Below are 288,358 nucleotides of genomic sequence, written 5' to 3' on the forward strand. Positions count from 1 at the left end.
CTTTCCAAGGCTCTTGACAGGGAAACATGATTCACAAATACTTCAGTACAAAAGGAAAAGTTTAACATGAGGTTTCATCCTCTTCTGGCTTTTATCATTTCAGAGCCAGCTTTTAAGTTCTTTTTTATTCTTTTTTGGTTTGCTTTTATTTTATTTTCAGTACTTACAGATAGGAAAAAATAACTTGATTAATATTTCCATGCATTCTATTTATTATCTATTTATTATACAAATATATTAATAAATAGAATTTTAAGAAAAGAAATCAATCAAATAAGTAAAAGCTTACTTGACATAAAACAAACACTTAGCAAATATATAGCTTAGGGTCCTGGTTAAATTTCCACTGTCAAAACAAATTATTTATTAATTTCTGTTAACCTGCTTAGTTTTAAAGCCTCATAGTTACGAATGGATGAAATTGCTTTTTATAACTTTCCGTAACAGGAAACTCTAAATTTTATAGTTTTGTATTCCATTGTTGGAATTTAATGTAATTTAAGTGTTAACATAGTTTTTATAAGTAAATGTCTTAAACTATACAATGCAAGTGTTTATCTTATGCATTTGCTAATTTCTTGTTATGTTCAGAGCCCTACATAGTAAGAGTTTTGGTAAGGTATTGACTGACTGAATGAAGAACTAATGCATGAATGACAAAATGAATAAGGAAGACTGGGTTCTTTTGACAAATAGATGTTATGTATTGATGTAGTTATTTAAAGGATGATTAATTGTAGCATATTATGCACTGATTTATAAAATATATTGTGTGTACTTGTTGGGCTTATTTCTAATGGACTCATACTCTGTTTTCATTCTGTGTTACCACACAGATGCTCAACATTTAAAAAACTCTTAACCATTTTACTAGTGAAAACATACTATAATAAAGTTAATTATAAATATATTCCAGGAAGTGCTAACTGTATTTCCTCGATTTAAAGTCACATGTTGGCCATGTTTAATGGGGTGGTAAACTTTTCAATATCCAGCTTCGTGTAGTTCAGGAAATAGAGTAGTTGTAGAACCTGCCTCTAACTTAAACGGTCCTCACAGACTCTTCTCTAGCCACCTCTTTATTCTAGAAACATGAAGATGTAGCCAGAATTACATGAAAACAACATTCACACTCAACATTGAATGATAGTGATGAATGGTCTGCATGGCCAAAAAGCTGTCTCAGCAGTTAAAATATGAAGAGATTTGACAAGTGGCATACAACACTGGAAATTTGGGACCAGAAAGTTTTCTTAAATTCTACACTCTGTATTACTCATATGTACTCAGTAGAAATATGTCATCTCTCACACAATCATTGTTCTTCTCAAGAAAAATAGATGTATTGACCAGAATAATGACTCAAAAGCAAAATATGTGTAGAATAGAAAAACAAGTTTTGTTAATTATATCTTTAAAAATTAGAACATATAGCCCAAATAACCTATTATGTTGAGTATATTTTAATGTGCACTCAGGTTTCATTTTAAATGTTATTATTTACATTGCTAAATTGCTTGGTGAGCTTTTCCAGACTGATAGGTACATTAGGAGCACAATTAAACCAATGCTGTGGAAATTCACCGCCATTAATTTAAGTAAAAGTGTTATCAAAGGTAAAGTTTAAAAGATAATATATCAAGCTACAAATATGTGCTTCAGATGTAATCTAGGATATTTATCATATTAAGATAAACAAAAACATTAATTAATAAACATATATTCACTAAAGGACTGGAGAATCTGTCATTACTTCTCTTGAAAATGGCCTAGAGAAATGTGATTTGATTCAATTATTATTGAGTTAATATATTTGTTATATTATACACAGTCTGCATAGTAAAATCTATAATACATATTAATAAATTCTAACAAAACTACACAGAATATTGCATTATTTTTATTGTTGGAATTTACTCATGACTTTAGTAAAATGCTACTTTATCACAGCTAGAAACCAAAAAGGAAAAAACCTTATATCTCAAAGTTCTCAAGTTCTTTACCACAATTGTTTCATGTGACCACAAAAATATCAGAGCAATCAGAACACAGAAATCATTGCCCAATTAAAAAAGGAATTATATTTAAGAAGATGTTACTTATCAGTTACAAAAGGCAAATGTGTTGAATCATGTAAAGAAAAACGATCAGATTAGGAAATTTGTTATCAAAATCTACCCTTGTGTCCCTAATAATACTGGTGTTGTGAAATGCTCTAAGCAAAAAATGGTCACATAGTCTTATTTGGGGAAAATACCACATTTTCTTTTTGTGTATCTTTTGCTTCTATATATGCTTGCCTACATATGTGTGTTTGTGTGTTCATTTCATATCTGTCTTCCCCATTAGTCTATAAATTTCATGATGATGGTATTCATGCTTATTATATTCAGCCAAACTGATAAATATTCTCTCCTTGCCCAAGTTTAATCAGGCTCCTCTGAACTCTCTTCTCAACTTGGCCCTGACTTTTAGGTCTTCTTGTTTGTCTCTGCATAGTTCAATTTTAGCAAAGATCCTGTTAAGTCAGTTTAACCAGAATATCCCAGTCTTGATATCTAATCACCCACAATATCTGGTATGGTTCCTCATCTTCGTACCATTGCTCAGGTGATGTATGATCACAAATTCAGAAGCCTACTTCTTGGTTAGCCAGAAACCACCTTACCCCTGATGTTTACTCTTAGTAATTTGTCATCTACCAACCCCCCATCCTGCTTCTTCACTATAAAATCCTCCCTTTTCCTTGTTGTATTCAGAGCTGAGTCCAATCTGTCTCTCCTACTACAAAAAGTCCATTGCAGTGGTCCTTATACCTATCATGACAGTGCTGAATAAAGTCTGCTGACTGTCTTTAGCAATGCCGTGAATAATTTTTTCTATAGCATAACAAAGAGTAAGCCCTCAGCAACACCTTCTTCTTAAATTTTAATAGAATTAAAATGTTTTTCAGTTGGAAATCAATGATGTGTGTTAGCATATTAATAGTTCTAACTAGTTCTTCATATAGAAAACTATTTAATTTTTAAATTTTTATATTTTGTAAGTTGTTGACCTCCTTCGAGATTGGTATTAGTGGAATTCATTTTGAAGAATTGAAATGCTAAACTAAATGCAGCTTTCCAACTAATGTAGTCAATATGAAATATAAAGGTAAAAGTAGAAAAAAAGGGCTGTGAGGATAGATATCCAAATCAAATATATTTTTAGGGCAGAACTCATTTTGTAATCTATGTAGGCATTAAGCAAGCTTTGCTGAATATGGTTATAACATTGGAAGATTTAACTTAGTTTTTAGTTATTTGAATCCCATACACGTATTGCTACTTATAAATGAGTGAAGTACTACCTTAGTACTATTCTTTACTTAAGTATTTTTCTCATACATATGTTAACCTAAGGTATATCTAAATTCAACATGAGCCACATTAAGTACTATGCTCTCCTATGATATTAGTAGCATCTATATGATAACTGATAAATAGATATGATAATAGCTTTCTTTTATAAAGTTAATACATCCATATTTTTGAAGAAAGTTACACTTTTCACTTGACAACGTGTTTTTATGTAGGTTCAGTCACAGGCTTAATCTTCTAGACTTTGAGGTAAAGCCATTCCAAATAAATTATATATATATATATATATATATATAATTTAGATATATTATATAATGTATATAATATATATAATATTTTGCCTTCTAATTTTCTATACCTGCATGTGCCTCTTATATATTTTTCTGTTATTGTTATAGCCTAAACTACCAATAGTAATAAAAATATGTATTTGTGCTCCTTAAGGTATAAATTCTAGGAGTAAAATTCTTAGTGATAAAGCAAAATATAATTTCAACATTTCATCAAAATATATTCAGTGGATATGTCAGTCAAATCAGTAAATCTTCCAAAGATGAGTCAATCATTTCCCCCCAAAATCAATATGTGTAAGTTAAGTAAAACTCAGTTTAAAAATATTCTCTTGTAACTTTAAAAAGTTTCCACTTGCATGAAAAGTATTATAGATGCGGAAAATATGTATTTTGCATGTTGATAAGCTACTTATTTATGCATTGTGAAGGCTCTCGTAAGAAATTACATCTTTGATTTTTATCTTTTTGTGTAACTCTAAGAAATTGGAAGTTAATGGACTACTTAAATAGTCCTTGTGCATAGGAATCTCAAGATATGAATTCGTATTTCCCATATTTTATAATTCTAGCACAATAACTCATGTAATACCTATGTGGTCAGGAACAGATCTTTCTGTACACCACTTAAAATTCTATTAGGATGTCCCAGATTGATTTAATCTCTCTTCCTTTATACTTTCATGTATGTCCTTTACTATTCTGCCTTAAAATTACTTATGCTATCTCCCTCATTTGTGTATTTCTGAAAGCAGAGAAATCAATCTCAAAGGCTGTAGTTGCATTGCTAGGTATATGAAATAGGATAGAAATATCTGAATAATGTCCTCAGATCCCTGATATTTTTTACTGGAACTATTCCTTAAACATTGATATATACTGTACAATTTTCAGAAAATATTATATTTGGCTTAAATTTATCTTTTGTGATTATAATGCTTTTGATAGTAGTTAACTTCTTTAATTTAGAATTTAGAGATGTATTTTCTTTTCAGCTTAAACTGGAAATACATGATAGCATTAGCATATGTGACAAAAATTAGTACTCCTTTTACAAACAATTGAAACTATAATCAAATCCTAGCTATTTTAGCTGTTCTTGATTATTACCTATACCATCCATTTGGATTATTCTTGACTATTGCATATATGATTTTAGACTATCAGTAGATGAATAAGATATATATGGTTTAGAGCTGTGCTGTTCAATACAATAGCCACTTAGTCATGTGTGACTATTTAAATTTAACTGAATTATAATTAACTTTAACAAAATTAAAAATTCAGTTCCTCAGGTACACTAGTATATTTCAAGTACTTACTTGGCACATGTGGCTACCATATTGGATAGCACAGATTATTTGGGTTATAATTATCTTTGTCACTATAAAACATTTCATCATCACAAAAGTTCTATTGCTCAATTCTGGACTAGAGAGTTGAGATAAAATCAGGTATAAGAACAAAAAGATATTTTTCCTGAAGTCACAGTGTTGCATATAAATAATTCAAGTTTTTCTTTTCAATCTCCTTGATATTTCAATGACAGAGACAGCCATTAGATAATAAATAATGTTTCCAGCACCCTTTTGACAGATGTGACATGGATGTGATTATCTGTTTCTTTAGGGCACAACATGCTGTGAGTTCACTGTGGGACTATGCCACTAATTCCCATGATTCCATCACTCTTTTAGACACAAACATTTCACTGTAACTGAAAACCTAATTTTTCAACTTGTTTGAATGTGAAGTAATTACATTTCATCATTACTTGCTGCCAAAGAACAAGGAACCTGCATTAGATAAGGCTTACTGATATTGGATGGTTTTATCATGAGAAAAAATATATGTATTTGCATACTCAATGCTCTTTCCCCTATAATTTAATATGAAGTTGTCCTGCCAAGGCCTGAAAAATCCTTCTGGTTTTATGATTTCTCTTTGCAGATGACCCCTCATTATGTTTATTTCATACCTTTTTTCTTCTTAAGGTCCCACTTCTTTCCCACCATCCTCATTTAGAGTGTATGGCTGTGTAAAGTTTACTGGGATCAAAGTCATCTACCTGTGCTTTCACATATAAGTTCTCTAATACCTTTTGCTTCAACACGTTCTTGTCTTCTGTTCTCTCTTCTTGTCTTCTGTCATTCTTGTCTCTGTGCTCTGCCCTCCCTGATGTAGTAATTTTAGATGAAAGAGAGCTTATCTTCTCCAAAATAACTTTTCCATCCACTGCCTTGAATTCTCTCCACTCTTATTCTTTCCCTAACATCTTAAATCTCTAACTCTTTCCTGGTTCCTCTTCATATCAGATAGGATTATATGGTCACAAACAACAGAGATTGTCCCTGGTCAGACTATGAAAAAGAAAACTTATTGGAAGCATATGAATTTCTCACAGACTTACAGAAATAGTTAGAGAAAAACAAGAAAGGGCCAAAAACCAGGGAAGCTCTACGATGAGCTCAAGTCTGCCAGGACACTATGATTAAGGTGAATTGACTCCAGATATTTTTTTCATATTTTGGCCTAGAGGAGAACAGAGTACCTTAACCAGAGCCCCACTGGATTTTGTACAAAGGGTAAGTGTAATTTTCCTAACGCAAAAACAGGGTGCTATTACTGGACGAGATTCTGCATTCTAGAAGGCATAAACTACAAATCTACATTACTCTCCCCATTCAAATATGCACAAAACCATTTTAAATACACACATACACAAATACACATGCTAAAATACTAACGCTTGCCTCCTACAACTTTGGTTCCATGATAATATATATCATTCACTGAGCATTTATCATAAGTAAACACTGTTCTAAATATTTTACATACACTATACTATTTATCCTTACAAGATTCTGTTGGTAGGTACTATTATAATCCTTATTTTTTTCAGATGAAGAAGTCAAGTCTGTTCCAGTAGTGTTCCAATCTGTTCCAATCTGTACCTGCCTGATTCCAAATACTGGGTTCTTAGCAAATAATCTGTAATATTTCTGTTTTTAATAAGTCAGTCAGTGATCTGTGGTCTGTTTCCTACATTTTTGTTTCGTTGACACATTCTCTTTAGTCTTCTAAAAACTGTCTTATGTTCCTCTCAATCCCTGAGAAACTACTGCTTCTCAGTTTATCAAAAACCTTCTTTTAGTCATATCCAAGGCAGTTTCCATTCCTTTCATCCTTCTGTTTCCAGATGACAGCATGGATCATCCTCTTCTTAAAATACTCTTTCCAGTTTTCATGACATCATGCCCTTTTTGTCCTCTCATCTTTCTATACATCAACTCCTAAGATCTTTCTTCTTTCTTTTGTATCATAACTCTTATAGAGTTTCTCAGCATGCAAGATATAAGAGCTGAAGACCAAAAGCCCAAGGCCAAGGACAGAACTTTTATGCCAACTTTCTTAGAGAGTTAATCCAATCTTATACCCATCATTTCTCAGCGCTAATTATGTCAAACGCTATATATCTATTTCTAGCTCTTTAAATTCTAATTTCATATTTTCAGCTGTCTGCAGAATATTAACCTCACAAACTTATAGATAAAATATATCTTAGTTGACTGCCTTTTGGAATATATCTATATTAGTATGATTAGGCCACTAAATCATGTCAACTCTTTAAATTATTTCATGAATTTTACCTAGATCATTGAAATTGCCTTTTAAATAATGGAATGATGATTGTTTAATTAATATTAGTCCTAGATTTTCCCCAGTCACTCTGATCCCCAGGACTGAATATGTCTAAACAGTATACTTGGCTCAGCTTGCTCACCCAGCAAATCCTTACCATTGAGTGGAGCTTAGAAGAGAATTTAACAGTCATAAGACCAGTGTCTGGTATGACGTTTTGAGTCATGAACATCGACCTATATGCCCATAAAAACTCATCATCTTTAATCCCTGGTAAGGAAGGTGGTACCATGCAGCAAGCATAGATGTATAACCTTGACTAAGTTATTTAACCTTCTATTCCTCAGTTTTTTATCCATAAAATGAGGAGGATAATGGTACCTATTTTATGTAGTGCTGTGAAAAAATAAAAAGTGGATAATTAAATAAATAAAAAAGTAATCTCAAATAGTGATAAGTGCTATTTTTTTTAAGATTTTTAGAAATTTCATGTAATGTCTGAAACATTTATATTAACATATTTCCATACAAATAACCCAAAGAAAGTTCAGTATTAGTTGTTTTTCTTGTTTGTTTTTTTATTCTGCAGGTCCTTATTAGTCATCAATTTTATACACATCAGTGTATACATGTCAGTCCCAATCGCCCAATTCAGCACACCACCAACCCTACCCCACCGAAGTTTCCCCGCCTTGGTGTCCATACGTTTGTTCTCTACATCTGTGTCTCAACTTCTACCCTGCAAACCGGTTCATCTGTACCATATTTCTAGGTTCCACATACATGCATTAATATACGATATTTGTTTTTCTCTTTCTGACTTACTTCACTCTGTATGACAGTCTCTAGATCCATCCATGTCTGAACAAATGACTCAGTTTCATTCCTTTTTATGGCTGAGTAATATTCCATTGTATATATGTACCACATCTGCTTTATCCATTCCTCTGTTGATGGACATTTAGGTTGCTTCCATGACCAGGCTATTGTAAATAGTGCTGCAATGAACACTGGGGTGCATGTGTCTTTTTGAATTATGGTTTTCTCTGGGTATATGCCCGGTAATGGGATTGTTGGATCATATGGTAATTCTATTTTTAGTTTTTTAAGGGACCTCCATACTGTTCTACATAGTGGCTGTATCAATTTACATTCCCACCAACAGTGCAAGAGGGTTCCCTTTTCTCCACACCCTCTCCAGCATTTGTTGTTTGTAGATTATCTGTTGATGCCCATTCTAACTGGTGTGAGGTGATACCTCATTGTAGTTTTGATTTGCATTTCTCTAATAATTAGTGATGTTGAGCAGCTTTTCATGTGCTTCTTGGTCATCTGTATGTCTTCTTTAGAGAAATGTCTATTTAGGTCTTCTGCCGATTTTTGGATTGGGTTGTTTGTTTCTTTAATATTGAGCTGCATGATCTGTTTATATATTTTGGAGATTAATCCTTTGTCCATTGATTCGTTTGCAAATATTTTCTCCCATTCTGAGGGTTCTCTGTTCGTCTTGTTTATGGTTTCCTTTGCTGTGCAAAAGCTTTGAAGTTTCACTAGGTCTCATTTGTTTATTTTTGTTTTTATTTCCATTCCTCTAGGAGGTGGATTAAAAAAAGATCTTGCTGTGATTTATGTCAAAGAGTATTCTTCCTAAGTTTTCCTCTAAGAGTTTTATTGTGTCCAGTCTTACATTTAGGTCTCAAATCCATTTTGAGTTTATTTTTGTGTATGGTGTTAGGGAGTGTTCTAATTTCATTTTTCACATGTAGCTGTCCAGTTTTCCCAGCACCACTTATTGAAGAGACTGTCTTTTCTCCATTGTGTATCTTTGCCTCCTTTGTCATAGATTAGTTGACCATAGGTGTGTGGGTTTATCTCTGGGCTTTCTTTCTTGTTCCATTGATCAATGTTTCTGTTTTTGTGCCAGTACCATATTGTCTTGATTACTATAGCTTTGTAGTATAGTCTGAAGTCAGGGAGTCTGATTCCTCCAGCTCTGTTTTTTTTCCCTCAAGACTGCTTTGGCTATTTGGGGTCTTTTGTGTCTCCATACAAATTTTAAGATGATTTGTTCTAGTTCCGTAAAATATGACATTGGTAATTTGAAGGGGTTGCATTGAATCTGTAGATTGCTTTGCATAGTATAGTCATTGTCACAATATTGATTCTTCCAACTCAAGAACATGGTATATCTCTCCATCTGTTGGTATCATCTTTAATTTCTTAAATCAGTATCTTATACTTTTCTGCATACAGGTCTTTTGTCTCCCTAGGTAGGCTTATTCCTAGGTATTTTATTTTTTTGTTGTTGCAATAGTAAATGAGAGTGTTTCCATATTTTCTCTTTCAGATTTTTCATCATTAGTGTATAGGAATGCAAGAGATTTCTGTGCATTCATTTTGTATCCTGCAACTTTTCCAAATTCATTGATTAGCTCTAGTAGTTTTCTGGTGGCATTTCTAGGATTCTCTATGTATAGTATCAAGTCATCAGCAAACAGTGACATGTTTACTTCTTCTTTTCCAATTTGGATTCTTTTTATTATTTTTTCTTCTCTGATTGCCATGGCTAGGACTTCCAAAACTATGTTGAATAACAGTGGTGAGAGTGGACATCCTTGTCTCGTTCCTGATCTTAGAGAAAATGCTTTCATTTTTTCACCATTGAGAATGATGTTTACTGTGGGTTTGTCATATATGGCCTTTATTATGTTGAGATAGTTTCCCTCTATGCCTAGTTTCTGGAGAGTATTTATCATAAATCCTTGTTGAATTTTGTCAAAACTTTTACTGCATCTATTGAGATGATAATATGGTCTTTATTCTTCAATTTGTTAATATGGGGTATCACATTGATTGATTTGCATATATTGAAGAATCCTTGCATCCCTGGGATAAATCCCACTTCATCATGGTGTATGATCCTTTTTTTTTTTTTTTTTTTTTTTTTTTTGGTGTATGATCCTTTTAATGTGTTGTTGGATTCTGTTTCCTAGTATTTTGTTGATCATTTTCGCATCTATATTCATCAATGATATTGGTCTGTAATTTTCATTTTTTGTAGTATCTTTGTCTGGTTTTGGTATCAGGGTGATGGTGGCCTCATAGAATCAGTTTGGGAGTGTTCCTTCCTCTGCAATTTTTTGGTAGAGTTTGAGAAGGATGGGTGTTAGCTCTTCTCTAAATGTTTGATAGAATTCACCTGTGAAGCCATCTGGTCCTGGACTTTTGTTTGTTGGAAGATTTTTAATCATAGTTTCAATTTCATTACTTGTGATTTTTCTGTTCATATTTTCTGTTTCTTCCTGGTTCAGTCTTGGAAGGTTACACCTTTCTAAGAATTTGTCCATTTCTTCCAGGTTTTCCATTTTATTGGCATAGAGTTGCTTGTAGTAGTCTCTTAGGATGCTTTGTATTTCTGCAGTTTCTGTTTTCACTTCTCCTTTTTCATTTCTAATTTTATTGATTTGAATCCTCTCCCTCTTTTTCTTGATGAGACTGGCTAATGGTTTATCAATTTTTTTGTTTGTCTTCACAAAGAACCAGCTTTTTGTTTTATTGATCTTTGCTATTGTTTTCTTTGCTTCTGTTTCATTTATTTCTGCTCTGATCTTTATGATTTCTTTCCTTGTACGAACTTTGGGTTTTGTTTGTTCTTCTTTCTCTAGTTCCTTTAGGTGTAACGTTAGATTGTTTACTTGAGATTTTTCTTTTTTCTTGAGGTAGGCTTGTATAGCTATAAACTTCCCTCTTAGAACTGCTTTTGATGCATCCCATAGGTTTTGGATCGTCGTGTTTTCATTGTCATTTGTCTCGAGGTATTTTTTGATTTCCTGTTTGAGTTCTTCAGTGATCTCTTGGTTACTTAGTAACTTATTGTTTAGCCTCCATGTGTTTGTGTTTTTTATGTGTTTTTCACTGTAATTGATTTCTAATCTTATAGCGTTGTGGTCAGAAAAGATTCTTGATATGATTTCAATTTCCTTAAATTTACTGAGGCTTGATTTGTGACCCAAGATGTGATCTATCCTGGACAATGTTCCGTGCGCACTTGAGAAGAAAATGTAATCTGCTCTTTTTGGATGGAATGTCCTATAAATATCAATTAAATCTCTCTGGTCTATTGTGTCATTTAAAGCTTCTCTTTCCATATTTATTTTCATTTTGGATGATCTGTCCATTGGTGTAAGTGAGGTGTTAAAATCCCCCACTATAATTGTGTTACTGTCGATTTCCTCTTTTATAGCTGTTAGCAGTTGCCTTATGTATTGAGGTGCTCCTATGTTGGGTGCATATATATTTATAATTGTTACATCTTCTTCTTGGATTGATCCCTTGATCATTATGTAGTGTCCTTCCTTGTCTTTTGTAACATTCTTTATTTTAAAGTCTATTTTATCTGATATGCATATTGCTACTCCTGCTTTCTTTTGATTTCCATTTGCATGGAATATCTTTTTCCATCCCCTCACTTTCAGTCTGTATATGTCCCTAGGTCTGAAGTGGATCTGTTGTAGACAGCATATATATGGGTCTAGTGTTTGTATCCATTCAGCAAGCCTGTGTCTTTTGGTTGGAGCATTTAATCCTTTCGTGTTTAAGGTAATTATCAATATGTATGTTCCTATGAACATTTTCTTAATTGTTTTCGGTTTGTTTTTGTAGGTTCTTTTCTTCTCTTGTGTTTTCCACTTAGAGAAGTTCCTTTAGCATATGTTGTAGAGCTGGTTTTGTGGTGCTGAATTCTCTTAGTTTTTGCTTGTCTGTAAAGCTTTTGATTTCTGCATCAAATCTGAATGAGATCCTTGCCAGGTAGAGTGATCTTGGTTGTAGGTTCTTCCCTTTCATCACTTTAAGTATATCATGCCACTCCCTTCTGGATTGTAGAGTTTCTGCTGAGAAACCAGCTGTTAACTTTATGGGAGTCCCCTTGTATATTATTTATTGTTTTTCCCTTGCTGCTTTCAATAATTTTTCTTTGTCTTTAATTTTTGCCAATTTGAATACTATGTGTCTCAGTGTGTTTCTCCTTGGGTTTATCCTGTATGGGACTCTCTGCCCTTCCTGGACTTGGGTGGCTATTTCCTTTCCCATGTGAGGGAAGTTTTTGACTATAATGTCTTCAAATATTTTCTCTGGTGCTTTCTCTCTCTCTTCTCCTTCTGGGACCACTGTAATGCAAATGTTGTTGTGTTTAATGTTGTCCCAGAGGTCTCTTAGGCTGCCTTCATTTCTTTTCATTCTTTTTTCTTTATTCTGTTCCACAGCAGTGACTTCCACCATTCTGTCTTCCAGGTCACTTATCCGTTCTTCTGCCTCAGTCATTCTGCTATTGATTCCTTCTAGTGTAGTTTTCATTTCAATTATTGTATAGTTCATCTCTGTTTGTTTGTTCTGTGATTCTCCTAGGTCTTTGTTAAACATTTCTTGCATCTTCTTGATCTTTGCCTCCATTCTTTTTGCCAGGTCCTGTATCATCTTCACTATCATTATTCTGAATTCTTTTTCTGGAAGGTTGCCTATCTCTACTTCATTTAGTTGTTTTTCTGGGGTTTCATCTCGTTCCTTCATCTGGTACATAGCCCTCTGCCTTTTCATCTTGTCTATCTTTCTGTGAATGTGGTTTTTGTTCCACAGGCTGCAGGGTTGTAATTCTTCTTGCTTCTCCTGTCTGCCCTCTGGTGGATGAGGCTATCTAAGAAGCTTGGTTGGAGGGACTGGTGGTGGGTAGAGCTTGCTCTGGCGGGCTGATAAATGCTATTATTAAAGTAAAACGACATATAGCAGAGTTAATCTAGTGTGCAGAGGGTAGGTCATGGAGGGAGGTCTACTTCATACAATCAGCAGCCCAACCAACAATCATCCAGCTCATATTCCTCCATCTGGCACACAAAAATACTATGAAATATTTTGTCAAGTATCTTGCCCAAATCATAAGTTTTGTCAATGGCATTGCCAAGAATATTAGCCTAGTAAACCTCACATAAATGAGATAATCTTTTTTTCATGACATGTTCTTAGTGAATCTTTGTTGGCTGCCACTGATTACTTTGTCCTTTTGCAAGTGCTCACCAAAGCATCTGTTCAGTGACTGCTTATGAAATTTAAAGTAGATAGCATAATACTTGTTTTCTATATTCTTCTACCTGTGCTCAGATTATATAGAAAACCCTGGAAAGTTACTTCTTTAAGTTTTATCTTGCTGTTATGACTCAAAGAAAAACTTATTCTGATATTTGTTAAAATGGTAAGGAACACTTTATTCAAGGCTATCACAATAGGGATATTGCATTGGGGAGAGAGAGCAGATTCAACTTTGAATACAGCAAAGACAGCTGGGGATTCATAGCCAGTTAGAAGAGTGAGGGGGAAGTGAATGGATAATTACAAAGAGGAGGCATCAAAGACAAGGGGATCTTTGCTAAACTGGCCTTATAAGATTCTTGCTATAGGCAAGCCAAGGACTTAGACATCAAAAGTGGGGGGATGAAGAAATTGATCAGATATCAAGGGTGATCAAATAGCAAGGGTGGGGAGATGACTTAGCAGGATTATTTGCTAAGACAGGGATGAACAGGCCAAAGACAGGACTGGACAGCAGCCAAGATTGAGCATTGGTTGACAAGAGAGTTCAAAGGAACTTAACTAAAGTTTAGTGGAAGGGAGAGTCTTGGTCAACTTGAAGTCACCCATTTTAGCTGTTACTTTCTCTCTGACATGGTATGGGATCAAAATTAAAAACAAGGGAATTCCCAGGTGGTCCAGTTGTTAGGGGGGTATGGGTTTGATCCCTGATCAGGGAACTAAGACCCCAAAAGCCGTGAGGTGAAGCCAAATGAAAAATTAAAAACAAAGAAACCCAAAAAGAATGGTGACTGGCTATGAAGTGCATGAATGGCAGTATTGCCAAAGATTTTTTTTTTTTAATTCTCCCTTAGCAATTTCTGGACTCCGTTAAAGCTTAGCTGTATATCTCCTTTGGAACAGCCTGAAGAAATGGTTATGGGGACAAACACTGAAATAATATCCTATCTTCAAAATGTTATGAGTGACCATTTCTTGAAAGTTATTCTGCAACTGTTACTGTTTAAATTATTCACTATGTGTAATTATATCTCCAAGAAGCTATTGTAAATCAGATATTTTTGTTCACATCAGAGTTTCTGAATATAATATTTAAGTATAACGAACAGATTTCTATGTATTTAATTTAATGCAAAATAGGACATTTCAGTAATTGTTACACTTTTATTTCTTTCTTCTAACCTTAACACTGTGTATTTTTATGTATTTAACCATAATTTGGACACCAGGAAATGTAAAGATTTACTTGATGACTAATAGAAAATGTTAACCAATATGTAATCTTCAAAGACAAGCCAGTAGTCTACAACTTCCAGTTGCAGAAAGGCCACAGTCATTTCTACTTTCTATCAATCTTTCCTGACTCAAAAGAATATTTGAAAGGAACTTGGTTTGGTACTTCCATCTCAAAGTCACAGACAATTCATTTTCAATTATAGATCTAATTATTAAAAAGTATGTCATTCCTTCTAAACTTTAAAAAAGAAAAACAACTTCTAACAAAATAAATAACTAGATGTGTATGCGTGTGTGTGTGTATATATAAGAAAGTTTGGTTGTCAATTATATATAATTGTTAATAACAACATATGTAGATTTTGTTTTTATCATTCATCCAGTTGTCTGGTTTTTTTTTGTTGTTTTTTGGCTTTTCTCATCTTTGTGCCTTCTGCTGTTATAATATATATTAATAGTCAAGGGAGAAAATGTCTCTGATTGCTGTGCAATTGCTCTCAAAGTAGACATAAATCAGTTCCATAGGGTCTACAGATCCACCTTTTAAAGTAATCAAATCAATGCTGATGAGTATAAAAATTAATGTGTCCAGTCACCTTGACAGTGGTTACCAAATCAATTGGATGGTGGCAATATTGACATATCTTTATTTGTTTTATTTTGGGGAGATCCCAAAATAATTTGACAGTCCAAGGACATCAAATATCCTTCTATTAAACCATCCATATCCTCCACATTTATCTTCTCTCTTATTTCATTAATATTTTTATCTCACATCTCAAACATTTCTCTATGTCAGTAAATTAAAATTTTCTTTAGTAGAATTTTATTTTCTTATTAATAGTAATCTACTGTTACTTCTATAGTAGTAGATTTATTTGGCTCACAAATTATTTCTTCAGTTTTGCATCTCTCTTCATTTCCATCTTTTGTCTTTGAGCTCTGTTTTCTTTGAATTCATCAGCTCATTATATTTTTCTGTAGCATGAAGAATCACTGGAAGATTTCCCTTTTTCCTTGAGTTTTCTTCAAGAATAATTCTGCCCTTGTTTATTACATGCCTTTCTCTTTTCCTTCCTTCTTTTTTCCTTCTTTCTTTCTTTCTTCCTTCCTTTCTTTCTCCTCCCTTTCTTTGTTTCTGTCTCTTTTTTTTCTCTTTTCCTTTTGTTGTTGTGTCTTTGTATATTGTCCAAACCACATCTTTTCATCTTATTCCTGCTTAATACAGGCATCTCTGTCTAGACTTTCTGCTTGCATTCATTAATGAGTCTTATTAGAATCCATTAATTAGGAATATATATAAGGAAATATAAATTCAAAGACTCTATAAATGTTCTTCTATGAACTCTGGATAATTGGTCCAAGTGTTGTAAATCAGTGTAGCAGAGAAAAAAACTAAGTTTGGAAAGAATGGAGTTATAATACTCTCTCACTTACTAATTTAATGAACTTAGAAAATTGATTTAACCTACTTGAACTTCCATTTCCTTATTTATAAAATTAACAAATAACAATGTTATTTATTTTGCAGGGTTATGGTGGTGATTAAATAAAATAATGTAAGCAAAAAGCCTAACAAATTATCTGGCAAAGAATAGAAGCTCAGTAAATGTGAATCTCTCTCCCTGAGGGTCCCAGAACTCCCTACTCATTACTAAATGCTTTGTTCATTTAACTAGAAACTGCTATTTCCATAGAAATATTGTCACTCTTTTAAGAAAGAAGTATTTGGTGAATGTATGAGACACAAGAAGTTATGAAGAATGCTGAGTTTTAATCTCAATTCCAAGAATAACTATACTTTCTTTCCCTTCTCTTCCCCTTGCCATCAAAAATAAATCTATATGGGATTTTTTTTGTTCTTAAAAGATACACTCTAAAACCTCTTTATTTATTTATTTTTAACCTAACTCTATCCTACTATGACACTATAATATTTTGATAGCCAATACTCCTTGTGACCTCATTTACATTATCCACCAGTGAGCAAGAAATGCTTGTTTCCTTGGGGAAAGAGAGGATACAACTTTGAACAATGATATCAAGTAGGATCCAAAACATATTTTTCAAAACTATTATTGTGGGTTTTTGTCTGTTTTTGAATTCTGAGAACCTGCATATTAAGAGTGAATGTCTGGAGGACTCAGACCATAGCATTATACAATGAGCTACATAATGAAGGAAGGTTATGGAATGAACGTAGACAAGTCTTTCCATAGAAAAGAGATTAAAATTATTTTCTGGGATAGGCATAGGAATTTGGAGAGGATTTGGAAGACAGAGTAAGGGAATTTAGATGTAAGTGTGGAAGAGTGTGGAAATTTGCTCCCAACTTTACCTCCCCCTTCACACCCACATGCAGTCAAAACAGTAGAAAAATCATGGGAATCTCTCAATAGATTTGGCTAAATAAAAGCTGAAGGAACTTACTTGTGAACTTTTGCAGCACTTTCCATCTTGAACTCTGGAGACAGAGTTGAGACAGTCATGCAGAGTGCACCCATGCGATCATATATGTATGGAAGGTCCCAAAAGAATAAGGACTTCAGGTTGTTCATCTCTCTGCCCCTTGAGTTTTACTTAGCTTCCACAGGACATTGACCAGATGTGAAAATTATTTGCATGCCTGATAATTGAAAGCCTGTACTTAAACCTAATGAGGTGGCAGGTTCATGAGGAACCACTAGTATCAGCTGGGAAATGGAAAGCCCAAACTGCAGTCTGGATGGAAGATATGACTACTTTTCGTGACATTAGTACTGCCAGAGGCAGCTGAGGTGTGGACATAGTCATCAAATAGTGACCGTGAAGTTATCTAACCACTACCCATGTGGAAAGAACAGAAAAGCTATATCAGTAGAGAAGTGCTCACAGGTCAGAAGCTCTTCTCTGAAAGATGCCAGAATGACATAAAAGGCCCTCCTGAGCTGAGATCACCTACAGAATACAGGGACAGAAGGGGGAATATTTATCTAAAGAAGACTGAGATTTAAATCACATGAAATTTTATTATCTTAAACTGGCAAAATCAAAATTTCTGACATCAGCAGAAATTAGGATTTGAAAGCTAAGTTCAATAGGAAACTAAAACTATAATTCTAAATATATTATGGTGTAATGTGAAATTTTAAAGGCTACACTACCAGGGCATTTATTCAAGAAAAAAAAAGCTTCATAATTTCCATAGAAACTCTTATTTCAAAAGTAAGAAAATAATAGTATCCCACCTCAGAGAGTTGTTATGAAGATTGAATGCATTAGTATTTGCAAAAGGAATAATTAAAGAGTATTAGCTATTTTATTATAATTACTGATTATGTCCAGGATTAAGTTGATTTTGACACAGAAATTTGTTTTATACATCCTGGTACTGCCTAGGGCAGCATGAGTTAAAAAGCTTTTGGTATCATTTACCCATCTGAGAATCTGATCATATTCTCCATAAAAGTGAACATGTGGACACCAAATTTGGCATATAACTTCAGGATTTCAAAGATAACTCAGGGCCATTCTTTGAGCCTCTAAAGTTTGGCAGACCCTATGCTGAAAGCCCTTGGTCTTAACCTTTGAAATACTCCTTTCTACTATGGCACTAAATCTTCAAGAAGCTAGGTTTTTCTTCTCATTTTTGATTAAAAAAATAAAATAAAATCATCCCATCAAAAATTTTTCTTGGAGAATGAGAAAAGACAATCAACAGACACTAACACAGAAACGACACAGATGTTGGAATTATCTGACAAGGATTTTAAAGCAACTGTCATATAAATGATTTAACGAGCAATTACACACTTGAAACAAATGAAAAAGAAATGCAAAGTTTCAGTAAAGAAATAAAAGACATAAAGAAAAAAAAGTGAAAATTTTAGAATTGAAAAATATAATAACAGAAATGAAAATTCAGTGGAAAGACACAATAATAGAATGGAGAGGACAGAGGCAAAAATCAATGAACTCAAAGATAGGACAGTAGAAATTACCCAACGTGAACAAAAGAAAATAGACTGGGGAAAAAGTATGACAGAAGCTCAGTGACTTGTTGGACTAAAACAAAATATTTAACATGTCATGGGACTCTAAGAAAGAGAGGAGAAGGAGAGAGGGCTGAAAAATATTCTAAGAAGTAATGGCTGAAAATTCTCCAAATTTGGCTGAAGACATAAGTCTATAGATTCAAGAAGCTGATCAGTTCCCAAGAGGGATAAACCCAAAGAAATCTACACCAAGATACATCATAATTAAACTTCTGGAAACTATAGACAGGGAGAAAAATCTTAAACCAGAAAGAGAGAAATGACATTTTGCCTACAGGGTAAAAAAACATTCAAATGACAGATTTGTCATCATAAACCCTGAATGCCAGAGAGAAATGGCACATTCTCAAATGCAGAAAGAAAAGATATGTCAGCCCAAATTCTATATGTGGCTAAATTATCCTTCAGGAATGAAATCAAGACATTCTCAGATGAAGGAAAATTAGGAGAATGTGACACCAGTAAACCTATTCTAAAAGAATTACTAAAAGTTCTTGAATATTCATGGTCTTAATTGTTTTACTAAAGAAAGATATAGTTATTATTCTCATCAAAATTCTGCAAATAAGAACACGAAAGCTTAGAGCTATGAAAGAATTTATTCAAGGTTGTCCAGAGATAGTGTTGTATTATAAAAATTAATCATAAAACAAAGCCATTTAACAAGGTTTTTTATGTATTTCCCACCTTTGTCTCCTCATTTATACTTTAGTTCCCCCATCATAAAAAAAATCATAGTTTTTTTAACTTCTTTAACTGTTAAATGGAATTATAAACGCCTTTTAATTGTAATATTGTAATAGTAAGTGTAATAGTCCATTCACAGAACTAGACTATAAAATGGGTATAATACCTTTAACAAATTGCAGAAACCATATTCTTCAAATATCCTGCCTTTGCTAACGTCTATAATGACAAACAGTGAAATCATTTTGAATCTACTGGGACCAATTTACTGGTACAGTACACAAGGTCCAGTGCTTCTAGCTATAATTAGAAAATGGCGCCTGCTCTCCATTAGTTTTGGTTACTATAGTAATTCCATATGCCTGCTGACTAGTGAACTAGATCGTGTATCTTCTGTAAATTGCTCTTGTTAGTCACTTGTAATTTATTTTATGTTTCCAACAGCAATTTCAAACCAGCAGTGTCAGGAACACATGTTTTTGCAATTATTGGAAAAACAAACCAGAGAATGTGTACCTCCAACCTCATCCCACTCTTGGCTATTAATGTTTACAGAGACTACTGAATATTTTTGAAGCTCATCAAAGATTGTCAACATGATATTTTTTAAATACAAGGTAAGAAAACATACTCTTTCTGCCAAGAATATTTATTACAGAATTTTGAGGTCTCTTTATCTCTAGAAAAAACTATAATTTATAATCTGCATTTTTTTCCTATCTGCATTTTAGTAGACAATTTATTAGTGATAGATTATTTGAAATCTGATCTTAACATTCATTGTGGATTCAAATTCAGTTAACATTTTTTAAGGTACCTAAAGTGTTTGAGATTAGCAAAAAACATTTATCCATTCTTGTCCATGGTGCTTCTGTATTCAGTGAAAGCTAACAGTATGCTATATTCTTATTCCATTTTGGCACATCGTCAGTGCTCATAGATACATGCATAGCCTCAAGCAGAATATCTTACCAAATAAGTATTGATAATGTGTCAAATGCTTGGTATAATAACGATTATTTCAACAGCTATCCCACAGAGCTTTGAACAATTAAGGAGGATAAAATATCCAATATCGATCTACATATATATCTCTATACCTCACATATTGCTTTCCAGATGTATTTTTTAAGAAATATGAAATTTGGTTCATAACATAAAAATATATACGTTAAATAAATTGGTTTGTATCATTTTAGTGCATTAAATCATAGTCTGACATATTAGTAGCTTACTGAATAAATAAATGAGTAAAATTTTGCAACACAAATATCAAACTGAAAGGATATATATAAAAAGTGAGGAACATTTTTGTAGTGATAAACAAATTTGCCTCTAAAATAAATTTATTTTAAATATTGATGTGTAAAACCCAAATATCAAATATATGCCTGACATTGAGATTATTATAGACTTCATTCAGAATGTGATAATGCTATTTGTATTATATGTATAAATATAAAATATAAACTGATTATTCACATTTTATATCCCTATGCTTATACTTCTGAATTACTGCATCTAAAATGTTCCTAAGATTTAAGTCCTGGTCATTCATGATATAAAAGGATAAAACCACAATAAGACTTTAAAACACTGCAAGCTCTTTCGAACTCAAACCTTTACCCCAATATTAAGAGTAATGAAGCTTCAAGAGACAGTTCTATACACATTAATTATTGTAATTATTCAAGCTACTTTCCCTTAGGGCTACCATATTTCTAAGCCAAAAGTGTATTCTTGGTCCACCATGACAATTAGCATCTGATAAATGATGCTACTGCCACACTTCTAATGTAGAGATTGATCATTTCCAATTAAGTTCTGAGAGAAATCAATGGTTTCTTCCTAGAGCATTTGCATTAACTAATTTATGTTAATATGAATACCTTATATCCACAATTTGCTAGGGAAGATTGGCCATTCTATTTATAAACTGGTTACTACTTTAGAGCTTCAGTATACTATTTCAGAGCTCAAAAAAATGCATAAAAGAGCTATAACTGGGTAACTTAACCACAGCAACTAAATCTTGACCTTGATGAATGTTGATCCAACTCATATGCAGCAAAGAAGTTTTGGAAGATTCTTCCGTTTGATTGATTGTAGTTTGGAAATGTTACCATATATTGGGGAACCCACTCTCATTGTTTGGATTTATATTGTACTTCATGTAGCCACTACTAAATTTATGTATACTTCTTAAAGATATGACCCAAAGGGTGATGCTCTAATCAAATGTTTGCTCCAGTCCTATACATTCATAAATAGGTACCCACTACATAATATATGCCAGTATACTGTGAGGGCCTTGGATGTTCAAGCAAAACAGCTTTGTCCTTACTGAACTTATACTCTAGTAGAAAAGACAGACACACATGAACAACACAACTATATTTAATAGGAAAATGGGTGGTCTGAAGGAAAATAACAGAGTGAAACATATCTAGATAGAGACATTATGGTGAGAGAATGAAATTAAGCTGAGAAATGAAGGACTGGGTGAGAACATTCTTGTCTGAAGGAATAATGTAAGCAAAGTTTCTAAGACAGGAAAAAGATCAGCCTATCTACTCCAAGAACTGAAAGAATTCCTGTACTGCTGGAGTGTATAGAAATTGGCTTAATATAGAAGAGCTTATGACTGAAAACAAACAGAAGGTGAAATATGTGGGTATAGATGCTAGTATAGGTAGATGTGGTAGTAAAAGTCTATGTAAGTTCTCTGCCATTGACTTTAAATTTCTCAGAGAACATGACTGAGAGTTGACTACTTGAGCTGTTAGGTGGAGTATGGATTGTAAGAGGTGCAAAAAAGCAAGCAGAGAAACCAGCTAATGGCAGAGATGTGATAGATGGGTGAATATACGAATTATCAGCCAAACCAGGGCATTTTAGAGAATGAAAAAGGATACTGTACTTGTATTAATTATGCCAGGACAACAGGCATAACCCAAATCTGTCCTGGGAAAACAAGAATCTATGGTCACCCTATCCTATATTAGGGTAATGAGTACAAATTTAGATAAGGGGAAATGTACTGGTAAATTGGATATGAGGGTTAGGAGAGAGAAAGAATTCAAGAATAACTCCCAGGCTTCTGGCTATTTACGGAGAAATATAGGGGGATAAGCAGGCTTTTGGGGGATATGAAGAATTCTGTTTTGCATATATTTTGTTTGAGAGGCTTGTGAAACATTTAAGTGAGGATATTCATCCTGAAGCTCTGATGAGAGCTCTGGGTTGCAGATGTAAATTGGGCGGTTGAAAGCATACAGGTAGTATTTAAAACTGTGGAAAAGGGATGAGATCACCTGGGATGAGAGCACACATGAAAGAGAAGGCAGACTATTAAACTCTGAGAAATCCAAGAAAGATTGATTAGGGGAGGAGGAACCAGAAAATCAGACTGAGAAAAAATAGCTAGAAATGTAAGAGGAAACCAGGATAGAGCAGTGTCACACAAGTTCTGAGAATCGAAGTTCAAGCCTAGTTTCAAAAAGAAGAAAGTGGTCAAAATGTCTAATGTTACTGAGAGGTCAAGTAACTTGAGATCAGAAAGGTGTCCTTCGAATATGGGATCATAGGGATGATTTGTGACCTTGACAAGACTTCTTAAAGGGGAGTATTGAGGGCAAAAGTTAGGTCTGTCTGGGTTAAAGGGAAAATGAGGACTTCCACTTTCGGCAAAGCTGTGACTGTATGTTCAGTAAGACCCAACTGCTATAAACATTTAGATTCTCAATAATATATGCTTCTAATGCTTTGTTGAAATTTTAGGAAATAAAGGAAATTTCCAGGCTATCTTTCACCACCAAACATATATCTCTCCAAAAACAGAGAGGTGTGAGTATTATGCAAATCAGATTTGGAAACTATGCTTTGAGCAAGCCACAATGTAGGGAAATTGAAGCCAAACCTCTTGCATTAAGCCAGGAATCTTGCCAAAGTGGCCTAGGTTACAGGTGTTCACTATTTCTGACAGGAACTATTGAAAATGCCATCATGGGGAAAGAATACCCTATTTAGATATCTAGGTTTCCATAGATTAAATCAAATAAATGGGAACTCACAATATATGTACAGAAGTATGTAAAGAAACAAATCACCATGAGTGAGAATCACAGAAACAGCAAACAGTTTTAAATCCCCAGGGACTTCAGGTTTTGAAGTTATTACTACAGAATATAAAATAACAATGTAAAAAATGGAATCACAAAAAATAAACATATAATATGAGATTATAAAAGATGATCAGGCAGGCTTGAGGGGAACAAAAAACAAATAAAACTTTTAGGAAAAAAATATTGTTGAAATTAAAAACCTAATGGATTGCTTAAACACCAGATAAATAAGAGGGAATTAACAAGAATATACCAATACATTTACTAAGGATATAGGTAAAGTTGATGTGACAACTACAACTCAAAACAGTGATTTGGATAAGAGAGTAGGGTAGAGAGAGAAGTATTTCTATCCCATATAATAAGACAAATGAGGCAAGTGGGCTCTGTTCTGCCACCCTGAACACGTGGCCACATCTTTTTGTCTGCAGCAGTTGTTCCAATCTTTCTCAGCGGTGTGATTCAAGGTAGTCTTCAGCACCACAATGACTTTCCAGCTAATTTCAAGAGACAAATAGAGCATTAAGGGAAAATGATTTCATATGTCAGGAGTGTGAACCCTCAGTTGTGCATATCAATTCCTCTTATTCACAAATGGTCAAAATCTAGTGTTATGGCCACATGTAAATAACTGCAAGAGAGACAGGGAAATTTACTCTCTAGCTGGGTGGCCACTTCTAGCTGAAATTTGGGGCTGAGATATTATTACTAAAATGAAGATAGGGAAATATATCCTAGGAGGTAACAGCAGTTTCCACACCAGCATAGAGTGGTAAGGAGATAAAACCTATGAAAGAGAGGTTGTAGGATATAAGGGTAGTATGAGAGGATCTAATACAGGCCTGATCAGAGTCACAGGAGACATTAGAAAAAGTGGAGGAAAGGAAACATTAGAATAAAACTGGACAGAGAAAAACACAACTGCACAGATAAATGAAATACAACACATAACAAGTAAGAAAAAAAAGAGAAATTCACAATTAGATATGTTATAGTGGCTGCAGATACTGAAGCAAGGACTATCTCAAAAGAAACCAGAAAGAGATCACTTAGAAAAAACCATAAGAAGACTGACAACAGCTTTCTGAATATCAACAATGGAAAACAGAAAAGAGTGAATTACTATCTTTAACATGTTAACCTAGAATCCTGTACACAGCAAAATTATCTTCTAAGAACATTGACAAAATAAAAATATTTTTAGATAAAAACTAAGAGACCATTTAGAGACCTTCTTCAGGGGAACTTCTAAAAAAAAAATAATAAACTGATTCCAGGAGAAATGTCTGAGGAGCAATGGGAAACAAAAATTTTAAACATGTAGGTAAATCAAAACACACTTGTTGGGCTTCCCTGGTGGCGCAGTTGTTGAGAGTCTGCCTGCCGATGCAGGGGACACGGGTTCGTGCCCCAGTCTGGGAAGATCCCACATGCCGCGGAACAGCTGGGCCCGTGAGCCACGGTCGCTGAGCCTGTGCGTCCGGAGCCTGTGCTCCGCAACAGGAGAGACCACAACAGCGAGAGGCCCGCGTACCGAAAACAACAACAACAACAAAAAACACACTTGTCAAAAAAAAACCCCCCAAAACAAAAAAAACACACTTGTCTGTATAAAATATTAATTAAAGTGTTCTAATTTGTTGGAAATTTTCTTGTAAAGAACAAAACTAAAAATGAATAAATTAATAACTTGTGAGTTGGGAGATGAGATCAGGGTTAAAGGTTTCTAAGGCCCACTGTATTGTTAGAAAGGGAAATAAAGATTTCGAACTAATTTTAGACATTTTTAAGTTAAATGTGGTAAAAGTTTCAAGAGGAAAAGCTTAGGTATAGAATATAGCATCTCAATTAGCCGAGGGAGAAATGGAATAGGAAGACAAAAAAAAATTCAGGAAATTAAAAAGAACTGAGAAAGAAAATTAAGCAGAAAAGTCAAGACAAATATCAATAGAAAGCACAAAGTAGGGTAGCAGAAAAAAGTCCAGTCATATTAATAATGATAATAATAATAGAAAAAAGATTTTAAAGCAGAAAATGTCATTACAAAATGAAAAGTTCAATTCATTAAGATGATATAACAATTCTGAATTTGACTGCATATCATGGAATTGCTCAAAATATATAAAACGATAATTGATAAAGTTTCTTGAACCAAGATCATAGTGGGGAATTTTTTTAAATTGAAGTATAGTTGATTCACAATGTATTAGTTTCTGGTGTTCAGCAGTGATTCAGTTATACATACACAAATTCTTTTTCATATTCTTTTTCATATTCTTTTCCATTATGGTTTATTACAGGATATGGAATATAGTTCCCTGTGCTATATGATAGGGGACCTTGTTGTTTATACATTCTAGTCTCAAACATACCAATCCAACCCTCCCCACCCCACAACCACAAGTCTCTTCTCTATGTCTATGAGTCTGCTTCTGTTTCATAGATATGCTCGTGTCGTATTTTAGATTCCACATATAAGTGATATCATGTGGTATTTGTCTTTCTCCTTCTGGCTTACTTCACTTAGTATGATAATCTCTAGGTCCACCCATGTAGTTGCAAATGGCATTATTTCTTTTTTTTATAGCTGAGTAATATTCCATCTCATCTTCTTTATTCATTCATCTGTTGATGAACATTTAGGTTGTTTCCATGTCTTGGCTATTGTAAATAGTGCTGTTATGAACATAGGGGTGCATACATCTTTTCAAATTGTAGTTTTGTCTGGATATATGCCCAGGACTTGGATTGCTGGATCATATGGCAACGCTGTTTTTAGTTTTTTGAGGAACCTCCATAGTGTTATCCACAGTGGCTGCACCAGTTTACATTCCCACCAGCAGTGTAGGAGGGTTCCCTTTTCTCCACACCATCCCCAGCATTTGTTATTTGTAGCCTTTTTAATGTTGGCCATTCTGACCAGTGTGAAGTGGGGCCTCACTGTAGTTTTGATTTGCGTTTCTTTAATAATATCGAGTATCTTTTCATGTACCTATTGGCCATCTGTATGTCTTCTTCGGAGAAATGTCTATTTAGGTCTTCTGCCCACTTTTTTTTTTTTTTTTTTTTTTTTTTTTTTTGCGGTACGCGAGCTTCTCACTGTTGTGGCCTCTCCCGTTGTGGAGTACAGGCTCCGGACACACAGGCTCAGCGGCCATGGTTCACGGGCCTAGCCGCTCCGCGGCATGTGGGATCTTCCCGGACTGGGGCACGAACCCGTGTCCCCTGCATCGGCAGGCAGACTCTCAACCGCTGCACCACCAGGGAAGCCCATTCTGCCCATTTTTTGATTTGGTTTTTTGTTATTGAGTTTTATGAGCTATTTGTATAATTTGGAAATTAAGCCCTTGTCAGTCACATAGTTTGCAAATATTTTCTCCCAGTCCGTAGGTTCTCTTTTCATTTTGTTTATGGTTTCCTTCGATGTGCAAAAGCTTGTAAGTTTGATTAGGTCTCATTTGCTAATTTTTGCTTTTGTTTCTATTGCCTTGGGAGACTGACCTAAGAAAACACTGGTATAATTTATGTCAGAGAATGTCTTGCCTATGTTCTATTCTAGGAGTTTTATGGTGTCATGTCTTATATGTAAGTCTTTAAGCCACTTTGAGTTTATTTTTGTGTATGGTGAGAAGGTGTGTTCTACTTTCATTGATTTACATGCAGCTGTCCAACTTTCCCAACATGGGAATTTCAGCACTGCTCCCTCACTTATTTGATAGGACAAACAGAAAAGGAGTAGTAAATATGCAGAATAATTTTTTTTAAAGTTTACAAAGTTAATTTAAAATATATATGTAGAAATGTGTGTCCCCAAATTAGAGAAAACACATTCTTTTCAAGTACATGCAGCACATTTATAAAAACTGACCACTTATTTGGACAATAAACCAAGTATCAATAAATATCAAAGATTCAGTATCATATAAACTACATTTTCTGACAAAAATAAATTAATTTGGAAAAGAATAACAAAAAGATAATTTTAAGAATATTTATCCATTGAGGAATTTAAAAAACAATTTTAAGTAATCCATAGATTATAGAAGAAATCATTGTGGAAACTAAGCTATAAATACTTAGAACTGAATGATAATGAAAATGTTAAATATCAAAACAAGAGACTTGCAGTGAAAGCAAAATTTAAAGGGCAATTTAAATACTTATATAATAAAAAAAGTTACAAATGAGCTAAATGACTTTGCTTAAGAACTGAGGAAGGAACAGCAGAATAAAAGCAAAGAAGAAAATAGATAAAATAAGAACATAAATTTTTGAAATAGAAAAAGTGATATAATAAACTTAATTCACTGGGAAAAATTATGTAATAGATAACACTTGGGAAGACAAATCAAGAAAAGCTAAGACAAAGAGGAAAAAAGGAATAAAAATGAAACAGGATTGTAGGTGTGTTAGTGATAAAAAGGTAGGAAAACACTAGTGATAAAAAAGGTAAGAAACAACTTTGTTCCAATAGCCATAAAGAAATTGAAATTGTAGTTAAGTCATTCAATTAAAAAAAAATCAGGTTCGGATTGTATTACAGAATAATTCTATAAGACTCCCAAGGAATTGTTCATTCCAATTTTATAAAACTCTCACAGACAATAAGAAAAAGAGTAGTCTCTAATTCATTCTATATGGCCAGTAAAATACTGAATTCAAACAAAAGTATATAAGAATAAAAAATTACAGGTCAATCTCATTCATGAACTCAGAATCAAAAATCTAAATAAAATATAAGCTGAATTGAACAGAATATTAAAAATTTAATACATTTGACTGAGCATCTCTGAAAAGCAACGACAAATTATCATTAGAAAAGTTAACATAATAAAAGAAAAAGAGGGAATTCCCTGGTTGTCCAGTGGTTAGGACTTGGCGCTTTCACTACCACGGGCCTGGATTCTATCCCTGGTCAGGGAACTAAGATCCTGCAAGCCACGTGTGTGGGCAAAAAAAAATAATATAAAAGAAAAAGAAAAGAAAAAAGACTTCAACATTTTTATCTCATTAAACATAGGAAAAAGCATTTAACTAGCATTTATTGAGGACTTACTTTCTAATAAGTACATATTTTCCTTTATTTTTAAAGACTAAACATAAAAATATTTGATAACTTGATAAAATCTAGAGATGTTATATACATTAATTACAGGTATGGAAATAGCAGACACGTGACCAAAAGATGGATAGGAATACACAAAAATGAAAATAGTGCCAATGCGATAGGGTATTCCTTTAATATTGTTACCATATTATTTATCCAATAAAAGTGTATTAAAATATTAAACTCCTCATTTTATTTCAAATTTATTTTAATGGTCAAATCTTAATGATGAGTCTCAGTTCTTATTACACCTTCAGGTATGGTTGCTTTTCATAAATACTAATTCATTGTGTGAATCATATTTTACATTTATTTATATGTTTATCAATTTAAAGAAGAGAAAATAGATGAATCGGCCTGTTTATAATTTCTGACATCATTTTCATATGCATTATCATTTTATCTTTTAATTGTGCTAAGCAGTTCAAAAGGGTGGAATTTTTCTGTTTCATAGATAAATGAACTCTGATTCCTACAGTGAAATAACTAGGTAAAAGTTATAGTAGTAGATAATAACCCAAATTTAAACCATATTTGATAAATATAATTTCTCCCATGTGCCAGTCCCTGTTAGAGTATACATTGATGATACAGACATTTAAAATTTTTTAATACAGTATTGGTTTTCAAATCAGCAATCTACCTCCCTAGAAAAGATTTGTGGAGTGAATGTAAGTTAGAAAAGATCCATATCCTTGGTGACCTTACCACTCAAGAGTCATATAAATACTGGACAAATCACTACCTGTAGTCACAACTCCTTAATAAAACTTGAAGTTCACAGCACATTATCCTGTCTTACAGTTATATTAAGAGGTTCTGCTAAGATGATTTAATTGCAAAACTTTGTATACTGTATGACACCATACAAATGCATAGCCTTATTTATGTACTCAAAGCCAAATCTTACACATTTTCCATTAGAATCAGAACCTTAATAAGCAGCCAGCACATGGACAACGGCATTTAGATTTAAAACATTCTAATATACTCAATAGATATACACTCAGTCCAAGGGAAGTTTTCAGAAAGCATTGAGATATTTGTCCTCAACTAATACTAACAAAAAACAACAGGCACATGCAGTCATTTTATCTGCTGGCTCATAAGAATCTTGAATTTATTTATTCAATTTCCCATTTCTTCCTCTCATTTTTTCTCTCTTCCTATAGATTCAGAGTGATAGTAAGATTTCTATATTCAATAACACCTCTTCAAGTCTTTAACCTTGTTTAAAACAAGATAAAGAATACAGATTAAGAGGAATTCCCTGCTGGTCCAGTAGTTAGGACTCGGGACTTTCACTGCTGGGCCCAGGTTCGATCCCTCCTCTGGGAATTAAGATCCCGCAAGCCACGTGGCATGGTCAAAAAAAAAAAAAATTTTACTGTTGTTAAGAATATAGATTAAGGTTCTAATCCTGGCTTCATTTATTCAAACATTTGGAGTATCTACCACATGGCAGGCACTGTGCTAGGCTCTGGGGGAAAAAAATAACAGATTGGCTTCTGCTCTCATGTTGCTTATTTTCTGTGTGCCCTTGGGCATTGTAGTTAATCTTCTTTAGCTTGTATCTTGATTTATAACAATACAGTCTTGATGTGAAGATTAAATATGGTTATCTATGCAATGAACATAGCATGGAGCCTAAAATAAGATATGGTGAGTATAAAAATAGATTTAAAATTTTTTTTTACTGAAGTCTATAACAATTTTTACCATTTTATCTTGAAAAAGAATGTGCAATGTTGCAGCAGAAATAGGGAAATAAGTTTACAAACTGTCATTCTTTAAAGCTAAAGGTTAGGGTTATGGGACTTAGGTTTATGGGTCAATATTATGACTTGTGTGGGCAGAACTCTTCATTGGGTTATGCTTCCTGAAAAAAGACTTTCAGGTAACTAACAGAAGGAATTGCCTTTCTTCCTGCATTAATGGCAAATTAAATCTAAAAGATGGTCTACATGGATGAGAGCTAGAAAAAGGAATCAAACCACAGGAAATACAAACTTGCTTGTGTTAACCCAGGATCATCTGGAAAAGTGTACTTGCTAGCAGAACAGTAGTTTACTCCAGGTTTCACTATAGAATAAAAAATTCTACAAGATTATACAACTCCTTTTGCTCTAATTCCATTTCTGGAATTAGAAGAATCTTGCAACCAACTAACTTGGTTATGGAAAAAAAAATCTTGATGAACAGAAAGTTATATTCCCCCTAATAAAAATGAATAAATCATTCTTAAGTTTGGTGATTGGTAATCACTCTGCTGGTAGTGGAGCATCTGGGTAAACTCACAAAATTAGGTTCCTACACACACTAAACAAATATTCTAAACTGTCCCCATAGGGCAGCCAACAAGGACAAAGTGGGAGAATTTGACTATTTTAGTCTCAACACTTCATTCAACATGAGGCAACTGTAACACCAAGGTTGTGATTTATTAACCTAGTCAATGGCAGAAGCAGCACTAATTCAGAAGTTTTTCTTTTACCATCAAATGCTAAATTAATATTCCAAAGGCATATATTTGTATTTACCATGCTGTAAAATTTTTTCTTAAGTCAATGCTTTAAATTACTGTATGATCTTTCAATGCACAGAAATGAGAAACAAAATTTCTGAATAACACAATTTTAATACATGTTGACGCTGGTTAATTGGTTAGAACATTAGGTTAACAAGGCCAAAGTCCAGGGTTTAAAGTCCAACTAGGCCAGTTGGCTTTCCAAACCATTTCTGACAGCAAGTGTTGTTGGTTAGAGAAATCACTTCTGGGGATTTAAAAAAAACCCAAGAAAAACCTGCAAAAGTAAGGCATTAATAATATTAGAAAAGGTGTCTTGTTTGTCACTTTAAAGCTGCATTTTCTTTGACAAGCACATATCTTTTCAACGTTATTAGAAATGCGCCTTCTAGAATGCAAACTATTAACTCCATGGCTTTAGGTAGGATATTTCCAATGTTACCTCCTCTAAACAGAAAATCCATGGCACTACAAGCCAGTTACTTACATATCTGTAATTAAGTTACAATTACACCTATTATATATTAGGACCTACAATAATATTTTGGACACATCAAAGTACAGGACATTTGGCGAGAACACTGGGATTTTAATTTTGTAAACCGTATATTCGATTGCTCAGTTACAGAACGTTGCCCATAGAGAACTGGGGCCTAGGCTGAGAACTTGTCTCTGCCCAAATGCAATATCACGCACTACTCCCAAGAGACAGCAACAGGTCTGTCCAGATGCTAAGACCAGGGACTTCGAAATCTCCATCTTGAGCCTTACAGGACTTCAGGGCAGTAAAAACTTCATATTTCAGAGGTGGAGGGGCCTGACAGAGGCTTTGAAACCTGCTCAACAGCTCCTCCCAGGGCACATCCTGGGATTCAGTTCCAATCCAAAGGCCTTTCTGAAGGCTGTAGTGCAGCTGTCGACCCCAGTCTGTTAGCAGGCCCAGATAGACCCGGGAGAGCTCTGGATGGCGCCCCGCCACCAAAGTTAAAAGCCCGGCTGGGAGGCTGCGGCAAAAAGCAACCATGACATCCGATTTCCCCAGAAGCCAGCGAAGCAGCTCTTGACCCTCCTCTCCCGGAGTTTTGGGGCTGCCTAGTTTCAATTCCTCTTCTTGGTGCCGGGGAGACGACGGCGGCAGCAACAGCGCGGCCGCTACCACCTTCAGGAAGTTGTTCTGGGGCGAGCGCTCCCACAGGCTGCTGAGAAGCCTACCAGGGCCCCCTGCATCGGCCTCCCCCACCTCCTGCAGACGCCTCAGCAGCAGCTCCGCCTGGGTCTTCATCAGTGGGTCCTCCTGAAGGGCCGGGTTCTCTCCATAGGCGTTGAAGCGCAGCATGTGAAGAGCGGCCCGGCGGCGGGCGAGGCGGGCCAGGCTGCCTTGGAGAGACTCCTCCTCGGCGTCCGGGATGCCAGGGCCGGGAAAGAGCTGCTGCAGCAGGTAGTGAAAGGAGGCATCCCCGAGGGCCGGGTTCGCCAGCAGTCGCAGGGACAGCAGCTGGTCGCAGAGCCCCAAGGCCTGGAAGTTTGCCAACCCCGGGGCTGGAGCAGGCCCAGAGTCGCCCTGCTGCTTCCACTGGTTTTGCAGTCGCCGCTCCAGCGCCTTGCTAATGCGGGCATGGCGGCCAAAGCGCTTGTGGATGTGGCGCAGGTAGCGAGCCCACTGTAGGGCCCTGCGCACGGTCACGGGGTCCCAGGTGCTGACGTGGGTCGTGCGGGAGACAGCCAGAACCTCGGAGAACCGCTCCAGGTGCTGCAAGAGCGGTTCCATTGAGCGCGCTAGGGCCTTACTTCCGCCTTCACCTTGGAGCCGGCTACTCTCTGCGTGCTTGATTGGCGTGTTGGTGAAACGATACGCCTCTCTGCAACGCTATTGGGTAAAATCCCTGTCAATCTGACAGCGGCTTTAATCCGGGTACCTGCACTCCGAGAAATGTAAGCCCCGGGAAAGTGCTCTTGGTTTTACTTTTGCCGTAGCTATCGAGGAGGCTCATACGGGAGGGAGAATAAAGGGAGGGCTAGGATTAGACAATTCCCGGAGCCACGTGGGAGATGCTGTTAGTTACGGAGGTCTCCGTGCTTCCTTTCGCTTTATAAGCATCTCTAGTAGAAGTTTCCTGAGTTTTGCGTGAGTGAATCTGTGTTAAGGTTTATCGTAATTGGGGAAAGCCAGACACGGGCTGTTGCATATAACAAAATGTAGTTAAATAAAAATTTTGGTTCAATTCAGTTTAGTAGAAAGGTACTGACCTTCAATTAATTAATACCAGACACTATGCTAAAGTCTGGGCCTTGACCTTATCCTTTCATTATTAGAACTTGAATCCTTTAGAACTTGAATCCTGAAACTTAAAGATTAATAGTTTATTAAAATAGTAAAGGAACTTAAATTTTATTTCAAAGTTTCATTATGGTTTTTTGTTTTGTTTTTGTAATTCTCAAGGCAGAATAACTTAATTGACTCTTATTTCACACAAACAACTAATTGAACTAAGTGGCATTTAACTGCATATAACAAAAACAAATGCTTGTCTAAAGATTGTGGGAAGGGGAGGGGGAAGAAGAATCTACTTCTGGAATGTTATCTGGATTATTCACAAATTTATGTGTTCTACAGATGTTTATCTGCCAACCTGTAGGGGTTTTGTTCAGAAACCTACAACAATTTCTAATCTACTGAAGTTGATGACACAATAAGTCATTTGAGCTGAGTTTGTTTCCAGTCTTAAAGACACCAAGCAAAAGTATTCTAATGAGTAGTCGGAACTGGTGTTTTGTTTTGTTTTGCTTTAACAAAAAGGAGAAGAGAAACAAATTTAACAGGAAGAGTCATTTTTCATTTATTAACTTTTAAAAAAAATGAATAAAGCAGTGGTGTTCATGCTGTTAATTCAGTTTTAAGATCTGATATTTATCACTTAGCCTAAACTCTCAGTTGGTCTGTAGCGGTTACTTGATTTTATCTTTGTGTTGGATACTAGAAACTTTGAGCCAAATGTGCAGTCTACTTTTAGCAAATGCACAGGCTTCAACAATTTATTCTTAAATTGAGCACTTATTATGTCACATAGTGTAAGATACTAGGGATTTATTTGTAAATAAATAGATGTTGTCCTTGTCCTGGTGGAGAAGTTCATTTCCTAGCATTTAAGAGCAAAATTAAACAAATAACCTCAAATGTGATAGGAGGCTATAAAGAAGGTGGATCTCCAAGACTTAGGTGATGGGGAAGGCCTCCCGCTGTAAGAAACTGACTTTCTCCTGAAAGCCCAAAGATGAATGTTGAAAAACGTTTTCAAGGTCAAGGGAACAGTTAATTTACAGGTACCTGAGTTGAGAGAGCCCAATCCGTTCAAGGAGGTGAAAAAGTCCAAAAAATCTGCCTTCAGGTCGGGATGGGAGTGAGACCTTATGGCAGGAATTGTGCAGATTAGTTTCAGATCTTTCCACTTTTTAAAAATTTTAGCTAAAAAAAAAAAATTTTAGCTAAAATCCCTGCTTGGGCATTATAATATGTAAATTTATGCATATTTCACATTCGCTTATTTTCATTAAATGAACACAATGTCTGTGAAATTTTCCCCTTTAGAAGAAAGAAAAGCCTAGGGTTTGGAGCTTTTCCTCAATGTTCCATTTAATCAACAAAATAAAATGATCATTTATTAAGCTTCTACTACATGTAAAGTATTAGGGATTGAAAAAATGATTATGACAAGGTCCTTTGCTTCAAGAAACCTACATTCTTGAGGCAGGGGTGGAAGGGGCACAAAAACACTGAACTATAGTGCAATTCAGATTTTATGTGTTTAAAAAATTCTAAGAATGATGCTATGAGAGACCAGATATAAATTGACAGGAGAGTTCAAGGAAGGCTTTACAAAGGACTGATACTTCAGTTAGGCCTTAAACTATCATGAAATACAGGAAAATGCAAGTGAGAAAAATAACATAAGGATGTTAACCTGTATAGCGTGTGCTACAAATACTAGTACGAATCTCCCATATCTTCATTATGATTCCTAAATTTCTGGGATACAGTAAATTAGGACAGAGACTGAAAGGCCAGATTTCGGGAGACCCTCCAACACTAGCAGGTAGGTCTGGTTCTATCTCCTATGGGGTCACTGCTCCTTCCTCTGGGTCCCGATGCGCACACTACTTTGTGTGTGCCCTCCAAGAGTGGAGAGTCTGTTTCCCCCAGTCCTGTCAACGTCCTGTAGTCAAATCCTGCTAGCCTTCAAAGTCTGATTCTCTAGGAATTCCTCCTCCCGTTGGGAAGCCTGACGTGGAGCTCAGAACCAGGTTGGGAAGCCTGACGTGGGGCTCAGAACCTTCACTCCAGTAGGTGGACTTCTGTGGTATAAGTGTTCTCCAGTTTGTGAGTCACCCACCCAATAGTTATGGGATTTGATTTTATTGTGATTGCACCCCTCCTACCATCTCACTGTGGCTTCTCCTTTGTCTTTGGTTGTTGGGTATCTTTTCTGGTGAATTCCAGTGTCTTTCTGTTGATGATTGTTCAGCAGTTAGTTGTGATTCCAGTGCTCTCGCAAGAGGGAGTGAGCGTACATCCTTCTACTCCGCCATCTTGAACCAATCTTCAGCATTTTCTAATGACACATTTGTTCAGAAGTGGCCAGATGAATCAATTCCAATCAGTTAGGCCTAGATGATTACTTTTCTTTTCAGAGTTGGTAGATCATGCACATTCACCAATATGAAGAGATAGTCATATTAGACAATGTAGTTGTATACAAGCTGGGTATCAAGCATGCTTAAGAGATTGTTTCTTCCTCTTGATGTTGTATATTTATATGAGGCCCAAAGCTACCATAGCCCTCTTCTTCCCTGAGCCAATAGAATCTCATAATCACAAGGAATACATTGTATTAAGACAACTCTCAAACTAACCCTGTTTAAGATTATAATCCTATATATTACCAATTTTTTTTCTTGCAAGTTTCATTTTCTATTGCTTTCAACTAAATGCACCCAACTAATACCAGCCCTTTAGAACATTGTGTGGTATGTGGTGCATATAAACACTCAGTAAACATTGGCTATTGTTGTTATATAAGCCTCCGAAGTGTACATCTTCCCATGTCTTCTCCAAATTGTACTCCTCCCTAATATAAAAGAGCAACCACCAACACCCTATGGTCAGAGGTAGAGAAAATTTTAGCAAAGAAACATACAGCTTGATGCTGCAATATTCACTGTTGGTCCTGAGACGTTTTTATTGCAGTCTTTTCCAATGGAGTAGTAAGACTTGAAAAATCGAGTTCATTCCATGCTCTAGTTTAGGTCTAATTTTTTAGTTATTTTAAGATATGCATTAAGTCGGAAATTATAGGACACTATGGAACTGGGAGACCAATGAAAACAAAGTATTCTGATGTCCCTTTATTTTACTTTGAACAATATTATATTCACACACTTATTTCAATACTATATTGACACACTTATTTCAGCCCTCTGCTTGTTGAAATAATATTTTTCTATATGAACAAGCAGACCTGGACTCTACATCTTCAGGCAGGGTGGACCTGAAGGGTTTTTGTCTCATTCCAGAATCTTTTTCATGGAAGGAAAGTGCTTTGACTTTTTTACAATCACTCCGAGGGCAAATACTATGGGCAATGATTACACCTGATCCTAACTCTGTTACTTCATTCAAGACTGGAGTAAGAGTAGGTCTCTCTGTGTTCTTTAGTAGCAACAATAAATAGCAAGCTGGCACAACTTTTTTTTTTTTTTTTAACATCTTTATTGGAGTATAATTGCTTTACAATGGTATGTTAGTTTCAGCTTCACAACAAAATGAATCAGTTATATGTATACATATATTCCCATATCTCTTCCCGCTTGCATCTCCCTCCCTCCCACCCTCCCTATCCCACCCCTCCAGGCGGTCACAAAGCACCGAGCTGATCTCCCTGTGCTATGCGGCTGCTTCCCACTAGCTATCTACCAAAATGTTCATTGCAGCTCTATTTACAATAGCCCAGAGATGGAAACAACCTAAGTGTCCATCATCAGATGAATGGATAAAGAAGATGTGGCACATATATACAATGGAATATTACTCAGCCATAAAAAGAGACGAAATTGAGCTATTTGTAATGAGGTGGATAGACCTAGAGTCTGTCATACAGAGTGAAGTAAGTCAGAAAGAGAGAGACAAATACCGTATGCTAACACATATATATGGCACAACTTTTGAAGAGAGATTTCTTATAGGAACTTTGCAAACATATTTGCCATTTTTTTGTGACAATGCAAACTATATTTCTTAGAGGTGACTATAGATCTTATTGGGTGTTCCTTCTACAAAATCAAAATTTCTTTGTTTTACTTATTTCCCTTACGAAGGGGAGAAATCATCAAATGAATTATAATGGACAGAGGACGTTGGACAGGTATAGGGTAATCTGACAATTAAGTTTCCAGGAACAAATGGCCTTGTCCTGCATCCTATGTTATTATAACTAGTCCCTGATCAGATTGTAGAACCTCATACCAAATCTCAAAAATATTAAATTTGTATACCTGATAAGAAAAAAAAACCCCAACAATGTTGATCTTTTTACCCTTTGGAATTGTTTTCATAAAGGTAACTGACTATAACTACGCAAATGTTTTTTCTGGGTCTTGAGCTTCCCAATCAGTGCAGTAAAGGTTACAATCGTATGTCTGAAATATTAATCTCCTTTGGCCTTGGGGCATATGAATGAAGTCTGGGAGGCTGGAGTCATTACTGACATAATGAGAGATCTGATAACCATTCTTCAGTCCTTCTTTGGACATGCTCTGCCACCTGGGCATCTACTCAGTGTCTAGAGTGAGTGTATAGTGCAGCCCATCAAGAAGTTACTGGAGGAATTCTAGATGTCCACAAGGACAGGGCAAACCCTAGTGAGTTCAGAGGAAGGTGTTGGAGGAAGGGTTAGAGGATGAGATCTCCTTGTGGGCACAGATCTGGATGATGGCTCCAAATCTCTGTTTTCACAAATTTGAGACACTCCTTTCCATTTGCAGTGGATGTGACTTTAAGTGGCCTCAAAGCTAGCAGTAGAAGGACTGCCCTGACATTGCATGTGTACTCTGAAAATTAGAACTTCATTAAAACTTTGGAACAAGTGATTTGAATTGTTTTTTGGACTTGAAATTTATTTTCATCATCATAGTATATGTTTAACATATTGCCTTCATAAGAAAAGAAAAAAGAGCTTTTCTTTAAATATAATCTCATTCCTTATAAATTTTAAAAACCTATAAAAATGGTTTTACCTATTTTATCAACAACATTTCTAGTCAATGGTGACTCAAGATTATGAAGAGAACTTTGTTAAGGTCTTGATCAGGAATTGTGACTGACCATTTCAAGCATAAAAAACAATACTAAAAAAAATTACGAAAGCAAGCTTAATTTTCCAATTTAAAAAATTCAGTTTTAATTGTTGGGAAGTTTCATATAAATTTAATATGTAGAATCATGTCTATTCATAGTACAAAGAGAGTGCAAAAAAATATTTTTGTCACCAAGACTTTTACCTATAGATCTTCCTCAACTTACGATGGAGTTGTCCCATTAAACCCATCATAAGCTAAAAATATCTTAAGTTCATCAAAAATGAATTTAATGCTCCTAACCTGCCAAACATTATGGCTTAGCCTCACCTACCTTAAATGTGCTCAGGCCACTTATATTAGCCAGTTGAGCAAGTCATATAACACAAAGCCTATTTTATAGTAAAGCATTGACTATCTCATGACATTTATTGAACACTGTACTATACTAAAGAAAACCCAGAGTGGTTGTATGGGTACAGAGTGGTTGTCAGTGTATTGGTGGTTGACCCTCATGATTGCATGGCTGACCGGGAGGTGTCACTCACTGCTGCTGCCCAGCATCATAAGAGAGTATCAGACCACATATCTCTAGCCCATGAAAAGATCAAAATTCAGAGTATGAATCTACTGAATGCATATCACTTTTGCACCATTTTAAAGTCAAACAATCATAAGTAGAACCATCGTAAATTCGGAATTGTTTGTATGCATCCCAAATCCTCTGATTGACTGACAAGTGCCATAACGTAAAAAAAAAATTGGAAAGCGCTGCTCTAACATAGGCACTCTAACACAATTAGCTAAAGAAAAATGGCAAAATAGAGGGCACTGCAATTCAAATGAAGCTTGCCTTAAATTTCTACAAATAGGACAGGAAGAAAATTAGTTGGTTAGTTATTCTCCGTTTGTCCTTCCCATGTCACCCCATCCATTTTCTCCTTTCTTTCCCTATTCTGTGCAGAGGACTGGCTTGATCCTTATTGACTCTGTCAGCCTTATTCCCTTGCCCTCTGACTTGCCACTGAATCGACCAATGTGAGGCATTAGCAATCAGAAAGAGGAGAGGGATGTAGGGTTTTCTTCCTCTGCTCCCTGCTAAGGCATCAGGATTCTGGTTCTTTCATTTTAAAATGCCATGAGGCCTCCCTGAACCTCTGATACCACCTATTATTCTCTGCAGCCCTTCCTGCTGTTGCTAATCCCTGGATGCCCTAACATACCTTGTCGATTTCCTTAACCCTGGCCTTGCTTCTGCAAACATCCCTGTTATTTCAGAATCCCTGCTGACTGTGCTGGTTTCCTGCCAAGACCTTAACTGACACAGTCGTCTGAGTTTTCAACCATTCTCATAATTAATATAAGTCTATGAGTCATAATATTATCAATCAGTATGTTTTTAGGGAATGATGACTAGTCTAGTGCAGTGATTCCCAAATACCTGTCATTGCCAGACACTCCTGCCAATCTATGACAAAGTCATCATTATTGCAGTGATATATGAAAAATAAATGACATAACAATGTGAAGCGCTTTCATAAACATAGTTAATTTAAGTGAAGGGAAAAAGTATTTTTTTTTTTTTGTAAAGTAAAGGTGATGTTAAATGTCAATTTTGTGTTTTCTTAATTTGGAAAAATTTTAAAGTTTGCAATTATCTTAGACACCTATTTTAGAAACTATGTGTTTATGGGTACACATATATAGATATATGCATATATCTATAGCTAGATAAAAGATAGATTATAAATCTGTGAGATCTATAATTCTGAAAATCTCCCGTCTCATGTGTGGAAAATGGTAGGAGTGTTTGTAGATAGACCCAGCTTGTGAAGACCTTGGAATACTTTAGTAAGGAATAGGGTCTATGTTCAATTGGCTTTCAGATGCTATTGACAGTTTTGGAGCACAAGAATGACATGATCATATATGTTATAAAGCAATGTGGAGAATTGGTTGTAGCCAGCTGAGACAAATGGCTAGAGATGGAGGTCCCCTAGAGAAATATTGCAATAGTCCAGGTGCACAAAATGAGTTTCACTAAGGAAGTAGCAGAGGAAACACTAAGAAGTGGTGGGGAGTGAGTGGTGCTCAGACTTGAAAATTCCTTCTGAAGAAGAATCATTAGATCTTAATGGAGAAAAGAATCAAAATTACTGTGCATATTCTCATTTAAGTGATTGAGTGCAGTCTCTTTACCTTTGGAATGGAACATGGATTGGTATTGATTTTAGCTAATGCCTGTAATTGGAAGAGGGAAAAAAATCTCAGAGCAAATCACGGCTCAGTGGAAACTCTTATGCATTTGTTTTTTAATCCCAAATTACTGTTTTTCTTCACACTCTTCAGGATCCCCTGGACTAGCAAATTAGGTAATAGAATATTTTATTAGTAATTAGTGAATACTAGTGGTAACTCCAGAAGACATCTTGGTTGCATGAGAATTATTAAAAACATGGATTGAATTATTCAAAGGGAAGAATTTAAACAAGAATTTCTCCTCTTCCTTAAATAATCTCTAATTCAATTCCCAGAATCTTAACATTTAACTTAATACTTCTTGGATTGCTAATATTCAGAAACTACTTAAATACTTGAATTAGTCCCACTGGAAGAAACTCCTCTGACTTGTCGTTTTTATATTTTTTCCACTGCTTGGACACCTATTGAAAAAAAATCTATATATAAGGGACAATGATGAGATTCTTACTGACATAAATTGAATATATAATATATAGTTTTGACATTATATATCAATACACAGATTATACATCCTCCTCTGTGTATATGTGTGTATTTGCATAAAAGTAAATGGGATGAAATTCCTAAGAAGATACTTGAAGTAAATAATTGAACTAAATTTATTTTTAAGATTTCATTTTTCTTTTACAACTGGTAATTTTTTTCTAATGTCTAAAGCAGAAAGAAAAAATATGAATCACAATCTCTCTTTACCTTTGAATTAGAAGTTTGATTTCTTGGAGGAGAACTCTGTAATAATGTCTGGGTGCCTTTATTTTTATCCCACAGTTATCAGTATATTGCTATATAAGCACCTGCCAGGAAGGCCTATTTTTTTCTAGTTCAGTAATTTTTTGAGTCTGTTGTTCCCATTTTCAAGTCTCCAAAACTTTTATGTGAATTCTTTCACCACATTTTTTTCATTATTTCCCAACCTTCTTTTTTTCTAGGTGGCTGAAGTTTCCAGACATATAACCAGAAATGTCCTAAGAGAATTAATATATAAAAAAATAAAGCTAAGGAAATGGAAAGCAAAGAAAAATAGGCATGTGTAATACATGCATATGCACATGTAAACTCATTTTAAACTTTCCTTAAAAAAGTAATAGATGAATTGATTTTCCTAATTAATATTCTCTGAGTAACAAATATAGTGGAAAAATTATCAAGAAACTTTTTTTGTTTTTAATAACTTCCAGACCTAATCTAAGTTCTTAGATTGGGCTAGTCTGTTAATACCATTAATGTCAAGTATTTTCCCCAAAGATTCCTAACATTTCAAAATAAACTGCCTGAAATAAGCCAAATAAGTGATTAAAACAAAATTCATAATATCACAGAACATTTTATGGGTATGCAAAAATTCTTTTGGTAATGTTTTTATCAGTTAGTTACCAAATTTTAAGCATAAAGGAAAGCTTTAAAGGGAATATTCCATCAGGTTTGAGCGAAATACTCCACTTAAGGGTCAAGAGGGGTGTTTAAAGCAAAAGTGCTATAGTTAGTATTTCTTTTCCCTTTTTTCTTTTGAGTGGATTAATGAATGTTGTAATTTTCTAACAGTGTGCATATCTCTACTTAAACAGATCCAGTGGGTAAAAACCCCTATTTCTGGTTATCTTAGAATATGGTGTATCTTCACCTTTCCCCTAGTTGTATAATTTTTGTGTTCATCTGTTTTATTGATGCTGGACATAGAGGAGGGACTGTATACAACCGAGCAACATCTCTGTTATCAGGATATTGGTAGAACCTGGATCCATTTGAAGACATTTCAGTATCCCATGGACAGTTCAGCATGTTAGAAAATGCTAAATGCCAAGAGTTCAGAACAAGATAAAATTACAGAGAGGATTGTAGGGTAGAAAGAGGAAGGTAGCGATAATATTAAAGTCAAGATTAAAAAAAACCCATATATATATATATATATACACACATGTATATATATGTAGCAGATTAAATTTGACTGTGTAATGGGAAGTATTGAGAAAATGTTCAGATATTTTCCTAAATAATGTTATTGAAATATTATAAAGTTAGGGATGGCAATCAACAATATAATTTAAGCAAATCAAGAATGCCAAACTTTATAGTAAAAAATTTTGTTAGTAAAATTATAATTTTTAAAGGGTGACATTCTTAACTTTTTCTAGTTCAAATAAAGTTTTCTGTTCCTAGTGTTTTGGGTTGTTAAAAACAGTATTCATTCTATTGTATTCATTAGTGAGAAAAAGGTTTGGTGTTTTATCCTCTGCCCAACCAGAATATCAGTTAATATCTGCAAATCTGCAAAATGAGAAGTGATTAAAGTGGACACCATGTTCTTCTCTAGCTCTCTGATGTGATAATTTTACTTAGTTTTTTTTACAGATTTTAATTAAAAGGGGGGGAGCTTAATTTAATTTTAACAGGATGACTGAATACCTCTACAGTGTGCTTTAAGATCAATTGACATTTTATTGCCTGTACTAGCAGCCAGATTTCCCCTATTTTTCTCTACTTTTTTATAGCCTAAAGGACACTAAATCTAGCACTCAACTTCTAGTAGTCCAAGTATTTTCAACTTTAAATCTATGTGTTCTTGAATTTTGTAATCTCATTAGGTAGATGGTTGAGGAACATAAAGTATGAACACTAATCAGATACCCAGATGACAGAACATTGGAAAGACTGTCAGCACAGCATTAAAAGACATAGGCAATCGAAACTGCCAAAGGAAAATTCTATTTTGTTAAAGGTGGGGTATTTGGAAACGGGTCATAAGACATTTGACTAACTTTGCTAAATTGTTTTTGTATGGCATCTCTTTTAGACAATAATCCAGAAATCAAAAACCACTTTATGCACTACCCATGGTACGTGGCTTAGTTAAGTAGTATTTGCACACTGCCAAGTTTGCTTTCTAATTCTAAAATTTCCCTTCCCCCCTTCCTCCCTCTCTCCCTCCCCCCTCCCTTCCCCCTCCCTTCGTTCCTTCATTCCCTCCTTCCTTCCTTTTGTCTATCTTCCTTCCTTTTTTCTTTGTTTTTTATTTTTTTCATTTCTGCTCACTCATTTGTTTCTATATATGGCCAGAATAAGACTCACCAGCTTTGCATAATACAAAGCACTCAGTGAAAGGGAGCTAATATTATTTTGTGTAGTATAGGAGCTCAAAAATAGTTACAAATATATGCAGGCTTTATTTTATGATGTTTCCTTTAAAAATGCACCTTACCTCTAATTTTACTGAACTAGTCTTATTTCTAGCCCAGAACGGTCTTGTTCTTTCCTTTCTCAACTGCTGTGCCTAATGTTTCTTGTACCTGGAATCATTGTCTTCCCTTCTACTTCACATGAAACACATCCTTCTATGCTACAAAATGCAAGCCAAATCCTACCTCTTTTATGAGCCTTTCCTGATAATTCCAGCTGAAAGTAATCTGTTTCACTTCTAGATTCTTTTAACACTTGTGGTTGGATTGTTAATTTGTCATTTACTATTTACTGCATTTCAGTAGAAGTTAGGTTCCTTTTATGATGCAAATGTTTAATGACAGGAACCAACTGGATCCATCCCCAAGCTGGGCATATTGCTACCGCAAGGATTGAATTCAGTAGTCTGGGTTCATTGTGCCGGGTCCCTCCTCCACAAAAAGGGCAAGAATACGCAGGCCAATTACATTTCAAGTTGTTTTGTGCATCTTAGCTCCAGCTTAACCATTTTGAATGAGATGACTGTCTCTTTCTTGTTTGTTGGTTTTTTGTTTGTTTGTTTTATTGGGGTATAGTTGCTTTACAATGTTGTATTAGTTTCTGCTGTACAATGAAGGTTCAGCTGTATGTATACATATATCCCCTACCTCTTGGACCTCCCTCCCCCCACATCCCACCCATCTAGGTCACCATAGAGCACCGAACTGAGCTCCCTGCGCTGTACAGCAGGTTCCCACTAGATATCAGTTTTACACATGGTAGTGTATATATGTCAATCCCAATCTCCCAATTCATCCCATCCCCCTTTGCCCCCCCCACCACGTCCACATGTCCCTTCTCTACATCTGCGTCTCTATTCCTGCCCTGCAGATAGGTTCATCTGTACCATTTTTCTAGATTCCACCTATATGTGTTAATATATGATATTTGGTTTTCTCTTTCTGACTTACTTCACTCTTTATGACTGACAACTACCGTATGACCCAACAGTCCCACTACTGGGCATATACCCTGAGAAAACCATAATTCAGAACAATGTTCATTGTAGCACTATTTACAATATCCAAGACATGGAAGCAACCTAAATGTCCATTGACAGATGAATGGGTAAAAAAGATATGGTACATATATACAATGGAATAATACTCAGCCATAAAAAGGAACGAAATTGGGATGACTGCCTCTTAATGGTATTTTTAATGTACACAGTACTTTCTACAGTACCTTACAGGATAGAGGGATGCAAGGTGATGGAGTGGAAAAAATTATGCACTTTCTTTGATGGTGAGACTTCTTTTCATTAGACTCTGAGCTCCTAAAAAGGAGGGGCTAAGTTTTTGTACCTTTGGTTCCTAACATAACCACGAATACATGGTTGGTGTTTAGTAAGTGTTTGTTAAGCTCAGCAAAATTTTGGAATCAAACACACCTGGGCTTAATACTTCTGTTGCTTTTAAGTTCACCTCAGGCAAGTTACTTAAACTTTTGAGTCTATTCCTTCATTCATAAACAGGAGATAATAACATTTGCCATAAAGTTGTTATGAGGACTCAATAAAATCATGTTTGCAAGACACCTAGAACAGCTACTATATACAAGTGATATTAGAGAGTTCTTCTTTCTCATTCAAATATTATATGTATATATATATATATATATATATATATATATACATACATATATATATGAATTCATAGAGGAATGAAAGGGATATTCTACCTATCAGGACTGGCAAGACAAAAAAAAATGAGGCAAGTAAGATGCATTTGGGAAATAGTTTATATTTCCAACTAATACTTTTTGAACCCATACTATGAGCCATATTATGTCCTAGGGATAAAATAATGAATATAATGGAATCTGCATCAGCAAGACCCAGTCTAAGAGAGAAGAAATCTTCAAATAGCCAATAGTCTGAGTTAGGATTAAGATACTAGGTATGGCAGTTTTAAACACGGCCCAGAAATATTTGACAGTCCTCCTATTGAAAGGATGGACTTGTGGCCAATTTGACATGACAGAAGGGATGCGGTGTGAATCCTGAGGCTAGATCCTAAAAGGCCATGCATCTTCCACCTGGTTCTCTTAGACTGCTTGCTCTCAGGATATTGCTCTAACAACACTCCCTTTAGGAATCTGGTCATCATGCTTTGAGAAGGCCAGTTCACAAGGAGAAGTCTTCAGTCATCCAAGCCCAGATATGAGACTGACAAAGCATACAGATTATTCCAGTCCTTAACTGTTTGAGTTTTCCTACCTGAATCCTCAGACATTGTGGGACAGAGATGAGCCATCCCTGCAGTGCTCTGTCTGATATTTTCCATAGAGTTCATTAGCAAAATTACATGGTGGTTATTTTACATCACTAAATCTGGAGTGGTTTGTTACACAGCAGTAGTAACTGGAGCATTAGGTGATACCTGGGTGAAGGTGCTTAATTCAAAACCTGGCCAAATACTATGAGGTCATTATCACTTAATGGTCCAATAATGTTTTAAACCCCTCTAGTTGAATTTATTTAAATAGTTTTCTTTCTAAATAAGTGTAAAATAACCTGTAAGAACTCGTAGGTCCAAGTGATGAGAAATAATTAATAAATAATAGAAAATTTACCTATTTTTTTCTGATAAAGGAGATTCCTTCCTAATGTGAAGTGCATCCCTGAATCTTTATTATGAAACTAAAATATAGACCATAAAGAGTTATGGTTAATGTAGAGCTATATAACTATTTCTGGTGGTTAGAAAATGAAAATTTTCACCAGAGGAAAAAGTGTAGTTGTGCGATGTATACCCCTGAATTAATAACCAAATCTGTTAGAAAATTAATTGACTTGAAACTTGAGTTATGCTATTCAGAGTCTAAACTTCTTAATATGCTATTCAAGACCATCTAAACTCTGATCAGGGCCTCATCCCCACTACTATCCCGTCACCTGAATCCCCAGCCTCTCCAGACTGCCTCTCATTCCCTGAAGACTGTACACTTTCACACCTCCATGCCTAGGCTCAACTCCCTTACCTTATATTGGGGTCACCCAAATGGGTGGGCTCACCCCACAACCTCACCTACCCTGATTCCAGAGACAGGCTGACATTGCTTCTGTTTTCCCTTCTCTACATTGTTAATATCTATAGTTAACACTTACTCTGCATTAAGCTAATTCTGCATTTGTCTCTTTCCTTCACCAATGGAAAATTCTTCAGAGGAAGTAGTCGTTCTAATTCATCTTTGTATTCCCATGGTCCCAGCTTAGGTACTTAATAAAGATTTCCTAATAGTTAAAAAATATATATATATAGGAAACTCTCTGAGATAAGTTTGTGATACAGCAAGAAGCATTCCAAAAACATTATCAGAGTCTCCATCCACTCTTTAATTCCAAAATTGAAAAACAAGACCAAACCAAAAATGACTGTACTTTTTGAAATCATAAACTCCCCAGACTGTGAAAATCACCAATTTGTTTTGGAAAAAATTAGTGTCTCTATTTGTGAGAACTTCTGTATAATTCCCATACGTAATTTGGTTCCACTTGTAAACTCTGCCTCAGTGAAAAAACTTAATGTATGTTCTGGCAGCCCTCATAAATGTCTCCTCTGCTGGCTCAGCAAAGAAATTAAACCAAACCATAAGATATAAATCATATACTTTCTTGGTACAGAGCCTAGCCTTATTTCTTTACCTTCTATGTCTCTAGCTTATATATTTAAGACTAAGTGTTAAAATTTAATTAGCAAAATTAGTGCAGTATTTAATACTGAGTATATGAGATGTTATAAATTATTTTAAAATTCTGAGGAAAAATATTAAATAAACATTATGTCTGTTGCATATCTTTCCTGTGCTTCTTGTATCATACTTTATTCTTGTTGTTTCGTAAAAATGTTCTTATTTACTAAAAAGTAAAAATATCTTTATGTAGTATCATTATCTGAATAAACTGCAGATTAAAGTTATTCATGAACAAGGAACTAAAAATGTTCCAAAACAAATTGGAACTTTTTTATTTCACCACACCTATAATTTCCACAAACTGTAAAACCATAGCATATACTAGTTGCTGATGTCTCTTCTGATTCTTGGCTTAGATTTTTGGGGTCTTAAACTTGGCTGTTATTTTCTGAAACTTGAAGCTTTTAATCATCTCCTTATGAGTTGCACCAACACATGTCATTAATGAAGAGAATTGGGTAACCTCCCTTGCTATTATTCTTAATTCAGCATATGACAGACACCGGCAGCAATTAGGAAGATCTGCCTAAGGCATAGAACGTTGAAAATAATATCTGATGACACAAAGAGGATTGATGTGGGAAAAAAAAAAGAATTGTGTAAAGGAGAAATTTAATGTAAAAAGAGTGTTCACATATTGGAGGAAAAAAGAACAATGTATAATCCAGGTAAACTATAAAGAGTTACTGGAATTTAAGAAAACTTAAATAAAAAGTATCGAGAAGTAAACTTTACGCTTTGACAAATCTACAACCAAGTGGTAAAGCAGTATTAACAAATGAAAACCACCTCCACACTTTATTCATAAGCCATAAGATGTATGAGCTAGAGAAAATTGCTGATGGTGGAAATAGTCAAAGGTAGTTCAAGTTAAAATGGATATCATGCAAAGGTATTGCTTATTACTCTCCCACTTATGGTGTCTGTTATTATTTTGTGTGTGTGTGTGTGTTATAGCACTTCCAAACTTTTACACTCTATACCTGATATTTTCACTTTTACTCTATTAAAGTTTTAATATTTTTTACTTTTTTTTTTTTAGTTTTAACTTTTATAAAGTCTTTTGAGATAACTTACAGAAATTCATGAGCACAGGGAATTATGATCATTGTATTTCTATAGAGAGGAGATAGTGAGAAGGAAGGAACATTTTAAGAGAGAAGGACAAGGGAGCAGAAAAAATCTAGAAATTATACAAGAGGAGAGAATTCTAGGAGTGTGAATGAGATGAAGAAAGGGAAGTAGGATAAAAACAGAGTTCTCCATCCCTTCCTTCCTTTCTGTTTTTATAAAACGTAAGGTTTCTTTTCAGGGCAGGACACATCAAAATACACTGACAGTTGGATAGATAAAAGTCAGAACTCTTTCTTACAGCTCCAAATGAAAGAAGGCTGTCAGGCAGAGCCGCATAAGCACTTTTATCCTGGGACAGGGTAACAGCAAGCTGGAGCTGTAGGGGCAGCCTCTGTATGGCGAACTTCTGGGTTAACTTTTAGTCCCTGTGAACTGGCTAATTTGAAATCTTCTGTGGACCCGCCAGGGCATTACGGGGTGGAGGGTTCTCCCTGGTTCTGTTTCCTGGCCCCATGGAGATTAGGGTAAGTGCACTGTGGTTCAGAGTATGAAACCTCAATAAGGGAAGTGGTCAGGGTGCAGACTTAATTGGTTGCTTCAGAAGGGGAACTGACCAGACTCTACCCAGGACCTGGAAACCAGGTCAAGACAGCATAAAAACAATCAAACGCCACTTTATTATACTTACCTGGACACACACACAAACACACAAAGAGAGTGAATTAAACTCTAAATATAAAGAAGGCAAAGAAGAACAGAGAAAATATTAATAGCAGGGAAGGAAAAAACAGTAGGTTATCTCCTGAACCAGAGATTCGTTATGAGCTAATTTTCTTTCTTAACCTTCAGGGTCATGACAACTGTTTCCTTACACTCTTTCTACCCCGGGCATTGGTTGTCAAACGGGGCAGCTCAATTATGTGAGCATCGTATCTTGGCCCATAATCATCCATTACTCCTAATACATTTTATTAGGATTTAAATGAGCAATTTAGTAATGAGCTGGGTCTCCCCCAGAGTTCTATAACAACTGGTAGCTAAACAATTAGAAATGACAATTAATATTTCTACTTTTATTCAGCAATTCCCCAGTGTTTAAGGTGAGAGACTTTAAGTAATCCGATGTGTTTGTGGGGAAGAGGAATGGAGACAACTGAATACTTGTGTGTGCACATAAGATTTGCTTTTTAAAGACTCAATTATTATTATTTTTAATCTCTGGCAAAGGTTTTCAAATTTTAACGTGCATAAGAAGCTTTGAGAGTGTTTGTTACTGTTGATACCAGGGCTCTTTGCCCTGAGGGTCACGTCTGTGCAGAGCTCCATTTTTTTTTTCATTTTCTTTTATTTAAAAAATATTTTTTAACATCTTTATTGGAGTATAATTGCTTTACAATGGTGTGTTAGTTTCTACTGTATAATAAACTGAATCAGCTATACATATACATACATCCCCATATCTCCTCCCTCTTGCACCTCTCTCCCACCCTCCCTATCCCACCCCTCTAGGTGGACACAAAGCACCGTAGACTCAGTTATTTTTGATTCACCCTTTACTGGGCTCCACTGACCACACGAGAGCTTCCCTTGGATACCAAATAGTCACATCAAACTTAACTTACGCAAAACTAGAAACCTAATTTCCACGCCACACAAAACAAGATAAGGCAAAATAAAACAAGACAACTTCTTCCCAAAGTCTTTTCCATTTCAGTAAACTGCAGCATTTCTTACACAAAAAAATCTTAGGCTCGCCTTGTCTGTTTCTCACACTGCCTACCCAGCCATCAGTGATAAAATTTAAATCATAATATAAAATAAAAATCATAGTGAAATATGTCATGGATGATGTTATAGTGTAGACTAGATTTGATGCTCACGTAAGTCATCTGCCTTATTACAAAATGGATAACTGGGGGAAAAGAGTGTGAATCAAAGAGAATAACCATTCAAAAGATATCCAGAATCCGATTCCTTTCTCTAATTCCATTGCTATCCCTCTCATCCAAGTCACTCGCACCTCTCATCTGCATTATTACAATAACCATTGAACTGTTTTCCCTGTACGTAATCAATGTCCTGCAGTCTACTGTCTACCCAGGAATCGGAGTGACAGCTTTAAACTCTAAATCTGATCACGTCACCCCTCTGCTCAAACTTGAGAGAAAAGCAAGTTACAAAGGCTTACAAGGCCCTATGGGATCTGAACTCCCCCCTCCCCCCCAATCTCTCTGATTTTATCTCCTACTCCCCCTTTACTCATCTCTGCCATAGGCGCCTTTTTGATTTTCTGGAACATCTGATTTGTGGCATTCCCCTGCCTCAGTGACTTTGCACTAGTTGTTGCCCTGTCCTCAGTGGTCCTTAGGGATTCTGCAGAGTGCACTTACTTCCTTTGGGTTTCTGCTCAGTTGTCACTTTACTGGCAAGGCCTTCCATGACCACCTATAACATCTGCCATCTCTCAGCCCTTTCTATCACGTTTACCCTTATTTTATTTTTCTGCAGAACCCATTTATTATCACTTGATATATTGTGGATTAATTTCATTGGATTATTTGTTTAATTTCTGTCTCACCTTGGTGAAATATAAGTTCCATGAAGTTAGGGACTTTGACTTGGAAAGAACAAGTCATGCCTCATTTTATTAATTTATTGCTAGCAGAATAAATTGTACTTTAATGGGAAAGAAGTTTCTAGAAAAAAGATTCTTTTGATTTCCTATTCAATATATGTAAAGAGATAAATATCCTATTCAATATATGTAAAGGAACAGTTAGTGGCTACATTTGTTACACAAGATTAGTTGAACATTTACATTTACTGTGTATTCATAAGCAGATTTTGATGCATAAATGCTATTCTGGTACTAAAAGAGCATGTCAGAATCTCAGTCATTATACTTTATTTCAACTGGAATACAGTGCAAACCCTTCCTACTTTCAATTTTTCTTTTTATTTTTAAGCTAATACATGTTTATTTTCATCCTAGCATCTTAGTTTGCATGGGACATGATGAAACTTAGATTTGCTCAGAGTCTTTTTTTTTTTTCAGACACACACACTATATTTTATTTTTACAAGAGATAAATAAACTGACACCAAGCATTGTAAATGATGACCACAACAAAAGCAACAATGATTGCAATTACCAAACACGAAACACACTCACACTATGTCATAATATTGGCATTCAGTCCAGTAATCCTCCACTGTAACAGCTCCTTTACTTTGCAGTGAAAATTGATTTGTATACTTTTTGCCTCTGGGTCCTTGTGGGATTTTTTTTTTCATTCAAACAGAAAGCCACAAAAATTATAAGCATCCTCCTCAGTTCACTTAGTCCCATGTAATTAATTTTTTTTTATCTTGATCTTTTGTTAGCACTTTTATGAATTCATCAATTTTCCATTAGAGTTCTGAAAATGCTTATTCATTCAGTTCATCAGTATAGTCAGTTACCAGAAACCTGTACTTGTCAGAGTCTTTTCCATGAATTCCTTGAAGATGAAACCCTTTTATAGGAACATTTTTGCAAAAGCATCAAAGTACACCCAGAACTGTCTGTAAATGACAAAAGACTTAAAAATAACCACGGTTAAAGATTTGATGAAAGTTCATAATAATGCCATTGACAAGAAAATTTAGTTATTTCTGAGATATATATTTTAAAGTAATAACTACAATTATGACTTATGACATTATACCAGAACATACAAGATTTTTAGAAATTTCATGTAATGTCTGAAACATTTATATTAACATATTTCCATACAAATAACCCAAAGAAAGTTTAGTATTGTTTTTTTCTTTGTTTTTTTGTATTGCAGGTTCTTATCAGTCATCAATTTTATACACATCAGTGTATACATGTCAATCCCAATCGCCCAATTCATCACACCACCATCCCCACGCCACCGCAGTATTCCCCCCTTGGTGTCTATACGTTTGTTCTCTACATCTGTGTCTCAACCTCTGCCCTGCAAACCGGCTCATCTGTACCATTTTTCTAGGTTCCACATATATACGTTAATATACGATACTTGTTTTTGTCTTTCTGACTTACTTCACTCTGTATGACAGTCTCTAGATCCATCCATGTCTCTACAAATTACCCAACTTCGTTCCTTTTTATGGCTGAGTAATATTCCACTGTATATATGTACCACATCTGCTTTATCCATTCGTCTGTCAATGGGCATTTAGGTTGCTTCCATGACCTGGCTATTGTAAATAGTGCTGCAATGAACATTGGGGTGCATGTGTCTTTTTAAATTTTGGTTTTCTCTGGCTATATGCCCAGTTGTGGGATTGCTGGATCATATGGTAATTCTATTTTTAGTTTTTTAAGGAACTCCATACTGTTCTCCATAGTGGCTGTATCAATTTACATTCCCAACAACAGTGCAAGAGGGTTCCCCTTTCTCCACACCCTCTCCAGCATTTATTGTTTGTAGATTTTCTAATGATGCCCATTCTAACTGGTGTGACATGATACCCCATTGTAGTTTTGATTTGTATTTCTCTAATAATTAGTGATGTTGAGTGGCTTTTCATGTGCTTCTTGGCCATCTGTATGTCTTCTTTGGAGAAATGTCTATTTAGGTCTTCTGCCCATTTTTGGATGGGGTTGTTTGTTTCTTTAATATTGAGCTGCATGAGCTGTTTATATATTTTGGAGATTAATCCTTTGTCTGTTGATTTGTTGGCAAATATTTTCTCCCATTCTGAGGGTTATCTTTTCAACTTCTTTATGGTTTCCTTTGCTGTGCAAAAGCTTTGAAGTTTCATTAGGTCCCATTTGTTTATTTTTGTTTTTATTTCCATTCCTCTAGGAGGTGGATCAAAAAAGATCTTGCTGTGATTTATGTCAAAGAGTATTCTTCCTATGTTTTCCTCTAAGAGTTTTATAGTGTCTAGTCTTACATTTAGGTCTCTAATCCAGTTTCAGTTTATTTTTGTGTATGGCGTTAGGGAGTATTCTATTTTCATTCTTTTACATGTAGCTGTCCAGTTTTCCCAGCACCACTTTTGAAGAGACTGTCTTTTCTCCATTGTATATCTTTGCCTCCTTTGTCGTAGATTAGTTGACCATAGGTGCGTGGGTTTATCTCTTGGCTTTCTATCTTGTTCCATTGATCTATATTTCTGTTTTTGTGCCAGTACCATATTGTCTTGATTACTGTAGCTTTGTAGTATAGTCTGAAGTCAGGGAGTCTGATTCCTCCAGCACCGTTTTTTTCCCTCAAGACTGCTTTGGCTATTTGGGGTCTTTCATGTCTCCATACAAATTTTAAGATGATTTGTTCTAGTTCTGTAAAAAATGCCATTGGTAATTTGATAGGGATTGCATCGAATCTGTAGATTGCTTTGGGTAGTATAGTCACTTTCACAATACTGATTCTACCAATCCAAGAACATGGTATATCTCTCCATCTGTTGGTATCATCTTTAATTTCTTTCATCAGTATCTTATACTTTTCTGCATACAGGTCTTTTGTCTCCCTAGGTAGGTTTATTCCTAGGTATTTTACTGCTTTTGTTGCAATGGTAACTGGGAGTGTTTCCATTATTTCTCTTTCAGATATTTCATCATTAGTGTGTAGGAATGCAAGAGATTTCTGTGCATTCATTTTGTATCCTGCAACTTTACCAAATTCATTGATTAGCTCTAGTAGTTTTCTGCTGCCATTTTTAGGATTCTCTATGTATAGTATCATGTCATCAGCAAACAGTGACACGTTTACTTCTTCTTTTCTGATTTGTAATCCTTTTATTTCTTTTTCTTCTCTGATTGCCATGGCTAGGACTCCCAAAACTATGTTGTATAATAGTGGTGAGAGTGGACATCCTTGTCTCGTTCCTGATCTTAAAGGAAATGCTTTCAGTTTTTCACCATTGAGAATGATGTTTGCTGTGGGTTTGTCGTATATGGCCTTTATTATGTTGAGATAGTTTCCCTCTATGCTCACTTTCTGGAGAGTTTTTAACATAAATGAGTGTTCAATTTTGTCAAAAGCTTTTTCTGCATCTATTGATCTGATCATATGGTTTTTATTCCTCAATTTGTTAATATGGTGTATCACATTGATTGATTTGCATATATTGAAGAAGCCTTGCATCCCTGGGATAAATCCCACTTGATCGTGGTGTATGAACATTTTAATGTGTTGTTGGATTCTGCTGGCTAGTATTTTGTTGAGGATTTTTGCATCTATATTCATCAGTGATATTGTTCTGTAATTTTCTTTTTTTGTAGTATCTTTGTCTGCTTTTGGTGTCAGGGTGATGGTGGCCTCACAGAATGAGTTTGGGTGTGTTCTTTCCTCTGCAATTTTTTGGAAGAGTTTGAGAAGGATGGGTGTTAGCTCTTCTCTAAATGTTTGATAGAATTCACCTGTGAAGCCATCTGGTCCTGGACTTTTGTTTGTTGGAAGATTTTTAGTCACAGTTTCAATTTCATTACTTGTGATTTTTCTGTTCATATTTTCTGTTTCTTCCTAGTTCAGTCTTGGAAGGTTATACCTTTCTAAGAATTTGTCCATTTCTTCCAGGTTGTCCATTTTATTGGCATAGAGTTGCTTGTAGTAGTCTCTAAGGATGGTTTGTATTTCTGCGGTGTCTGTTGTAACTTCTCCCTTTCCATTTATAATTTTATTGATTTGAGTCCTCCCCCTCTCTTTTTTTTGTTGAGTCTGGATAATGTTTTAACAAAGAACCAGCTTTTAGTTTTATTATCTTTGCTAGTGTTTTCTTTGTTTCTATTTCATTTCTCTGCTTTGATCTTTATGATTTCTTTCCTTCTGCTAACTTTGGGTTTTGTTTGTTCTTCTTTCTCTAGTTCCTTAAGGTGTAAGTTTAGAACGTTTACTTGAGATTTTTCTTGTTTCTTGAGGTAGGCTTGTATAGCTATAAAATTCCCTGTTAGAACTGCTTTTCCTGCATCCCATAGGTTTTGGATCATCGTGTTTTCATTGTCATTTGTCTCTAGGTATTTTTTGATTTCCTCTTTGATTTCTTCAGTGATGTCTTGGTTATTTAGTATCGTATTGTTTAGCAGCCATGTGTTTGTGTTTTTTACGTTTTTTCCCTGTAATTGATTTCTAATCTCATAGCGTTGTGGTCAGAAAAGATTCTTGATATGATTTCAATTTTCTTAAATTTACTGAGGCTTGATTTGTGACCCAAGATGTGATCTATCCTGGACAATGTTCCGTGCACACTTGAGAAGAAAGTGTAATCTGCTGTTTTTGGATGGAATGTCCTATAAATATCAATTAAATCTATCTGGTCTATTGTGTTATTTAAAGCTTCTCTTTCCTTATTTATTTTCATTTTGGATGATCTGTCCATTGGTGTAAGTGAGGTGTTAAAGTCCCCCACTCTAATTTTGTCACTGTTGATTTCCTCTTTTATAGCTGCTAGCAGTTGCCTTATGTATTGAGGTGCTTCTGTATTGGGTGCATATATATTTATAATTGTTACATCTTTTTCTTGGATTGATCCCTTGATCATTATGTAGTGTCCTTCCTTGTCTCTTGTAACATTCTTTATTTTAAAGTCTATTTTATCTGATATGAGTATAGCTACTCCTGCTTTCTTTTGATTTCCATTTGCATGGAATATCTTTTTCCATCCCCTCACTTTCAGTCTATATGTGTCCCTATGTCTGAAGTGGGGCTCTTGTAGACAGCATATATATGGGTCTTGTTTTTGTATCCATTCAGCAAGCCTGTGTCTTTTGGTTGGAGCATTTAATCCATTCATGTTTAAGGTAATTATCGATATGTATGTTCCTATGACCATTTTCTTAATTGTTTTGGGTTTGTTTTTGTAGGTCCTTTTCTTCTCTTGTGTTTCCCACTTAGAGACATTCCTTTAGCATTTGTTGTAGAGCTGGTTTAGTGGTGCTGAATTCTCTTAGCTTTTGCTTGTCTGTAAAGCTTTTGCTATCTCCATTGAATCTGAATGAGATCCTTGCCGAGTAGAATAATCTTGGTTGTAGATTCTTCCCTTTCATCACTTTAAGTATATCATGCCCCTCCCTTTTGGCTTGTAGAGTTTCTGCTGAGAAATCAGCTGTTAACCTTATGGGAGTTCCCTTGTATGTTATTTGTCAATTTTCCCTTGCTTTCAATAATTTTTCTTTGTCTTTAATTTTTGCCAATTTGATTACTATGTGTATTGGCGTTCTTCTTCTTGGGTTTATCCTGTATGGGACTCTCTGTACTTCCTGGACTTGGGTGGCTATTTCCTTTTCCATGTGAGGGAAGTTTTCGACTGTAATCTCTTCATATATTTTCTCTGGTCCTTTCTCTCTCTCTTCTCCTTCTGGGACCCCGATAATGTGAATGTTGTTGCATTTAATGTTGTCCCAGAGGTCTCTTAGGCTGTCTTCATTTCTTTTCATTCTTTTTTCTTTATTCTGTTCCACAGCAGTGAATTCCACCATTCTGTCTTCCAGGTCACTTATCCATTCTTCTGCCTCAGTTATTCTGCTATTGATTCCTTCTAGTTTAGTTTTCATTTCAATTATTGTATTTTTCATCTCTGTTTGTTTGCTGTTTAATTCTTCTAGGTGTTTGTTAAACATTTCTTGCATCTTCTCGATCTTTGCCTCCATTCTTTGTGCAAGGTCCTGGATCATCTTCACTATTATTATTCTGAATTCTTTTTCTGGAAGGTTCCCTATCTCCACTTCATTTAGTTGTTTTTCTGGGGTTTTATCTTGTTCCTTCATCTGGTATATAGCCCTCTGCCCTTTCATGTTGTCTATCTTTCTGTGAATGTGGTTTTTGTTCCACAGGCTGCAGGATTGTAGTTTTTCTTGCTTATGTTGTCTGCCCTGTGGTGGATGAGGCTACCTAAAAGGCTTGATGCAAGGGACTGGTGGTGGGTAGAGCTGACTGTTGCTCTGGTGGGCAGAACCCAGTAAAACTTTAATCCACTTGACTGTTGATGGGTGGGGCTGGGTTCCCTCCCTGTTGGTTGTTTGGCCTGAGGCAACCCAACACTGGAGCCTACCTGGGCTCTTTGGTGGGGCTAATGACAGACTCTGGGAGGGCTCACGCCGAGGAGTACTTCCCAGAACTTCTGCTGCCAGTGTCCTTGTCCCCATGGTGAAACAGAGCCACCCCCCGTCTCTGCAGGGTACCTTCCCAAACTAGCAGGTAGGTCTGGTTCAGTCTCTGCCGCGGTCACTGCTCCTTCCCCTGGGTCCTGATGTGCACACTACTTTTTGTGTGCCCTCCAAGAGTGGAGTCTCTGTTTCCCCCAATCCTACCTATCGAAGTCCTACAATCAATTCCCACTAGGCTTCAAAGTCTGATTCTCTAAGAATTCCTCCTCCCATTGCCGGACCCCCAGGTTGGGAAGCCTTACGTGGGGCTCAGAACCTTCACGCCAGTGGGTGGACTTCTGTTGTATAAGTGTTTGCCAGTCTGTAAGTCACCCACCCACGAGTTATGGGATTTTATTTTACTGTGATTAGACCCCTCCTACCATCTCATTGTGGCTTTTCCTGTGTCTTTGGATGTGGAGTATCTTTTTTTGGTGAGTTCCAGTGTCTTCCTGTCGATGATTGTCCAGCAGCTAGTTGTGATTCTGGTGTTCTCGCAAGAGGGAGTGAGAGCACGTCCTTCTACTCCACTGTCTTGGTTCCTCCTCTCCACAATGTTGCTGAAAGTCTTAAGGATTACGGAGCGTTTAAATCAGCACCAATGCTCCTTTTCACCTATTTCTCCTGTGATGGTTAATTTTATGTGTCATTTTGACTGGGCCTCAGGGTTCCTAGATATTTGGTAAAACATTATTCTGTGTGTCTCTGTGAGAATGTTTTTGGATGAGATTAGCATTTAAATTGGTAGACTGAGTAAAGCAGATTGACCTCCCTAATGTGAATGGGCCTCATCCAATCAGTTGAGGACTTTATTAGAATAAAAAGGCTGAATCTCCCCAGAGTAAGAGAGAATTTCTCCTACCTGACTGACTTTGAAGTGGAACATTACCCTTTTCCTGCCTTCAGATTCAGACTGAAACCTTGCCTCTTCCTGGTTCTTGAACCTGCTTGCCTTCCGAGTGGAACTACATCATCAGATCTGGGACTCCAGGTTGCCTGCTCACCCTGCAGATCTTGGGACCTGTTGGCATCCGTAATCACATGAGCCAATTCTGTATAATAAACATCTTTCAGTCTCTGGGCTGTTCAGTCTGCTCAGGCTGCAGGAGCCAATTAGGAAGATGCCTTCCTTGACTCTCGTCTGTCCTCTCCTGCAGCTAAAGCCAAAAGAAAAGAGGTAATTTCACGTAGAGTTTGAAACCTTCTCTTGACTTTTCCTGCTCAGAAGCTTTTTCTCAATGTCTTCTGCTGTGTTCTTAGTGTGAGTTCTTTTTCACACTGCTGTAAGGGATTTAACGTAATTCTATGTGATGTGGAACCCTCAGCACCAGGGGCAGCTCATCCGGTTGAGTTAGGGTACCTGACGGAAACAGTCTCCTCTTTTCAAACATGATTTAACTTTTTTGTCAGAGTATTTTATTATTACCTTTAAACATTTTAGCATACATTTATTTAATGTGTAGACTCTCCCCCCTCCTTAAAAGAAGGAAAAAAGAAAGCAAGGATGGAAGGAAGGAAGGAAAGAAGGAAGAGCGGAAGGAAAGAAGGAAGAGCGGAAGGAAGGAAAGAAGGAAGAGCGGAAGGAGGGAAATGAACACAGACTTTCAAATCAGTCAAACTCAGACATGAATCTGACTCTTAACCTGTGCAGTTTAATAGTTCATTTTTCCTATTAACCTATGATCTGGTCCTGCAACTTCATCTTTATATAAAAATTACACAGGGCTTCCCTGGTGGCGCAGTGGTTGAGAGTCCGCCTGCCGATGCAGGGGACACGGGTTCGTGCCCCGGACCGGGAAGATCCCGCATGCCGTGGAGCAGCTGGGCCCGTGAGCCATGGCCGCTGAGCCTACGCGTCCGGAGCCTGTGCTCCACAACGGGAGAGGCCACAGCAGTGGGAGGCTCGTGTACCGCAAAAAAAAATTACACAGAGGTTCAGAATGACTCTCCATGGAGAGTCAATAATTCCAATTAGACTCCTGATCTCTGGGAGCAGACCATTTATTTGTTTGTAACTTAGTTACAATTCCAAATATTTTTAGGTCTTGATTTAAGCTTCACTAAACTGAAGCTTTCATAAACTAGGAAAAAAGCCTTGGTATTATGACTTCATTTTATTCTTTAATCCACTTGTAACACTGTATTATAACTTGGCATTTTGATATTTTCATGTTTTGGTTTTTTTAATCTACATGCAAACAGATTTTATTAACATTTAAATAAGATGACTATTACATAGAAGTACATGGTATTTGAAATGCTTTTCATAGGATCAGAATATTTATTTTAAAAAACCAATCTCTATAAAGATAAGGACAAAGTATTAGGCAATAACCAAGATGTCTTTGTAAATCATCAGTAGTATTTTGTAATTAATTTCCCATTCATAATTTGAAATTGCCTCTTAAATAAAAGGAGTAACAAATCAAAAAAAAATTACACAGAGGAAGTGGAGAATGAATGATTAAATAACGAATGAAAAAAACATGGATATCTAAAAGGGTATAAAATGGAATGTCATAAAGTGGGGAGGAGAGAAAGATTCAGAGAAAGGACACATAAAATTCGCTGATCTTCTGTATTTTTAATGATGAGAATTTCCTTATCCCAGGGGATTATTATAATGAGTAAATAAGATGATTTAGGCCGTCAATTAATAATAAAATACCTAACCTTAATTTCACACTTGTATGTCAGACAGTAAACTAAATATTTTACATGTATTATTTTATATAATGCTCAAGACATGCCTATGAGAGGGGCTATTTGTTAACCCCACTTCACAGTTGTGGAAACTTATAGTTAGAAAGGTTAAGTAATTTGCCTATAATTTTCAGCAAGTAAGTGGAGAAGCTAGAACTTGACCCTGGTTTTATCTGTCTCCAAATCTGGACTCTTAGTTATTATTTCAACTGCGGTAACTATTATTAGTACAATTTAATATGTCTCTTCCTTGGCAGCTTTGGTGGGAATAATGGCTGGTGAAATCTCTTTGCAAATGGCTCTAGAGTCCAAGTGGCTTTGGCGACAGCAGCAGGATGGCAACACTTCCTTCTGCCAAGAGAAGCCCCACCGACCCTGACCCCTTCCTGGTGTCAGAGTATCTCTCCACATCTCTCACTTTGAGTTAGGTGTGCTACATTTCTTGGCATATTGCCTGGTCTACTATTTGGTACTAGAAAAGCCCTTTGATGAGATAAATTTAAGAGCCATTTCTCTAAATGCTTCATATAAATCAGCAGTGGCAAAGATTCCATATTTGTGAACTAAGTTATAGTTTCAGTAATGGAAATTTCAGCAAGTTTTCTCATCCTTCAACAAAATACAGATGATCCTCAGCTTATGATGGTTCAAATTATGATTTTTTGACTTTAAGATGGTGCCAAAGTGAAATGCATTCAGTAGAAACCAGACTTCAAATTTTGAATTTTTATCTTTTCCCAGGCTAGTGATATGCAGTACGTTACTCTCTCATGATGCCGGGCAGCCGCAGCTCCCAGACAGCCATGTGATCACTACTGTAAGCAACCAATACTTTTACAACCATCCTTTACCCATACAGCCATTCTGTTTTTCACTTTCAGCACAGTATTCAATCAATTTCATGAAATATTAAATACTTTATTATAAAATAGGCTTTGTGTTAGATGATTTTGTCCAACTGTAGGCTAAGGTAAGTGTTCTGAGCATGTTTAATGTAGGTTAGGTATATTACATGTATTTTTGACTTATGACATTTTCAACTTACAATGATGTGTTTATCGGGATGTAACCCCACCATAAGCGGAGGAAGAGCTGTAATCCTAAATTTATCATTATCAGGATTAAAAATAAATGGATAACTGGACCGCGGTCTACCTGCAATAGAGTCCCAAGAAATGTGACAGTAAAATTTCGCCTATAATGTAAATTTTTCTATTCACAATGATGCAAAATTAATAGCTGGTGCCATCTTTACAGAGGAATTTCCATTTAGTTCCCTTTTGATGGGCATAGTCCTTCCTTCCTGTATTTGTCCCATCACCCAGTGACACCCGATTTTTCCCTTTCAGATATTCAGTGGTTTTATGGTTCATTTATTTACTCATTCAATCATTCAACACCCTTGGGTTTGGTGCTGTGCTGAGCACTTGATAGGTAACTAGTTTCTGCTTTCCAGGGACTCACAGTTTAGTAGAGGAGATACATGCATACGAAAATAATTGTGATACTATGTCCTAAATGAGATATAAAAGAAATGGAAAAATTCCCAGAGCACTGGACCCAGAGGCATAGCAGTATTTTGTCAGGGAGATCAAGAGAACCACAAAGAGGATGACGATTAAGCTGGTCCTGGGAGAATGAATCTGATTTCTTCAAAGGGAGAAAGTTAAAGGTGAAGATCATTCAAGTCAGCATGAGCAAAGACATGGAGGTATGAGGTGTACAATGTTTGGGATATTGTGACGGACATCACATCGTCTACCTCTGAGACTATATATGCACGTCTGTTTTGTTCTTTATAATGAAACCATCTGTTCATTGATGCCCTACCTCCATTTTGATGGATCTTCTCCTTAGCTTAGTTTCTAAGTCAGATTTCTTTTTCAAATTGTGGGCTTTGAAATAAATTTAGCAATTCCCCAACAACATCTCTTTTCAACTGAATGGCATAGAAAAGACTAGAATAAAGCCAAACAGAAAAATAACAGAGTGCATTAACTGAGGAAGGTAAGTACTGTTTTGTGAACCATGTTTTGGTTGTGTGTCTGAGTGTGTTTTTATGTGTCTGTTCCATAATATATTTCTTATTGTGGGTCACAATAAAAAAAGTTTGAAAGCCACTGAAGTAGTAATATTTTCTATTACTTTTCATTGCACTCATAGTATTGGTTATGATTAAACCTTGAGTCCAAGTCAACCTTGATTTTTAATGAAGTGACAAGTGACACAGACTGACCTCATTTATAAGCCTGGCACACAGGCAAGCATCTGTTTTACTGAACTCTAGTTGCATTTAACCAGATGAAATTATTCTAACTTGGGGATGAAACCATCATTTATAATGGTATTTTAACATTATTTTTCTATTCCAAGTTCCAAACTATTAAATTAAAGACAATATATAAAAATCTAACCAATTAGCAGTAAGCTTCTTAAGAGATTGGCTTCTTCTATAATGGTCATTTGTTCATTCAACAATTATTTACTGAGTGCCTACTCTATGCTCAATGGTATTTTAGATACTGGAGATGACAGTCGTGTAAAAGAAAGAGAAGGTTATAAAAGTAAAAATATTTTATCTTAAACATTCATATTAAGTTCGAGCTTCTTGCAATTAGGATGGCATGATATTTTAATAAAAGATTTTGAAACAAGCCACACAAATATTTGGAAAAATAAAAAGCACAACTCCAACCTACACAAGAAAAATCACATAACAGGATATATTTCATAGGATATTTTAAAACTAGACAAGATAGATGGCATATTTCATAAAATGATTTCAATCTATCCCCTGTATAAAAATTAGAAGACATATGGTCATATATAACACACAGTTTGCAAAAATATGCGTCTTCCCAGTAGGGAACAGATATCTGTGCTACTGTTGTGTTGTACTTATAAAGTTTAAAGTTCTCCGTTGAGAGTAAAGCAATAGATTTTTTAAAGTTGCATATCAAACTGAGAGTATATCTTGAATTTTCCCGTGAAATTTCTCCCATTTAATTCATTCTTTGTAGTTTTATACATGAATACTGATAAAAAGTAATAGCATTGACTTTTTATCCCTAACAGTATTTGTAATTTCCATACTAGGACTTATAAAATCCATTTTGTTTGCCTTATGAGATTTAAAAAAATTTATTTCAGTGTAAGTCAACTGAAGGCCTGTATCATGGGCCAAGATGCTAGCTAGGTAGGGAAATACCAACATATTTTACATCACTGATAAACTATTTCAATAAAACATAAATAAATGTTTTCACTTATTACATTGCTTTATGCATTTCTTCAGCACCATTACATGTCTTCATGCTGCTTTCTGTATCATTTTTCTCACTTGCTTCTAAAGCTATCACTTGCCATCTTTAAGTGCCCTTTCAAAGCTATTTAGGGATATAAGAATGTCTTGGTCACCCTTGGAAATTTATTTTACTTTAATCTAGTGTCTCTTCCCACATAATTTATTTCAAAATTCCTGATAATCTCCATCATCTATTGAAGGTTTGTCCCACTTTTCAGAATAAGGGCATTTATATTATTTCCATGAGTGGGGGGTGAGGGGTGAGGGGTGAGGCGAGGCTAACCTATAAATGAGGAAAAAAATACTTTTATTGCTCATTTTAAACATATATGTATATATTCATATATATACCCACATATATATATTTACATTTAGAAAAAGGCACAGTTCATATTGAAGACAATGTTGAAGGTTTAGAACACTGAAAAACGTAGTAACCCAGGAATTCTTAATATAAAGTCTTCAAAACTGTGATAACTTAAAAAGGAAAACAATACTATGTTTTCTTTAAATTTGGCTTTACTTTTCCTTTTTATGCCATTATGTTTCAAGAATGTATTTAGACATTTTTCACCCCGTTAGGTGAGGCATTCGCTTCCTTCACCTCACATCAGGGAGGTTATCATTGAGTCAGTTGCACTATGGTTTCCTAAGACAAATATGTTTAGGTTGAGACCAAGGCAAGAAAATTCTTGGATGAAAAGATTTTCTGACAAATTTTTATAAGTGACTGATTGGAATACATAAGTATAAATTTGATTTAAAAAACACAAAATAAAGATCAAATGGAAATTGTTACAAATGCTGAAAAAAATTTAAATGAAAACACTACTTTGCTGCCTCTTCAGAAATCTTTTGTATTACTTCTCTTTTGTCACCAAAAGAATACTCAGCACAACTCATAGATGCTAAGGGAGAAAATACATATTTCTCCTAGTGTTATCCTTTTGGCTTTTGCTAAAAAGGAAAGAGGATCTGATATAAGGCAGAATTTAAAATTAAAAATACCTGGAAGAAAGGGGCATGAAAGGGAGTAATTTGAACGATTATGTTCTCCCAAAGCTTCTGGAAGCCTCCTTATTTTCCCAAACTGGGTTTAACATTGTCCCTTAGTCAACAAAAATATTGTCTTTACACTTTGCTTTTTATAATGTCAATATTGAATAATGTGACAAGAATATTTATATAGAAAGGAGACTATGAGCTTTTGAAAATCTAGGTGTTAAACTTTTTGAACTCTTATACCCTGAAGATATTGAAATTAACATTTATTGGCTGATGATATTTTGATCATGAAGAATTATCAAGGATGTTTGATTTTACTTAAATTTTATAGGTTCAGAAACTAAGAGTTCTTTGTTGGGCCTGTAGTAACACTCAGATCTATCTGGTTAAATTTTGAAAATTTTTATTATCAGAATGATTGCTCAAATTCATCAGTAACCTGTTCTGTATGTTTTGTTGTTCTCGTTGATGTATATCTAAGCAGTAAGATAGGCCTTTTTATAATGCTGTTTCTCCTTAAAATGAGGAATGGCTCTTTTCCCTTTCTTCCGGGAAGCCTAAGGAGGAATATGGAGCTAACTGCAGTACCCAACTGAACTAAAATAAAAAGCTTGGAGTTCAGCGCCAGCAAACTTTTCCATCTGTTTTCTTCCCTTCTTCATTATTTGCACCGCTAGCTACTACAACCAAAGAACTGATGCAGTTTCTAGCTGTTTTAGAGCAGATAACCATTTCCAGATGAAAGCAATAAGTACAAAATGCATTTTTTTCAGTTATATCTAAAATTACCCACATCAGTTTGCTATTATCCATCCACAGGTAGTTTCTATTTTTGGGGGGAGGTGGGGGGGAGGCTGGGCTGGGTGTGTTGGTACATTGCTCACCATCTTAAACATGATATCCAAGAGAGGACTAGAATACCTGTGCCACACGATCATTGGATAGAAATGCTTGTGAAACTGATGAACATGGAAACGACAACAACAAAAAAGTATGATCATTTTCACCTACACTCCACGGAAAGTAGTAACCTGAGGCGATTAGGACACTCAACAAGAGGTCACATGTCTATTAGAGGTGAAGCAGACACTTGAACATCTGTCTGCTTCATGGGGAGACTTTTCGTCTCAGAATACATACCCTAATAAACAACAGTTGGAGAAAATTGTCTATGACATTCAACATAATACTGAGCTGAGGCTGAGAGAAGGAAGGGTGGAACTGTATTTCCTTTTGTAAAGCGAAAACAGCCGTGAAATACAGCCTCTTCTAAAGTCTGATATTTAAAGGGAGTTGTAAGAAATCAAATTGTTCAATTTTAACGAAGAGTGGCCCAAGTTACTGGCAAGCTCACGCCTCCGAGTCTGCAAAATCACTGACCAGGAAAGCAAAACCTTCCCAACACCCAATTTTAATATTGTGCTAAAGCCACTGACTTTGTTAAAACCTCCGAGTTAAATATGATCCCCTCCCCACCGCTCTCCCCCGCCCTTTAGGTTAGTGTTTGGGGGACCGGGAGGGGGCCGGAGCTTGGCCCCAACCTCGGAATTGCTGCCAAGGGCTTGTAATACAATCTCTCCCCGTTTGAAGGGTAAATCAGTGTCAATTGCGTTTGCTGTCCACCAGAAAAAGTAAGCATTTTACTTCCGCTCGGTCTATGTGGACTGATGAAATGTAGGAAATCTGTTTCTGGCAGGGGGAAAAAATCGTTTTCCCAAACAGCACCGAGAGGAGCCATCAGAGAAGTATGAAGAGGGGCAGCGCGGCTGGAGCTGCTGCCGCTGCCGCCGGGCTGGTGGGGTGCGGAGAGCGGCTGCCGCAGGACCCGCGCCGGGAGGGGGCCGGCCCCGAGACGCTGCAGGAGCCGAGCCGGGAGCCCCGGTGCCCCTGAGAGCCGCCAGCAGCCCAGCTCCGGACGCGGGGGTGAGCAGGCGGGCGGGCCCCGCTCTCCGCCGCCGTTGCCGCGGCGTGAGCGCTCTGCAGCCCGGCTTGCGGAGCCCCGGCCTCTGCTGCACGGCTGGCGGCAGGGGAGGGGGGCCGTCGTTGCCAGTAACGTCGGGCACGCGGCTGGGAAGGGTGGAGAGCCTCGGACAGCCGGACGGGCTGTGGCGCTCGGTGTGTGGTCACTGCAGTGGGTGACTCTCTGACTCCCTGGAAGCGACCATGTGTTCCTCATCCCTATTGTGGAACAGTCCAAATGACCGCCGCAACGAAGAAACCCGCTGGGGCGGCTCAGCCAACCGGGGACAGGAGTGAGGATTTCTCATTAGCACAACGATTGTAAAGACACACATATGCATTTCGTGCAGAGGGTCTCTGTCTGCATGCTCAGCGTTGTCCCTTATTGAGGAGAGGAAAGCGGAGGGGGGATGGTCTTAATGGATTGATCCTTATTGCTTTACTTGAGTCAAGGAGGCCGGGAGGGGGGGAAAGAGCACGACACGCGTGATTTGGGGTGATGCTGTCTTCCACTGATGAGTTTGACAGAGTCGAGCTTTTGCTACGTGAATAAACAAACGCTAGGCTAGCCTATGAATCAACCCCCTTTGGGGCGATTTTTTTTGCCTGGTATTGTTCTTCTCGTCCAAAGAGCAAGGTTTTGGAATCTGAAATTATTTGGGGAGCACAGGAGCCAACTTGGCTTTGGAGGCATTAACGATTCTGGCAAGATTAAATTCTATCAGCCTAATAAATTGCCATTAGCCTAGTCCAGACATCCGAAGTTTCTACTGTCATGAATAGAGGGGAAGCAAAAGCAGGGGTTAACAGATTCTGTCTTCTACCTTTCAGTACAATTGGGGTGTGTGTGTGGGGCGGGGGGATTGTCCACTTTCCTCCAGTTAACCTTTTGGGAAATCAAAACCTTTCCTCTCTCCCACCTTCTTCATCTTCATCCTCTTACCGTGAAGAGTTTGCAAAACTTTACTGTCTCTCTTGTAAACTCCTCCCTCTCCCCAAGCACCCTCTCCTACAAAGCTAGATCAACTATGGGAGATCTTATGCCCAGGAAATAAGATCTGCATGTGCACAGGAACACCCATTAGGCCTCCTAGTGTTAAATAAAGGCTCAGACAGGTCGGAGGTGCCAGCCAGGCAGAGGAAATCCACCTTTTCTCCTCACCTACCCCCTGAGATTCACAGAGACAAGGCTGAGGAGGCCTCTGCTCACTGGTTTTCTTCCCTAACATCTTAGCAGTGTGGAAGCTGATTAACTCCAGCTGGATCTGGTTTGCCCAGCCTGTCTTTGAAATTGATCAATGAGTTCCTTCTCGAGGAATGCTCCCCCCTAACTGTGGAGGAGGAGGTGGTGACTGTGGCAGTCCTCTCCAGCATGGGCATCTTGGTTCTCAGTGCCTAAGACAAGGTAAGGGACAGATATCTGAGGCATGGGACAGGCAGCCTTTGCAATGCACCTTGCAGCTTTAGTACACGGTTCCCTGAGTGGGCTCTGAAAGGGAAAGGTAGCTTGTATTTCAGCCTGTGTGCTACTGAATTTGGGGCTTAGTTCTTCATTTTAGTGTTACACACCATTCTTTTGTGATGTGGACTGTGCTTTGCTGGGAAATAAACTCACAAGGCAAAATTTATTTCATCTGGTACAAAAGGTACTGTGATTGCCACTGAGTGTCCTAGTATCTTGGTAAGAAATTTTAGTTAAACTTGCAGGTATGGAAGAATGTCAGGTCTTATATTAATCCTAAGTATGTTATGCATAATTTTAGAATTTTGCTTCAAGCCTGCAAGCCTGCTTTATATTTATAGACTTCGGGAGCCTTTGGAAGGCCAAAGTTACCTTGGTTGAAACCAAATAATGAGGCTCTAACAGTTTGTTTGCAGAGGGAGTTGTTAAAACTGGAGCTGATGTTAAGGTAATTTCGGTATCTTTGTGGTTTTGATATGGTGGCACAGAGATCCCGCTGTTTCTTTTAATTTCTCCTGGACGACTATCAAGATTTTCCACTCAGTGTTTTCTGACTAGAGAAAAGAATTGGAGTAAAGGTAGAAAATATCTCTTGGCAAAAAGAGTAAGATGCTTGTGTAATTTTTCTGTCCTAAATGCTTTCAGAGTCAAAGCAACTGAGTTTTTGCTAATGCTCTCCCCTTACATGAGAGTACATATATATTCAACAGAATGTAGAACTCTGCTAGCTCTCAACTACACTATAGTTACGTAAAACAGAAATCTTTTTATTGCAAACAACACACACATGGACACACACACAACAACATCTTCTTATGAATTAAGATTTACTTAATCAACTTAGGTTAAATTTTGATGTAAGTCCTCAAACATCCTAATCAATTAAATGGCTTTCAGGTGATTTTCTATTCAAATTAAGTTTGAAATTAATCTGGTAGGGGTCCAGAAACCTGAGCTAAATTGTTTGGAAGAATACTTTAGTATAATTTAAAAAAAAAAAACTTAAAAATCTCTAATGCCAAGAAAATATAAGAAATTAGTTCCCACTCAGTCTTAATATTTTGGTCATGATTTGAGAAGGAATTATTATTGTAGGTATACCATCATTTGGTTCAAGACAACTCATCATGGGGCTGCAAAATAAGAAAAAGATTCCTGGAAAAGAGTTAGCATTCCTTGAGTTTGGGCACCAGAAGGGCTGAGTAGGGTACTTTTAATGACTAACTAGACTTGTTACTTAGGCCAAAATGTCTTAGGCTTCCAGTCCCTTATTAATAACCAGAAATTTGGCTGGTAAATCTTCTAAGGTCCATTTGAGTTTAAAGATTTTATTATATAATTAGAAAAACTAGTAACGAGTGTCATTTTGCCTTTACACTTGGCGCTTTTTAATTTCGGACAAGTTGCTCCCCTTAGCCAGAAGCAGAGGTCCATTTACAAGATCTAGAATTACCTTTCTGATTACATTTTGGACTTTTATTTTCTGTTCAGATTCTTAGGTTAAGATTTTACATTCATGACATTGGTTGAGAATATATAGCTTTGTAGATATATTATTGGCCAGCCAAAGTGAATCACATAGGCATAAAGAACTCAGAATGGTGAAAGAGCCATCTAGAGCTATCCTTGGTTGTTAATTCTTTGAGTCTAGTTTGAAAGATAGCATTTTCTCCTTCCAGATTATGGAAGGGTGTTTGGCTTAAGGTGTTTTTATTTTTTTTAATTGTAAAAGACAGTGTTATTGGCCTATAAACTTTGTTTTCTTAGTTGTTTCACACCCATAGCACACAAAACTGACTAGACAGAGGGGAGGTCGATGCTCTAAATCAGAACAAAGGTGACCTTTAGTGCAGGGACCCTTGACTGTGGGTTCATTAGCACTCTGTTTTAAATGGCCACAGTTAGGTGTCTTTGTGGGGGGGAAGGGTGTGGTGACATCCTTTCACATTTATTTTGAGAGGCATGGCATTCCCCTTTCTTAATAGCTTATGAGTCTTTGATGCCAAAATGAAGTATAATATGTTACCAAAATTTGTTTTTAAAAACATGTAAACTACCCATCTTGGAGTTCAGCATTTCACTCATCATCCTGGGAGTTTCATCCCTCTCAATATGAAGAAAACTTGGGATTTTCCATTATTTATGGTTTTATTTCATCAATTCTTTATCTGTTTTCATTTCTCCCCCTGGCTTTTGCCATTTCTTAGTTATCTAGAGTTCTACAAAATATTCCTATTTTTGTTACAGAATTTCTTTTCTTTTTAAAATAAGTCAGTGGAAGCTTTATTTTTGCATATTTCCTATGGTGATGATTTCAATTTAGCTAGTGTTTGTTGAATGTACAATATATGCCAAATACTGACACAAATATTTCATCTTCACACGTATATGTGAGGTGTTAACCTCCATTATACATACTGGAGAACTCAAGTACAAAGAGAAAAAGTCATATAACTAGGATAGAACAACTACTAAATGGCCAGGTAGTAGAGCCAGTATTTGACCCCAGGACTCCTGATTCCAGCTCTAATATTCTATTATTCACGCTTCTTAGCAGAATTTCATATCAGACAGTAGTGATATAATGTTTATCATTTTATTCTTATTTTTCTGTCTTTCCAATTTATTTTCCATGCAATATTGCGATACTTTTTTTATAATATGGCAACAAAGACTAGAGATAAACCAGAAACCATCTTGGTCATAATCGAAGCACACCTCTAGGTGGTGAAAAAGAATACTTTTTCCTCAGAGTCAAAACTATGTCTTCAACTGGGATTCTGGAACAACAGACTAAACAGAATCTTTGAAACATGTGATATTGTACTTATGGAGTCATTAATTTTTTCTTCTTCCCCTGGGCTGGTTCAAGTCTCATCATATTCATAATGGTTATTCCAGAATCACTTCTATGGAAAGAAAGAAAAAAATACACGCACACACATTCTTTGAAGAATTCTGTATTAAGTTTCTGCATGTTTTTCCCTTTAAGTTTTATTTTTCTGAATTCCAAATCCTGAGGGTTGAGTTATCCGTTTTTAGATAGACCCGTAAAGCTTGGAGAAGCCATAGTCTGAAGAAGGCATACAAGCATTTGAATCCTTACTCCTTTTTTCAAAGCGATTGGCTTTGCTTAGTAATTACTGAAGTTACTTATCAAGCTTTTTAAATATTTAGGTTGTATGAATTTTAATAGTAACATCTTTCAGTATTTAGATATGTTATACAAAAAAAGAAGTTTCTCTTTCTCCAAAACCTATTTTTTTCTTCAAGTCAGTGTATCATTTCATTTCCTGTCTTAAAAGCTACCCCTTGGTATCTCTGGTGGTTTTCGAAGATGTTTGAATGAATTCAAAAGATCAGAAATGACCTTTGTCTTGTAATTTGTTCTTTGTGATCTAATTCAACTCATTCAGATGGATTAAACATTTGTTGAAAATTATAAAAGGTTTATAATCCTGTAGTGATCTTTTTATCTGGGTAATATAAATTTATTTGACCTTTGTTCACCGCAATTTAATCATTTCATTTGGAAACTGCTTCAACATGGGGTAATTCACACTCCAAATTTTGATCCGGCTAGCTGGGTCCATTTTCATCTTTTCTATTCATATCTCAGCTATATTTAAATCCAAGACCACCATGTAATGACTTTCAGCTAAACCATAGAGTCATGCCAAGTTTGATGGTGATTTAAAATGTGAAAAAAGGATCAGAAGAATTTGGATCAAAATCCTAATTTTTTTCAAAAGGGACTTAAACAGAAGAGTCCCTTAAACAGAAGAGTCCCTATCTATGACAGTGACTTAGGTGTCTACATATTTGGCATATGTTTCATTGTTTAACTACTGTCAGATGCTAATTACCCACTAAGCCTTCTTTCTCCTACCTTTGCCTCCTGGGAAAATATAACTGTTCTTTCTTTTTTTTCACTTTACATATAATTTTGATTATATACAAAGCAGCGTAACAAACATTGCTTAGTTATTCTTATTGTTTTAACTTAATGATCATCTGTAAATATTAGAAGATAGTTTAAATTACATTTCTGGCAAAATACAGGACAGACTACATGAGAAATAAATGTGCCACTGTCAAGGAAAATAAAAACTTCACTGTTTAGAAGCATTGAGGGGACAGATTGTGTCCCTCTGGCTCACTGAAACTGTTACATGCCATTAGGCTTACTGTAAACTATCCCTTGATGAATTCTTTGCTGGACAATGAGCTTACGAATCTGAGGTGTCTTCTTGCTTTTACAAAGCAAAATAGGACTCTGATGCTTAAATGGAAGTTGCAGAGAACATAATAGGATGTAGGTAAAGTTACTGAACTACCACATCTCACTTTCAGGAAAGTAGCGGGAGATATTGTGTCTTGAGAAGAAAGGCATTTTAGAGGTAACCCTTTTAAGATTTCAATTAGTTATTTAAATGTATGAATCATGTGCTTAAATGTATTATTACTTAAATGTTTGTTTCTGAGGCTAGCTAGCCTGTAGGAATCCTAACCAACTACTGGGAAATGTTTTGTTTTCCTGGGGTTGGACCTATTTTTTAAAGAACTGGGGCAAAAAATGTTTTAGCCTTCTGGTTTAGTCACAGGGTTTGGAGAATCTTTAGGACTTTATATGAATAATGTCATGATTAACTGCAAAAGAAAATAGACAATTGTGATCTTCTGGTCCCTGTAATGACAATTTAGTAGCATATGACAAGGTATATTAAAATGTTTCACATTTTCACTAGTTATTACTTTAGATGACTAGATATACAGAGATTTATGGAAGGTGTTTTCAAAGAAAACTTACAGTAATTTTTTTCTGCAAAAATTACTTCAAAGCATAATTTCTCTGGAAATTAAATTGTCTGTGCTTTTAAATTATATATTTATGACACTTTTTAGGTGTTTAACCATGTTCCCAGCAGTCTTTTCTAATGCTACAGCAAAATGTTTGTGAAACTGTCACATTTTACAGTTTTCTGAACACCAATGTCTTATTTTGTTTAAAAGCTGTCTTTAAAAGGCAAAAATTAACCGAGGCTAAGAGAATTAGAGTTTGAGATTAATTGGAAAAGAATGCTATGTAACGTTTCAAATGATAAAACTGACAAGGATATATACAACTTATACTGGTGAACTTAAAATACCATTAGTAATAAATATAGCTGAAAACCCCATTATATCATATAAATCTTACTTTTTGTCATTTGCAAACATCTTCATTTTCATTTCATTCAGTCATAATGCATTTGGTTATTTTATAGTCACTATTTGCATACAGAATGGAGTTCTACACATAAATTTATGAGTTTATTACCTTCCCGCTCCAATATTACATCTGTAGTTTTAGGTCCTATAAATAATGCATACAATAGTACTACATTTAAGGCCAAGTATATATTCATACATCTTTTCTGCAACCCACATAGAAGATTGTGTTACTCATAGGTTAGTGAAATCATCCCTTACTGTGTAGATATAAGATATGTCATGTAATTACTTCTTTGCTAAACATGAATACAAACAAACCCTAGTATGCAAAACATACAAAGTGAGAAGGTACAAAGTATGACAAAAGAAAACCTGTGACGATATTTATTAGAATTACGGTGTAATTCCTGGGTTATAACGTGGGTTCCTGATGACACTATTTTGTAAAATGTGTCATTCTGAAAACAGTAATGGTCTTAGAGTAAAGACCCAAGTTCAAGCCTGACTCTGCCGTGATCTAGCTATATGATCTTGGTTGAGTCACCCTTCCTCTTTGATTTTGTTTTCATTAACTGTAAAATAAGAGAAGTGTAGTAGGGACTCTAAAAGGATGCACTCCCCCATGTCCCACCCAATTCTCTAAAGTGTAAGTGCATGATTACTTGGCCATCTGCAAAGAACCAAGGGCTGTGCTTAATCTCATAGGTAATAGTTTTAAGAGTAGTGGTCATATGTTTATAAGAAATTTTGCAAGTCCAAATTTTGCGGATCAAAATTTGGAGTGTGAATTACTCCATCTTGAAGCAGTTTCCAAATGAAATGCTTAAATTGCAGTGAACAAAGGTCAATTTTGCTAGTATTCAGTCCTAAAATTCTGTGGAAATCGTTGGCTTCAAAAATTAACCCAAACAATGGGAGTTTACAATTTGGATACCAAAATTTTAATCAACCACTTTTTATTGTTTTTGAATAAGTAGAATTTCTTTCCTTAGAAACTGTCGTTTTTCCAAATCTGATGTTTTACACAAGCAGAGAGCTTACTGTTTGATTTTTCTATTTGACCTTTGACAGCTGCTGCTTCCTACCAAGTAGTTGGTCAAAAGTGACAGGGCCAGTACAAGTAAAGCAAACAGTGTTTCATGAGGGTTTAATAATTAATAACCTGACTTGTCATCCGAACTTCCACAGATCCTGTTCCTTACTGTGTCATTGGCAGTGAGATTTTAACAAGAGAAGTCTGTATAAAAAGCAATTGCTCTTTTGTTTCCAAAACAGGTATTACAAGTGGATAAATAATGTGCACTGCTCTGAGCCCAAAGGTACGCAGTGGACCTGGCCTCTCTGATATGCATCAGTATAGCCAGTGGCTGGCCAGCAGACATGAAGCTAATTTGCTACCGATGAAAGAAGATCTGGCCTTGTGGTTAACCAATCTGTTAGGTAAGGTTATAAGATCTCATTTTGTCATCAAAGATAACAGGTTTATTCTCCCTGCTCATGTAGTGTCCTTCTCCTAAGCATGTGACACCACTTTAGAAAGAAAGACTTTCATTATTTGCATTTTGCATCTGGGAGACCTGAAGCATATAGAGAATTTAAATGAATTTCCCAATGTCTCTCACATTAACTGTGCTTAGTAATTCCAATATCATGCATTGTAACTGTGTGGTCAAATTGCTCATTTCATCTACACTCTTGCTGATCTGATTTATTTTTACTTTTCTTTCATGCAACTGACCAGTTTGGTCTATTCTTTTGACACTGCACACGGGCCACAGTCTGTGAGATCTGGCTTCTAAAGCTAGATTTCGTTGCCCTACTTTTATAGCACACCTTCTAAAACTGCTGAATACCCAGACTCTGGAACAATAACATCTATCCTTTGTCCAAATGAGCTGACTGGAGTCATCCAACCTTGAACTAAAATTTTTCTTTTCATTACACTTTTGTTTTTAAGTATTCTTCCAAAAGGACGATCTTAGAGAAAAAGGCTACCTCATGCTAAGGCTGCCTCTTTTTTAGTTTCTGTTGTGCTGGCATATTCAGAGTATACAATTTCAACCATGTGCAAAGTGGAATCATACGTTCAAAGGATCATCATATAAAGCAATGCTTTTTCACTAGTAATTTTTCACAAAGAACAAAATTGTTTTAAGACCTGAAAAAAGGATCCTTATAGAGTCTATAAGATTTGAATATTGAGTAAACAGAATTTGCATGGTGCTTTATCATTTACAGAAAGGATTTCACCAATATTCTTTTATTATTGAAAGGATTCCTTCAAGGTAAGTGTTGTTATCGTCACTTTCTAGCTGCTGAAACTGAAGAGTTTGGTGAAGAGCATAGTGCATCTGTAATTTTAGCAAGGTTTGACAAGGTTTTAGCACATTTGAGCAAGATTTTTCTTTTTGCTCACCATGGCTCTGGATTTTTACATTGCTTTTGCATTTTTTAAGCCTTTATCCTAGAGTTAGATCTTTCCTTTTTCCTTACTGTGTGCACATGCTTTTGACAATTCTATGTAGTCTAACCAGGGCTACCGCATATGGAAATGCAGGTGGTGCCCTTTGCAAGGGAGCCCAGTTAAAGGGTAAGAGAAGAAATGCAGAAGGCATCCTTCACATCCATCACTCCCCAGAAAGACCCTTCACTGTGCTATGGAGTGATATCCACCAGAAGGAAGGGCTACCTTTCATTTATACAAGGGGAGAGCATTTTTATTTATCTCCATTATATAGAGGATGTCAATTTAGCCTAAACAGACGGGTTTCCTCCCTCTTTTGTGTGTTCACTAATTATTGTTATATTAGTATTTTATTAACTTAGAGCTGTTTTCAGATATGGGCTGTCACAGCATGGCAGTATAGAAGTTAAGGCACAGACTTGGAATGAACTGCCTGTGTTTGAACACCAGATGTGCCACTTAACTGGCAATATGATCTTGAGCAAGTTATTTAATCTCTCTGTTCTTTAGTTTCCTCATCTATGAAGTGGTAATGACAGTAGGATTGCTGTGAGATTAAATAATTAAAATATGTATACTACTTAGTGCCTGAAATATTATAACTCTATATGTGGTGGTGTTATTCCATTTATATAGTTCAGTGATATGATTAATTTGATTTGGTGGGTAAGTTTATTCATTTATTCAACAAATATTTGAGTGTACATCAGCATAATAATTATTTGAATAAAATGGACTCTGGAATCAGAATGCTTGAATTCAAATCTCAGTGCCATCACTTACTAGCTCTGTGATACTGGGCAATTTTCTGAATGCACTGTGCCTGGGTTTCGTCATCTGTGAAATACATATAATACTAGTACCAACCTCATGGGATTGTTGGAGCGTCAAGTAAGATCGTCAGCTTTAGAACAAGGTCTGGCACATAGTAATCAACTAGCTATAGTAAATATACTAGCTACTGTGTTTATTGTGTTTCAGCACAGTCTGCTAAGTGCTAGAGGCTAGAGTGGTGACTAAGAATAGACAGAGTGCCTGTTCTTATAGAGCTTGGAGTAGATTGAACAAGAAATTAATATAAATAAGTGACTGAATAAATGATTCATTAATTGGACTTGGTATAAACACTAAAAGATATAGGTTGCAATAAGAATGTAAAAACAAGGAGATGGGAATGGGGCAAATGATCAGAGGGCTTGGGGAAATCCTTTTTAAGGGGTCTTATATTTAAAACTGAGATCTGAAGAATAATTAAGAGCTAGCCAGACAAAGTGTGGGGAAAAAAGCCTGTGTGGAAAGAATGGCATGTGCGGGATAGGAAGGAGTTTGGCGCCTTAGAAGAACTGAACAAAGGCTAGTGTCAACAGCGTAGATCAAGAGGGGGAGACTTTCATGAGATTTGTTGGGGCTAGAGCGTATACTGCTTTGAATACCATGTTGAGGAGCTTATAATTTATTGCATGCTCCACGAGGAGTCCCTGAGGTGTTCCAGGCAGGGGGAAATCATGATTGTGAGTATAGCCTGATTACACAGGTGTGTTCCAAGGTCCCATGACTTGTCATCAAAAGCATTTTATTTGGTGAATGTGATCATTTACAAAGTAGCTTGAGCAGTGTGAGCAGCCCCAAGACAGCCTCAAAGAATAGAGAGTCAGTGTATGTGTAATGGAAATATCCTTGGACTAAAAGTCAGGAGACCTGGCTCCTAACTGGTGTCAGGAGACCTGGCTTCTGATTCTGGCTCTCTCACTTGGTAAACTTGCCCAAAGTCACTCAGCTATCTTTTCTGGGCTCAGTGTCCTCAACCATAAAATGAAGGGGTTGGAGTAGATGATCTCTAATGTCCATTCCAGTTCCAAAAGTCTAAGTTTCCAAGAAATCCAGCTCTTGAGACCCAGTTTGAAATCATCAATATGTATAAACAAGGAGAAAACAGTTTACGTAAATGAATAATCTTTCTTTTAAAGAATAAAAAGGCTAATGTTCTTAATGCCAGTTATTGGTAACACAGAAGCAACTGATGGCTTGTGAAATTTTCTCAGAAAAGAAATCTTAAAAGAATCTCAAAAAAAAAAGAATCTTAAAATATAGTAAAGTGCCACTTTCTGTTAACTTGAATTCATAAAAGTAGGTAGATGATAGATTTCAAGTAAATATCCTCATGGTAACTTGGAAAGTAGACCAATAGCTTGAGGTCATTTAAAGTGGTAAAACATTCAGAGGTAAGAAAATATGTTATGTACTAGAATGGTGATAATAAGGAAGAGAGAAAAAATGTATGGCTATGTGACAAGATATTTTTACTACACATAATAGATACATTTAGTATTCACGTATCTTAGAAATGGAGTCATTAAAGTAAATTTTAAAATTCTTACTGGTCATTTTGTTGCCTCAGAAATATTTGCAAATTTATATTATACAGCTCTATTTCAATTCTCCATTTTTATCTACTTGAAGGTTAGAGATATCTTGAAGGTAGTTTCAAAGTTGATCTGGTCTCTAGATAAAGTATCTGAATTTTTTGGTGAGGTGGAAATTCACATACTAAATTAAAGCTTCTAACTAGACTTTGCCATTGTAGTGTGGACCTTACTTGTGGAAAGATTTCCTATTTCTTTCTAGCAATACTTGACTAAAATGTAACTTTTTTTCCTTTTTTGCCTTTCAAAAAAAGTAGTAATGATATTCTAAATTCAGGTATTTCTGATCCTACATATAAAATGTCAATTGAAAGGTGGAATTTTTTAAAGAACGCTCACTTTGCATTCAGGTTTTTTGGTGGATAAAAATTATTTGATAGAGAAGAAAATTATTTCATTGGTTCATAGACCAATATTCACATTCTTGCCAAATATGAAGGCATAATACTGTAATTTTCAAGTACTATATACTTACTTAATCAGTAACAATAATAACGCTTTAGATTCCTCAGCATAAAATTAAAGCAGCAATAGCAAATTTGCAATAGCAAATTTTTAGGCTAACTAAAATTTATATATTAGAATATAAAAAACTATTTTATAAGTTAACTAGTTGAGTTAAATAAATTGTCATGATGGTTGGGATTTGTTTATGTGGTAGCATACCAGTCTGATTCATGAGAAAATCATCCTGTGATATTACATATCTTTGTAGTCCAAGTATGTTTTCTATTGATAATAGTTGACACTATGGAGTTTTATGACCAACACTCAGAAAAGACAGCAAAAGAAACCTGAATCAACAGAATCTTGCCTCTAAAACATTTCTCTGGCCATTGTCCCCTGCTATACATTAAATATACACATGTAATTTTTATTTTAGGCTTTCTGTTTTGTTATTTTTGTTCATGAACTAGCTATTGCTCATTTGTTAATTAACTATGTCCTTAGGACATATTTGAACATCAAATGATTATACAAATAAGTCTTGGAGAAAAACTTGTTACTTTGAATAAACAGCATGTAATTAAATTAACAGTCCCAGATTATAGCAACTACCCATCATTCAGATAGATGAGGCGCATTCTACAGATTTCATGATTGTTGAAAGACTATTGAAGACTGTTGTTGGTTTAAGTTTGAAATGAATATACTAACATAGATGTTCTCAGATTGTTTATTTATTTTATGTTTCTTTAATCATTTGAAAATGACCTTTATCTTCAATTAGTATTTGTTTAATAACACTACATGAATCACATGGGAGTATAATTTTGAGAAAAGACTGTAGTTGTTAAGCATCACAGAAATTGATATTGCTCTTAAGGACTTTAGATCGTTAAGATGTAGGCATATGTGTTTGGATATATGCAGGGAGTTTGAATAAATCAAAAAATGTATTACAAATCAAGTTAAGCTAAATTGATTTTACTAATATTTAGAAATGCATTATGACAGTTGATGTTATGATGATTGTCCCTTTCTCTGACTTTCCTACATGCACATAAAGGAAAATTCAGTTGTTATATGCATAGTATGATCAATAGGTAATGTTTTCCTTATTTCAGTTATTTCTGAAAAAACCTATTTTTAGCATTAGAAAGTTAAGCACCTATTTACTGGAGTTGCTGCTGTCTAATGAGTTTGGAACAGCTCTTTTCTTTTTTCTTAAAGTCCTTTTACTGGATACTTGTCCTGCAGACTTCTCATATTCTTGATGTAGTCAATTAAAATTTCTTAGGAAAGGTGGTGTCTTATGCTAGTTCAAAAGTTTAAAGAATCAAGTCTATGTTCACAAATTGACACCTTTCAGAGAAGTTACACCCTAATGTTTTTTACTCAACTTTTCCAACAGAACCGACTTTGTCTTTTGTTGATACAAATACAGGGTAGACTCTGAATCAGTGTGGAGCAGGTGCTGATCTAGGGTTTCTGGATATAATCAATCATTTCCTATCTCACAACATTTATATTTCAGTCTTAAAACACTGACTAATTTGAGTTAAGATAGCAGATGAGTTGCTTCGAGTTCTCTAATTGGAGAAATAGACTGTGATTGAGAGGTACAGTGGAGATTGGAGTAGAGTTTGATCATATCTAGATCACCCTTATAGATAAAACATACTAGTTTTCTTATGCAATGAATCAGGCTACATAACAGAGCATGCCTGAATGCTATTCTCGGTCATTCTCCAATCATCAGCAAGGTGACTTGCTATTCATTTCTCAGCACCACTGTCTTCAGCCCTACACTGTTTTGCTTTTTTCTGAAGGAGTTTCTAGAGAGAAAAAATCTGTAGATTTTCTAAAAAGAAAAAGACAACTGCATTCAAGAGAATGCATTGTTAGAGAAAATAGTCATTTGTGTATCCAGCAAATATTGATTTAACTAACTAAGAGTGGTGGCTAAAAACATAGACTCTAAACCTAGACTTCTTGGGTTAAAGAGTCAGATTCACTATGTGAGCTTAAGCAAGTTATTTAACCTAAATACATCAATTTCATCATCTGTAAAATGGATATAATAGAAGCACTCACTTGGCAGTTTTGTAAAAATATTAAAAACATGAATACATGTAAAGTGCTTGGCATATAGTAAGAACTCAAATGTTAAATATCATTATTAGATATTATATATTATTAGGAAACTGAGTGTAGTACTGCTAACTTACTAGGAGGAAAACATTCTTTCCTAGCAAAATAGAAGATAAAAGGGATAATCTTTATGGAAATTATGGCAAGCCTACATTTCTGGGAGGAATACACTTGTATGTACAAGTATGTGTGTTGATTTTAGTTACCTGACAAAATATTTCAGGTACATGATTATTTCATATCATTGTATCCTCATATTTTAAGAGGAAATGACTAATCACAATATTTAACCAAACCACCTGATCTCTGTCTACTGGCAAATCATGACTGAATTGATGATGTGAAGATCTAAGTTCACAATTATGAACCCAGTAAGTAAAGATATTCTTTCTAGACTTGGCTATTTTGGGTTGACCTTCAAGTCAATAATAAAGACAACCCAGTATGTGTCGGCATTCCAAGGTGATTTAATTGTGTCTGTTCATTGCCCCTTCTTTCACTAAATATACCAAAAACGTGGAAAGATGGGATTGGGGAAGAAATGATTCTATGCTACTAGAATCCTACTGTTTCTAGCATTTATAGTCTAATGTCTCAAACCAGCTACACAATTTATATTAAAGGAGATCTGGTTCTGCCTGACAGAGATTGAACTGTGTATAGCTTTTACTTGAGAAACTGTAATTAGTAATTCATAGCCTATTCTGATGGATTCGTCATGATTAAATTCAGCCAACTTTATATTCAGTTTTTTATATACTTTTGGTAATATTAATAGAATAAAGAGTATGATAATATATCACCCCATATAAGGATTATAACTGATTTCTTAAAATTATACAGTACATTTAAAATGTATATTTTATGATTCTTAAACATTGGATGGAAAATGTTACATATGAAGGTTTAAAAAAAATTCTCTGTCTTGCATTTTTCCTTCATTTGAGTCAGTACATTTCAACCATAAAGTATGTAATAGTGTCTGCTTTAGCCAAAAAAAAAAAAAAAATCCCACCTTTTGGAGCTATAAAATATACAGAATTGAAAGCTGAGACCTAATATATTTTTCATTAGGTACAGATGTTCAATGTTAAATTCCTCAAGTATTCATGAAAAGGAGGATAACAAAAACTTGTTCAGGTATAATGCAGAAAAAGTAAAAATCATTCCTTTTGGTAAATTGCTAATGACTTTTCAATGAAAGCCATTTTTCTTTTTATAATTTACAAGTTCTTGTAAATTTATTGTAATCATCTCATCACTTGACATTATGAATAGAATCTTTAAATTTTCAAGTAGCTTAATGAAATAATGCCTAAAGACCTCTTCCAAATGTAGAAAATCTTATAAGTAATTTATAAAGGAATCATTCAACAGTTTAGGTAAAGTTTACCTTCTTTACCTTGAAATGTAATTGATAATTTAAAAAATATTTCTAATATTTATTTTTATGCTTGTTTGTAAATAACTTTCTTATTATCATTAGAAAATGCAAGCCAATATGGTGAATGCATAATACAAATTCTGTTGTGCTGGCTTTTTTGTATCTTGAGACTATTACTTTCATTCCTTAATTGAGCTGAGCTGCATACAATTTTGAAATACTAATAGCTCTGGATAGGCTACCTCTGTGGCGAGTACTTAGAGCTACTGATGTTTTGCCACCTGCAGAAGTCATTATCCTAACTGAGGGCTAAAATGTGAACTATCCAGTAGGGAAAAAAAGAACATAAAAAAAGTAATTCTTTTTCCTCCTTCACCTGCCCTTCCCCCCAAACTGTAAAAAAATCATTTCAAACAGATGTTTCTTAAAAACCAAATATATTAGATAGTGTGAGTTTAACTTTAAGCCAGTAGTATATCTGTTGTTCCAGTTGGTTTACATTTATCTTAAGTGTTCATGGAATTGAGCTGCATGCATTTTTCTTAAGATAAAAGGTAATCCTATGACTCTCAGTGTAAAACTTTAAAATACCTCCTTTTTTTCTTTTTGCTTTAACAACTACTTTTCACAGAAATAATACCCAACATTTTCTCAAAGTTTTCCAAGAGTTTGTTTCTTCATTTGTCAATTCACGTACTCACTGAACATGTTTTACTAGGTACCTTCTATGTAAGTAACATTATGCTTACCTCTGTAGTAACACACACGCAAAACAATATACCTCAAGAGGTTTCTAATGTACTGGTGATGACAGGAACTTTGTACAAAGCATGTTATTAGCCACAGAAGAAGTTTGATGAGTGCCAGAGTGAGTGATATTCCTGAGTATGACCATATAGGAAGGAGATTGATGTACACTGGGAGGATCTCTTTCTGGATTTCTGATTAAAGGGAAAGTAGAATGTGGCCAGGCAGATAGAAGATAGGGGGCTGTTATAGGAAGGGGCCATGCCTGGACCAAGGCATGGGAGTGGAAACGGGAAGATCTGCCCATGGAACTAGGAAGGCAGGGTGCAGACCAAGGAGCAGGGTGTAAGCAAAGTAGAATAGAAAGGTGGATTAGCGGCATATGAGAGGACTTTGGATATTGGGTTAAAGCGGGTTTGTTTCATCTTTTACGTAGAGGAGAAGATTAGGGACTATGCAGTAAAGATGAAGATTGGCTCAGTGAGGGTGGTGTTTAGCAATATTAATTTTAGCAGTGATTATGGTATGTTCTGGAGGCAGACGTTGAGGATACGAGGGCTAACCGTTGTTCTTGCTGCTAGAGTTTAGGTATCAGACCATGACTTTTTTTTTTTTTTTTTTTTTTGCGGTACGCGGGCCTCTCACTGTTGTGGCCTCTTCTGTTGCGGAGCACAGGCTCCGGACGCGCAGGCTCAGCGGCCATGGCTCATGGGCCCAGCCGCTCCGCGGCATGTGGGATCTTCCCGGACCAGGGCACGAACCTGTGTCCCCTGCATCGACAGGCGGACTCTCAACCACTGCACCACCAGGGAAGCCCCCATGAATTTTTTAAATTAAGATTATGGTTCTAGAAGCAGAAGGAAGCATGAATCTACAGGACTTGTGACTAATAAGTTATAGGAAATTAAGACAGGGAAATAAAATATTCTGAAACTTAGAGAATTACAACACCAGGAAAAGGAGAGAGCTTAGGGAAAGGAGTTTTCAGGAACATGCAAAAAAGAAATTAATGATTTTATAGAGCCTGGGGGGGTGGGGAATGGAGCCATCGGGAGTGATAGTTAAAGGGTACAGTTTCTTTGGGGAGTGATAAAAATGTACTAACATTGACTGTGGTGGTAATTGCACAACTCTGTGAATATACTAAAAGTCATTGAATTATGCACTTGAAAGAGGTGAATTGTAAGGGGTGTGAATTATATCCCAATAAAGCTGTTACAAAGTAAAAGAAAAAAAAGAAGAAAGAAAATATACTTTGGGAGCGTATAAGAAAGAAAAATAACTTTTAACCAGTAAAATGGCAGAGATGGACAACTGTGAATCACGTTCATAAGAGCAGTAATTGAAGCTGTGAGTGGTTGTGAGGAGACAAAAAAAAAAGCAGAGAGATCTGAACCTAATAATTCCACAGTTCAAGCACTGCATCAGGAAGGGGAAGAGTGGTTAGAGGGGCAGTGTTTTCTTATAGAGAGTTTCTTACTTGCATTAATTTTACCTGTATTATCTTCATCAGGAAAACAAACTCAATGGAATTTAGAGATGTGTTTTTTTGTTTTTTAATTTTATTTATTTATTTTTGGCTGTGTTGGGTCTTCCTTTCTGTGGGAGGGCTTTCTCTAGTTGCGGCGAGCGGGGGCCACTCTTCATCGCAGTGCGCGGGCCTCTCACTGTCGCAGCCTCTCTTGTTGCGGAGCACAGGCTCCAGACGCGCAGGCTCAGTAGTTGTGGCTCACGGGCCTAGTTGCTCCGCGGCATGTGGGATCTTCCCAGACCAGGGCTCGAACCCGTGTCCCCTACATTGGCAGGCAGATTCTCAACCACTGTGCCACCAGGGAAGCCCATAGAGATGTGGTTTTATGCATTGGCCACACTCTTAAAATTGCCAGTGGTGGTTGATTTTTGATATACTATGGCTCTATTTTATATTAAAGGGGAGCTATGGAGTTCTTGTGATGAAAGACATATACACAACACAAAATACCAGTTTCGCTTTATGCTCTTGCCTTACAGGCCAAAGTAACTGAAAAACGTAAAATTCCAAAGAAACCATTCTTTCCAGTGATTTCCTATCTCAGATATGTAACTCAGCTAGAATTGGAATTTTGGTGATAAAAACCGCATATGTTGGCATGAATGTCACATTTGGGTTGGGGAATGATTGTGTTTTTATAATGCTTCTTTTTGTTATTTCAGGGAAGGAGATTACGGCAGAAACTTTTATGGAGAAATTGGATAATGGTGCCTTGCTCTGTCAACTTGTAGAAACTGTGCAGGAGAAATTCAAAGAGAGCATGGATGCTAACAAGCCCGCCAAGGTAAAAGATCCCAAGGCAAAATCAGTCGCTGTCAGATGGTGGATTGCATTTGTAGTAGCTTATGAATTGAGTTTGAGGATTTTGTTGTGAATGGATGCATTAAGTCCTCTATTAACAATGAAACACAGAGGGTGCTTTTTAATTAGGGATTGTGTTGTTTGCACTCTAATTACATAAATTACATAATCCTTTCAATACGTCTAATTAAATAGAAGGTTATGGAAGTTGATGGTATTAATACAAAACAAATGCTGTATATAAACTGGTTGAATCTGATCTATTGATTAAAATTTTAACAGAGAAATAACTTATGTCATCAGGCAACGAACAAAATCTGGCCAAGAAAGATTTACTGAATAGGTCTTTGTTTCCAGATAGATTAAGACTGAATACTGGAACAAAATATCTGGAGTGTGTAATATTTTGCTCTTTTTAAGTAAGTAGTATTAAGTATTAAGTACTTAAGTACTAAGTAACTTTGAACAAATTATTTTCTTTCTGACTGCTCATATTTCCTTTCTGCACATTGTTCTAATATTTTTCCTGGTTATTATAAACACATAATAAAAGTGTGGTGTTTGATATTTTTTGAAAGGAACAAGGTAGATGACACTTTTCTTAATTTTATTTTTTTTTACTTTCCTTAATTTTAGACAGAAGAAAAAGAGGTAAGAAAAAATGAGGTTAAAATATTGTTGAAGACAGCTTAAATGTAAAAGGAAAAGCTGTTAAACTTTCTGCAACTCTGGCAAAAAAAAAAGTAAAACTTATTATTTATGTCAGATTTCTTTATGATTACTGAACTAAAATCTAAACAAAAGATAAAGCTCCCTGAAACAATGGGTTTCTTTTTATAACGCTGTAGTTAGTTTGGGGATAATATTTTATATTGCTCTGTAAAGTATTACATAACATACAAAGCCTCTTCATTTTTTTTTCCATCTTAAAAGCAGGACAGGAATAATGACGCAGACATAGAGAATGGACTTGAGGACACGGGGAGGGGGAAGGGTAAACTGGGACAAACTGAGAGAGTGGCATGGACATATATACACTACCAAATGTAAAATAGATAGCCAGTGGGAAGCAGCCGCATAGCACAGGGAGATCAGCTCGGTGCTTTGTGACCACCTAAAGGGGTGGGATAGGGAGGGTGGAAGGGAGACACAAGAGGGAGGGGATATGGGGATATATGTATGCATATAGCTGATTCACTTTGTTATAAAGCAGAAACTAACACACCATTGTAAAGCAATTATACTCCAATAAAGATGTTTAAAATTTTTTTTTTAATTTAAAAATTTAAAAAATAAAAGAAGCTCTGTGAAAATGTTAATTAACTCATTGGCTCCCAAACCTTGCTGTGCAGAGGAATCACCTGAAGATCTTTAAAAACTATGAGGCCTGGCTCCTTTACCTGAACATTCTGATTTAATCCCCATGGAGAAGGACCTGGGGATTGGGATGTCTAAAAAGCTCTGCAGGTGAATCTGATGTGCAGCAAAGTTTGGGAACCATTGAGTTCATTTTTTGTTTTCCTGCATTTAGATGCAGACTAAATGATTTATGAACGATCACGCAGCTAGTAAGTGACAGAGCAAGAACTTGACGTAGACGTCCTCTTTCCAAGTCTAATGCTCTCTCACTTTGGTTCACTATGCGTAGCTTAGACACGAAGAGATCGCTTATGAAAATGCAGACAATGTTAGGACTGTTAGGAAACTGATTTTTCTTCTGCTGTGTCCTCCATTGTAATGTAACTGGCTTTTACTTCAGTTCACTAATGAGAAAACATAATGCATAGTAGGAGGACAATTTGCATAGAAAATTCACTCTAAAATAATTAACAGAGGGAAGAAAAAGGGTTGTGCCCAGATTTTTGAAAGCATTATCTTAATAATGCTTGTATAGGTCCTGCAACCTCTGTTTGTATTATTTATTGTTGAGGAAAGAGAGCTCATTGCCTCCATATTAAGATCTTGAATCCTTCCTAGTAACAAAGAATAAACAACTCTACTAAGGCACAGTTTTCTGATTTTGTTTATTTTGTCAACTTTTGCTTTTTAAAACAGAAGTTAAGATCCCTGAAGAGAATTATAAGACTGTCAAGTGTAAGACAGCCCACAAAGCACTAGTCTATTGCATAAAGGCTTTGATGTTGAACACATTTTGCTTGGGTTCTAGTTTTACTATCTATTGAGTGGATGTGTCTGAGCCTTAGTTTTCTTATCTTTAAAATAGGATTAATAATTATGCCTCTATGCCTGCCAAAGAGCATTACACAAAAAAGACTATTGGTAAATATTACCTCTCATGCATTTGAGTTAAGAGACCCTGATGAGAATTTTAGATTAACTAGAGGAAACTAGAAGAAAAAAATAAGTACCTTGTAAAAGTTTATAGTTAATGGGATAGCTACTCTATGCAAATATATGTATTGATACATTTGCCCCAGATCTCCATAGTAATATGTAATATTGAGGATAGGTATGAGTCAGGAATTTGCTAGCTGTTTCCTTTGAAACATTTATTTCAAATTATATTAGTTTTATAATAAAACTGTAAAACATAAAAAGAAACAAAAGAAATTTTCCTTTCATTTATTGACCCTAAGCCATTTGTTTAATTGAATAAAAAACTCAAGTAATATTTTGACTATGATAAATGTTTTAGTATAAAAATTCAACCATCATTATTAAACAAGTGTAGGTTTTAAAAAACCCACTATGACCTAACTTTCAATGCTCAAAAAATCAAATTTACTCTGAGTTAGAAGTTGACACAATTACTCTTGACTAAATTGCCTTCTGTGTCCTTGGCAAAATTCATATATTTCACAACTTACTTCCAGTGCAGCTTAAATCAAAATAGCATGTGCTTAACTTTATGAAAAATGCAAAGACAGCTAGTTTTTCTTTTTGCATTTTATGAGAAATTTTTCAAAAGATGAAAAGCCAAATGGCTAATATCTTCATGGCTATTATTGTTCATAAATATAATTTTCTCAAGAGTCATGGTCTTCAGTCCACCTTTGTCTATAAACAGAAATAGCTGTTATATGATATTCGACAATATTTTGTTATTATTAAATCTAAATTTAAACCAGAATAGATTTTCTAAGACCCACGTAGTTGAGTTTACATTGACTGTTTCCTTTAGGAAAAAAGGAGACTTTCAAATTGGAGGTTACAATATTAAGATCACAATATTGTTTGCTTATGTGTGTATGTAAGTAATTATTTTCCACCTGGGCGTTTTGAAATTTAGGAACAATAGTGGTGAAGATAGATGAGTTGGCCAATTACTTTGCTGAATTAGTGAAACTGTTATGTTTAGAAAGATGTTAAAACAATATTACTTAAAAAAAAAATCAACGGCCAACTTGATCTCATCTAAAGTCACATTATAGGAAGTCCTTTGTAATTCTTTTCCAGCTGCTTAAATCTCATATTCTTGTTCTCATAGCAATATTTTTACTTTTCCTGATTGATAGTTAATTTGGGGATTTTACAGCTGTGTAAATACTTTAGAGCGAGTAAGTTATGTCTGGTATGTGTGAAGTATGTCTGTGTTAAGAGTGATTTAAACACTATTAATATATGCAAGTAAATTTAATAAATATGTTAGACAGTTTACATATTTAATATTTATTTATAAATGCATGACTCATAGCCTATTCTGACTTGATAAAATACCCTGAATGAAAATAAATTATATCCTATGATTCTTTCTTTCCAAGCATCAATGGATCAATTTTAAAAATAGCCTCTCTATGGTCTTAGCTTTAAGTAGTTAATCTTAGCCTGTGCACTTTCTCATTTTGCATGGAAGCAATGCAGAGATTTCACAGAGTTACGCCATAGTTGGGTTACAAGTATTTGAGACCAGGGTGCAGCAATTTAATGTGTAGTTTGATTTTGATTACTTTATATGTACCATAATACAATCAATTTATTATAAATATAAATGTTAATATTCCCAGAGCTGAGGAACTTTAAAGGCAAAAATCTAAACTATTAATCTTTCCAATATCCTATTGGGATGAGAAAACCAAAACAAGTGATAAGTTCAAGGTTAGGTTTTATGCCTTTTGACCCTTAGTTACTTGGCGTCTCCAGTCAAGACAAAATAATTGTTACATTGTTGTATGAACTTTCATATCCTGGTCTAGAGAGTTCACTTGCTATTGTATAATTACTCTGTTCTTTTTCCCAATCATGACTTGCTGATTTGTGTACACGATTTTCTGAACCACTGGGGCATCAACATGGTGCAAAATACTCAAAGGATTCAACCTCTTTTTTTCTCCTAACATTCCTGTTTGTCTCATTTATCTTAAGAGTCTCTGCCCCAGACATCAGAGTTTCCCTGGGTTCAGAGTTTCCTTTGACTTCAAAGAGCTCTGGGTGGTTAGATCAGGTTTGAAGTACATGAAGGGAAAAGAAAAAAAAAAAAAGAAGTTCTGTTACTTAGTAGAATGCTACATTATGCTCTAAGGAAGGAACTGAACATTCACCATCTAAATGTAGAATCCAGCCCTTGTTTGTGGGAAAGAACATCCTAGTCAGATAGAAGGCCCATAGTATGTTTGCCCATCAAGAAAACCTAGTTCTCTGAGCTGTGAGATAGCAGTACCTCAGGATGTTGTGCCATCCAGGAATTAAATAAGACATAAAGATCAGAGTTTTTCCCCTCAAAAATCAATAGCACATTCTGTTGAGAGAACGTCTTACCAAGATTAAATTCAGAGAAATCCAGAAATTTGTGTGTACTGCTGGTGTCTCTGACAGAACAAGTATGGTAGAAGTGGTAAAAGGTTTTTCTTGAAAAGAAAATCTCAGCTGTGATTAATCTACAGGTGTTTGTATCTAGCCGTGCAACTAAAATAATCGTATATTCCTTAAGAAATCCATGATTTTGAAATGCAAATGTATTGCCAAGATTAAACCAACAGAGTGAATCACGATGAGAGGGAGGGAATATAGGTGGAATGATATGGAAATAAATGATTTTTTTGATGGGTTATTTCTCGGCCTGGGATTGAGGAGAGATGAAAAAAATAGGAAAGTTAGTGATAAAGTCCAATTCCTAGGAATTAAACGAAATTATAAATATCTTCAAGTTTTAAATATATTAAAATAAATTATTCCCCAGTATAAAATTAAATTCTCTTGTCCCGACTTCTCTAGCTCAGAGACAATGAAATGTCTTGGTTAATGTTTTTATCATTGGCAGTTTCTTCTGTTCTATACCATATTACAGGGATATACCTAAATGGGGCTTAAACGCTATAGCAGTAAATGTTATAGAATAATAACATTTATAGAATAGCATACATAAAATGTAGAATGATATAAAAAGCTTCTTGACTTCTTTTTCACCCTTTGTCAGCTAGTCATAGGGGACTTGATATGGACTCTGTGCAGGCTGAGAAAAAAAAAGTAGTGTGAAAAGTGAGCAGGATAGGAAGTGAATGATGTGCTTGTGGAGTTTACCTGGATCTTCAGGACTGATTGAACTAATTCCATATGTTACACTTCTACTCCATGATAGAGTGTCGCTGGGCACAACTAAAAATATGGTCAAGTTAATTATCTGGAGCTAAGTTCATTATAAACTGTTCAAGTTTCATGGTCATTAGTATCCCGAGACAGGAATTCAACCTCCATCAAACAACCATAGCAAGCTAGGAACACTTACAAGATATCCTTTACAAAAAAGGCAACGTTCCTACATAGCCTCCACTACTGGCCCCAGAAACTTTACTTAGTTGGCAAAGCCCCCTTCCTGGATTCTCATAGGGTTTATCTTACACCCACTAGAATGCGTGTATTTTATGAACTCATCTAGTTTGCCTACTATTCCTGTTCTTCAATATCAAATCAGCAAAATATCATGATATAGTAGAAGAGTTTGGTATTTTGTGGGATGTTGAAATCCCCATAGTCCCTGTAGGCTATGTCACAGAGCTGGAGCTTGAGATGCAGGATAGTAAGTGTTCTGTTATTTTTGTCAAGTATATGTAAACTGCTTCTGGATTTTTCTATTTATTAGGATTAAGAAAATTGCATCTTCCATATCAGTAGATGCATGCCAAGTACCAGGATATTTGTTCATATACTTCAATGAAAAGACCACATCTGGAACAACTATGATTGAAACTGTTACTTCATTATAATTTCCCCACTGTTCTTTGCATCCCATCTGTCTTATATATGGCCTTGAATTGAATGGAGATATGATGGAAATTACTTTCTTTGCAATGTTCGAGTCATTGATAGTAGTGTGAATCTCTGATTTTTTCAAAATTGTGATATTTTATTCCTTCTGTCAAATATGAATTTATTCCCTGTATCAGGTAATAAAAATTCTGACAGTTGCTGAGAATATCCATGCCAAATACACATTCTGGAAGGCACAATAGTCATAGTGTAATGTGGACTAAGGTCATATATCCGTCTATCACCTGGTCCCCACAAGGCATTTCCCTTTCCCTAATGCATAGTAAACAGTTGAGGTCTCTTTTATAAGAAGGAAGCTTTACAGTAAAGACTTGAGATCAGCACTCCTTTCATTCCCTGGGCTCAGGGTCTACAAATTGGCTCTCATCTCTCAGAACACGTGTACCCTATTGTTATATTTAGTTGTTTTCTTGTCTTATTCTTTCTTTATTCCTTTACTAGACTCTAAGATCCTTGAGGGCATGGTTTGTGTTCTATTCACATGTAAGTCCATCATAATAGCTGGCATATAGGTGCTCAGTTGACATGTTTTGGATGAATAAATAAATGAATGAGTGAATAAATTGACCAATGCAGACATTTACTTGTAGATCCAGATGTTGTTATGAAACGATTTTTAATCCTGAAGATTTTTATTCTTATCGACTTGAAAATTCCTCCCTCTGCTAGTTTTGCTTAGCTCAGAAGTCTTTGATGTGCAAAATCATATGGAACAAAGTTGACTTTTTAAGTAATGGAGAAAACAGATTAGAGAATTTTAGGGTGGTGCAGGGGAAGAACAAGGATCTGAGGACATTAAAAGTACTGACAAGAGACTGGCTGAAGCAATAGACCGTGGAGGTCTAAACTAGTTAGTAAATGAATGCTGGAGGAGGTCGGTCATTTAGGTAATTGTAGATGTTATTAGATAGTCACATGATACATTTATTATTTGAGTTCAGAGCATTATCTAAAGGTAAAAAAAATGATGATAGAAATGATCATATTAATATCCAAATGTTTTATTTAGTTTCGGGATTACTTTTCAAGGACTGTTTGTAATGTTTGCCACAGTTCCTGTAAAATAAGGATGAGATGAGTGATAACCAGTAGTTTTATGAATTTGCTCACCATTGAGAATTAGGAAGAAGAAAAATTGTAGGGCCTTTCATGGAATAGGTTCTCAAGAGATAGTTCTGACCTGAAATGAGGTATTGTTACAGCAATTAAGGGTTGTGTTTTTCAATTACTGAAGGAGCCGTAAAGATGGAATCACCATGTTTCTTTCTTTTCTTTTTTTACATCTTTTTCCCAGTAACTGCCTCTTTTGCCCAATAAAATAGTTGGTGAGTGAAATGAGAATAGAAGAACTATTGTTTCTTCTCAGCCCCTAATTAGTCATCTACCAAAACACTATTTAACGACCAAGGTAAAAGTACAGTTTCTGTAAAACTGCAGGAGGGAATCAGAAAATTGCAGTGTTTAGGAACATGAGCAATAAATACTGCTATTAGCTTTCCAAAAAATGTGTTATTTTATTCACCAGTGGATAGCTCAAAAAGAAAATATAAAAGTCATTAAAGGGTAACAAGTTCATCATTTTATCAATCTTTAATAATATAGAATATTATGAACTACAAATATTTCATAATAATTGAGTCCTACTTGTACATGTCATTTTGACATTTGTTAGATGATTGATGAGTATATGCTAGGAGCAGGAGGTGATGTTATTTGCTCTGTATATTCATGTGCCTGCCTGTTGGTGGTGAGAATGGGTGTGACAAAGACACAGTCTACTCAAGGAGTTTACTCTCTATCAGGGAGAATATATGTAGGTGGTAGTACATAGATGTTCAGATCAAGCATACAAAATGATTTGGAAGAAAGGAATTTTAAGCAGTCACAGATTAAAAAAGAGAAAGGCAATATTTTATTATGTGGCTAAATTTAGAATAGAACTTAAAACATATAGTAATATATACTGAAAAGTTTTCATACACATAGTTTTAAAAACATTATTTTGAGTATGTCTCATCTAATTCCTAGATCAAAGGTATACAAATTAAAAATAATAATACCTGCTTTGTAAAATAATGGCTGTACACACACTTGAATGCCCAGTGTGCACTTATATGGGCCTATTGCAATGGTTTTTAAGTGGATTTTAGTACATTCATTTGACCATGTCTAGTACCCATACATTATTACGTTGTTTAATCTTACTTTTTATTACTACAAAGTCAGAATCTAAATTATTCTCATTTGATTGTTCTCAATGAATCATAGAAGAATTGTCAATCTTCCTCTTATTGTATAATTCTTTTGGTGGGTGGTAGAGCAAGCCAGTGTCTAGAAAGGCAGGCTGAGGTTCTTTGGGAAAATTACTAAAAACAGTATAAAGTTTGTTCAATTATCTGTAGATGGAATTAGAAGTTCAACTACATTTTGGCTTTACATACTTATAATTATTTGGACAAGTGTATAGATCCTTGTATAGCCAAATGGAAAATAACCATGTACAAAGCATAGAATTAACCTTTGTGACAAGCACTCATGTTTGAGTAAGGTTTTTACATAAAGGAAGCAAATGACAAGAATCAGAATTACTTCAGAATTTCCCTCAAATTGCAAGAGAGTAAAATAAATTTTATTACTATTATGTTTACCTTCTTTCTTACTTGTTGTAGACCAGTAGCTGCTGACCTTTTTAACATGAGCAAAAGCAAGTCATTTTTTTCCCCAAGTTCTAATGTTCTTTTCACATTGGAGTTTGTTTCTGATGAGCTCTTTGTGCTAAGAGATGTGAGAGAGGGTATTTCTAGCCCTATTCTAATGCTCTGCTGAGAATCCCCAAAATCCAGAGTGAGGGGGGAGAAGGAGAAAGGCCAGGTGGCAGCATTTAATCTAGAAATTTGAAAAGTTTCAGAGCCTACAAGTTTATGTGGACCTGCTGATAAAGGACTCTCCTTCAAAAGTGTTTTTGAAAACCGTTTCAGAAGTTCAAAGTGTAAGCTATTGTTTAGTAGTGTAAATGTTGGCTGCATTAAAGACATATGAGGGCTTCCCTGGTGGCGCAGTGGTTGAGAGTCTGCCTGCTGATGCAGGGGACACGGGTTCGTGCCCCGGTCCGTGAAGATCCCACGTGCCGCGGAGCGGCTGGGCCTGTGAGCCATGGCCGCTGAGCCTGCGCGTCAGGAGCCTGTGCTCCGCAATGGGAGAGGCCACAACAGTGAGAGGCCCGCGTACCGCCAAAAAAAAAAAAAAAAAAGACATATGAAACATAAGACTAAAAATAAAACATGTTGAATTGAAATTCCAGAAAACGTGAAAAAAATTAAAACAAATTTTGGATTAGAAGAAGGAGGCTCACACACACACACACACACACACACACACACACACACACATTTTTCATCTACATGATTTCATAACACCAGCAGAACATTGCCCCCTGAGCATAAAAGCAAACCTGATCAAATTTTTCCATGATGACATCATCTCTTCCCCTTACACGCTTACATACTGCATTTAACTGCATGCAGGCACATGGGCAAGACAAGATTGTAAAAGGAGTATAACTGGGGAAGTGTTTTCATGATATTTGATAGCACTAATTGTGGTCACTGCTGTTTCGAAGCTCTGTGGGTATAGAATATTATGTCAAGAAAAGTCACTCTCACCACATGGAAAATAGAAAAGTAATCATTTTAAAATGAGCTGTTACTAAATGCTTTGGAGAAATTCTGGTCATTTAAACAAATCAATAATGATTATGCATGCCATTTCTTAATGAAGAACATCCACAGATTTTATAACAAGAGCCTTTTTTAAGGGACTGAAAATCAGGGGAAAAGAGTTTCTTTTTAATTTAAACATGTCTAGGGATTGCTTGGTGATTTAAAATATAAGTGCTCACCATATTGATGTGTGTGTGGTCCAAGGTATGTGGTACTGGTATATTACAGGCTAATGGCATAATGTTTTTTAGATGAGGTAATTGAGTTTACAGTATATAGAGCTTTTCAACTGTATCTTAAGCTTTTAGGGGCTGACTACATGAATACCTTCTATTGTTTCACTTAGCAGTTTGAAAATGCATTACATATCATGCATGAAGCTGTCTAGTATGCATTTGATGTTTATATTACTTTGCTAGTCATGTCTAATTTCACTCCAGTTTAGGCTGCTTGTCTAAAGAATGCCTTGCTAGCATCACTGCTCCATATAAGAAATAATGTAGCAATTCATATGTACATTTACATATGTATAAATATACATGTATCAATTATATTATAAATTATTATAATTTATATTGTTATAATATAATTATATTTATTTATTATGTTAATAATTTAATAAGAGCAACACCACCACATTTTATTCTATTTGTCATATTTGCTATATTTAAGCATTGTTTAAAGATTGAAACGTAAATGTCTGATCTTTTTTCTCAGACTAAATGAATACCATGTGATATGATAATAAAGCAACCATTTACTAAGTACTTACTCTAGGTCAGTAAGTAAGTTTTTTACATGGATTAAATCATCAGATAATTTAAAACTTAAGTCATATCATGTCAACTCCTAGCTCAAAATTCTTCAATGGCAACTTGACTCACTTGCAGGAAAAGTCTGAAATCTTTCTAAGTCTATAAGCACTATATGCTCTGTTCCCCAGCTATCTATCTGATATAATTTCCTATGACTTTCCCCTCACCCCACTTTGCTGCAGCCATACTAGCTTCTTTGCTGTTCTTTGAACCCAACAAGCAGGTTCCACCTACCACAGGGCCTTTGCACTTGCTTTTCTAGCTTCTTAGGGTAGTCCTTCCTCACATGCATGTATGACTTGTTCCTCACTCCCTTCACATCTCTGTTCAGATGTCATCCCTTGGCTGAGGCCATTCCTAACCACCCTATATAAAGTATCATTTAAAGATGCTGTTCTAGATTTTTCAACAAATAGATATTTACTGAGTGATAACTGTGTTCAAGATGCTGATAACTAAAAAGAAGAAGATTAAAGCATTACTGTCACCTCTCAAAGGGCTTACAGTCTAGTTAAGAAAATAAAATATGAACATATAAAAATACAGATATCAATGGTAAGTGCTCAATAAATGATATATACTAATGGTTCTCAAACTTTTATCACCATAACATATATTACATTGATGACATTTTATCAATTATTCAATAAATATTTATTGGACGCCTAAAATATGCAGGACAAGGTAACTTGTGGAGTAGCAGGGAAGGGAGAATAACTTTAAGCTCATAATGAAGTCAACAGTGAATTACAGCTGTGTTATGACTAAGTATGGGAAAGTCTAAGTACATGAGTAAGTAAGAGGAAGACCTAACTTAGTCTTGTAGAAAGATTTTTCTATAATTCTGAGGTAGGAATGGGCATTAGCCAGGTAGAGAGGGAACACTGAGTGTTTTAAATACAGAAAATAGCGCATATGAAAACCCTTAAATGTGGAGGTGCAGGATGACTTTGAGGAACTAAAGGAAAATGAGTGTCTGGATACTAGAATGTAATACTAGAGCATCAAGAGGTGAGACCAGCGCTAAGTTTTGTTGGATGTTGTCATCTATTTTTTTTTTTTTTTTTGCGGTACGCGGGCCTCCCACTGCTGTGGCCTCTCCCATTGCGGAGCACAGGCTCCGGACGCTCAGGCTCAGTGGCCATGGCTCATGGGCCCAGCCGCTCCGCGGCATGTGGGATCTTCCCGGACCGGGGCACGAACCCGTGTCCCCTGCATCGGCAGGCAGACTCTCAACCACTGCACCACCAGGGAAGCCCTGTTGTCATCTATTTTAAGAACAATATTATACCATTGAACAGGAACATGATCAAGTCTTTTGGAAAGATAACATTAGCAGTGTGGAGAATGGATTAGGAAAGGTGAAAATGGAACTGAGGACCCACTTAGGAAGCTATTGTCCAGGTCAGGTGAGAAATTATGACAATTTAGCCTAGGATGGTAGCAGTAGTACTAGAAACAAGTAAGTGGTTTTGGGATATACACTTGGCAGGCTTGGCAGGATTTGGTGATGAATTAGATAGAATGGTTAGGGAGATTGGCCCAGGATTTTGTACATGAAGAAATGGGTAGATGATCGTGCTTTATTTTACAGCTGAAAAGGCAGGGGAAGAGGCAGACTGAGGAAAGATCATGGGTTCCTACATACTATGCAATATACCCCCATGGGTGCCCAAGGGTTATGGGTACTGTGGGCTCCCTGTCACACTAATCCTTTCATTTCTGCTCAAGAAAAAATATAAGCAAATGAATAAGGGGCCAGGGGGCTGCCTTAATTGCCATAAGTCCTTAAAAGGTTTTCAGTTTTAAACTGTTAGATCAGTAGTTTTTTGGGTTTTTTTTTTAAATCACAAACATCTGGAGACTTAACTCTTAAGCAATTGAAACACATCATTGTACATGGACATCTACTGATATAGACAGTAGATTCTATAGGGGCTCAGAAGAAAAGTCAGTTTGTCGGAGTGCTTAGAGAAGTTTCCATGGAAGCACTAGAATTTGAATTGCCCAGACCTGGTGCAAATAGATGAACACGGAGAAAAAGCAAATACAATGTAAATTCGTGGTTAATGAACCAAATATTGAAGTTGGAAACATGTAAGGATATTCTGGGGATGGTGAATAGACCAACTTGATTGATGTGAAGAGTATATGGGGAGAACTTTTTGTAGATGGACAGATTAAGTTGATAGCTGCAAGGCTTAAGCATTTGAATCCTTGTTTGGTAGACAGTGAGCTGGAGACTGAAACCATTAAATTTAGAAAGATTAATATGATGATGATGTGCAGATTGTGTTAGAAAGATCTGAGGTTAAAGATAGGAAGAATATTTTGTGAAGTTTCTGCATTTGTTCATACATGAGATATTAAAGGATTTAAAGTAAGAGTGTCAATACTACGTTGAAAGGGGCAGGACATTTCAATACATATTTATTAGAAAATAACAGTGAGCTGGTTTGGTGACTTATTGGCCAAAGTAGGAAGAGGTGAGGAAAGAATAAAAGCTATACTATGCTTTTTGAAGTTTGAAAAACTACAATTATGAGGGAACAGAACTAAAAGAAGGAAGTTCTGTTTGTGGGAGAAATATAAGAACTTGATAGTTATCCCAGATGGCAAGGTATGAAAATGGAAATGAGGAATATTTTTGAGACTGCCAGTGTGTTTCAGTGATCATTAAAATCCCCAACAGGTCATTGAAGCTGCAGGCTGAATTTTATATCATTTTTTTAAAACTTCTCTTTGTTTCAGTTTTCTAACAAACATATATTTATTCCTCATGAGCAAACAAAAGCTGGGTCTCACCCTGTAGCACAAGGGTCTCTTCTGAGCATCCTTAGTCATCAGGGAGCAGATGTGTAGGGGCAGGAAGCTACACTGTAATCACAGGGCAGGAAGCTACACTGTAATCACTGGGCAGGGGAGGGAGGGAAAGCCTTTATTTTGTGTAACTCAGACATTGGAGAAATGGCTGCCGCTATCACAAGCTATGCATTTTATTCAATGTTTCCAGTGAGATTCATGTCTTGCTTGGAAAATGGATATGTGTCTGCTTGTCATGAAAACTTACCAGCAGAAATCCTTATTCCTTTGCTACAGATGTACCAAAAATTGTCAAGTCTTTTCAGTTTAGGAGTTTCTTTAAATGTATAGTATTTTAGAAAAAAATCAATAAACAGTTGATCTTGTGAGAAAACAAAACAAAACAGAAAACCTTACTACATGTCAGGCATTATTTCAGGAACTGTTCATATAAACTCATACATCCCTCACAGCAACCCTATGATGTAGACACTAGTATTATTTCACAGGTGAAGTTGATTCACGTGCCTGAAGTCACATAACTAGTAAATCAAGGTCCAGGATTCAAACACAGGCAGTCTAGCTCCAAAGTTTGTGCTTGTAACCACTCCATTCTCCTGCTCCTCCCTGGACATAATATATGCCTTAGCTACACTCAGACTTGTATTTATCCAACAAATATTCCGTAAATACTGTTCAGTAGGTGCTGGGGATAAAATGGTGAACAAAACCAGACACTGTTCCATTCCTCATGGAACTAAACCATCCTGAGGGAGATAGTTGCTAATCAGTTAATCTCACACAGGAACATGGCAGCAGGAGCCCTTGAACATTGTGGATTTTAAGCAATTATAAAGAAGTGTTGAGGGGTGGTGTTTGGGGGTAAGTGATCTGTCATCTGGGATTGGGAGGTATTTGCGCAAACAGCTATGGGAAGGGCAGAGAGGACAGTTCTCTGTAAGGGCTGTGCAGTGGGAGGGAGCATCGGGAGAATGCAGGAGTGGGAACAGAAGCTCCTGTGGCTACAGAAGATAGTGAAGGACCATGGTGCTAGGTCGGTAGGGAGGAACCAGGCTAATACAACCTGTGGAAGCCATATTATAAGGAGCTTTGTCTTTATCCTAAAAGCACTGGGAAGCTAAATTTGCCTTTCGGAAAGTCCACTGTGATTAGAGTATGGAGTACGAAGATGAATGCACAGCATGATGAACAAAATTAGAGGATGGATAAAAACAAATTGGAATTAAATCACCATATAAATATAAAGCATGTCTTTTGTTTTTTTCTATGTATTTGTGAGCTTATTATAGTAAGTACAGATGTGATGATGTATCTGTTTTTCAACTCTCATCAGGGTATTTCTTGTAAATAGACTGAAAGTAGACATGTATTTGAAAAAAAAGTAACATTAATTGGAGATAAACTATGGTCTAGGATTGATATTAGGCACTTTCCCAAACATTTAATTCTCGTAAAAAGTTACAAATGATGGACCTGAGGTTCCAAAAGGTTAAATAAATAGCCATTTTTTTGTCACGGCCTTACTGCTAGTGATTTGCAGTTTCAAGGCTTAAGCCTTTTCTCTGAATTACTAAAAGTTTAACATCCCTGTGTTTCAAACTACTGAGCATCTATGGAGCTAACATTAGTCAATTGATGGGCATTTACAAGGTGCAGTCCCATGGAGTTACAAAAAAAAAAGTCTGCTCAAAAAGTGTTTAGAAATCAGTTAGCCACTAAAATAAATTGAGTTTCCTGGAATCCATCCATAAGGCAATCTTTGGACCTTTGAAAATGCTTTTCTTTATTGGATATTATACAGATGGGTACTAAAAGTAGTTTTAACTAAAATATTAGAATCAGTGACCCTGTGAACTCAAAATTTGCTGCCAGTATCATAAGTTATTGCACCTTAGAATGTATAAAATGTTGTTGGAAAGGAAAATTTCAAGATACATTTTAAAAGAATTTTCCTGACTATTTCCTTAAGGTAATTTCTTGATCTGTAGAAAGGTCACAGAAAACTGACATACATTCTCAAAAACATTTTTTTTTAATTATCATCAACTATCATCATTTGTTTGAGTTCCTATAATTAATTACTAATTAACAATTACCATTAATTTTGTTAAGACTCTGAGGGACTGTCACACCTGGTATCCAACACTTGCTTCCTCTAAGAAATCTTTCATATTCACAGAATGTTTCTCTTCCTTCCATTCAAACCTCATTCTTTCAAGTCTGACTACTATAGCTGTGATTTAGAGATGTTGCAATTAAAAAAGAAGTGACAGAAGAAAAAGAAGTCACTGGTTTTTACTTCTGTAGAATTATCTAAAAAATTTTTATTCCTTTACACCTTCTACAACAAATGACCTAGTTATTTTTCCAAAGTGTGCATGTAATTTAAACTACTTCTTAGTTTAAAATGTTATTTTTGTTTTTTATTATTCCCCATATGAACACTGAGATTGTAAACTGGCAACCACATAGAGCTGCCTATAGATCCAATTGTTCAAACTCAGGGGACTTTCACATTAAAATATCCAGATTTCCAAATTCTTCTGAGAAACTGGAAGATCCAGCAACACTGGAACTGCATTTCTTTATGGAAACATTGAGTTAGAACTAAATAAATATGGCTGCCCCTCCTGGACATGGCATGAGCTCTTTAGTTTTCCACAATTGCCACCATTTCTTATAGTCCCCTAGTGCTAGCCACTTTGTTCTGTTATTTAATCTGCCTGACTTCTTCTGGGCCTTTGAGTTTGTAACTCCTGGTTGACATTACAATATTAGTAATTCTTTTTATTTATTTATTTATTTATTTCTTGCGTTACGTGGGCCTCTCACTGTTGTGGCCTCTCCCGTTGCGGAGCACAGGCTCCAGACGCGCAGGCTCAGCGGCCATGGCTCACGGGCCCAGCCGCTCCGCGGCATGTGGGATCCTCCCGCACCGGGGCACGAACCCGAGTCCGCTGCATCGGCAGGCGGACTTCAAACCACTGCGCCACCAGGGAAGCCCATTGCCTGCATATTTGAAAGTACATTCTATATACCCTTTGGAAAAGGGAAGATATTAGTTCCTGCCAATTTCCATTTCTTCTTTTATATATCTCTTCTGTTTCATAGCTGAAATGTCTACTTGATGTAGTCAAGGGGAGTATTTTATCTCAAACTTTTGTGAAGAATGGATTATTTAAACTACTAGTAAAGTAAAAAAAATAAACTACTAACATTAAATTTTCAGTTCACTGCCTATGGAGAACTAAAGATGCCATTCTCTCCATTTTTTCTAGGTTTAATAGGTGAAAGAAAATACGTATTTCTTTATTGTAATGTTACCTGGCTAAAACCTTGGGAAATAAATCAAATGCTGAAATATATTAAATTCCAGGCAATGGTGAGCTTTCATGGAGCAGTTAGAAGTGTACGGGTGTAAGAGACTGAATGATTCGATTTCAACTATGTGTGAGCTCAGTTTTTTCATCTTGGAAAATGGAGATACTATTATCTACCTAATTCATGGCATTATTTTTTGAGAATTAAAGAGGATAATCTATCTGAAAGTATATGTTTTGTGTGCCTAGAGTGCGGTAAGCACTCACAATGTTAATTCATTCCTTCCCCATCTACCATAAGATTCAGAAAACAAGAAGTCAGGACTGCTTATGTGTGAAGCACTGTATTTGACACTGTGGCAGTATAATGATAAATAATATCGTGGTTCTCTAGGTGTAGATTATTTTAAGTAATATAAATAGAATTAGTCACTACTGCCCTTCTGAAGCTGTAACACCCACAACACCATAACTAGGACATACACATGCTGTACTCTGCAGCACATAAGTAAACTCTTTCTAAATGACCAACATAGTTATGCATCTCAGTAACTATATCCAGGGGAACTATTGGATTTGAGGGACTTGAAAGACATGGGGACACTATTAGTTAGAGACAAAGTAGTCAAGGGGTTAAGTATTGGACTCTCTAAACCCCCAAATAATGGCTTTACTTTCCCTGTTATGAATGCCCTAATATGATAGCCACAAGCCACATGTGGCTATTTAAGTGTAAACTGATTAAAAAGAAATAAAGTTTAAAAATTAGTCTCCAGTCACACTCACCACAGTTCAAATGCTCAATAGCCACATGCCACTAGTGGTTACTATAATGGGTAGCACAGATATGGAACATTTCTATTATCACAGAAAGTTCTATCGGAAAGCTATTTTAAAAGTGACGTTTAAGTTTAGGGCAAAGATAGAAATAAATTGTTTGCCAATCTTTTTCTGAATTCTTGTACCTGTAACAGAAGAAAAAATGAAATGTTTTCAAGAAAATATGAGAGAAGGAAATCATAGGCAATTCAATATATTTTTACTTGCATTGATGGCAGTGATGATAACTTTATTGAACACTTACTTCTACACTTGAATTATATTATTTAATTTGCACTCACACATAGTCGATGAGATGCATTTTTTTTTTCTATGTGCGTTGAATAGAAGCTGAGAGTGAGGCACAGAAACATTAAGTATGAGACTGAGGCACAGAAACATTAAGTAATCTGTCCAAAGTACCATAGCAAGAAGGTGACATAGCTGAGTTTGAACTCAGGTAATTGAATTCCAAACCCTAGCAGGTGATTAACCTAAGAGGTAATGGATTGAATTAAAAGATTTTAGAAGTAAATTAAAAATCTTTCTTTTTATTTCAACATAATTTAGTTGTTGCTTTGAGGGAATGGGGAGGACACTTTCAGATTTCAAACCATCCATTCTCTTGTATGTTCATCATTCAGTTCACAAGTATTAGTATAGAGGCTGAGAATATATAACTTAGGTTAATCCCGCTGAGAGATAAAAGGATAAACATTAGACTATCAATATTAGAAAAATTAACATGAAATCTAAAAAGAAATAATACGAATGAACTTGTTTGCAAGACAGAAATAGACCCACAGACATAGAAAACAAACCTGTGATTACCAGGGGGGAAGAGGGGAGAGGGATGAATTGGGAATTTGCGATTAGCATATATACACTGCTATACATAGAGCAGATAACCAACCTGCTGGATAGCATAGGGAGATATACTTAGCATTTTGTAATAACCTATAAGGGAAAAGAATCTGAAAAAGAATATGTGTGTATGTGTGTGTGTGTGTGTGTGTGTGTGTGTGTGTGTGATAACTGAATCACTTGAAACTAACAACATTGTAAATCAACTACATTTCATTTTTAAAAAAAGAAAGAAAAATTAACATGTATCCTACTTGTACATGATTCTAATGTTTTATTGGTAGTCATTTCTCCTTTTGCTAACACAAAATATTGAAACCTATACCATGGAGGCTGGAGGACGGTAGCATGACTTTTACTAGTGAGTAAGCAAGCCTAAATTTCTACCTGATCTCAGCTCAGCTTGGCAACTATTCTCAACTCATTCCATATTCAGTAACTTTCGAAAACTGTTCAAAGGTTTTATTATATTTTTCAGTTATACTTTTCTTAATTTATGGGAAGCATTTTATGTGTACTATAAATTTAGTGAATTTTGAAGGCCCTGGAAACATGTCCCTTGGAGATGTAAAATCTCTAAGGCAGAGTGTTTGCTCCTGCCCTCACGTTGATTATGATCTAGTGTGAGGGGTCAAATCTAACCATTCATTCGTGTATTCATCAATCAGGTTCTGAGGACATAATATATAGCAGCATTGTCGGGAAAAACTCATCTGAGTAAATAATTAGAGATGGTATTTAAATGCCGTAGGAGTTCTTTGGAGAGTTAAGCAGTAAAGGGAAAACTAATATGGAAGGTGAGCTATATGTGGAGGTTCTCTTTTGAATCCCTAGTTCTTTACATCTGAAGTATTCCTCTCCTTATCTGTGGTCAATTTTTTAGCTATTCAAGTAGACACTGTCATAATTACTCAAGACAGCTCTCTATTCTAAACCTCTTCTTCAAGATTTTTGTGGCAAGGTGAAAGCTGATTTTATTCAGTACATCAATTTGCTTTTATTTTATTTACTGATACTAAAGAAGAGATTCAGAGCTGTCATTTTTCCTAGGATTTTCATGAGAACCAGAGAAATTAATAATTTTTTAAAAATAACAGAACTTGGAGAGATATACAGTAATTGCTAAGGTTTTTGGAACTTTATGAATATTTTTGTGTAAAATATGTCAAAAAATATTTATAAGTTCCAAAGGTATTGAGTACTGATATTACCGAATCATGTATTCTTTAATTCAAGTGAAATATGACATCCGCTCTAAGACTCTTATGTATAAATGGCACAGCAACCTTGGGAAGACTGTTGACCCTTTGATTTTTGGTTGGTATGCAGCCAGGAATAATATTGGATTCTACAAGCTATGAGCTATGTCCCTTGGTGGATTAAGTGTCAAATCAATCTAGCTTCTCTGGTGCAATCTGGATATTGTATTCCTTTTTGCCATGAAACCCATGCACCTCATGTCCTTTGGCATGCCCTTATATATGTCAAGTATTTTATAGTTCCTAGGTTATAGTTCCTGTGTGCAAGTGTGCAAACTCATTCATCAGTTTGAAGTGGTTTCAGAAGGGTTTTTTCCCCACCCAGGGATAGAGGTGGTAGATTTTAAAATGGCTTAGTGTTTGACTCTGTTTATGTTCTTTTCCTATTTGCATCATAAAGAAGCTTTACAGTCACCTCTTGAAGACTTTTTTTCAGCAGATCTTTTTGTTATGTTTTGGCTGAAATGATTTACCTTATTTGATTATTTAATTGGAAAATATTGATAAAATGTAAAAGTCACTCAAAATCCTACTACATATTTTGGAATTATGTAAATTAAGATACAAATGATTCTCTATGCATCAATCACCTTCCTCAAAGGTAATTACTATCAATCTGATGGATGTCCTCCTTGAATTCTTCCTAAATGAATGTTATATAAATAAATACAATATTCATATTTATAATACAACATATTTATATGCAATTTAACTTTATATATGACCATCTATACTGTGTGTGTATGTACATATACATGCACCAGTATGTATGTGCATACACACACATCATAAAATGAAATTGTAGTGTACATATGTGTTTGCAAATTATTGGTTTCTGCTTAAGAGTATATACTGCACATTTTTATGGTCCAACACATATATATTTATCTTATTCTTTTTAAATTATTGCACAGAGTTCCACTGTATTTGTATACTTTATATTATTCAACCAGCCCTTTCTTGACACATTCTATGTCTATTTTTTTCCTATTCAGTGTTGCAACAAATATACTTGTCCATATGTTTTGAAGTAATAATACTATTATATTGCAAGATATATTTTTAGGAGTAAATTGCTAGATTTAGGGATATATGATTTTTAAGTTTAATAAATATTGACTAATTGATGTTCATGAATATTTTATAAAGGGGACATTAAACTATGCTATTTCTTATTGTTTTTTACAATTCATATAGGAAAGCATTTCTTTGAAAACCACTACTTAACCAAATTGGTTAAGGGGTATTGTTATATGTATATATAAATATATGTGTATTCATGCAAAAATTTTTTTATGTCTAAGCCTAAAACAAATTCAGTCAGCAACAAAGAGATGGATCTTTGCTATTGGACAGACACAGTCTTTGAGTGATGTAGTAACTGAATATTTTAGTTATGTAGCCATAAAATCCCTGGACAGAAAAAGCCCTAGTAATAGTTTGATGATAGTAGGCTTCACCAGTACACCAAGACCACTATTTCATTTTTTGATAACCATCTTTGTAAATGACCTCAACAATCCACAACATTTTGTTTATATTTTCTTGTTCACAGAGAATAGAGGAAATAACCTATCTGTGAATTGAAATCACAAAATGCTTCTCCCTTGATCTTTTTGCTCTCAGAGGCAAAGCTCTGTTTAGCCCAGATCATCCAAACACTTGGCTCAATCTTTCACATCACATAGAATCACATTCTGTAACTTCATGGAATGCCGTGAAAACTGGTTATATTCTATTAAAGGAAAAAAACCTCACACAACTCTTTATAACATTTGGTATGGTAAGGGAGATTTCCAGGGCTAAAATTTTATGAGGCTGATAATAGAAAAGTCTATCCGGGTTCACACACTCCCTTTTCTTAAGCATTTTCTTATCCTGGAAGAGAAATGATGCAGAATGTAAACATGTTTCAAGGTCAGATAGCAGAAATCCAACCAGAATTATTTTTATATTACATAAGAGAGCAATAATCTATGGTTTAAAAGGAAATAGTCTGGAAGAATGATGGTAAAATGTTATTGTTAAAAGATAAAAAATTTTAATATTTCCTTTTCTTATATTGGTGATAGAGAATTATGGATGTTAGACAATTCTGCTGCTTTCTTTTGACTTGATAATTCTATTGTAATTTTTATTGTGTGTGCGTATGTATACACATAAAAATGCAGGTGTGTGTGTTACATTTTATCTATATTCATATACTGCATTTGTGTTTCATTCTTCTTTCACAAGTGAGAAATTCATTTATACATACTTTATGAGAAATACTGACAGAATACTTAGATGAAAGAGAAGGCCAAAAAAAAAAAATAGTAGAAGAGAAAGAAAAGAGGCAATCTGAGCCAGGGAAGGGATTTATGTATGTTTACTTCTAGATACTAAAAAGGTAAGTATATGTTTACAGGCACAGATTTTCCTAGTCTCTTAATTAAGAACTAAGTTTCATTTGAGTTTCATGTCCTTTCCTATAGTTCTTCACAAACCTATTTATTGACATAAGATTGTACCAAAGCGTTTTGTTGAAATCATAAATGTACACTTAACGTGTCACTGTGATGACTGCCAGATATTCCACCAGAGTGAGATTTCTTTGTTTTTCAGAAGCTGCCCTTAAAGAAGATTCCATGCAAGGCCAGTGCACCCTCAGGATCCTTTTTTGCCAGAGACAATACAGCAAACTTCTTATCCTGGTGCCGAGATTTAGGGGTAGATGAAACATGTCTGTTTGAATCGGAAGGTTTGGGTATGTACATTTCCTTCAGAATTTTAGCTGATATAATATTAAAATTATTGTTTGTCTGTATAACTCTCAAGCCTAACTTTTTTTGTGTGATGTCATTTCATGCTTTGTTAACTTTAAAAAAAAATTGTAGTTTGTTGTAAACTTGCAGTTTTTTTGTAAACTTGAGTCTTTGAAGGTAGAAAAATTCACCCTCTTAATCTTGGTCACCTTGTGCATAAAATAACAGGAACGTTAAGTAGCAGAATCCTTTCCTGGTTAAAAATAAGTACATACAATGCAAAATTGGGGAATATTTGGAAAATGTAGGGTTAAGTTTTACCACCAGGCTCTTACCTGGACTAGAAGGGTAGCTATATATGTTCCAGCCCTCCATCAAGAGCATTTTCGTCTTTTCACCTCTACAAAAGTATGAAAACACCATCTCTCATAAGTTCTATCTTTCTTGAAACTGATTTTTTTAGTTAGTTAAGCTTATTTTTAGTTAATGAAACTTATTTTTTAGCTAGTTAAAAATTAGGCAAACAAGCAAGAGGTTAGGATCATTGGAGACGATGGAACAAGAGACAGATACGTTAGTGCCTAGGCCTACCCAGATAATTGTGGGGTTTTTGTTTTGTTTTATGATTGAATTTTGGCAAGTCCACTTCCATACCATAGTTTTGTATTTCCTTGGGAGAAAACATACATTGGATTATTCAGTGTTTTGACATTACTTGATACCCTTAAATGTTCAAACCTTCGATGTAAGATCTACCCCAGTAGAACTCTACTATGGAAAGTATTGGAATTAAAGTCCAATTCTAGTAAAGTGGAACTAAGTGAAGAAAGGAGACATTTAGGGGGGAAAAATGCTTTGGTTCTTTTACCTGAGGCTTTAAAAAATCAATTCACAAAATCACGTAATACAAATATTAACATCACAGTAAGCTGAGCATCCTTCAGAGAGAACAAGTATACAAACTGCCTTCTGAACAATGAGAATACACTTTGCCCTGAGACCTCACAAAACAGCATTCCCCTGCTGAACCTAGGAAATTGATGGTAGAGCAGCTAAAGTCTTACTCATTTTATGTGGTTAAGGAAACTTGTATTTGTACTAAGAGGAGTTGATGTGATATGGAAATACTGTCATCAAATTTCTGAGAAGTCTCCCAACAGAGAAGAGAATAACATGAACTTAGACTAGGAGAACATTTTGTACCTGAAAGAAAAATTTAACCAGAAAAATTGCACAGAAGCATACTGTATACAACAGTGTGCTCTATGAATGCTCATTGTATATGTGAGCTTTGAGTGTTCTTACCATTTCCTCATGTCAAAGTAAAAAGAAGTTGGTGGAGGATATGTATGGATATAATTCTTTTTCAGTGCAGTGGTAATTTTACAAATAGATTTTAACTTTCATGTTTATAGGTTTATGCACGTGGATGAGTTGTGAAAAAAACCCTTGAAAGATCTAGTAAATGTCTGAGTGTGTGTCTACACACACACACACACACACATTTTTATATATATAAATTTTAAAAACTCAAATCTTAGTCACAAGAAGCACACTCTTTATGTGTGGACAAATAACATCATGATTTAAAATTCTGGAGTGCCCCTGCATTGCTGAAGAACTGCCACATGGGGAAACTGCTTTATTTTTTGTTAATTTGTTTACTACACAGGTTTCCATTAAAAAAAGCATTTTTTCAGTGACTACTGTAGGCCAAGTGGACTACTAGGAGCTCTGAATGTAAATATGGTCTTGTCTCAATTTTCTTACTATTCATGAGTTCTTTTGTTAATTGAACTAACCAAACTTTCAGTTGGACTCCAAGAAGCTTGGATGGCTTTTTAAAACCCCATTCAGGTAATAAATAATACATTTTATTTTGAAACAATAAAGCATAAAGCAGCTCATGTAACAATGGTCCTGGTATATAAATACATACTCTGTAGCTTATAAAATTATGTCATGAAGAATTTTTAGATGGTCGAGTTCTTCACCCTGTTTGAAAAAAGCTGACTTTATAAACAAGAAATTTTTATATAAAAATTAAATACATGATAATTTATATGTCATAACTGTTGAGTAGTTTGTTAAAATATCTTTGATTCTGGTTACCTTCTACAGTATAACTTCACTTATACCTTGCAATTAAAATGTATTTATATAGCCAAGAAGGTTTAGTAAGACCAAATTTTCAAGGCTATAAATTTTTAAAATAATTTTGAATCCTCTCAGTACCAAACCAAATCAAATAGTTAGACTTTCTAGTTTGCTGCTCAATGAAAAGATAAATTTGAAATATCTGCTGCTCAGAATAGGGCATGAGGTGATGTACAATAGGCTCTGTGGAGATGGAAGAAGGGAGCCAATACTATAGCATTGACTTCAGGATTATTCAGAGAAAGGAAACAGCTGTACCCATAGATGTTAATGATAATCAGGAGGAAGCCCAATGAGAAATTCCATTTCCCCAGGTGGAACCCATTCTCCTTGGATTTTTCTTATTATTCGCTTGTGAGTGAGGAAGTGATTGAGCCGCTGCACTTGCAGAATTGACTTTCTTGCAACAATAATACTGTGTACTCTGCTTGATGTCTTTTCACACTTCACTTTTGAAAGGGAATTTAGGACAAGGGTGTTTTCTTTTTTCCCTACCTCAAGATTTCATTTCAGTAGCACACAAGATGAAGAGCATCCTTTGTGTCCTAGTGTTTTGAACACCAAATAAAAGGACAAGATGCCCTGATGAAGGGGAAAAATCTGTTTGAATGAATGATAAAGTAGATCATTGTACTGAATGTGTATCAAGAGGCTTCTGTCTTTAGCTCTTCAAAGGTCTTCGCCTGCATAAAGCATTCTTATCTTTGTGGCAACTGATACGTTACCCTCTGTTGCAGTGCTTTTTTTGTACGATTATTTGCGGGAGGATCTTAATTCATGACTCACTCTATCTGTTCTCTTTCCACAACAGCTAATGACAAGAAATCTCAGTGGGTGGGGAAGGGATGCCAGGGATGAACTAGGGAGTATAGACAGCATCTTATTCCATATGCTTCTCTCGTGCTTGTCGTTTTGATTCTCGGCAGATAACTTTCTATGCCACATGACGCAATCACATACAGGGTGTAACCTTCCATTTACCTTCTAAGACATTCTTGAGAGAGAATTTTTCCTCTGTCAAACGTCAGTTCTTGGATTATAAGTTTACTAATATCTCAGAATAGTGTTTCAGAAGTGAGACAATAGAAAAATGGATAAATATCATGAACAGCTTATTCATATAAGACTTATAAAAGCCCAAAACAGATAAAAATGTTTGACACCTTAGTAATAAGGCAAATGCAAATAAAAACTATGAAAAATTAGTGAGGATTAACAATTTTATATTTAGTGCTGACTATAGAGGAAAGTGGGATCTTCTATACGTTGCTGAAAAAAAACTGGAAGTTGGCATGCCTTCTTTGGAGGGCAGTTTGACATTATGTAAGGTCAGTGCTCATATCTTTTTATCAAGTTGTTCTACTTCTAAAAGTTTATTTGAAGGAAGTAAGTACAGATAAGCAATAGAATGTCCATTGAAACATTTTTTATAAGAGTAAAAAAGGGGATGAAATGAATCTATTTGGTGGTAGCTTAAACTGTAGTCATTCATAGATACCAAGCAAAAATAATATTCATAATATTTTTGAGACTAAGAATATGGGAAAATTATGATATAATATGAACATGAGGTCTCAGCATTTACATTAGTAAATATCAAAAAAAATACTATATTCAGAATCTGAAAGTAAGATAAATAGTAATTAGGTTGTAAGTAATATCATTTTCTTCTTCAGTTCTCTATTAACACACTTTTAGACCGTAAACAGGTGTGGCATGTAATCTGAAACGTGAACAATTTTATTTATATTAAGATAATTTGAACCAAGTTGTGTAGAGATTTATTGACATCAGTATATTATACATCAGTATATTTTATATATCAATGTATTATAAGGGCTGTTTTATATTAGAACCAAATATCTATGACTTTTTCTCAATTTAAAAAAATTTTAAGTTATGAGCCCTAAAATTGATGCTCCTATATGATTTTTTTCTAGGATATTTTAAGTAGAAACTATTTCCTTAAATTAGTGATACTCTTGCATGGAGGATTTATTATTTGTAATTTACTTTAGCCCACTGATTTAGAAATTGTTAAGTTAGCTTAATTTTTTCCTCAGAGCTTTGTTTATTTTGCTTTACTTATGTACATTCCGGTGAGCTGGAAGATGGAAAAAGATAAAAGGATGGGGGAGGGAATATTTGAAAAATGCACATTTTTTTGCTTGCTGTAATTGTGTCAATATTATTATGTTATTGGATGATTATAGGATTTGGAGGCCAGTGACTATTCTTCATCTATTTCTCTGAGAAAGAATCTACTCAGCAAGAAAAGGGTTTGCTATCTGCTGTGCTAGCATGCAAATGTGTGTGATTTGTTTTTTATTTTTTGTATTTGTGTTTGCTGTGTGGCACTGTCTTCTTTTGATGCATGACTCTGAAGAGTAGTTTTATACAATTCTTTGTTCTATTGAACACTGGTCAAGCACTGACCTACCTACAGTATTGGTCTGATGTTGCACAAAAGTGAAAAGGATTGTGTGTGGATTTTTAAACATTAACATTTTCTGTTTTATACATATTGCATCAGAAAAAGAATCTATGCCTGCCTTCCAGTGTTTGATAAATCATCCCTTGGTGTTGTTGTTGTCTGTATTGAGGACTATAAGAGTATTTCTGTAGAAAAAAAGTTATATTACTTTTATTAATATTAATGTAGAATAACAACTTCAAGATACCAAATTAGCTCTGGATCATTTATATTCACATTATTTCATCCCCAGGAACAATTTATTTTAGACTTTGGATTTTTTGACACCTGTTCTTATAAAGTACTTTATTAGCATCTTGGGTTTTTTTTTGGTTTTTTTTTTTTGCGGTATGTGGGCCTCTCACCGTTGTGGCCTCTCCTGCCGCGGAGCACGGGCTCCGGACGCGTAGGCCCAGCGGCCATGGCTTACACCTTGAGAGAACAAAATGTCTCCCAGTATCAAGGATTTGATGGAGTCAGGGTTGAATTAGGAAAGAGGACAGCCTTTTAGCTTTCCCAGAATCAAATTTTCACTGTGCGATATTAAATAACAATAGTTATATGCTCAATAAGGGTAGCCTAGCAGTGCACATGTGCTATCATATCTACTTTCCCAACAACCACCATTTTATAATGAAAATACTAGGTTAGGACCAAGAGAATTAAATAACTTGCCCAATATTAACAACTTCTCAGTGACCCAGCTAGGATTTGAATTCAACTTCATTAACCTTCAAAGATCATATCCCTGTGTTACAGAAAGTTATGCTTCGTATGAGTTAATTTTAGAAGTTCGTATGATGATTTCAAGTAAAAGGAAAAGTAAAATATAAATAAAAACCAAATTAGAAGAGACTCTTGACTCCTATTGCTGCTCTGAGTGATAGTGACTTAATCCATTAATTTCACATAAGGTCTGGGTGCTAGAGACAGAAGGGGCACTCCTTGCTCTGGGACATTTTTTGACTTAGTGGCAAAGGCAATTAACTATATTTTATTCTATACATCTTCCATCACTGATGAGATTATGAATGAATTCTCTTTGTTTATGTGAATTATGTGGCTGCTGTATCCTGTTTTAAATGCGAACAGTGATTCTGAGAAATTTGGATACACACACACTCAGCATTCTTGAGTTTGTGAGGTTTATTCTTGCTTGCCTTTTCTTCTCTTTAGCTTCCCTCAGATCAGTTTTAAGGCACCTAAATTTCTTTGCTATTCCTATTGCTCCCTACCTTTAAACTCAAGGATTTCTGCGTGTGACTTTCTGGGAGTGACATGATGTAGACAGCCATCCCTTTACTTTCTTGGGAGGCAACTTTTGTACCTTATAGATCCTGGTAGGTGATAAATGCCCATAATACCCATTAAGGGCTAATCCAATTCACAAATTATTTTTTCCTCCATTCATCATCATCTTCATCATCATAATCATCATCATCATCATCACCGTTATCTTAAACATTTCTAGAACATGTTCCATATATCAAATCACATTTTAATATTTTAACCAAAATAGATATAGAATTATAATTGACGTTTATTGTAATAATCATAACATTGATTAATATAATGATTCTCAAACTTTAATGTGCATATTCATCACCTGGAAACCTTGCTTTAATGTAAATTTTGCTCAATACATCTGGGGTGGGACCCAATAATTTGCATTTTTATCAGGCTCCCAGCTGATACCAATGCTACTGGCCTGTGGACCATCACTTAAGTAGCAAAAGAATAAAACCAGTTCTTCTGATATCTAGTTTAATGTCTTCTACTATGTCACTCTTTCTGAGTATGAGAATCTGTTCTCTGCTCTGGGGAGGTGGGAAGCTATTAAATTTATGATATTTTCACAATTTAATATTCAGTCAAAAATAAAAGTTTTGCAAATATTTTCTTAAATATAAATCTAAAATATAGTTTCCTTTAAAACCAAAATGAATACTATTGCCTCTAATGTATATAAACCAAATAGATAATGAAATTTTCTTATTTTCATTTTTTGTCCATCTGTTGAAACTTAATATATATAGGAAAACTATACATTCATGGTCTAATGCATTTTATCCTTGCAGATTCTGTGACATTAAAACTCTACCCCTTGCCTTAGCAGAAGGTCTCATTTTCTATTCCTGGAGCTAGCAGCATTCCATTTGACATTTGATGCCCATGAGATTTTAACAGAATCTAGGTTATAGGATTGCCACATATTTTGAACAGGGATCTATGTTGCTTTTCCCAGAGGTGTTCTGCCTTATACTTTTCTTCGAAACAGTTTTGATTATTTAAAAAGAAGCCTCCAATGATAAGACCTTTTGCATAATAATCACCAGTGACTAGACAGCTTTTTGTTTTAAAGATAATTTGTTCAGAGGAAAGAAAGCCATAGTGATCCCCCCTTCTAACCATAACTCAAAGCAAAAGACCACATTAATATTGTAATGATAGAGTGAAAAAATGTTTCCTACCATAAACCTCAATTTAAGTATAAATTTCCTTATATTTTTGAAAAGACAAGTCAGTAAAATGTCTTTAAAATGAGTAGTACATACAACTCAACATAAAGGCTTTAGTTCAAATGCAATATACTAAAAATTGTCTTTCTAATCATCCTGACAAAAACATGCATTCATATATACAATATATAATCAACTTAGGTAACTTATTGAAAATGGGTTCATCTAAATTATTTTATTCCCAGAGATGCAGAAAAATTGACAGTAAGATGTTTAGTGTTTTATAAAATGACATGTTCTAATGTAATTGTTACTTAAGTTTTATGCTTAGCACAAACCCATAATAATGATAGGCTCTCTCCTTTTTATCTGTCTATATATGCCGGCCAAATTGACCTACTTAACCTTAAATTTGATTAAATTTAGAATTAACTATTTCTGATATAATATAAATGACAAAATATTCAAAATACACTCATTATAATAACTGCTTTAAATTATACACATCTATCCATAGTAGTTTTTTTAATTCTGAAGTTTCTTCCACTGCTTAGTATGGTGGCTTACATATGACAGGTGCACAGACCAAAAAAAGCTTATAGGAAAAAAAAAGAGTGTGTTAATATTAACTAAGCTAAATGAATATAATCTTTAAGCAAATAATTTACAACAAAAATAATAATAAAGAAAGAAAAGTAACCTTGGGAATTCTTTTCTATGTGCCAAACATTGGCTAGGAATAACACGAATAATATTGTGTTAAATCCGCACAAAAATATTGCAAGATACACACCATTATTTTCCCTCAGAAAACTGAGATTTTATAATCTCCCAAAATAACAAACTAGTAAATGTTAGAGCTCACACTCAGACCCAGATCTTTGTGGCTCAAATCCCATGGTCACTATTCTCTTTCCACCTGTTAACTTTAGTTTAGAACTTTCTTGAGTGCAAAAACCAAACACAGTCACATCTCTGGTATAATGTAGATACTATTTAAAGACACTTGAATTTAATTTTATAGAATAAGGTAAGAGTGTTTGCTTTTACAATTAAATAAACTTTGACATAATTTAAATTCTTGCCTTTTCTAAATATGCTAGGTAAGATTTTAGCCTTTATTCAGTTTATTGTCACAACCATTATCATCACGACATAATTGTCATCATCCTTGATAATTTGAGACATGGTGTTTACTGAGTAATTACTCTGTTCTGTTCTTGTCATTGTGCTGTTATGCCTCTCTGCAGATTTAACTCATTCATTGCTTACAAGTCATCAAACATGGTATTTTTGGCCATTATGGATCAGGCATGATATGCCCAATATTCAAAATGCCATTAACAAGTGAGACAATATTATAGGTGTGTTTTGAAGCAATAAAGCAATTGCTTTATTAAAGATAACACTTCCAAGAAAACTGGGAAGTAAAACATCATCTTTCTATTATCATTTTCCTAAGGAATGATGCTGAGTGAGATGTCTATTTGTCTTAAACTTTATAAGCTGGTTCTGTTAAGGATATAAAAAGGAGAATCATGCAGTTACTTTTCGGTTTGCCAAATTGATTTTCTAATGAGTCCATGGTAGATTCAATATTTTAGTGTTGGCATGCAAAGGCTGTTTTAAATTGATAGCTGAATACACAATAGCAATGCATCCTACATATCACATTGTCTTTCTTACATTACCCACATTACTGTTTTCTTCAGAATGAATTTTATTTTCCATTGAATGTATCTATTGGTATTTACTTCCAATTCTTACATACTCTCAAATTAAGTACAATACGTTGATTAAAGAATCATGATAGTTGAGTCAGGTGTTGCCTTTTAGAGTTGGTGTTGACTGCATATTGGCACAGTTTGGTCAGTTCACTAATAATTTTCATATTTTAACAGTTTCCATCACAAAATGCATGAGATTGTATCCAAGTCTCCTTGAGCTTTAGCTACTTGCTTCACACAGCTTTCACTGAAGATGAGGGTATTAGCAGGGCCTTAAACATCTTCTTCACTTCAGCTTTCATGTATTCCTTTTCCCTGTTTGTTATTTTGTACCATGGACAGGATAAAAAAAGTCCAAATCAGAAGAAACTGATTATCTAGACAAGAAGATTGATTTTCATTTGTTTGCTTTTGTTTTATGATTTTTGTTATTGTTCTCTGTTTGAATTTGGTGCCTATGTGATATTACAGTCCGTACATTTCATTGCACTGAAGTCGATTTAATATATCAAAAGTTGTATCATTTAGCCAGAGTCAGCTAATGGTACACTTGAAATTGGAGGTAGTAAATATCTTTGCTTTAAGGCCCTTTAGTTAAAAGTAATTTTAGACTTCCCCAACCTGGATTTTATGACAATTCACTAAGCGTTAGCTGAAACTCAAATTTATATTACCAAGAATGGAAGGATTCTGTAATTCAGATTTCCCATAATCAATTCTATTTTAATGAACATTGCTGATGATATTAGAACTTATTTTAAAAGCTTTAAAGATGACATTTTATAGCAAGATAATACATTTTTGTTTGTTTAAAGCCAAGTGAAATCATATACTTTTATAATCTAAGTAAATGTATTTTTCTATTCACCACACACTCCCAACAAATTCCATTCTGGCGTCAGTGGCAAATATTGCCATCGCCATAACCTGTGGAGAGAAGGAATTAGATATTTAAGTGGGGGGAATAGAATAAAGCTGGGAAATTAAATTACTATAAAATTCTATGTTTAAGAATTGAAGCAATATTGCTATTTTTCTTAATGTTTATCAATAAGCTAGTATTTTCTTTTATCAGGATATTGTGTCTATGTAAAGACCATTCTCAATTCAATCTTTTCCCCCCAATATCTGTTGTTAGGTGCTGTATATAATAACATTTTAAAAATTCTCTAATCTTAGTTTAAAAAGAAAAAAGTATAAGCAGTACATACTCCTCTGGTAGGCTCGACAAATGCAAGTATGATTTGTCAACATTACTGAATGTGTCCAGAGCAATTGATAAAGCAGCTTTATTAAGTAATCATATTATATTAGAAAAGAAATATCAAGGCAAAGAACCATCTTCTAATTTGCTCATTTTATGGGCAAAACTGGCTGATGGTATATATTTGTACATATTTACAGAATTCAGTCCGTTGAAAGTGTTTCTTTCTAAAGTATCATTTAATCAAATTTCATTAGGAGAAAACATCAAGTTTCAGAGGGCTCACTTGACATTATTGTTTGGAGGATAACAAAGGACCGTGATGTGTAATTTTTAATCCTTATTCGTTGCATTATTTCTGCTAAAATCACTGGTGAAGATAGAGTTAGGATTTTTAAAAGACCAGACTTTGCTTCATAGTCTTATGTTTGCTGTCTGTTTTTAAGTAATCCATCAACTATTTATATCATAATTATAGCTACATGTGTTTCCAATATTGACTTACAAATATTAACTAATTGAAGAAAATATTTTCAGGGTGGGATTCCTGAGACTCATGGCTTTTAGGGAGGAAGTTGGGCAAAGAGTTTTGAAAACTGCTTTAGGACTTTAGTAAAGCTAACTGTACTGTGGGATAGGATGGTTTCTATGAATATCAGAATGAAGACTAGCTCATTTACTGGGACCATGAGCGATGAGGGAGTCCATCCTGCTCCCCATTGAGCTGCTTTACTGTCCTTTCTATTGTAAAGGTGTCCACCTTTGTCTTGTCTTTCAGTCCTCCACAAGCAACCCAGAGAAGTGTGTCTCTGTTTGCTGGAGCTTGGCCGGATTGCAGCCAGGTAGGTCATACTACTGCCGCTACTTAAGACTTGACCATCTCAGCATCCAAGCAGCTGAGAAGCTTGCTGCCTTTTCATCGCTGATGTTTAACCTAGGTGTTGAGAAGCAACTCCTTCAAATATGATCAGTATAAACATCTTGAGAGCAATTGTTCAAACTAAAAAAGTGGACCACCAATATTCTTAACATCGTGGCCTTATCGTCAAAGTCACTGTGTTTAAGCATTTTCTAAATATCCTTTAATTGAATACATTTTCCTTGCAACTCTTTCTTGGGAGGCTGGGGAGGATCTTGTACATGAAATTGTATGTGACAATTATGCTTTCCTTAGTGGAAAGTCTATTCCCATTACTCTCTCTCTTTCTCAGCTCCTTCACCCCTCTCTTCCTGTTTACTCTTTAATAATTTTCAGCCTCTTCTTTTGTTCCTTTTTCCTCATTTTCCCCATTTAACATCTCATCCCTCAACTCTTTTGGTTTCTACTCCTGAGTGGATGGATAGTTTTAAAATTATTCTCCATAATTTGATTGGAAAAAGATAGAATATTATCCTTCATATGTAGAGATATCTTTGGAATCTTTTTTTTCTAGAAAAGAAAAACAAGAAGTAATTGTAGAAATCATAACTGTAGCTAAATAAGCAGGAGAAGGGACTTTATTAGCTCAGCTGACTTGATTTGGTTTCATGTCTTCTCCTTATTACATTGTAAATCCTCAAACAAGGCTTCTGACAGTTTTATAAAGCCCAAAGAATTATAAATGAAGATATAAATGTTTCAATAGATCTTGATGCAAAATAAAACTTCAGAATTAATTAGAATTCATTTCTCATCCAGATCTGATTATACTTCTAGCATTGAGATCAGATGAACCAATAAGACAAAGTAAGAGTTTGCTCTGGGTGTTAATTCTCAAAGGGAGAGCTATAAAGAAAAGAAAAGACAAGGTGAGCACATCAGCAAATTACAGCAATGGGTAGAAAACTTGTTGCCAATGAATAGCCCTTTTTTTGAGCCAGTGGAAAATTCACTGTAATCAGAAGTAACCCCAAGTTCTTTAAAACATCATAGTCAACATAATCTTAACAAATTGTTCATCAGGTATGGATTTTACTTTATCATAATAATTGGATGAGAGAGATTGTTTTAATTTTTAAAAATTTGAATTAAATAAGAATGAGGCTCCACTCAATAAGGAGTGAAAAAATTCAATTTGAGACATTTAGGGATGTCCCTACTTGCTCCCACACCTTTCCCAGCTATATTGTGTGACAGCCTCTGGAGAGGGTCCCCTTGTCTTCTGACCACTCAGGTCTCTACTACTCAGGGATAGTTCATAGTATCTGACTGTTTCTTAGGACCCCATTCCCCTTCAATGCTGTCACTTTCTTGGGTTCTGAGAGGGAGCGAGACAAAGGTACCTATTGCTTTTAGGACTCCGCCAAGCCACTCCTCTACCATGCTTAAGCCTTCTGACCTGCAGGACAAACAGCTATGAGTCAAAGGACTCAGCCTTGAGTCCTTGGGCTCAGCAGATGTCCCCTAAGAAAGGTGATATTAAAAATACAGGAGGGAGGAATACACACAAAGTAAAATCTCAGTAAATGAGCTGCTGCCCCTGAAATGCTAGAGTAAAAGAAAGATTGTCTAGAGTTCCTGGGTAATAGGAGATTAGGCAGAAAACTTTTTGTTTACTTGGTTATTTTAATTATATCATTAGAATATTCTGAAATGCCAGATTCTATTTTGGTGCTTTGATAACCTAAATATGTGGATCAAACAGGCATCATGATTCTGAAAGTTGTGATAGAGGTAAAAAGGAGTGGCGCTATCTACAGAATTAGCTGGGAGTTGTCATTTCCTCTTGCTTGGTGTACATTATTTACCTATTTTCTGGATTTATTTTATTTTTTGTAATTATACTCTTTATTATCTGAACACTGTTAGGAATCTTGCTGAACTAAACATTTTAACTATGACAAGTCATCAAAGGAGAAGGCATGCTATCCAATGACAAAATTCCCGTAGGAATCACCTTTCCTCCAGCTACTGAGTCTGTCATGAATTGCCCCTTGCCATCGTATATAAAACAAATTAATATCTTGGTTAATGAAAGGGAATCATAATGGCCTGGTCAGTTTGAAGGTGAAGCATTATATGAAGTGCTTTGTGTGTGTTTTTCCCCAAATATTTTAAAACTGAGATTCTGGGTTGCTCCATTCCTTTTTTTTTTTTTTTTTTGTGGTACGCAGGCCTCTCACTGTTGTGGCCTCTCCCGTTGCGGAGCACAGGCTCCAGACGCGCAGGCTCAGCGGCCATGGCTCATGGGCCCAGCCGCTCCGCGACATGTGGGATCTTCGCGGACCGGGGCACGAACCCGTGTCCCCTGCGTCGGCAGGCGGACTCTCAACCACTGCACCACCAGGGAAGCCCGATTTTTTTTTTTTTAAGCCACTTTATTGAGATACGGTTGACATACAAAAAACGCTGTACATATTTAATACAAACCACTTGATGAGTTTGGATATAAGTATACATTTATGAAACCGTCACCACAATCTATGCCATAAATATATGTATCACCTCCAAAAGTTTCCGCTGCCTTCTTTATCATCATCATCATCATCATCATTATTATTATTATTATTAATAAGAATGGGTGGCTACATTTCTGACCTCACTTTATGACCATGTGATAAAAGCAGAGATTATTCACATTACAAAAGAAAATTACTAATTTCACAACGCAGTGATCTAAGGATTAAGACAATACATTACAATATTCAATTTGTAAAATTTGCCTTTTATCTTCTTCACCTACTTAAGTGATGTCAAGTATTGCACACTTACCATGAAAAAGAAAAAAATATGCTAACAGATTATTCAGGGCATCACTTTTGTGTGCAGCATAAGGTTAAACAGCTGAATGCCAAATGGATAGATTGAACATTTAAGTATAAATCGATTTAAGTTTCTCTCTGTACACATTTGAAGATTTTATCAAAATTTTAATGGAAGTTCAATTGTGCTTTAAAAACAGTAACCCAATAAACCCAAACATCACTACCTTAGCCCTGTGTTGAAGCATAATCGTTGAAGGAAAAAAGGGAAATTCATCATTCCATCTTATTTTACTCCTGATTTTTTCTTTAGATATATTAAACCTTTATCTAGATCATTGTATGTGTGCTTCCTCCTCCCTGTACTCCTCTATGGAGTTGAATTAAGACAGAGCTATTGAATTATTGAATTAAGACAGCATGAGACAAAACCAGAAGTGGTATTTGGAGAGCTCTCAAGAATCACATTAATTTGTACACACAGCAGATGAAGTTTGACCATAACAAAATCCTAATACAACCTTGCAAGTTTTGTGTTTTTTCCACTGATAGATGATGTTTCTTTACACTTGATTCTAAACATTTATTTCTCAAATTTACATAGATGTCATCTTAAAAGCATCAACATCACTTTAGAAATGATTCACTAAATATTTCCAATTCCCTGCTGTATTCTTTTGCCTGGGAACACTCCGTGAAGCTCCTTTGAGAGCTGTGGGGTGGGAGAATGAGACCACTTATTTTTGTTCTCATGGGTGAAACTTGCTTTTATTTTCAACTAAACAGAGCTGTCATCACTGGAGAGTGAAATCCCTCTGTTAATATTTCAGAAACCATGTCAGTTTCTGTGTGTAAAATATGCATGTTTGTCTTCTGCGAAATAAAACATTCAGCAAAAACAGGTCAATAAAAAGATCTTTTTAATGAGGGTGCTTTGATATTCATTGTTTAAAAAAGGTTACTATGAATTCAACCTTTTTTAAGACTGCAGAATTAAGATTAGCTTTATGATAAAACTAAAAAAACCTTTTGATATTTTGGTTTGGGGCTGTGATGATGAATAGTCAACATCAGAGGGAAGCTTTTTATATTTTTATTTTTGAGTGTTTTCTTCATTTTCAACAAAATTTATGACCATTCAAAAGAAATATACTTTGTGAATATTTTTGTTAGTCTCCTATTTTAATCCATGCCTTAATGAAATGTTACTTAAAAGAAAATATTCTTATACAAGGCTTATTAATTAACTCATCCTATTTAAAGAGCTTGACTCTGACTGCTAAGAATAAAATTTGTTTTCATATGAGTGAAATTTCCATCCAAATTTAAATCTATCTTTAAATAACTTTAAAACAGAATAGAAAATGGGGCAAAAACCATCTTGTAAGAATCTATAAACTATCTGTTGTATGCCTTAAGAAGGGGGAGTTTCTAAACTTTATCCCTCCAACTCTAGTAAAATAGGCTCCAGATGTCTTTTCTTTGAAAATTATAGTCTAGTAAATAGTTTGAGTAAATTTTCTAGTTCAGGGCTTAGTTTAGGGGCTCAATTATTTCATCTAGACCAATCTCAAAAGCTATATCCTGTGCCAGAAAAATGAAAAGTCCCTTCTAAGATCTCATCATAAAGTTATTAACCATAAGACCATTTCCCTAGCACTATGCATTTTTGAAATGAGACCAAAAATTTATAATATGATATTGCCCTTTCAGTATCCCCCCTACTTTCACATCACTGGGGTATACAGATGCAAAGATTTGGTTTTAGTGGATTCAGCCTTCTTGCTATCTTTAGTTTACCCTTATTCAGTTTGAAAGCAACAGTTGCCCCTTCTCCCGCAAAGCTTTGAAATCTTGTAGTTGGACAAGAATAGAAAACACTATAAATTTTTGAAAACCTTATAAACAAAATCAAAATGTAGAGTGGTATACAGTTAATCATGGAAACCAGAATGAAGCAGCCTTTTGGAGAGCAGAAAAAAGACCTACTGGTGACTAAGCTGGCTTCAGGTGCAGGCCCCCAACCCAAGGGGAATTTCGTGATTTACAGACTGTTGACACCTCCAGACAGACAGGAAGCCAATGAATCATATTGAAGTGTGTATTTCAGGACTGGCTGACTGTACCTTAAGCAGCTTGAAGTATTCAAAGGCCAATATAAGCAGAAATTTGGGGCTTAGTGTTGATTTTCTATGCAGTGGCATAGCTAATTTTCAGCATTCCCAGATAAAGAAAAATCTCCAGGGCAAAGTTTTCCATGTATGACTTTGTTACCAACTTCATTCAAATTTTGTTTTGTATTCAACATGGAGTGGAGCTTGTTGTTACTTTAATAACATATTTCTTATTTCACTTTGTTAAAAAAAAAAAGAAAAAGAAAAAATTGTGCAACCCAACCAGCCTGCTCCTGAAAGGTGGCATGAATCCACCTACAATTACAAATGAAATCATATTTTCCAATTGACCCAATTTATACTTTCAAATATGATGTTTTCATTTATGATTGACTTTTAATTGGCTGTGAATTCTAGCATGTTAAATTCCTCTAGCTTCACTGCCCAGTTTATGTTATTATCTTGAGAACATTAAATGTAGCAAAATGTTATACCTTGTTGGAACTAAGAATTCACGTAAGTCTAGAGGAATTAAAAAGGGTTGCCTGTTGAAGTTCATCCAGCGAGTTAGCAGCAAAAATGAATTTATAACTTGTTCTGCTATGCTCCAGCACCAACATATTCCTGCCATCCTACAATTCTAGGAAAATTAATTTAAAGAAAGCCTATGGTGAGTTTTTTTGTAAAGGATACCAACAATAGTAATAATATAACAATAGTAATAACACTACATCTTAATTTTGAGGCTGTTACATAATTTCATTGGGTGGTATATTTTAAGAAGTTAAAACATTGGCAAAAGGACCTCAATGCTGCAGTTTCCTGGTTGTGCAAGCTTTGATACATCAGTTATCAACAGCCGTCTCAGAGATGGTGCCATGTGTCAGACACTGTACTGGGAGTGTAATGGATACTGTTTTAATTCCTTCTAACTGTATTAAAACACAGGAATTAGAACTTGCATTTTACAGTGAACTAAAACTGAGACTCAGAAATAATGTACGTCAAGATGCCCAGAAGTTCCAGACACATGGAAGACGTTCAGTAACAGTTGCTCTTTTAACTTTCTTCTTCCTCCCTCCTCCCCTCCCTCCCTCTCTCTCTCTCCTGCTACATCAGACCTCTAGGACAGGCCACTTTCATCTGTGTTTTCCTGAGAGAAAACAGACTCTTAGAGGTTAAGTGATTTGCTAAATTTAAAGAGTAGGTTAATGGCATAGTTAGCTCAAGTCTGCCTCAGGGAAGAATGATACCCAAATCTTCAAGTGAATATTACTGGTACTTGTCAACAGTAATGAGATGCTGGGTTGAGTTAAGTGTAATTAATGAGTGCTAGAAAGTTAAAAATGTATTTTAGTTTTGAATAGGGTTTAGAGTTTTCTAGAAGAACATTCTTGGGGGGTAAAACACTTATTTACATTTAATGTCGGTATGTTTTATTAAAGTGATATGCATTTAAAGGTCCAAAACAATGAAATCTAATTCATCTTTGGAGCCTGAACTCATTGTTATATGAGAATATGGAAATTTTTTGCATTCAAAAAAAGTAGCTATTAAGTATCTATTGTGTGCCATGATCTACACTGGCTGCTAGGTATGCTGTGAATCAGACAGTCTCTACTGTTATAGAGTCTGTGGTCTATTGCATGTTTCTACAAATGTCCTGTTAACTGGCTAATCTGTATAAAAGGTTTGAAATGTGATAAATAGTGCCTAAAGTCTTTTAGCTAATGATTTATGTAACTAAAAATTACTCTGTTCACTAGAGGCAGTTAGCAAAGCAGCAATTATTATTTGAGTTGTGCCAGCTTACACTGTTTTGTACTGAATTCTGATATAAGTTTTCCAGCTCTCAAAGGCCACCTGACGTGTGTGATGATGTCAGTTAAAATAACAAGCCCTTAGAACAGGATGACGATAACCTAAGCTTTTACATTTAATGATGTTTTAATATACTATTCACTCACTCTAAGGTATTAGACATATTGCCAACATATTTATTCTCTCTATATAGGTTATTTATTTTGTAGGTAGTCCACAGCCTATTTTGAAAAAATTTCCAAGTGACTTTTTCCTCTTCTTTCTAACACGTGATCACCTGATTAAAATGTCAGAGAAAACCTGAAGTAAGAAAACCTAGATTTGCATCTTTATTCTATTCCTAGCTCGTTCTATATTTCCTCTGGATCTGTTTTATTTATTCTGTAAAAATGAAAGGGTATAACTACATGAACCCAAAGATCCTTCCCAATTCTCAAATTCTGGAATTATCTTTGGCCTCCTTCACTTAGGTACAATTGATATGCATCTAGGAAACCAAACCAAATTTAAACTTAGCCTAAGAAAAATATGGGAGATTAGAATGCTCTTAACAACTACATCTCTGTCTTTGAACTGCTGTGGCATTTACAATTTACAACACATAATTTTTAACATATTGTTATTCTAAATTATTTTTTGTTTCTTTATTCATTTTCTTCCTCGGTAATACTGTACATGCTTTCATTATGTTGGTCTTAAAAGCATAACCAATGTACTGTATTACCCATTCTACCTTGATCTGGGTCCATAAAGATATACACATAAGAGTGAATTTCTTCTCTGTTAATTCATTTAAGGACATTTATTTGGGGAAATTGCTGTTTTCAACTTGACTCTGACTCTCTGATTTTATTTCCATTTTTAACAAGCTTATATTCAAAATAGGAGTTCAATTATAGCACTAATATCATTAAAGCTAGTAAATCTGAAAGCTGAAGACTAAATTAATATGGTAATTCATGTTATTGACTCATTAATATATGGAGTATTTTAATTTATTTTTAGTATGTTATGCATCTATTCCTTTATATGTTCATATATAGATATAAACATATATGCGTATGTATATGTAACTATAAATATATATGTATGTATGTATGGGGGTGTGCATGTTTTTCCCTGCTTAAAAGGGTGCCAATTTAAGAACATACTATTTCAATGCCAGAGAAAAGTTAATGTTGTTTTGAAAAGTTAGCAGTTTGGTCCTATGGTATAATTGGATGCAACATACGGCTAAGTGTATCATTATTACAACTTATGCATGTGTATTGATCTGGTGTCTTTTAAAAAAGGTATGGTGTGGAGCCTCCTGGTTTGATAAAGTTGGAAAAAGAAATTGAACAAGAAGAAACACTCTCTGCCCCTTCTCCTTCACCTTCGCCTTCATCAAAGTCTTCTGGAAAAAAGAGTACGGGAAACTTACTGGATGATGCAGTAAGTAAAATTGGTCAAGTTTCTTATCAACACTTGGTCTTTTTTGAACTTCAAAACTTATTCTGTACAATCTTCGATCAGTCTAACCTTTACCTATTCCAATGTTATTGAAATTTACTTTAAAATCCTATGAGGGGGGCTTCCCTGGTGGCGCAGTGATTGAGAGTCCGCCTGCCGATGCAGGGGACACAGGTTCGTGCCCCGGTCCGGGAAGATCCCACATGCCGCAGAGTGGCTGGGCCCGTGAGCCATGGCCGCTGAGCCTGAGCGTCTGGAGCCTGTGCTCCGCAATGGGAGAGGCCACAACAGTGAGAGGCCCGCGTACTGCAAAAAAAAAAAAAAAAAAAATCCTACGAGGAAGTTTATAGTCCTGCAATTCATTTTGAGATTCAAAACTGAGCCACTTATTTAAAATAAAGCGTCACTTAATTCTGCTGAGTAGTATCTAAAATTTTAGGATAATAAGTCATCCTCCCGAAAATTGTCTTTGAAAACACTTAAGCCTTGATAGTTTCCTTATTCACTGATAAGAAGCCTGAGGCATGGGACTTGAGGATCTTTAAAGAAGGAAAAGCAAAATACCATGGAGAAGATAATTGCCCTTTATTGACTGCCTGCTATGGGCCGGGTTCTGCCAGTATTCTTCGAGCGCTCTTGTTATCTTTAGGACAGGTTTCTTATTGAGGAACCTGAGACTTGAAGTTGAAATACCTGCTGAGAGGAAGAGAGGAGCTTAGATTCCAACCTAATTTTGTCTAACTCTCTGAGGTCACCAACCCTCAGAGTTCTTGAGACACCATCTTTGGCAGATCAGGAAATATTTTCATTATACCCTCATAATTACAGAAAACAGATTCTGGGTGTAACAGTAAACAGGATGAAATAAAATTCTCTGGCTACTTCTGTTGTGTCTTAAGTAGTGTGTCATGTGTGTGCATTTACTTCCCAGCACATATGTTTTGAGCGTAAATGTCAAAAACCTATGGGTTTTATAAAAAATGGAAACCTCGGGGATGTCAGACTGAAGTATGTCTCACATACGCAAGGAGAGTTCTTAGAAAGTAGCACCAACCATGATGCCAGTTATAAGGAATAGGCAGGATTGAAAAGGACAGCTAGCCTGTAGCTGAGAGTTTCCTTCCCAAGGGTCTGAGCTGAAAAGAGCAGGGGAAATGGCTGTTTGGTGCTGTAGGATGCAGAAAGAAAGATTCCCCCATCTTTTCTTTCTTCCATGTGACACTATAACCTATATTGCAGATTTAAATGAGCAGAAATATAACAATTTGTCTGACCGATTGAGAATTCCTATTTCTGCCAAGGGTAGCACACATAAACTTAGCCCATCAAGGTATCTTATCCAATGCCAGGTTAATTTAGTTTTCCTTTGTTCAATCCACTCAGAAATGAAAGGATAGGCAGGGCATTTTAATAATACACCTAAAAGGACTTTAAAATCACAGGAATGTTTTTAATGATCAGCCACATGTCTTGAATCCTGCTGTTTCATTTTTATTTTGTAAGGTAATTGAATAACATTGTACTAATAGTAGATAATGGCACATTACTTATATATTGATGAGAACAATTTTTTTTTTAATTTTATTTATTTTATTATTTTTGGCTGCGTTGGGCCTTGGTTGCTGCATACGGGCGGCATGTGGGATCTTCCTGGACCAGGACTCGAACCCTGTCCCCTGCATTGGCAGGCAGACCCTCAACCACTGCACCACCAGGGAAGCCCAACAATTTTTTCTTCTCTCTCAGTTATACTTTTTTGATTAGACTTACTTTAGAGTAAGATCTTCCTTTTAGTCTTTCTCTCATAAAAGTGTTTTTCTGGGGTTACTATGCTTGATCTTAGGCCTTTTCCTCTCAGCTCTTACCTCTATTCACTTCCTTTAATGCATTAGAGTCAGAGGTCTGACCCTTAACCTCCTAATGAATGAATTACTGAATCAAATGAGTTTCTTAGTCCTCAAATTATGAGACCACTTTCTGGTGTTTGACACTGTTGAGCACTCTGTTCTTGAAATTCTTCTCCATGAACTTTATTGCTACCAGAATGATCAACCTAAACGCAACTCAGAATTGATTAAAATTGTATAAGGGCTCTATAATATCCAGGGTAAAGCCCAGACTCAGGTATGTGTCACATAAGCCCTCCATGTTCTGGCCCATTTTGTCTTTCCCAGCCTTTTTTGCCCTATGGATTCATTCTTGCATTCTGATGTATCTGTTGTAAACCTATACTCTAATCCCAAACTCCCAAGGATTTTTTATACCCTGTGTTTTTCCTCACTTGGCTTCCTCACACTGCTCATCTTTGAAATCTACTTTTAGACACCTTTTCATCTTCTAAAATTCAGGTTGTGTGGCCTTCTATAGAAAGCTTTTCTTGGCATCTCTCATCCCAGGTAAAATTGACAAATTTGTCCTTTGTACCTCAAGTTCTTTTATATATTTAATGAAGTGTTTACCTTATTGGGCATAAATACTTATTCTTCTCTAGGTATGGTCCTTGCTCTCAAAGACAAGGACCATATTTTATTCAGCTAAATCTAGTACCATGCTTATTGGATAAATTATTAATGTGGATAATCAAAGTTTAAAAAAGACTCTCCCTTTTTCTATTTATCTGGAATGGCCATGTGCTCTGGAAATATGTGCACTTCTCAGCTCTGCTGTAGCTTTGCAGAGCGAGGAGATGTCGCCCCTTGAAACCATTTCCATGAGCCTGGGAAAAGTAGTTAGAATGGTTCCCTTTCTTCACCAGCTTGTCTCACATGTGGCCATCCCTCATCCTTGAGAAGGGGAGAAGAAGGACAGGAGGGAGAAGGTGGCGAAACAACTATGAAAGGGATTTTGGAAAAGTTTTACCTATGCTCCAGTTCAGAAGAGGTAGATGAGATAGGGACTCTCTTCAAAATGGCAAGACTGTCGCTCTGTGGTTGTTCTTCCCTACTCCAAGTTCTGTTCTCTTAGCTGGAAACAATGAAGGGGGTTTCAGAGAAGCTTTAAAGTTTGTCAGGGTTTGGGAACATAACCATCTGTATAGTGAAGGGGTTTTCATTGAATGTAGGAAATGTTCTAAGCATATATTTCTATACTGTTGCCAGCTAGAATACTATGTTCACAGTCTTCAAACTAGCATTTCTCATGCTAGTTTGAATGTTTAATCAAACACTCACACCACCAGATGACCCGTGGAAAAAGAATTCCATGCTTAGGTTAGTTTGAGAAATACAGCTTACTATAGTCCCTACCTAGAGTTTGGCAATGCATTCTGGCATATCAAAGGCACTAGTGCGTTCCGTAATAAGATCTTGTTTAACCTGGAATTTTCCATGCTTATTTGGCCACAGAAGCCTCTTACAGTCTTCTTCATTCTACATTGGGGAAATTGCATTGAAATATTTGCATTCTGTTTAAGTGATAGTTTTTCATTGAGTGTTTTATTTCAGGGACAGTGGAACAGAGAGAAAAAACATATGAACCTCACTAATGGCTTAAATCAGAGCTTCATATGTCAGATATAAAAAGGAAATAGTTCCTATGGCAACTGCTTCACTGCATATGAGGCATATATAGCCATTGGGGAGTTGAAGTTCATATACTCCAACATGTTCTTTAGAATAGGGATATAAAATATTGCTTGCAAAGTTCCTGTGTTTAGTTAATACTATTGGCTATTTCTACTCTGGCAAAGTTATTATTTACATCAAAAAAAAAAGAGAAAAAAAAAGAAGGAGAATAAAGAAGGGGAGTAAAAAAAAAAAGGAGAAAAGAGTAAAGAAAAAAGAAAAAGAAAGAGACGCAGACCTGTGCTAAGATGTCATATTCCAGTGAACAGTTTCAATGACTGCCAGTTTTGAAACTTTCAATGTGTCCTCACATTTCTTTGTTTGCTACTTAGGAGAATTGTGGAAAATTGAAAAACAAAATAGGTGACCTTTTATGTGGATAATACATCCCAACTTCTTTAATCAAGCCAGACATCGTAAGAGAAACACAGTGGAGTCCATTCGGATTAATTTATTCCCCTGATGTCCTGATAGAGTGATTCGGCTGTGATAAAATGATGGGGTCAGGTTTAGTGCCCTCGTGTTGAGCCTGTTCCCACACAATGAGTTGAATACAGTTCTAAGAAGCCATTCTTACTTTCTTCCTCTTCTCCATCAACTTCCTCAGTCTGGGGATGAGAGATAGTATAATTCTGAGTAATCAGGCTCCTCTTGAAATCCCATTTCAACAAAAGCTGGCTGGGTTCCTGGCCAAAACCAGAACACCTGCCAGACTGACTTACCCCAAGGTAATGTAAGAAGCAAGATGTCATCAGTCACTGTTTACTTAACTCCCCACAGCCTGGCCTTGTCTCTTCCATTTCTGCTTCCAGCTCTCACACAGCCACACAAAAGCCCTTGATCTTAAAAAGCAAGTATATTTTCAAAGCTTAGGAAGGCATTAGAGAAGGACAGGCCACTTGAGAAAGTGTTTCTTGTATTTTATTTCATTTGGTACCAATAGTTTCTGTATTTTGTCTAAAAACACTTCAAGATGGAAATACTTTCCGTCCATACTTGTGATTGTCATTTCTTAGCAGAGGAACCACTTGAACACCAATTTACTGTCTGCTCAGTTACTACATCACGGTAAAGCTGTGCCAGGCGTGACTCTCCTAAAGTCTGGGCCATGTGCTTTTATGTTGCTGACTGTTGGATTTTTTTCAGGGTGGCCAAAGTCCTTCTCCCTCCCTCCCTCCCTCCTTTCCTTCTTTTCTCATGGAATTATTGTGGTGCAAAGGAAAACTGTACTGCTTCTAGCAATAGTATGCAATAAACACAATTTATATATATGTATATATATATATATATGTACACACATTTATATTTTTTTAGCATTTATTTTTTTTAACATCTTTATTGGAGTATAATTGCTTTACAATGGTATGTTAGTTTCTGCTGTATAACAAAGTGAATCAGCTATACATATACATATATCCCCATATCTCCTCACATTTATATTTTTAAAACATGTCTATAAATACATATTGAAGGAGATACACATAGAGGAACACTTACAACACTTAAGACAGCACACATTCATTGGTCCTGTGACCTCACCCCCACCCCAGAATGTGGGTCTGCATTATAGAAGGGAATCCCTAGGGGTAGGATTCTATTAATACTGGGGGAGTGGGTGGATATATCTATGGCCCAAGTATCATATGGTATGAGAAATTCAGAACTCAAAGACATGGGCCTAATCGCTCACATAACGATGTTAGACAGTTCCCTCACTGTTTGAATGAAAGCCATCTCTAAGATTCTTTGAATCCAGGCTTAATCTGTCACACTGATTTCCTCCTGCGTCCTTTTTAGGTCCCTGTGCTTATTTATCCATTTATTATTTATTTATTTATCCAAACTTATCTCAATATAAGTTTTGCTTCAGGATTCCCCCACTCTTTCTAGCTTTCCCCTCTAGTGTCTTATGCTTCCATACTTTCTGGAACCTTGCTTATTCTAGGGAAACCGAGGTGCTTAAGTCCTTTACTCCAACAGGCATGTGAGTTCCTGCGTGACTCTTCCCACAGTTTTTTCTTAGTGGAAGACTGATTGAAGTCAGACCTTGAATTATTTGATGAAATGATTGAATTGCTTTGATGACAAAACTCTAGGAATCATATCTTTGTGGAAGCAAGAATTTGGGTGAGGGCTGTCCAAGCCAATCCCTTCAGAATTTAAATTTGTTCAGCCTATAGCTTCTCAGATGTAGGCTGTACATTATTTAGATCTGTCTTCTCTGGGAACTTTGACTCAAAACACAACCTATTATGCTTTTGGGTTTTTGGTTGGTTGGTTAGTTGAAGAGAGGACAGTTATGAGACACAGCATGGCAGGTTCCCAACCAAGGAAAACATAAATAAGTAAACCTTATTCCTAAAATCAAGGACTATATATTGTCTTTAATAGTCACAACTGTCTATAAGCATTATGCACTTATCATTTAGTGTATGTGTTTTGTAAAGAGTACAGAGATAGATAAAATAGGGAAAATCTGATATTCAGACATGGATTCTATAAAATACATACAAATTGTAAGATGCTGCTACAGAAATAGGTTTTGGCAGGTGGGAATTACTGAGGAGTGAATTGCTGGATTAGTCTGGATGAATTAGAGATGACTCCTTAAAGAAAGTCTCAGGATTCAAAATAAGGTTAAATAGTCTCATTTTTAAATAATAATACTTTTAAAATTCTCATTTATTTTGAAAATGAGTAAAATTAATATTAAAGTTATGACGAGGAAACATATAGACTACGTCTATATGTTTCCTCATCATAATAGACTATGTTAACGTGCCTTGTATTCTAGTTCTCAATATATTTATCTTGACAATCCAATGTACATGATCTTTTTAATCCTCTAAACGTGAGAACCCAGCTCGTCATCCCTACACTGCCAGTTGATTTGCTTGTGATTATCCTCCAGCATCATTATCATTGTCGTCATCCAGCTTATGCCTTAGTGCAGCTATTGACCTTCACAAAGTGCCTTCAGGGCCTGACCTTTACATAGTTAAGATTTAATGTGATATGTCTATGCTCACATCGTGTCCATAGTCTGATATAGAACAAATTTAAAAGCATTAATGGTTCAGGGGCCTTTGAACCCATGGAACAAATTAATCTAAAGGCAACCTGATTAAGGAGAATGAACTTGCCTGCTCTTCTATTTCAGGTGAAACGGATTTCTGAAGATCCTCCTTGCAAATGCCCGAGCAAGTTCTGTGTGGAGAGGCTCTCGCAAGGAAGATACCGAGTGGGAGAGAAGATCCTCTTCATTAGGGTAAAGTTTTACTTTTCACTTGACAGCTTGTCCTTTCAGAGCATATACAGGACTTAAGTTGCAGGTTACAGGGAAAATATGACCAGTAACTCAGCAGGAATTTCCCTTATGGTGCTTACGATTGGATTTGAAGACATGAGGTATGAAAATTTTTTATTATCATACATAATTATCACTGAGAGCTAAATAAATAGAACTTTATCTTTTTGTATGTATACACAAATATATACCCCAAACAGGTCATAGAAATCAAATAGAATGAGGAAAAGAAGAGAAAACAAATTCCTTTTTTGTCTATGCATTTAGTTTCAAAGGAAGAAAATCCACCTCAATGGGTAATAAAAACAGTATTCTGCCCTGGTTTTCCATATCTCAAGTTTGGGAAATGATTAACCTATAGGTCCTGATAACTTTCAAATTATTTGAACATGACTTTTCAAAAAGTTTGTGTTGTAAATCAGAGTGAGGACAGTCAAAACTCGTTACAACGGCATGGTTAAATGATGACTGCCATTTTTTTACTGGTTTTCTGGGTTAGAATAAAGAAACATGGGCCTGTGCCAATGAATGATTTGGTGGCCTCTATCCATTTTACAATCATCCTAATGAAAAATCTGACTAGATGTCATGAACAATTCTTGACTGTAATTATTGGCTCAATAAAGTAGCATTTCAGGCTGTGATCTGTTTTGTTAATAATCGAGAGAATTTAATCTCTCAAATTACATTTGCTGCTTTTCCTGAGACCAAGAATTCTTCTTTTCAAAAATAAGAAAGTGAAAAATAAAGCACTGATATACTCCTAGAAATCTGCAATTATAAGTATGAGTCCTTCTATCTTATTTTTAGTCATTTCCTAAAGAATAGAGGTTATGATTCTGAGAAGCTATATTGTCTTGTCATTTGAATAAGTTAAAATATTTTCCTTTTTATTTTATTTTGTAGAGCTGAATAATTTGGATGTGTACATCTAATACAATCAGTGAACATTCTTAACATACTCAAATCAGTGATGACCCAGTAGAAAATTTTTCCAGTGTAAAGTTTTCTTTTTAATGACCACTTTTGACTGAAAGTTATTTGTACGACAATTTTTTAAGGCTCTACAAGATGTAATTTAAAGAAAAGTTTAATTATAATTAGCCTTCAAAAATAATGTCAATCATTTTGTATTTTAATCTAACATTAAGTCAGTGTTTATTGATCTAACAAAAATGTTCAGGTAATAATTGCTATTTTGCTTTGGAAAGGCAATGAAAGGGATATAATGATATGTTATTATTAGGGGCTTGAGAACCAATTTAGGAGACTGGCCTCCCTAGAGTAGACAATTGGCCCAGTCATCACTTATTGTTTTTTGTTACAAGGATAACATGTTTATTTTAGCCAACCAGCCTGCTTTTGCTTTAACACATTAGTAAATGGTGATTTAGTAGTACCTCCACAGATGTGTTTAAATTTTACTAAGTTGGCCTTTCTCAACTGAAGCTCAGCCTTCTTGAGACTATTAAGTCCTGAAGCTTAGAATCAAAACATAGGGTTTTATTTATTTAACCAATTATTCTTTTTTATAATAAAAGTGTTGACAAAACACATGATTAATAAATTAGATGTTTTTCCCTCTAATGTAACCTAATATCTTTAGGCAAAAATATATATATTACATACATTTATTTGTATCTGGTCTTCCATATTTAGTCAACTCTCAAAGAATTTGATGTCTATATTTGTGAATAACATAAGTGTATCATATTTAACATTTAAAATATTTTTTGATGTTCCATTTTTCTTTTCAGTAAATAGTTTCCTTTTGGTGAAACCTATGCATGTATTGTTTGTAAAGGAATTGAGACTCACTTTACTGAAGAAAATTGCATCAGATTCCTTAGTGATAGCATTCGAATTTAATATCAGTTACCACAGTAGAACATAATGTGCAGTTTCATGCTTCTATAGTTCCAGGAGAGCCTGCAGTAAGAGAACTGACTGTAATGTGGTTATTCACTGATTGGCCCAGCAAGTTATAGCATCATGTTGCTGTGATAGATGTTTTAAAATAGTGTTTTAGTGAATTTTAGTCATTCACTTTTTCTCATTTTGCTCCATCCACATATAATCTGTACTTTTTTTTTTCTTTTTTTGGTGGAAACTTCCCCATTTGGTGGAGAGACCATACGTTTATTTTACATTTGTGTAACCAAAGGGCCCATTCAGTCATTTCCCCCAACAAAGGGCTAAAGATCTCAGAGGAGCATGACCTTGCCTGTGGAATAACAACACTTTCTTTTATTGTTCTCCTTTGGTTCTTTTTTTAAACCCTCCTACCTTCTTGTAACCTCATCAGTTTTTTTGGTTTTTTTTTTAACCTCATCAGTTTTGAGTGAAGCAACCATTCTAATTACCTCTTCTCCAAAGCCACAGCCTTAGTTCAGGCCCCATCAGCTTTTCTTTTTTATTTTATTTATTTTATTTTTTATGTACTTAGTGCCACTGAACCGTACAGTTACATATGGTTAAACTAGTATGTTTTATATTATGTGACTTTTACCACAATAAAATTTTTTTTTTTTAATTTGTACTATTTTTTTTTTTTTGCTGTACGCGGGGCTCTCACTGCTGTGGCCTCTCCCATTGCGGAGCACAGGCTCCGGACTCACAGGCCCAGCGACCATGGCTCACGGGCCCAGCCACTCCGTGGCACGTGGGACCCTCCCGGACCGGGGCACGAACCTGTGTCCCCTGCATCGGCAGGCGGACTCTCACTGCACCACCAGGGAAGCCCTGACCCATTTTTTTTTTATCTTAATTTTTTAAAAAGAAAGAATCTATTACTGCCTAAATTGCAAAAGAAACTACTTGTCAAAAAAGGAAAATATCCATTAATATATTTTCATTTCAATTCTTATCTTTTGGCTTGTCAGGGGTCCATTTCTACCCTGATGGAGTAAAGGGATTCTACCAAAACTTTTCTTGTATCTGGTTATCCCTAGAGACTTTTTACCTCTCATTCCCTGGAGTTCAGGAATTGAAATTTCACAGGCAGGCCATATGCACCTTTCAACACATATTTTTCCCTGTTTCTTTCTCTGCACTGAATGGATGAACTAGAAATGTCTCACTGATGTGTGCGCACCTTGGCCAGTACTTTTGGATTTGTGGCAGGGGCTATATTTAATTGATTGTCATTCTGCACTAACACATTATAAGGAGTTGGCAGTTATTAGTCAAAAAAAACTCAGAGGTATTGATTTTCAAACGATAGTTAGATGGTTGTTGCCGCTAATATCTTAACTTTAAGTTTCTTTGAACACCTGAATTAAGTAGAGAGTGCCTTTGGTCAAATTCTCAGACACACTAGGGGAATGATTGCCTCATGGTATCTGCGTTGCTGTTCTGGGTTTCTTAAGTTTGCATTTTTGACATTGGTGTATTTTAAACTTTGTCCTCTTTGCTAAGGCTTCCAAATATAGTCATATTTACGACATAGTACATAGTAAGTGGATACATTTATGCATATTATTTCATAACATGAAATATATATGGTATCTTAGCATCTGTCTCCTAGTTTTCTGTCCGTCCTGAGAGCAGCCATGTCTTCCTGTGGTCATAATGAACCTATCCATGCAAAAAAAACAATTTAGGTTCCTTTCAAGCTATTAAGAATGTTGACTTACTTTTAGTTAAAGAGAACACACTAGTTTGCATTTTACCAAGGTTTATATATATATATAAATGGGATTCTACAGTATACACTCTATTTTCTGGCTTTTTTTCACTCAGCATAATTATTTTAAGATTCATCAATGTTGTTGCCTGTGTTAATAATTTATTGTTATTGCTAAGTAGCATTCCATTATATGGATACACTAAAATTTGTCCATGCATTTACTTATATCAATAAGACATTTGGGTGGTTTCCAGTTAGAGATTATTACAAATAGAGCTGCTGTGAGCATTTATGTATAAATCTTTGTATGGACATATGCTTTAATTTCTGTTGGGTAAATACCTAGGAATGCAAAGCCTGATTTGTATGGCAGGTTTATTTTTAACATTATAATAAATTGCTTACTGTTTAAAAAAAAATAAAATAAAGAGAGCACAATCACCAAAAAACACTGACATAGAAAACACTATCCCTTAGAAAGTCATAAATACATGATTCTATTAATAAGTCTCTATCTAACACAATTACTCCTGATTTACTGTTCTTAACGTGAGCCAGAGTTAACAATTTTATGTCTAACCAAATTCCAAAGTTTGTTGACAACACCCAATGACTTGACTTATGTATGGTTTTATGGTTATCATATATATGAACACATTTTCTCATTATGCATTCAAATCAACACAATAGCAACACAAAAGAATGAAAAAATTAAGAATGTGTGCAGATTACAGAGAAAGAGTGCAGAAGACATTTCTGCAGATGATATCTTTGTTAAGCATATGTTTTGTCTGTGGGTTTCTAGAAACCAATGTATGAATAGATACTTTGCATACATGGCTATCTAATGTTACTTATGTAGATGCATCTATATTCTCATGTAGACATGTTTGTTTATATGCACAGGTCTCCATTTAAAGGTGAAGGAGTAATCTCAATATAAAGAATATATATAATATATTATATATAATATAAAGAATCCTTTAGTACAAGGGGAAACCTCCAAGGTTTCTGACAGTGGCTTTTAGGCAAATATGCTAATAATCCCCTGCTAAAGTGGGAATTCTCTTGTTTCTAGTTTATCAAACACAATTTCTCATAGCCAGATTTTTGCCCTGCACCTTGCAATGAACAACACTGCTTTTGAACTATCCGGTGGACAAAGCTAAATGCAGCTAATTTCTAACTGTGTGGTACAGATACAGATTTACTCTCTTCCCAGGTTTAAATATAACAGCTATTTTTCACTGACTTTTGAGTGATGATAAAACCTCCTTGCTGATGTCTGTAGTAACAGAGATTTAGATATTACTATTTAGCCATGCTGTGTATCTTTGAAATGTAAATAGATGAATCTCAGCCTAATGTTATGATTTTGAGGAGGAGAGAAGTAAGAATTTTCCTTTGTTCTTTTGTTCATTCAGTTAGTTGGTATCTACCCGGGCTTCAAGTATTGAGAAGTCACTTGACAATATAAAGCTGAATAAGCTTGTAGGAAGGTTTTCAGAAATATGTGTTAGATGCCATGAAATGTCTATACTATTTGATTTGTCAACCCCAATGCAACAATGATCATAGTCCATGTAAACAATCTAACAGTAATTTTTAAAAGTGGTTCCCAGAAAAACCTGGGAACTTGTTAGAAATGCAAATTCCTGGGCCTCACCCCAGACCTATTGAATCAGAAGCTCTGAGGGTGGGGTCCAGACACACGTGCTTTAACAAGCCTTCTAGGTGATTCTGATGCATACTAAAGTTTGAAACCACTAATCTAAAAGAAAGAACTAACTATATGAAGGAAGAGATTTGTTGTATCAATATAACAGCACAATTGGCAATCACTTGCATGTTTGATCATGGAAGAATATAACCATTCAGGTACTAGGAATGGTCGTTTTGAAGACTTCTCTGTATCATTGTGAGAAAAATACTGAAGATATAATGTTAAGTGGAAAAAAACCCAGGCTTTGAAATTGTGTTTACATATAAAAATACCCGTGTAGAAATGATGTATAATTATGATTAAGACTTGAAGTGAACAGGAATAATTGAAAATGGTTTTTAATTTTCAGAGGTCATTAAATTATGAGTGATTATTTTTTTCTGTTTTGCATTTATTTCTGATGATGAAAAATAAGAACTCTTTAAAAGAAGAGAAGTCAGCAACCTGATACAGTTGCAAATGTGGGAATAAATAAAAGGATTTCTAAAAGGTGTCAGATTAATCAGCTCACTGCTCATTTTTCTGGTCCTTTGCCTAAGCTTCCGATCTTCTGGACAAGGGTAAGGAAGTTCATTGGAGACATGGTGTTGTCTAGACCAGGGAGGGCTTTGCATTTTGTTGTGAACTTGTACCATATTTTTCCTGGGATGAACCTCTTACCTTTCCTTATTGTTCTGTACTATTTTATTTCTCCATTTTGAAAATTCACTCAAGTTGTTTTCCGTTAGCACTAGGAAATGTGTAAACATCTTAATAATGTCCCTTCTCTTTGCAGACCCCATGAGTAAGCCATATGCTTAGTTTTGTCTCTGCTAGTCATTAAGGCTTTAATCATTTGATATCTCTTTCCTTTAAGGCTCAATTTTTAGTGACATGCAAATAATCTAATATTATGCAATAAACTGATCTGTGATAATGCATGAAATGGGTGTAAATGGCTCTAATGAGTAGAACATCCATGGGGGTAAGATCTTTACACTTAACACAGTTGCTCTAGTGTTCTGATAGTAGAAGCATGAGAGCAAGCCAGTGGGGTCACATGTTGTGAAGTAGCTGACTTTTTTGGTGCTACTTGCTTTGGGCACCAATATGATGAATAATTTTTTACTTAACTACAATTTACCACTACCCTAATTTTAGCATTGTTCAAAGCGTGTTCCAAGGAATTATAGTTCCAGAAGACGTTCAAAAATATAGTTCATAAAGAAGAAGGGTCATAGTAATGGGTTTAAACAGGCTTCTTTAATAACTCTTATTATTGATAATTGACTCAGCCTCTGTCTGAGCAGGTGTGATATATCTCACTTTAACCTCTCATTGTGGTGTGGGAAGCACTGTTGCCATTCCCATTTTACAGCTGAGAAACATAGAGGTTAAGTAACTTCCCAGGTTATAAGGGAATAAGTGAGGAAAGTGAGGTTCAAAAGCCTAACTCCTGAATTTACACTCTTTACCACTAAGCAATACTGATTTATTTATCTGGGATTTCTTGGAGGGTTGAATATACTAATGTGATCTATTAATCACTAGAATGAGATGTATTATGTAGCATTTTCCAAATGTATCTGACTGTAGAAATGGTCCCTCTGCCACCTTTTTTTTTCTTTCCCCAGAGCATTATCCTGGGCTAGGGGGTCATGAAAACATACTTTGGGAAAGACATTATCAATCAAATCAATTAAAAAATAATTTGTAACATAGAATTATATGGAAATGAAAGTTTTCTACATTTTCCAGAACTAAAATCCATATATATCAAAGTACTTCTAAGAAATACTGAATTTATACTCAGTTTTACCTATAAGTTCCATTTGGAAATTATGATTCAAGGAAATGACTAGAAAACTTTAAAGGAAAGGCAGCTAAAATTTTAAAAGTATCATTTGTGCCAGGCATTGTAACAGGTGCTTTATATACATTGTCTCACTGAATCCTCTACCACTCAGCTGGGAAAATGTTTTTATCCTTTTGTTACAGGTAAAAAGACAAAGACTTAGGTTAAGATCTCAAGTAAATAGTACGATACACAAAATCTAGATCCTGTCTCCCAAACCCACAACACACTCCATTCCAAGCAGCTTCCCTGTGGAATGTCCATCAGATGCAGATTTTTATTCACAAGGTTAGTTAGTCCTCTAAAAAGGACTTGCGACTTTTTACAATATGTTTAAGGCTCAGCTGTATAGTAGTGTATTCCTTATATCATTTTTACTTTACATATATTCAGAATACAAAGGGCATTACAATTGCATAATCAGTAGTGCTTATGTAATGTAAGGAAAGGAATATAATTTGTTTGCTTGACTGTATTGGGATAGTAATAAAATTATAACAATATTTATTAGGTGTTTACATGTATGTCAGACACTCTTCAAAATGGCTTATATGGCCTATATAAGAAAATAAGATATATTCTTTTCTGTCTTGATATCTTTTTAGAAGAAGTCAAAAGATAATTTTTTATATTGCCAGTATAGTCTTCTTGAGTCTTCTTACTAATTGTTGATATTTTTAAGTGGATTAATATTATTTCAAGACATTTTAATAGCAGATTTTCATAGTTGGGTAAAACCATATCAGGTTTCATGCTAACACTCTAAAGGGTCTCGGGATTCTTTTTTCCTTCACATTTTAAGAAATCTGACTACTTAAGAAGCCTAAAGAAAAGGCAATGAATAATTTAACTGGAAGTCAGCAGAGGGCTTTGAAATGTTATAGAGTCATTATACTAGTTCTGAATTAAATCATCGCAGATCAATGGAAAAGTCACACACATTGCTGTTGATTCTTTGTAATTACTTCTTTACCATAAAAATTCTTCTGGGTTATATCTGTGTGGTAGAAATCAACTCACTATAACAAGCCAAGCAAGAGAGGTACCAGAGCTCTGTTGCTATAGCAACCCAACCTGGCGATGTCTTCTAGGACTTGCTCTAAGGGAAGGTCCAATGATAGCGAGTAATATTACTTTCTTTTCTGCTCTTATGACACATATTGATTTACTGTGAATAAAAAGTAGCATGATTCAAATTGCATACCTTTCCTGGTAATGAAAAATGGGCTCTTGTGTAAAAATGCAAAGGAGTTTTAAACTAGTAGCAGGGAGTAAAACTTTCATTTATCTTAGTGGAAACATTGCACAAACAGCCATTACTCAGCAGTTGAATGTTGAAAATTCACTTTTTTTGAATAACAAGGATATAAATATTTCATCTAATTTAGCAATTTATGGGAGCAGTGATTATGATTTCAAAACTATCTAATGGCTTATATTAATTTCTAGGAAAAAATATGGCTATGTTTGCCACTGATATATGTAAAATCTCAAAACATTTATAAGTGTTCTAATCCATGATGAGAGAAACATGGCTGTTACTAGCACATGAATATTTCCAGACTTAGTACCTTTCTTTGCCCAGCTGCCTCAAAACTGAACACTAATTCAGGAAAAGCAAGCATATTCAAAATTTTAAATATATTCAAACTCTTTAAATTCAGATTTCTTTTTAATAATATCTTTGCTCTATTAAAGACACTCATTTCTCTGTAATTTATTCATGTTCAATAAGGCTGGTCTAATAGGATATAATTTACACTTTGGTAACACATCTCTCAAAGGACTTTGCAAATGTTAATGTCTTCTTAACCTCTTCTTTCGGAGAAAGGCATATATCTTAGATGAGTGCAAAATAAACAAAGTGATCAACCACCACTGTAAAAAAAAATCAGCTGATGGTATGTTGCCCTTCTGAGATTTATTCCTTGAGAATGAAAACCTTTAAACATAGAAAAATTTATACCAGACTTTGTCTAAGATTACACCCAACACTACATTTGACACCAAATTTGAAAGCAAGAAAAAATGCAATTTGATATCTCTTACAAGAATGGAAAGAGTAGTGTATCTGGGCCATTTTCCATATTCCTATTTAAGTTAGAGAATTCACTTGTTCTCTTCCCGTTGAATTGTTAGGAAGTACATCAAGTGTGAAGAACAATAAATAAATGAGAGCTCAAAACCAAAAATCCTTTTTCCCTGAGAATTTACCATTATTAGCCACTTAGCAATGAGTAGATTTTTTTAAATTTTGTGTCTTCCTTTTACCTGAACTGATAAGCATTTTTATTCATCTCCAACTGAATTAGCAAGGTTTAGCATGCCTTTAAGTTGTACAATACACGTGTGACTCTATTCCACCTTGAATCATTTTCTTTTGCCAGTACACTGCCTCTGGAATAAATGGACGATTTTTTTTCACTAGCCACAAATCAAAATTATTTAAACTTATGGAAGCATTGAAAAATTAAATGGCTTCATTGAGGAAATGCACAGGTCCTCTGATCTGCATTCCCAATTTCTGCATTGCTATACCCTTCCTGACATTAAGATAAATTTGTTGCATATATATACATCTTTTTTTTTTTTTTTTTTTTTGCGGCACGCGGGCCTCCCACTGCTGTGGCCTCTCCCGCGTTGGAGCACGGGCCCCGGAAGCGCAGACTCAGTGGCCATGGCTCATGGGCCCAGCCGCTCGGCGGCACGTGGGATTCTCCCGGACCGGGGCACGAACGCACGAACCCCTGTCCCCTGCATCGGCAGGCGGAGTCCCAACCACTGCACCACCAGGGAAGCCCACATCTATATGCATCTTATATAGTGGTATATGTATGTGTGTGTATGTACACATGCGCGTGTGTGTAGTGAAAAAGCACAATTTAGGGAGTTAAATAAGTCCAATGATTTGGCATTTTTTATTTTAAAAGAGATCTCAGGTTGATTTTTCTGTGCCAGAGATTTGAATTCCTTATCAAGAAGTTTGTGAGAAAAATTAATCTTTTATTTTGTCTACATTTCTTTACATATACGATTTAACACTCATGGATTGTTTTCTGTGTGTCAGGTGCTTTTCTAAGTACTTTCCTTGGATTCTTTTATTTAGCCCTCACAACTCTTTGAGATAGGTGCAATTATTATCTCCATTTTAACAATAAGGAAACCAGTATTAGGAAGTTAATTACTTGCCAAATGTCACGCAGCTGTAGGAGTCAAAACCTTTCTTTGAATTCAATATATCTGATTTCACAGCCCATGATCTTAACTATATGCTATTCATTCTATTTCAGACTATCTAGTCATGTGGCGTGTGGTGTTGTGTGTATTGCTGTTCAGCGTTTCAACATCCACTAATGATTGACCTGTACTTAATGTGCAGCTCCTAATTTGCTTATTCCTTTGCTGATGTGGTTTGGTAAAACATGGAATTTAATAGCCAGTCCCTGTTAGAGAGACAGAAGAGAGTACCCAGGAAACAGTCTTATAAAACAATAGCAAACCATCACCCCACAAAAAATTCAGAAAAACCAGGATAGCTTTCACATTGTTCAACATAGTTATTGATTTTTTTTTCATATATTGACCATACTTGAAAAATCTTCCCAAAGCAACAATTTATTTGATGAATGAACAAACTAAGGAATATTCTCAATTTACTGCAATTATATATTTCCATTTCCAGTTTGCTTTTATGTTATTAAGATTAAATCCCCTTAATTTGATTATATATGAAAGGATTTTCTGAACATACTGTGGTGGAGTAGGGAGGTGAAATTGCCTTTTGTACCTTTTAATATTTTTATTAAAGGGATTAAATTAGACTTATGACGAAGTATGAACTGAAAATTTTTGGCATGGCAATTAATGCTTTTGAAGTAAGTTTCCTAAAAATAAGTTTTGAGTAATTTTTAAATAACATTTTTTCCTTATCGTGTTACTTGATGGAGGCTAGAGTATTTCTTACTTTTATATGGTTTGTAAAGTACACTTACTTATACATTATGTCATTTTTTTATCACTACTCTTTAAAAAAATCAGTGTGATTGTTAATCTACATATCTTATTGATGAGGAAACTGCAGATAATAGAGATTTAAGAACTTTCCCAAGGTAATCCAGCTAGTAAGTGGTTGATCCAGGATTAAATCATATTATAATTTTTATATACTAAATTCCATATATTTAAAATGTCACACAATAAAATTTCCCTTTGAAGTTTTAATTTTTATAAATTTTAGCATAACTGAAAACCCTTTGTTGTTCCTTATGTTTTTGATTTAAGAATCATTTGCCTTGTGTTACATAATAATATGAAATTGTAAAGTTTATAAGATCTTTCTTTCTTCCTTTTGTAGCCTTCCCAACAAGAACATTTCTTGGTTTACATGTTCTATGCTGGTATAAATGTGAATGATTTTTTAATGATTGAAATCTGAATGATTTTTTGCAAAAGGGAAAGAAATGGAACAATTATACACAAAGGGTATTGTGTTCTTGAATTATTGATGAGTCTTCCAGCAGCCAGAGAACAAACCTGGGAAATGTCTGTCATTATAAATTGTATGTAATCCTTCCAAGGGCTCAAGTTGCATAAACAGGATTCAGCCAGATTCATTAAGAAACATACTTTGCAACTGTGGCCATCTTGAGTTTGTACTGAATGTAGTCAAGCATGGTAGCAATTTTGTCATTACAACATTGACTATAATAAATTAGAGCTCATTTATTTAGTGGTATCTTTTTCATAAAATCAATGAGTTAAATTTCTGCAGACTTGGTCATGTTAGACCTTGCTTTGTCTTTATCTTCTAATACTTGACATTTTGAATTTCAGTTCCTCAGTAAAAACATGGAATCTTGGTTCTGGACCCAGCAGGTGCCTTCACCACCTAACTGCCAAGACTTTTATTTCAGGAATCTTACTGATTCACGTCAACTTTTCATTCGCTGGAATGGTGTGTTCCGCTCTTATTAGTATTAACATTTTCATCTGAAGCTTGGTTGTATGTTGTTTAGGATATATTCTGCCATTTCCTGCCATCTTGTTAGAAGCATACTAAGATCTTGAGGAAATCGTTGTGTAGATTTTGGGAGGAACAAGGTATAAGAATTTGGGTTTAATATTGGCCTTAGGATATATACTCAATAGAATATATACTCAGTTTGCTTTACTATAATGAAAATCCTGATGTTACCAAAAAAGTTTTAAATCACAGTGAGTTATTTAGAGATATTTGCCCTGTTTCTCTAAAAGGAACATCAGCAAGAAATCACTCTTCTTCTAGCTGCAGCTTTCTCTTATATTCATTTCCTTTTACATACTAGCTTCTCTTGCCAACTTCTAAGTCTCCTGCACTATACTCACAACTTGTTCTTCCAGAGCTCTTGGCTATTATGGAGAAATGCCTTCTCTCTAGTCCAGAGGTTTTATAACCTAACTTGTAATACAGCTACATTTTAGGGCACTATAAACTCCATGGAAAAATTATAATTATTTGAGCTATCACCATGTAAAGGGCTTTCTCATTCTCTCTCTTTCTTTTAAACTAGCTCTATAATTTTTGGGGGGTCAATTTCACAGAAACTGACACCTTAGTTAACAGTCTTTAACTTTTACTCTAAACATGGTCACTTGTATTTTTCTTGAAATCCAGCCTCATAGAACATGTGGGGCAGAGATGATTGGATAGTCTCTCTGAGGCCTCATTTGAAGGCAGGTAAAGGGAAGACCTGGGATTTCAAATTCACTTCTAACTTTGGCATTAGGCATAACGTCTCCAAGGATCCCATTCCCTAACTGCAACACCCAGACAAATAGTAACACATTAATTTGTCATCATCCACCAGTGTGTTAGCCATGATAATGTCACCCGGTCTAGGACTCTTTAGATAATCATGGTCTTTAGAAGTCCTGGGCTAATAGAAAAATTATGGAAAGTCGTATGGCACACAGAACCTTAGGAGTTTTATTAGCCTGTCTACGTAAGGCTAAGGTAGGCTTCAGCCTTGCACAGAGAGGAACTTTGGACCAAAATGTATATGTCAAAAAATCCCTCTCCCATGGTGATGTTTACAAAATGTCTTTCTACCTTCTTCTAAGTTCCCTAACAATCTACAACCAACATGACAAGGAGCCAAAGTGTTCTCAGAAGCCAAGAGCGGAGTGTGTGTCATATCCAACCTTGGAAAGCTCATCTATCTCCTGTATTTACTCAACGTCTTATAACAAAGAGAAATCCTCCAATGAGCACTGAAAGAATTCCAAAGAAGCCTGGGTTTTTAAACTGACATCCTGGCACCAAGGATTGAGTAAGGTCTTTCTTCATGTACAGCATCCATAGAACTGGTGGATAACACAATTATATATATCAGCTAGAGGAAAGGTAAAGATGAAATATTCTAAGGATAAAATGGAAGATAGCCTTGAATAATAAGTTACAGACATAATACTATCTGATCATGGGAAGGGAAATGAATGTTTCCCAAGGATAACTTTACTTTGGAACCCTGACGCTTAAGCTGAGAATCTGGGACCTGTCCTTCAATTCTGACTGAAGGACTTTCAACCAATGACCTTTCAGATAAACTAGGCATCTCGCTGTGAGTATGTGACCATTGTGAGATTAGAACACTGCATAAATACCTTTTTAATTACAACAGAAGGAAATGGTAGTGTACCCACGTGTCACAATTTTCTGAGTGGAAATACAATGGTAAGGCCTTGAATAAAAGCAATAGACCAAGTAAGTGGGGAAGTAAGGTCAAGATGGCAGGATATTCCCCTAAAACAGGAAGTTTCGTACAGAAAATAAACACTTCATTTACTTAACAATTTTCTCTACAGTTTCATGAAACATTCTCTAGAGCCTGGTATATTTCACTTGTGGAATCGAGACACAGACTTGATGTTATTTTTGGGGAAAAATTATTTCCTTACATGTATCTCTTATTGTTATAGTAAGAACTCAGAAAGGAACAAGAGACCAAAGGACCCCAGAAAATGGATAGTTCTAAACATTTATGTTTTAAAATGTGAATGACTAACACAGTCTACAATTCTCAGACTATGTATGCTTTAGTTATCACTTAATGTAGATAATTAGGCAATAAAATTTCCCTTGACTATAGGATATGAAGAAATATAGGAATAGTCATTATAACTTGAAAGTAAAGGTTTTCTTGAATCTCATCACAAAAGATCACAGTTTGCATTTTCAGGTAACGTTCGTGTTCCTTTCTGCAGTGGAGATGGAGAACATTTTATGAACTTCATATCTTCTTGTTTCAGTAGGGTCTTCATGGTTGTGACTATGTCTCCACAGCCAAAGCAAAGCAGACGTTTAAGGTAATTACTTAGATAATTTAAGTAATGATTTAGTAATTTAAAACCTTGGGGGAAAACCTCTCCACTTTGCTTTCACTGTGGAGCCTTGGCCTCCCATCAAATGAGGGAAGTTGGGCATCCAAAAGTGAATCTTTTTCCAGTTTTTTATTCTTTTTTTTTTTTTTTTTTTTTTGGTGAGGTATTAAAATGCTGCTTCTCCTTTAGTGTTCCTGTAGCAGTTTGTAAAAATGGCAATCTGGAGCTTATTGTGGATAGGTGGCAGGCAGTAACCTAGTGATTTTTGTCTTTTCTTAGTGTAATTCCCATACTCCAGTGTGTTCCTTCATTGAGCTTATTATTTAAATTATTTGAAAGTATAAACCTGAGTTTAGCTTCTGTATGCAATATCATTTTAGCCTTTACTTTAAAACATTTAAAAGAATACACTTGTGGAATAAAAATGAAACACCATATAATTTCAGAATATTTAATTCTGAAATTATAATTTCATTCTACTCCCATAGCACAAATTGCCCTGTGTGGTTTAACACATGGAACCCCACGGACCTTTGCCAAATTTCTGCTCCTGACACCATATCTAACCTCCAGATATATCAGTAGTACTTTAAATTAACACGTGTGATTTATTACTTCAGTATAAGAAAAGTTACAGGGGATAGGAATGGGATAGAACTCGAATTTGAGGCCCTGAGGTTTCCAGTGTAGACAGAAACATTAGCTCATTTTTAGTTTTTAAGTATTAATAATTATGATCTAGAAAGAATAGCTTACTTGAGTAAGTCTTGTCTATTTCACATAAACAAATAACTGTTAGAAAAGATCCATTTTGTCAATTCTTCTTTAAACAGGATGAATATATCTTGAAACTACTTTATGAGAACTAGTTTAGATTTCAGAAAAAGTGTTGTTGAATGCATCTACTTATCTGTAATTTATTTCTGCACTCATTCACCAAATGCACGAGTATGAGGCATGTGCAAAGAACTTTTAGAAATTTCAAGGATATAGTTCCTCTGTAAGCTGTGTTTCCTTATAAAGATCATGCGTAATTATATAAATAATTGGTCACACACTACTGATAATTCTGACAATGAAGTATAACTTAACCGGTTATCCACATTAGTAATTGACAAGCAGGAGAAGGAGATGAGTTCCCTTAGAAGCACTTCTAAAATCTCCTCACTGAACCTGAAAATGTTATAGAACAACAGAGCACATGACTGTGTTGGGTGGCAGAAAAACACCACACAGAACTTTCCTTGGACCTGTTGAAAGTCGTTGCATAATGACCTGTGAAGCAACTTACTGCTAAATGAACGTGAAACCTAAATCCGTTGCTCTGATCTGACTACGACAGCCTTGACCCCCATCGATCACCAAAATTGACTGAACCACTCTTCCTAGCTGGGTGTGAAGTTTCCCTTTTGACTTTTCAGATGTCACTTGGTTAAAGAGGAAGATGTTGCCTGACAGGTTTTCTTTGTTCAAAGAACATGAATGTCTGTGTTCTTTTCACGACTTAAAATTGCCACACCTCTCTTTGCTTTTCTCTTTTTAAAAAAATTTTTCATACATGTCTTTTAAAAGGGCATGGGTATTGAACTAGAAAGTCAGGAATATAGTTATCTGATAACCCTCATCACAGTGCTTCACATTTTAGGGTGGATCTCTATATTTGAAGTTGGTATGATTTCAGTAGGCATCGTGGATTTTATAGGGGAGGTTTGCAATGGAGCTGGCAGGCTAGTTCTTTTGCAGGCAGTTAACATCTCCTTTGGGAAGGCTAAAAACGGTGCAGAATTCTCTTCTCTCCTTTTCTTTACCTTCCCTTTTTCCCCTAAGAAGATGAGTAGAGGAAGAGAGCATACTTTGCTAAGTTTTGGGGATGGGATCCCCATTCTGGTCTCTTGGTTTTCTTTCAAATACAGACATAGAATGACAACAGGGACATTGTCTTAATTGAAGTGAAATGCACTAAAATCAGACTTGCTTCCTGGAGGCATTTCTCAGAGACCCTATGATGCCCAAAGCAAGAGTTTGGAGCTGAGCTTTATCATTTGGTGGGTACAGCCCCTCTCCTTTCACCCGTGAACGCAGGAGGTTCTGGAAGAACAGTAAGAGCTTCCTAGGCTGTGACAAGCACAGTTTAGAAAGCTTTGCTGTACATTGGACCTGCAGGCAGAAATACCAGAGGCCAGCTGAGGCCAAGCCCCTAGTCCTTCCTCCTCCTGGGGGCTGCAGTCTGCTGCTCGTTGTCTCACTTTGCTCTCACACTATTTCCCGCAGGAATCTCAGCCCTGTGGCCCCTCCAACTTTTGCCAGGGAGGCCTGCCAAGCTATCTTCATTCCCGAGTCTCATCACCCAGTTCTGTTCCCAGTTTTCAGTTCTCCCTGCCTCATTCAAACCCCTTTCCACAGGTGGGACTTATGCTTTAGTCATCTTTGCTCCTTATACCCAATGCCACACCTCAACCTTAGTTTCTGAAATCTACACCAGCTTCGGATCTGGCCAGGTCTGTATAGGCCTAGAGTTGGGTGCCTGCTTTGGGATTTGTTTGGTTCTCTCTGAAGCAAGATTACCTCTTCTGCCTACTGTTGTTGGCACTTCTGAGATCAATTTTCTTCACTCCCAAGATACCACTTTTTGACCCTCTACCCACAGCAGGTTATAAGAAAGGTGGCAAGCATCATTTTAACCACTTAGATTACAGCAATGTCCACATAACCAGAAGCTAGTGAGGGAGCTGTTGATGTACTTAAAATGCCTTCACTCAGTGTTTGCTGCCCAGACGTGTCCAGTTAAAAACATTAACACTCCATTTTTATTTTACATGCAACTTCGTATTGTTATCTGCAAGCCTACTTTGTTACAAGTACGTCTCCAGAATAACAGGTGTTTTCTCATATTACTATAGGCATTGGAGCTTTTTATTACAAGTGGCTTGCCTTCATCCGTGTTCTGTCTTTGATTTCCTTAAAGTGAAAGCCTTTCAAAACAAGTCTTATGTCCTTGATTAGAATACATTTAGTGTGTCATTTTAAACAGAGCACTTTTTCCATATTTTAATAGAACAATCTCTGTGGTTTTGTTTTTTTTTAAATAGCAAAGCATTTAAAGATTTATCCAAGAGGTGCATAGTTAAATTGCTTGGGAGAGCTGGGAGAGTACTTAAAGCTGTACTTAGTACATTGATTTGAAGAATTTAGATCATGTTGGGGGAGACATCACAGTTAAGTTAGAGCTCTACCTTTCATTAGTCTTTTCAGGTAAAACATTTTTGGGGGTTAGATTTGGGGGTGGAATTCCAAATAAAGTGTTACCTATCATGGGGTTTTTCTATTAATGTGGACTTCAGGAATCAGGAAGAGCTATCAGGAGAAAGAATAATCTGAAATGAGACTAAAATAATAAGTCTAGGTTAGCCAAAAAAGAGTAGAAAGGAGAGCGTTTCAATCAGAACCAGAAAGGAAACAGCATGCACAAAGGCTCAGAAGCGCCAGAGAAAAAGGGATAGGGAAAAAGATAGAAAGGGAGGAATGGGGGCCAGAGATAGAATGAGGCATTATCAAAACTCTTAGAAGTGCAGCCTTCAGAGCAGAGGACAAGGGAGGGAAGGGGTGGAGAGAGGCTTGTAGCAAAGGGGAGACAGGCAGGCAGACGCACAGAGCTAACTCATGAACCATGAGTTCATGAGTATTATGTATTATGTACATAATATTGTATTATGAGAGCTTTAGCTCCTGAAGGCAGTGTGGAGATAAGAATTTTTTGAAGGGGAGAGATGTGAGTAGACTACATTTTAAATTGCTAAGGCTATAGAGTGGAGAATGGATTGAAATGATGTAAAATTGGGGGAATGCCATCCACCCATATTGCCTTGAGGAGTGTATGGGTCATGATGGGGCAGCTCAACCTGGAGACCTATCTGATAAAACTTCCAGATATAATACATATTCTGATCTACTGGGCAAGGCTCTCTATCTTGGTGTATAGGTTATTTAACGTTGAGACACTGTTACGTTCACCTTTGTCCTTTAAATAGAATATCGAAAAATCGACATGTTGGTGTTGACTTGTTCTGACACATCTGCCTGGCATAGAGGAATTGGCTGGGTTTCAATAGGTCAGACTTTGCACTTGTTAATAAGGAGTTTCTTTGGTGAGAATGTTGCATAGAATAAAATTGTAAGTTACTCCTAGAAACTAGAAGAGAATGATGGGAAGTGGTGTTTTTATATTTTACAACTGTTGTGTGTGTGTGTGTGTTTTTCTTAAAACCTCTGGGTAATATCAATTGACAAGAGTCAAATAAATTAATTAAAAGGCACAGGCTGCTGCTCCTATCAACAAGTTTTTAGAAATGTGTTACCCTAAACTCTTATTCTCCAAATGTTACCCAGATTCTCAGCTCCAGGCCTGCCTGGTGATTTGGTACATGTTTTGTTTCGCATAGCAGGTCTATGAAAAATACAGTGCTCTGCTCCCAGTAAGCCCAGCAGTGAGGCCAAGACATTTTCTATAAAACTGTTTCTTGGGCCAAGAATCCTCCCCAGAGTATTCTTTGGCCATTTACAAATTTCTTTACATGAGTTCATTACATATATACCCAGAAAGCAGTGATTCCAGATGTGCAGCTGAGTTCAGAGCTTTGGGTCCATGTTAACACAATTTACACTCCTCCTGTTAAGTCCCCAAGAGTGGTCAGCAACAGGAATGAAGCATCTATTATGTCCCAGGTACAAATGTCATGGTCAAAGCAGTAAACAAAAAAGTCTCTTTTCAAGTTCTGAGAGTGAGGAGACAGACAAGAGATTCATAGGCCAAGGGTAAGATAGGAAAAAGCCAGATATAAATATTTTAGGCTTTGTGGGCCATACGGTTTCAGTCACAACTACTCAACCTTGTTGTGTTAGCACAAGTGCAGCCTTAGGCAATATGTAATGAGTAAACATGACTGTGTTCCAATAAAGTTTTATTTATAAAAGTAGAATGAGGGTCATATTTGTTTTATGGGCTATATTTTGGCAGCCCCTGACATAGGTCAGTAAATAATTAGCTGTTCTCATGTACTAGTAAGAAATGGAACAGAATAGGATAATGTGGAAGAGATATATGGGGTGTAGCTGCTTTGGCTACAGTGGATGCAAGACCTCTTTGTGATTGCGTTAAATCAATGTCCAAGCGATTAAAGAGCAAGTTGTCAATATCATCTACTTTTCTTTCTCTTAAAAACATACGTGAAGGTATTAAAGTTAAATTGCAGATTACATATTTATAGGAGGTAGAGACCGTATAGAGCAGGTTGACATGTACATGGACTCAAAAATAACTGCACTGTTGTTGAAGAGAGTTTCGGGTATCTTCTTGTAATGCCCCAGCCTTCATTAATTCATACTTCCTTCGAATTTCCATGACATTTATTAACTGACGATACTCACGTAGTATTGAGAAGAAGTGATATTGGTCAGTATGTCTTTTGTATATGCTGCCTTTTGTGTGTGCTGCCCAGAAGTGTATGGACCCTGTTTTATACTAGTTTCTATCCTAGTATAGAATAGGATAGAAATAGTTATCTATCCTGTAGGTAGATAGCTATAGGTACCTATCCTATAGTGTGTTTTGGTGTCCTTACATTGTTGGCACACCATAACTTGGGTTATCATTTCATGAGGATCAGAAAAGTTAAAAAAAAGAATGCAGCTAGAATTCCAACAAGAAATGGCTCAGATTGAGAATTTGCTTTCATAATGTATCAATGATGGTAAAATACTCACGGAAGAAAAAGGAGAGGTACACTTTGAATCTCAAGTGCCTCTCTGATAAAATCTGTAGGGTTGGTTGTTTTATGTGTAGTAGTTGTTAAATCCTGAGCCATAAAACAAATCAGAGAGTGTACGTTTATCAGTAATACAATGTGACATTTGGCTCACTTGGTTAAAGCATGTGGAGTAATCTGTTAGACAAGAGGCATTACTTCTTGTGTGTAAGGAGATGAATAGGAATCATGGCCTCATATCTCAAAGACCCAGTTGGAAAGGGACTCGAGGTTTAATCATACAGGTAAAATAAAATAAGACAAAATAAAAGCTGCCATAAGACAGAGCATGATTTCAACCACAGATTCAGTAATTCACTGGACAAAAATTTGCTGCATACCTACAATGAGCTGGGCCCTGTTCTAGGTACTGATGAATTTAGAGACAGGTGGATCCATGTACATTGGAGTTATCTGGAAAACTTTCCAAGAGGAGGTGGAAATTCTCCAGTGTCTTGAGAAATAAATGTGATTTGAATGTGGCGAGACATTTTTTGGAGAATAGTAGGGTAAGTGTGGTTGAAGAATAGGAAGAACTCAAGAGATGTTTGAATAGTGAGTGGGCCAATTTAGCTGGAGATCATGTAGAGAGTTTAAGGAGAGGATAATGTGAGAAAGGTAGGTTGGGGGCAGCTGTGAAGGGCCTTGAATGTAAGCCAAACAATTTACATTTTAACCTGATGGCAACAGACAACAACTGGAGATGCTGATCAATAGCATGATAAAATTGAAGTTTAAGGCAATTAATCTGGGAGACACATGTATAGAATTATAGACAGGAGCAGGAAGAAACTAAAGGCAATGCAACTAATTAGGAGGCTATTCCAGTTGTTCATAGGATATGACTATTAATTAAAATGGTGGCAGAGAGAGTAGAAAGAAAAAGGATGGACAATGTAAATAGTAGTTTGAAAGTAGATTTGATTGGATATTAATAGAATAGAGGGAAAAGGCAAAGAAGAGACTAGAATTTTGAAAATGAAGATTTTCTTAAGATACATTATTTTTTCCCAAAAAATTTAGGGAAGAAACATTGATAGCTTAAAAGAGTCCCTGAGGTCAAGTGATTCTGCCATCAACTTGCTCTATAACCTTGATCAAGTTATTTCAAATCTTTGTGAGTTATCTGTAAGGAGAATTATGATAATATTCATTTTAAAGGACTGACCGTTGTTTCACTCATTCACCAGATACTCTACAAAGTTTTTTCTACCTCCTGAAAATAGAGTAGTGAGTAAGGCAAGGTCACTGCCTTTAAGGAGTAACTTTCTAGAAGAGACAGATGCATTTTAAGTAAGCACATATAACAAGGCAATTTGGAGGTTGGTAAATGTTAGAAGGAAACATGTGATGTAACATAAAGCAGGAGAGGTTATTTTAGGAAAAGCTCTAAGGGATGGCCTCTCCTAGGAGGTGATATCGGAAGTGAGACTTAGATGTTGAGAAGCAGCCAGGCTTGAGGAATTCAGGGAAAACAGTTTAGAGGTGACAGGAGGAACAAGAGCAAAGCTTGGCTTATTTGAGAAGCAGGTAGCAAATTTTTTGCCTTATATTTGAACAATTCTGGGAAAATGGGGCCACTCTAGGAGCGCTATCTACAATGGTAGTGGTTGGCTGTTAGTCTGTGGGTGGACATTACAGCAGATTTAAAAGGGATACCTGCCCTCTAGTGTGCTCCATGGATCATTTTAATCCTTGTAATAGGCTTTCCCCAACTCTTCTCAGTACCGTGGAGAAAAGGATGTATGCACACATTGGTTCAGTGAAATGCATTAATATTTTCTTACGTAGGAAACAAAAAATTCTGAGAGGCCAGCTTCTGTCAAAGAAGAGAGTTCCATTTGTTTATTTATTTTTGCAAATGAGAAGGACTGGAAACAGAGGGAAACAAACAGTGTTCTGTTGAGGGATGACTTGCATGTTTCAGTTTGGTCTGTTCATTCTTATATAAACTAGGGCAAAACAATGACCCCATTAAGTGTTATCTTTGCTTACTTCAGTGTTTTTCCTTTTGGGAAAAAAAATCAAACACTAGAATCAGGAAATACTTTGATTGGTGTGGGTTTACATTCTATCATCTCCTCACCCACGAGAAAATTCTGAAAAACAGGCCCTAGAATTTTGTTCTTTATGAACTGTAGTCATTTTTTTTCATTGTTCAGTCCATTCTCATAGTTTAGAAGGTGACAGAGAGACAAAAAGGAATAGAGTGAGAGGTTTTCGACCTTGACTCCCTCTACACTTAATCTGGTGTCTCCCTTGTTCTGCTCTAACTATATTGACTTCTCCTCTTTCAACACACTATGTTGTTTCCTGCTCAAAGGCCTTTGGAAATACTGTTCCTTTTCCTGGAATGCACCTCCACTCACTGCCCATTGCCTAACATCTCATTTTTAAGTTGTCACTCCTAATGTTTCATCCTCCAACAAACCTTCCTTCCGCACACTGGGCCCCTGATAGATTAGGTTTCTCTGTTAAGAGGTACTGATCCTAGGCACCCTATAACTTCTTCTTCTTTCACTATTAAGGATCTTAGGGGTGTGACTTGTGTTGGAGTTGCTCACTGATTCTCTCAGTACAACATACTCTCCAGTACTTGGTCTTGCATATGAAAGTTGCCTAATAAATATTTGTCAAATGTATTGCACTAAAATAAACAAATATTAAGGCATAACGCAGGAGTTTTGAAAGTTGAGGGACTCTGGAAACAAAGCTGTGGAAAAGTAACATCATAAGTTGGCTGTGAGTGACAGAAACGAGAAAAACATCAGTGACTTAAAGAATATAGATGTTTATTTCTCCATCATGAAAGTCCAGCGCTGGTTTCATGACTCTGCTCCTCAAAGTTCTCAGAGACTTGGTTGCTCCAGCTCAACACTCTACCATCACTAGTGGTGGGCCTCAGACACATGGTCCAGGGTGGCTCTGTGTCCCAGGCAGAAACATGGAGGGAAGGATGAAGAAGGGAGACTTAAGGAGAGTTCCTGATTCACTTGATTGTTCTGCTTACATCTCATTGGCTATAACTTAGATATGTGGCCATATCTACCTGCATGGGAGACTAGGAAAGTAGACTTTATTCTAGCCAGCTGTGTGCCCAACTAAGATTTCTACTGCTCTGGAGGAAAATACGAGGGTCTAGGGATCCACTATGTCTTTCCCAGGAGGTCAGGGTACACATCACAGAGATCAGGCATATCTGAGTGACCACTTAGCAGATCATCCTGTGCCCTTGGATTTAAGGCTTTGATTCTATAATTTGTAACAAAAATTAAAGGCATAAGAGTTACTTATTACTGTTACTAAACTGATCTGTTCTTTTGAATAGTGGTTTTTGTGTTTGCTTTGTTATTTTGGGGGAATCCATACAGGAGACTAACGATGAGGATGGTTGTAATAAGGAGTAGCATGCTTTTCTCATGAAATGTATTGACTTGTAAGCGGTCTGATTCTAACTTAAAGTCAAAATTAAATTCAATCAGCCATAGAAGTCTTTAACTTTCAATAAGTATGGTAGAGGAGAGTAAGTGTGATTTAGAAATAAAGGAAAGAATAGTCACAGCATCTTATATTTATTTAATGCTTGACTATTTACCAAGCACTTTGAATTAAGGGCATATGACCTTATAACAAATAGCCCTCAAGGCTAGTGAGATTTATAGATGAGAACCTGAGAAATTAACAGACCGGAGTCAGACAATTTATAAGTGATGGAGTCGAGATGGAACCATGTTCATGTGATATTAAGTTCAAGTTCTTCTTCCTGTCCCCCAAAGCATGTCAAAACCTGGTGAGTGAACATGTGGAAGTAGGGATAAGAAAAGATGCATCTCCTAAATGCCCTGTTGGTAAAGCCTGCAATAGAAGAGGAGAACATTACAATATTTATATGGGTAGCTGATATTCTTCAATCCTAGTTCTTAAAGAAGTTTCATACGGAACCTTCCATGGCCAGGGCTTTTAACTACTTAATTACTGCAGCAAGCAGTGCACGGTGGCAGGGCATACTGTCCTTTGACAAACAAGGGACAGCACACACACACACTAAAGACATGCTGTGGTCTACACTCTGGTTTCACTAAGCAACCAAGAGCCGATTTCTTTGTATTCTGACTTATTCTCTGAGCTAGGGAGGTCTCGCACAAGGCCTTTCAGAGCTAGACTTTATGGAGAGCCATATGAAATGAAATTCAAGGGTATTATGGCTGTTCTCACAGGATAGCTATTTCCCGACACGTGTCCCCACCTCTGCTGTTGTAGCAGGTCATGTCTGAGTGCAGCTGCCACTGGCCTGATTCAGAATTTTTCACTCACACCTTTAATTAAAATTTCTAGCAAGCCCCATCTATCATTTCTCTTTTGCAATTTTTCTCCCTCAGAGGGAAAAGCTCTTGCGGATTTATAGTGCTTTTGTTGCTACAGGAAGAGATTTGTAACCCTTTAGCAACTCATAGATTTTCATTGGTAACCTTAATGGAAATCAAATCACAATGCTGGTCTGTGCTTTTAGCCAAAAATGTGTGAGTAAACGCCTTGAGGTTTATAATTTAATTCAGTGTAATACAAAGTCCAAAAGTGTAAAATCAGCAGGAATTATTTTTAATATTTTGTAACAAAGTAGTTCTCAGCTTGAGATATCTAGATTCCCTGTGTCTGGTACTTGCAGAAATGGGGCTTCATAGGCTAATTTTAGTATCTCAAAAAGCAAAGTGGAACTTGTACCTTCATCAAAGGCAAGGGTGCATGAGCTCACCAAAGCATTAGGCTTTAGGTCAAATCAGTATAATAATCGTTTCTTTATACTAATCAATGGATGTTCTAGCATTTTTGTTTGTTTTTGATTAGTTTAAATGGGGACTAAGTTATTTCTTAATGAATAATTTTTGCAGACAAATTCTCTCAGCATGATATGTAAAAAGAATGCAGATTTTAGAATAAAATATAAGATGGCGACCTGATACTGTTTGGTCACTTTGAATGAATCAGGCAACTACGGTGAGAATGAATTTTCTCAACTATGCAAAGGGGATTAGTGATATCTATGACAGAGTCATTGTGGGAGCTAGAGAGGAAAGCTAGCCCAGCAACGGGCACATAGTAGTCACTTCATTAAAGGATGGTTATCATCACCATCATCATCATCCTCAAAGTTATCTCATTCCATCAACACATGGGGGTTTAAAAGAAAATTAAAGTAAATCACTTCCTTAGTTGAGAACCTATTGGGTAGCACTGTTTGAAGACCCAACAAAGATAAGACTCAGCTGATGTGGGCAAAGCCAGCTTGAGCAAGTCATGATGTTGTTAAAGGGCTCCTGGTCACCATCTGTGAAAAGGAAAGTATTGGATGCTGATCTGTAAGGTACTTTGTAGCTTAGGTAGTTTATATTCCTCACCGCCCAGCCAAGACTTCCCCTCCCCAGCTCTGCCTTACGTGGACAGTGATTTCTTGCAGGTCACTGCTCCTCAATGAGCCTAAGTTTCCTTATCTACAAAATGGATATAGAAACATGTGCCTTCTGGATTTGTTGCATATTAAGAGCCTGGCATATAGTAGAAATTGCTTGAACGGTAAGTGGAGGCTGATCGCTCTAAGGAGTCCACTCAGCCCTTCTCACAACCAAGGTTTCCTAGGCTCTTCACCTTCCTGGCCATCCTCTCTGGGCACACTTGAAGCGGGCTTTATCCTTCCCCCACTATGCCTGGGAATCAGACCCAGTCCTGCACACATGTTCTCAGAAGGGGTCTAGGTCCTCTGCCTACCTTCGATCTCCACTCTCCTGTAAGGGCATTTAAGCTTCATTTCTGAGACATCTCTCTTGACACTATTTCTCAACTGGTTGTTGCCTCTAACTGTGAGGTCTGAGATCATGGGTTAGAGTCATTGGCAGACCATATTCCATCGTCTGGCCTGGCCACAGAGGGCTCCAGTAAACCTGAGACAGGCAAAAGCCTGTGGTTAAATTGCAAGGACATCCTTCCTCTTGGAGAACAAAAAGGGCAGGGGGGATTGAAAAAACTCTAAAATTCTTCTGTCACACTCTAAAGGCTTCATCTTCAGAATTCTGAATGACAAGGACAGCTTGTTTGGCCCGCGAGAGTTGTGGCTGTTTTATCATCTAAACCCAACCTACTCTGTGTATCACAGACTCAACACTGCACAACATCCTTGCTGATGGAAAAAGAAAGCCAAACAACCCACACACTCAGAAAGTACATCCTTGCTGGCTGGGTGGACAAAGAAGGTCAGTGGCATAAGGCATCTAGTGCCCTCCCACCCCCTCTTTTTCTATTAATCCTGGGTGGGTGTGTAGTCTGTCCTCTCTCACACACTCACTTAGTCTCTCTGATTCACTCTGACCTAGTATTCTCATTGGAAACTGTTCTTCCTTGCTCCTGACACGTTCCTACTGTATCAGAGCTGCCAGGTGGCAGCTGCTTAATATTTAAGAACAATATTACATACAGAACAGAACAGTATTCGTGCTGATTAAAGAACTTTGCTGGTGTCTTGGGAACTAGGGAATGCCCCAGTCACCTCCACAGCTGTGCCTTGACACTTTGTGTGGATTACAAGGTTCTTTGGGAACTCTGCTAAGTGTGTCTCCACCTTTACTTTTTGTTACTACATTGCAACACTTGGAGTTTTTGCTCTGAGCTCTCTGCCATTCAAAGTATTGGATATTATGCCACCTTCACTGGAAGGGTTGTTAGCTTCCTGAGTACCACTCTTCAGAATGATGTGCCTATTGGAATATAAATGACAAAACAAAGCAACAGACAAACAATTGGCATAGACGGTTTTACTTTTATGTGGGAATTGGCATGATAATTCTGGAAGATATCAACATGTTAGCACATCCAGGAATTGCTTTCATGCTGATACTGACTATGAGTTAGTTATGTGTAGTGATTTGAATGGATACTGAACACAATGAGTACAACACATAGGAGTCAGGCTTCTTGAAAAAGTCCTGTAGAATGACTTCGTTTTTTCATGGGGAGGTTTGGTTAAAATCCAACGGAAACCAACAACAAAAAAAACCCCACCCTCTCGTCTTCGCAAAGGCAAGCCACTTTTCTTGTGCCACCTCAGAATAGTTTAAAATGTTCCTAATTATATCTCATAGTTATGTTAAAACAATCACAAAGCTTTTCAGACCTTCCTTCATTTCTAAATTCAGATCTACGTTTACCTCAGTTGAGTTTAAAAAAATGGGAAAAGGAGAACTTTATCTGAGCTGTCAACATCGATTTGTATTTTTTAAGCAATTGGGTAGATAGAAGTACTGGTAGAGATAACTAAGTAGCCTTGTGGTGGGTTTTTGAAGATTAACTAATAAGACCAGCAAGGGATCTCATCAATTAATAAGTCACTGTCAGTCCGTTTATCCACTTAACCACACAGCGAAAGGTTGTCACTTGTTCATTATGTGCAAGGATCTGTGTTCAATAATAGTAATTTAGAGTTAGTATTAATGATAAATCACATCTCGAGATGTATCTTGGACATTCTGCTGAAGTTCTAGAAGGTAATCAGTGATGTAGGACAGAAATGATTCTAATTGTATCTACCACGAACTTCTATGCATGTTGTTGGCCTTGCATGGAAATGCTGTTTATGGAAATAGACAAGAATAGTTCCTGCCTCTGTCACTGAAGTCACAAAATTGACCACAGATGGAATAGAACACAATTGAGTGGGACATTAGCAGTGTTGGTGGGCTGCAAACTTGTGTCTCCTTCAGTGGCAAACATCACCTTCATAACCTTCTCCACAGCTATTTGTCATTTTCAGTTCTGTCTTTGAGGACTTACCAAAAAGTGAGAAAATGCTTCTCAAACTACTCAAAATTTGACTCTCATAGTCACTACCCTATGGATTCTCAGTAATAGTTGTGTATTAGAATCACCTGGAGACCTTTAAGAAAAATACCCTTCATGAGAAATTCTGATTTAATTAGTCCAGAGTGAGCCTGGTCATCTGCATTTTAACATGCATCCTAGTAATTTCCTTCATTTTCCCATATGAATTATTTTTCTTTAATGCCATGAAATGGGCACAAGCTGTTATTACAACTGATACATTTGTAGCACTGAACTTTGGTGAGGAAGAATAGAAATTAAGACAAGACCCCTGATCTCAAAATGCTCGCAGACTTTGGGTTCTCTGAAATGTGTAACATGAATCCCACTCCTGTAGTTCATTATGCTGTGGTAGCCTGGCCAAGTTGTTTGATCCCTCTGATCCTTGGAAATTAAACTACAAAAGGAAAAAACTAATACTTTCCCCATAAGATTGTTAAAATTATTAAGTGAGATAAAATGCTCAACAGAGAGTGACAGATATTATTGGATTCTGTTCACCAGCATTATTATTATAAATGGCATATGTATAATTTATATAATTACATACAATATATGCAATTTATGTTCATATAATATGCATAATTGTATGTCTACATACCCACATACACACTACATATTTGTCACAGAGAAACAAATATTCGAGAACAAAAGATTTATTTAGAAAACAAAAGCAACTTAATAATTTTAAGTCCAATTAAAAAAAATACAAGGCAATGGTGAGAAATGTTGGGGAAAAGCATGTTTACTTCTTTTGTTCCAAGAGAATTTAAGCAATGCAGCACTAAATTTTTCTTCAGGGATGAACCCACGCTCTTATGTGCTGCTTCCCCCTAGTGCCTAGATTCAACAACTGCAATTTTGCTACGCGTTCCTTTCTTTGACAGGTTTTTCAAGGTTGTAAAACAGCTTGGTACCTTGTTAATTATTTTGAAACAGATGTTAAATAACGTTGAGATGTGTCTGTGGGAATTTATTTGTTCCCCTTCCCTTTTTAAGTATGTAATAGCTGATAGCTTCAGGCCCAAGCAGAATGGGTTACTGGCTCCTTGCTGGTCATGTGGCTTGTCTGCCTTTAAGGTGTCAAGGTGTATCTACAAAGTGAAATGGTGTACATTTCCTCCTCAGCTCTGCATTTTAGCAAGGCACTGCTGACCTACAAGAAAAAGGAATGTCCCCACCACTTTTCCTCTATTATCACTCTTATTATTCCTATAGGAAAGTGTTATTTTGTGAGAGTCTTGCATGTTATTTAACCTGATGAGAATTTTTTTTTTTACAGGAGTGGTTTAAATATGATTTTAATCTAACTTCATATGAACAGTCATATGATAATAGAACAAGGTTTCTCAACTTTGGCACAATTGACATAGTGAACCAGACAGTTCCTTTTTTTTTAGTGACATAGTCTGATTGATTATTTATTTTTATTTTTGGCTGCATTGGGTCTTCGTTGCTTTGCGTGGGCTTTCTCTAGTTGGGGTGAGTGGGGGCTACTCTTCGTTGCGGTGTGCGGGCTTCTTATTGTGGTGGCTTCTCTTGTTGCAGAGCACAGGCTCTAGGTGCGCAGGCTCAGTAGTTGTGGCTCTCAGGCTCAGTAGTTGTGGCTCACGGGCTCTAGAGTGCAGGCTCAGTAGTTGTGGTGCACTGGCTTAGTTGCTCCACGGCATGTGGGATCTTCCTGGACCAGGGCTTGAACCTGTGTCCCCTGCACTGGCAGATGGATTCTTAACCACTGCGGGACCAGAGAAGCCCCCAGACAGTTTCTTGTCGTGGGGGGCTGTCCTGTGCATTGTAGGAGGTTTGGAAGCATCTGTGACCTCTGCCCACTAGATGCCAGGGCAACTCCCCCTTCTAGCTGTGAAAACCAAATACGTCTCCAGAAATTGCCGAATGTCTCCTGGGTTGAGAAACACAAATGTGACAGCATGTTATGGTAATTACATATGAACAGGTGATTTTTATACTTTTTAGTTAAGTCTAGGGTTTGTACTAGTTGGAAACAGATTTTATGATGCCTGGTGCATTGTCAGAAAATTCAGTCAATCTATTCATTGATTTATTCACTCACTCACTCATATATTCAAGAAAGGCAGTATCATATATTAATAAGTGGTCTGAGTCTGAATCCAGCTCTGCCACTTGCTAAATTTTGTGATTAAACAACTTGATATCTCTAGGTTCCATTTTCTTCAACTCTAAACTGGAGAGAGTAGTTATATCTACTTCATAAAATTAGCATGAAAATAAATGAGATGTTGTAAAGTCCTTAACACAGTATCTACTAATTAGTAATTGCTCAATAATTGTTGGTTATTGTTTCACATATATTTTTAGTAAATGCTCTGTGCCAGGGATGATGCCAGTCACTAGACAGATAATGCTGGTTAACCTATTTTTCCAAAATAGATTAACGTTGTGGTGGAGAACGAAATTAAATAAAGATTTACATAATTATTTTGATTGCTATTGTGATAGATGAAGGAGAAGAACATGACCCTATTAGGTGTCATTTTACTGGGAATGATACTAACATGACAGAGATCAACTGCTAGTCAATAATCAATCAGCTGAAGCAGAGAAAAATCCTACTTCCTGGAGCCTTATCATGGCCCCTAGACTAAAAAACCTATACCACCTTATACACTCTGAAATTAATTAGCAGAAAAGCTATATGTTTTACCTCTGAAATATGTTTTACCTATGTTTGTAACTCAGTTTTATGCTGAGTTATAAAATAAGAGTTCAGAGTGAAGGTTTATTATAACACATTAATTATGACAAAGTGTTCTTCTAACTTGGCATGGTATACAAGCATGGACCTCAGAACCTGTCCTGGAAGTCGCTCTAAAGGGATGAAATGTTTGCCAAGGCAGTTTGCCTTCTGTGTCTAACTTTTCTCTGCTGTCAAGTAGGGAATGTATACCCTCCCCATTTCATCTGCCTTACATCATGTCATGATTCCCACCTGGGAATCCAGGGTGCATTCTGGGAAGAAGAAGACTGGGGGGTGAGGGAATGAGGTAATTGGGACACTATGAAAAATATTCTATGAGGCACAGCCTGCTGGCCCAGGCCACCATCTTTAGCCCGGACTGCTGCAACAGTCTCCAAGCTGGCCTACTACATCTACTCCGTCCTCCTTTCTATGTAGTCATCACAGTGCCGCTAGAGAGTGCTTGTAAAAATGCAAACACATTATTTCCCCCCTCAGAGTCTGTAGAAGGCTTTTCGCTGAAGTTGGAGACCAGAAGCCTTAAATGGCTCTACAGGGCTGCTGCCTGGTTCTTCAGGCTGGTATGATGACACTATTCCCTTTGTTTTCTGCAATGTCATCACCACATACACTCTGTAGCATCTTCAGTGAGTCGAGTGCCCCACATCGGGGACCAACTTGATTCCTATGTCTGCAATGTTCTCTGTCTACTACTGCCCCCAACTTCCTTTGACAGATTAACATATACACATTTTTCACGGTTCAGCACAAAAGGTTCATCTTCCAGGCAGCCTTCTTAGACTTCCCAACACTGTTAGTTTTCCTTTGGATGTATTTGGATTGCACTTGATTACATGTAACAAAAGAAATGCGTTGATGGTGCCTTAAACTTCATAGACAGTGAAGTTCAGAGATCACCGCTGCTGCTTCTTCACCAACACGGTATCCCACTAAGGACATGGGCTTTTTACATCTTCTGCTCTGCTGCCCTGAGTGTATTGGCTTCCATGTTCATGTTTCTTCCCTGTGGTTGTAAGATGGCTGGGGCCAGTGGTTCTGAGTTTAAGACAGGAGGAAGGTGGGAGAAGTGGTACTGGTAATGACTTCCTTCTGGAGATCTTCTCATCCCTTGTTGGCTAGTAGAGTTATATAGTCACCCCCACTGCAAGGAAAGCTGAGAAAGTGGGTGTTTTGATTTCTCAGTCTCTAGCAAAGAAGCAAAAAGAAAGAAGGAGATTGAGAATGGCTGCTGAGTCCGTTAACCTAAATTGACTTTCAAAACATGATTTTCGATCCCTTAGCCCCCTGGAATGATCCTTGATGGTACTCATATTTACCTTTATTGGTTCAATGTCTGTTTCCTCAGTAGACTCTAAGCTTCGTGAAGGCAAGGATGTATTGGATTTATTCTATATGCTTTCTGTAGTGGTTAATACATTATCTGCCACCTAGTAGTTGCTTAATAAATATCTTTGGAAAGAAAGAATAAAGAGTGCAAAGGACCTAGTTGGCAATGTGGAAGATAAAATGTTGAGTGAGACTCGGTGCTCACAGTAAACATTTTACAAGAGATAAGGCAAATAAACAAGTCATTATAATTTAAAAAAAAATTTCAAGAGGGCAATTCAAAGGAGGGACAAATGGTATCTGATTTGGAGATAGGAAAGTATGAAAGCCATGAAAGCATCCAGATAAGAAGTAGATTGGGGATGACTTTCTATATGTCATCAGGGAGAACGTATCCTATTCAAAGAAAATGACAGTATTCAGGAAACAGTGAGTGGTATAGTTTGGCTAATGTCTACGTAAGTTAGGTATATATGGGGAAGAAAGCTGAAGAGTTGAGTTCAGGCCATATTTTAAGAACCTGGAATATACGTATCAAAGATTTCTCAGTACACAGTAAGTTCAGTCCCATAGCAGTGTGTACGGTGGCCCTGAGAAGAAGGGCAGAGAAACTGAAAGCAATTATTGTTTGTTCAAAAAGAGAACAAAAATCTGATAATGGTTGATAGAAGTAAGAAAGTATGGAACTGATTGGAGAGATATCAGAAATTAAAGCCTATTGAGCTTGGCAACGTCTTAACTTCTTAGTGTGGGCTGGCTTATCAGCTATCTGTCTTGTTTTGAGTCTGTACTGCTCATCCCCTGTCCAAAGCCATGTTCTCTGAGACACTCCCCAAAGCTTCTTTTACTCCTCATTGAGGTTTCTTCTAGCTCATTCCCAAGAATAAACCCTTTCAAATCCTGAAATCCCGTGACCTCCTGGTGTCCTAACCCCAGGCTAGAAGGGATTTCAAGATTAGGAGTTGAAACATAATGCTCATAATTTTATGTTGTCTCTTATAAATCAAAATAAAGGTCCAAGGATGGAAGAGATAACTTATGAAGTTACTCGAAGGTGAGAAGGCACCAGCAAGATCAGTCGAGTTGTCTCTTTCTCTTCACCTCGATCCAAGTCTCAGTCATTTCACCTCTTTCCTAAATACTGTAAAAACCTCTTATCCAATCTCTCTTCCTTCAAGCTTTGACTTTTCTATGGATCTGCTGGAGATCTTTGAGCAATAGAAATCTTGCAATGCCAATCCCTTGCTTTAAACCCATGAGTGGCCCTCCCTGTCCCATGTGTACAGAATTCAAGGTCATCTTATTCTTTTTTTAATTTAATTTTATTAATTTATTATATAGCAGGTTCTTATTAGTTATGTATTTTATACATGTTAGTGTATACCTGTCAATCCCAATCTCCCAATTCATCCCACCACCACCACCACCACCCACCACTTCCCCCCTTGGTGGCCATACATTTGTTCTCTACATCTGTGTCTCTATTTCTGCCCAGCAAACCAGTTCATCTGTACCATTTTTCTAGGTTCCACATATATGCATTAATATACGATATTTGTTTTTCTCTTTCTAATTTACTTCACTCTGTATGACAGTCTCTAGGTCCATCCACGTCTCTACAATTTCGTTCCTTTTTATGGCTGAGTAATATTCTATTGTATATATGTACCACATCTTCTTGATCCATTCGTCTGTCGATGGGCATGTAGGTTGCTTCCATGAGGGTTATCTTATTCTTGATCACTCTTTACCTCACTAGCTGCATCTCCTAACAGTCTCTCCTCATCTCTCTCACATTTTAGCCATGGTAGCCGTGAACTACTCGGTGTTATGTTCAGATTGTGCTGCTTTATATTTCTGTCCCTCTGCATGTGCTTTTCCCCCAACCCAGGATGCCCTTCTAGCCCTTCTTTATCCAGTGAAATCCTACTTCTCTTTGAGACTCAGATCATTTCCTCCAAGAAATATTCTCAAGAACTCTTGCCCCTCAAGACTAAGCTGAAGGTATCTCTAAGATTCTTTCATAACATCCTTTGCAAACTTTTATCAGCATAAGCTTGACAAAGCTATGTGGGAGATAATTTAAATTATGTTAGAATAAAAGGATCAAATAGGCTCAAAATGGAAAGAAAAAAAAGATAAGTCAGGCAAGATTAAATACCCTCCTGAAGACCTCTTAGGATATGGGAGAGACAGGGAAGAAAGGGTGGTAGACTTGAGAGTTAAGAATGAATAGATGGTGAATGTGCTGAGACTGGTTAATGGAGTTTTATGAAATTGCACAAAGAGCTTGTAAAGGTATAGAGGGCAGGGAGAGCTCTCTAAATGGAAAATTAGGCAAAGCGCAGAGAGGAGGGCATTAGGTGAAGATGTCACACTTCAAAGACCACTGCCAGGCTGATGTAGATGGAAAGTACATCTCAGCTTGCGGGCCTCAGTGCTGAAGTCTTCAAGATCTCAGACAGTCATGCTTTTAATAACTACTTAATGGGCAAAATATGGAGTATCCATTTCTGAAGGCCACTGATGTGACTCTAACATTAATTACAAAATTTTTGGTTTTGATCTTGCAACATAAGCTGGTTAGATGCTAGGGGGCATGAATCACAAAGTGACAGAAAAGAAGTTTGAGTGGCCTTAAAAGTTATTAGAACAAACAAAAGAGGACATTTAAGACTGAAGAAGGAAAGAGCAGAATCAGAGCGACTTACATCATTGGTGGCTTTCCCTCTTGTAGACCTACACTGCATATAAGGGGATGGCCTCAACCTGTCTACAGTGGTGACATTTTTATTAGCAAGCTAGGGACAGAGTCTGTATCTGAGGCCCTTATATTAACACACATATTACCAGAGGCTTAGCTGAATTGGAAACAAAGCACTAGGAAGTACAGACTAGATTTGTCACTGAGGAGTGGGCATTGCTGCTCCTTCAACATCATAATTTGACTTGGAATAAAAGGACACAGGAAAGTGTTTATCAGAAAAACCACGATTTCTCATTGACATGAAGAGGTATAGCTGGGCAGGTAGGTTCCTGAAATATGTGAGGACACTTGTGTAAACAGAAACATGTCATCATGTGCAGTGAGTTGTTGAGGAGAGAAAATGAAGTGGAACCCACATGACTGAGGAATGGTTCTGTGGATTTTGTGATGAGAAAATTCACATTATTTAAGACAGATGGACAAAACCAGAAAGAAAGTCTTCTATTGCTCCAGCCAGGCCCTAGGTAGACAAACAACATCCCTCCAACAATAGTTGAAGGAAGAAAAGACATGGTAATGGGGATGGATGTATATATATTTATATCAGCTGGGATACATTTATAAAAATTATTGCTCTAACTTTTATTGCTATAACATACCTGTACACACACCTCTCACACACACACATGCATGCATGTATGAAAGACTTTAAAAAATCATGAGTAAAATTACAGAAATGAGAGAATAGAAATATAAAATTATGGAAACATAAAAAGAAAAGATAGACTGCTGAAAACTTTCATGGAAACTTGGACAGACAAAGAGATACCTGAATTCTTGGAGACAAAAGTGAATTTAAGAGCAAAGAAAATCAATATGCGAGCTTTGGAAGTTCTTGTCTGAAAATGGTGAATTTGAGCAGTTTCAGGTGATCGTTTCCTAGGGTATTAGTTAGGTGTGGCTTTTATCAAGAGAGTGTGTGTCATCCTCCCTATGGGAACCTCTGGGTGGCCCCATGGAACAGTAGGCTCATTTATAAGTGAACATATGACCAGTCCCTGAAGCAAGGGTGGGTAGACACAGTCAGTGATGAATTATTTAATTGTTCTGCACTTGGTCTTTAGGAAGACTGAATAATTTGAAAGTGAGCTCCAAACTTCACCTCCTCATATTGGAAAATGAAGGCTGGAAATAGAGTATTCAATAAAGAAAGATTTTTGAGTTCAGAATAGTACAATCTATTTAAAAGATGTAGCAAAGAGTAACTGTGTGGAAGATAAAGATTTTTTTAAAAGCCATATGCAAAAGTAATATTTTTACGTATATATTGGTAAGTGAGATTGGTGTATATTCTTCTTCTATGCTCTAGAACTGTTTTAATAGCATGAAAAACTGAAAGGAAAAGCAATACTTTTGTGCCTCAGAGAAGGTTTTTGGAGACAATGAGGTTTACAAGGAAAGCAGTGACTGGCATTTAATTAGCATGGAGGGAGAAATAGGAAGAACCAGGAAGCGTGATCTTGGAAGGAAAGTTTCTGGAAAAGAAATGCTAAGGCTTTAATTGTAGACTTATAATTGTTCAAGAGTCAGAAAGAACAGGGGAGGATAAAACAAACTATAAGGAAACAATGCAAGTAGCAAAGCTTTGCCCTCCTAAGTTCATGTAGCCATCTTATCTGAGGAAATTGTGATGTTTTTGTTTAATGTTGGGAGAAATCCAAATATGTATAATATGAAAATAACTTTTAAAGTAACATTAGAGGATCAAACGAAATGGTGGTATAAAGGATTTTGTAAACCAAAAAGTCTTAATAAAATGTTAGTAAACATTTGAGATTAGGTAGCCAGGTTGGAACTCAGGTCTGAATACTCTTCCATTATCTACTACTCCTGAAGTATGTCAAAGAGGAAAAAAGATTCATCATTAAATGTGTAGTGATTTCAGGTAACGTTGCATCCTTATATAGTGAAGTGTATGAGAGCCTGCCAGCGAGTTTGCAAAAGAAGAATAAAGTTTTTATAGCAATAATATAATTTTGTGGATAATAAAATATGTTTTCTATGTTGATGTTTTAGAAATTCTATTTTTCCCCTTTTAATTTTGTTTCCTTAAGTAGCAAAACTGAGGGTTTTAAATTAAATTTTAATTTTTGTAAATATATATATATAGTTAATAAAGTGGTGCTGTAAGATTTATGTTCAAAAACAGCAAACCTGCCCCTTCCCTTTCTACCCTTTTCCATTCTTCTTCTCCCAAATTTTCCCTAGAGGCAGCTAGTTTCACCTCTGGAAGCTGTTTCTTCTTTCATTTGTCTCCAAATTTCTAAGTTATGTAATCATGCTGTTCTTCCTTAGTTTCTAAATTTTAGACGTTTTCTATGGTCTGCTTATAAACCCAAGGTAGCAAGAGCAGGAAGATGACAATTTAGCAATCTGAGGCTTCCGCCTAACCCCCCAACACACATACACTTTCCTTCCTCCTATTTGCCCAGCATCATTGGTGGTACCACAATGTTGGTCAAATCAGTACTGTAGTCAGTATTTACTTTATAATGGTCACGTAAATATTGTAGTGTGCCATGATTACTTTTATTTTTTGTAACCATTTTTATTTTCCTTGAAGTCAATAATGTCTTGTTTTGGGTCCTAAGTATGACTAAGAACCCCTATCAGATCCCCTGAAAGAACTGTGAAGCCCATCACAATGATCGTGTCACAGGCAGAAGCACCAGTTCATCTGTTGGTTTCATTTCTGGCCTCTCCACATGTGTCCTCCTCCCCCAGATTGGCCTCACAGTGTCATCTGAGACTTTTTTTTTTAACTTGCTTTGATGTTTTTTAAACTTGCTTTGATGGTGGATTCCCTATTTCCTGGATCACGTGTCTTCTGGGGATTACTCCCTTGTATTCTTAGAGCGCACCTGAGAAAATGTAATCATTCATTCACCCAACATATATTTATTCAACATATACTCTGAAACATGCCGTGTTCTGGGAGTTGAGGATATATCAGAGAACAAAACAGATGATCCCTGGCCCCCTTGAGGACCTTATATTCCTGTGAGTGTGCGTGTGTGTGTGTAGGGTCGTCAGATTAAATACAGGATGCTCAATTACAGTTGAATTTCAGATAAACAACAGATACCTTTTAGAATGAGTTTGTTCTAAATATTGCAGGGGACATACTTATACTGAGAGAGTGTTTGTTGCTTATTTGAAATTCAGACTGAACTGGGTGCCCTGTATTTTTATATGATAAATCTGGCAACCCTAGTTGGGACGGATTCTACTGTCTAAACCATAAATATAATAAATATGTAAATTATAGAGCTTGCTAGAAGTGATAAGTTTTGTGTTGGAGTGGGAAAGGAAACGTAGAGCAGGGTAAGGTAGGCTGGGAGTGCCGGGAGCAGAGACTGCAGTTTTAAGAGTCGTTAAGGTCAGCTTACTGAGGAGATGAGAGATTAGCAAGGGCATGAAAGAGGTGCAGAGTTAGCTCTCCAGTTGTCTAGGGGAAATGTTTTCTAGACAGAAGGAACACCAAGTCAAGAATGTGCCTGGAGTAGCCCTGGAGTGTCTGAGAAATAGCAAGGAGGCCAATGTGGCTGCATCAGAGCATATGAAGGGCCCCGTGGTAGCGCATAAAGTCAGAGAAGTAACAGGAGTTCAGGTCACGGAGGAACTTGGAGGCTGTTGGAAGGGCCCTGTAGTGTGTTCCCGGTGAAATGGGAAGCCAGGCAGTGTCTCAAGTGGAGCTGTGACCCAAGGTAACTTCTGTTTGAACAAGATCCCTCTAGTTCCTCTGTTGAGAGTGTACTGAGGGGCAGAACAGGAGCAGGAAAAACATTTGGGAGGTTATTGTGGTAAATCCAGGTGAGACGAAGGAACCTTGGGATGAGGGAGATAGCAGTGGAGACGGTGAGAACAGATTGGATTTGGATTTGGGATGAATTTTTCCTCTAACACTTTATTGTGAAAATATTTCAAAGAGAAGTCAGTACCCATAGAGCTACCATCTGGTTCTACAATGAACACTTTGCTGGACTTGCTTTATCGTGTATCTGTCCATCTTTTCATCCTGTTCCTGAGCCCTAGTCCGGAGCATCTCTGATTCAATTTCTACAAAGAGAAACCTTCAGTCTCCTGCTGTGATGATGTGGTCATTGGCACCATGGAGATAGTCACAGGCATAGCAACTCTGGAGTGGGGTGCAGTAAAAATCTGGGGGCTAACTGATCCTTATACTGATTTTCAGCCATTTCTCTTTTTTTTCAGCTATATTTCTCTCCTTACCTGATGGAAGTACCTGATGACTTTAAAACCTGAGTTTCCTATAGTTTCAAGGCCTGATCTGACTTGCTTCACTTTGTCAGCTGTCATTTCAAGTTTTTAGGTTCAGCTCTCTCTACCTTCAGTCAGTTATGACTCATTTATCTTTTTTCCATCTTCTAAAACTGTGTTTGACCTTTTTTGTCTACTGTTATATCCTCTTAATTTCTCTTTGCCCTGGTAGCTTTATAACATCTTTATTCCTTGCCTTTCATTTGAATGGGGCTTTGAGAAAAAGGAGACTCAGGTTTTCAAATATTTTGTCAATATAAAAGTTCTGAATATATTTAGTACTACTTGGGTTTCCACTTTAATGGGTCTACCAATATACTAAAGATACATTAAAAACAGGGGCAAAGCAGTAATTTTTCCAGTGTCTGGATTCCAGACACTGTTGTTACTTTTCAGGACCTGAATTGCCACCTTTGGCAATGTTAACCTTTGGCTCTCCCAGTACTGATTACAGTCTGTTGGGTTTTGTTATCTGTACGTAGAAGAGAATGGAGTTCAGATTGAGTCAGACAAACATGGCCCTGTTTGATTAGTGGAAGGGTTGGGCTTTCATTGCCTCTTGGAGCTCAGCTCCCCTTCCTGAATAGATGTTGCATCTTTGGGGTAGATGAATTCTAGTTTCAGTTGGGTATATACCAGCTACAAATCCTTCCTCTAGACAACTGTTCCCTTTCCGGCACCATCATTTTCCAGCTCGCTGCTTTCACTATGCTGAGTATTCTATTAAATATTTATGGTAACTTTGCCTTCCCTGTCTGAAATGTTGCCATGGACTGGTAATTAGATTGTGGCTAAGGCTTCTTCATTTCCTTTGGTGCAGAACTGGGAAAATGGAGACCTTACATAACGAGGAGATGAGAACTGACAGACAGTTGGCAGTAAGGGCTCCTGCACATATTTCAAGGCAGATGCAAAGGGAACTTTTTACCAGTCAATGGTTACATTCGTCTGCTAGCTGCTCTTCTCATGTTTGCTTCCAGAAAGAAGCTACTGAGAGTCATTTGTCTACATTGAGCCTGGGAATTAAACTTTTTACCCCTCCAGAGGGAAACAACAAAAGCAGGCCAGGAATATTTTTCTGGCCAGCCTCAATAGCCAGAAGGTTTCTGATTCAAGGCCCTGCTCATGCTGGAGGATTGGCTCTCATCATTAGGACACTGCAACAGTTCACCCTTCAAATGAGGGTTCGAGGATTACATTCCCCCTGCTGTGATTTATTACTGAAGACAACAAGTCACAAAACTGGGAATCAGGAGACTAGGTCTGTGTTCTTGCTGTGTGTCCATGAGCTACCCACCTAACCTCTTTTTCCCCATTTGTGCAATGGGAACAAATATTAACCTGCCAAACCACTGAGCAGGTGTGATAACAAAATGAAATGATTTAAGTGAAAGTATTTTGCAGGCTGTCAGAGATTTCTGCTCTACAGTTTCCTTTCAGAGTATGGGGCCCAGGGCAAAGCACTCTGGGTATACCTAATTTTCAGTATTTTTGTATGGGTTAAACAATCAGGTTCAAATGTAAACAAATCCTTCCAAGCATGTATTAAGTTCCTTTATGTTCTGGGTCTGGGTACATTGAGAGCTGGGCGATAGGATCATAAATGGAGACATCATAAATTGACAACACCTATTCCTAAAGAAAAGAGGTTTGTCCGTGGGAAGAGTCTAGGTAAGAACTCAGGCAACCATGACTCCTGGTGAAGCCCCTTTAGAATGTATAGTTAAGGGGTACTGAGTCTTGCCTTCGAGGTCAGAGAAACTCAAGTTCAAATCTAAACTTTGTCACTTCCTAGCTAAGTGACTTTGGGCAATTTACTTCACCTTTCTGAGCTATCATTTTGTCATCTGTAAATGTCGATAATAATGCAAGCCACTTAGAGTTGCTACAAGAAGTAACTGAAATAAAATCCATAAGAAGCTTATCATCATTATCACAATAGCAGTATTATTCTTTTAATAATAATTATGATAACGGCAGGTTGCTATTGAGTATCATGCCCCAGACAACGTGGCTAAATGCTTGCACATATTAATATCTTTATCCAAAAAACTCTATAATCATTTTACAGATGAGAAACTGAAGCACAGAGAGATTCAATAAATGTCTTAGGGTTGTACAGCTAGTTAGTGTTAACCATACCTAGGCAGTCTGGTAAAGACAAAACAGATGGTAGCTTCTGCTCTGGTGACTGTAGTTCAAATCTCTGAAGCGTTATTTAGGAAAAGGGCATAATAAACAAAAGGATGGTTAGGTAGATAAAAATGAGACAATAAACATGAAAAATTCTTTGTAAACAATAATTCCAGAAGCTTGTTTATTTGGGTAGTATTTAACCGTTTATAATTTCAAGTAGCTAGAGATGTTGAGATGAATCCCCAACCTTTGACAAAAAGGAGCCTTCCTATGTCACCTGTGGTTAACAGAGCCTCCACTGCCCTATTCACAGGCGACCTCAACACGTATCTTGAAAATGCAGGTTTCAGCCTTTCAACTAGGGATTGAACACCTGCCATCTTACTCCTCCAGGTGTCAGGGTACCTTAGGCAGAGAGCTGAATTCCCAGTTGCCCAATTTTCAGCGTATGCCATTTCGATATAACATTAGATGATGACAGAGTCTGTTGTCCTATAAATTAATTTAACACTCTTTCTCTGGATGACTGCATTCTAAAAACAATATTTTCACTCAAGTTATGAGGGCTTGTAAAAGCATACAGAGAGCAGGGTTGGAAACGTATGATGTCCCAGGAAGCCAAACTGATCTAAATTTAGGTGGGTTGTCTCCTCTCCTCAGTCCGTGTCAGAGATGGTTGCCTCTTAGAAGGATGGCTCAGGTGGAGAGCAGTTCACAGATTGGGCAGAAATATGAGCCACTGTGGTCAGTTAATGGGGAAGGGCTTAATGAGAGTGGCCCCAAACACTTAAGCATTGAAAGAGAAAGAGGAGGGGTTGAAATTTTTATCAAGTGATTTGTTACTATATGAACTATATTTTTAAAAAATATGCATTCCTGGTGTTATGAGAATTTGTGAAGGGAGATAACGAAGAGAATAATATACTTACTTTTGGATTCATTCAGGACGCTTTCTTCTTCTCTCCTTCTTTCCCCTTCTCCTTTCTCTCTCTTCTGTCCGTTGCTCTATTGATTCTCAATACAATCTCCCCCTTTTAAATATGATCCCTGTTAAAGCTTCCTTCTCTGACCCAAAATCTGTCTCTCTCAAAGGAATTCTTTAAACAATGTTTGATGTGGATTATCATTCACATCCTGGTTTTTTTTTTTTTTTTTAGACTCTTCCTTCTAAAGACAAAGCATTTCATCTTTTCTTTTTTCTTATCTTTCCATATGTGATGTTTTACATAGCACATATGGTAATAGTTGCCAGGTACCCTTTAGAGAGGTCAGAAAGATGGACAAGAAATAAGGCAACAAAGTATTGTAGGTGCTTTGCTTGAGGTCTGTGCAGGAAAATCTCAAGGTCCAAAGAAGGTAATCTAAATGTCAGAGAGTGCAAAAATATTCCATAAAGGCAGTGATGCCTGGGTGGAGCGTTAGTAGGTGTTAACGTTGTTCATTCATCCATTTAACGAGCATTTATTGAGTGCCTATTATGTACTTTTCACTGCCCTAGGCCCTCAGGGCATAAAATTTAGCAAGGAATAACCTTGTCTGGCACTCAACAAATATTTGTTGAATGGCCAATGGAAGAGACTCACTTTAATTCACCTGGTGAATGTGGAACAATTCTCTGCATGTAGAAAGGGATGAAACTTTCAGGGGATTCTAAGGAGTTCAGAATATTTGTTGGGTAAATAATTTGGAAGGTGGTCATGGGTACAGAAAGGTAGGGCCACAGTATAGCACATAGTTGTGCAGTGTGCAACCTGCACAACAGTATGTGATCATTAAGGCATAATGAGAAAGAAGGTGGGAAAGGAACTGGACTGTGAAGTGCTTGGTGTCTCAGGGTGGTTGTTCTCATGGGGGCAGGAGAGGGACGGAGGTAGGGGAAGGGATATCAGAAACACTGGCAAATTGTTTCCTCAAATTATGTGTTCTTCTGCCCACCCTAGAGATGCAGATCCTGCCCCATCCCTACACGCACAAGCACACATACACATGCATGCTCGCACGCTCACACCCTTGCTTTCCCAGAATCTTTGCCATGGGCTTTTGTTCTGATGAGAAAGAGTCATATTCCTCAGATGGACTGGAACTAAAAATGGCTGAGGAACACTGCAGACAATGGAGAACCACTCACAGGTCCACTGCAAGGCAGTAGCCTGATCAGATTTTCCTTTTTCAAAGATCACTCTGGCACTGGAGTGGAGGGTGGATTAGTGAAGTGTGAGAGATGATGAGGGCATCCTGCTGGAAAGCTTTCACATCCTCCGGGTCTAATGACATTTGTATTCAGAGCACTAGAGAGACACTCCTGCTTCCCTGCATTTTCAAGTTCACCGGCAAAAGACTCAAATCAGAATGAAAGAGATGTGTCAGTGTTTTGCTGAGAAGGTGGCGACACCTGAAGCATTTCATAGGAATTATGATATAGGACAGATGTGAACATGCAAGCAGATCTGTGCTGGGGAATTAATAAAATAAAGCTATCAAATATGGACCTAAAGCATTTAACTTTAAATTCTGCATACCTAAAAGACATTTCCTGTTAGTTAGTTATTTTTGTTGGTGGTATTTTGCTTGTTTTTTGTTTGTATAATATAAATTTATACAACCTGGTCACCTTAAAAACCAAATACATTACCAGTAAATCCATAATATTTCCTGGCTCTCTTATGTGACCATTTTTTTCATTTAGTAAAACATATGATTTTCTGTGATCCATACATAAATATCAGCTCTGCCTTGTCAACAAAAAGTGAGTCGATGTAATTCTGATTAATGTGCCCAAGAAGAAGAAAAATACATATTTTTTCTTGCTTTGAGTTCTTAACAACTGCACATAATGTGATTGCAGTCTGTCTCTCCAATAATTAGAAAGGAAAAAAATCTTCTTCCTGAAGTCCTGTTATCACACATCATAAGAGCCAGACCACTAGACCCCCTGATACCGCAGTGATCTCAGAATTTGTAGGAAGCTATTGATTAATCATTTCTACAACGTTTTGGATTTTCCATTATGTTGTAAGTTGATATAAGAGAATTAACTTATTTCCTTTCAACCCATTTGTTTCTTTAAATTAAGTATCTGGATGAGTTACAGAATTTGTTGTTTATGGGATAGTTTGTTACCTTACTATGTTAGGAAAATAAGATTGAAAGGTGGTACTAGAAAGTGGGCTTTAGGTAAACATAGTGTAGCCTGACAAGATGTGCACTGAATCCAGTAAATCAAAAGACTTACCTGACATGTTATAAACCACTACTGGGTCAATATATTAAGTGATTCATCCACCTTTCAAGATTGGATTCATTTTTAGAATAATAATTTTTGGAAGAGTATAGCTGTTCAATTGTAAGGCCATGTACTAGATTGGGAGTAAAGGAGGTGTGATTTCTATCCTGGCTCTGGGAATCCCCTGTGTGACCCTGTGTCTGCCAGTTTGTACATCTGTGAAATGACAGCATTGCCAATGACCTCAATTTTTTTATCCTCCTTAATTCAAGAAGGCATATTTGTAGATTATCTGGCACATAGTAGGTGCTCTCATATTATGACTCTGTGTCAACTAAGAAAAAAGTTTCCCTTTTGCTGGCACAAGAGAAGAGACCCACTAAGAAAACAACACGTAGTTAAATATCATAATAGAACAAAGGCAGAAATCAAAATGCCCTTGGTAAGAATGGGAGTTCTTTTTCCCATTATTAGAAGAAATTATTAAAAAACATAACTTTAAGACCTACTGATTCTTTTCCCTGGGCAAAGTATGTATGTCACTCATAGACATCAAAAAAAAAAAAATGTTTACAATAACCCAGATCTGCTTATGAAACTTCATTAAGGCCTTTGGGAGAAATGTTGAGACAAGATTTTTGTTATTTTGTTCTTTTCCCCTTCAGCATTGAGAAATGTTGCTAAATTGGTAAAGAATCTTTTTCCCTTTGTTAGAATCAGGGGCATGGTGAGGAATGAGGTCAGCTGTAGAAAATAGCAATGTTAGAATAAGCCTAATATGCAAAAACTACTGCTTTGCAATGTGCAGTGTTGGGGAATATTTGTAGCAACTCTAACTTATTTTTCTTTACTCAAGAGAAGTGCAACTAGCACAGGGAGATCAGCTTGATGCTTTGTGATGACCTAGACAGGTGGGATAGGGAGGGTGGGAGGGAGGCTCAAGATGGAGGGGAGATGGGGATATATGTATACACATAGCTGATTCACTTTGTTGTGCAGCAGAAACTAACACAACATTGTAAAGCAATTATACTCCAATAAAGATATTTAAAAAAGAGAAAAATGCAACAAACAACATAGAAAACTACACTGAATACTCAATTCACATGTATATTAGCCCTATTAGCCAAAATGAGTTATCTTTTGGGATGGAGAACACAAAATTGTTCAACATTGTGAAGCATTAAAAATAAAGGAACTGTAAAATGCACACTGAACAGAGAATCAAAGCCCAGCTCTCCTTATGCCAACAGATACCTATAAATATATTTTATTGTATTACCTGTACTTGCCACATATTTATTTCTGAAATAATTAGGGCCACTTAGAGGATAACCTTCTTAAATTAAATGCAATATTTATTTAAAGTTTATTAGGACATAAAACTAAAAATAAATAAATAAATCATTTTATGTGAGCATTTAATCTGCTTAAGCAACTTATAACTATTCCTGACATTGGTAATTCCTTGCCTGTGCTAAATTATCACTTGTAAGTAACTAAACAGGTATGAAAATCTAAATCTAGGAGCTTTACAGAATAAGTGGATATGGTATAATAGACAAAAACAAAAGGATTCTTGTCCCAGTTCTGCCACTGATTTGTTGTGTGATCTTGCACAAGTTGTTTAAGAGCATCAGTTCTTCTAAGAGCATCAGTTTTACTATCTATAAAATGGGAGTAATACTGATACTGATATCTTACATTAGGCAAAGTAAGTAGTATGGAAAGATACATGAAAAGGAGTACTATATGGTTACACTATTGACGCTGTTCTGAGATCACATATGTGAGAGTCCAAACATGAGAAGTACATCATCACTCTTTTCAGAGAGCGCCATATTATTAAAAGGGGCATACAGGTAAATTAATAGTTACAATTCGGTAGAATGAGCAAAGCAGTGAAATCATGTGTAAACTAAACAGCACATGTCAAGGAAGGATTCCCTTATCCATGAGGGGTATGACCCTGGAAGATTTTTTCAGGTGGAGGTGATGCTTGAATTGGGAAAATGTTTATGGTCCTGGTGAGCAGGGAGGGAAGAACAGAAAGGACGTTCCACATTTAGGGGCAAATGTGCAAAAAGCATGAAAGAAAGAGTATGTTATCTGGGAATATAGAACTACAAGTATTCATGGGTCCCAGGGCTCAGGGAAGGGATGAGGCTGGCAGGAGTGGTCACGGAGAGTAACATATGCAAATAAAGTGACTCACCCTACAGGAGAGAGGGAGGTCGTGAGAGTATTTAGGCAGGACACGATCACACTTGCACTTATGGAATTCCATTTGGTGGCAGTTTACTAAATGGATTGGACACAGCAAGCCTGGAGGCAGTGAGCCCTCTACAATAGACCAGGGAAAGATGAATTCCTGAACTAAGCAGTGGCAATGGTAGCAAAAATCCTGAGAAACATGTAGTGGGAAATGAATGTTTTTGGTATCTGACTAGGTACGGAGGTTGCTCATGTCACCAACCCTATGATGAAAGACCTGTGGGGCCCTAGTGGAAGGAAGAGGGCAGGTTGCCTTTGCATTTGGAAGCTCCAGGAAGAAACAAGGGCTAGAGTTATAGTTTGGGGACGCAAAAGTAGATGGCAGTGAAAACCATGAGGTTGCAAATAGAGAGTGGTTAGACTGAGAAAAGCAGTAAAGAAAGGACAGATAACTTCAGAATCCTCTGGAAAAGCAGAACTTAAAAATAAGTAGAAGAAATACAACTTGTGAAGGAAGCAGAGAGAGAACCCTCAGGTAGGTATCAGGACATCCAGGAAAGAGAGTTTTGTCATGGAGAGTAAAAGAGTAGGGAGTTTCAAGGAAGGAGTGTCAGTACTATCAGATACCTTATTGAATGATCAAAGAAGACAAGGATTAGGGACAGTCCACTGGATTTGATAATTCTAGAAGTCATCTGGTTTTCTTTCTCATGCAGTCAGTTAAGCAGAAGCAATGCCTACTGTTGGTTGGACAGTAAATAGGAAATTAGAAGTGAAAACGTTGAGTGTAAACTTAACTGTCAGGAAGCTCAGGTGTAAGGAGAAGGTATGAAAGCAAAGTAGACTGGGATGAAAGAAGAGTTTTCTTTGCACAAGAGTGGGAGGGGCTTGGATACGTTTATTTCCTAAAGAGTAAGGACCATTATACACTAAATTGGAAAGAGAGAGAAGAGGGATGAGATGTTTGATGTAGCTGGGTTCTTCATGAGCGGAAATGGGGATTAGGACGGGGCGGGGGTGGGGAGGGAGGACTTGACCTTGAACAGAAGGACTTATTTATGTGACAAGAAAGGCAGGGTAAAGGATAAATGTAGGTTGGAGTGAATTAGCGGTGGAGGTACCAAGAGAGAGGAAGCCATGCCTGACAAAGATGAAGTCATGGTAGACTGATGAGGATGAAATGGGTGGTGTACTTGAGAATAATAGAGAGGAATAAGAAATGGGACTGACCGAAACAAAAAATAAAAGGCTCAGTTAATTGCACTTGGTCTAATGTCACTAATCTCTGAGGTGGAAGGAGTTCTTCCCGAAGAGCTCAGCAGCTCAGCCCTGATTTAGGAAGAAGATTATACACTTAATCCAAGGTTGGAGTTTGACACGTAAATGCTGTGAAGGGAAGGAAGGGTTGAGAGCAATTTAGTTTATAGCAGGTTGATTTGCTTTTAGGTTAAACAATAGGGATTTTGTTTATGGACATGAGGTTGGCATTCGTTTCTTCCTTTTTTTTTCTTGAGACTGAGCATGTTCTAAGAAAAGGCATGGAAATTAAATCTCTACAATCAGGCTATAGGAATACCTGTAGCTCTGATACCTTAATCCCATGCTTGAAACTTGTCCAGTTTGACCATTGGCTTTCTTTGGGAAGTTATACATTGCTGATTAGCTATAGGAAGATTCTGGAAGACGAGATGAGCAGAAATTTAATTCCTATGTTACTCACATTCAGAATGACTCTGTCTCATGTTGAATCCACTTTGCATTGTCCTATGGATTCATTAAAGAATCCGCAAGCAGAGTTTTTACCTTCATGATCATATACTCCAGGCTGAAAAGCATTTCTGTCACTGTTTCCCAGAGTTCACTAATTGTTTAAAGACTCTTCTGGCTGGCGGTTCTTTCTGGTTGAAACAGCCTGCTTACAGTCAAGTGAACTTGGGCATTCTGCCAGGGACATTCATACCAAGGACGTTTAGAGACAATTCTTAAATGTAATTTACAGGGCTAGGAGGTACCAGAACTTCAACAATAGGCAAAAGCAGTGCTCTTGGAACAATGGGAGAAAGGGTCAAAGTGCTATTTTGACCCTGGCCTTTGCAGTTTTTGTCCCAGTAACTCCCAAGTTTTGAAAACAGGAAATAGAGGCACACCCAGGAACTTGTGGCAATGAAAATAGGCCCGTAAAATTATAAAAGCCTTGATGGATTTTATAAGGAGGAACCGTTGTGGGAAGAGTACTAGACTGGGAGTCAGGAAATCACATTAAAGATCTGGGCCTCAGTATCTCCATCCTAAACAACAGGAACATGGGACCACTGGCGGACCTGGGGAGGCAGAATGGTTATAAGCTAAATCCTGACTCCTCTTATATGCTTTATATTTCATGGGTTCCCACTGAGATTTTATTTAATGAGTAGATGCTGGTGCTAAAATAAGTTTGAAGCCTTCTTGTTAGAAAATGTTTCCCCAGATCCTTTCTATTCTAAAATTCTAATATTCTAAGTGAGAATAACCAGTACAGTTACACTTAATTCTCAGGAGTCTAATAGTTTTAATTATTGTTATTCAGCACATTTTTATTACTTTCCACGATATTTGATTTTGAAAACTGCCTTATGTCAACCCCATGTTTCAGGATTTCATACCTTGAGCCTATGGATGGATTTTGGGGAGTCTGTGAAAGCCCTAAATATATATGCAATATTTTGTGGGTACAGGCATACAGAAAGAGAATCCAAAACTTTCATCAGAATCTCAACAGCTAAGGGCAAAGTCTTCCCCCACTGGATAGGAGTCAAAAAAATCCAGATCTGAAGGTAACACAGAGTGAGAGAAATTCAGAGAGATTTCATAGGCTCTACCATGAAAAGTACTTACCAAACCCCTCCCAAACCTATATTCCCTTCCCAAGATTACATTGCCACTCTGTGTTCATCGTATTTCGGGCAGGGGAGAGGTCTTTGGTGAAGGTGCGACATTCCCCCTTATTCTTACATTTTGTGATATTTGAAAGAAGCCAAGATCAAATCTTTGGCTCCCTGTGCCAATCCTCCACAACTCGGACATGTTTTTACTAGGTAGAAAGAACCACATATTCTTCACCTTTTCAATCTGTAGCCTTGTTAACCCTGGAGCTCTAGATGGTTCATGGCCCTGAAGGTAAGGGTTTTGTTTTTTTTGTTTTTGTTTTGTTTCTAAAGAAGTATTCTATCGTAATTAAGAAGAATGAGAGTAAAGACAACATAAATGTTTGGCCATTCCATAATATCTTTCCTTGAAAGCCTCAGACAGTGACTAGGGAAGATTTCAGTTTTTCTGAGTGCATTTTCAATTCTATTTTGCATTGAGTATTTGTGTGATTATTAACTTTATATTCCAAAAATAGATAAACAACAAGGATTTACTGTATAGCACAGGGACTACACTCAGTATCTTGTAATAAACTATAATGGGATAGAATTGAAAAGAAAAGAATATATATACATATATATGTATAAACGAATCACTTTGCTGCACACCAGAAACTAACAATATTGTAAATCAACTATACTTCAATTAAAAAAAGCTATATTCCATAGCAGGCATTTCCATGGTCTTTTAAGTCCTGGTTCAGAGGGGAATAACCCAGTGGGGAGAACAGAGCTCTGATCTGAGGCAGCAAGCAGGAAATTGGGCAATGATGAGGCTGTGATGCAAAATCAGGTGTCAGTGTCAGCAAGGAGCCTCTAGACTCGCTGAACCAAGCAAGGGATTGTACCTACACCCTGATTCCCACAGCAGGGCAAAGCAGGATCCTGGGGATATGTACCATGCATGATCCACTTGCATGGGAAAAACAAAGCTTCTCTCATAAACTGTATGCTAACTCAGACACTGTGCAAGAAGTGGAAGGACAATAGGGGCTTGAAAAACAAAACAGAAAACAATAACGCTAGAGCTGGAAGCTGATTTGAGATACTGCAAGAATTCTCAGAATTTAACTCTTTTGCTCTCTTTTCATTCCAGATGCTGCACAACAAGCATGTCATGGTCCGTGTGGGAGGAGGTTGGGAAACTTTTGCAGGGTATTTGTTGAAACACGACCCCTGCCGGATGCTGCAGATCTCCCGTGTGGATGGCAAGACATCCCCCATCCAGAGCAAATCTCCAACCCTCAAGGACATGAATCCAGATAATTACCTGGTGGTCTCTGCCAATTATAAGGGAAAGAAGGAAATTAAATGAAACTAGTTGGTCACTACAAGGGGACTCTCATAATGGCCTGTATCCACATCTCCAGTAGTCAGTTTAGTTCACATGCTCTGAAAATTACTTTGGAAAAAGACATAACAGATAGAAAGACGTCATCATGTTGAAACATGCTCAAAGAGTAGCACTATTTATTTTGAACGCTTCTGTAGAAAATGACCTATTAAAAGAAATTATCAACTCAGATTTAAATTAGACAAATTGTAGGCAAATCATTGTTTCTCAATATGTGAACATGGTATTTAGAACACATTACTAGCAATACAATTCTAGCTAAAGATAAAAATTATTAGAAGAAAATAGGATTTACAGTTAAGTCAACAGAAAGTGCCTGCCTAATGTGTACAGAATAACAACACCCCAGACATTTTTTATAATTGCAGGATTTTTAAGCTGATTTTTTAAAGTGACAATTAGTGTGATGATGTGCTACTAAAAATATCCAACAGCACTATAAATTAAAGTACAGTGTATCTACGACAGTAATACGTTACTGGAAAGGCCACTTCAGAAAAGTTTACATTCACTTGGAAGAATGCCTTAAAGTTTATCCCTTATCTCTGAACAAACACCTGGGGCACTTTTGGAAGTTTTCACTGCACCCCTTAGAGAATGGCTTATGAGTTGTTTACACACTCCTAGACACGTGGCTGTGTTGAGACTGAGTGTAATTCACACACATAAGCTGACATACGTTTATATTTTGAAAGAGTAAATTGTACAGTCAAATGTCCATTGACTTCATGTAATTTCAAAGCATTTTCTTATTATATCTTTAGTTAATCCAACTTTGCTGTGCTGTCTAGTAAAGTAATTTCACTGTAGCTAATAATGTTACAGACTTATGTATACCCTTGTATACCTAGGACAGGGCTGTTTTGTACCCATAAACAGCAAAATATTGTCCTCACTGATTGAAGAATTAAAAAGATGTTAAAAAATTTTACCTGTCTCTATATCAATGCTTCATTCTGAAATAAAGATCATATTCAAATGGCAACGTCCCCTGGGAGTTAAAGGAAGTGTCAAATTATGGTTACCTAGCACTTCTTCACTTTGGATAGCTGAGTGGTGCTGGTGTTTGTTTTCCTTAGCAGAGAGTCTAGGTTTTATCATAAACAGTACTTTAAGGGCTTCCCTGAAATAAAAAGTATAGGCAAAATTAATTTGTCATTTCCTCATTTTTCAACAAAGACAAAATCCACCTTTCTTGCTCCAGAAAGTCAGGGAGGAAGTATTTCAGTTTGTCACATGAATGATTTAATCAAAGCAGACACAACCTTTTTTTTTTGCTTTTGGTATTTATTGAATTTTATTTATTGCTTTTATACAGCAGGTTCTTATTAGTCATCAATTTTATACACCTCAGTGTATACATGTCAATCCCAACCTCCCAATTCATCACACCCCCACCCCCACCCCCACCACCCGCCGTTTTCCCCCCTTGGTGTCCATACGTTTGTTTTCTACATCTGTGTCTCAGTTTCTGCCCTGCAAATCGGTTCATCTGTACCATTTTTCTAGGTTCCACATATATGCGTTAATATACGATATTTGTTTTTCTGACTTCCTGCACTCTGTATGACAGCCTCTAGGTCCATCCACGTCTCTACAAATGACCCAATATCTTTCCTTTTTATGGCTGAGTAATATTCCATTGTATATATGCACTACATCTTCTTTATCCATTCGTCTGTCGATGGGCACTTAGATTGCTTCCATGACCGGGCTATTGTAAACAGCCCTGCAATGGACATTGGAGTACATGTGTCTTTCTGAATTATGGTTTTCTCAGGGTATATGCCCAGTAGAGGGATTGCTGGATCATATGGTAATTCTATTTTTAGTTTTTTAAGGAACCTCCATACTGTTCTCCATAGTGGCTGTATCAATTTACATTCCCACCAACAGTGCAAGAGGGTTCCCTTTTCTCCACACCCTCTCCAGCATTTGTTGTTTGTAGATTTTCTGATGATGCCCATTCTAACTGGTGTCAGGTGATACCTCATTGTAGTTTTGATTTGCATTTCTCTAATAATTAGTGATGTTGAGCTGATTTTCATGTGTCTCTTGGTCATCTGTATGTCTTCTTTGGAGAAATGTGTGTTTAGGTCTTCTGCCCATTTTTTGATTAGGTTGTTTGTTTTTTTAATATTGAGCTGCATCAGCTGTTTATACATTTAGGAGATTAATCCTTTGTCCGTTGATTCGTTTGCAAATAATTTCTCCCATTCTGTTGGTTGTCTTTTCGTCTTGTTTATAGTTTCCTTTGCTGTGCAAAAGCTTTTAAGTTTCATTAGGTCCCATTTGTTTATTTTTGTTTTTATTTCCATTACCCTAGGAGGTGGGTCAAAAAGGATCTTGCTGTGATTTATGTCAAGGAGTGTTCTTCCTATGTTTTCCTCTAAGAGTTTAATAGTATCCAGTCTTACATTTAGGTGTTTAATCCATTTTGAGTTTATTTTTGTGTATGGTGTTAAGGAGTGTTCAAATTTCATTCTTTTACATGTAGCTGTCCAGTTTTCCATCACCACTTATTGAAGAGAATGTCTTTCTCCATTGTATGTCCTTGCCTCCTTTGTCATAGATTAGTTGACCAAAGGTGCATAGGTTTATCTCTAGGCTTTCTATCCTGTTCCATTGATCTATATCTCTGTTTTTATGCTGGTACCATATTGTCATGATGACTTATCTTTGTAGTATAGTCTAAAGTCAGGGAGTCTGATTCTTCCAGCTCTGTTTTTTACCCTCAAGGTTGCTTTGGCTATTCAGAGTCTTTTGTGTCTCCATAGAAATTTTAAGATTCTTTGTTCTAGTTCTGTGAAAAATACCATTGGTAGTTTGATAGGGATTACATTGAATCTGTAGATTGCTTTGGGTAGTCTAGTCATTTTCACAATATTGATTCTTCCTATCCAAGAACATGGTATATCTCTCCATCTGTTTGTAACATCTTTGATTTCTTTCATCAATATCTTATAGTTTTCTGAGTACAGGTCTTTTACCTCCTTAGGTAAGTTTATTCCTAGGTATTTTATTCTTTTTGTTGCAATGGTGAATGGGATTGTTTCCTTAATTTCTCTTTCTGATTGTTTGATGTTAGTGTATAGGAATGCAAGAAATTTCTGTGCATTAATTTTGTATCCTGCTACTTTACCAAATTCATTGATTAGCTCTAGTAGTTTCCTGGTGTCATCTTTAGGATTCTCCATGTATAGTATCATGTCACCTGCAAACAGTGACAGTTTTACTTCTTCTTTTCCAATTTGTATTCCTTTTATTTCTTTTTCTTCTTTGATTGCCATGACTAGGACTTCCAAAACTATGTTGAAAAATAGTGGTGAGAGTGGACATCCTGTGTTGTTCCTTATCTTAAAGGAAATGCTTTCATTTTTTCACCATTGAGAATGATGTTTGCTGTGGGTTTGTCATATATGGCTTTTAGTATGTTGAGGTAGGTTCTCTCTATGCCCACTTTCTGGAGAGTTTTTATCATAAGTGGGTGTTGAATTTTGTCAAAAGCATTTTCTGCATCTATCGAGATGATCATATGGTTTTTATTCTTCAATTTGTTAATATGGTGTATCACATTGATTGATTTGCATATATTGAAGAATCCTTGCATCCCTGGAATAAATTCCACTTGATCATGGTGTATGATCCTTTTAATGTGTTGTTAGATTCTGTTTGCTAGTATTTTGTTGAGGATTTTTGCATCTTTGTTCATCAGTGATATTGGTCTGTAATTTTCTTTCTTTTTTGTAGTATCTTTGTCTGGTTTTGGTATCAGGGTGATGGTGGCCTCATAGAATGGTATGGGAGTGTTCTTTCCTCTGCAATTTTTTAGAAGCATTTGAGAAGGTTGTGTGTTAGCTCTTTTCTAAATGTTTGATAGAATTCACCTGTGAAGCCATCTGGTCCTGGACTTTGTTGGAAGATTTTTAGGTCACAGTTTCAGTTTCATTACTTGTAATTGGTCAGTTCATATTTTCTATTTCTTCCTGGTTCAGTGTTGGAAGGTTATACCTTTCTAAAAATTTGTCCATTTCTTCCAGGTTTTCCATTTTATTGGCATAGTGTTGCTTGTAGTAGTCTCTTAGGATGTTTTGTATTTCTACAGAGTCTGTTGTAACTTCTTTTTCGTTTCTAATTTTATTGATTTGAATCCTCTCCCTATTTTTCTTGATGAGTCTGGCTAAAGGTTTATCAATTTTGTATATCTTCGCAAAGAACCAGCTTTTAGTTTTATTGACCTTTGCTATTGTTTTCTTTGTTTCTATTTCATTTATTTCTGATCTAATCTTTATGATTTCTTTCCTTCTACTAACTTTGGGTTTTGTTTGTTCTTCTTTCTCTCGTTCCTTTAGGTGTGAGGTTATTTATTTGAGATTTTTCTTGTTTCTTGAGGTAGAGTTGTATTGCTATAAACTTCCCTCTTAGAACTGCTTTTGCTGCATCCCATAGGTTTTGGATCATTGTGTTTTTGTTGTCATTTGTCTCTAGGTATTTTTTGATTTCCTCTTTGATTTCTTCAGTGATATCTTGGTTATTTACTAATATATTGTTTAGCCTCCATGTGTCTGTTTTTTATGGTTTTTTTCCCCTGTAGTTTATTTCTAATCTCATAGCGTTCTGGTCAGAAAAGATGCTTGATATGATTTCAATTTTCTTAAATTTACCAAGGCTTGATTTGTGACCCAAGATGTGATCTATCCTGGAGAACGTTCCATGTGCACTTGAGAAGAAAGTGTAATCTGCTGTTTCAGTTGGAATGTCCTGTAAATATCAATTAAATCTATCTGGTCTATTGTGTCATTTAAACCTTGTGTTTCCTTATTAATTTTCTGTTTGGATGATCTGTCGTTTGGTGTAAGTGACATGTTAATGTCCCCCACTATTATTGAGTTATTGTCAATTTCCTCTTTTATAGCTGTTAGCCTTTGCCTTATGTGTTGTGGTGCTCCTATGTTGGGTGCATATCTATTTAGAATTGTTATATCTTCTTCTTGGATTGATCCCTTGATCATTATGTAGTGTCCTTCCTTGTCTCTTGTAACATTCTTTTCTTTTTTTTTTTTTTTTGCCTTACGTGGGCCTCTCACTGTCATGGCCTCTCCTGTTGCGGTGCACAGGTTCCGGACGTGCAGACTCAGTGGCCATGGCTCACGGGCCCAGCCACTCCACAGCATGTGGGATCACCCCATTCTTTTATTTTAAAGTCTATTTTATCTGATATGAGTATTGCTACTCCAGCTTTCTTTTGATTTCCATTTGCATGGAATATCTTTTTCCATCCCCTCACTTTCAGTCTGTATGTGTCCCTAGGTCTGAAGTGGGTCTGTTGTAGACAACATATATATGGGTCTTATTTTTGTATCCATTCAGCAAGCCTGTGTCTTTTGGTTGGAGCATTTAATCCATTCATATTTAAGGTAATTATCGATATGTATGTTTCTATGACCATTTTCTGAATTGTTTTGGGTTTGTTTTTGTAGGTCCTTTTCTTCTCTTGTGTTTCCCACTTATAGAAGTTCCTTTAGCATTTGTTGTAGAGCTGGTTTTGTGGTGCTGAATTCTCTTAGCTTTTGTTTGTCTGTAAAGCTTTTGATTTCTCTGTCAAATTTGAATGAGATCCTTGCCTGTAGAGCAATCTTTGTTGTAGGTTCTGCCCTTTCATCACTTTAAATATACTGTGCCGCTCCCTTCTGGCTTGTAGAGTTTCTGCTGAGAAATCAGTTGTTAACCTTATGGGAGTTCCCTTGTATGTTATTTGTCATTTATCCCTGTTGCTTTTGATAATTTTTCTTTGTCTTTAATTTTTGTCAACTTGATTACTATGTGTCTTGGCATATTTCTCCTTGGGTTTATCCTGTATGGGACTCTCTGTGCTTCCTGCATTTGGGTGGCTATTTCCTTTCCCATGTTAGGGAACTTTTTGACTATTATCCCTTCAAATATTTTCTCATGTCCTTTCTCCCTCTCTTCTCCTTCTGGGACCCCTATAATGCGAATGTTAGTGCTTTTAACATTGTCCCAGAGGTCTCTTAGGGTGTCTTCATTTATTTTCATTCTTTTTTCTTTATTCTGTTCTGTGGCATTGAATTCCACCCTTCTCTCTTCCTGGTCACTTATCCGTTCTTCTGCCTCAGTTATTCTGCTATTGATTCCTTCTTGTGTATTTTTCACTTCAGTTATTGTATTGTTTATCTGTTTATTTGTTCTTTAATTCTTCTAGGTGTTTATTCTTTAATTCTTCTAGGTCTTTGTTAAACATTTCTTGCATCTTCTCCATCTTTGCCTCCATTCATTTTCCGAGGTCTTGGATCATATTCACTATCATTATTCTGAATTCTTTCTCTGGAAGGTTTCCTATCTCCACTTCATGGAGTTGTTTTTCTGGGGTTTTATTTTGTTCCTTCATCTGATACATAGTCCTCTGCCTTTTCATTTTATCTATCTTTCTGTGAATGTGTTTTTTGTTCCACAGGCTGCAGGATTGTAATTCTTCTTGCTTCTGCTGTCTGCCCTCTGGTGGATAAGGCTTGTGCAAGTTTCCTGATGGGAGGGACTGGTGGTGGGTAGAGCTGGGTATTGCTCTGGTGGGCAGAGCTCAGTAAAACTTTAATCTTTTTGTCTCCTGATGGGTGGGGCTGAGTTCCCTCCCTGTTTGGTGTTTGGCCTGAGGCAACCCAGCACTGAAGGCTACGGGCTCTTTGGTGGGGCTAATGTCGGACTCTGGGAGGGCTCATGCCAAGGAGTACGTCCCAGAACTTCTGCTGCCAGTGTCCTTGTCCCCACAGTGAGCCACAACTGCCCCCACCTCTGCAGGAGACCCTCCAACACTAGCAGGTAGGTCTGGTTCAGTCTCCTATGGGGTCACTGTTCCTTTCCCCGGGTCCTGATGTGCACACTACTTTGTGTGTGCCCTCCAAGAGTGGAGTCTCTGTTTCCCCCAGTCCTGCCAAAATCCTGCAATCAAATCCTGCTAGCCTTCAAAGTCTGATTCTATGGGAATTCCTCCTACCATTGCCAGACCCCCAGGTTGGGAAGCCTGACGTTGTGCTCAGAACTTTCACTCCAGTGGGTGGGCTTCTGTGGTATAATTGTTCTCCAGTTTGTGAGTCACCCACCCAGCGGTTATGGGATTTGATTTTATTGTGATTGTGCCCCTCCTACCATCTCATTGCGGCTTCTCCTTTGTCTTTGGATGTGGGATATCTTTTTTGGTGAGTTCCAGTGTCTTCCTGTCAATGATTGTTCAGCAGTTAGTTGTGATTCCGGTGCTCTCACAAGGGAGTGAGTGCATGTCCTTCTACTCCATAATCTTGAACCAATCTCAGACATAACCTTTTAAAAACAACAGGCCTGGTATAATTTGGTGGTGCTGGAAGTCATGATAATCATTATGGAAAAAAACTAAAGTTTTGTAGAAAATAAAATCATCTTGGAATAGTGATTATTGTTATATCTTTTTATTAATTAATTTTATTTTTGGCTGCATTGGGTCTTTGTTGCTGTGCGCAGGCTTTCTCTAGTTGTGGTGAGCGGGGACTACTCTTCTTGTGGTGCACGGGCTTCTCATTGCAGTGGCTTCTCTTCTTGTGGAGCACGGGCTCTAGGCACGCAGGCTTCAGTAGTTGTGGCACGTGGGCTCAGTAGTTGTGGCTCGCGGGCTCTAGAGCGCACGCACAGTAGTTGTGGCGCACGGGCTTAGTTGCTCCTCGGCATGTGGGATCTTCCTGGACCACGGCTCAAACCCATGTCCCCTGCATTGGCAGGCGAATTCTTAACCACTGTGCCACCGGGGAAGCCCTATTGTTATATCTTTTAAAATACAAGTGATTTGATTTTTTAAAAAGATTTATTTATTTAATTTGTTTTTGGCTGCTTTGGGTCTTAGTTGCAGCTCATGGGATCTTTGTTGAGGCACATGGGATCTTCATTGTGGTGCGTGGGCTTGTCTCTAGTGGTGGCCTGTGGATTTCCTCTAGTTGTGGTGCACAGGCTCCAGGGTGCGTGGGCTCTGTAATTGAGGCACATGAGCTTAGTAGTTGTGGCACGCAGTTGCCATGTGGGATCTTAGTTCCCTGACCAGGGATCGAACCCCATCCCGCATTGCAGTGTGGATTCTTTACCACTGTACCCCCAGGAAAGTCCCGAGTGATTTGACTTTTATGTTCCTCAACTAATATTAACACTGAATTTCTCTGTATAGTAATCAGCAGTATTTCCATCAAAACTTTTACTGTGCTTAAATTTTTCTCCTAAACATTTATGTCTTTAATAATTAAAGTTAATTTAATTAGTTACTATTTTAGTTTTCTATTCCTGATGTAACAACTTACCAGAAACTTAGTAGCTTAAACAACACAAATTTATTATGTTATAGTCTTGTAGGTCAGAAGTTTGAGATGATCTCAATGGGGTAAAATCAATATGTCAGCAGGGCTATGTTCCCTTCTAAGGAGTCTAGGAGAGAATCCGTTCCTTTGCCTTTTCCACCTTCTAGAGGCTGTCTGATCTCCTTGGTACATGTCCTCCCTTCCTCTATCTTCAAAGCCAGCAATAGAGTACTGCAGTGATGCTGTTTCTTTGTTTACATTTCTTTGACCACAGGTTGGAAAGGTTCTTTGCTTTTAAAGATCCATATGGTTAGATTGGGTCCACCTGGATAATCCAGTATAATCTCCCCATTTTAATGTCATTAACTGAATCACATTTGCAAAATACCTTTTGCTGTGTTATATAATGTATTCCCAGATTCCAGGGATTAGGATGGGACCACCTTTTGGGGAGGGTGGCGTTATTCTTTCTGCCTACACATCTTATGATGGTCTTTTTAAAATTTATTTATTTATTTATTACCTTTGGCTGTGTTGGGTCTTAGTTGCTGCGCATGGGCTTTCTCCAGTTGCAGCTAGCGGGGGCCACTCCCCGTTGCGGTGCACAGGCTTCTCACTGTGGTGGCCTCTCCCGTTGTGGTGCATGGGCCTACTTGCTCCGTGTCATGTGGGATCTTCCTGGACCAGGGCTCAAACCCGTGTCCCCTGCATTGGCAGGTGGATTCTTACCCACTGCGCCACCAGGGAAGCCCTAAGATGGCCTTTTTAAATGGAGCTAAGAACATGGTCACAATTGACATTGGGGTCTAGCTGCTAGCTGAATGGCACTGAAAAAGAATATGGAAAAGTGAGACTATATTCAGAAGGAAAGGACTAAGTGTAGATGGCTCTTACTCATTGACTTAGTGAAAATCACTAGGTTCTTTTTTTAAACTTGTTTTGGCTATCATAGATCTTGCATTTCCCATATAAATTTTAGATTGTTTTGTCAATTTCTCTGCCAGAGTTTGCTAGGATGTTTCATTTAATTTATTGATCAATTTGAGAATGCCATCTTGACAACACTGTGTCCACCAATCCATGAACATGAATGTCTCACCATTCATATATTTAAAAAAATTTTTTTTTTCTCAGCAGTTTTGTGGTTTTTACTTCAGATCTTTTACCTTTTTCTTTTTTCCTAAGTATTTTATCCTATGTGATGATACTGTATGATTGATATTGTTTTAATTTTCAGATTGTTCATTACTTGCAATATAAAGACAGAAATGATTTTTTCCATATAATGATTTGGTATTCCGCAACCTTGCTAATCACCTTAGTTTCAAAGTCTGCTATATATGCAAATGGACGGTTTCAGTGGCTTTTGAGAAAGAGAAAAACTACCACATCTCAATCAACTTAAAGTACATACAGTAATCATGGGCATTTGACATGCTTGCTTGGAGATGTTAAAGGAATACCTTAAATACCTTAAATATCAACCCAGATAGGTATACATATCTACCTCTTACTGATCTGTTTATGCAGATATTATTCAAATCTAAAACTGACAAGGGTTACCTTTTCTTCTAAGGGCAGAGCATAATTCTTATCAGTGAAAATAAACAAGTTGAAATGTTGGAGCAGAAAAAGAAAATTCATAGCTTATGCCAATTCTTCTGAAGTACCAAGGATGATAGTTAGAACCTTTACTATAGTATTTCTCTAAGAAAAATCCAGACTAATAATAGCATTTCTTTTTTTTTTTTTTTTTTTTTTTTTTGTGGTACGCGGGCCTCTCACTGCTGTGGCCTCTCCCGCTGCGGAGCACAGGCGCCGGACTTGCAGGCTCAGCGGCCATGGCTCACGGGCCCAGCCGCGCTGCGGCATGTGGGATCCTCCCGGACCAGGGCACGAACCCGTGTCCCCTGCATCGGCAGGCGGACTCTCAACCACTGCGCCACCAAGGAAGCCCAATAGCATTTCTTTTTGGAAAAGAAACATGCTTACCTATAAATTATTTAAGATGTAGTAAAGATAAATTTTTGTTAAACAGATGGCCAAAGCCAATTTCTTATATAGGAAAATGTATATTTGTACCCTGTAAGGCAGTACAGCATTTATAACAAAACTATTAATTACATTCCAATCAGTGGAACAAAAGTATCACATACAGATGTTTTAAAAAACATGCAGCACGTTAGCAAAGGGGCTGTGTGGTAATATACAACTCTTTGTTACCACAGTAATAGTTTAATGATTAGAATGAAGACGTAGTGATTTAAGCATTTTATATCTCAACATGATAGTTACATATAAGCATTTTACTGTTTGGTTTTATTTTAGTAATTTGGTTGGGGAGTTTGGGTGACATATCAATCATTATAATGCTTTCCTATTTAAATTATGAATTATGGGAAACTGGCTCTAGGCTAAGTTTTCATCAGGAACTGATTCATAACTTTGAGGAAGATTCCTGTATGTGTGTATACATTTTTTTTTTAAGTAGTCACTTATTGGTTTCCTATCACGCATCCAGTCTCTCCTTTTTCCTTCCCCTTCCTAACACTATTCCTAACATTGAGTATCACCCTTTAGCCCATGCAACCCATGTGGTTTTGAGGAAACACGATCACACCCATGGAGGCAGGCCATGATTGGCGGGAATGGCATATCCCACTGTTCCTAGAAAGCAATTCATCAGCACAGCATTCTTGGTTCAACAATAAATAAGCACGGTATTTGGATATAAACTGCTATTAGAAATAGAGCATTATCCCCTAGATGTAAACCTTTTGTTTACACTAACCCAAGCTGTAATTCTCTAAGCTGTAATACAGATAAAATTGTTCTTTCCATACTAAAACAGAAGCAAGGACGTACACAGTTCTAGGATAGTATGCTCTGGTTCTATATCCATTCATCTATTAATGTTCCTTTTCTTTTCTGCCTTGGAAAAATTAATCATGTTGAAAAAGTCAAAAATTATATTTCTAAAATATAATTCAATGGCTTCACTATCCTTTATGAACAAACATACCACTAATTCTCTAAAACTTAAAATTGAACCTGTCTATAACTACATATCTTACCTGGATAGTCACAGATATTTCATTCTGTAATAGAAGGAAGTGATTTTTCCAGTGAGGAGTCAAGAGATCTATATTCTAGTTCAAACTGTTTAAAATTAACATATATAACATACTGCAACATAACACAAGATTTGTGGGAAGGAAGAGCGAGATAGTGGTTCAGTTTCCTTTCTGTAAATCAAATGAGCTGGTCTATTTAATTTATAGTCCCTATTGTACTTGATATTTGAAAATTCTAATTTAGGGCTCAGACTGTGGCCTTGTCATCCAAAAGAGCAACCAAATTAAAAGACACAGCAATTCTTCTATTTTAGCTTATTACATATTAAAAAACTCAAAAAACCAAATATGTTATAATACATGTTACAAATGAACAAAAATCTACACAGTTTATGGCAATGTATCATATAGAATTACCTCAAAATATTTTTATGTTTAAAGTAGACCTTTTTAAATACAGTACTTACATATTCCTCTTTCATATATTCATACTTGCCTTGGTAATTTGACATCTATATAAATCTTATGATCGTTCTTTAATAAATACAAAAGAATAAAAACACCTATGAAATCTGGACAAACACATTACCACTATACTTTGTTATATTTAACCCATCCAGTTTCTTAGTTTAACTCATTCAATTACTGCAAAGATCTTTATAGAGCTGAATCTGATACTGTATAATAGTACATCACTGCCCTCTGATGGTACCACTAATATATAATTTTAAACTCAGCAAGCAAAAAAAATCCAAAAAGTATTATAATGTAAAACACAGTATGTTAATTTTATAAGCTACAGAAGTAGAAAATAAATTAGGGGAAATTCAATGTTTTCTACAAATATTAATTTCTTAGTAAGTTATAAAAATTTACAGTGTTCCTTCATATAAGCCCTTCAAATGATTTTTCAAGATTTTCCCTGATGATCAGTTTAAAGGCACTAAGTCCATAAGTTTAAGCAAAAGTCTTCACATATAATGAAATAAAGAGATATAAGGTTAATCGGCAAACTATAAATAGCTAGGTCATTTTATAAAGGAGGGAAAATACAAGTGCAAACTTTAATATCTGAGATGTATGCAGAATTTTTCCATGCAATATATAAATATATAGTCACTATTTAGGCCCATGTTTTAACTACTAAAAAACGGCAAATCACCCACTGTCTGCAGAAGAGCAAATGTAGGGAAAATAAATATTTAATGAAAGGTCTGGCCATTTTCTAAGTCTAACAATCAAAAGCATTTTCAATATTCAATTTTGAAAAAGCACTGCATTTAAGAGCACTAAAATTACGAAGTCTGAATCTTCATTTATTCAAAGAGAAGAAACTAAATTGAGGATGTCCGCTTGACTGCAGGTATTAATTATTGGCAGTAGACTCTTCCACTCATGTTATGCTTTATGAAACTGTCCACTAGAAAAGATAAAAATATAGAGAAAAGTAAATTTTGTTTAAAGTTATGTTACTATACTCTAGTGAACAAACAGATAAGAGAGAAATATAGGCTATACAAATGTAAAATGATCTTTGTGAGTAGCAGTGATTAGTAAAATTTTACATTATAGTATGAAATAAGATACATGATGGTATAAAAATATAAAGAAATAAAACAAAATATCTGGGCAGATTAATGAGTGGTAGCTAGATTCCCAAATACCTGATAATCAGTAAAAGAAAAACAAAACATCACAAAACAAGAACAACAATGAAACTACAAAATGAAAACAAAGAAATTCTTGTTTGAGGCAGGGGAGTGAAGAAATGGTAGAAATTATTAAATAATGGTCTGGCAAAGTCTTTTCCTTGCTTAACTTGAGAAACTATTCCATTTGGTGTTCTGTTTAATCAAGTTTATTAAATCTGCAATAGTAAGTTCTGAAAAAACCCTTGGGATATTACCAGAGATATTTACCAGTCTCTAAAGTAGTGTTTTCCAAGTACATTCAAGGAATTTTTTTTAACATATTTTTAAAAAATCTTTACTTAAAGTTTGAAAATTAAGGATTAATCCAAGTAAACTTGCTTTTCTTTATTTTAGAACTTCTTACAGACTTAAATAGTGTGCCTTTTTTAATCTCTAAGAAAGGAATTCAATATATAACACAATATTCAGGATTTTTAAACATTTTTACCATGGGATTCTATTTTCCACAAAATATCTCTTAGGACTAGTGTTACAAACACTAGAGCAGTGATTCTCAATCTGGTTTGACATCAGACTCCTTGGGGAGCTTAAAAATCCTGATGGCTAAGTCCCACTCTCAGAGATTCTGATTGATATAAGGTCAGACCCAAGGTTCAGTCTTTTTTGAAAGCTCCTCATGAGCCACTGCTCTAGACATCTGCCACCACTCCTCTACTAGTATATCCTGAACTGATGCTAGTTTGTGTCCTGATGCTATCATCACACTGACTTCATAAAATAAATTCTGCCTTTCCAGAACACAGTGAGCATGGCCAATGCCAAGTGTCCCAGGAAGAGGCAGCTAGTCAGGAGATGAATATGTGGAGGGCATGAACACAGGGAAGGACATGTTTTCCTCATACTATGAAGTCGGGTTAGGAAGAATCTAGCTATACCACAGAACACTCAAGGCCAGCCTGTAGAACAGGCCTGACAGCAGCCCCTAAAAGAGCCTAGGCCAAAGGGTTTGAGCATTAAAGTTACTCTTTAAAGTTACTCCAAAAATTTATTTTGAACTTCACTTTATGCTCTCAATGAGCAATGCAGGTGGTCAAAGAAAAAAGGTACTAAATTTAACACTGAGATGTTTTTCATTTTGAGCACTTCTGAAGGGACCAGAAGAAATATAGGGCCTAATTTATTTTTAATCTATAGGCTTCAGGGCACAGAAGCTTTGGGTTTAATTAAGAAAGCCCCTTTCTCCCTTAAGAGTTCAAAAGCTGATGTTAAATTTGTTAGGTTACAACATGTTAAATAAGTACCTTCTGACTATACATAAAGTATCCCTTTTGTAACATTATATGTGACTTCAAGTCATTCAGAACTTCTTTTTCTTCTACTATGAAATAGTTGATCTCAGCATCATTTTCAGTTCCATAATTTAATTTTCACAAATTCTTTGTCTTTGAGAACTCTATATGAAGTAAACCTGGTGACACAGATCTTTATCTCAACAGAATATTGAAAGTAAGCATCTATACTTCTGATAAATATCTGACCTTGTATCTTCCAACTGTTTTACTTTACATTTATTCTATTCTATTATGGGGGTATATTAAAAAATAAATAAATAAACAAACAAACAAACACAATGGTCAGTTATTTACCTTAATATCAAAACCAATTATTTTATATATTGTTAAAAGTTAACTATAAAAAATTATTTTCTTTTAATTTCATTTATTAAATGAGATTAGATGAAGTAACATATAACGATAAAATGCACACAGATAAATCTTATTGCTATGTGATATTCCTGAGTCAGAATCATGTCTGCTCAGGATGCTCCTGAACTGCCTGCCCCACAACTTGGGGTGGTACGTACATATATGTATTTATACAGATAGTTTTGAGAGCAGAAACCAAACCAAATGGAGAAGACAGAGAATCAGCTAAACAAGTGCTCATAAATCACTGACAAATTAAATATAAATGAAACTCAGGACATTGTCCTTTTCACAAATACCCTTGAGAAATGTATTTCCTTTAAAAATGGAAGAAGAAAATCTTAATATCTGAACCATTCGCCTCCTGAGCTTTAACATGTAAAAGAAAACCTTTATAATCCTGCTAGACTGTAAAGATCCCCAAGTTCAGGGACGTTGTTTAACTTGTCCATCATTATATTTCTAGTGTCAAGAGCTACAACTGCTGCTATTGGGATGGGCATGTGTCAGACTCACCTGTGTACACCCTATTGTCCAAATTAACATTAACGTAACTATGATAATGAGTGACAATGGGAAGCTCAAAATCTCAAATCATTTAGTGAAAAAAACTCAAAGAGTTTGAAGTAGTTTACAGTATAATCCAATTTTCTAAGATTGAAGTAAAAAATGAGATTAGAAATGATGTCTGTCAAAATGACACTGAATTTGGGTGATTTTTACTTTCTTCTTTGTGTCCTTCCATTTTGCTTAAGTTTTCTACACATTTAAGATTGCCATTAATCATATAAGTATGAAGTATTATGATATAGGGTTGAGATAAATAGGAAAAGTCTATTTTCATTTTGGGAAAAAGAAAGCAAATCTATTCCAATGAATGTTGGAATGTCCAAATAAGCTGACACTTCTTCCAATCTATATTGTTCATTCTTTTAAATTAACTCACAATTTTCTGACAATCCAGTTCCCGAGGAAATTATTGAACGGATTGCTACTGGAGTTTTGAAAAATTCCAGGTAAATCAAATCTTAAGTAAATTTTAATACTTACCCTAAGGCCACCTTCTGGTGGGGGTCCAGATGCAGCCATTTCTTTTTCTATTTTTTCCTTTTTCTTTCTCTTTTCTTCCACAGACTGAACGTTCAGAATGCCCCGAGATGCAGCCTTCAGGAAAATTATTAAGGAGTGTAGAAAAAGAACAAAAATTAATTTCCTGTTACCAAAAGGTGTTGTTTGTTTTCTGCCTTTTAGGTTTTTCTTTGGAGTTGGGGGGTAGGGGATGGGGTTGGTCTATTTTTGGTAACAAAGAATTAGACTATTTCTACAACAGCTTTACGTACAACATATGATTTCTTCATTGGGTATTTTGCAACCATACACATTTCCCCCCTAAAGTTACTTCACATCTGTCAGTGTTTTATAAGGCACAGTCATTTCATCTCAAGGAACAATGTTATTAAGATTCTTCCTTGGCATCTCCCATAACAGAAGACGTGTATAGAAATTTTCATACATTAAATGACATAAATGCATTAAACCAATTTATAGAAACAGAAATCATTTTGAAAATGTTTTCCTTTAATTTAAATTTCTAAGATATCAGATACCATTTTCATTAGAGAATACTACTAGTAATAGATATCTATAGAGAACAAAACGCAAATTTAATTATCTAAAGTAGAATTTTATTTTTACTCTCACCTCCTTCTGTCTTCTTTCTGCAGCCTCTGCAAGCTTTGCTCTTTTTTCTTCCTAGGAAAAATGTGTAAGAAATATGGTTTAAAACAAAACCAAACATTATCCTTGATATTTTATACTTTTATCTTATAGGTAATATAACAGTTTACAAAAATAGTACTGGCCCCAAATGTCCTATTAAGAATGCCATTATTTATAACATTTATAAAATACTCAACTTTCTGAATTTCATTCTCCCAATCAATAAACCTTCAAGGACTTCCCTGGTGGCACATGGTTAAGAATCCGCCTGCCAATGCAGGGGACATGGGTTCAAGCCCTGGTCCAGGAAGATCACACACGCCGCGGAGCAACAAAGCCCGTGCGCCACAACTACCGAGCCTGCGCTCTAGAGCCCGTGTGCCACAACTACTGAACCTGCATGCCACAACTACTGAAGCCCACATGCCTAGAGCCGGTGCTCGCAACGAGAAGCCACCGCAATGAGAAGCCCGCATACCTCAACGAAGAGTAGCCCCTGCTCGCTGCAACTAGAGAAAGCCCGCACACAGCAACGAAGACCCAACACAGCCAAAAATAAATAAAATAAATAAATTTATAAAAATTAAAAACAAATTTAAAACCCTCCAAATAAGCACATGATGAGACATACACCTACATCTATATCATATATATACATTATATATCTCATACACACATACACACACAGAGTGGCCTATAAAATAATCTATTTGCTTTTTCAAAAAAAAGAGCTTACAAGCTAGTCAGGGCAATAATAAAACAAATGACATTTAATAATACAAGCAGGAAAATACACGGTTTGGTACTGCCAATTAAAAAGGAGTTTGGGGCTTCCCTGGTGGCGCAGTGGTTGAGAGTCCGCCTGCCAACGCAGGGGACACGGGTTCATGCCCCGGTCCGGGAAGATCCCACATGCCGCGGAGTGGCTGGGCCCGTGAGCCATGGCCGCTGAGCCTGCGCGTCCGGAGCCTGTGCTCCGCAATGGGAGAGGCCACAACAGTGAGAGGCCCGCGTACCGCAAAAAAAAAAAAAAAAAAAAAAAAAAGGAGTTTGAAGCAGGCTGGTATTTTCGGAAGAAGTTCATGAATGAAGTGAGTGAATCTTATTGAGTAGGACAGGAAGGACTAGAGGAAATTTATGAGATGTACTGTTCCATGTTGGGAAACCGTGAATATTATTTTTCTATATCTATATTATTCATAATAATGTTATAAATTATGTAAATATATGAGAGTAAGTAGCATTCTCTTGGGAGCTGTGTTAATAATTCCCCCATTTTCCATACCACAATACATTCATTCATTCATTTCATCCATTGGATAAATACTTATTGAGCAACTATCATGCCTCAGGAACTTTTCTAGATGCTGAAGATACAGCAGTGAAATAATACAGATAAATGTTTCCACCCACATGGAATTTACATTCCAATGAGGACAGTCACATATAATCAAATAAATATACATCTGTCAGACTGAAGTAAGTGCTTTAGGGAAATATAAAGAAAAGTATGGTCAATAAGAAATGGAAGGATGGGTGGATGGTAGCGTGGAGGATCTACTTTATGTAGGGTGGTGAAGAAAAGCCTCAAAGATAAAGTGACATTCAAGCAGTAAGCAATGTGGTTATCTGGGGCGGGGGAGGGGAGGAAGGGCTTAACAAATGCTGGCAGATTGGTATTTTATCAATAGCTACATAAACAAAATTAAGAACATTTAAAAGCAACAGTAGCAAGAAAGACAAGGTGAACTTTCTCATATCAACTTCCAGGTCATTTTTAGCATTTATGATCAAATAGCTGAAGAGTTAATGTACTTCCCTAAACAACTCACTTCCTTCAACGAATTTTTAGCCAGATACAGAGAGGAATTTAGGTGTTCCGTTATCAACTTCCTGTAAGGATTATTAAGGTAAAAATGCTGTTAAAAATTAGAAAGCTACAAAAAATATAAATGTATTATACCACAAACCACCTAGTTAAATCTGAAATTATCCAGATAAATAACGAATACTTTCTAGTACAAGGATGTCCCAAATATTGCATGGAACAAACCTACGTATCTTTTAAATATATTGTTTATCTGAAACTTCAAAGTTAACTGGGCGCCCTATATTTTTATTTGCTAAACGTGGCAACTTTACAAACTGTACACTCGGTACTACATAAAATACTTCAAAAAAAAAAAACCTTAAAAGTGATAAAGACTAAAGGTAAATCATTAATACAATATCCAATAAAGCGCAGAAATATACGAGACTTTATTGATCACCTTCTTTAAACAGCTGGTACAAACAGGAAGATGCACATCTCCTACAAGATTAAACACTTCAGTTTCCGGAGAAAGAAGGATTTCTTTTCGCACCCTAACTCCATCTACCGCATCGCCAGGAATGGCCGCCACATCGCACCGTCCACGTGCGCCTGCGTCCTACGAACTGCCAATTCTGCCACCCGGCTGAAGGTAAAGAGACGCTGGAGCCGCCTTTAGAATTCTAGACACCGACGCGGCGGCAGCAGCCCAGGTCCGGCAGGCAGGACCTCAAGGTCCCTCGGAGCACGGCCACCATCTCCGCCACCAAGATCCCCGTCGACGGGCTCCACGGCCCGTGTCGCCGCTTCCAACGGCCAGTCCTGGGGCCGCAGCTCGGGGCCTCCGGCGCGCCCCTCCGGGAACAGGTGCTTGCGGCGCCGGCGGGCGGACGCGGGGACGCTGGGAGGCGGTCTTACTTACCAGGTCCGGCGAAGGAGGCGCGGCCTCCGTGGGACAGGGAAAACACAGCCCCATGGGGATCGCGGCTGGGGGATTCTCCTCCTGGGTCCGCCCCAGACCAGGCCGTGCGAACTGCGCGATCAGACCCGAGTCCCAGTTATGCAGTGCTCGCTCCGCCCTCAGCGGGCGGCTTGGTGACTGGGCGGCTCGGCTCCGCCCCGCTCCTCTGCCGCAGCGCCCCACCAGCGCCCCGCGGCTCCACCCCCGCCCCACCATTCCTCTGGGGCTCGGCTCCGCCCCCCTGATGCCAGCCTCCAGCCTGGTCGTGCCTGGACCCCACCCCTGAAGCTAGCCTCCGCCCCACTGAGGAGCCGCCCCACCCACACTTCCAGAGGCTCTGCTAGGACGGGGCCTTGATCCCAGGAAACACCTGCTGAGGGCGACATGCAGAGGAGAGGTGGAAAAGCTTGGCTATGGCCTCAAAGCTAGCCCAGTTGGCTAGCCCTGTATAAGTGAGTGACAAGACTCTGGATAGTTTATGCTACCCCTTTTGTGAGAAGGGACTCTGACCTCCAAGAAATTAAAGCCAAGATTTCAAGTTGATGTCAGCCCCCTTTTTGTAAGTGCTACTCAGTACTACTTCAGTTAAGAGGGCAGAACGTGAAATCCATCACTGTGTTTTAGAATTGAGCCTCATGAATGCACCTTTAGTTGAGTTTCCTATTAGTTTCTGGTGCTTTGGATTCATTTATCCATTCAAGAGTAATAATAATGTTTGATATATTCAGAAATATTTACATTGTATGCTTCTCAAATTTTAATAGGCATAAGAATCACCTGGGCATCTACTTAAATGAATTAACATATGAGTTAACAAATTTCACAGCCAAATGGATGTATCATTGGAAAATTGATGCAAGCGTGCAGAGTTCTTGATCTTAATCTTCTGTTAACAGTTTTATGAAACCACAAAGTTTTCCTTTAGAATTCTATAATTTCTTACCCAGTTCAGTGCTATGGTCTAAAAATTATCAGAAGCCTGCACCTGTCAAAAAAATCCTTTCTATGACTCCTCTTGAAGATGAAGCATTTTTTGCAAGAGCATGGAAGTGAAATAGTGACCATATGTAAATGACAAAGGACTTAAAAAGACATGATTGAAGATCTGATTACAGTGCAATTGACAAAAAAACTTGGTTACTGCTGTGACATACAACAATTCAAGATAATTACTAACATTATGGCTGTTAACATTTTACTAAGACATAACCAGATTTTTAGGAGCTCCATATAATTTCCAGTATATCTATATTAATAACATTTACCCATACAATATAAAATAAGGTTTATCAGCACTCATTTGATAATGCTTCCCATGTAATTTAACATACCAAATAAGCCTAATTTGTTTAATATTTCTCTTTCTCAGATGCTTCAGGTATCCTCTCTGAAGCATCCTAGAGTTAGCTAGAAGTCAAAGTAACTTCGATTAGAATTTGATATTTGGGAAGTTTTTCAAAAATATCAAAAAGGTTTCAAAATACTTGGTCACATAGGATTGTATGTCACAGTGGAACAATAGTTAATTACTTAACCAGTGACAATAAAAGATTTCAAAAGCAAATGTCAAAAGTTGTAACAGATTACTGGTTAAAGGTAAAGAAACTTTGCAGTCAGTTATCCAAAGCAAATCAATATTTTAAGAAAACTTTGTCTTCTTAATAGAGAGAAAGCCAAATTCAGGTTTTGTACCACTTTACCTTTCATAATAAAATTAATTTACTCAATTAAATTGATTCTCATCTTTATCACTCCTGACCACACATAGAATGGCTTTCTAAAGATTCATTTTTTTTCCCCTCACAATCTTCTACAACTTTCTATATCCACATTAATTTGTCCCTTATTTTGTTTCCCATTTAGGAATAACCAGCTTTAGGACAAAATTACCTTCTTTTCCCTTAACAAAACGCATTTCCATTCTTTATACCTTCTTTTTCCCATACAAAGATGTTTTCCTTATTAATTTTTACTAGTTTTAATTACATATTTTAATTATTATAATTCTTAACCTCAAAAAACTTAGTTTCTAGTGAAAACTAAGGAGTAAGCAATTTATGAACTTGTACATTAGCATTTTGTAGATAGGCAAACTTGTGAATACTATTTGTAGTTTCTAAAAACAGGTGATTCCTTAAAGAAAATGTCTCAGTGTGACACCAAACATATTTATTTATTTATTGTGAATTTTATTTTATTTATTTGTTTATGCATCAGGTTCTTATTAGTTATCTGTTTTATACACATCAGTGTATACATGTCAATCCCAATCTCCCAGTTCATCCCACCACCACCCCCACCACCCCCGCGCCACTTTCCCCCCTTGGTGTCCATACATTTGTTCTCTACGTCTGTGTCTCTATTTCTGCCCTGCAAACTGGTTCATCTGTACCATTTTTCTAGGTTCCACATATATGCGTTAGTATACGATATTACATATTTATCAATAGTCCTAAATATCTTTAATTTCTCTGTAAAAGGAAACCTATGTTCGGTAATTAATATTTCAGTATCTTATTTGGAAATGATCTGGATATTCAATGAATTGCCATCATTGAACTTAATTTAGCAGTTTCAAGTTACAAAAAAAAAAATCTGGAGGACCTATTTTCGATAGATATACTTAAAACATAATTATTCCTAAAGAGTTCGCTTAAAACTCTTATTTAATTTACTTAAAAGTTTCATCATATCAAGTTATTTTTCTTGCTGACAAATTTTGTAATGGGGATAAGATCTTATTTGATGTCTAGTAAACCTAGGTACAATAAAAATATTATACTTAATGTTGATGACCCTAAAGAAATGTCTGTATTAATTAAACCAACAAACTGAAACTTGTTTTCATTCATTTAAATTAAATCTATTTCATTTAATCTATTAATTCTAGATCATGTGATCCTAAAATTCATTTGGGTTACTTTCTTTTATATTTCTGAGTATTTATATAAGCACTTAATTTCCTTTAAGCCAATTAAATAGAGTCCTTTTACAAATTAATATTGGCAATACCACACCTCTACAACACACATATATAAATATATACACACAGACACATAGTTTCCACTATGTGGACAGAGAATATAGGCAATATGTTATAGTAACTTTAAATGGAGTATAATCTTTAAAAATATTGAATCACTACATTGCACACCTGAAACTAATATTGTTAATCAACTATACTTCAATAAAAAACAGAACAGAACAAAACAAAACTCTCTCCTAGGACTGTTTAAAGATTTTAAACATTTTGTTTAAACACAAGTCATTATAAATATACAGCAGAGGAAATTTATTTCCCCCTATTATTAAATCATAACTCTAAATCTCTAAATAAGTTGTAAATCCAATTGTAAAAATTTAAACATGAATACATCATTTTCAAAGGCTTATGCATATTATTATTTGTTGAAAAGAAGCAAATCTCAAATTACCACAGAAAAGAAAGTGGTAGTAAGATATGGTATTTAATAAAATTCTAGACCCTGTAGCTTGGATGTTAAATGGTTGCACTGTTTATTTTGCAGAAATGTCAGAGCATTGTCTTTATTTTTCAAACGAAGTCAAATCACAAAATGCCACTTGATGTTAGAAATCTGCATATTTTGTTCTGGCATGATTTCTTCCATACAGACTTCAGCTTTATGTCCACTAGAAGAGATTAAAATACACAAAGAAAAAGAAATTCAATCAAAATATACATAAGGAAAAGTTTATACAAACTGTAAGTCCTCTGGGAAAAGTCTCAGAGAGAGAAGCCTTTCTTATACAAAAAGAATTGTATAAAGAGCTGGAAATGCTATTCTAAATTAAAACAAGGTCACATTCAGATAGAAGCCAGATATGAGAAGCACTATTATCAAATAAATCATATCTGGGAATAAATATGACATAAACATTTTTTTCTACGAGTCAAGCAACAAATGCTACAAGTAAAAAGAATTTGCAGAAACCAAAACTAACAATCAGGAGAAAGGGTAAAGGCATTTCTGAACATAATGGATTTGACAGAGATGTTAAGCATAAGGATTTTTCTTCCCAAGTCTTATGGTATGTGATTGACTGAGAAGGTATGTTATATGCATCTATTGAGTGTTTGAAGTCTTGAAATGACCCAAAATGAAGTGAACAAGAGGGACAAATAAGTGAAAATGGAAAGATTATGTATATCACTATTAGGAAGAACTGAACCTTAAAATAATATTTCAGGATAATTTTAATATGCATGAATATTATAATTATATAATTAGGAGAAAACTTTCGTTATAGAGATTTTAAACAGACAAAATGAAAACAAAAACTACTTTTTCAACTTTTCACAACACAACTGAGTGCTCTAGCCTCATCCTGCATCTTCTGTTCTACTGGGCACAATCCATGTTAATAAAGGACTTGTACGTATGGACTCAGACCTTTATTTTCATCCCAAACCATTTAAGATGTACAAAGTAGTGTTATTCTGTGTGGTCTGGTTTTGGTGCTAATCTTACATTCCTTACTACTTTGCAACAAGATTAGTAGAGAAATTGAGAGTAAACACTTATGTTTGTTTATAATAATTTGATATTGCCATAACATTTTGATTGTATGTTACAGAATGATCAGTCCACAATGGTTTGGAAATTAAACCAAACAAAATTTATCTTAGCCCACATTTGAGAAGCAGGGAGAGCCTGAGCTTAAATAGGAGGTATTATATATTTTGGTCAATATAAAGAAGAAACACTAGGATAGTGTATACTTTGGACCTTTGAGCCCCTGACGTTCTTTTTTTCGGGAAAAGCGTGTATTTTTTCCTTTACAGAATATCAGAACTTTCATGACTGCCTAGTACTGCCAAAAGAAAATATCTGGATGTTCTGAAGATAACTCCAGAATTTTTGTATTAACGACAATGAATACTAAGTACCAGATTGAGCTCAGGCTTTTCATGGATCATGCATTTTATTTTTTATATTTGTATTTATTTGTGAGACATTTCAGTTGTCTCTGAAAGCTCAAGTGAGTTGGTGGGATAATTGATAAAGAACATTTTGTAGATATTTCTATAAGACACATCTGGTAGCTCAAGAAAGAAAAAGGAGCTTTTTAATGGAATGCCCTAAATGGTTTGGTATTGAGGGCAAGGCACAAAAGGAGATCAATGGCACAAGATATCAGCACTGGAAAAGGGATAGAAAGATTAACCAAACTAGGGCTTCCCTGGTGGCGCAGTGGTTGAGAGTCCGCCTGCCGATGCAGCGGATGCGGGTTCGTGCCCCGGTCCGGGAAGATCCCACATGCCGCGGAGCGGCTGGGCCCGTGAGCCATGGCCGCTGAGCCTGCGCGTCCGGAGCCTGTGCTCCGCAACGGGAGAGGCCACAGCATTGAGAGGCCCGCGTACTGCAAAAAAAGAAAGAAAAAAAAAAAAAAAACACACAAAGCACAGATTGGGAGAAAATATTTGCAAAACACATAAAGAACTGGTATCCAAAATATACAAATGACTCAAAACTCAACAACAACAACAAAAAATTAAAAAGTGGGCAAAAGGTCTGAACAGACACCTTTCCGAAACAGTTATACAGATGCAGATAAACATATGAAAAGATTGTCAAGAGTACATATCATCAGGAAATTGCAAATTAAAACAATGAGATATCACTACACAACTGTCTAAATGGCTACAATCCCCAAACACTGATAACAAATCTTGCCAAGGATGAGAAGCCACAGAGAACTCTCATTGATTGCTGGTGGGAATGCAAAATGATACTGCTACTTTGGAAGACAGTTTTGCCATTTTTTTCCAAAGCTAAACATAGTTTTACCATATGAGCCAGCAATTGTGCTCCTAGGTACTTCCCCAAATGAGTTGAAAGCTTATGTCCACACAAAAACCTGCCCATGAAGGTTTATGGCAGCTTTATCGATGATTGCCAAAAATTGGAAGCAACCAAGATGTTTTTCAATAGGTGAATGAATCCATACAACGGATTAAAAAAATGTTATCAAGTCATGAAAAGATATGAAGGAAACTTCAGTGCGTATTACTAAGTGAAAGAAGCCAGTCTGAAAGACTACATACTGTATGATTCCAACCATATGACATTCTGGGAAAAGCAAAACTATAGAGATAGCAAAAAGATCAGTGATTGCCAGGGGCTTGAGAGGGGTGAGGGAAGAGGGAAGGGATGAATGTATAGAGCACAGGAGATATTTAGGGCAGTAAACAATCTCCTGTATAATATTGTAATAGTATATAAAATGTGTATATATATATATATATATACATATATATGTTTGTGCGGGGGAGTGTCTATCAGCTTTATTGAAGTATAGTTGACCTGCAATAAACTGCACATATTTATTTGAAGTGTACACTTTTAAATGTTCTGACACGTGTACACCCATGAAACCATCACCACAAACAAGATAATACATACATACATATAAAGAGGCTATTTTCCTGACCAAAAAGAACCGATTCAGCAGGTGTATACTTTTCGCCCTTTGTCCTGTATCTTTTTCTTTTGGAATGTGGACACAATCTCTACCTATGTAGAAGCTTTTATGAGACAATGAGAATAAAAATCATGTGAAAAGTGTGAAGGATCAAAAAGACAGAAGGAAACTGAGACTTCTCCGATGATTTTTGAAACCACCCTATCAACCCTAGACTGCCTAGGTCAGGAGTTCTCCTTTGGAAGAAAAAATACTCCTATTTGGTTAAACCATTGCAGTTGAGTTTCTCTTATAAGGAGATGAAGTTAGAAATTCCTAACTGACATAGCTATCCATTAGCTGGGCTTATAAAATATTTTCTTTCAAAAAGAAAACCAACAGAAAAAAAATCTTAATGATCAGAAATATAACTTTTCCCAAATCTTTCTGTAATCTTTCTATAATGAAATATAATCCTGATCCTGGAAGTTGCCTGAATAAGGCCAGGGCTCACTACTAAGGTGGAAGAGGAATGGATGAGGAAATTTGGGGATTTTCACCCTGAAGAAAAGTCTGCATATGAAGGGAGGTAACAGCTTTCTTCAAATATCTGAAGGATTTTCCAGTGGAAGGGCCATTGGATTTATGACTGGCTATTAGACGTGTAATTGGTACCACATGTAAAAGGCTCATGGAGGCAATATAACCATGTTATGTGGAAGAACTTTTAAATCCTTGTCAAAGGTATGCAAAGATGGAATATAAGCTATGGTAGAGTTTTCTGATGTTGCCAAGGGTTCAAGCCTAGGCTGAAAACCTATTTGGCAGGAGATTTTGTGATTTATTGTCCAAATAATACAACCCAGAAGATTTAAGTGAATAACTTTAGGGAGTCAGATAATATACACAAAGGAAAAACTGGAATCCAGAGCACTGAGGTTTCAAAGACCACACTCTTTCCATTAAACCACATCATCTCCAGGAGACAACTACAAAAGAGATTTAAATAACAGATGAGAATTTGATTAGAGGAGTTTTAAGGTATCTTCCCAGACTGCAGTTACTGATTTCTCAAAGGAAAGGAAAGAAACAAAATTTAGAGTGTTCCATAAATGAAAAATTGAGGATGCCTCTTGCATTTAAGGATCTGTTCATTTTAGTGGAGTCTCTACATTTACTAGGAGTCCTGGTTCTGGAACAGGGGCAGGCCTTGAAAAACGTTTACTAAATTTCCTCTTCTGTTTCCTTAGGTTTTGCATACGCTCAATTCGTGTATCTGTGGACTTTGGGAAAATTAAAAGGAAAGAAGACATTTACAATGTTAACAGCATAGCTGGCTGACAACATTTTTGGTTTGTGTCCATAAAAAAAGATAAACACAATCAGTGCATACAGCTTACATAGCTACATAGAAATAGGAAAAAAACTTTTTGCAAATGTGTGATTTATAGATGAAGAAAACATTTTGGAGCCTCAGTATTCTTTTTTTTGTGGTCTTAGTTGGGGCACGTGGGATCTTCGTTGCGGCACGTGAGCTTCTCTGTAGTAGTGGTGCGAGGGTTTTATCTCTTCTCTAAGTTGTGGCGTGCGGATTTTCTCTTCTTTAGTTGTGGCGCACGGGCTCCAGGACATGTGGGCTCTGTAGTTTGCGGCATGCAGGCTCTCTAGTTGAGATGCGTGGGCTCAGTGTCGTGGCGTGCGCGGGCTTAGTTGCCCTATGGCATGTGGGATCTTAGTTCCCCAACCGAGGATCGAACCTGCGTCCCTTGCATTGCAGAACAGATTCTTTACCACTGGACCACCAGGGAAGTCCCACCTCAGTAGAGTTTTCAAATGAAACTATTTACTCTTTATTTCCGCTTCATTAACTGTGCACAATAGTGCACAATATGGACAATAGAAAACAATGTTAAGAAGGAAGAATAGGACTTCCCTGGTTGTGCAGTGGTTGAGAGTCCGCCTGCCAATGCAGGGGACACGGGTTCGAGCCCTGGTCCAGGAAGATCCCACATGCCGCGGAGCAACTAAGCCAGTGCGCCACAACTACTGAGCCTGCGCTCTATAGCCCGCGAGCCACAACTACTGAGCCCACGTGCCACAACTACTGAAGCCCGAGCGCCTGGAGCCTGTGCTCCGCAACAACAGGAGCCACCGCGTGAGAAGCCCACTCACTGCAACAAAGAGTAGCCCCCGCTCGCCACAACTAGAGAAAGCCCGCACACAGCGACAAAGACCCAACGTAGCTAAAAATAAATAAATAAATTTATTTTTTTAAAAAAAGGAAGAATAAATCATACAATGAATTTTGTGTGATCTTATGTTTATAAAGTTCAAAACCAAGAAAAACAATATCCTTTTAGAAGCACGTAGGTGATAAACTATTAAAGAAAGAGATTAGCTTGATAAAAATAAAATTCAAGGTAGTGGTTACCTCTGGGAGAGACACAGGGAGGTCGGGTAAGGAAGCGGCTCCTAGATGAGTTCAAGGATACTCATGTTTTCTTAAATTGGAGGTATATTTTGTTACCCTGCTGTAAAATTATGCATGCTACATATATCCTTGTGTATGTATCACATGTTACATTAAAAAAAGGAGAATATTAAACCATTTAGGTTATCCTAGTTAAGACTCATTCTGATAGTAGTCACAAGATCCTAGAGTCTCAAGAAAGATAACACAGAAGTGTCTAGCTGATAGAACTTTTGTCCTATTAGGGACGATCACACATAAAGGGACAAGATAAAGTCACACTTTTGAATTAACCATAATTATTTATTTAAACATTACCTGCCTTTCAGTGACGTCTGAAGGATAATGCCATTTTGAGCCTTCCTACATAACATGTAAAATTAAAAAATAAAATAAAACTCATGAGCAAACAGAAAAATCAGCTATTATAATAGGAAGCCTATGCTACTGTTTTCTATTTATGTAATAGATGACTATTATCCCAAATGCAAGAGGCAGGATCAGAATAAGAGCATCAAAGTAAACATTGGGGTGGAAGATGAGATAGTATTTTGAGAAAAAAGAACCTGCTATGAACCACATTACCGGGACTACTGAGATTTATTCTGGAAGGAAAGGATGTACAAGAAATCCAAAAATTCATGTTTCTGTTGGTACTGAATATTGTCATGCTGGGTCAATAAGTCATTCAACAAACAGATGACTGCACGCGCCTGGCCCCCAGCAGGTGCGAGGTGGGGCTTTTCCTCCTCCCGGTGGGTCCTGCGGCCCAGAAATTAGTCTGCCTCCTTCACCCGGGATTTCCCAACCCCAAAGCACCATCCCCCGCGTAAAGGCCAGCAGCGCGAGCGGCCGAGGCGGCCTCCCACGGGGGAGGCCGGCGCCAGGGCGGCAGAGGGCCCGGGGGGACTCACGGGGTTGACTTGGACAGCGTCGTCCTCCCTGCAGCACAGGCACATTCTGCAGAGCCTCGCAGCGCCGCGGCGCCCACTGCCAGACCCCCGCCAAGTCCTCGCGAGTGCGCCACCTACGGCCCGCGAGCCCCCCCACCCCCCCCCACCCCCCCCCCCCCCCCCCCCCGCCCCCGGTCCCGTCACAATTCTCTTTATCCTGGCCGGGAGGGCCCCGCCCTTTCCCTTAGCTGTCTTCCAATCCCAGTGCCGGGAAGGTGGAGTTCCTAGCCTCGGAAGAGCATCTGTGGAACTAGGGATGTCAGGTCACCACAATCCCCTATCCTTCCGGCTCTGTCGCTCAAACACCCACATAACACCAATTTTCTATCTTCAAGTCTGGAACTCTCTATTCTCTCACCAGGGAGTTCCCTTCCCTTCTAACACATCTAGCTTAGATTCCACGGTCCCTCACATTAGCCTATCCTCAGGGTTCTGAATTCCAACACCTCATTGTTCTTCCGTCACAGTTTCCAGTTGGATCCATCCAACTACTTGTCTTCAGGTCCATAACCGGGCTGAAGTGGGGGAAATCTTGAAGATGGCTACAATACATATTCATGATCTCCAGCTTAAACTGGGTCCTCATCGCTGCTTACCACTTTCATGTTGCACTACCTCTTTCTTTTTAGTACTCCTCAACATTTCCTTCAAACTTTCTTCCCTCTCTTAAAATTTGAATCCACCATCTCCCCATCACTTTTAGCAGAAGTAGGACAGTTCTTGCTTCACACACTAAAAATGGCTAACACTTCTGTAAGGCCAACTGGCCCGAGGCAGAGGAACACAATCAGATTCACAGGTTGCATCAGACCGATATTCTCCGGACCACCCAGTTCCAGAAACTGCCCTGGAGACATTCCGGACCACCCAGTTCCAGGAACTGACCTGAGGACTTTGAACCCAGCCCAGCCTTCCTGCCTTTCGAGGGGCGGGACTAATGGTCCCCCAGGATACCCGAAAAGACCACCAAATAAGGAATACCCTGCGCCCTCCCAGATTCACCACACCCCTTTCCCTTCTTCCCCTATAAAATCTTGCCCAACCCTCGCCCGGGTGCGACTTCTCTGGCCCCTTTCTCTCGGACCAGTGAGCCTCGCCCGGGAGCGCTCCCTAATAAAGCTCACTTGAAGCTTTCCTCTGTTTCGCGGTGCCGTTTGTTAAGATCCGGCCTTACAACTTCTATAGAGTTTATGCTTAGCATATTAACTCATTAACTTCTTATAGCATCCCAACAGGGTAAATGTGTAATGATTACGGGCTGGAAAATAAAGGACTAGTATGTTAAATAACTTGCCCAAGGTTATACAACTGGAGAATGAGCTGGGATTTAAATCCACAGTCTGCCTCCAGAGCCTGTGCTCTTAATACTGTGCTATGCCACCAACTGCTTTTAAAAGCGATAAAACTAATTCTGGGCATGCAGAAAGAATTTAGTAACTGGGAATAACTGCTGCTGGGGTCCATTGCCACTGCCAGGTGAAGTGTCATGGCTAGAGTGACACTGAGAGCAAGAGAACAGGTCTGAGTCCAATCTTTCTCCCCTCCACCTGCCTTCCAATCTTCCTTCAGCACCCACTATTGGCTAAATCTACAAAGACTCCAGCTGGCTAAATTTCCAGCTTTTTTATTTCTAAAGAGAAATAAAATACGCAGAGTCCCAGCCCTGGCTTCACAAAGTAGAATATGGAAGAGTGAGTTTAGAGCTGAAAGACAAAAGGTCAACAAGTGGCACAGCAACCATCATGCCCTAAATCCCTTCAACTATACATCTTTGAGAATGGTTTCAAACCTCCCCACTACCCATATTGGTAACCTGTATCACACTACAGTCAGCCAATGTCCTGCACCAAACACAAATTTCAAAATGTGATATGGCCAAGAGTAAGGGGCAAGGGTATTAACTTTCTGATTCTGGACAGTATATTTGCATAAAAATTGCCTTTGCAGAAAAAAAAATGCACTTTAACTGTAAAATAAATTATGAAAACTCCTAAATACTAAATGTAAGCAGAATCAATATTCCTACTTATTCATGTTTGATTGGTATAGAGCTGCAATTCTCAAAGTAAACTCCAGAAAATACCACCATCCCAAAATGTTTTACATGAAATTTTACATGAAAAAACAAAACAAGTAAACAAGCCACACTTCCCTCCTACCTAAAAATGGGTACTGAGTTCAAATAAGTTTTGGACATTATGGGTTAAACAAAGTTAAATAAGTATCTTTACTGTAGGACTACTCAAACCCTATTAATATGCTAAAGTGATTATGAATTTCCAAGAGGGTATATATTATACGTTTGTCTAATTTATTACTTGTGGGACCCTTTTTCAGTGTCCCATTTGTAATCTCTCTCATTTACACGTGGAGGATTCTAGATTAAAGACTGAATCCTTTTACTGAATAACTAAATATTATTTTATATTACTTTAAGCATGACCTTGCAATGTCATAAACTACATCAATAATTTTTTTTTAAAAAATTATTTATTTTATTTATTTTTGGCTGCGTTGGGTCTTCGTTGCTGCACGGGGGCTTTCTGTAGCTGCGGCGAGTGGGGGCTACTCTTCGTTGCGGTGCGTGGGCTTCTCTTTGCAGTGGCTTCTCTCATTGCGGAGCACGGGCTCTTGGCACGCGGGCTTCAGTAGTTGTGGCGCACGGGCTTAGTTGCTCCGTGGCATGTGGTATCTTCCCGGACCAGGGTTCGAACCCGTGTCCCCTGTATTGGCAGGAGGATTCTTAACCATTATGCCACCAGGGAAACCCCATCAATGACTCTTAATATCAATATTTAAATCAGATTTTTCCCACATGCAATTGTTTTTCTCATTTTCTGTCTAAGCAAAATTTGCTGATCTTTGTTTTATATCTTAAGTGGCCGTTTCATAATGCAAGTAAGATTAGCTTGTTAGAGTGTTTCTGCACTGCAGCTGGTATTTTTATTATCTTTGTGTATTTGAAAAATATATACTGATGAAATCAGTTGAAGTAACATTGCACTAATAAATGCTATGTCTATATCTTGTAAAACAGGATAAGATTTATCAAACAGAATATCTACACAATTTTCCTTAGTTTAAATATTAAGTATTTTCTTTCATTTTTTGCAAATGAAATCATTTTAGGTTTGTGTCTCTTCAGCTTTCTTTTCTATCATCCCTAGTATTTCAAAACTTGGTTATTTAGCAACTGAATTTATAAAAACATTTAGATATTTCATTCACATTTTTAAAAGCTTGTCATGTTTGACATTTCTATAATTAGATTTTATTTTGTAAGATTATACAACTATAGTGCAAGTTCTTAAAAAACTAAACTGTAAGCTTTTCCACATAAATGAAACAACTTATGCAGAAATACAAATGGAATGTCAACATTGATCTGTCTTGTGCCATTATTTACAGATTTTCTGTTTTGTTAGTTTGTTTTCTGGGTTTCCAACAGGCCATGGAACCTATTTGGGGGCATTAAGGAACTTTACTTATTTACTTTGACTTCTATATAACTATTTTTCGATTTGAAACTATTTTCCACAGTACATAGGAGAATTTTGACAAATTCATATATTTAGAATTTTCCTATGATTTTATTTTTAAAAATAGCTTTGAGGGAGTAAAACTTTTTTAGACCCTAAGATTCTCTAAACACTGGAAATTTTTCTTACAATTAAAGTCTGTTCCCTTTCCAGGATAAAATGCTATTTGTCTACTTAGTAAATAAGATGTTGACAGATTCATCACTCTTTCTTTTTAGCCATTTTTTCATTCTACAAATATCTATATCCAGTGAATGACTCTTCTGTTCCAGTCTCTGTGGCTTGTGCTAGAGTCTTAGTACTGAATAAGCCAGATTCCTATATGAATGGGTACTGTGTAAAATAATACCAGTGTAGGGCTGACTCCATGGGTGTACAGTCTGTGTAATCACACTTAGAAAGATTGATGCTCTGCTCTTGCTGTCTTAAAATTCTTAATTTTTAAGCAAGTGGCTCTGAATTTTCATTTGGCACTAGGACCTGCAAATTGTGCAGGTTGTCTTGATCCTACCCCACAACGTTTGTGAGAAACATCGTTCTATCTATCATCTAACTATCTATATCTATCATTATATCTCTGGAACACAGTAGCATTTCGTATCATTTTTTATTATTATTTTATGTAGGGAGTTTATAGCAGATTTTCCCTTTTCTGTACCCATGCAGTTAAATTGTGAAATCTAGGTTAGAAACTTTTAATATGTCTATATTAAGTTACATCTTTTTAAATTCAACCTATCATTTCATCCTGTCAAGAGCCCTTTTTGTTCTCTATAGCAGAGCACCTCCATGTCATCTGCTGACCAGATCAGCTTGTTATCATCATCCAAATTTGTGATGAAAATCTTGCACAGAACAGGACTGAGAACGCTCTGTGTCTCAGCACAGAAAGATGCACAGAAGTCTCATCCATAAGTATTTACCAATACCTTTTGGCAGAATTGTTTATTCAGTTATAAATTCACTCAACTTTGATATCAGCTAGATCTGATTATATCCATCTTGTGCACATTAATATCATGAAATACTTTTTCAAATATATTATTGGAATCTGGATGTGCTTTAAGCTACTAGTCCACATTGAAGCTTGTTCAGTAAACTTCTCCCTAACTTAGAAATTGACTTAGATAAAATTCTAGAGTTAATATTACATAAAGAAAGCAATAAAGGAGTTAAACTAGGGAGGAAAAAAACCCAGCATTTTTGTTGGACTGTTTTATATTTGTTTCGTGGGTTAGTGTATTAGTTTTCTATGGCTGCTGTAACAAATTACCACAAACTTGGTGGCTTAGAGCAATAGAAGTTTATTCTTTTACAGTTCTGGAGCCAGAAGTCTGAAATCAAGGCTCTCAGGTAGAATCTGTTCCTTGGCTTTTCCAGCTTCTGGTGTCTGCCTGCATTCATTGACTTGAAGCTACATCATCCCAACCTTTGTCTTCATCTTCACACATCTTTCTCTTCTATGTATGTGTAACCTCTCTGCCTTTTATAAAGGTGCTTGTGATGGTATTTAGGGCCCACCTAGATAACCCAGGATAATCTCATCTCAAAATCCTTAATTTAATCACATCTGCAAAGACCTCTTTTCCAAATAAGGCATCAGTCATTAGGTTCCAAGGATTAGGACATGAGCATATCTTTGAGAACAGTTATTAACCTACCACAGATAATTTTGCCTTTTAATTTTGAATTACATATAGGAAGAGCATTGTACATTTTCATCCTTAGGGCTACTATATATCTTAACCTGGTCCTGGGTAGGGGTTAGTTTCACCTGCTTCTCATGAGAACCTGCTTGTTCTTTCCACCACCTAGGGCTGTAGCTCCTCACCTTTGTGTTATAGAGCTAGGGCCACACTTAACGTGTCTCTAGGTTACTGGGCCATTGCAAGGAAAGCAGTTAATCAGCTGCTGCAGTTAGAATGCTAGAAGTAACAAGTGACATCTTTTGCCATTATTAACTGTGAGAAATTATTTTTGACAATTTATTTATGGCACTTTTAATCACATATCTCTATTGGTATGACATAGGTCATATGTCACTGTTTCTGGTCTCTGAATTCCTTCTGGACCAGCAGATAAGTCCGGTCTCTGAGACTGGGCACAGGAATGAGCTGGCAGAGTTAGTGAGCTGCTAGCTGGTGATGGTGCCGAATGAATCTTGGGCCTGGCAGAGACTGCTACCAGAAAAAACAAGGCAGAACAAGCACTTATAGGAGAGGAGATAAGGGGCTTGGACTAGAGAAATTCCACAAGGCACGGGAAATCAGAGGCCGGCATAGACCGTCTCCTAATTTACCTTTGTATTAATGGGTAGGTAATGAGTGAACAGAGGAGAGATAAGAGAGACGTCAGAATCCACATGACATGCCCTATAGGCAGGAAGGGACTATATAGGGAGTCACCTTCACATTAGCCTGGGTGATAAGAAAGCTATGGGTGCAATCTGGCAATTTTAAAAGGTGAGGTTAAACAAAGAGAGATGGAATTGAGAATTGAGGATAGAAAAGGTGAAGTAAATCAACTGGAAGACCCCAAACCAGTGGGGGTCTCCAGCTTCTAGAGCTTTGGGGAGCTGATATGCCATGAACCCTGCTTCCACCCAGTTAAACTTTCTCCTAAGTTGTTTTGTACTTGATCTGCAGTTCAGCCTCTTTAACTTTTTGCTGGTTCTCTGCATCTCTCATGCCTGCCCCAGTGTAAGGTCAGAAAAAATGAGTTACCTTAGGTCAGAACGCCTATGAAGTCTCTATTTCAGAACTCTTTCTCAACAACTTTATTTTGAAAAACAGTTTCTCAGGAAAATGCATTAGTTGGAAATTGGCCTTAATGGATCCCAGCTTTGAGTACTTATTGAGGTCACCTAGATGAATCAGTAAAAACACAAAGAAATTTAGTAGTTATGTCTTGAAGTAGAACTTCATATTTGGAAGTACGGAAAGTCTTGTAAACAAGCCTTTTAAGAAATCACTTTAAAAACTAACTAAATAAATGGCTATGCTTTGGAGATTTCTAATACACATATAAAGGACAAATGAAAATAATAAACAACTGTTCTAATGTTATGTGAAAGAGTACCTAGGCTTTGGATAAATTTCCAGTAACATGTAATAGCATCAAACTAAAATTTTAAAAGTGCTGTATTCTGAGGCACTGAGATGGAAGCGAAAATGAAAGTTGTTGAAAACTGCTCAAAAAAAGGCGCTTGTGACAATTAAGACAGTGATGTTGAAAATGCATGTGAAGAGGTTGAATAAAACTGTTTAATGAAATGCGGGTATGGAAATAAGCAATATTTCTAAACTAATATATTTTTATATAATGTGGTATTAAACATGGATGTATAAGAAAATAAGTTAAGTAATACAAGTAGACATTTAGCTATTACAGTTACCTCTCTAAACGTTTAAGGGCTCAAGTTGACCCCCCCCAAAAAAAAACCTTGGGGATATTTGCCCTCCTAAATGGTCTCTTTCTTAATTGGAATGTTTGGAATGTTTTAACTTATTAATCAATTGTATATTACAAATTCAAAATGTTTAGAAAGGACTGCAAACACAATTCCTTACCCTAAAGAACCCAGTCTTACTATTAAATCATCAGACGCACAAGCATGCACGCACACACGCACACTTCGAAGGATGGTGCTGTTAAATGGTAAACTGAGGCATATTGAAATTTTTATGAATTTATTTAAGCAAGAATTGATTCGAATGGGGCAGCACCAAACCAGAAGTGTTTGGGAACCCTGGCTGACAGGAGCCAGGGGCTAGGCTTATACAGAGAAAGTGCAGAAGCAAAGAAAGGTTATTTGTCTATAGTTTAAAGCCTAATTGGCTGTTTGAGAGTGGTTGTAATTAGCCTCTTGATTTCTTAGCATTGAGGTATTTACAAACTTAGATTTTCGGTTGCTTACATAGGCTACAGTGGCATTAGAGCCTCATCCATCTAATGGCCTCCTTGTTTGATTAATTTAACAGTGCAAAACATTCTCTCAAGTCTCTGCGTTTCATTACATACAGTCAGCCTAGAGAAACATGTAGGGACCTGTTCTTCTCAGCTTCGCATTTATTTTCTGATTTATGGCTGTCTAGGTTATAGGATCCTTTGTTCTTGCTTCATCCTAAAAAGCAGATCTTCACACATAAGAGTATTCTGGATCTTCAGAGCATCAACAACATGAAAAATACTTACGCTGATGTGATCAACTTTCACAGCAAAACTTAAATGATTCTCTCCCCATCAGGGGTGACGTTCACAAACTGAGGGAAAAACTTCTGTTGCTGTCTCCCAGGCTACAGCTCTCAGTAAGATACGGAACAAAACTCAACTCACAGCCCTTATGTTGTGTGTTTATCTTTCGATTGACGTATTTATTGGAAAAAAGCACAATGCAATTTAATTTTACAACAAAATTAATTAACACTTAAGTTTTACAGATGGAGGGAGCTCCTCTTAAGTACTTAAAAGTCTTAAAATCTCAAATTGTGGGGAAGGTGGGATGGGAAAGATGAAAATGCTAAAACTGTCATCCCATGTAAGAGCAGACAGTTGTATTCATATTCATGGGGATTACAAATCTCTTCCTTCCTGTATTCTTTAGTTTTGACTATCATATAGTTTTCTACACCAAATTGATATTTTGAGAACACAAATTAAAAACACATAGTATAGAAGTGGAGATTGAAAATTTATCCAAATAGCACAGAGATCTATTTGTTAAGTAAGAAAAAGAATTAAGACATAATTATTTTAAGACTTCTGATTCCATCTTATCTTAAATCTTTATTTAATTAGTCTACCAAAACTGCGTTGGGTATTTAACATCATAGAAGTAAATATGAATTGTTCTTCTGATTCTTTTTTTTTTTTTGGCTGCATTGGGTCTTCGTTGCTGTGTGCAGGCTTTCTCTAGTTGTGGTGAGCGGGGCCTGCTCTTCTTTGTGGTGCGCGGGCTTCTCATTGCGGTGGCTTCTTTTGTTGCATGCAGGCTTCAGTAGTTGTGGCAAGTAGGCTCAATAGTTGTGGCGCATGGGTTTTGTTGCTCCACAGCATGTGGTATCTTCCTGGACCAGGGCTCGAACCTGTGTCCCCTGCATTGGCAGGTGGATTCCTAACCACTGCGCCACCAGGGAAGTCCCTCTTCTGATTCTTTATACAAGCATAGGATCATTAAGAGTTGGATCAGTATTTCACAGAAAACATTTTCCAGATACCAGGAACTGAAAAACCAGTGTGGGAAATATCTCACTTTACCCTTACAGATATGATGACTTCGCTTTTTTACAAAAGACAAAAAAATTAAAAGTAATGTTGTTTCTTAAAAAGTATTGTCTTTCAAGCATATATTATATGACAAATATAAATGTCAGTGGATCATTATACTGATACTTAACTGACTGTCATAACATTAAGTTACAGTGTTGATTAAATAATAAAACCCTTGGAAAGTTCCTCTTTCCTACCTTTATGTAGAACTGACACAATGAAAAGGATGAAACTTTATTGAACCGATGCCATTTTTAAGGAGTACTATGCTGGTCACATGGACTGATTTGCTCGACAATATGGCAGGTTTGGATACCATGATTTTGACATTTATATAGCACTTTTACATACGTTTCTAAATCTTTCATTTATAAATCATTTATTTCATATGGTGTTCATTTCATTTGAACTCCATAAACCTTGGGAGGAAAGTAAAGTGCAAATAATTCCCTTTATTTTAAAATTAAATTTTAAAAACAGGTGAAGCTCAGAGAACTTAGGAGAACTAACCAAAGTGATTTCATTTACCATTTATTAAGTCAATAGGTATTTATTGAAAACTGTATTAGTTAGTATTCCTTTAGTTGCAAGAAGAGAAAAACTTATGAAAGTAACAAACTGAAAGATTTTATTATTTTGATTTACCTGACTGGGAAATACAGGAGGAAATCTGTTTCAGTCAAATAATTATTCATCTCCATTAGCTTTGTTTCCCTCTATAGGTTGGCCTTACTTTGTCTTGCTGTGGATAGATTTTTCTGCAGATAAAAGGGACCTCTTCTACCCCCATCCTGCTGCATTTTGACCCACTATCTAATAGAGAGTCCTCACTGTTAGCTTTTGGGGAGGAGTCTAATGAGTATATAGGACCAGTTAAGAGAACTTTTAAAAGACACCATTAAACAGCTCAGGTTAAATCACATTAAATATGATTAGTACTAATAAATTAATGGAGCATCTTTTCTTTAACTCAGAAGTTTCAGCATTCTCATTTTTAGGTTGAATCTAATCAACACTTACACTTTAGAACAGTGACAAATTATTATTCCTTTCTTTGGACTTTTCTGTCCAAGTATAAATGAGTGAAATCTGAATGTCATGGTTGGTTTTAGAGATACCCACGCAGAAAGAAGCCCAGGATGACAAATAGAAAGTGTGTCATTCAGCCTGTGGAAAACTACTAAAGGAAATAAAGTGAACTCGGCTAAGAACTGTAAAGTTCTGAGAAGGAAACGTATTAGTGGAGATTAGAAAATCTTTTTATTAGGCTTTAAAAATCGGATTTATATACAATCCACATTTACTCAAACCCCATTAAGTAGCAATGAAAACAGGCAGGGTAGAAAAAGTAGAGGCTTCACTGTAAAAAATACCTTGGCTCAAATTTTCTTTGCTCTGTTTTGGTATGAGCTACCTTAGGTGTAGCTAAACCACATCCCTGTTTTCCAGTCAGTAAGACAGAGCTAATCTATTTCTTAGAGTTGTAAGATTTAAGAAATACTGTAAAACATGCTCAAGTATTATTTTACTCTTCTTTAAAACTATTTGGGGATAATTTCTCATATGGCTGAAGTTTGCACAGGGACAGCAAAAGAAGAGCTAGGGAATGAGTTACTAAAGGGACATGTAGCCTCTTTCTCCATAAGGATCAATACGATGCACAATAATTCTTTATAACATTAAAATATTATGTTGAATAACTTAGAATAATTCTTAGAATCAGGAGGTCTAGCTACTTTGCAAGTATTATTATTTTTTTCTAGAGTGGTTAGAAGTCATACCCATGAAGTGTAAGCAACTGATTTCCCAACACAACTCTTCAGAATGTGTTCATTTTTAGAAAAATATCCAGCAGGTGGCACCACAATCATAATATTTACACAGTAACAAGTTCGTAGTGAGGGAGAAAAACAAAAATTATTATGTAGCCAGAAGATGGTGCTAAGTGACCAATCTTTAAAAACCAACATCTGCGTTTGAAATAGGCAACTTCCGTTTTAGTGAATTCCAGAATTTACAATCAGGATGCTGTTGACACCATTGTTTGAAATTCTTCAATTTTAAACTTCAAATTTATTATTTATACAATAAAAGATCCCCGACCAGCTCAAGAAAGCAAGAAATACTTTTCTACTCTACTTTTATAACTCACAGTGGTTGCAAAGAGAAAAGACTATATTTAAAATTTTTTATTTTACTGTTTCTCTAGTTTCATATGTTCAAGATTATACTTTTTTTAAAAATATAAGGACTTATTGTCCACCTCGAAATTCCTTATTCTTCTCCTTCTATTCTTCCACTAAGATTCTCTTAGGAAAATGAAACGCTGAATTGAAAGACCTAGAACCTGCAGATATGCTTTCTGACATGTCCAAATCAGAAAAAAAAGGTTTGAAACAATTCTGTATATACTCTGTGGACTTTTCTAAAATACTGTTTAACGTCTTCGTATATTCTGTTGTTAATGTTCAAGTCTTTAATCACTTTAAAATAATAGAAAATAAAAAATTAAACTGCTTTCAAAGTTTGCTTTAAACTTTTATCTAAACAAAAACTGTATTCTAGGGGCTTCCCTGGTGGCGCAATGCTTAAGAATCTGCCTGCCAATGCAGGGGACATGGGTTCGAGCCCTGGTCGGGGAAGATCTCACATGCCACGGAGCAACTAAGCCCGTGCACCACAACTACTGAGCCTGCGCTCTAGAGCTCGCCAGCCACAACTACTGAGCCTGTGTGCCACAACAACTGAAGCCCGTGAGCCTAGAGCCCGTGCTCCACAACAGGAGAAGCCACCACAATGAGAAGCCCACGCACCGCAACCAAGAGTAGCCCCTGATCGCCACCCCTAGAGAAAGCCCGCACGCAGCAATGAAGACCCAATGCAGCCAAAAATTAATTAATTAATTAAACAAAAAAAGAAATGTTAAAAAAAAAAAACTTGTGGTGGTTCATTTGGAATTCTCAACACTTGCCTATTAAACATCTCTTAAATGCACCCATTTCTCACCAGTCACCCCATCTCCTTCATCCTTTAGCCTCAGCTACTGGACCATTCCAATAACCTCTTAGTAATTGACTTACATTTCCTCCTTCTCCCCCTCCAACCTGTTTTCTCTCATGAGATCAAAGCGACATATTGTAAATGCAAATTTGATCATTTCACTCTTGTTCTTAAAACTCTTCAATAATCTTTGTAAACAACCAAACCTCAAACATGCCCAAAATTCACTTCTCCAGGTCAATCTCTTAGGAAGTCATTCTTCCCATTCATTTTCTATGCCTTTGCTACACGACCTTTTTCAGACAATGCTCCCTCCTCCTACAGGTCTTGTCTTCTTTCAATTAGCAAATCTGTTCTCCTATGTCTCCATCTAGATGTCTCATATGCATTCTTTGGATCACAACTCAAATCATCGCTTTCTCAAGAAAGCTTACCCTATCACTCAGGGTATCAGAGCTTTCTATTACTTGTCCCACAGGACTGGCTAACTCTCCTCTGTGGCACTCCCCTCTGTAATTGACATGGTTTATGGGAGGTAAGTTGATCAATGTCTCTTTTTGCCCTAACTCTACCATAAGCTTCATGAGGACAGAGGGGTGTTCACTTTTCTTACTGGTGAGTTTGAAAGTGCCATACTTGACATGTGGAAAGCTCTCAATAAATATTAGTCAATTGATGGAATGAATGATTTAAAAAAAAATCAGAAGTCTCTGGAAAGTGTAGTTGACCTTATGGGTTCAGAATACCTTCCACTGGCAAGATGTTTACCCTTAAGAGAAACCTCAGGATGTAGATGAGAGCTGTCTTCATATATCTACAAGGCTGTCATGAGACAGAAAGGTGAAGCTTATTCTTTGTGTATCCAGGGGGTTGATCTAATACCGAACGCTTACAGAAAGAAAGAAATCCAAGATTTAAAAAATCTGAGTATCTGACGAATTTCTGCATTCAGTGGAGAAATGCCTATATCTGAGATATTTGAACGTAAATTAGTAGTCCATCTGGTGAGAGGCAGAAAGGGGAATTCAAGAACCAGCAGGGCAATTAAGTGGGCTTTGAAGTCCCTGTGAGCTTTGAGATTCTATGGAGGTATGATTTGTCAAAAAGATTATCTCTGTCTTTGCCATGCTGATTGCATTCTGAGACAAATGCTGAATGGAGTATGGCTTCTTCCTTAGAGTTTTGGAGAATAAGTTTCACTGTGTTTAGGACTTAAAGGAACATGTGATTTCCTAACATGATCTGTACCACTAATTTCAGTTTAGGTTTACATTGTCAACCTCTTCTTGGGATACACCTGAAACAAAATGTAACTAGAACTTGCTTCAGATATAGTATTTTCTCTGATAACTGAAATTACATTTTTTTATGTAACTTTTACTGCATCACTGATAATATTTACTGATAAACTTTTGAGAATACATTTGATTTTGGGAACAATAAAATTTGTTTAATTTGTTTTTTGGGGGTATTCTAAATTCTGCATTTCACACATCTCAATTCCATCCATAAATGTAAGTGGTTAATGAGTTCTTTGTTCTGTGAATCTAGTTTCAGACTACTGCAGGAAAAAGGGTTAAAATCTTTACACTTAATATATAAGCTCCTAACTTTTATGCCTCAACCCAGATTTTATATTAAACTACAAACAAAAATATTAATTTACCCTCAGGCTCATGATACTATATAAACTAAGTAGTTCTTAACTGTTTTTGGTAGATTGAAAACAAAACTTTCATTTGAAGATCTTCATATCAATTTAATTCCAAATACAGTGAGATATACATTGTACCATTTTCATGAACAAAAATGAGGAAGAAATCTCAAAGTTGATTGATAGGATAAAGGTTAAATAAACTACATATGTAAAGTAAGCCACAATACAGCCTTTTAAAAGAATGAAATTGTGTAATGAATACTGACATGGAAATATGTCCATGATATACTATTAAGAAAAAGTATCAATTAGCAAACAGTATGGACAGTGTGTTCCCACTTTTAAAAATGATGTAAATATATCAAAAGATGTCAGAAAGTTTTTATCTAATCTGGTAGCACTGGTTATCTCTGGGCAGTGGGATTGCATATTGGAATGGCTGCAAACATGAAAATTAGAATCTCCCTTTTTATACATTTGATACACTTTGTTGTGGGTAAAATTTTTTCCCACATGCATTTACCTTTAAAAAGAAAACCTAAGAAGGACACGAACTAATACAATCTATTGTTCACTTTCATCTGTAAGAATAAAGAGGAGGAAATGAATCATAGCTAGAGACTAAGATGATATTCACTTCCAGTGTACACTGTCAAAATTCAGAGTTCTTTTGTGAGAAGAATAATAATGAAATCACACATAGGGATCAGAATAACTAAATATCTACTTCCAAATCATCCTTGCTCTTGCCCTTACCAGCTCAAGGAGAAACTCTAGCTTTCTGCAAAATCTCTTTCTACCCCAAATTTTCTTTAGGCCCAGGGGATTTCTCACAGCTCCATCTCACTACATTTTTGTCCTACCATGTTGGACGCCACCATTTCCCCACAGGACTGCTGTTGCTTTACTGGGCACAGTGGATATGGCAGAAATGTTAGAACTCTTAGCTATTACAGATATGCCATGGTTTCTCTCAGTAGGCTTGAGTAGACAGAAGGGAGCATACGTATAGTGGTGAGCAAAGGGCATTTCTGGGAATTGTAAAGAGACCAGCTAATTTAAATAAGAATTTGTGTTGGTGAGAAATGGCATGAGATTTAAAAGGAGTATTTATGTTACACAAGATATAAGATTTACAGTCACAATATAATAAAATATAGGTGAATCAGTAAGGCTGAGTGCAGAAAACAGAAATTACTATAAGTATTTTCAGCAGAAAAGAATTTAATACAAGATATTAGGTGCTTACACAATTGTTGGAAGGACTGAAAAAACAGGTCCTGGGCTAGACATTCTGAATGGGTTCCTAGAATAACGCAGAGCTGAACCACAAGGGGAGCTACCATCTCAGAGGCAGCCACTGTTCCTTGCTGCGACAACTTCCTCTCACTCCGGAGGACGAGCAAACTGAAGCTGTGACACGGCTATCAGAAATCCAGGCTAGGAAGTCACTCAGTGTTTTCATAACATTCTGTGTGTTCCACCAAACTTGAGCACGAGGACTGGAGTGCAGCTGTGTGAAAGTCTCACATTTCTAAATTGTCTGCAGCAAAAGCCAAAGGGGGTAGGGAAATGGCTGTTTCTTCAATCTGCCTTCCAGATCTCTCCTAAGTACTGGCAGTATGTAATTCGCATCCAGAATGCTAGCTGCATGAGTATTGGGGGGGATTTAGGTGATTACTTTCTAAACCCTCCAAAGTGAAGACTTGAGGTTGAGAATCAAAATATCCACCACATATAGGGAAGTTCCAAGCAGGAAAATCAACTATTAATAATATGGCCATCCAGAAAAAGTGCTATTAACATTCTGTCACAAAACTATTTTCTTTCCATGTGTTAGCCTGCCTATCTATCTATCTCATCTATCTCTATCTCATTTACTCAATTGGAAACAGTTATTATTTTTCTAGCTTGTTCAGCAGACCTTTATACCCTTCTTCAAGTAAAAACAGTATTTGTTTTCCTTTAAGGAAGCTCTATCTCAACCCATATCCATGTTGTCCGGGCTAACAAAGTTTATCCCCTTCAACCCTAATATCCCAAAGTGCCACTTATAGGTTATATGAACAAAAAGTTCATTTTTTTCCCTAATCATTTTTGACTTCAGTTTTTATCAGTGGTATCTGGATTGTAGACTGGGAAATACTTTATAACCTTTGATTTTCCTTGATCAACATGGACTGAGACACAGAGAGAGAGAGAAAGAGAAATGTTTATTCTGAAGAATTGGCTCACATGATGAAGGAAGCTGAGAAGTTCCATGATCTGTGGTCTACAGCCGTAAACCCAGGAAAGTCAGTGGTATAAATCAGTCTAGGTCTGAAGGCCTAAGAACCAGGGGAGTGATGGTTTAAATCCCAGCCCAAGGGCCAGATGAGATGTGATGAGATGTTCTAAGTGAAGCAAGCAGGCAGGAAGCAAGAAAGGGTGAATTCCAACCTCCTCTACTTCTATTGTATTCAGCCCTCAACAGATTGGATGATACCCATCTGCATTGGGAGGCCAATCTACCTTACTCGGTCCATGGATTCAAACGTTAATCTCATCTGGAAACACCCTTACAGACACGTCCAGAAGTGTTTTAAAGATATTTCTACTAGTTAATTGGATTGAGGAAAAGTTCAAAATTCAATGCAATGCTATGAATCATGTTATGAATGTTGCCAATGTTAAGATTCAGCAGCAAAATTATTAGATGCTGTTTTAATTCCCTTGATTTTCTTTTTCCCACTATTTGGAGCAGAATTTCTCAATGGTTAATCCTCATGTTATGGAGGCAACTTTTTATCAGCCTTTTGCCCCATCCCTTTCTGTGCCTTTCATGAGACAAGATGAAACTCATCTTCTTTGTGGTTCTTCCCTCTATCCTTATTCCTCACGCTTGGCATTTTTAGATGGGCTGAAGTATAACTGGTTTTATGGGAAAGACTAGGACGTATGAAACAGTGTATTAGGAAATATCAGATATAAGGGCTTTAGAGTCAGACAAACTTGGGTTTGAAGACTACCTCTATCTCTTATCAGTTGCATGGTCCTGGGAAAATCACTTGGAGCCTCAGATAAGTTATTTCTAAGGTAAGATTTTTATAACCATTAGAGATAAAGCATAAAAGCAAGGTGTTTAGCACACAAGAGGCTAATGTTCAAGAAAGTAATGATCAACATTATTATTATCTATTTTATACAGTCTGATGAATAAAACATTAATGAAAGTGTTTCCTGTACATTTTTACATTATTACAATTGCCATCCTTATCTATTTAAAAAAACAATCACTACTAACAGCGCTGTGCTCTTTTTTTAACATCAAGATTTATAAAATGAACTTACTTGAGATGAAATAAGCCTGATGACTCAGGTTCAAGACTGTTTTCTTGAGCAGATGTTACCAAGAAAGTAAAACTTCACAAAGAAGTTTCTCTGATGTGAGGGTTATTTCAGCCCAACCCAGTCCATTCACATAGGCAGTTGCAAAGTATGTTATACGGCCACGAGTATTGACTGAAGGCTTTGTGTGCTGTGATAAATTCTGCTTTAGATGTCTATCCTAAAGCCTTCTATTTTAGCAAATATCCCAGCAAGTCAACAGCGTTTTCTGTGGTGCAGTCAGAACAGTTTTCAGCTGAATCCCTTGCTTTTTTAACATTTATCACCACGGCTCCTCGGGGCTACATAACTCATACGAAACAAGGTTTCCATCTGCCTGTGTCTCATTCCTCTCCACATGCAGCGCTCACCCCAACATGTGCTATGCTCCAGGGTCCTGCAGAAAAAAGCACTGGTGTGATACATCTTCATGTGGACGCTTCAGCTCTGCTGCTGCTGCCGTCACTCCTGCCTTATATTGTGGCACAAATATGATGAAAGGAAACAAGAGCAGAGATGTTGGTCTTAGTAGCTAAAGATGATTTCTCGTGGGACTTTAACCAAAGGCATGCTCTTACAAACAGGAGATTCCAGTTTGGGACTGCATACTACAATTTACACGGGTACTAATACTGAAGAGACCTCTTTGAATAAAACTCAAATTCTGTTTCCAAACTTCTGATTCTTTCCTGGTTATTTTTTGAGAAAAAGGTACAAAGAACAAGGATAGCACATGCACTGCCATGCCTTTCTCTACTCCTGCTCAAGGCAAGGCTGGCAGGCATTTTTGGTTGCACATCTAAACACATCTCTTCCTTTCTTGCTAACAGGATTCCAAACGGGTTTGGGTGATAAGATGCCCAGCCACATGATATTTATTGGTCTGGGAGTTGGAGATGTAGGCAAGTTTGAGAGGGATATGCTGAGAATAATTTCCCTTCCTGATCAAAGGGAGCATGTAAGTAGAAACCCATTTTGCCCATGCCTTTTATTTATTTATTTTTTGGTGAGAATGCTGTTGTGTCTCCAGCTGTGGCACCAATCTCACAACCACATGGAGAGTAGTTGCCAACCCAGCAATAGTGACAGAAAAGTTGGGAGAAGTCTTTGGTAGCACTGCTGAATGGCCACTTCAATGCTGGCCCGTCCTACCTCTAGACTTCTGATTTGGTGAGATGGTAAGTACCTGTTTTTTGGGTTTTTTTTAAGTTTATTTGCATTTAATAGTGATTTTTAAGCCCTATATCCAATGAAACCATTTTAAAAAGCACTATGTGGAATGGAAATTTAGATGTCTATTACACTTTTCTTTTAAAAAAAAAAACCTTAAATTTCTGAATGAGCAAGATTCATTTTTGCAGGTAGAGGCCCTGCTTCTTTGTGATCTTCACCTTTAGATCTAGCAACCACAAGAGAAGAAGCTGGATATCTGTTTAGCTTTTGTTCATTCACAAATTCCAAGTCACCACAGATACTCAGCTCCTCAGAGGGAACATACTGCTCTGCAGCTGTAGCCACAGTTGCACAACAAATCCAGAGCAATACCATCAGGGAGAGGACAAGAGTCACGGTTAAATTCCACCTGGAATAAGAGAGAGACATCTTAAAAAGTCATCACTTTCTCCGTCTTCAAGATAGTTCCTATGTGCTTGTGAACTTCTCGTTTGAAGATCTGAGGACATTTTGCTTAGTGACGGTTCTTTCGAAAATTTAGGCCTCCTGCTCCAACTGTGGTGCATACTGGACTTCTGGCTTCAACTGGAATATAACTGTTTTTCCATCATCAGCTTGAAAACAAAAAGTCCACGAAGAGGTTATGAAGCTCTGTGCAGAGCCTTTTATTATTTATTTATTTTTAAAAACAACAGAAACTTATTTCTCACAATTCTGGAGGCTGGAAGTCTGAGATTAGGGTGCCAGCATTGTCAAATGAGGGCTCTCTTCTAGGTCGCAGACTTCTTACTGTATCTTTACATGGTGGGAGGGGCTGGGGAGTTCTGTGAGGTCTCATAAGAATACTAATCCCATTCATGAGGGCCCCACCCTCAAGACTAAAGCACCTATCAAAGGCCCTACCTCCTAATACCATCACATTGGACATTCTTTTTTTTTTTAACTTTGTATTTTGTATTGGAGTATAGTTCATTAACAATGTTGTGTTAGTTTCATGTGAACAGCAAAATGATTATTGAAGATCTTGTTTTTTCAGGAACAGGCCTTCTCATAGGTAAACTTGGAGTACCTTTTTGATTTTGGGGGTGGGCTGGGGCATCATTTTGGTGGATTTGTGCCAGGATGTAGTGGGATAGAGCTGGACTAAGGAGAGGTGGGCATCTGAAGCCTCCAGATGAGAAAAAATTCTCTGCATGAGGGCAAGTTAATTTTCAGGAAGCTTAGGGATTCAAAGTCAAGGAAAAACCATAACCTTCAAGTAGGCTGAGAATGAAAGATAAAACACAAAAGATCAGAAGTTTCTTATGGGAGAGCAGAAGCAAGAGTATGGGTCAAGTGAGAGAACTAAGTGTATTTCCATGAAAAGAATAGGGTGTCCAAGGCTGGTAGCTATTGGATCCCTTCCTGCCCCCTAAGGAGTGTGTGATCCTGGCTTAAAAGCACAACATCATAGAGATAAATGAGTCCTTTTTCTAATGTCCCAGCATCTTTTCAATTCCCCTTTCCCTAAGCTCTGAACTACGGAAGGCATCTTGTGTTAAGAAGTGGATTTGTGGGCCTCTGAATAAAAAGTTGTGGCTTTCTACAGAATAGTTCCTATTCTAAAATCACCAGCCAAAGCAACATTCTGTTCAGAAAGTGGTAAAAATATGATTAGGGGCTTTTCATATATGTTGCTCTGTATAGTCAAGTTAAGAAGCCTTTTCTGAGAGCCTTTTAAGAGCTTGGCACTGGACCAGTTATCATCTTTCAGGAATAACAGTGTCATATTGTACAAGAACCTTGTAAAATCCATGCAAAAATATAGCAAAGGCCACACTTTCTCTTTCTTTCCAGCTAGCTTTTCTCTTTAAAAGCAACCTATATCTATCAAAATCAGTTAACATCTCTTTCTCTAATTTATCATGAAATACCTATCTATGATGTTTCTCTTCCAACATGCACACATCAATAAAGTGTTGGCCAACCTCTCTCAAGGAGAGTATTACAACATTCACTTGGAAACAATTATATATATATATATTTCATAGTCATTTGTCAAAGCTTCCTAAAACATCTGAATTTATGCAATAGCTACTGTATCAGTCAGGATTATTAAGTGGAAGCAACAGTAATAACTCTCATTTGAGCAGAACATTTGTTGAAAGGTTATTGAGCAGCTCTCAGAATCTCTGAAAATGGTTAGAATCTATGTAGCCAAGGACAATGACCTAAATGACACTGAAGAACTTGTCTGGTCTAGACATCACTGCACTCTCTTGGTCATGGGCACCACAGTATACTATGCAGACACCATCAACACTGGTCCATGACACTAGCTTTGGATACATGGTGTAGTTTACTACTGATTCAGCCTTACCACTGACGCCACCCTCTGGAGAATAGACTCTACGCAGTTACCATCTTTTGCATTACTAATATATGATTCAAAGAGCAGCTTGGGTGCCTGTGATTGGAGGAGATTGGATTACATCCCTGAGCCTCAACTGCAAGGAAAGCCAGGAAAATGAGAATTTGGAATTTTCTATTTATTTAGTAGGAAATTATATTTGTCTCATTGGCTAGGAATTTCTGAAATGAGTATAGAGGGAAGCATTTGGTCATGTCTGTAGAAATTTTTTTACTGTTATTCTCTGGCTGGAGTGTGAGGTTTCTGTTGACATACAGTGGGTAGAGGCCAGAGATGCTGCTAAACATCCTACAGTGCACAGGACAGGTCATGACAACAGAGAATTATCAGTAGTGTCTTTGTTGAGAAATACTGCCCTTAATAGAAAAGGATTGCACATACACGTGGCCAAATGAATGACAAATAATCAGGCAGTAGATGGTTTGCCACCTTGGGAGTTTGGTTCAAAACCTGGGTAAAATTTGCAACTGACTCCTGTACAGAGAGGGAAAGGAGAGGTTGAAAAAAGAGGCAGACCACTCCATATTGGTAGGTGGCACATTTAATAAGCAAGGAAAGTTACGTACAAGACTTGTCTTGGAGGGCCACAAAATGAGTAGATCTCTGCATCTACCCACTAGAATCTTGAAAGTTTATATAGCAGCCTTGATAAGTTCAGTCACGTATTCAGTCCAGATGGTCTCAACTACACATTGCTCTCTCAAGGCTGTATCTTTAAAATTGCTCCCACTATGAGAACAGTGGGCAGAACATACATTTCAAGGAAAGGAGAGGAGATAAAGAGCTTCTGATTGCCCAGGTCTAGCTTGTGGGTCAACCAGAGATCACGTCCTCTGGATGAACTCCTCCAACAGCAGTGACCAAAGCTCTTTTCTTTTCTTCTTTATTTGGTTTGTTTTTACAGTTTCCATGCTTTGCTTCAATTATACTTTTCTATATTTTGTGAGAGAAGACACATATGAAGCAGATGCAACAGATTCACTATCAACAAGGAAACATTTCAGAGAAGTCAATAACTTACCTGAGATAACACAGATAGTACGTGACAGAATCATGACTGAAACCCATAAAGGATTTCAAAGCTCATGTCCGTTCCACTCTGCCATGCTTTTTTCTATTGTTATCTGGGACCACAGACAACACATTTATGACAAGATTTTTACACTTTTGTAGAAAGTATAGATATAGCACGCAACAAAATGGGAGTAAGTCCTAATTTCATTGATGTGCTATAACCATCTGAGTTGATAGTGTACTCAACCTCCATCCCACTCCTCCAGATTACTTAGGGATCTTACCAACCTGTTTCCAGAAGAACTTAAGACAAATGGAACTGGCAGTGATATATGTCTAATTAAATGAGTAGTTTTTACTCTCTCCTTAAGACAGGGCCCAGAAAGTAGAAGGATGCTAAAGCAGCAGTGACATTCCTGAATGGGGGTGTAGGAATATTATCCTCTCTCCTCTTTCCTCTCTCCACATTATGCTGTATCCGTTCCACACTTGCCTCCAAGGCAATAATATTTTCTGCTGAGCACAGCACTGCGGGTAGAGGATGTTCTCTCCAGCTCCAGAGAAATCCACTGCAGCCTGAGGCAAGCACTTGCATCAGCCCTAGTTGCAAGGTCTGGAGCAGGTGATTCAGATCTAGCCACGCACTTCAGACGTGCCTGCAGAAACAAGCAGAGGATCCCTTTGGAAACCCTTGTCTTATATAATTTGTGTCAATTAGCCTTTGGCTTTGACACTAGCTATGAAGTCCATATAACATAGTGTATTGTTTTGGAGCAACCATCTTCAGGTGGCAGAAGAAATTTTCCAATCCTCCAGCCTCCAGGGAGCATATCTGAGCTCTGGCCCCAGAGACAAGGAGAGAGAACATAATCTTTGGACAAGAGTAAGCACTTGGATTTCTGGTCATATCTGGGGAAGCCTTCAGTAAGTTACAGACACTAGACTTTTTGATAAGATGAGAAAGTGTGAATGCAAAGGTTGTGTTTCAGGAAATTTATTTACATACTATATTATACAGCAGGTTATTTCAGTTCTTATATGTTAATGCACTTAATTATCCAAAAAGTCCTATGAGAAAGATACTGTGTCATTCTGATTTCCAGTTTACAGAAGATATGGCTGAGGACTGGAGATATTAAATTATATGGCATTATTACATAGTAAGTAGTAGAGTTGTACCCAGGTCCATATAACTCCAAATCCTGGAGTCTCCAATACAACATTTATGCTGCAAATCAGCCTTTGCTTTTCTTCTTACAGGTGAGAGTATCACCAAGTTTTGTCTTTCCACGTTTTGCCATTTCACCTATGCATTATGGAAATGATCAATAATAACATGGGCTTCGCAGCTTCTCCAACTACAAGGGGGCACCCTTAAAACTCTGGGAAAGGACCTAATATATTAATAGAGGGAGAAAATCCAGACTCCCAATCCTCCATCCTCCATCCTCCTCACTCCCACCAAAACTAGTGTTTTTTCAAAGTAAAGGTCATGACCTTTTAAAGGATCTTTAAACCAATTTAGTGATCCAAAACCAGCCTTAAAAAAGGAACTGGCTAAAACACAAGATATGAGAGCACATCATTCACATCCAGTGAGGGTAATATTATGTGAAAAGCTTTTCCATTTTTGTAATATATAATGAGGGTTATTGTAAATATAAGTTGTATTTCTTACTGTGGGCCACGTGGGCAACAAGCCACCGGATGTGCTTGGAAGCTACAGTGAGACCCACAGATCATTACAACATTACCTGAGCTGAGGAGGGTGGGATGGATGGAGTGAAGAAACTTTGTCATGGAGTCCAATACCTCAAAAGTACAGTGGTTGGGAAAAATAAACACACACATGCACACTCCTTCTCATCTAGTTCTTCTTGTCCTTTATCAGCTCTTCCCAGGACTTGGAGGAAGGGCTCTATAACTTGAGGAACCTAATATTTATTTAGCATCTATAGTGTTCCAGTTGCTTCACATGCATTACTCAACTTATCCTTTATAAGCCAATAGGGTGACTAGAATCGTCTGATCTCGGATAACAGCCTTAGTCTCTGTGGTAACTATGGTTTTCATCTACTTGGTAAATTCTCATTATTACCATTCTTCCAGTGATAGGCCTCCCCATCTGGAAACAGGAGTGTACCTCCTTGGTCACAGTGACTGGGTGACTGGATAGGAAGGGAGGGAAGTGGTCCACCTTGGGGCAATTGGAGTCACTCACCTGTATTTTGTGCTGGAGCTGGCAGTGAAAACTCCTCCTTTATCATTGACTTTGAGTACTATGAATGTAATCCCAGAGCTGAGGGCAGTACTGGAAGAATGCAGGAAAAACATAAAAGGAGAACAAAGTTCTTTTGGTAGTGAGTTCTCTGTCCCAATCCTTGAGGTTTCTTTGCTGGCCTTGTTCTAGATTATGTGAGTCATCCAATATCTTTCCAATCAGTCACTAAATCCTCATGCCAGTAAAAAGTTGAGTTTTTATCAATTTCCACCTTGAAAGTCCTAACAGAGAATATGCAGCCACTTGAATTTGAACCAGGTTTGCCTGACTTTAAAGTTTATGACTTTGCATTGGAATAATTCATAGTATCTTACATGTATCTAGGCTCCTGGAAATATTTTTTGGCCACCATCGTTTGTTCCTGGATAGCTATCTTTTCAAGTCTTTTATAGCCAGTCCATATCCTGTTTTAGACAATGAGGTGAATGATGTAATCCTTCCTTTCAAAACACTATGGAGAAAGAGGAATTTGGGGTCCGTAGAGAATGACTTATACTCAGATAGGCAGGCTAGTCTTGGGGCTAAGTGTGTGGGCTCTGGTGCTGGTATTCCTGGTTCCAGGTCCTGGCGCTTCAGGTTATTAGGTGCGTAGACTTGATCAAATTACATCACTTCTCTGTGCCTCATTTTGCTCTTCTATAAAGTGTAGGTAATTGTACCTATCAAGAATGTGCTGTGAAAATTAAATAATTAGTGCACAGAGACCATTCAGAATAGTGCCTACATATACTTAAGGAATGTTTGTTATTATTACTTTCTTGAAGTATTAATTTTCATCATTTTTTCTTTTACAAAGTGAAAAACTCTCTTCAGATAGAATCTTACCTAAAGTCCCAAAACAGAAATTAGATAACAGAGATGCTTTGGGAGGTAGGATGGGGTTCCTGGATGTCACTCAGTCTCAGCTCTCCTTTTATAGCATCTCTAATAGACAATATTTGAATTTATTGAACTTTTACTCAGTGCCACATTTTGTGCTGTTTGCCTGAATTTTTTCATGTAATAAGTACAATGACCCTGTGGGGTAGGTATTATTGTCTCCATATAGAGATTTACTTATTTACAGGTGATGAAACTGAGGTTTTTTGAGGGTAACTTGCCAAGGGTCACAGAGTCAGTAACTGTCAAGACTGGAGCCAGATATGCCTGATATCCCTGAACCAAATGTTCTTAACCATCCCATCATGCTGCTTACCCTCAGGGCTCAGGAACTTGACTTTAAAATAAGCCACTTTTTTAGATGACTTGGGTTATCCTTGTATCTTGAAATGATGAATTGGTTGTACTCCTGGATTTTACGCAGGAATTAGTTTTAGAACACTTATTTTTTTATGTGAGTTCGGGAATTAAATTGAATTTTATATTTATAGCATTAAATTATATTTAATTATAATTAAATGACAGCATTAAATTATATAAGGTGTGAATCCAAAGAACCTGGATCCATTGGGATGAGTATAAATATTAGGCCATGGAAGCCAGACTAACACAAGCATAATTATAAAAAAGACTTAATTAACAAAGAAGCAATAAAATGCTCAGACTAAGTTAGAAGACTATAATTTTATTGAATACTTATATTCTTTGGTTCAATGTTCAGCATCATAAAAATCACAGGAAGCTCCTGGAAAATCTTATATAAGAAAATTTCTACTTTCCTGAAAGCCAAAACCTTTGTGATATTTGATGTTGGGCAACCCTCTTCTCAGAGTAGATGTTTTCATGGCATTCCCCTTGATAATAATTTATCTCCTTTTTATAATGAATTCTTCAGCAGGAAGGAACTCCCTTAATCCCAGGGGCTGCCATCTTGTAGTCTCTTTCCCATTGACATCTGGAAACTTGTCAGAGGGAAGGGTCTGTTTTTTTCCTTTATGTATCCTTCCACTGCTAATTAGGTGGCAATAAAAAACTTCCAGACTTTGTGCATTTTAAAGATCACAAACCATATGACTGTCTCCCATCTCCCTGACCAAGGCCTGAAAGGATAAAAGAAATTAGTACAGGACCACGGACAGAGTCAAATAAGATCCTTATCTCGATTGGAACAAATGCCTTTGACCAAGAGACATAGATTACTTGAAAAGAGACAGCTAGTGAAATCAACACCATGATCTTATGTCCTTGCTCCTTTTGAGAAACTGCTGGGGCTGCCCCTTGGGTGAATCCAAATGGAAGCCAGAGGGTGCTGAAAGCTCTGATTTAGTCCATACAAATCAGCTTATAAAGGCAGAGATCAAGAAGGAGATGGGTGGAGAGTAGACTGGATGAAGAAATGGTGACTGTCTAGTGTGGATGTGACTGCACACACACACATATACACATGCATACAAACTTAATGAAAATTCACTCCCTGCCAGTCATTAGTGCAAAATTGACTCCTTGGCTGCAATAAGGGAATTTTTAAATTATTAGTGGAGCTAGGCTAGGTGAAAAGTTTCTTATATTAAAATTTAGACTCATTGCAATTAGTTATAGCTCTAAATCAGCCAGGTAGAAAAATTGATACGTAAGCTAATTTACTTCTAGAAATTTGCAAATAATTGTATCAGATGAGATTGCAGAACAAAAATCCCAGTAGTCTCCCAGGAGACAATTTTTTTTTTTTTTTTGCGGTACGCAGGCCTCTCACTGTTGTGGCCTCTCCCTCTGCGGAGTACAGGCTCGGGACGCGCAAGCTCAGCGGCCATGGCTCACGGGCCCGGCCCAGCCGCTCCGTGACATGTGGGATCCTCCCGGACCAGGGCACGAACCCGTGTCCCCTGCATCGGCAGGCAGACTTCTCAACCACTGCGCCATCAGGGAAGCCCCAGGAGACAATTTTTGTAATGACATTATTAAGGCTGGCAGTCACTGGGAACAAGGGACTAGAGGAAATGATCAGAAATATAATAGCTCTCTAGCCCTTCAGCACAGATTATTTTCACAGCAAACCATACCTTTTGCAGAGGCTGACACTACATTTCTATTCCATGTATTAACTTTACTGATCTACAGTGGGTCTAGCTGTATAGTGAACCACTGAATTCTTATCATGAGGAGCAGTCCAGCTAATATAAATGCACTTCCAAGGGATTCAAGCACGTAATCCCTAAGGCTGAGAAAAATGTGTTCCTTTGTGGATAACATGTATATATAGCTTCAGGTTTGCATTGGAGTAGGTTTTCAAGGTTTTTGCTAAAGGGACCTAAGTTTCAGAAGTTACATAAAGTGAACTTGATTTCATCCCTGAAGGTTTTAACATTTTCAAATTAATAGATGTGCAAATAACAAGGGGATTGTGCAAGAAGTGAAATAACTGACATTGCCCCTGTCTTTTAGGATGTTAGGGTCAGCTTGGTGGCTGTACTGTAGGGTATCAGCTTCCTGAAACCATGCCCCGGGAATCTCTTGGGCGGACACTGCACCTAGGAGAAAAAGAAATTCGCTCTGCCTTCTAGTACAGACTCCCAGCTCTCAGGTAATATGAACATCTCTCCTGACTCCAGTCCCTGAAGGACATAACCCTTTTTGTTAAAACCAACAGCACAATACCTAGTCAGAGACAGGGAAGGAATTGTTTGACCCTAGAGGACCTGATAGGAAAGTTCAAAAGAGAGGAAACAGGCATATGTTAGAATAGCACCCCAGCTTCCCAAGATCACCTTTCTTAGTCCATTCAGGCTGATATAACAAAATACCACAGACTGGATAGCTTTGAAACAACACAAATTTATTTCTCACAGTTTTGGAAGCTGGAAGTCTGAGATCAAACATCTATTATGTTAAGTCATTATTTGTTGGGATTTCAGCTGTTTATAGCTAAATAAATTCTTAACTTTCCATCAGTCTCTTAAGAGAGAAAGATCATTCTTCAAGTGATTAGGGGATTTAAAAAATCACAAAAGGATGATCATACACCCAAAATGGTCACTTCTACTAACTGTAAGAAACATTTCATTGATAAATATCAACGCAGTTGACAATTCCTATTAAAGATTGTGCATGTGTGTGTGCACACACATTGAAGGCTGTCTCAGCCTCTCCCAGTTGATAAAAGATGACTATAATAAGATCCTTGCCCAGGTATATTTTGGAAATTTCATTGATATGTGCATTTTTTGAATTAATGAGATGGTAATAAATAGAACTAGAATTTACTGAAACGAGTTAGAAATATCCAAGAAACCAGTTGGATCCTTGATGAGGAAGTAAGTAGAGGCATAATCCCTGAGTTTCTGGGAATGGAGAGAGAAAATCTAAAAATAATCTAATGTTAGCCATGGATTTGAGGGTTACTTGTTTGTATACCCGTGTATCATGTCCTTGGCCGTTGTGATACATAACACAGTGAGGGACTTAGTCTGCTTGGGCTATAGAGTCATTTGAGTAATATAATTTTAATTAATTGTATGTAAAAGTATATAATTTAATTAATTATGCCATTTCATTGACCTGTGCTAATGGCAAAAGCACCATTTCCCAAATAATAAATTAGTAATATAATGAATTATTGGACTATTTCTTTTTTTAATTTTTATTTTTAAATTATATATATTTGATTTACAATGTGTGATTAGACTATTTCAATCATTAGTGTATTTCAAATTATTTCTCTTTTATTTACATTTTTGTTTTTTAATTAACAAATAACGAATGGCATATCTGCCAAGGATGTCTTAACTCTGTGTAGCTCAGATACTGCTAAGAATAACTGGGAATATGGGGAGAGGAATGATTCTCTTTAAGTACGGTTTGTGCCTTTTGTTTTGCCTTCTGTCTCCAAACGTGAGTATGTTCACAGGTAAGTATGCTTTTTCTACAGAATGAGTATGTGAAACCTACATCCCATGGCTCATGCCATCTTTACTTTGCCATTGTCTACCAAAGCTGTACTGTAAGGCTACTTTTTTGGTTTTGCCCAGTAGAAACTCAGGTATAGTATGCTGGTATTTATTGGTATTCTGGTAACAAATGACTAATGGAAATTGAATGCTTGAATGATAGTATTCTATTCCTTTAAGTGCTTTTAGTTGTTCACATCTTCAGTGTTTTAATGTAAAGCAGGAGAACAAAAAAAAAAAAAAGAAAGAGGGAGAGAAAAATGAATTAATCAGGAGGGGAGAGCCAGTTTTATTCCTTCATGAGTAAGTAAACTTGGGAAACATAAGAAACTGAGCTTCAATATCCTCATCTGAGAAATGGAGAATATAATACTTCAGAGAGAATCGTTGTTTAGAAGAATTAATATCATGTGCGCAAGATGGAAAACTCACAATGGGTACTCAATAATTATTCATGTCCTTTCTCTTATGAGAGGATCAAAGCTAACACAGGCAGACAGTACTTAATCTCCTTTGGTTTTAGCTTCCTCAGCTACAGGAGAGCATATTCTAGGTGACCTAAAGTGACCCCATGCTCAGAGTCGCCACGCAGTATACGACCAGGCCTGAGACTATGGGGTTACTTCTATTCCAGATGTAAAGTTTCTTTTAACGCTTTACCATTTCTTGGTTTGCATGACTGATACAACTTCTGGGAATATAAATGATTAAAGTGTAAGTCATGGTGATAACCTATGTCAGCAGCTACAGCAGTGATAACTAGAGAAAGAGAGGGAGAGAGGGAAAGAAAATGAGTAACACTGGACAATTAGAAAGGGGATTCGGAAATTTTCACTGAGTTCTCATGTTCTTTCTTCATGAATATACAGATATATTTAATTGCAATCTTCTCTGTATTTTAATCTTTTTATTTCAGAAACCTTGGCTAATCTTTGTATATCACTTTCTATTTCCATAGGTGTAAGAGTCTCTTCACAAAGTTGTGGGAGTGGATATTCTTTTTTTTTTTTTTTTTGCCTCTCACTGTTGTGGGCCTCTCAGTGTTGTGGCCTCTCCCGTTGCAGAGCACAGGCTCCGGACGCGCAGGCTCAGCGGCCATGGCTCACGGGCCCAGCCGCTCCGCGGCATGTGGTATCTTCCTGGACCGGGACACGAACCCGTTTCCCTTGCATCGGCAGGCGGACTCTCAACCACTGAGCCACCAGGGAAGCCCACTATGCAATCTTTTAAAAGCTGTTTTTTTGCCAAAGCTCAACTGTGAAAATAAATTATTCAGATTTGCAATGTATGCTGATGTGTTTAAATGATTCAAGACTTCAGCCCAGCCTTGTAAGCCATTAGCAAGTTTATTTTACATTATATAACTATATCTATATGTCTTTAAGCGTTTAAATTTCTAACTCTTCTGAACTTAATAGTCTTGTTGGCAACTAGACTTCTGCAGATTATTACGTCTCTGTCTTCAAAACAGAAAATGTCTATATATTTCAAACTAAACTCCAGCTTTTTCAAAATGCCATCAGCCAAAGATCACATCCACAGCACATTAAAATACAAAGGTCTATAAAGCTGAGATAGATTCATTTGGGACAAAGGATCTATTTCTCACACCAAGGGTTAACTTGAATTTAATTCCTACAATATATGAAAATTTAATCTTTCAAAGATTCATAAAACATTTAAACATATACTTTTTAAAAATAAATTTATTTATTTATTTATTTTTGGCTGCACTGAGTCTTCGTTGCTGCACATGGGCTTTCTCTAGTTGCAGAGAGCAGGAGCTCTTTGTTGCGGTGCACAGGCTTCTCATTACGGTGGCTTCTCTTGTGGCGGAGCATGGGCTCTAGGCTCATGGGCTTCAGTAGTTGTGGTGCACGGGCTTAGTTGCTCCGCAGCATATGGGATCTTCCCAGACCAGGGCTCGAACCCATGGCCCCTGCATTGGCAGGTGGATTCTCAACCACTGCACCACGAGGGAAGTCCTAAACATATACTTTTTAAATTTTAACTTTTTTGGCATCTTGAGACTTAAAATAGCTCCCAGATTTTCAGTTTTGTGTTGCATAATGTTTCAGGTTAGAACGGAATCAACATTTGACATTATCCTATTAAAAAAAAAGAAATCACGGTTCTTATTTGTAATAACATGTCCCCCAAAAGATGTTTTTTTCTTGTTGTTTTGTTTCTGTTTTACCTGAATGGATCAAGCCATTGACTTGACGACTTCAGGAAAGAGACCATAGAAGCTATAACTGATGTTCTGTATGTACAAATCTCTGTTAGGAGTAACACACACACACACACACACACACAAGATATTTAATAATTTTGTTTTTCTTTAACTGAAAAAAGTTACATGACAGGAATAGAGTTAGCAGATTAAAGTATGACAAATATTTGAAACATCTGGGACATACTTAAACTAAAAAATTATTCGTTGTTAACTTTATTTGCTGAATCTGACAACCCTAGTCAAAAAGAAATTTGTGATCTTGAAATTAGTGAATGAACAATCTCTTCCAGTAAACTCAGATATTTGAAATTTAAGTACACAAATTAAACCAGCCTTTCTATGTTTTAATTATAATTTCTTACAATTCTTCCTGCCTTCCCCCTACTGCTCAGTGAAGAGTTTAAAAAAAAAAAAGTGTATTCAAGAAGAGCATTTATTTTGTAAGAGTATTTAATAGTTAAGAAAAGGCAAATAATTTGAGACCACATGGCATTTACAATGTAAAAATTAAACATCTGGGGCTTCCCTGGTGGCGCAGTGGTTGAGAGTCCACCTGCCGATGCAGGGGACACGGATTCGTGCCCCGGTCCGGGAAGATCCCACATGCTGCAGAGCCGCTAGGCCCGTGAGCCATGGCCGCTGAGCCTGTGCGTCCGGAGCCTGTGCTCCACAACAGGAGAGGCCACAACAGTGAGAGGCCCGTGTACCGAAAAAAAAAAAAAAAATTAAACATCTGTTGCAGTCCAGTGAATAGCAAATTATAGAATGTGTCTCTAAAACTATGAAAAATACTGTCTTTTCTCTCAACTTTATTTTAAATATATGCATTTTCAGAAGTAATATCATGCCATCATCTTTAATTTCATTCTGTAATTTTGTAAATATAAAGTATATTTACACTTCCTTTAGAATGTGTCTCTTCATAGCTACTTCCTTTATTTCCCCTCATTGCTCTAATCATGAATCCTTTTCCTTTACAGTAATTCCCCTATGAACAAATGAGTTCCATTCTGAGAGCAAGTTCGTAAGTCCAATTTGCTCGTAAGTCCAACAAAGTTAGCCTAGGTACCCAACTAACACAATCGGCTATAGAGTACTGTACTGTTATAGGTTTATAATACTTTTCACACAAATAATACATAAAAAACAAACAAAAAATAAAGAAAACATTTTTAATCTTATAGTACAGTACCTTGAAAAGTACAGTAGTACAGTACAACAGCTGGCATACAGGGGCTGGCATCGAGTGAACAGGTCAAGAAGAGAGTTACTGACTGGAGGAGGGAGAAGAGGTGGGAGATGGTAGAGCTGAGGGATCCTCAGCAATAGGAGACGGAGGGCGAGCTGCAATTTCACTCACGCCTGACGCTGATGGCACAGGGTCTGGTTCCTCGCTGGATTCAATTCTATCTACCCTCTTGAAAAAACGATCCAGTGATGTCTGGGTAGTAGCTCTTTTTTTCTCACGATAGATGACACGGTAGCACTGGATTGTGTTCTGAACGGCTGCTGCAACCTTCGTGTACCGTTCTGTGTTTGCATCCTGTGCCTCAAAAACTAGCAGTGCCTCCTCAAATAAAGAAAATCCTCTTGCCATTTCCTGCATCGTGAATCTCTCTGGTTCTTCAGTTACTTCTTCCTCTTGTCCCTCTTCATCCTTTCTCTGGGCCTCCAATTCCATCAGGTCTTCATTAGTAAGCTCCTCGTGTTGCACAGAAAGGAGTTCAATGCAGTCATCCTCTTGCAGATCTACCTCCAGCTTCTCGCTGAGGATCACTAAGTTGCTGAAGATCTCTTTGGACTCCTCATCCACCTTCTCAAATCCACAAAAATCGTGAACAAACTGTGGCTAAATGTTCTTCCAAACCCCATTCATGGTGACGGCCATAACCTCACACTAAGCAAAGTCAATGTTTTTATGGCCTTGTAGATGTTATAGTCCTTCCAAAATTGTTGTAAGGTTGTTCCTGATTCATCACTCGCTTTTACTGCCTGAGGAAAAGTGTGATGTAAATAATATTTCTTGAAAGCCGCTATAACTCCCTGGTCCATAGGTTAGATGAGCAACGTAGTATTTGGTAGCAGATGCACTACTCTGACACTGGGATGAAAGTCGTCCATGAATCGGGGGTGGCCCAGAGCATTGTAGAGCAGCAAAAGAATGTTGAATGGGACATCCTTCTCTCCAAGCAATATTTCTCTACCTCTAGGATAAAGTGGTGGAGAAACCAGTCCTGGAAAATGGCCTGTGTAACCCAGGCTTTGGGGTTACTCTTCCACACAACAGGAAGAGAGTCCTTGGCTATGTTTTTAAGGGCTCTTGGGTTCTCTGAATGATAAACTAAGAGAGGCTTCAGCTTCATCGCCGGAAGCATTGCCACCAAACAACAGAGTTAGCCTATCCTTTGCTGCTTGATAGCTTGGCATCAACTTTTCCTCCTTACTGATGTAACTTCGGTCTGGCGTCCTCTTCCAGTACGGTTCTGTCTCATCCACATTAAAAACCTGCTCAGGTAAATACCTGCTACCTCCCTGCTTACTTTTACATTGTGAAGTTTGGCTGTAGCCTTGAACCAATGAAACCAGCTATGGCTGGCATTAAAAATGTGCCCTCTGATTCTTCACCGTGTTTCTTCTTCAAGTCTTCATAAATCCTTTTGGCTTTCTCTTGAATCAGCATTAAGCTGAGCGGGACTCGACACCAATGTGGATCCTGCATCCACACATTGAGGCGTTTCTCCATCTCCTCCGTCACTTTTCCATGCTTCTTCCATATTATTATTGACATCATCAGCACAACAGACTTCACATGTTCCATGATTTTGTCCTTGTCCTTTAGAATCATGCCGATGGTTGATTCATGTTATAAGAACGTCTACCATCTTTTCGCCTCACTCCACTCTCTCAATTATTTTCACTTTTGTTCCATCGTAATCACACGTGCTTCTTAGCAGCACCAGCTGCATCACTGCTGCTTTTACGTTTGCTTCCAGACATCCTGGGCTTGAAATAAACATACTGTACTACTGTACTCTATACAGTACTGTACAGTAAAGTACACAAAAGCACAAGGACTCGTAGAGGATGCATGTATGTGACAATGTACACCAGACACATGAACTAACTTATGTTGATTGGACACGTGAATGTACATTTGCATCTTTGAAAGTTCACAACTTGAAGGTTCGTATGTAGGGGACTTAGTGTATTTGGATCAGCCTTCCTTCCTACCTTTATGCTTGTAGCCTCTTCTTTCTCATGTATATTCTTTTAAATTACCGTAGTTAATCTTCCTGAAGACATATTTATCATTCTCCTTCTCCAACTCATAATCTTCAGTGGTTTCCTAGGTCCTTCTTAGCTTCTCTTCAAATTATACCATCTTCCAAACAATTTTGACTTTTCAGTACTCGAGCAATATTATTTCCAGTTGCTCCACAAGACACATTATTCTCTTCCTTCCTGCAGTGCTGGTTTTAATCTCCATTCAGTTCCATATCTAGTGTAGGTGTCATGGTTCAGGAACCCCTTGCTGAAGGACTGTTTGAGATCTTGCAGCATCTGCTGAAGAACATGAATAAACAAACAACATTAGGAATTAGCAGGAAGGTATGAGAATAGAATCTACTTGTGATATTTTTAGTCTACTTACTTCAGGTAAATTGACTTGTCTTTTTGTCTTCACTCAGGATTTTGTTCATTTCTTCCATGACCACTCTTCCACCTTTCTAGACTCTACTGATAATATCCTAGAACAAAGTTTGAATTTTAATTTTTCCTTTCCTAGCACTCCTCCCTTTTCAGTAAATTCTAACAAGGCTTTCAATTTGTAACAATCAACTCAAAGTTTAATAATGTTAAATATTTCCCTCTCCTCTGTCTCCACCTACTCTATCCCTTGATAGTTTCCTTTGTCCTTAGTTCCAGCTCTTTCCACTTTTCTTGCTGTCATCCTAAACAGAACAGCACTTTTTTGTTTGTTTGTATGGAATCACTCTACAAAACTTAAAGAAAAACATTACAATTATATGACACTCTCAGTACATAGAGTTGTGCTGTGGTCCCTGATGCAGTGTTTTGAGATGTCTGAGATGGTAACTAGAAGGTAACTAGGTAACTGACCTTCCAGTGACAAACACTTTTATTTATTCTTTAAGAAATATTTATTAATGATCTTCTTTTTTTCCATTTAGATCTTCTTTATTTTCTCTTTGCAATCTTTTTTAGTGAGCAGGTCATTCACATCTATCATTAAATATATTCATAAATATTTTGATGTTATTGTAAATGAGGATGTTTTAACATTTCACCTTCTAATTGCCCATTGCTAGTATAGAGATATAATTGAAATAAAATGCAAAATGATTGGAAAGAAAAAATTTAGTCATTATTGCAGATGACATGATCATGTATAGAAAACCCAAGAGGATCTTCAAAAGGCCACAAAATACTGGAACTAGTAAGTGAATTTCATAAGGATACAGGATATAAGGTCAATATAAAAATTAATTATTAATGATCTTCTGTTGTCAGGCTTTTTGGATTTATCAGTGAAGAAAACAGACAACCATATATGCACTTTGGTAATTAAAGGTAGTGTAGCTCACCTACCAGCTGTGGCTCTCCCTGGAGTACTCTCATCTCCAAGTAGCAACATTTACTTGCTCAGGGAATGCAATCAGAGCCCTGTTGATACAAATAGACTTGTGTATCTGAAGGTCACAAGCATGGGTGATACCAATTTACCCTGTCTTACTCCCTACACATCAATGCTCAATGTGTATTTCAAGATAGAGTCCAGTGAGATGCAGTAGTAACATTATCTTTTTTGTATCAAAGTGGAAACTACGTACTCAGAGAGGTTAATTAGCCCAAGTTCATTTTGCCACTTCTGTCATATTGGACATTTAGACCCAGCTCTGCTAACTCAAAATTGCATACACTTGTTCCTCAGTTGTTTACCCTTTGCAAACAACTATGTTTTCAGCTGTTCATTTTTTGATTTAGCTATTTAGTTTTATCTTTCTAAATATGTTATAAAGCTGGCAAGGACAGGGATTGTGTCACATATTTTTACACGATTCATACATACTTTTTGACAGATGAGAATATAGCAGCTCCTCATGAGTACATATGATTATCCTGATCTCGGAGAGACAGCAGTGAGTGGTGGCATGAAGCGAGATCTTGATTCCCTGCCCAGGAATTGACCCTGGGTAGCCTGGATGAAAACCAGGAATCCTAGCCACCATACCCCCTCGCTCTTGCCCCAGTGAAAAATGCATTTCTCACAGATGCAAAAGCTGTAAAAACAAGTACAAAATTTATTATTAGGGACATAGCACAACAATAAGTGGGAGAGTTCACAGAGGACAGTTTGTTCAGTTAAGATAGAAGCAAGGCAGAGATGCACACCTGGAGAGAAAGGGTGTGGGTGTCCTCCCCAATGAGAAGGACTGCAGTAAAGAGGCGGTTGAATCATTTATATAGGGCAGTTCTTCCAGGTCTTTGTTTACCTTTGGTCAATTATCTGGATTCTTTTTCCACACCTGACCTGCCCTAGGACCCTGCCCAACATGCGTGCGCAACTTTTTTCAAGATGGATTACAGCCCAGAGGTCTATGGGACAGCCTTAGCATCACATACTATGGGATGGTGCCCCCTCCTCTTGACCCCCAGGAGCCTTTCTGCACATGTGCAATGTTTTCCTTGTCCCAAGGATGGGAAATGTATGACCTCTTGATCTTTTAACAGGGTTTAACCCCTCTCTGTCCCTGCCATAAGTGTCCAATGTCCGGTTATCTACCCTATTCCTGTTGTTTCTTATATCGAAGTGCAGATCTTGAAATATAGACAGGAGTCTGGTCATAAATATGTAGTCCAGAGATCATTTGTCTCTTGCCTCAGGAAATGTAAACAGGGGGCTGGTAATGAATGTCTGGCCTGGATCCCATCTTCTTCTCACCTCAGGAAGTGTGAACAGGAGGCAAGTTGTAAATGCCTAGCCTGGAGCCCATCTATCTCTTTAAAGATCTTTCTGAATTTTTAAAACAGAGAATGTTTTTAGGGCATAGAAATTATGCTTAGGTGACAGTGGAAGTTTGTGTATTGTGTGTTAAATGTCAAAGGTAAATCTTCAAAAGACAGATGCTACCATTGCTCTGCTATCTCCCTTTCCATTAACCAGCACATTTGGATTGCAAACAGATGTTCACTGAACAAAAAGCTACTCACATATACAATTACCAATTCTGTATGCACCAGTGAATGCTCCAACTACACAAAATGTTGGCTAAATGTGTTCAATTTCATTGAACTGTATTTTCTCTAAGGGACTGGATACCTTGATCTTGCTGGTATGTAGTAAGTAGATAAAGTGCTTCTAATTTGTCTCTTGGATTGACCTAAAACTGTAACCTATTTGCAAAAATAGAGGATAAATCTGCTGAAGACTCATGGACATACGTTCACTGCATCTCATAGGTAGACACAGAACTTCCTCTCTATATTAGGGAGAGAGTACAGTTGTAGCCAGGAATTTCATTTGCACCTCCTACCTACTATGGTGTTTTTCCTCGATGAATAGAACAGTTTTAGGACGCTAGGGGCAGAAATGGAAAGCATCAATTCACCTATTAATTCTGAGTCTCTTAACCTAGCCAAAGAGTCACTGGAAAACAATTAGTCTTGGCAGTCATTTCACAGCTTTTGTGTAAGACCTAAAATTTAACATAAATTATAATGTTTAACCATTTCTTATAAAATTTTGGATTTTAACAATTTAGAGAAAACCCAGTTATAACAATATACATTAGTAAGCTTTAGGGAAGAAGTGAGCCTAAATTCAATAGTTTAAAATTTGGACTCATGTCTGTTAGTATTAAATTAGTATATATTTAACAATTTAAAAAATACTTTACAAAAGAGTTTATTCAGAGCTGACTAACTGTAGGCAGACATGAAATACTCTCAAAGCACCTAGACTGAAAACAGTTGAACATAGACATGTTTTTGGAGTCAGTTTTGATATTGACTTGGTATTTTTGAACCAATTTGCATATGACAGTGTGCCAGAATGTTACAACCTTTCAGAAAGAAAAGTAAGGCATTTCCCCGACATTCGGTGAATGAACTAATCAATTTTGTTAGTTGCAATAATTCCAAAGTTATTACCTGAAAATAGCCAATTACTGTAAACATTAAGTTCTCAGAAAATATTAAGCTTTGGTTGTATTTTAGTTTGACACAAAACAATACACAGCCTGGTTGGTAATTGATAAGATCTAGAGAACAGTTTGGAATGTTCTGAAAAAGGAATTGGCTAGTAGACCCTTAGCTGCTTTAAATAGAACCTCTGATAGAGTAGAGTGGTGGTTATCAGGGGCTGAGGAGCAGGGCAAATGGGGAGATGTTGGTCAAAGAGTATAAACTTTCAGTTAGAAGGTGAATCAGTTTTGGGAATCTAATGCACAGCATGGTGACCATAGTTAACAATACTGTTATATACTTGAAACTATATATATATACACACATATATATATACACACTATATATACATATATATATATATATAACTGTATCTACTGTTATACATTTGAAAGTTGCTAAAAGAGTAGATTTCAAATATTCTCACCACAAAAAAACGGTAATTATGTGAAGTGATAGAGACATTAGATAATGCTATGGTGGTCATCAATTCACAGTATGTAAGTGTTGGTGGTCATCAATTCATAGTCTGTAAGTGTATCAAAGTAACATGCTGTCTACCTTGCAATAAATGAATAAATGAATGAATGAAGAAAGAAAACCACTGATAAAAATGGTTTTTTTTCCTTAGAAATGATAACACTAAGAAAAGAAATTTACCTATGAGATCATTTTTGTTTGGAAATATAGATTCAAATACCTCCCTTTAAAAAAAGAACACTATTATAGAAATGTTTTGTATTTAGAGAAAAATTGCAAAGACAGTACAGAGAGTTCCTATGTACCACACCTAGTTTCTCTTATTATTAAGACTTTATATATGGTACATACTATGAACCATAATATGAAACATACTATATACCATAATGTGGTACATTTGCTGAAATTAATGAACCAATTTGACACATTACTATTAACTAAAGTCTATATATTATTTATATTTCTTTAGTGTTTGCCTAATGTCTCTTTTATGTCTCAGGATGCTATCCAGGATACCACATTACATTTAGTTTTCATTTCTTCTTAGGCTCCTCTTGACTGTGACAGTTTCTCAGACTTTCCTTGCTTTTAATGACCTTGATAATATTGAGGAGTACTGGCCAGGTATATTGCAGAATGTCCACATTTGGAATTTGTTCACTGTTCCTCTCATGGTTAGACGGGTTATATATTTTGGGGAGGAAGACCACGAGGTAAAGTGCCTTTCTCATCACATCATGTCAAGGGTATATGCTCTCAAAATGATGTATCACTATTGATATTAACCTTAATCATCTGGCTGAGGTAGTTTGTATCAGGTTTCTTCCCTTTCCATTCTGTAATCTTTGGGAGGAATCCTTTCTGCATAACCCACACTTTGAGAGAGGGGAGTTATGCTATATCTCTTTGAGGGTGGAGGATCTACATGAATTATTTGGAATTTTTATGCACAGGAGATTTGTCTATTCTCACCTACATATTTAGTTACTTAATCATTGTCAAAATCTGTAGGGCAGGTCAGCAGGCTGGAGACCTAGGGAAGTGTTGATGTAGCTTGAGTCTGGATGTAGTATTCCCTCTTCTTGAGGGGACCTCAGTCTCTTTCCCTTAAGGCCTTCAACTGATTGTATAATACCCACCCACATTATGGAGGGTAATCTGCTTTGCTCAGTGTACTGATTTAAACGTTAATCTCATCTAAAAAAACATTACCTTCATAGCAACATCTACACTTCTCCCTGACCCAGGAGATACTCAGTCTCGTGCTAGTTCACACTCAGCCTCCAGCAGTTTCTCAAAATCACCCTTTAAGTGATCCTACCTGTTTAGGATTCCAGTAGCTTCTGCTCCATTTAAATAGATATTGGTTTTGTCCCCGTGGATGAACTCATCTCTCCATATTTTAGGTGGCAATTTGCCCCATAACTCACTTCTCTGATGAGTCCAAGAAACATCACTAATTTCTAGTTTGTTCAGATTTGTTGTTGTTATTAAGAACAGTAATAATAACTGTTAAACACATTGTAAGTTGAAAATTAAACTGAATGCATAAGGCCATTTTTTTCTCTGCAAAACCCTTCAAATAGTTTGTAGTCACAGTTAGAAAAATAAATTATGTTTTCATATTAGTTGATTCTTCAGAATGCCATGTTATTTGCAGAAATAAAGTAGAAAAAAAAGGAAATAAAAAAGTTGTTGGGTTGTGTAAAACAGACATCCATGCTTGAAGTTGGGAGTAAAGACATTATTGAATATCTCTGTCAATACATAAATTAAATACAAAAACAACAGCAGCAATAGAAATCTTTGAGAATGTAAATCTCATAACAAAACAAAACAAATAAAAATGCATTTGTAGGGCTTCCCTGGTGGCGCAGTGGTTGAGAGTCCGCCTGCCGATGCAGGGGACGCGGGTTCGTGCCCCGGTCTGGGAAGATTCCACATGCCACGGAACGGCTGGGCCCATGAGCCATGGCCGCTGAGCCTGCGCGTCCGGAGCCTTTGCTCCACAATGGGAGAGGCCACAACAGTGAGAGGCCTGCGTACCGCAAAAAAAAAAAAAAAAATGCATTTGTATTTTGATCAGACAAAACAGAACTTAAGGCAAAAAGCATAATTAGGGATAAAGAGGAATGCTGCATAATGGTAAAACAGAAAAATAATAATTTGAAACTGCATTTTATAAGCATACACCAAGTCCTGTGGGTGAGGGACAAGCAGGACTGTAAGCTCAAGATCAAGGCCAGCTTTATGGATTTATGATCTGTGCAATTGCCCAAGGTCCCACATTCAGAAGAGCAGCATGCTTGATTTAATGCTCTGTTGTCACCATTTTGAAATTCTTGTAATTTTTGAACTAAGGGTTTCCTGTAGCTGTTTAGCACTGGGCCCTGCACATTGTGTAGCCAGTCCTGCTCAGAATGCCTGGCCCAGGATCAAGGATATCTTCTTCTTCTTCAGTGGGCGGGATTGTACCGAACTTAATTTCTCAAGGAACCTGGTAATAGCTTTTCCCTAACAGCCTAAGTCAATTTTCTTTCCAAGTTACCAGCTGCGGTTACTGGTATTCTCATTCATTCTCTGCTTAATTGTCTTCCATACTCATGCAGCTTGGAACCTTACTCCTGTCTGTTTATATCTCACATCCAAGTCTGTTGCTCACCTACATTGTACAAAGGTAGAGTAAGAGAGGGGCAAGATACTTCGTGTAGAGAATGTCTGCTTCATGTGTCCAGCAGCACACTGACCCTCACATCCCTCTTGAAGGAAAGATGAGAAATATGGGTACCACATGCCTCTTCATGCTGACCCTTGGATTTCACACTTTCCCAGTGAAGCTTACTTCTATACTTATTTCATGAGATGTCATGAAATTCACAGTCTGATACCTCCCAACAGTCTTGGAAGTCCATAAAGTAAACATGGACAGAATTATAAGAAGAAAATTAGAAACCCACATCAGATAAGATATGTATTACCTCTCCCATTAATGAATGGATATAGCAGATTGAACATTTGTTAATTGAACAACCTAATTAACAAAACTTATCTATTGTACACTCACACAGCATTTCCCTAAAACAATCAATTTATCTGCTCTTCTTTACAGAAAAAAAAGTACTTTTTCTAAAACTTGTCTATTTATACTTCCTTCTGTCCCCATTTTTCATTCTCTCTTCAATCCAATTCATTATATCTTCTCTACATTCCACTAAAATGCTCTTTTCACCGTCAAAAAATAAACAACTGTGTTGTCAAACCTAATAGATTCCTTTCCTGTCTCCATTTATCTGGACCTCAGAGTTGACCATACCTTCCTTCTTGATACACTCTCTACTCATGGCTTCACTAATAGAGTTGGATCCTCAGCCCTCTTTTGTTCTCTATCCATATTCTCTGCCGAAGGGATCTAATTAATTCTTGTGGTTTTAAAACCTGGCCATTTGGCATCTCTATAATAATTAAGTATGGAAGTCAAAAAGAAAAGATATGGAGCTGGATTGCCTGGATTGAGATCCCAGTACTGTCACTTAAAGCCCATTTGACCTTGGACAAGTTATTTCACCTCTTTTATCTCAGGTTCCTCATCTGTAAAATGGGAATAATATTAACTACCTTATTGTATTATTAAAATGATTAAACTCATTAATAGATGTAAAGTGCTAAAAATAGGGCCCAGAATATAATGAAGGATATTTTTAAAGATATTTTCATTGTAAAATTATAATTCTAATACAAATAGAAAGTGAACATGTATCAAACACTTTATTCAACTCATCAGTCAATGAAGGAACTAGTTGGATGTCATAATGATTCAAAGGAGAATTCAAAGAGAAAGAAGATATTTAAGCCAACTAATTAGTAGACCAGTAAAAATATCTCTCTGAAATCTAAATATTCAGAAGGAACCAGCCATTTGAATATCCAGGAAAGTGATGTGTTCCAGGCACAGGGAACAGCAAATGTAAAAGACCTGAGTGGGGAATGAGTTTAGAGGATTCTATGATCAGAAAAAAAGGTAGTATAGTTAGAGTGTAGTAAGTGATGAGAGAATGGGAAGGAGATAATGTCAGATATAGTAAGCAATAGACCACTCAGATCCTTAAATACCTTGGTGAGGGAGTCTAGGTTTTATTCAGAAAGCAATGGCAAAATATTGGAAAATTTTAAGGGGGGTGGGGTGTGTGTGATGATTTTGAGAAAATAGACACTGTTATTTTAATTGCCTAGTTGTGACACTTAAAAATTAAGTTAATTATTGACATGATTTAAAGGCATTTTTATACATATTAATGGAATGTGAAGAGATAGTTACCAAAAGCACATATACATTAGTACCCAAGATCAGTGGTTCAAAGGAAAATATGTCTGTCTGTGGATTAGAAGATCCTAGGTTAACTTACCTGGAATACTTTTGTGGGCTAGAGAGGCAGTAGGTACCGTGATTAGGAGTTCCTGCTTTAAAGCAAAAAGACCTGTGTTCAAGTTTCTGCTCTAATCCTTTTGGAGCAGGTTACTTAACCTCTTGAAGCTTCACTTTTTTAACCTTTAAATAATAGTAATAACATCTATCCTAGAATGTTTTGTCAGCATTAAATTGAGGGCTGAGTGACAAATATTCTGGGCTTAACACAGTAATTAACATGTTAAAAGACCTCAGTAAAAGTAGGCTATTATTCTCGAAACCCAGTCGTCACTGAGGTTACTTGTGTTTTAAACACCAGCCCAGACCACGTAATAAAGGCAATATCTGTCTAAATTATTCTAGGGAAAATTAAAGTGGCTTGCATTTCTCCTTGTCACCTTGGATGCCAAGGTACTGGTTCTACTGACTGAATGCTGTTTATGGATGATTTTGCCATCTCAGTGGTACTCTGGTTGTTCCACCTGCTAGCACTTTAATCCCACCATTCCCCAATGTATTTACAGCACTAATCAAGCAGGACAGGTAATGATGCATTAACAAATACACCCTGAAGTCACAGTGTTTTCATACAATGAAGCCTTAAAGACAATTGTGGTTCAAGTAGCTCCTCTTTCCTGCAGCAACACTGTCTGGATCACATGGTTTCCAGAGCTGCTGTGTAATTGGGAATGATAACTGGGGTATTTGTATTGCCTGTTTCAAAGAGTTAAGCCTTAAACTCATATTGTATCTCTACAACATAAGAACATAAAATTGGATATGGGATATCCAAGTTCTTAAATGGCCTTCCTTATTCATATTGAGATTCCCTACACCAATCCCATCCTTAACTTCTGCCAAGATACTTGTCTCTTCTTTTGTCTCTCCATCCAGGGTTCCTAATATTCTTACTCTTCTCCAACATACAAACATCCTTACATCCTTTAAAAAAGAACAAAAAACAAACTCACATCTCTGCCTTACTGGCCATGCCTTGAGGTCTGCATATGTGTTTTGCTTAAAAAAGGAAGCTATCTGTACTATGGAGATTAGCCATTATTTCTGCGGTAGAAGGAGATGCAATTAGATGGATTGTCTTATTTTCTCTTCCAAATGTACTAATATTTTAGAACCTCTTTTGCTTATGTAGGAATATAAAACTGAAGTCAATTATTACTTTGATAAATCCAGTTTCAACTGTGTAATATTTTTTTCAGGGACAGTATGCAATTCAAGATATGCTAAATAAGGATTCTGAAAGCAAAATATGATAAATATAATAAATGTTACAGTTGAGGTAAATTCTTGTTTATTCAGTAGCAAATATATTCAAACATTTCACCCACTGTAAAGTTATGATTAGTCACAGATTCATTAACTAAGCTAATTTTGAATGTGTTAAAATAACTACAAATGAATGGAAATGAAGTAATTAAAATGTAAAGTTAAAAGCAAGAAGCAATTCTGAAATCTAATTATGTTAATGTTCATAATGTTATACATTCGTACCTAAAATCTACATATAGAAAAGTTTACACAGATAGGTGGTGAATAAATGTCCAAGTTATCCACACCTAATGTTACTTCCTTGGAAGGAAAGAATGAGAGGACTCATTTCATTCACAGCTGCTGTTAATTTAGGCCAGAGAAATCTGTAAATACCAAGATAAACACAAAAACAACAAAGAAGCACAGTGTCTTTGCTTATAAGCCAAGGACGATAGATCTGGCTCAAAACATAGGGGTGTATCTGAAATCTATAGAGTCAGTGGGAAAAGAAATGATGGTATTAGCAGAGTGAGGTTAAGGAGTGGGAGAAGAGAAACCCCTTGAGCTCTGTGGCTTTTAAGTCACATGATTAGGCAAGGTCCAGACCCTTTCCTGGTGGAATCAGAGCCAGAGTTAAGTAGTAATATTAATGGCAGGACTTCGACTCTACCTCACCAGCTCCCATTCATTGTTGGTTCTTAGCGCCATCTCCTCCCTTAGCCTCCAGCAGGGAGGTTGAGGGTCAAATCTTACAGGACTTATGCCTTAAACACTGATTTTCATGGAGCTCTGCAGGAAGTAATTTCTGCTTCTGGGAGACCAGACTTCAGGAAATCAATCTTGATAAGTTAAACCTACCTCTCATCCTGTGAAATTTTATAAACTATAAATTAGGTAGATCTCTTCACCCATTCATAACATTTTTTGAGGTGCATGACATAGATTTAAGATTCTATTAATATAAAACACAATATTTAGCAGCATCGAGTCAATGGTTTCTAGATAAAACTGACAAGACATTTTACTTAGGCTGTCAATTACCATGTTGCTTGAGATGACTCTCAATTTTTGCTATTTTGTCTTTGGGTCAGGTTCTTCTTATGAGGCAGAGCTGGGACCTGGGACCCTTTGCTGCAGTGCTGAAATGCTTGCACCTGGACAAATGTTTCCTCCAGCTACAAAATACAAAGAAAGTATAAGAGGCTAAAAATAACTGTGTGCAAGTACAGTTGGGGCAAATTCTGTACAAAAGATACAAAAAGACCAAAAAAAGCCCAACTGCCAGTTCTGAAGAGCGGGGAGCAAAAGCAGGGTACTGCACATGCCCCTGCACACAGCACCACAAAGTGGTGGGCAAAACACCTAAGCCACCCCTACGGCCTGACCTCTGGATACACCCTTGGGGAGTGAGTAAGCAATGGAAACTATGGTTTGTTCTAGCTCCCCCTGCTGCGGCAGGGGCTCCAGTAAAGCCTTGCCTGGATTTCTTGTCTGGCTTCTTATCAGTTTATATTGATTAAGGAGGCCAAGAGCCCTGGTCAGTAACACTTATAACTGATGTTCTAACCACACAGAGGGTCAAAATTATATTCTTTACCTATTCCCATTCTTGACCACAGTTGATTTTGGTTATTTTTTAGTTTCACTTAGTTTTTCCCTAATTCTCAATAACATAAAGAACATACACAAATTTTCTATATTTACCTACTGGGAAAGTTGGGAGCCTTATTTCTTTTCTCTGATTGTGATCATCTTCTTTCTTCTTTCTCAGGTGTCCTCTCTGTTGCCTGTGGACAGGCAGAAAGGCACTTCTTGCCTCCTTACAGCTTGGCTCCCTCCACACAGGTGCACCTGTGTACCCTGACACTTTCCAGAGTGACCCAAATCACTCACAGGTATGTGGGGCTGTGTCTGCACGAAAATATGGTAGATGTGAACTTTGGAATGGACTAAACAGAAATTCTGAAATCTATTTATTATGTGATCTCGAACAAATCCCTTCACTGTTTTGTAACATAATTTCCTTTCATATAAAATAGAGATAATAAAATGTATTTGGGGGGATTGCTGTGGGAATTATATGAGCTACATAATACACAGATTTTCCTACTACAGTGCTTGGCCCATAGTAGATACTGAGAAAATGTGAATTCCTTCCTTATATTCACATTATAAATTTACCAGTATGATTATCTTTACGTTTTCTGCAATGTACACAGCAAAGACATAGTGAATGAAAGATTGTTAAGATAAGCGTAGGAATATAGAGAGCCACAGTTGGAATTCCAAGAAACAATGGAAGTTTTTATTTTATGCTTATCATGCCTTCCCAGCTAGTCCTTAACAAATAATAGTCAAATTCAAGATATCCATGAAACCACAGTTTTAGAAAAGTATTTAAAAGAATTCATTTGTAACATGAATTTTAAACACATCAAAAACAGACAAGAGGGCTTCCCTGGTGGCGCAGTGGTTGAGAGTCCGCCTGCCGATGCAGGGGACACGGGTTTGTGCCCCGGTCTGGGAAGATCCCACATGCCGCGGAGCAGCTGGGCCCGTGAGCCATGGCCGCTGAGCCTGCGCATCCGGAGCCTGTGCTCCGCAACGCGAGAGGCCACAACAGTGAGAGACCCGCGTACTGCAAAAAAAACAAAAAGCAAAAAAACCTGACAAGAGTTTATTCTAATTTTTCATAAAAAAAAAAAAAAAAAGGCATTTTAAAGTTTAAACTCTTCAAGAGCAGGGACTATGTCATATTCACCTTTATTCCCTGAGTAAATATGTCTGAAAGAATATATGACTCTCTGCTGATGTCTTTTATGTTCAGAAACTACTAGAGATAGAAAGTAAAAAAGAAAGTAAATGGTCCCCAGTCTCTATTGCTGGTGTTCTGGAGAATCATTATAACATCTCTTTTCTTCTTCAGTTTAAAGAAAGCAAAGCCTCTGAAACCTCAGTTTTTTCTTTTTTAATCATTTTATCTCTTTTGAATCTTTTTTAGAATGTTCATGCCATCAATAAACTAGAGAGTACATCACTGGGAAAAAGTCAAGGAGGTTTAAATGATAATTACATTATCAATTTTTGATATTTGCATTTTGGTGAACAATATTTTGAGAAATGGTAGTTGCTATTTAGAAATACAATAAGTATTTAGATATAATTATTAGATATAAATTAGATATAAATTATAATAATATTTAGAAAAAATAGTGTTTACTGGGATTCCTCAGTCGTTATGTATAATGCTTACATAACTAACATATATTGAGTGAAGAGTTAAAATCCCATTTTACACCTCACTTCTCCTGCTAGTACCTTAGAGAAATAGAACATACTGGAGAGACAGTGTATGGTCTTGTGCCTGGGGTGTGAGTTGTCCTGATACTATTATGCAAGAAATTAGTCATTTTTCCCTTTTATGCCAAAAGACTTCACTTGAAAAATATTTAGGCCACTCCAACTGTGATAAAAACCTTATATGAAAATATCTCCTGACAGAGATGACACTAGGGTGAGGCCAGTGAGACACTTGCCTCAGGCATGAGATTTAGGGGAGCCAAAAAACTCAGTAACTGAGATAATATTTTAATGTACAATTTTAAAAAATAAAAATGAATGAGAAAACTTCATGATAAATACTGGTACTTCTGATTTGTCTTTTTACCTCAGGCTTCAGTGTGGCCCTTATTTATCATGTCTTTATTTAAATTTTTGATATTTTGTTCATCATGGAGCTTTTGCATTCATTTTTGTTTTTTAGAAATAGTGCATTAAAATACTGCTTGTCTTGACTGAATTTTTTGGTGCTCCCTACATTTCTTTTCCCCTAGGTGAGTGCCCCACTTGCCTCACCCTTTTTCCAGCTCTCCTACCTCTGACAATGTGCAGAAAACTCTGAACATGAATGTCGCCAGCATAAAAATTGAGTGAAGCACAAAGGAAACAAACTTAGATTTCCACGAGCCTGTCACAGAGGCAGGAAGTTGCTAGAGATTCCACAGCTAAAAAAAGAACTTAATTTAATTTGAAGTAATACATGTAAATGTATAGAATATACTAGATGCATTGTAAGCTTCTTATACTTTATAGAAGTTCTTCTTAGCTATTAATATTATCATCTTTACTATTGTTATTAGTGGTTTATGGCTGATTTATAAATTCCTGTTTATTACTAAACCTTCATTCTTTCTAACATGTCCAATAATTTTGGGCTGGACCAAATGATAACAGTTCAGTGTTTTTAATATTTATTTTACAAAATTGCTTACACAATTTATTTTGAAAATTATTTCATGAGTTGCTTTAAAGAGAATTTTGTCAAAATAGTTCATCCTTCTCATCCCATATCCAATGTTCAATTCGTCCTTTGGAGAATAGCTAGTATCTGCATTTCAGTAACTTCCATGAAATTTAAGAATTATCAAAACTAAATATCTTAAAGGGATATAGTTTTGCTTTTCTTCTGAATGTTTAAAATACAAAGTAAATACTTAGGAAAATAAAATGAAAAAGTTGTCAAAACAACTCGACAAAGTTGTTCTAAATTTAAACTAAAGGCTAGATTAAGTTAAATTTAAAATGATCAGAATTTGTATTTAATAATTAAAAGCATACATTTTTAACATTATGCTTTTTTTTCCTATACATTAGAACTTTTTTTTACTGCGTACAGAATAATAGTTCTAGTACTACTACACTTTCTGAAACTCACCTTTAAACTTGTGTTATCTGCAAAATTGGGGTCCTGGTCCAGAGACAGGTGACTGTGACAGAAAATCTATAAGAGAAGAGAATTCATCCAACCTTACCAACCTTTGAGCAGGTTTTTCTTAGATGATCAAATATCAGCCAGAAAAAGTAGACACTAAATTGTCTATTAATTAAACTCAGAGCATAAACTTAGAGTGGGTCAATAAATCAATTTTTCTTCTTCTTCCAATATCGTCTCCTTTGGAAGGCCCAACACAATATCCAATTTCCATGAATAAATAAAAAAATAAAAGTATTTTGTTGATACTGGACAATGTACAGTCACTTCAGAAGGGCTAAATACTTTCGTGGCAGAACACTGAGGTGGGTGGTGTATCCCCAGATACATTTTTATCAAACTTCGGGGATTAAAAATATGCTACATGTCTTATCCAAGATAGTAAATAATAGAGGAGAAATTTAAACCTAGGTATCTGAAGTTCATGCTTTCTTCCAATGGGATCGTGACCCAACTGAACCTAATTAATTCTCATTACTTGTTCTCAAGTAATTGTTTGTTCTCAAAACCTTTATTTAACCCGCTTTGCATTAAAGCCAACAATTTGCACATAATAATACTCAATGCAGGGCAGTAAGTACATCCTGATAATAGTCTAAATTTCCAGTACGTATTTCACAGTGCCCTGTGTGTGCTAAGTTCACAATAAATACCCATTTTTGGAACAAATCCTTAAAAAGAGAATTGTATCATAAAGATAAATTTAGAAATCCTTTCTGTTAGCAGTCAGCATTTTCATACAGAATGGTTTTCTTCTTGGATCCAAAGGTGGTCTCAACCTCGCTCCCCACTAGGCATAAAACTAACTCAACCCATGATGACTTCCTGACAACACCAAAAACAATAGCAGTGCACTCTTGACCCTTCTCAACAGTTCCTCTTATATCAATCCTTCTCCCATCTCAGTAAAAAATTACTTTTTTGAACTTACATTAACGATCTGGAAGTGCATTTTGAAAATTCATACTCCTGCTATGTCATCCTTTCCCTTCTTTTCTTCCCAAACTCTAAATAAATGGCCCAGTTGAAAACTTAATATCATATCCAAATAACAAAATTTACTTCAATTTATGCTAAAACTAATGTATGAAGAGATCTGCTTTTGCCTAAATATTAAGATAAATCTGTTTTAATATACAGGGGGTGAGCTATGCTGTCCTTTGAAGTGAATCAGATTTTTTTCAGGTTTATTCTTCAATGATAATAGACCTTGGATAGTACTTATTGATAACCCCAGGTTTCAAATATTATTTCAAAAGAAGGACTTATGACTCATCATCTATTATGATGATTATATTTTGATGTAATAATAGTTATTATTGTAAAGGACTGGCATTGCTAACCTATTACTTATATGAGTTACCGTGAGTCATTTTTAAGTTCAAAAACTTTTATAGTATGATATATTTTACATCCTGACTATGAAAATCTAATTAAATAGGTCATGCCTCTCTTTTAAGTAATTTATTTAAATTCATTTTAAAATTGTGGAACTTTGTCCCTTTACTTTCTTTTTTAAAAAGAGGGAGGTTGTAATTAGAAAGAATAGACATATAATCACCTCTCTATACTTCAAAGTAAAAGGTTCCTTTGCCACTAAAATAGTTGATGAAAGTTTTTCTCTGCATTTAAATAAGCTTTTTGGCAGGTAATGGAATTAATTTGATTGATCAGATGAAGAAAAGTAATTATTTCATGAATAGTAAAGTGGACATCTAAAATTACTTGGAACTGGATTTCCCAGGTGGCACAGTGGTTGAGAATCAGCCTGTCAATGCAGGGGACACGTGTTCATGCCCTGGTCTGGGAAGATCCCACATGCCACAGAGCAGCTAAGCCCGTGCACCACAGCTACTGAGCTTGCGCTCTAGAGGCCGCGAGCCACAACTACTGAGCCCACATGCCACAACTACTGAAGCCTGCACCCCTAGAGCCCATGCTCTGCAACAAGAGAAACCACCACAATGAAAAGCCCACGCACCGCAACAAAGAGTAACCCCCGCTTGCCGCAACTAGAGAAAGCCTGTGCACCTCAACGAAGACCCAATGCAGACAAAAATAAATAAATAAACAAATAAATAAATTAATTAATTAATTAATAAAAATAAATAAATAAAATTACTCTGAACTGACAAAACTTTTTACAAGGAAATGTCCTTTTCAAACATATTATTTCTTTTAGGGCTTATATTTCTTCACTACAAGCATGGAAATATATGAAGTAAAAATAATGCCCTTGAAATTCCCTTTTAGATTAAGCTATTTAGGTACTATGGTCTATTTTACCTCATAAGCTAACAAAAGGATACCCATTTAAGTGAAAGAAACTTAGTTGCATATGTCTGATTTAAAACTATATTCATTTACTAAATACATTATTTGCTTGAAATCTCTTTACTTGTGGAGGTATTAAAAACGTTAATATTTTTAAATGGCTGAAAATTTTCAATCATCAGACTAATATTTTTGAATTGTCAGTTTCAATAAAAACCTATGAACTGAACCACGATGTTTTCTTTTTCTTTGTATTTTGACTTTGCCCGTAAAAATTGACATTGAAAAATATTATAGAAGGAATTCAGTTAGTTCTAGAAAATATACCTGTGATTACTTTCAGAAACTGCCAATTAAATGATGTGAGGAAATGGATATTTTATAGAGAAATATAAAACATTTTACTTTGTTTATAAAGAAGGAAAAATGAAGAGATGGCCATGATGAAAATATGTAGCAGTATAGAGGTGTCTTTTTCTTACTCTTTAGAATTCTCACAATAGACTACTCTTCTCTAGTTCTTGATAATCTTCCAAAGAGAGAACTGCCTCCTTATACAAAATGTAACAGGCTTTTCTGTAGTTAGACATACTGAATCCCACACAAAAATACCAGTTAATTAAGAAACTTAAAAATAAACCTTTAATTTTGAAAAATACTAACTTCTAAAAAATCTAAAAAAATTCTTCCTTTCTGAACTCATAGACTTTTAAAGATATTTATAATTTTCCACGTCTTGAATTATTTTTTGTACTTGAGAACTTTTGATCTTACATGAGCCTTAATGCACGTTGGAATAAATGCAGACCTCTGAAAGATAAAAACAAAAGGAAAAATCTTGAAGACATATAGATATAATGTATTATTATTATTTTAAAATATTATCATTTCTTATTGTAAAACAAGATAAGTAGTGGTTAACAGCAAGTATTTTCAGTCAGATGAACCTTATTTCAAATCTCAGCTTCTCCATTTACCTAAGCTTAAGATCTGGGGAAAGTTATTTAACTTATCTATGCCTCTGTTTCTTTACAATTTAAAATGGAGATAATAAAACCTACCTGACAGGTATTTGTAAAGATTGAGAGGCTATATGTACAAATAGACACTGGCCAGACCGTATATGATGATAGGACTTAGATCAACAACCTCTGTAGCAATCAGCCCAGGATGATCAGGACTTTGTCCATAATTGACAGCTTCCTTATTTTTTTTGCCCCTATTCCCAATGCAAGATCAATCATACAAAGCCAAATATGCTCCCCAAACCAGTCATTGCTTCTAGTTATTCCTCCCCTAGTTGTCCACCTCCCTGCCCCCCTCTGCCCAATGACTTCCCTCCAATCAGAGGACAATAGAAACCAGAAACCTTCCATTTTATTATTTTTCTTCACTATAGTTTCCCATTTCCCTGCCTACCTTTGGGTCTCTGCCAAAGGCAAGTGGAAGTGGCTTGGTAAATAACAAACTCTGCATAAATCTCTGTTTGTTCTCATTTGGGTAGTCTTCATTTAGTTCTGCAAAATTCAATGAGAGAATGAATGTAAAGATCCCAGTCCCGTGTTAGGTACAAGTGCTCAAAAAATGGACAGAAACTCCTGTTGCATGGTTGGGTCTATATTCTCCTTAATTCTGCTGAAGGTGATGTTTCAAACATGTCTAACATTTTATATTGTGTTTGGAATAATTTAACGCACAGACATCCTTGCTTTTTGTCAGCATGCATACTGTCCAGAACTAGTAAAATAATCATTTTAATTTAAAAGTACATGATTTTCAAGAGTAGTGAGTCTCCTGTCATAGAAATCAAGCAAATGATGGCAAATGACCTCTCCAAGACACTGATGAATAGGAGGAGAGGTTGAGCTAAAAGAGGCACATCAGAATTTCTCAGTGAGCATTTAAAGACTACAGATTACTTGGCCCCAATTATAATCTAATGAATCTGAATACATAGGGGGTGGGATCCAAGATTAGGATCATTAAAAATCACTCCAGGTGCTTCCAGTGAGACTGGTTTATACACAACAGTGACAGACACCTAAATTAGATGATTTTTCCATTTTTTAAGATTAGAAACACAAAAAAACCCTCTTCATATTACTCTGTTAAAAAATCTAGAAAACTAGGCAAATTTCAGTAATATCTTTTAATTAGAGAACTTTGTATTATTAAGATTAACATCAAAATGTAGTTTCTCCATTCCAATCTTACATCTTCTGGACTGGAGAGGCAATTTAGATTCCAGCTGTCAGGCAGACAACTTTCAATTTGAGTTCAGGTGGCGACTATGTTTTTATCCACACATACACTAAAAATTATGGACAACTTAGTGGGAGCCAGGGACTCCCACTCTAGAGTTAATGCTCTATAAATTCTGCCTCTTACTTTTAGAATCTCCTAAACTCTTCCTATTCCCTGGCACTCAGCCTAGGGAAGAGTAGACTATTTCCAAAACTCTTATGATTCAAAAGCTCCCGTTTTTTATAACAATAAAAAATACAGGTGAGGAGAACAACCTATAAGAACTCTGCCTCTCTGGGGATATCCCTAAGCTTGACATGTGGCCTGAGCCTTTGCCTGGGTCACAGCACAGCAGGCAGGAAATGGATACAGAAGGTGCTCTCAGGCCTGATTTTGTATAGCATCTATTTTTCTGTATCTGCGAAAATGATTTCCGAATACTTCACTGTTTAAGGATATCTGTGAGGGAAATTCAGGATCTGTGTGCCAAACACACAGAGATACTAAATGGAGTGGAAAGAATTGCCAGTGGCTGGTACAGCTTTTTAAAGAGAGAGAGAGAGAGAGAGAGAGAGAGAGAAAAGTGAAGATGTGGGTAATGTAAAATTTAACGGATATCTCACTGAAAATATAGTAAGCAACTTCTCATTTAGCCATCTGTGCTCCAACTTGCTTTGTAGGAAACTAGCATTTACAAAATGATTTCATTCATTTACTAAGGACTGGTCTCAGGGTGCTTGCATTTATGGTGTCATATTTGTCTCAGGGTTCTAGCTGTTATTCATTCAGGTAGCATGGTCAAAATCACTTGGTCTGAAATAGGTTGAGAGAGGATCAGATAGGGAGTCTATGCTTCCCCAGCTGTCTCCATCCATGTAATAGGAAGCTCTTGTTAATTGCATACAGCCTCAGTTCACATGCCAACTCCAAATGATGCAGCCTGGACCACAGTGTTAAGAAAGAGTGTGAGACCAAGTCATGACTCAGCAGAAAAGAGCTTCATGCAAGATTGATGCCTTCTGTGGGCCTGGGTTCAGCATGATCGCATCTTTTTACAATTATCTGTTAACATGTCTATCACCCCACAAGTATAAGCTTCTGTAACACAGAAATAATACTTTATTTATTACAGTATCATCATTTACAAACACAATGCCTGGCCTCCAGTAGTTAGTTTATACATGAACGACTATTCTTTACTACCTAATGGGCAGCATCACAGAGTGGCAAGAACTATAAGTGGTAATTAGAGTATATTTCTGTTCATTCAGAAAGTAATGTCTACTGTAATAATTGGAATACCACACCTAGTCATCACCATGTTCAACTCCATCCAATATTCTGCCTCTGAATGGAAACTAAAGGCTATTTTAATTCCTTCATCAAGTTCATATTTTTCTAAAAGACCTATTACAAATTCTTACCAAGAACTAATGTATCTATATTTCCAGTCTTTTAGCTTCTCTTAGAGTAACACATTATAGAAAATAAGAAAATAACTCTATTGCTTGATTTTTAAAATCCTCCTGCAAGCCTCAAATGTACTACATAACTTTGTAACTTAATAGTAGTTCAAATACTACACAATATTAATAAACAAATAAAAACTAATTCATAGTTTAAATAAAATACATGTATTTATATATTTTATGTGTATATGCATACATTTATATATGATTAGAGTACCTTAGTAAATACCCATTTATTTACAGTGTGTTTATCATAAGATGTTAGCAAATTTAGAATATAATTTTCCTTTATATAAACTGTTTCTTGAATTTTTCTCCTCCTGATACCCGTATACATTTTGATTTTTTTTCCGTTTGCCACTATTAAGAAAAAAACAAAAACTAAGTCAGTCATTTTGGCTTTTTAAACAACTCTATGAGATGGAAATAAAATGACTAAAATAAAGATGTGAGAGTCTTTGAAAGCTTGTTAAAATAACTCTATTCACTGTGAGAGTGAGTCTTGGTATTATTTAATGGGATTGAACTGATTAGCTAATAGCAAAAGACGCTACTGATCCCTGGCAGACCTCATTCACCTCAATTGTATTTTTCTCTACAAGCATTTACTCCTTCATTAAGCATTTATGGAGTGCCTGTTTTACATACAGAGCATTTTGTTGGATTTAAATAATTCTACACAATTGTCTGTGAGTTTAAGTAACTTCCAATCCATTTGAGAGAATAGGGCATCCAATAGAAAAAGGGAGATAATAAGAAAAATAATTAAAAAGAGTTGCCATCCAACAACTGGCTTGATCTATAAACCTTGGGGTCTTCATTTACACTGTCCTCTCCTTTATCTATTACGTCTCCATCCATTCAATCGTCAAGTCTTGTCAACTCTCCCACTTATAAATTTCATAAATCCATCCACATTTCTTCCATTGCCCTATCCTTATGTTCTTTACAATGCACATTTTTGAGGAGAGCAACATGGTCTTTTTTGTACATCCCTTACAAAGTTTTTGCTATACATAGTGCACAGTAGGTGTTCAAGAAATTTTTTTTTTAATTAAGGCAAGATAGAAGTAAGGTTTGAAAATGAGGCTAAGGAAATGTAGGAAACACTTATTTTGCACCTAGTGTTTCCCAGGAACTAGACACACATTAACTTAAACTTTCTCAATACCTTTGAAATGAGTCAATTTTATCAAAAAAGAAACTAACTTTAATGGACTCACAATAGCCTTCAAATTAAAAAAAAAAAAAAAGCAAAGTAATAGACTAGGGTTACAAACTCATGTCTCTACGAATTACTTTCCCATTAAATATTGTCTAAGATATTTTACTTTTATCCCGAGGAAATGGGTGACCAGTTAAAGATTTTTGAGCCAGAAAAAAACATGATAACAGCTGTATTTTAGAAAATTTAATATGGCAATAGAGTGCATTATTTTGAAGAGATACTAAATTCAGGGAGCCACAAGACTAATTCAATGACCAAGGAGATTATAAATAGTGTCCTGGTTAGAATAGAGCAAGTGGAAATTAAAAGAAGGAATAACTTTTGCCATAAATTACAATGCAGTTTATGGTACTGTTTATGAGAAACCAGTAGTTCTTTTTCCACTGCAGAAAAAAAAATATTTTTTAAAGAAAAGAACCACCTTCTGGAAAACAGGTCACTTGCAACCTTGAGGGTATTCCAAAAAATTCATGGTGCTTTTCTTCTAGTTTAGGAAATGTGCTGCAATGCCAGGCTAGTTTCTGACAGCGCTGTAGTTCTTCTTCTACATCCTGGAGTAATTCATCAAAGTAACTGTAGGCAAAAGAGCTTAAAGATTTGGCGTTTCCAATTTCATCAGCTGACAACAAGCCCCACAGCAAACTCTAAGGAAATGCAAGTCAAAAAACTGAAAGGAATGGCTCCTTGACAAGATGCTCTGTAGGTATCCATGAAGAATTACTGAGTAGGCAAAGCTGGGAGGCAGTTTTTGTAAGGTTTAAAAAGCATGACAAATAAAAGATTCATAAAACCTGATCTGATTCATTGTTCCACACTTCTTAAGCGATGTTTTTAAGCCAGTCATCTTCCCTTGTGTTCCAGCCGCTCCGCGGCATATGGGATCTTCCCGGACCGGGACACTAACCCGTGTCCCCTGCATCGGCAGGCGGACTCTCAACCACTGCGCCACCAGGGAAGCCCTCAAGCACTTTTTAAAAGGAAGAGTGCTCATTGCTAGGCTGTAGATCATCTTAATAAGAATGAGAGACAAAAAGCTAAGAATGAGATGATTTAATCTGACTACTGTAATGATAAAAAAGGACTTAAAATTCCAGGAAGAAGAGTTATAATCATTAGTATAATCAAAGCACCTTTGAAAAGAACAGAAGAAATACTTTTTGTAATGTTGCATGCCAGAGTTGAGTGAATGCTACAATTTACCATTTTTGGCATCCCAGGATCACTAAAATTAAATAATGAAATTTTGTCCCTAGTTTGCATTACTAGAAGCTCTTTTTAATATAAAAGCATAACTGTAAATATACTAAAAGCCATTGAAATATGGTTTCAAATGCATAAACTTTGTGGTATATAACATATATCAATAAAACTATTAAAAAAACAAACAGAACTGATACAGACCAAAAAAATTATATAAAAGAAATAGGACAACTAAAGCCCTAAAAACCCCCAACATTCAGTTTGCGAGAAAACTCTGTGTTACAAGGAGAAATTTTCATGTGTGAATTAGTTTCATGGGAAGTAAAAGAAGTACATATTTATAGCCAAGAAGAGACAAATTATTTGCATTGAAATATTTATTTCAGGATTACTCCTAACAGCAGATAATTAGGAATAACCTAAATGTCTAAAACTGACAGATTAAAGATGATATTGTAATGCACACTGAGTGACTACCCAGAGTTAATCCCCAAGACTATCCCCGTGTCTGATGCTAACTGTAAATTCCAGGGGTTCCCCAAATTACCCTTGGGTTCAGTAATTCACTAGACATACAGAATTTACTGAAAGCTGTTATACTCATATACACAGTAAACTGTTACAGTTTACTACAAGGGAAGGATTAGGTAAAATCAGCCAAAGGAAGAGATGCTTAGAGAAGGGTCTGTGAAGGTTAAAAACATGGAGCTTTTGTTGTCTTTAGGATGTGTTGAACCTCCTGGCATTGATCTGTGATAATACACATGGATCATTATTGCCTCCCAGGGAAGCACATCTGAGCTTCAAGCCCTGGTTCAAGCCCTGGTCCGGGAACCCATTATCACATTATTGCTTCCCTGCCAATCTGCATTGGCAGGTGGATTCTTAACCACTGTGCCACCAGGGAAGTCCCATACTTTTGTTATCAAACAATATTTGTCACATGGTCAGTTCCATTACTAATCTATTTGGGCCTTGAAGTCATGACTATATCTTAATCACCTCTCTATTTGTGGCTCCTAGCACAGTTTATGGTGCTGTATTCAATAAAGATCTAATAAATTGTTTTGTGCACATTAAACGCTCAAAAACACTTCATTATACATGCATGGAATTGATTTGGCATTTGTTTAAGGTCAGTATTTGAATCAAAAACTCTAATTTAATACAAAATGATGAACCAATAAAGTCAACACGTGTAAGGGAAACTACATCAGTGCATATGACTCAGAATAATTGTTTCTTTGTTATAGGGATATTATTTGTGCCTTTAAAGCATGCTTTATACATATTTCTACCTTTACATGCAACATATTACTATGAAAAATTAATAAAGAATTAGAAAATGAAGATGATATTCTATGCTTGGAACAGACTAAGAGGATATTTATTTGGATACTTTCTCCTGCTAACTCTTTGTGTTTTATATTCCACACCTCAGCTTCAAGAATGTTTTCTGTCACACCCCAACTATCAACCTACTGTTCTATGAAGAAAACCAAAGGATTGCTAAAGTTTTCAGTGTGGCAACTGCCATTTATCGATCTAAAATTCTATGGCTTTGAATAAACCACAACAGTACATTTAAAGTAAGAGTGAGGGCAGAAACCATAACTTATTCACCTGTACACCTCCCAGAAAGCTAAGTTCACTGCTCTGTCAACAGGAGGTCTCAACAAATGTTCATTTAGTTGAATTAAACTGCACATCAGATTATTTTGGATTTTCATGTGTTAGGGGTCTTTATGTCAACAATTCCAATATTTCAAGGCACATGAGAGGAATAATCAATATCAATTTTGTGGCAAATCTAAAATTAAGCTGTTAGACTCAGCTTGTTACAGACCACATAAGAATTAAGGCACCACCAATATTTTTTTCATTTGAAAATTAATTCCAGGGGCTGATTCCAGGCAATTTTGTGAAATAGGCCACTTTGATTTTGATTCCCTTCTTTTTGTTGCTAAGTCCCAAATCCTTTTGGTGGATTCTCTCTGCAACATTTTTGCCAGTGCCCTTTGGAACTCAACCCCTTCCCTGTCATGCTTCACTTAAAGGCTCCCAGTTGAAAATTTGCACCTCCTTTCCTGCCATTAAGTTTTATTTTTGGCATGTGGGATCTTAGTTCCATGACCAGGTATGGAACTCGTGCCACCTGCAGTGGAAGCGTGGAGTTTTAACCACTGGACCACCAGGGAAGTCCAGCCATTAAAAATTTTTCATGAGATATAACATTCCCCCAAGACTTGGGAGCACCAAGTGTTGAGGATCATTCTACTTAAATATTGTATTACCATGAAAGCATAGTAAGGAAAATTCAAGAAATCTGGAGGGGCAAACAGAATATCTATATGAAGGAGATTTTTATAGGGATTAAGAACTTTCATTTGTTCACTACTTGTAGCTGATGTATATTGGACACTAACTATATTACAGCACTGTTCTATCTATGTACTTCACATATACCACATATTTCACCTTTACAGCAACCCTGTGATGTAGGCTTTGTTATTATACCCATTTCACAGATGAGAAACTCAAAGTGCAGAGAGATTAAGAAACTTGCCCAATGTTGTGCAGTTTGTAACTGGAAAAGCTAAATCAAATTCAGCTGGTCTGAACCCAGAGTTCATCCTCTTAACCACTTTTTTATCTAACAAAATTGGTGGTAAGCAACTTTTGTTTGGGGGGCACATTAGGTAATAGGGATACTGAGATGAATTAGACATCATCCCTGCTCTCAAGGAGCTCACAGTGGAGCAGTGAAAACTGTTATTTAAACTAGTAATAGTAAAGGTAAACACTTTATACAAAAGACTTTTATTATTTTATGATATTCATATATTTTTATTTTTAAACATTCAAAGCAATTAAAGTATTTACTGTAAGAGCAACATAGCAAAAGTACAAATTAAAATTATGATGAAAGAAAAAGAAGTTCTCAAACCCATTACAAACAATTTTTTTCCTTTTTTTCTATACCTTCTCAAATACTTTAGAATCATTTCATATTTTACTTTTCCCTACCTACTCATATAATTTGCCACTGTGTAGTAAAGAATTTGTCCTTAGCAAAGAGAGATTACTCTTACCTTTGCCTTCAGCTTCTGGTAGATAATCTATGTCATACCTGATAGGAGTGTCTTTGTTTAGTGTGGAAGCTGATCACACTGGATCTTAGAGTGGAACTAGCCATATCATAGGGTGGATACTGGCCATTTGAGAAACACCAACCATGTGATTTAGGGTGGGAGTTTTGGGTCATGCAGTATCAGTTGACCTGGAGGCTGAGATAAAGTTCTTGGGCACTCAGTTAATCAATGATGCTTATGCAATGAAGCCCTAATAAAAACTCTGGACACAGATGCTCAGACGTGCTTCCCTGGGTTGCCAAAATGATCCATGTGTATTATCACATGGATAATGGGATAACAGGTTCAAGCCCTGGTCCAGGAAGATCCCACATGCTGCACAGCAACTAAGCTCGTGCACCACAACTACTGAGGCTGCGCTCTAGAGCCCACAAACCACAACTACTGAGCCTGCGTGCCACAACTACTGAAGACTGAGCACCTAGAGCCCGTGCTCTGCAGCAAGAGAAGCCACTGCAATGAGAAGCCCACACACCACAACGAAGAGTAGCCCCTGCTCGCCACAACTAGAGAAAGACCATGCACAGCAACGAAGACGTAAAGCAGCCAAAAATAAATAAGTAAATAAATAAATAAAGTTAAAATGATACTTAAAAAAACAAGTATGCCATAGACAGAGTAATGGTAAAAGGATAAATGTATCAGCTCTGGGCCCACCCACCTCTGCAACCAAGTCTTTTTCACTGGTCCATGCTCCCAGCATACCCCTCATATACAAGAATTGCAGTAGCATTAATGAGGAATGCTTTCACTCCTCAGTGCCTTTGCACATGGCTGCTTCTTGTTGGAAAATCTCTCTTGTTTCTTACTTTCTTAACCTGATTTAACCCCTGTTCATTCATCAAGAATTGGTTTTGGTCTCATTTCTTAGGGGAGCATTCTCTGATAATCCCAGATTGCTTTAGCTGCTCCTCTGATGTGTTTCCAGCATCTTATGTGCTTTCCTCTACCCAGGCAATATCAAACTTCTTTATAATTGTCTATTTATGTTTCTTTCTCTGAAAGTTGAAAGTACCTTAGAAGCAAACTCTGATTCTTATTCAACAGTGTGTACATAGTAACTAGCATAGTTCCTGGTGCCTTGTAGATGATCAAAATTTGTTTACTGAGTAAATGTACCAATGGGTGGATGAAATTAGGAATAAACCTTTGCAGGAAGTTCAGGAACGATTATTCAATGATTTAATAATTATTCTGTTACTACCAATTATTGTCAGGCCATATGTTAAATAATGAGAAGCTAAACAGGTAAGACTTAGTAGACTCTATCCTTAAATAAAAAGAACAATTTAGAGAGATGATGGATAAATAAAGAGAGGCTAAAGTATTGGATTTAGAGCTCAGGGTATGACTGCTCTTTTAGAGGAAGACACTAGGGGCTACTTCATCAGACGAATTGGGATTGGGGTAGCTTAAGAATTTCTCTTGGAGGAGTTTTCTTTTGAGCTGGGTCCTGGGGGTCAAGATGGTGATGGTGGAGCCATTCAATCAAATAACAAACAGAGAATGAGGAAGAGGTTTGTGGCTGGGGAAGCTGATGAGTTCATATTGAGTGTGAAGTACACGTGGGACATCAAGATGAAAGGTTCAAGAGAGCATGAGGGGCCGGCAAGGTGTATGCACATTAGGACTCACATCTTAAATAACTGGGCATCTTCATTAAGAAAAAGAATACAAAATTAGCAACAAAAATAAATGCTTATTTCCTTATTCTTATAAAAATGAAATTACCATGAAATACAAATTTTAAAAGGTTTACAAGCACCAGAACATCACAGGTCCTTTCAGCAAAAATATTATCATTTTTAGTACTTTTAGTTAACTGTCAGAGATAACTCTGTAATATTTTTGTTCTTAGATTTTTAAATTCATATTTCTTGACTATCACTTCATATGATCAACATTTTGTAATAACATTTCATAGAGAGAAATAGAAACATAAATCCATCTTTCCTCTGGCAGAGCCGTGTCCTTTTATTACCATAATTTAGACTAACATATTTACACCCTTATTGGTCATGTCATGTCTAGAACTTCCTCTGTAGTTGTTTATACAAGCAGAGCTTCTTGCTTATGGAACATCAGCTTTGACATGGACCCCATTCTGCTCAGTCACTTCTTCAACATTCTCCCATGTCACTCATGTCCCCAGCCCCCCATGCCAGCCAAAACACATTCTTTGTGAAGAGTAAAGTGTTCATGAAACCTGGGTTCTAGAGCTACCTAAGTTGAAGTGGAGAAGTAATTCATTCAGTTCTTCTTGGGGACAAAATGGGGTCCAGATGCACAAGGAGGCCACCAGGGCAAGTTGCCCTGCCAACTCTTATAATCATCCACAGCCCCAGGGTCACCACAAAACAGAGAGTGATCTCAGGCTGCAACAGCTCTCTCAGCCTCAAACCCATGACTCAGCCTTCTATTTTTCCCTTTTGTCCCAAGTGGGGAACACTCAGAGCTTTAGAAGGGGCCCTTTGTCAGTGAGCAAATCTGCAGTTTAAGGATATTCAGCTACACCATAAACACAGCTTTGGGTTCCAGAGCATGGAGAAATAAAGTGCCAGTGTCCTGTGACATACACTCAAAGTGTAATCATACATCATGATTCTGTCTTGGAGGAGCTGACAACTCATCCTGAGAGTTTAACATGTCCCCTTGCATATAAAATAGCCAGCTGTGATTTTGCCCAGGCAGCGAGTCATAAACATTAGATAAATATCACAATCTATGCTGTAGAGAGGACAGAGAGATTATTTCAAATTTAGGTGAACCCAGAAGGCTTTGTGAAGAGGGTAGAACTTGAATAAAATCTAGATCCACAAATAGAATTTGTATACATTTATGTAGGGGAAAATAATTCCAAGTATGGGAAACAATGTGAGCAAGGAAGTGAACGTAAGAATCAGGGTGATACAGTTAATTTGAAGTAAGTACACATAATTTCTGGAAGTCATAAAAGCACACAAAATAGTGCTGTGTGGATGTTGCCAATATTTATCAGGAAGTAGTCCGCTATCCCACAGTCATATGTGAAATAGAGGTCATTAAACTTTCATCTTCAGGTCGCGTCAAAACACAAAGAGAATGATTCTGTTTTCTGGATAGTCAATCCAAACGACTGAGTTTATGGAAGGAGAAGAAAGAAGTACAAAATTGGACTTCCCTGTACTAAATCCACCTGGACTATCTTGGCTGTGAAAAGTTATCACTATTTTTTGTGGGTAGGATTTATAAATTTGATCCCCTGGGACATTCTGCAAAAGAAAGGCAATTTGGCATATCTCTTTTGGGGCCTGCAATGGAAATGAAGTAGAAAAAAACAAGTTTTTTGCTCTCTGGCTACCTAGCGAAATTAAATTGCAAAATAAAAACCTGGAACCTTATTAACTCATTATGTGCATTTTCAAGCGGTTCACGCAGAGCCACTGAATGATATGCATCTTCACATTCAGTACAGTTGGTTTAAAAGAAGAATAACACCTATTTAAATTTATAGGGATTATATTCTCTCACAGCATAATTTTCCACCAGAAAACCAAAAATCTAAATAATTTTGGTGGGGGGAGAGGGAAAAAGAGCAAAGTGTCAATATGACCTTTGTTTTCCAATCACTCCCAAATTATATTATTCAAATTCTATCAAATCATTTAGAACTGCAACCTGAAGATTCATTTTTATTTCCCCACTCATCAAATTTGTCTATGTAGAAAATGTGGTCTATCTGAAAGTGTCATAGATCTATCTTAAGTAGAAAAAGTGATCTACCTCAAAGGTAAAGAACCTTATGTGTATCCTATTAAAATCTTCAGACTTCTCTCCAACTGTTAAAACTTTAAATATGGAATTGTTCCTCAGCCCATATTTGATTTCACCCATCTATGTGAATCAGGCTATTATTACTGTTTTTTCTCTTCTCCTCTACTCCTACATTCATTCTAATTGTCTAGGCTCAGAGAAAAGAGGTTTGTACATGTTTCTAATACTTTATTAAAATTTTTACTTTTCAAGTATTAATATAAATAGAAGTACTTCTTAACTTCTCCAACAGTTGCTTTCTGCCAGATGAATCCTTAAATAGCATCTCTTTAATATACATTTTCTTTTTATAATCATTATAGCTAACATTTATTGGGTATTTACTACGTCAAATATTGACTAAATGTAGTATGTGAATTGCTTTAATTCTAACAGAAAACAAATGGACTAGATATTGTTATTATCTTCTTTTTTATAAGAAACTGAGGACAGTGGTTTATTATTTGAAACCCAGGCAATCTGACTCCAGAGTCTATATTCTTAATTACTACTTTATCTCCACACATATAGCATAGTGATATATACAGAGAGGATTCTTGCTAGAAGCATGGTGAAGTTAAATTGAAATTCAAGGATAGCTAAAAACACTTTTCTTTTGGAGACCCACTTTTCCATAGGACAACGAGAAAAGAGTAGTTTGTCATTTCACTCATGGGCATCATTTATTACTTTTGGGAAGACTAGAATTTACCCAACCAATATTTACTGAATATCTACCAGGTGAAAATTGTACAGTCTTAGAGAATATTTAAATCTCATGATTACTGACCGAAAGAGGCTGGCTCAGAAGTTTCAGAACTCTCCTAAATTTGCATACAAAAATTTGACTTCAGGTAGATATGTGTATTTTTCTGAGTAGGGTGTTCAAAGCTGTCATCAGAGTTCCCGAGAATTAATGACATTCTCCAAAATATTAATAACCACTGTCCTGGGGATAATGGGCTAAAGAAGACTGGTTTTGGACCTGGTCACTTAGTTCTAAGTGAGGAAAGTCCTCTCAACACATATGCTCCAAGACAGCTCATTTTTTTTTTAATACAGCAGGTTCTTATTAGTTATCTATTTTATACATATTAGTGTATACATGTCAATCCCAATCTCCCAGTTCATCCCACCACCACCCCCTCCCCGCGCTTTCTCCCCTTGGTGTCCATACATTTGTTCTCTACATCTGTGTCTCTATTTCTGCCCTCTATTTCTGCAAACCAGTTCATCTGTACCATTTTTCTAGGTTCCACACGTATGCGTTAATATACCATATTGTTTTTCTCTTTCTGACTTATTTCAGTCTGTATGACAGTCTCTAGATCCATCCATGTCTCTCCAAAGACCCAATTTCGTTCCTTTTTATGCAAGCCAGGTCATTAATACCCAGGGTCCACATGGGGATGGGAGTTTCAATTTCAATGGTGTTGTAAAGTGTGAGTTTTGCCCAGATCCCTTTTGAACAAATGAAGATACCAGAGATTCCATCTCTCTACTTCTTTCCACTGTGAAGATCCGTCTAGCTGTACAACTACTTCCCCGGATTTGATCAAGTGACGCAAATCCACCGGCATCAGCACAGTTAGCACTGATGAGACCATTGTTTTATTTTACATTTTTATTGTGACAGAAACTTGTTCCATGTGTTGAGGAAAAATGAAAATAAAATTCCTGTCAACCTAGAAAATCCTTTCCTCAAATATAGAGAAGAAAGAAAAGAGTTTTATTATTGAATAAACATTAAATCAAAAAGGGCTGTTCATCACAGGTAATCTTCTAATGATATTAGAAAGACACAAAGAAATTCCATCCTTTGAATACCAACAAGCAGATATAATCTATTACATGTTCTCAAGATTAATGATGATTTGTTTGGAAGAAGACTTGGGCAGAACTGTTTGCTATGTATTCTTTCATAGTTTACTTCAAATTCACCTGGTAATTGGGGTAGCCAGCTGGGCTAGCTAATTGCTATTATCTCAAGCAATAATAAAACTTCTGTCTCTGTGATAAGCCAGTGGTTACAGCTTGGAACAAGGCCTCTGGGCTAAAATTCTGATGAGAAGGAGGTAGGGACTGCCTGGAGCCTAGACAGATGGATTCTCTTTGATATTTACATTTCAAAGACACGGCTCCCAGGCCTTTAAGAAAAATTTTCCTGGTTTTTCCTACCTTATTTACCCTTTATAAAGATTTACATACATATCAAAGTGACAGAGAAAGGATTTATGAATAAGAGGTTTCTCAAGGAAATGTGGGTGGAGAAAAGTTTTTGACTTTTGAAATCAGGGAAATTGAATAAAAAAATTACCCTTCCAAGGGTAAAATAGCTCCTTTCTAGAATTACAATGTTAAGAAAAAGATGTGGCATTGGCTTCACATATGATCTTTAGAATGGAATTTCCCCCCATCTACCCCATCCATCGAGATAACAGTTTTAGGGGCAAACAAACTTAATATGTGTTTCTGGTCCTGCTCTCCAGAAAGCAGACTCTGAGATGGAAATTCATGCTCAGGGTGTGTAATGGGGAATTATTAGGATCAACACTGTGGAAGAGTGATGGTCACAGGATCTGTTAAAGTAGGCAGGTAGCTAGATTATAGCAGAGAAAGGAGGCCATAGGCCAGATGGCAGGAAACCACACATCTTGGAGATAGTGGGGGTCTTTGCGCAGACAAAGAAAAGCAGGAACCTCCAGACTGACAGGAAACCACACATTTTGGGATGAAAAGTGTCCTGGAGGCAGACAAAAAAAAGCCTGTGCAGTCAGGAGTCTCCTATGTTTCCAAATGGCTGCATGTGCAAGTAACACCAAAAATGCATACTTAGAATCTGTACAGATTGATCCTCTTGTCTTTTCCTAGCCTTAGAGCTCGAGCTAGGGCTATAATCTTGGCTTTTTGTGCTGACGTCTGAGGGGGCAGGGCATCAGCCTCTATGACCTTATGTAAATCTACTATGGCATACCTTGCTTTCCGGACACTGTCATGTATGTAGTCACTTCCATCAGTAAACCAGCATCAAGGGGCTAGTCCCTAAGGTCAGATCTGCTAGAATATACCTGTTCGATGATCTCGGTACAAGAATGAGACAATTCCTCTGGGCTTTCTACTGGCATAAGGGTGGCTGGATTTAAGGTCTGACATACTTTAAGGGTTAATTCAGGAGAGTCAAGAAGGAGGGCCTAATATTTTGTAAGGCAGCCTCCAGTCAGCCATTGATACACTTTAATTTCTAATATTCCCTGTATCTGGTGTATAGGGTTAATACTTCCAGGGGTTGACCCATGGTGAGTTTTTGTGGCCTCTTCAACTAGCAGGGCTGTGGCTGCTACAGCTCTCAGACAGCCTGGCCATCCTGAGGCCACTGAGTCCAATTGCTTTGAGAGATATGTCACTGGTCATGGAATTGGCCCTACTTTTTGGGTGAGAGCTCCCAGGGCTATTCCCTGTTTTTCTGAGGTAATACAGTAAAGAGCTTGTTAAGATCTGGAATCCCTAGGGCTGGGGCGCTAGTCAGGATGGTCTTAATCTGGTCAAATGCTCTTTGTAAATTCCCTGTCCAATCTAGTGGTTCCATGTCCAGTCCTTTCAAGGCCTCATACAATGGTTTTGCCATGACACCAAACCTGAGGATCCAAATCCTATAAAACCCAGTCATTCCTAAGAAGGTTCAGAGCAATTTTCTTTGTATGTGGTGGTTGTTAGTGGAGGATTGCTTCCTTATGCTGGGTTGTAAGGGAGCTCTTCCCTGGGCTTAGAACATGTTCCATTTAGGTGACTCTCTGGAAGGCAATTTGGGCTTTCTGTGGGGATACTTTATACCCCCTGGACACCAGGAAATTGAGGACCTGCACAGTACTTTAGTCTGAAGCTTCCTTTGAGCAGCTGCAGATAAGGAAGTCATCTATATATTGTAATAATGCCCCTGTCTCTAATTTTAGTTTCCTTAATTCCTTAGCTAGGGCATTGCCAAACAGGTGTGAGCTGTCCTGGAATCCCTGAGGAAGGACAGTCCAGATATATTGTTGGTTTTCATTAGTGTCTGGGCCAGTCCATTCAACAGCAAAAAGGTATTGGGAATCAGGATGAACAGAAGAAGGCATCTTTAAGATCGAGGACTGTGTTTAAACCAGGCTGTGTCCTCGGGATCTGAGTAAGGATTGTGTATGGGTTGGGAACAATTGGATGAAGAGGAATTACAGCTTCATTTATGATTCGGAGATCTTGGACCATTCTATGTTCCCCATTTGGTTGGAGGACAGGTAGGATTGGAGTACTGCAGGGAAATTGGCATGGAGCCGAAGGCCCCAGCTTTTATTTTTATTCTTTCTAACAAGGTGGTAAGTTTCTGAAAACAGGCAGTAGCCATAAAAGGAGGTGGTCTGTGAAAAAGTCTCTCTTTTCCCTTCCCTTTTGTGGTGGGTGCACCTCAGGCCTTGGTGCTGCCCTGCCCCAACCCCTTCCTACAGAAGCTCCGTCCAGCTGGTGGTGGGCCAGGCGCAGGGGGGATATGGAGGCCCAAGGCAGAGGCACTGTGGCGCAGGGCCCTGTGGCCCTGCAGAGACGCTCCCAATCCCTAGACCCGGGTAGGCAAGTACAACAAACGCGGGTGGCTCCCCGCCCCCTCCATCTATCCAGGGGGCGTGGCCATATGTGCCCTGACGCACAGCGTGAGGTCAGAGGGCGGTGCTGCCGATAGACCCCGGACCTGTGGCGGACCCTGGACCGGGGCGGCCGAAGGCCAAAGGCAAGCGGAGGCGCGGGGCGAAGGATGGCAGCCCGGACACAGTCCCACCACCATGGGTCTCAGCTGCTTGGGGCAGGACCGTCCCCTTTCCCAATGCTCGGCGTTACGGGGCACAGACCATCCAAGGCCGGAGAGAGCTCCTAAAGGGACTGCAGCAGCAACCATGGCTGGAACTCTGTGTAAGTAAAGTTGCATTTTGTATTTTCACGCAGTTGGACCTGATGACAGTTAATTAAATGGTGGATAAGGCAAACCCAGAGGGCAAAGGTCCAGACGCTAGCTGCTTGTGAGAACAGCGGGGAAACTTTCCTGACTTGCCCTGCGCATATTAACAGTGAAAGGGGAAGGCCTAGCTGCAAGGTTGGAAAATGCTGGCAGAATAGGTGGACCAATAATAAGTCTATAAGGGTAGCCGTGGGGAGGGGGCACTGTTATGTTTTTGTTTTTGGTTTTTTTTTAATGCGGTACGCGGGCCTCGCACCGCTGCGGCCTCTCCCGCCGCGGAGCACAGGCCCCGGACGCGCAGGCCCAGCAGCCACGGCCCACGGGCCCAGCCGCTCCGCGGCATGTGGGATCTTCCCGGACCGCACGAACCCGCATCCTCCGCATCGGCAGGCGGACTCTCAACCACTGCGCCGCCAGGGAAACCCATGTTTTTAAGTGTGTTTCTAAAAGCTTTGCGTGGAAATTGCCTTCAGGTGAGCGGACAAGCCTATCATCTCTCTAGTCCGTTCCATGACCCACTCCTCCTCTCTCGTGGGAGATTTCTCTTGGCAAGCACCCAGCGGCTTTTAAATGCTTAACTGGCAGTCACATCTCTGAGGCAATAGGTCCAAAAATGGGACAGATGATTTGAAAGCAGGAGTGAAATGGTGGGAAGTAAGGCAGCCCCTCTCAAGCGCGAGGGAGGAGAGAGGCTTCTCCTTGTGGCTCCGCCAAAGATGTTTCTTCCTGGAGGGTAGGTCCTTGTGTCCTCACAGAAAGAATTCAGAGACTAGACAGGAAGTCAAGAAAGAAAAGCGAGGATTTATATAAGCGATAGTTGGCTCTCAAGGGGGGAGAGGGCAGTCTTAGGTGAGTAGCTGCCCTGAGTTTCTTTGGCAAGCTGGTTATGTGGCGTGTAAGAAATAAAGGGGCAGAATATTCACTGGGGAGGGAGGAGGTAGGGGGTCATAGTCCCTGATTTCACCCCAGCTGCACCTTCCAGAGGGGAGGAGCGATTTTTGTCCTTGTTTAGTCTTGATCTGAAGTGTCATGGTATCAGTGCAGGATAGGAACTTCTTATCTGCAAGGCTAATTTTATTGTAATGATGGCCTAATGAACAAAAGGTTACATTTGGATGCCTGAGATTCCTGCCTTTTCCCAACTTTCTTTTTTTTTAAAATTAATTAATTAATTAATTTTTGGCTGTGTTGGGTCTTCGTTTCTGTGCGAGGGCTTTCTCTGGTTGCGGCGAGCGGGGGCGCTGTTCATCGCGGTGCGCGGGCCTCTCATTGTCGCTGCCTCTCTTGTCGTGGAGCACAGGCTCTGGACGGGCAGGCTCAGTAGTTGTGGCGCACGGGCCTAGTTGCTCAGTGGCATGTGGGATCTTCCCAGACCAGGGCTCGAACCTGTGTCCCCTGCATTGGCAGGCAGATTCTCAACCACTGCACCACCAGGGAAGCTCTCCCAACTTTCTTTGTCGGCCTCTAGGACACTTATCATCCCAAAATGCGTGGTTTCCTGTCAGCCTGGAGGTTCCTGGTTTTCTCTGTCTGCCCAAGGACCCCTGCTATTTCCAAGATATGTGGTTTCCTGCTGTGTGGCCCCTGTCCCCCTTTCTCTGCTCATATCTAGCTACCTGCCTGCTGTAACAGACCTAGCAACGGCAGAGAGTGAACGGTGACATGATCAGTTCTGTTGCTGAGAAGGCCCTGCGTGGTGGGCATGCACTGGGGCAAGGAGGATGGACCTTTAGAAGGGGATGTGCGTTGACTAATAGCATGTTGAGTTGCCCTGGGAAGGAGGTGAAACCCTGGCAAAGGCAGTTCTCTTCTGAAAAGGGTGATTCCCAGAGAGGGACTCAGCCACCAGCCACCTGGGGATCTGGGTGGCACACCACAACACCCACTCTAGTGTGTGACATTTTCTTTTTTGAAATTTAAACTCTACTATGTTTCAACACCATTCTTAAATTGAAGGAGTCATTGTGTGGGCGAACAATTTTAAAGCAAAGAATTACTAGAGGATTTGTGGACGGTCTCTGTGTACTTGAAGAATAAATGCAGAAAAATAGGGTTGGGCTGTTTGAAATCCAGGTTACTTGGATTCACTTCCCAAGTCTGCATCTTTTGAATGGGGTCTCTTTCCTTTCTCCCATACCTACTCCGCAGTCTATGAGGCTCAGCCCAGACATTTACGAACCTCCTTTGTGGGAAGTCGATTACTCTCAGTGCTCAGAGTGACCATTATCAGGATTAAATCCACAGTGTGGCATAGTTTCTGAGGGGTTTTTAAATAATAAAGCATTACACGTGATAAATAGCAATGTATACTTTATGTAGTTTGCCAATTTTAATTATATCTATTGTACAGCGTCTTAATAAATGAGTCCTTTCAAAGAAGGTTACAATATCTATATAGCATTACTTTACCCTGAAAAGAAAATTTTCCTATCTGTGACCTTCACTAATTTGTAGATATGCAAACAATAAAACTGTTATCTAAGACATTCACTACTGAAAGGACTTCAGTGCTTCTCTTTAGGCTGCAGAAAAAGTCCAAACTCTTTTTTGTTTGTTTGTTTAAACATCTTTATAGTCCAAACTCTTATGCAGAGCTCATAAGGCTGCCAGTCTCAGATTCAAGCAAGCGGCACCCATGCCCATGTCACTGGGCTTTAGAGAGTACCATATGGCCCTCCCTAGCTACACCAGTCTTTGGAGCCAGGGAGATATGTAGTCCTTGCTTCTGCGTCTCCCACCTTTCAGATCTCGCTTTAGAATTTCTTGCCCAATGGTGACCTGTTTTCAGGAGCTAGGTAGGCTTATAACATATGACCTGTAAATTTTCATTTATATTCTTCCCTCATGCTTCACAAATACTGAAGAGAGGACTACTTCTGCTTCATGAATAAACCCCTAATTTTCTCTTGAGCCCCGTCTTTTTTCCAACCCTGTCTCTTCCCTTGTAACATGTACCTAGAACATAGTTTATGTAACTATTGACAGTTTCTCAAACAAATCATTGTTTCTTATCTTTCTATGTTTGCATTTCCCTCTGTGAGTGATTTTCTCTGCATAGACTGACTGCCCCTGGCCTCAAAACCGATTCTGCCTTGTCCATCAGGCCAATTTTCATTGAAGAGGCTGTTTAAATATTGCTCCTTGGTGAATCTTTTCTTAGTCCTTGTCCTCCGTTCACCCTCACCTGGGTTCACTTACATACTCGTTTTTCTCTATTCTCGATGGAAAATATTGACATTGATTTAAGTATATTCCAGTTAGTTGAGGGCAGGTACTATTTCTTAGACATCTTTCTAACAGCAGAGTCTATCACAGTACCTCATAAAAGAGTAAACAAACACTTCAAAAACATCTGCTGATTGAACAAATATATAAACTATTCAGTAATGTGATGTTAACATTTTTAGGATCAGAAAAAAATAGGTCAAGTAAGTGTTATCATGTGTTATCAAGTGTTATCATGTTTGAATGTGAAATATGTCCTCTCTGTTATTTTAATAGTCTTAGGTTGAAGAGTATTTGGATTATATATATACAATTTATATGCTTGAGTAGCTGCCAGGGCACAGAGAATTAAATTGCCAAATCCAGAGAGAGAAAATTTATAGCAATGAATCAAAGAAAGGGTTAGTGTTTATTTCATTCTGTGACTAGAACTTAGAAACTAAGAGGTTCAGGGTTATTTATTAATTTAAAAATACACGATCTTCATTACTTTTTTAACAGTGTGCGGGATAAAGTACTAAGAGAGTGTTGCAAATAGAGTTTGGGGGAGATACCATCCAACTGGAATTGAATGATATTTATTTTATGGCTGCCAAAGATAATGCTTAAAACTTCATATGTTTAGAGAATGCTGTCTACCTTTATTCTACAACCTTATATCATTTCCTTAGAGAAATTGCAAGCTTATTGCCCCAGACTTAGCTATTACAAAGTAGGTACACAGTGCTCTCAATCAATACGGACGATTCCCATGCTTAAATAGTTTATGTTCCTGGAAAAAAAAAAATGCTTGCAGTAAAAATGGTGTCATTATGTTTCTTATACAAAAAAAAAAAAGATACAATAAAGGTATAATGCCAAAGTTTTTATAGACATATAATTTAATCTCCTAAATATAACTTATATAAAGGTTTTCTCAATTATATTTAAATTTAAGAAACAGGACAACACAGTAACAATCACCAACCACACACACCATATCCATATCAATCTATGATTCGAGCAATAGATATTGATTAAACAGTGGTATGCTGTTCATTACTCCTATTTTCAATTCACTATACAAAACATACAGTGATTTAAAAAATCCATTAAAATCATGTATTTCAGAAGGACTTTAGTTTTTATATTTCCCCTGGCACCTCTGAAAAATAAACCTTTGGTGAAACGATACATGGCAATTTTTGAAATGGGAGACCGTTTAGCTAGCTGCCTTCCTTTACTTTCTATCATTTTATATTTTAAAGATGAAAACACCTATGACTTGAAGAGATTAGTAACTTGTCCAAATTCACAGTAAGAAGCTTTAGATCCAGGAATTGAACCTGGCAGGCCGGCTTGAGACCTTGCACTTTGAACCACTATGATATATACACACTACAGATTTAATGTTTAAGTCATTGATAAAATGCAAAAAGATTCTCATGAGTAATGATTAACAATCCAGGATTATAAAGTAAAATTCAGCATGCATGTGCTTTGGAGGTGCAGAGACGTTCTGACTTTAAGGACTGAAGATTAAACAAATTTCAAGGTCCCTTAATTTGCTCCTTAATTTAAGTCAAAGTCTGTGGGTGAGATCAGAGTACAGGAAGCCAGTACATACAGGCAGGTGTTGCACCTTGCTTTCCCAATTTGTAAAACGTGAGATCATAATTGGATCTATTTCAATAGTAGGGGTATCAGATTAGCTAATCCATTTAAAGTACT

The 288,358-nt window shown here is 36.8% G+C and overlaps 4 protein-coding genes and 1 pseudogene across 23 annotated transcripts; 1 reads left to right on the forward strand and 4 right to left on the reverse strand.

The window, feature by feature from the left end:
- Positions 1-30,982: 30,982 nt before the first annotated feature.
- On the reverse strand, positions 30,983-32,892 carry FANCF (FA complementation group F). Its single transcript, XM_004323233.4, has one exon. It carries the CDS (start codon positions 32,853-32,855, stop codon positions 31,776-31,778), a length of 1,080 nt encoding a protein of 359 aa, XP_004323281.1. The 5' UTR covers positions 32,856-32,892; the 3' UTR covers positions 30,983-31,775.
- GAS2 (growth arrest specific 2) lies at positions 32,387-186,019 on the forward strand. Of its 18 annotated transcripts, none has more exons than XM_073808700.1 (10): positions 32,387-32,525; positions 61,242-61,317; positions 74,720-74,884; positions 85,251-85,372; positions 107,838-107,979; positions 118,776-118,839; positions 126,906-127,047; positions 133,789-133,896; positions 148,411-148,464; positions 184,833-186,019. In XM_073808700.1, the coding sequence occupies exons 3-10, from the start codon at positions 74,740-74,742 to the stop codon at positions 185,049-185,051; spliced, it is 996 nt and encodes a 331-aa protein (XP_073664801.1). In that variant the 5' UTR covers positions 32,387-32,525; positions 61,242-61,317; positions 74,720-74,739; the 3' UTR covers positions 185,052-186,019. The 18 variants fall into 18 exon arrangements, 17 of the variants coding, with proteins under 17 accessions (XP_073664801.1, XP_073664812.1, XP_073664803.1 ...); XR_012333486.1 differs by lacking the exon at positions 32,387-32,525 and adding an exon at positions 32,960-33,019 and having other exon boundaries at positions 148,408-148,464; positions 184,833-184,895; XM_073808698.1 differs by lacking the exon at positions 32,387-32,525 and adding an exon at positions 32,960-33,019.
- An 11,488-nt stretch (positions 186,020-197,507) lies between these two features.
- On the reverse strand, positions 197,508-204,579 carry SVIP (small VCP interacting protein). Of its 3 annotated transcripts, none has more exons than XM_073808715.1 (4): positions 204,297-204,545; positions 201,551-201,597; positions 200,900-201,013; positions 197,508-197,911 (listed from the first exon to the last, which is right to left on the reverse strand). In XM_073808715.1, the coding sequence occupies exons 1-4, from the start codon at positions 204,352-204,354 to the stop codon at positions 197,897-197,899; spliced, it is 234 nt and encodes a 77-aa protein (XP_073664816.1). In that variant the 5' UTR covers positions 204,355-204,545; the 3' UTR covers positions 197,508-197,896. The 3 variants fall into 3 exon arrangements, with proteins under 3 accessions (XP_073664816.1, XP_004328917.2, XP_073664817.1); XM_004328869.4 differs by having other exon boundaries at positions 201,551-201,601; positions 204,301-204,539; XM_073808716.1 differs by lacking the exon at positions 197,508-197,911 and adding an exon at positions 197,918-199,611 and having other exon boundaries at positions 201,551-201,601; positions 204,301-204,579.
- A 7,334-nt stretch (positions 204,580-211,913) lies between these two features.
- Positions 211,914-214,267, reverse strand: CCDC179 (coiled-coil domain containing 179). Its single transcript, XM_019947823.2, has 3 exons — positions 214,147-214,267; positions 213,551-213,595; positions 211,914-212,045 (listed from the first exon to the last, which is right to left on the reverse strand). Exons 1-3 carry the CDS (start codon positions 214,189-214,191, stop codon positions 211,914-211,916), a joined length of 222 nt encoding a protein of 73 aa, XP_019803382.1. The 5' UTR covers positions 214,192-214,267.
- Positions 214,268-232,341: 18,074 nt separating this feature from the next.
- Positions 232,342-247,797, reverse strand: LOC101331327 (transmembrane protein 59-like; annotated as a pseudogene).
- Positions 247,798-288,358: the final 40,561 nt, after the last annotated feature.

This window comes from Tursiops truncatus, chromosome 8 (genome assembly GCF_011762595.2).
Source record: "Tursiops truncatus isolate mTurTru1 chromosome 8, mTurTru1.mat.Y, whole genome shotgun sequence".
NCBI lineage: Eukaryota > Metazoa > Chordata > Mammalia > Artiodactyla > Delphinidae > Tursiops > Tursiops truncatus.

What these genes read in the sequence shown, in the direction of transcription:
- FANCF (XM_004323233.4), bottom strand. Translation starts at nt 32,855, where the DNA reads ATGGAACCGCTCTTGCAGCACCTGGAGCGGTTCTCCGAGGTTCTGGCT.
- GAS2 (XM_073808700.1), top strand. Translation starts at nt 74,740, where the DNA reads ATGTGCACTGCTCTGAGCCCAAAGGTACGCAGTGGACCTGGCCTCTCT. An exon ending in GTGGTTAACCAATCTGTTAG is followed by an intron (nt 74,885 to 85,250) that starts GTAAGGTTATAA and finishes TTGTTATTTCAG; the next exon opens with GGAAGGAGATTACGGCAGAA. An exon ending in ATGCTAACAAGCCCGCCAAG is followed by an intron (nt 85,373 to 107,837) that starts GTAAAAGATCCC and finishes TTTGTTTTTCAG; the next exon opens with AAGCTGCCCTTAAAGAAGAT.
- SVIP (XM_073808716.1), bottom strand. Translation starts at nt 204,555, where the DNA reads ATGGTGGGGCGGGGGTGGAGCCGCGGGGCGCTGGTGGGGCGCTGCGGC. An exon ending in CGCCTCCTTCGCCGGACCTG is followed by an intron (nt 201,602 to 204,300) that starts GTAAGTAAGACC and finishes CATTTTTCCTAG; the next exon opens with GAAGAAAAAAGAGCAAAGCT. An exon ending in CAGAAAGAAGACAGAAGGAG is followed by an intron (nt 201,014 to 201,550) that starts GTGAGAGTAAAA and finishes ATTTTCCTGAAG; the next exon opens with GCTGCATCTCGGGGCATTCT.
- CCDC179 (XM_019947823.2), bottom strand. Translation starts at nt 214,191, where the DNA reads ATGTGCCTGTGCTGCAGGGAGGACGACGCTGTCCAAGTCAACCCC. An exon ending in ACGCTGTCCAAGTCAACCCC is followed by an intron (nt 213,596 to 214,146) that starts GTGAGTCCCCCC and finishes CATGTTATGTAG; the next exon opens with GAAGGCTCAAAATGGCATTA. An exon ending in CAGACGTCACTGAAAGGCAG is followed by an intron (nt 212,046 to 213,550) that starts GTAATGTTTAAA and finishes ATTTTCCCAAAG; the next exon opens with TCCACAGATACACGAATTGA.